The 288,358-nt window shown below is 44.6% G+C and overlaps 1 protein-coding gene across 1 annotated transcript; it reads left to right on the top strand.

The window, feature by feature from the left end:
* Positions 1-55,259: 55,259 nt before the first annotated feature.
* On the top strand, positions 55,260-248,162 carry COMP (cartilage oligomeric matrix protein). The gene is made up of 19 exons (XM_077475942.1): positions 55,260-55,329; positions 88,610-88,692; positions 103,219-103,270; positions 118,197-118,372; positions 124,345-124,482; positions 141,884-141,958; positions 143,926-144,078; positions 149,197-149,301; positions 161,643-161,750; positions 164,176-164,335; positions 178,148-178,266; positions 187,352-187,404; positions 197,164-197,357; positions 197,493-197,671; positions 216,129-216,177; positions 219,813-220,009; positions 238,742-238,914; positions 245,267-245,406; positions 247,889-248,162. Exons 1-19 carry the CDS (start codon positions 55,260-55,262, stop codon positions 247,939-247,941), a joined length of 2,277 nt encoding a protein of 758 aa, XP_077332068.1. The 3' UTR covers positions 247,942-248,162.
* Positions 248,163-288,358: the final 40,196 nt, after the last annotated feature.

Below are 288,358 nucleotides of genomic sequence, written 5' to 3'. Positions count from 1 at the left end.
TGATCCGAATCAGCTGGGTTTTGCTGCCTGACCATTGATGAAGGAAAACCTTCTGAAAGGGCCTCATCCTCCACTGTGACCACCTCACCATCGGGATTGTCGCTACCATAGTGCCTATAATTTTCAGGCACTGGAGAGCCTGGAGATGAGAGGCAGAGAGGGCTGGACGGATTCTGTCCCTGACCACTGACAACTTCTCTTCTGGTAATGAGATGGTGCCTCTGACAGTGTTGAATAGGGCCCCTAAGAACACCAGCCGCTGAGATGGGACCAGCTGGCTCTTCTCCAAGTTCAAGATCCACCCGAATTCCTGTAGGGTGGAGATGACCTGCTCTCTGTGTACCAGAAGTTGATCCTTGTCTTGAGCCAACAACAGAAGGTCGTCTAGGTAGTGATGTAGACGAATCCCTTTGGTTCTCAGAAGAGCTACCACTGCCAACAATACTTTTGAAAATACACGAGGAGAAGTTGATAGCCCGAAGGGAAGGCAAGTAAATTGAAAATGGCTTTCGCCCACGGAGAAGCGGAGATACTGCTGGTAATTTACTGCAACTGGGACATGAAAATAGGCGTCCTTGAGGTCTATGGAGACCATCCAATCCCCTGCTTGGACAGATTGTTGAATTGTGGATAAAGACTCCATCTTGAATTTTTCTTTTTTGATAAAACTGTTCAAGTGGGTTAGATCTATGACCGGCCTCCAGGCCCCGCTCTTTTTCCGGACCATAAACAAAGGAGAGTAGATTCCCATGCCTCGCTGAATGACTGGAACATGGATAATTGAGCCAACAAAGATTCCACGTAGGCTAGAAGAATTAGCCTTTTTTCGTCTGAGGCCGGGAGAGAGGTGGGGACCCATCTGAGTCTGGGAGATTCCTTGAAGGTCCAAACATGACCTGAGGAGACGGTCTTGACGGTCCAGAAGTCTTGGATCGAGGCCGCCCAGACATGGCGAAAGTGGAAAAGACGAGCCCCCACCTGCCCTGTCTGAGCGGGCCCAACCTCAAAAGGATTTAGTTGGTTCCCTCTCTCCCTTCAAATCACTTTTTGTAGATTTTTTGAAAGAGGATTGTCTTGATTTCCAGGACCTGGAAAATTCACGGCCTGGTCTGTAACTGCGAGCTTCCCTGGCTCGTTCCTGGTACTGTCTCTTTGGAAAAGACCTTCTCTGGGCTTGCAAACGCCGGTCCTGGGGGAGGAACCCCGACTTCCCACCAGTGGCTCGGGTAATAGCCTCATCCAACTTATTGCCGAAAAGGGAGGACCCTTCAAAGGGGATGCGGCACCATACTTGTTTAGAGGCTGGGTCTGCCAGCCAGGGGCGGAGCCAAAGAGCCCGTTTAGCCGTAACAGAAGAAAGCATCACCCGAGCCACCAGGCGTATAATGTCGATAGAGGCCTCCCCAAGAAAGGCGGAGGCCAGCCTAAGCTCTTGGATAGGGGAGCTCTTAGCTGTATCTTCAGAGATATTTCTAAGTGTCTCATCTACACTATCTGTCCATATCTCCATTGCTTTGGACATAGCGGCCAGAGCTAGCGCTGGCTTACAGGCCATTCCTGCTGTGAGATACACTCTCTTCAAATCAGCATCAATTCGTCTGTCCAGAACGTCCTTAAAAGACACGGTATCCTCTAAGGGAAGAGTGACATGTTTCACCAACCTCATGACTGCTGCGTCTACTAATGGCGCTGACTCCAAATGCTTCACCTCTTCTTCATTGAAAGGATAGAGTTTCGAAACCTTTGATAGCATGGAATTTTTCTTCTCCACCTTACCCCATTCATCTGTGATAATCTCACCTAGCTCAGAGATAAAAGGAAAATTAATCCGTTCCTTCTTTAATTGCTTAAAGAATTTTCTTTGTTTGGAAGGAGCAGCCACAGAATCTTCCCAGTTCAGTGTCTCTCTAACAGCTCTGACCAGAGGAGGCAGTAGAGCGAAATCAAAGCCCACACAGGGATCACTTTCATCAGAGTCACTGTCAGATATGGCAGCTGAGGGGTGGCTATGCACAGAGGATTCCCAAGTATCCTGCAACTGAGTCTCCCTTCCTGGAGAAAGTGGCGGCTCTGCCGGGGGAACATAGGACTGGCCCTCAATATTTCTGAGGGACTCCTTAACAACTTTTTCCACCAGGGTTTTAAGTTGTTGATCCGCGTCACCCCTTTCATTGGAAGCCTTGGCGTAGCAAGGGTCGCATAAAGATTTTCCTGCCGGTACAAGAGCTCTACACCCCCAACAGGCACTAGCTGAGTGACTAGATTGAGTCCTCGAGGAGTGCGATCTTTCTTCACTACGGTGTCCTGATCTTGAGGAGGAACCATAATGTTTAGATTTGGAAGAGGAGTGCCGGTGATGCGACTTGGAGGAGTCGCTCCCTCTATGAGAGCTGCGATGCTGTTCTGACCTGGAAGGGCTGAAAAAGGAACAAGACAAGAAACCACAAGAGACAAGACATCAGGACAGAGCTAACAGATAAATACCCCTCCCCCACCAGACCTTCAGGTGATCATTAGAAATACCTTTTATGAGAGGGCTGGCCACAAGCAGGCGGTAAGGAATCCATGTCCTCAGCGATATCCATACGCGCTGAAAAGATGACAAGGGATCAGTGCAAGGGACAGGGAAGGGATAGCCTCCCTATCCCAGAATGCCACTTACCAGTGGATGCAACACAGAGGCAGGGGGAAGTCACCGCAACAGCCCGCAAGCATTCCCAAAGCTTGCAGACAAATTCCACATTTAAATAGCCCGCCCCTGTGATGTCACCGCCGTGCCTGTGCGCATGCGCGAAATAGCGGCAATTTGCCGCTATCGCGCATGCGCGAAACCAAGCCTCGATCTCAACCGCGTTCGCGCATGCGCAGTACGGCCGAAAACGCAAACCCGGAAGTAGAACGGCGGCTGGAACGCGGAAGAACCAGCCGCCATGCCTGCACACACAAACAAACAGAAACAAACGAAGACAGATAATAAGATACAAAAACTGCTGCCATAAAGAACTTTTAGAACCTCTCACCACTCCCACCACGATCGATCACTCGGCCGAAGATAAGGTAAGATGACACCGGACTTTCCAGGGGGCAAAACAGTTCACCTGCTAATAGCTGGCTATCCGACCAATGCGCAGCCTGCCTGCCAGTGGCCAGGACATGGGCTTCTTCACAGCGCCTCTTCCACTGCCCACTCCATACCCTGCTAATAGCTAGGGCTTAGCGGAGTAATGCGACTTTCCAGACCCAGAGTCGCAGACCGGCCGACCTTGATCGTGGGGATGATAAATCTTCAGGTAGGAAGACCACTTCTGGGTCCTTCGGAGGAGGACAAAAAAAGAACACGGCCAGGGGCAGGGAGCAAAGATTTATGGGAGTAGTGTCCTATGGGTAGTGGAGGCGGGACTTAACCCACACGTTGCTGCCATGGAGTCTGTCAGGAAAATTACATTCAGCATGAATCATAGGAAAAAGGAGACATGAGGGTAGTACAAGAACACTCAAATTTAAATGAGCCAACTTTTCTAAACTATGGTCCATACTACAAGATATTAAATGGGACCAAATCTTAGAAACATTGAACACTGAGGAAAAATGGGAGTGCTTTAGGAACATATCAAATAAAGTTATTATCTAGTGCATTCCAATGGGCAATAAATATAGAAGTGCTAAGATTAAACCTGGACAGCTAAATCATAAAGTAAAGAGTCTCATAAAAAGAAGAAAAATTGCCTTTAGAAAATACAGAACAGCGAGGTCAGTGCCAGCATTCCAACACTACAAGGAATGCAATAAGAAATGTAAGAAAGCAATCAGGGCAGCTAAAAAAGACACGAGAGACACATAGTGGAGGATAGTAAGAACAAACAAAAAACAAGAAATGTTTTTAATTGCTATGGACAGCATACTGACAGGAATGGTACCAGCTGATTGGTGAAAAGTCTACGTGGTATCAATATTCAAAAAAGGACAGAGATATATTCCTGGAAATTACAGGCCTGTCAGTCTAATATCGATAGTATGAAAACTATTGAAGGGGATGATAAGCGACTATATCCAAGAATATTTGAATGAGAATAGGGTATCATTAGTTGTAATCAGCATGGGTTTACAAAAGATCAATCTTAACAAACCTGTTAACATTCTATGAGGAAGAGATAAAGGTAGGGCTGTGGATGTAGTGTATCTGGATTTTGCAAAAGCATTTGATACAGTCCCCCATAGACTCCTAATTTACAAACTGTGGTCTGTAGGCATGGACCATAGCAGTGGTGGCTGGTGCTTAATATTTTGGGGGGGCAGTAAACAAACCTCCTCTGTGGGATACGGACTGCGGCAATCAGTTCCCCCCTGCAGGAGATGCATGGCGGCTATCAGTCCCCCCCCGTGGGAGACGAACAGCAACAATCAGTCCCCCCACACGGTAGACGGAGGGTGGGGATCAGTGGCCTTACATCAGGATGCTGATGCTGTTGCTGCTCCTTGTTCCAGGGAAGACCAAGGGCCGTTGATTTTCCTCACGGCCAAATAGGAAGTGGGTCCTCCTAAAACCCCATTGGCCGGTGGGATCTCAGGACCCACTTCCTGATTGGCCGTGAGGAGAATCAGGAAGACAATAGAAAATATTAATTTAACTTCATAGTTCTTATCATGCCTTTACTTTGTAAAGGCCTCCTGTTAGGATGAGATAATCAGCACTAGAGATGAGCTTCGTGTTCGAGTCGAACATACGTTTGACTTGAATATCGGCTGTTCGCACTTTCGGCGAATACCGAAGGTTATGGGCCGTTCGCGCCAAATTCATGTGGCGCTCACGGCCCACAATGCACTGCGCCATCGCAGTGCATTGCTGGCTCATGATTGGCCAAGCATGCACTGTGACCCCTCATGCTTGGCCAATCACAGCGCCGGCAGCGAGGAGAGCCATGATTGGCCACAGGCAGGATGCCTGTGGCCAATCATAGCTCAGGCTATGTAGTACACGCCCCACACTATATAAGTCCTCCAGCGCGGCGGCCTTGTGTAGTGTGTTGGCGTCTGTAGGAGTTAGTGGGTGTTATCTGTGTACCTTCAACGTTCGTTATCGGCCGATTTTGCGCTCTTGCTCTTCTGTAATTGAGCTGTTAGCAATCTGCAGGAGTTCGTGGGTGTTGTCTGTGTGCCCTGACCGCAGTATACACCATTATATCCACCTATATAGCTAGCTATATTGCTCTTCTGTAATAGAGCTTGCAGTCAGTTGTAGGAGATTGTGCGTGTTGTCTGCGTACCCTGACCACAGTATACACCATTATATCCACCTATATAGATAGCTATATTGCTCTTCTGTAATAGAGCTTGCAGTCAGTTGTAGGAGATTGTGCGTGTTGTCTGCGTGCCCTGAGCGCACTATACACCATTATATCCACCTATATAGCTAGCTATATTGCTCTTCTGTAATAGAGCTTGCAGTCAGTTGTAGGAGATTGTGCGTGTTGTCTGCGTGCCCTGACCGCACTATACACCATTATATCCACCTGTATAGCTCTTCTCTAATTGAGCCATCTGCCATCTGCAGGAGTTAGTGGGTGTTGTGTGTCTCCAGCATAATATACACTACCCAATTGCTGGTTTTCCCATCTACCTTCAGGCCATTACCATGTCTGGAAGGCCAACAAGGAGAGGCAGACAGGCGCGAGCCGATAAAAGAGGGCAAGCAGGCTCTGTGTCTAGAGACAACAGTGCTGGTCATGGACGCGGTGCATCGTCATCATCAGCACATGGCCATGGGACACGCTTGTCTTTCTTTTCGGGCAGCTGGACGTGTGGAGCCGCATCATGCCGAAGACTTGGTAGAGTGGATGACCAAGCCCTCTTCATCCTCCTCATCCTCTCTCACCCAGGCTCAGGGTACTAGCAAAGCAGCTGCCAACGCATCGTCTTCCCTCGTCTCAATGTCATCATCAGTGATTCCTTCCCTAGACCCACCACGTCCTCCCGAGGAGTCCCCTGAACTCTTTGAGCACAGTGTTGGGTACATGCTCCAGGAGGATGCCCAGTGTTTTGTAGGCTCTGAGGATGATACTCAGCTAGAGGAAGGCAGTAGCGTGAGCGCAGAGAGAGGGGATGCTCAAGAAGGACAGCAATCTGGCAGTCATGTTCCACAAGCTGCAGCATACTGCCAGGTTTGCTCCAGCGATGGAGAGGGAGGGGATGATGAGGGCACTGACTCCACGTGGGTGCCTGGTAGGAGAGAGGAGGAGGAGGAGGAGGCACATGTCCAACGAGGCAGGATGCCCTCCGGGGGCCAGCTTAGGGGCAGCACACCAACTGAATCACACCACAGAGCTCCGCCTGTGCAGGGCGCTGCCTCTGCGCGTTATTCTAAAAGTTCATTGGTGTGGGCCTTTTTTGAGATGAGTGCATCAGATCAACAACATATGTCTCAAGCGTATCTCGCGTGGCCAAAACATCAGCCGCTTGGGCACCACATGCTTGACCAGACATATGTTGACCTGCCATGCAGCTCGTTGGCAAGCGTACCTCAAAGAGCCACACCAAAGAACAAAGCAGACCTCTCCTTGATCCTCATCAGCTGGGATCTCCAACCCCACTAGACCTTCAGTCCTCTCTGAAACCTGCTCTGAGAGGAATGAAGGTGTAGAATTAGGTGTGTCACAGCCCAGTGCTTCCGCGCACTCTGCTAGCAGTAAACCCACGTCCGATTATAGCAGGCAAATTTCCCTGCCCCAGCTGCTGGACCGTCAAAAGAAGTTCACTCCCAGCCATCCACATGCCCAGCGGTTGAATGCTAGTTCAGTTGGTAGACTCGGCCCCCTTCCGTGAGTTTGTACAATGTGCGGTTCCTCAGTGGCAGGTCCCCAAACGCCACTTTTTCTCACGGAAGGCGATTTCGGTTCTCTACCAGCATGTGGAAGGCAATGTCCTTGCCTCGCTGGACAGGGCGGTCAGCGGTAAGGTGCATATTACTGCTGACTCATGGTCCAGCAGGCATGGACAGGGACGTTACCTGTCTTTCACGGCCCATTGGGTCACTCTTCTGGCAGCTGGGAAGGATGCAGGACAAGGTGCAGTAGTGTTGGAGGTTGTTCCGCCACCACGCCTCCAAAATGCTACTACTGGTTGTGACACACCTCTCTCCTCCACCCCTCCTCTTCTTCTTCCTCCATGGCCTCTTCCAGTGCTCTGTCCTCAGAACCAGCGGAGCTCCGTAGGCATTCAAGGGGCTACGCAGGTACACAGGCAAAACAATGCCATCCCATGCTTGCGCTGGTTTGTTTGGGGGACAGGAGCCACACTGGGGCAGATATTTTGTCAGCTCTGCAGGGGCAGGCCGAGAGGTGGTTGATGCCACACCAGCTTAAGCCAGGAATGGTGGTTTGCGACAATGGCACCAACCTCCTCTCCGCCCTCCAACAGGGACAACTGACCCATGTGCCCTGTGTAGCTCACGTCCTTAACCTGATGGTGCAGCGGTTCTTGGGCAGGTACCCAGGCTTACAGGATGTCCTGAAGCAGGCCAGGAAAGTCTGTGTGCATTTCCGCCGATCATTTAATGCCTGAGCTCAGCTGGCTGAGCTCCAAAAGGAGTTGAACCTGCCCAACCGCCTTATATGTGACATGCCCACCAGGTGGAACTCAACGTTGGCCATGCTGCAGCGGCTGCACATGCAGCAGAGGGCCATCTACGGCACCAGGACAGGGTCAGGGGAGCTCGGTTTTTTCTCACCACGCCAGTGGGGCATGATCAGGGATGCATGCACTGTCCTGTCACCGTTTGAGGAGGCCACAAGGATGGTGAGCAGTGACAGTGCATGCATCAGTGACACTGTACCTCTTGTCCACCTCTTGGAGCATACGCTGTGTGGAATAATGGACAGGGCACTTGAGGCAAAACAGAGGCAGGAAGAGGAGGACTTCCTTGCCTCTCAAGGCCCCCTTTTTCCAGACAGTGTTCCTGCTGTCCCACCCATCACACAGGAAGAGGATGAGGAGGAGGAGGATGATTGTGTCAGCATGGGGGTGGAGGCTGGCACTCAGCATCAGCAGCAGCAGTCTTGTAGGGATGATTTACAGTCCCAAGAAACCCGTGGACTTGTACGTGGCTGGGAGGAGGTAGCTGCGGATCATGTTGTCCTTAGTGACCCAGAGGACTCCGGACCGAATGCCTCAGCTAACCTACGCTGCATGGCCTCCCTGATCCTGCAAAGCCTGCGGAAGGATCCTCGTATTCTTCGGATTAAGGAGAGGGACTGTTACTGGCTGGCCACTCTCCTTGATCCACAGTACAAGGGTAAGGTTTCCAACCTTATCTTGCCGATGCAGAGGGAGCAGAGGATGAAACATCTCCGGGAGGCCTTGCAGAAAGGTCTGTGCAACGCGTTCCCAGAGACTGGGAGGTTGCAAACTCCTGGTCCTGGACAACGTGTTGGTGAGGTATTGGTCAGAAGGAGCGGTGGAGAAGGTGGCCGTCTGACCGATGCGTTCAGACAATTTTTTAGTTTGCAGCCCCAAGGTATGATCGGTTCCAGCAACCATCGCCAGCGTCTGATTTACATGGTGCAGGAATACCTAGGGGCAAGGTCAGACTTGGACACCTTTCCCACCGAAAATCCTCTGGCTTACTGGGTCTTAAGGATGGATCACTGGCCAGAGCTTGCACAGTATGCAATTGAGCTACTGGCCTGTCCTGCATCCAGCGTTCTTTCGGAACGCACCTTCAGTGCTGCTGGTGGCTTTGTTACCGATCACAGGGTGCGCCTGTCCACCGACTCGGTTGATCGACTGACCTTCATAAAGATGAATCAGTCTTGGATCACCCACAGCTACCAAGCACCTGAAGCCGATGTAACCGAATAATTTTTTTTTTTAAATATCACATCCGTTCAAGGCTGCCTATGTTGATGCTGAGTGACTGTCCTGTTATGTTGATTGTCTATCCTCTTCCTCCTCTGCTGATATGTTGGAAGAACATTTTTGGTTCTGGGTGATGCCACCAGCCCAATTTTTCAGCCCCTGTTTAACAGGGGTGTTTAATTACAATTTTTGATGCAATGCTTTGAGCAGGGCTCATTCCTGCACTACAACTAGAGTATATGGGAGAGGTTGCAGTGTCGTGGCACCAGCACCAGTGCCTAAGGCCCAATTTTTCAGCCCCTGTTTAACAGGGGCATGTAATTACAATTTTTGATATAATATTTCACAGCAGGGCCCGTTCCTGTGCCCACCCAGAGTAACTGTGAGGACTTATAGTGTTGTGGCACCAGCACCAGCACCACAACCACCAAAGGTCAATTTTTCTACCACTGTTCAACAATGGCATGTAATTACAATTCTTGATATAATCGTTCACAGTAGGGCGCTCCAGCGCCCACCAAGAGTCACTTTGAGGGCTTACAATGTTGTGGCAATACCAACACCTTGTTCTGCAATTTCTGCAGAGCATATAGGGCAGGCCCCTACTTTCAAACGTCCAACTTGCAAACGTCTCCTACTTGCAAACGGTAGGAGATAACAGGAAGTGAGATGAAAAAAGACGGACGGCAAAACAAATTATACAGGGGTGATAACCCTTCCCTATGTTTTCCAAAAAGCTTAAAAATAGATTTTTTGACTGAAGCTACACTTTAAAAATGTACCAGTTCAAAATTACAAACAGATTCTACTTAACACAACCAATCTTCACAGTCCTGTCTTATTTGCACCGCCTGTATACTGCTGTTCCACGTCTTTCCTTTTTTTAATATGGGTACGGGGTTCCCCTTAATATCCGTACAAGACCCAACGGGGCTGGTAATGGGCAGGGGGGCTACCCATGCCATTTTTCTCAATGATTTTCATCCATATTGCCGGAACCAGATATTACATTAAAAACGCAAGCAGTTTGAAATGACTTTTTTTTCCGTTAAATGTCATTTTGTGCAGGGACTGTTCTAAACACGGGAAAAACGTGGCCCTTCAAAGGCATACTATAGACACCCCCCAGGCATGATATTTAAAGGAATATTTCACTTTTTTTTCACTTTAATCATCATTAAAATCAGTGCTCCCACCAAAACGGCCAATTTTAAAAACATTTTAGGCATTGACCCATGTCCCCTGGGGCAGGAGCCAGGTCCCCAAACCCTTTTTAGGACAGTATCTTGCATATTAGCCATTAAAATTAGCACTTTTTATTTTGAATGTTCGAGTCCCATAGACTTCAATGGGGTTCTAAAGTTCGTACGAATTTTCAGTCCGTTCGAAAGTTCTGGTGCGAACCAAACCGGGGGGTGTTCGACTCATCCCTAATCAGCACTTTAGTCATGGGGGCAATAGAGTACACACATATATATAGTGCTAGATGTTAGAAGCAGACAACTAATGATTTTTATTAGACCAGACAATTCCAGTTTAATAATTAAAAAAATTTATGTGCTAAAACATTAATTATTAAACTTTTGGATGCCATGAGATGGTATGTGATTTCGGGGAAAATGACAACCTAACTTTACTAACTTAAAGGCCTTATGACTTCTGATACGTATACCTGCAGTAGATAATGCTTGAATGCTGAACACTCATTTGTCAAGTACTTTTCTGGTGGTATTCCAAAAACAAAACCACCAATTTAAAATACCAAAATGTTCTGCTCTAACCATATGTACAAAAATGTACAGCATTATTGTTCAGTTCAGCCTAGGAACATAGTTTGATCTATTTAGTCATTGGTCTAAAAAGTTTGTTCTTACTTGAAGGCTGCCCTGTTCTCTAATAGTTTCATGATAGGCCTGGCTTTGCTTGGTGGAAAATATTAACTCACTTTGTTTATATTTAATCCTCCTTTGGATTACCAGGATTAGAGGCAAAAGTGACCTTTACCAGTTTACAATATTTGGAACCAAAAACTTACATTCTAGCCATAGAAAACCTTTGTTCTGCTTAAACATTACAAAACACAAAAATTATGCTTGAAAAGTGCATCCAAACCCAACCCAACACCCAACACAAAAATGTAATACAGCATATAGTGCAGCCTACTAGTCATTAGATGTTGTGGATCCATTTGTTTTCTTTTTTAAGATTTTTGTTCCTTTAATTTTACCAGATGATCCTGCCATTTTCCATTAGGGTGACAATGATCACCCACAAAAATAGTGTATTAGACAGAGAACCTAATGGAGGTTTACATATACTTTAACTTCTCCAATGTACAAGGACAAGTTATTTCTGTCCAGCACGAGATGGATTGTGGTATTTTAGTTTTATGACATTTTTATTGATCTTTTTTTTTTACTAGAAATGGCGGCAATCAGCGATTTTTATCATGACTGCGACATTATGGTGGACACATTGGACAATTTTAACACATTTTTGGGACCATTGGCATTAATACAGCGATCAATGCTTAAAAAAATGCATTGATCACTGTAAAAATGTCACTGTCCGTGAAGGGGTTAACCACTAGGTGGCGCTGTAGGGGATAAGTGTGTCCTAGGGAGTGATTCTAACTGTGGGAGGAGGGGTTGTATGTGACACATCACTGATCAGCGCTCCCGATTACAGGGAGCGCTGATCAGTGACAGTATCATCAGGCAGAAGAGGGAGATGATTGTTTACATTAGCACCTCCCCATTCTTCCTCACCGTGAGACAATTGTGGGTATGCCCGCGGACATTGAGTGCTCGGGACCCGCCTCTTAAAAGGCAACGTACAGGTACGTTAATCTGCCTGTACGTGCCCTTCTGCCACAGTATATCTGTGTGAGGGTGTCGGGAAGCGGTTAAAGGTCTTTGACAGTATTATTGAAATAAAATATCAAAAATTTTACTTACAAAGGTTAAAATCATCTTAATGACATAGAAAAACATCCTAATATATAACACAATTCTAGGAAAAATTTCCCTGTGATAATGTTGTATATTTCTCATCACCTACTGCAGCAGGGTGGTGATTGGCTTGTGGTAACTTCACTTCAACGCAGATGCGTTTAACGGGTACAAAAAATAGGATTTTTATAACAGCTTACCTCTAAAATCCTTTTCTTGGAGTATATCCTGGGACACAGAGCCATAGCAATAACTATATGGGTTATATAGGCCACCTTTAGGTGATGGACACTGGCACACAATAGACAGAAATTTTACTCCCTAAATAACCCCTCCCCTTACCAGGAGTACCTCAGTTTTGTAGCAAAGCAATACACGTGTATACCAGAAAGAGGGGAGGGACCTCTGTGTTCCGTGATGTACTGCAAGAAAAGGAGTTTACAGGTAAGCTGTTATAAAAATCCGATTTTCACAGAGCCATAGTAATAACTATATGGGATGTCCCAGAGCAATGCTATCTGAGGGGAGGGAAACACAAACAAATGTAGGGTGCCATGAGACCTGAGGACCTATACTGCTGCCTGCAGCACACTGCGCCCAAAGGCGATATCCTCCTGTCTTTTTTACATCCACCTGATAGAATCTGTTGAATGTATGGACTGAAGACCAAGTTGCAGCCTTGCAGACTTGAGCCATGGAGGCTTGGTGATGCACTGCCCACGAAGGACTAACAGCCCTGGTGAAGTGCGCTTTGACTTGAAAAGGTGGAACCTTCCCTTTAAAACTGTAAGCTTGAACAATTACTTGCCACATCCACTTAGAAATAGTAGATTTCAATGCTACCTGTCCTTTTCTAGGACCTTCAGGCAACACAACAAAACATATGTTTTTAATCTGAGCAGTCACCTTCAAATAGACCTTGACTGCTCTCACTACATCGAGAGCATGTAGTGACTTTTCTTCCGTAGAACAGGGTTCTGGAAAAAAATTAAGGTAGAACAATATCCTGGTTTAGATGAAAACCTGCCACCACCTTTGGCAGAAAGCTAGGATGAGGACGCAATACCACCTTATCCTTGTGAATAATTAAATATGGCTCTTTACAAGAAAGAGCAGCCAACTCTTGCAGAAGATATGGCAACCAGAAAAACTAACTTCCATGTCAAAAGGATCAAGGGAGTATGCCGTATTGGCTCAAAAGGCTGTTTTTGTAAAGCCGACAAAACTAGATTCAGGTTTCAAGGGTTCAAGGGTGACCTGACAGGTGGATTAAGCAGTGTTACCCCTGTATAAAACTACGGAGCAGAGAATGCGAAGGCCAGCTTCATCTCTAATCCCATTTGCAGAAAGGCTAGGATTCTACCTATAAAATATTTTTCTAGGGTGCCAACCCCTGGATTCACGCCAGGAAACATATGCCTTCCAGACTCTATAATAAATGACTCTGGAAGCTGGCTTCCTGCATTAATCAAGGTAGATATCACTGAACCTGAAGGCCCACAATTCTTCAGAATGTGGGTTTCAATAGCCAAACTATTAAATTTAGCGTTTGTAAGGTAGGATGGAATACTGGTCCCTGTGAGAGTAAGTCTGGACGTAGTGGTAGGGTCCATGGGTCCCCTATTGGACAAGGGCCTCATCCCCACAACCCTGGACAGTGGTTGTGGGGGTCTGCGGGTGGGGGGCTTATCAGAATCTGGAAGCCCCCTTTAATAAGGGGACCCCCAGATCCCGGCCCCCCCTTTTGAAATGCTAAGGGGGTACAAAAGTACCCCTACCAATTCACAAAGAAAGTGTAAAAGAATGTTAAAAAAGACACACACACCGTTGAAAAAGTTGTTTATTAAAAATAAATTTTTTTTAAAAAGATTCCAGTGGTGGTAATCTACTCTTGCTATCCAGCGACAGATGATCATCTTTCCAGGGTCCAGCGATGGCTGATCTGATCCAGCGATGGGTGATCTCTCCCTCCAGCGCAGCGCAGTCCATCCATCCTCTGTCTCCACTGGCTGAGACACTGCTGGGATCCCAGGCAGCCTGACATTTCTTATATGAGAAGGGCGGGGCCACCCGTCACCTGACCTGATTCATTAAAGCCGCGAGTGATTTTAAATGTGTTTTTTTTCCTGCAGAAATTACACTTTGTGCTGGGGCAGTTCTAAACAGGGGAAACATGCACCCCTTCACAGGCATACTATAGACACCCCCCAGGTACGAAATTTAAAGGAATATTACACTTTTATCGTTTCACTTTAAGCATTATTAAAATCACTGCTCCCGAAAAAACTGCCGTTTTTGAAAACTTTTTTTTGCATTGATACATGTCCCCTGGAGCAGGACCCAGGTCCCCAAACACTTTTTAGGACAATAACTTGCATATTATCCTTTAAAATTATCACTTTAGATTTCTCCCTCAGACTTGTATAGGGTGTTCCGTGGCTTTTCGAATTTGCCGCAAACACCCCAAATTGTTCACTGTTCGCCGAACAGGCGAACAGGCAATGTTCGACTCGAACATGAGTTCGACTCGAACTCGAAGCTCATCCCTACTTGAAAGAGTGACTTCTTTTTCTCTGGATCTTTGGGGATGTTTGACCTGAGGAAACGAGGAGATGGGAACTCTCGGAACTAGTTTGTAACCTAGAGCTATTGTGGAGACCACCCATCTTTCTCAAAATTCTTTCTGCCAGATCCCTGAGAGCTGCAGAAGTCTTCCCCCCACTCGAGTGAGGCCCTTCATAAAGAGGCTTTAGTATTCTGTCTTGTAGGTTTTCCTGCCCCAGGACTTCTTTCTCCCTGGGGTTGACCCTGAGGTTTACCTCTTGAATTTGACGGTGGTGGTCCTCGTGACTGCCTGGAGGCTGATGCCCCTGGCCGTAGAGAAGGAGCCCATTTAAATAAAGGACGTTTACTGCTTTTCTTAACTGGCAAAAGGGTACTTTAGGAAGGGAGCTGAGAAAGAGAAGCCAACCAAAAGGCGGACATGGCATGGGTAGAAATGAGTCATGCATTGTATCGACTTTGCCTTCGTTTATGTCACTTTTTTCACGTGTGACTATTTTTGTAATAAATATTTGACTGTATTTACATTTGTCAATTTTATCGGCCAATTGTGCACATCTCATTTAAAGTCCCAAGGGCGACATCCATGTTTCTATTGTATTATTAGGGACGGAGGTGTGTTACCGGTGACACCAGACCTTTCTTTTATCTCCAGGAAAATAGGACCACACTGCGAGCTCTAACATGCTAAATGTATACATATCCGTTATGATCATTTTACATGGTATGATACGTACACAAACTCCCCCAGTCTATGGAGTAGTCCACATGGGTTTACTCTGAGTCTGCCATAACCAAATATAGTCACAGTAAGTTTTCAAATGAACAATAATCTATAAAAAGAGAGATTATAGTGATGATCCTAAGTTACTAGGAATAGTCAAAAAGTCTGTTCATGGCTATAAATGCATAGTGCACCATAAGCATGATAGAAAGAAAAACATATCAGTTTATATTTATTAGTTTGGGAGTGAAGTTGGGAATATTTAGGGCCCAAAACTAATAAATATAAACTGATATGTTTTCCAAGTGTTAGATGCAGAAATAAAAACAAACAAGTGGGACTGGAGGTGTGCTTTAAAGTACAATTTTAAAGTTGCTTTAAAGAGCCAGACAACCTCCTATCATATGGCATATGTTACCTTATTACAAGAGACATGGTTTATTCAAATGTATTTAACCCCACTGTCGGCTGTCGGCATTTATACGTCGCCAGAATGGCACGGCTGGACAAAGTAACATACAGTACCTGTACACTACTTTGAATTTCCCGCCGTGCACTCGCATGCATGCCGCCGCCGGTGCACATGCATGCCTGCCGCGAGCTCCGTGACCGTGCCCGCGAGACCCATGGACTCGATCGCCCCGGGGATACCCGCGATCGTGCCACGGAGCTCAAGAACGGGGAGATGCCGATGTAAACAGCATCTCCCTGTTCTGCCTAATGACAGGACACTGATCGTCTGCTCCATGTCATCGGGAGCAGTGATCAGTGTCACATCACACACAGCCCATCCCTCAGCAGTTATAAACACTCCCCTAGGACACACTTAACCCCACCCTGCCCCCTAGTGGTTAACACCTTCACTGCCAGTGACATTTTTACAGCAATTTTATAGCATTGATCACTGTATTAATGCCAATGGTCCCAAAAATGTGTCAAAATTGTCCGATGTGTCCGCCATAACGTCGCAGTCAGGATAAAAATCGCTGATTGCTGGCATTACTAGTAAAAAAAAATTATTAATAAAAATGCCTTAAAACTATCCCATAAAACTATTTTGTAGACGCTATAACTTTTGCGCAAACCAATCAATAAATGCTTATTGCAATTTTTTTTTACCAAAAATATGTAGAAGAATACGTATCGGCCTAAACTGAGGAAAAAAACGTTTTTTTATATATTTTTGGGGAATATTTATTATAGCAAAAAGAAAAAATAATGTGTTTTTTTCAAAATAATTGCTTTTTTTTGTTTGTAGCGCAAAAATAAAAAAACGCAGGGGTGATCAAATACCACCAAAAGAACGCTCTATTTGTGAGAAAAAAATGGACGTCAATTTTGTTTGGGAGCCACAATGCACGGCCGCGCAATTGTCAGTTAAAGCAACGCAGTGCCGAATCGCAAAAAATGTTTTGGTCAGGAAGGGGTAAATCCTTCTGGGGCTGAAGTGCTTAAATAATTTGGTAATGATCTCCCAGTATTTATTGTTGCATAGTTGACTCTTACTCCCTTAATATAAGACTACTAGAATCCTGTAAAATAGTGACATGTGGATTTTAATAATGATTAGTCGTGCACTCTACAAATATGGCCTTATGGAAGAGTGGCAAACAGAAAGCTATTGTTGAAAGAAAGCCATAAGAAGTCCCATTTGCAGTTTGTGAGAAGCCATGTGGGGGACACAGCAAACTTGTGGAAGAAGGTGCTCTGGTCAGATGAGACCAAAATTGAACTTTTTGGCCTAAAAGCAAAACCCTGTGTGGCTGGAAAACTAACAGTACACATCACCCTGAACACACCATCCCCAGAGTTGATAGGATGATGGATGGAGCCAAATACAGTGCAATCTTAGAAAAAAACTGTTATGCTGCGTACACACGACCGGTTTTTCAGTCGGAATAAACTCTGACGGTTTTTCTGACGGAATTCCGCCCAAACTGTCTTGCCCACACATGATCACACCAAATTCCGACTGCCAAGAACACGGTTACGTACACCACGTACGACGGGACTAGAAAAGGCAAGAAAAGGCAAGTTCAATAGCCAGTGCACCACCCTTTGGGCTCCTTCTGCTAATCTTGTGTTTATTTTCAGCCTCTAGCTTTTCAGATCGTTGCTGCTCTTCAGTTTGTGCTTGTGGGTTTGTATCTGTTCTTCAGTGCGTGTGGTCAGTTTGCATTTGTTTGTCAGTGTGTGCCATTTATAGTAGTACTGTATTTGATTTCCATTGCGTTCTAGTCCGCTCGTTTCTGATTTGCAGCTCGTTCTTTCAGGCCTTGCTGTTTTTCAGTGCTTTCTGTTTAGTTCGTTCTGACCAGCCAACCGTTTTGAATCCATGTTGTGAGTACGTGCTCGACGTAGAGTTCATGCTGTGTTGGGGCTTGGTGTTGGGGTTCTTACTTTGACACTAACCCAGTCCATGAACAGGGCGAGGAGGAGTTCATGAACCAAGAATTGGTTACTCCAGCATGACCAATTCTCTCACATGCCTTTGCTTAGTGAGATCCGTGAGAATAACCCTGATGATTTCAGGAATTATCTCCGGATGACAGACCCCATTTTTCAGAGTCTGTTGGCTTTGCTCACCCCTTATATCAGCAGGCAGGATACTTGCATGCGGCAAGTCATCACTCCGCAGCAGAGGCTCGTCACCACATTACGGTACTTGCCGACTGGGAGAAGCCTGCAGGACCTCAAGTTCTCTACAGGCATCTCCCCCCAGGCTCTGGGGATCATTATTCCAGAGACCTGTTCTGCCATCATTCAGGTCCTGCAGAAGGACTATATTAGGTTAATTTTTATTCTTTAACATCACATTATATGTATTTAATATTTGCTAATGTATTGTATTTATTTCATCATTCCCTAATTAACATGATTGTAATATGCTGTGAATGCCCCCTTTATCCTCTTGCATGCTGGAAGCTTTTAAAGTTCAATTTTTGTCCTTCATGCATATTTGCCTTCACTAACCTACCCAGCATGCTATCCTGGGCCCATATACACCTAGTCTAGTCACTTAGCAATGTATTTAGTCAGCTCCATTGTAGTAATTTACCCTAAACACCCCCTAAAATGTGTAAAAATGTTGTGTCCTTAGATTCAAGCAGAGTGCCAGAGGCTTTTTTTGGGAGCCCAAAATCAATTGGAACCCTCCACCCCCAACCGCTAAGTCAACAGATACCAATCCTCTATCTGCTGACTTTGCAATACCCATACACACTATACTGACCTCTTTTGTGTTCATATTTATGGATGAATTCACCAAAGCATGTAGTGAAATGCCCTGCCTGAATACTTTCAAATGGTACTGTTTAAAGTTTTGTTCTCCTATTATCTTGATAGGTAATTGCAGAATCTAAAAATATGCTTCCGTTTTTTTTATTTTTGTATTATGCCACTTCTTACCTGTCCAGTGGGCTGCCAATAGTGTAAATAAGGAGGGGATGGCCAAAGTAACACACATTACTTTGTTGCTCCATTACTTAGTGGAGAGGGTTACCTGTCCAAATATACCCCACCCCCCACTAAAATATTTACAAGGGGCTATCAGAGGGGGTGAGGAATCTGATAAGTGGGCCTTATATTTTTTGCCTTTAAATACTCCTTCCAAAAAATGTTTTACTGATTTTGGTCAAGAATGTTTGTGTCTAATCTGCTTGCAATGTTTATGTGCAAAATTACTAATTAGATTTTTCTTGTTTGACTCCACAGTTTCCTTCAACGCAACAGGAATGGCAAACTGTGGCTTTCCAATTTGCCCAGTGGTGGGATTTTCCTAACTGCGGAGGGGCAATCGATGGGAAGCACGTCCACATCGTCCCACCAACCCATTCAGGGTCATACTATTTTAACTATAAGAGGTTTCATAGTATTGTGTAGATGGCGTGGGTCTGCGAAAATATGAGTTTTTGTATGTAGACATGGGGAGGAATGGCCGGATGTCAGATGGAGGAATATTTGCCCAGACCGAGTTCTATCGACATCACAAGAGTGGTGGCTTGGAATTGCCACCTCTGGAGGAGAATGTCGAAGGACTGCCATTTGTGTTCATCGCAGATGAGGCATTCAGTCTGAATGACCACATGATGAGGCCATTCCCACAGAGAACCCTCAACCCGGAGAAGAGGGTTTTTAATTACCGGCTGGCCAGAGCCAGAAGAATTGTGGAGAACGCGTTTGAGATCCTGGCTGTTTCTGTTTCAAACGGCCAGAAATATGGCGGAATATAAACTGAACTATATAATTTTGAGCTACTACATCCTGCACAACTTTTTAAAAAGAATCAATGCTAATTATGTTGCAACAGTTGGGCCTGAGGCCGGACTTAGTAACGAAACACTGGCGGCCCTGGAAGCGGGCCATCCTGGCTTGCCCCCCAAAGCCCTCGTGAAGTGCGGCAAAAATATTTAGAATATTATACGGGTAGGGGGGCCATTGCTTTGCCACCAAATTTTGAATATATTTTCTTTTTTATAAGATAAAATCTGGATTTTCATTTACTGCTTGGGTTTATTTTTGCTGTCTCCTAGGTTCTCCTATTGCACTTGTAGTGCCAAATGGTTTTTCCATTATCAAATAACACCCATTGTCACTGTAAACACCAACTTAATACAAAAACTGGTATTGATCATTTGGAGATAAAATCTTTTATTCTGTGCACATGTACATGTGCGTTGTAAAACATATTTTTGGTAAAAACACCAATTCTTGGTTTATTTTTTTGGACAAAAAATTGTAGGGTACATAAACAGGCACGTTTCAAAACATAACATTAGGGATGAGCTTCGTGTTCTAATCGAACATAAGTTCGACTCGAACATCGGCTGTTCGCCCGTTCGGCGAATTCCGAACATTATGGGCCGTTCGCACCAAATTCGTGTGGCGCTCACGGCCCACAATGCACTGCGATGGCGCAGTGCATTGCTGGCTCATGATTGGCCAAGCATGCACTTTGACCTCGCATGCTTGGCCAATCACAGCGCCGGCAGCGAGGAGAGCCATGATTGGCCACAGGCAGGATGCCTGTGGCCAATCATAGCTCAGGCTGTGTAGTACACGCCCCACACTATATAAGGCCGCCAGCGCGGCGGCCTTGTGTAGTGTGTTGGCATCTGTAGCAGTTAATGGTGTTCTGTGTACCTTCAACACAGTATACACCGATCGTTATCGGCCGATTTTTCGTTTTTGCTCTCCTGTAGTGGTTGTTGTCTGCGTACCCTGACCGCAGTATACACCACTATATTCACCTATATATCTAGCGATATATCTATCTTTTATAATAGAGCTGTCAGTCAGTGTTAGGAGATTGTGCGTGCTGTCTGCGTGCTCTGAACGCAGTATACACCGCTATATCCACCTATCTAGCTAAATATCTTGCTCGTTTTAAATAGAACTCTCAGTCAGTGTTAGGAGATTGTGCATGCTGTCTGCGTGCTCTGAACGCAGTATACACCGCTATATCCACCTATCTAGCTAAATATCTTGCTCGTTTTAAATAGAGCTCTCAGTCAGTGTTAGGAGATTGTGCGTGCTGTCTGCATGCTCTGAAAAAGACGGACGGCAAAACAAATTATACAGGGGTGATAACCCTTCCCTATGTTTTCCAAAAAGCTTAAAAATTGTTTTTTTGACTGGAGCTACACTTTAAAAATGTACCAGTTGAAAATTACAAACCGATTCAACTTAACACAACAAACCTACACAGTCCCTGTCTTGTTTGCACCGCCTGTATACTGCTGTTCTGAGTATATAGGGCCTGGGGGCCACACGTATTTCCTTTTTTTAATATGGGTACGGGGTTCCCCTTAATATGCGTACAAGACCCAAAGGGGCTGGTAATGGGCAGGGAGGGCTACCCATGCCATTTTTCTCAATGATTTTCAACCATATTGCAGGAACCAGATATAACATTAAAACCGCAAGCAGCTTTAAATGACGTTATTTCCGTTAAATGTCATTTTGTGCAGGGACTGTTCTAAACACCGGAAACACGTGGCACTTCACAGGCATACTACAGACACCCCCCAGGCACCATATTTAAAGGATTATTTCACTTTTTTTTTTTCATTTTAATCGTCATTAAAATCAGTGCTCCCGCCAAAAACGGACGTTTTTAAAAGTTTTTTTTGCAGTAACCCATGTCCCCTGGGGCAGGAGCCAGGTCCCCAAACCCTTTTTAGGACAGTATCTTGCATATTAGCCGTTAAAATTAACACTTTTAATTTCGAACGATCGAGTCCCATAGACTTCAATGGGGTTCTAACGTTCGTACGAATTTGGGGTCCGTTCGAAAGTTCTGGTGTGAACCGAACCGGGGGGTGTTCGGCTCATCCCTACATAACATACACAACTCTGAAACTTACAAAGTTCAACATTTAAACAATGAAGGCAATATCTGACATTATAGTGTCCAAAATGTCTTGATATTGCCTTCATCAGATGAGGTGAAGTCACCCCTGTAAAAGCCAAATTTTAAAAATGCACACAATTTGGGAGCCAAACTTCCCTCCTGATCTCATGCCTAATGTCAACATGTGCTATCTCCCATCATCGGGGATCAATGGGGTGCAACCACTTCCTCTCCTACTCGAGTTTCGAGGAAGGGGTTACAGCCACAAAACGTGTACATTGATATCCCCTGGTAGTAGATAGCACATGTTGACACACTGTGTGCATCTTCAAAATTTGGCTTTTACAATGTTCAAAAAAAAAAAAATGGTGAAATTGTTTCTGTATTTAGATTCTTCCTAGGACATCAATCATGTTCTTCCGTTTTTGTTGAATCTCAATTTTTTTTTTTGCTTTATACAGTCTAAATCCCGACTACAACACATTATCTCTTGGATTAGCCATTGGGCACTGTTACTGGTGAAATGATGAGATTGTTCTTCCACAACCTGTACATCACCTAAAAATAAAAAAAATATACACCATGTGTTATAAAATTGTATGCATACCCTCTATTACCTGAATCTGGGGTATCAGACACTCACCTGTTGTGGTAACAATCTCGACCACCTCTCCTTCCTCCACATCCTCTGGTTGTGTCCACTGTTCCTCTTCTTCAGGATGTGGGGGGCGGGGGGTCCCTGGTGTGTTCAGACGTCCCGAGTCTTTGCTCCGCTATGAGAATGGGTATAGGTATAATTAGCACACAAATATTTGAGGCCATAAATAGGAATATGAAACATTGCTTGGAAGTGGGGTACAATTGTCTGTTTGGGCAGAGTTCCAAGTTGAAGATATGATTAATTCCCTTAACCAAGCTGGAATACTTACCTTTTTTGGACAAGTTTCACAAATGCACACACCTGTGTGGGACACCATAAAAAATGTGCTCTGGTGTCCCACACTAGTGCTCCTGAGTTCAGATGTGTAAACAGCTGCTGAGTGTCCTCTCCTTACATTCCTCTGAATCTAGTTTGCTTTTACTTCTAGTTTCAAACACATCTGGATAACAATGTCCTAAACTTCTTCCTAGACAAATTATCATGAGCAAATGTAGTTAACCTTGTATCTGGCAAAAACATCGTATTTAGTTGGCAAACAAATGATGTTTAATATGAACGAATGCTGTGCCGCCCACGAACATGAAAGTAGCCATTTTAAACTGTACAACAGTAAAGAAAAGCACATGGCACAGAATGCAAGTAATAATAATAATAATAATAGGAACACACGACAACTACTTACTTTTTAGAAGAACTTTCTTGATCCTTCTGTACTGATCCTGCCCCCTTAATTTGAGGTCTGACCAGCGTTTCCTCAATTGCTCCTTGGATCGTCATACCCCAAAATTCCGCCGTAGACTCTTCACAACTTTAGTCATGATCTTGACCTTTCTCACATTTAGGTTTAGGTACGGTCCATACTTCCCATCATAGTCGGCCCTCTTACATATGCCCACCATCTCCATCATCTCTTCAAAGGACATATTTGTGGCCTTAAATCTTCTCCTCCGGGATCGGGACATTTCTTACTCGGGCTTTACTCCTCTTTACTGCTATTAAGCACCTGCTGTGTCTCCGCCATGTTGTCTCCCACTGCGAAGAAAGAGAAGGGGCGGGGAATATTCTAGAAAGAACTTCAGGGGCGGGTGCTGCGAGCAGAGTTTCACACATGCGCAGTGTATATAAAGCGTAACATGCGTTTGTCGTACGTACGATCTGTGAGCGGAAGAATGATCGTTATAACGAAGGTACAATTTGAAGTTGGTGCCTCAGTGTCCTATACTGCTTATAGATTGAGGCCAATATTGGGTCAAGATTAGGAGCATTTTGCATGACATTAGGGTTTGTCTTGTGTTGTGTCTTGCAAAGAAATTTAATCCCTTCAATGATAGGGAATTTGTAGCAAGATTCATTGATATGTACAGGGAGCTGCCCTGTCTGTGGCAGCTGAACCACCCGCTTTTTAATAATAAAACAAAGAGGAAGGCAGCTCTGGATCAATTGGTGGAATTTGTAAAGCTGGTGATCCCCACGGCAGACATCCCCTATGTTAGTTTTGATCACTAATTTCTGATTTTACAAAGTGTTTTACATATCAATAGACAGTAGTGGCCACAAATGATTGTGACAAGCATGAAAAATGCTGGGGTCAGAATGATAGTCTTTTCTATTTATTAACATTCAAAATGGGCAAACATTTCACTCTCTAGATGTATAAAGATGGTAGAGACATACCCAAAAAGACTTGCAGCTGTAATTGCAGCGAAAGGTGGTTCTACATAGTATTGGCTCAGGGGGGCTGAATACAAATGCACGCCACACTTTTCAGATATTTATTTGTAAAAAAACATTTATAATTTTCCTTCCACTTCACAATTATGTGCCACTTTGTGTTGGTCTATCACATAAAATCCCAATAAAATACATTTACATTTTTAGTTGTAACATAACAAAATGTGGAAAATGTCAAGGTGTAGGAATACTTTTTCAAAGGCACTGTATATGTGATTTTTAAGGCACATGTATTAAAATACAATTTTCTTGAGGGGCACATGCGCCATGCTAAACTGAAAGGAAGCTAGGAGTCGGAGCTCCGTGGGAAGCAGAGACATTTACTAACACCCCAGGGCTTAAAAACTCTTGTTTTACCACCTGAATGTCATGTATGACCAACGTGCATGCAAGTTCCAGGCTGAACTGCATAAGTCCACTAACACCCTGACTTAGGCAAGTTCCAGGTTGAACTACATAAGTCCACTAACACCCTGACTTAGGAAATTACAGCGCTGGGAGGGTGGACGGACATACTAGAAATAAAACATGACAAGCTACACCTGGCATATTCAGACTTCCACAAAGACCATGAGGTGCTCTCTGATATGGTTCCCTGGCTCCAGAATCATTTACAGGATTTGGACAACCGTAAATGAAGAAAACAACATCAGGGTCCATGGGATACCAGAGACTGTCACTGACTGACCTGAGGCCATCAAAAAGCTGTTCGATTCCCTATTCCCTGACCATCTGGATGCCACATTTATATGCAACAGGCTGCATAGAGCCCTCAGACCCAAACCTCCACCTGAGAAACCCACAAGAGACATTGTGATGTGCCTAAAGGATTTCCTAGTAAAGGAGGAGATCCCGCAACACCCCCCGCATCCAGCTAGATGGGATCACAGTCCAAATCTACCCGGACGTTTCCCCAGCAACTCTGGAAAAAAAGCGACAGATGAAGGAAGTCACCTCTGTCCTGCAAACAGCTAGAATCCATTACAAATGGGGGTTTCCATTCAAGCTCTCTATCCCCCAGAACGGCACGATGTACACTGCCACCATGGTCATGGAGGGCAAAGAAATCCTAGTAAAGCTAGGCCTCATGGATCCCCAGAATTTACCAAGGTTCCGCTCCACTCCTCGCACTACTCCCATTTGGGCTACCCCATCACTGCAACGAGACAGCAGGAACCGCCAACGTTCCAGGGACGTAACAGCCTAATTACAACTGTTCACATCGGATCACCATACTTCCCCCTTCTATAAGAAATTATTTGAAATCCAGCACTGTTTGTTTTCATAAAAATTTTTCTACTCACCCCCCTTAAATTTTTTGCTCTACATTTTGGTCTTCCATCCCAAGATGACTCTCTTTTATCACCCGCTTGAGCAACCCTCCATCCACAACTGCTCTTTTCCAGATACAGACTTCTCTCCCACCTTTTGTTTAAGGGAGAGACTTTTGGAATTTTCCCCCCTTCTTTTTTGCTCTACCCCCTTACCCCCCACCCCCAGGTGGGATTTTAAGAGCATGTGGATTATAGGACTGTATAGTCCGCTGACATTGGTTTTGCAGACCAGGATGACCTTTTCATCCTGGCCCCTTAGATTTTGGTTATACATCGACAGTTTCATTGTTTGCTTGTTATGTTTTTTTTTAAGTTACTGTGTTACAGCGATGGAAACTGCCACATGTAAGTGCCTAATGCATACGGGTTATAAATTTTACTCTAAAACAGAGCCAGGGTCCTTGAGCTCTTTGCAGGCACCCATGGTGTTGGACTCAGTCTTGGTTACCCCTCAGTTCTACCCACATTTAGTTAGCATGCTTCTATATACAAAGCCTCTAGAGTTTTCACACTCAATATGGAGCTCTGTGTAATATCTCACGATGTGAGGGGCTTTATTTAACTCGCCACAGAAACACAGAAAGGCCTTTAAATTTTATAAAAACATAGGGGCAGACATCATACTGCAGCAAGAGACTCACTTCTCCTCTTCTACTCATCTCAAATTCTTTGAAAAATCTTTCAAAGCAAACTATTTTAAAACCTTTGATTCCAAGACCAAGGGAGTCACAATTTTCATTAAAAATACTATGCCATTTGATGTTAAGCATATTTATAAAGACCCAGGAAGTAGGTTCCTTATCCTGCAGGGCGAATTTCAGGGCAGAGCCCTTACAATAGCTAACATATATGCCCCCAATATCTCACAGAGCACCTTGTTCAGTTGTTTCTTTCACACATTAGCTAGATATACCTCCCCACATATGCTAGGGGGAGACTTTAACCTGGTGGCCCACTCTGTCCTAGACAGGCGTAAGGTGGTGTACTCGGCTAACGCATTCCCCAAATCTCTGCAGAGGTCGCTGGGCACACACCAACGGATCGACACATGGAGGGCCCTGAATACTGGAGTGAGGTAATACACACACACTACTCCCACCCTCATGATAGCTACGGCAGGTTGGACAACATCCTCAGCTAACTCATCCTCAGCAGTCATACATACATGCCCCTGGTCAGACCACCATGTGGTTTCATTCCACACATCTCATATAGGACTTCCCCCCATGATGGCCTCCTAGAGACTGAATGACTCCTTGTTAGCCGACCCTGAAATCATATCACAGCTGATGGATCAATTAGCAAAATACTGCAGACTAAATGATGTTGAAGACATATCCCCCTCCATATTGTGGGCAGCTCATAAGTCGGTCCTTCACGGCCGCCTTATTGAATTATCTACCATCATAAAAATGAAATCGCTCTCTTTTGAGCTTGACACACTCTACCATGTCCATACCCAATCCCATTCCCTGGACACACTGAGACAAATCAACTTGAAAAGGGTAGAATTGCATACATTCTTGTCAGAACAAACCGAAAAATCCTTTCAGATCATTTATGGACATTATGTTTTAAACAAATGTTTTAGTATTATGTGTGCTTATTCACACTCATTTTACGTATACCTATATTCCAGTTGCTATATAATTTTATGTTATCACCATATCTAGCGCCGCTGTTCACTTCGGTTCCTTTTACATAGTAACTCGGCCTCTGCCATGTTTACATGCAAACTTCACCAATCCCTACAACGGACACATGTCTACCAATTAAGAAACAGGTCGGGCCAATTACTATCCCACCCAAAAGAGGTCCTTCAAATATTTACTTCTTTCTACGAATCCCTATTGTTACCTCCAGACCACCCATCCCCTAATAAGCTAGACTCATGGCTGGACTCTCTATCCCTCCCAACTTTATCAGAGGAGCAACTAAGTACACTTAAAGGGGTTGTAAAGGTTCACGTTTTTTCACCTTAAGGCATGCTATAGGTTTATGATATATAAGGGAGAGGAAAACTTCAAAATGAGTTTGTATGCAATGTACTCATGTTCATACCAGACCCGACTGTATCACTTCCTAACTTGCTTCCCACCCTAAATGATTTCCACTCTATCTCTGGCCTAGGAATAAATCTCACAAAATGCTCGGCCCGCCAAATCAACATACCGCAACACAATTTAACCACCCTCAAGGATTCATTTGGTATTGCCCTCTCAGATAGCGCCTGTAAGAGAAGTTTGGTAAACATGTAGGAGCAGCGCTAGCAAATAAAAGGTGAAACACAGCATGTGTAAATGGTAAGGTGAACAAATACCGTAAATAAATAATAATAAAAATATAATTTATATATTTACGGTATTTGTTCACCTATTTATACATGCTGCATTTCACCTTTTATGTGCTAGCGTTGTTCCTACATGTTTACCATGTTTAAAGTTTTAGCACTTTTTTGCAGCAGCTGCAACATTTTATCCATTATCATTTAATTCACTCATTTTATTACTTCAGTGCCAGTTTTTGTTTTTATATGTAAGAGAAGTTTGGCTAACAGACGCGCACCTGCACACAAGCACGGGCACACCAATGTGTATTGACGCATGCGCGGGCGTGCACAGATGCGCGGCAATGCGCACACACAGATGCACTCCGATGCACAAGCGCGAACACGCGTGCGTCTGGGCACCAAGTAGTTTATTTAAACGGAAAACACTGACACATGAGCTTTTCTGAGTGCTCTTTCAGCTAGTACCTGTTACCTGTATCTGATCTGTTCCAGTGTTCCTGTGTTTGACCCGGCTTGTACCTGAACCTTCCCTTGGACTTCTGCCTGCCTTCCTGTGACCTCGGCTTGTGTTTAACCCTGTTCCTGCTTCATGCTCCTGTACTGCACTGCCCGACTCTGTACCAAACCCAGCTCTGCTCGGCTGTTGATGACCTCCTGGCTTATGTTCCAACGACGACTCTGTCTGCTGATCCAGCAACACATAGTTCCAGTCCGAGATGCCTATCTGGTGATCTGCACCTATCGGGTTCCTGCCAAGACCCGTTCTGAGCCACCTGCTACATCGGCCTTCGTGCCACTCTGTCTTTCACTCCCTGTCATCTCTACCAGGGGTGCTAGACAGGAGGTGCAAGAGAAGCCCTTTCCACAGCTCAGTCTCCACCAGGTACGTGACAGCACCCTTCAATACCTAGGAATACGTCTGGCCCCCTTCCTTCAGGCTATGTATAATGCCAACTAGTGATGGCCGAACGGTTCGCCCGGCGGTCGTTTCGCGGCGAATTAGGGCTGTTCGCGGTCCACCCGTTCGGCGGACTATTGTGCAGCAGTCCTTCTTCAGTATAGGGACTGATGTACAGTCTGCTAATCACTCACACACAACCTACTTGTTCCACAAAGGTCCTTATAAGGACTGGTAAGGTATAGGGTACTACAGTACATAGGGTTGAGTGAGGTACAGTCTGCTATTCTATAAGGACTGGTATAGGTCCACAATACATAGGGTTGAGGTGCCCTATACTGCAGCAGTTCTTCATCGGTATAGGGACTGAGAGTTTTGTCACAGGGTCATTTAAAAAATGACAGGCAGCGGAAGAGGCAGGCCCTTCCAGAGGGGTGGTAGGGGTAGGGCAGGAGCAACAGGCTTGAGACAAAGTAGGAAGTTGCAAAAGGTGCGTTCAATTACTTTAAAGGACGCACCAGACTTGGTTGAGTGGCTCACTCAGCCTTACTCTTCTGCACCCTCCTCATCCTCTCGATCTGCACCCTCTTCTTCACTCTCTGCTATGTGCACCCCCAAAGACACTACCACCAACAACACCACCACCAGCACCACCACATACCTTCCGCTTGAGTCACAGGAATTATTTTCCGATCCACATCAAGACATTTCTGATGCGTAGCCACTCTTGGTATTGGATCAGGAAGAGGAGGTAGCAACAACCGCTACTCAGCAGTCTGACGACAGTACCCAGATCAGCCCAAGGAGGAGGTTGGTCCCCGGTGTTGCTGCCTACTCCGAGATCTCTACTTATAGTGGTGGAGAAGGTGACATCGGCGATGACGTGTCTAGTGATGTCACGTGGGTGCCCACAAGAGAGGAATAGGAGGGGAGTTCAGAGGGAGATATGGACCAGCAGATAGGGAGGAGAAGCAGGAATAACTTAAATTGCACAGGAGGGACAAAGCAGACTGCAAATGTATCAGGAGCGAGTCATCGACCATGTACGGTCACATCTGGTGCTCCCAGGACACCGGCACATGGCTCCGCAGTGTGGGCTTTTTTTACGTGTCCGCTGCTGACAATAGCGTTGCCATCTGCAATCTTTGCAGTCAATGCATTAGTCGCGGTAAGCCCAACACTCACCTAGGGACGACCGCCTTAAGAAGGCACATGAGCAGCCATCACCGAGCCGTGTGGGAGCAACAGAACACACAAAGCCACACTCCAGGCTCTCACCGTCCAGCCTCGTCATCTACTTCTCCTTTTCCTCTCTCCTCACAATTGTCCTCCACTCCACCTTCCATCACGCCAAGCTCACGTTTTTCTGCAAAAAGGCAGGCTTCCGTGGGCCTAATGTTCGAGCGTAAAAAAATGATGACGCCGGATAACCCTCTTGCCCAACGGTTGACGGCTGGCTTGTCAGAACTCATAGCCCGCCAACTACTGCCATATAAACTGGTGGACTCGGAGGCCTTTTGCAAATTTGTGGCCATTGGAACACCACAATGGAAGGTCCCAGGAAGGAAGTATTTCTCAGAGAAGGGCATCCCAGAGCTATATGGCCATGTTCAGTGGCAAGTGAATGTATCTCTGGCACACAGTGTCGGTGCCAAGATACATCTGACCACAGACACGTGGTCTAGCAAACACGGGCAGGGAAGGTATATCCCTTTTACTGCCCACTGGGTGAACCTTCTGACGGCCGTCAAGCATGTAACCCGTGGCACCCGTGTAGATTTGGTTTTACCGCCACGGATTGCATGCAGGCCTGACTCCCCAGAACCTATTCGACATGCCAGGTGAGACGTTGCCATGCCGTGCTGCGTCTGTTGTGCCTGGAAGCCAAGAGCCACACTGGCCCGGCACTCCTTTCAGCTTTGCGTTCACAGGCAGATCAGCGGCTAACACCGCTCAATTTGACAGTTGGTAAAGTGGTGTGTGACAAAGGTGCCAATCTGCTTAGCGCATTGAAACAGGGCAAAATCACGCACGTGCCATGCATGGTACACGTCTTAAACTTGGTCGTGCAGCGATTCGTTGTCAAATACCCTGGGGTCCAGGACATCTTGCGGCAGGCAAGGAAAATCTCGGCCCATTTCAGAAGATCTTACACGGCCATGGCTTGCCTTGCTGACATTCAGCAGCGACACAATCTGCCGGTCAGACGTCTTATTTGCGATTGCCCGATGCGATGGAACTCAACCTTCTATATGCTTGATAGGCTGCTCCAACAAAAACGTGCAGTTAACGCTTACCTGTATGAACTCTGCGGCAGAACAGGTTCTGGGAGCTGGGGTTTTTTCACTGCGCCAGTGGCTGCTCATGCGCGACGCATTCAGACTTCTGCGCCCATTTGAGGAGATCACCAAACTGGTCAGTTGCAGCCATGGCGCCATCAGTGACATGGTACCTTATGCCTTCTTTATGGAGCGTGCATTGCGTCGTGTCATTGATCAAGCTGTGGAGGAGCAGGAGCGGGAAGATGAGGAAGTCGCAATGCTGGATGAATTCCCAGGGGGGGCTACTCTATCTGAGACAAGTCAACAACAGGAGTCTGAAGAGGAGTCAGAGGAGGATGGTGCCGGGGCGGATGAGGAGGAGCAAGAAGAGCATGCTTTAAACCTTTCTGGGATCCCTGTTGTGCGTGGATGGGGAGAGGAGAATGAAGAGGACGACATTATCCTGGATGATGAGCAGGAGCCTGGCCACCACACCGCTTCCACTTTAGTGCAAATGGGGGCCTTCATGCTCCAGTGTTTTAATAGGGACCCCCGTATAAAAAGCATAAGGTTCAAGGACCAGTACTGGGTGGCAACGTACTTAGACCCCCGGTACAAACACAAAATGGCTGAAATGTTACCGCCGTCACAGAGGGCTGGCAGAATGGAGCACTTCCAGGCCTTGCTTCGAGAAATGCTGCATTCTGCCTTTGCGTGCGCTGGCAGAGGAGCAATTCCCACTCCCAGAGAAGGAGTTGCGGGTAGCAATCCAACAGCGCCTGCAAGAAGAGGCCGGTTTGAAGATGTGTTGGTGACTTCGGATATGAGGTCATTCTTTCAGCCGACCCATCGACAGGTGTCTTCCGGATCCAGCATCAGGGAAAGCCTAGACCGTCAGGTGTCCGACTACATCGGGTTAACGGCCGATGTGAATGCTCTGAGGAGTGATGAACCCCTGGACTACTGGGTGGGCAGGCTTGACCTCTGGCCAGAGGTTGCCCAATTTGCAATCGAACTGTTGGCTTGCCCCTCATCCAGTGTCCGGTCCGAAAGGACGTTCAGCGCAGCAGGGGGGATCGTGACCAATAAGCGTACTCGCCTAGCTCACGACAGTGTTTACTACCTCACATTTCTAAAAATGAATGAGGCATGGATCTCAGAGGAATTCAGCACATGTGACCAGTAGACCATGTATATGTCTATAAACATTTTTTTTAATCGAGCACAGAGACCTTCTTTCTTCATTTGGCTCACTTCCTTGTCCAAAAAAAGCACACCGTACTATATGCCTGTACCCTCCTCTTTGAAGAGGTTGAGCGGTGTCATATTTCTAATGGGGCTGCTTATTATGAGGGGCTCCAACCATCCCTGTGCTGTGCTGACATCCTCCTGGGGCTGTACCTCTGCTGTGCATATTATGAGGGGCTCCCACCATCCCTGTGCTGTGCTGACTTCCTCCTGGGGCTGTACCTCTGCTGTGCATATTTTGAGGTGCTCCCACCATCCCTGTGCTATGCTCATTATGAGGGGCTCCCACCATCCCTGTGCTATGCTGACTTCCTCCTGGGGCTGCTTACGGTGCAGGTGTCAGTGCTGTATATCACGGTGCTGATGTCAGTACTCTCTATTATGGTGCTGCTGTCAGTGCTGTATATCACGGTGCTGGTGTTAGTGCTTTATGTCACGCTGCTGATGTCAGTGCTCTCTATCACGGTGCTGTTGTCAGATGACTCTATCACGGTGCAGGTGTCATTGCTGTATGTCACGCTGCTGATGTCAGTGCTCTCTATCACGGTACTGCTGTCAGTGCTGCATTTCACGGTGCTGGTGTTAGTGATTTATGTCACGCTGCTGATGTCAGTGCTCTATATCACGGTGCTGCTGTCAGTGCTGTATATCACGGTGCTGGTGTTAGTGCTTTATGTCACGCTGCTGATGTCAGTGCTCTCTATCACGGTGCTGCTGTCAGTGCTGTACATCACGGTGCTGGTGTTAGTGCTTTATGTCACGCTGCTGATGTCAGTGCTCTCTATCATGGTGCTGCTGTCAGTGCTGTATATCACGGTGCTGGTGTTAGTGCTTTATGTCACGCTGCTGATGTCAGTGCTCTCTATCACGGTGCTGTTGTCAGATGACTCTATCATGGTGCAGGTGTCATTGCTGTATGTCACGCTGCTGGTGATCATCTCCTGCACCCTCTTTGCCTACCCTGACCTTCCCTCTCCTCCAAGAATGCTTGTAGTTGTCGATCCCAGATTCACCTCATACATGTGTTATGTCATTGGCCATGTGGTGGGACTATGTTTGCACAGCTATTAATTATTTTGTGGCTGCAAATTTGACCTGTAGGTTTGCGAAGTTCGCCTCCCATTGAAGTCAATGGGGCCCGCCGCGAACGTTCCGATTCGCGAACTATCGTCCCGTCGGAAGTTCATCCATCACTAATGCCAACTACCCACAAACCTTCTCCAAAGTTAAACAATGGTTACACCTTTGGTCATCCTTCCCTAAATCTTTGTTGGGGAGGATTACAGCCATAAAAATGTCTATCCTCCCAAAACTGTTGTACTTTTTTAGGGCCCTTCCCATCTATGTATCTCACCAAACTATTGAGCTTATCCAAAGGGCCATTAATAAATTTATATGGAAAAATAAGCCACCGAGATATGGCAAATTACTCACTCACAGTCACTACTATCACAGTCACTACTATCACGAGGAGGGTCGGGCCTACCCAATTTATGGCTCTATTATTTAGCAGCTTGGTTGGCCCAAACAGCCCAATGGCATGCCCCCCCCCCCCCCCCCCACATGGATTCCCTGGCTCTTGTTCTAGACAATCTCTGCTCGCCCATTTTATATTCCAGGTCTGCTGTGGAGATCCGGGACAAGACCCAGGGAATTAATCGCTTTAAATGGTATTGTAAGCCATACTATACATTTATGGAAATTTAAACTAAGATCTGCCAGACCCCCCCTAGCCTCTTTTCTAGGATACGCAAAATTCCCCCCAGCATACAAATCACCTAACGAATTTCTCTGGTGGCAGGAGAGGGAACTCACCACACTGAAGGCCCTAACACAACACATTTTTGCACCTTTGCATTCCTTCAGGAACAACATAATATCTCAAGGTCCGAGTTCTATAAACACCTTCAAATAAGGCATTTTTATGAATCTATGTGTTCATTGAATGTAGACCCCAGACTCTTTCAATATGAAACAATCTACCATAACTTATCTAGAGAGAAAGGAGTCATCTCCTTGTTGTATGGATATCTCAACGACATGCATTTACCTGAGAAATCTACAGCTATGTCCCTCTGGGAAACAGACATAGGCCAATAATTTTCCTCAGAGGATTGGTTAGACATGCTACAAAAAAATGCTAAAATGCTTGCGCTCTAGGTCTATCAAAGAAACAGTTGTGAAACTGCACACTAGGTGGTACCTTAAACCAGATAACGTCCATAGATTCTACCCTGGGGTCCCCTACACTTGTTTTAGGGGTTGTTAGACCATGGGCACATTGCTCCACGTTTTCCGGAGCTGTCCCCAACTTAAAAATATATGGAGTTTAACAGCCAATAAGGTGGCACAGATATCAGGATCCCTGGTTACTCTAACGGCAGCAATGTGCCTACTCTTTACCCCCATACCAAATATCCCCCCCACGAGCCAAAAATTAATTAACACCCTATTCGGTGCTATCCTGTGGGCTATAGCCTTAAACTTGCGTTCACACACGGTGCCTTTGGCTGAAGTACTCCAACACATGGAAACCATTAAACTTATTGAGCAAATTTACCATATGATAATGGACACTATGCAGGTTTTCCATAGGAAATTGTCAGGCTGGTCTACATAAGGCATTGTATAGTGAACCGGGGCCATTTACATGAGTTTTAGCCTTTCTTTCCTCCAGCTATTTGTGATCCCTCCCTGGGGCACATATTACTGCCTCTGTGACTGGCTCTGAATAACTCAGTGCACTTCAGATATTGATTATTATATACAATATTAACACTTGACTCAACATATCACAGACATCTCTCTTAGTTTTCATCTCTTCTGTTATTTTTTACGTTATGTTGAACTGTTATTTCCCTATTAATGAGTGGTAATGAGACGCAACCCAATGTGGCGCCAATTTCCAGCAAAGGTACATAATTGTACATATCAACTTGGTTCCATTCTGACTATGTAAAATATCTACCGGTCTGGGTTGCATACCTCACCTTTTATTTTTGTTTTTTAACGTCTTTTTCTACTCTCCAATAAAAACATTTGTATTAAAAAAAAAAAAACATTTCTTTTAATAAGTAAACGTTTATAACATGAGTACTGTATAACTCACATAAACAAAGCAGAATGAAATAATACAAAAGTATACCCTTATGTTTTTCACTGGTACATGTTCAGTTAGGAAAAAAACAGGTTAGTTGCAGCGGCAATAACTCACACATGCGGCTGCAAAAGAAAACATGTCAAGGTAAGGCAGCAACAGTTTACAGTAACGCAGTGGGACAGCTACCTAGCTGGGCACACTCACCGTTTCCAAGAAAGTGAAGACGTAGGTTCCACCCGAACCAAAAGTGTCTGTTGAGAGGGGTCAGAATGCAGCCTGGTCATCTTGTGACCAATTAGGAAGGTATCCAGAGAGATGCACCCCTACGCTTTCACTCTGCATCAGGAAACTTTCCCTACTGCTAGTACTGTCCCTTACAGATAGGGTATCTTTCCCTACTCTACTCACTCACATCGAGCATGCCAAACCCAGGTGCCAGGGTCCTAAATAGACTTTGCCACACTTAAGATGGCCACCAGAGTCAGATGGGCTACTGCCCCAGTGACTCAGGAAACCGTAGAGAAACTCATGACTTCCTCTTCCCCTGCATTGCCTTTGCGGTTAATTATCACCTGCAGTGAGGACAGCAGATTGCACCTGTCTACAAACACATCTCCATCAATGATAATATATTTAAATAGTAAACGGCTCGTCGCGTTGCCTTGACGTAGTCCACTACTTCATACATGTGTTGAGTTAGAAAGGGAGGAGCTTGAAGGAGGTGTATGGCACTTTAGCTGACAGCTAGGATTCTGGTGCTGTTCCCAAGGAGCTGCGTTGTGAAAGGACACATGTCTCTTCATACACGTGCTACCCAAATGTTGCTACGCTTTATACACTGGAGGCAGAGACTGCAAATAGCAACAGTGTAGTCTGCAACTTACATTATGAATAATGTATACACAGGGAGCTCTGAGGAGCAAACTGTGAGACAACAGTGCCCTGCACTTTGGAACAGATTTATCTGGTGGAGGAGGTTGGCTGGTCCCTTCAGTTCTCTGCAAGTTATCCCTGGATGACATCCTGCCTTGCTGGGGCTGTGCCTCTCCCTCAATTTTTCCTCAGTTTTATCAGGCATCCAGGTATGATCAGAAGGCCCTATCAGGCATCCCAGTCGAAGTCACGTGACAGTGACGTAACGCGTAGGATAGCAGACGAACACTGGAAGTGACGTTTACACAGGAGCGGACCGCTCGTACTTGTACATTGTGCAGTGACTTTGAAAAATGTGAGTAGTCTGTATTTTAAATAAACTGCTTTATTATATGAACTACGACACTATGGCAGGCTTTGCTTTTGTTTTCTGAGTATCTTTTAAGTTACCCTCGATATCTATTAAGAAGTGGTCTGGACAGTAGGAGAAGTGTGATACCGAAGCCCCCCCCCCATCTTTTCAGGAGTTTACGTTTGTGCTGTTCACCTTACAGCTGTAAGGTAATTACCTAGTACATTCAGGGGTTCGGTGACACTTGGATATCACTATTATTGCTGGACACCGGATGTCACATATGTGTGATGCCTTTCTCACTGTCGTTTTGCGGATTTATTCACTTTTTATATAGACTTTCACTTGAATGACACTGTTTTACTGTGTATTGGGATATATGTAATTTATATATCAACACTTTTTATTGATTATTTAATTGACTTTTTTCTCCACGTGTATTTATTTATTCGTTTTTGTTGATATTTTAAGTGTGATTATTATTATTTGTGGATCACTGTGAAGACTTCAGCACATTAGCACTTTATTTCATTGAGGATATCATCAGTATAGTAGCCATTTTATGGATAGCACAATTGTTTATTATCAGATATGATCAGAGACCTCATCATCATCTGCTGTTGTTTGAGCAAAGTTGTACCTTATACAGAGATCTTGTCAATAAAGTTGTTTTCAAAGCCCAACTCCAGACATTTTTTTGTTTTGTTTTAGATATGTTTATGTTAGAATTGAAAACTTTTACAAAGTATCTAGTTATGCTAAGCATTAATTACAGACAGATCTGGGTCACATTGTTAAAAACCTGTCTGCTAGCTGTCACTCATCTAATGAGTTACCATGCAGTTAATCTAATCTATGCTGTAACCCTTCCCATAAAAAAAAAAAAAATACCTTCAAACCACAGTTATTCCTGCGTCCTGGCTAAACAAAATGAACATATTCAAACATTTTTAAAAAGCTGCAAAAACTACAAAAGGTGTGCTACAAAGAGTCTTTAAAGTAAAGTAAAGTATTGCAGATGGTGTCGGAACACTACATGATCTCAGAAGATGTTATCATAATATTATTTTTCTGAATGCAGCAATAGGATATGCTGTAAATCAATGGGTGTCCTATATTTAAAAAATAAATAAATTATAATTTAGCTTATATGTAAAATGTAAAAAATGTTCAGTAAACAGTTAAAATTTTAAAAATGTTCAGTAAAATTTAATTTTTTTTAAAATATTTATAATAGAAAAGTGGTCTAAATCTATTTAATACATATATTCTTATCATATACACACACACAGTATACAGTGTATATCATATATATATTCTTATCATATACACACATGCACAGTATAAGCGTATATCATAGTTTCATAGTTTGTAAGGTTGAATAAAGACACCAGTCCATCCAGTTCAACCTGAGTGAGTGTCTACAATTGTCCCTATCCCTGTACATTGCACACCCACATCAGCCCCTACCCTCAAGGAGCCAACAATCCAAGGTCCCCATTCATATACTAGGGCCAATTTTGGACAGAAGCCAATTTAACCTACCTGCATGTCTTTGGAGTGTGGGAGGAAACCAGAGTACCCAGAGGAAACCCATGCAGGCACAGGGAGAACATGCAAACTCCAGGCAGGTAGTGTCGTGGTTGGGATTTGAACCAGCGACCCTTCTTACTGCTAGGAGAGAGTGCTAACCACTACACCACTGTGCTGCCCATAATACATATATTCTTAACGCACGCACGCACGCACGCACGCACACACACTGACCAGGCCAGGGTCTGACCAGACCAGCTATGTTTTAACTATCAAAAGATAGAGTAATGACTCTTTGCTATGGTAACCACTTGCCGCCAATATAACGTACTTATACAGCAGCAAGGTGGCACTGCTGCACTGGATCACGTACCTAATACAGGCTCTGACATTTCTGGGTCTGGGGCGCACACGCGTGTCACTGGTGGCCCTCTTCCACCTTGATTATACACAACAGGAGCTGATCTGCAGGTAACATGGACTCAATGTCCGCCTACACCCGCCGATCATCCAGCACAGAGGCAGAATGGCTGTCTGCCTATACAAACAAGGCAGATCGCCATTCTGTCAGAAGGGAAGACATGGATCATGCCTTCACCTAGTAAAAGCACCTCCCGCAGTACATTAAAACACTGGTCAGGCACACAATTAACCCTGATGTTTAATCACTTCTCAGCCAGTGTCATTTGTGCAGTGTATGCAATAGGAACGAAAACTGCTTGCCACTTAGGTCAGCTTCAGAAGCATCTGCATGTCTTACAGTGGTATCTAGTATGGTACTAGATACCGCTGTAAGACACGCAGACACTTCTGAAGCTGACCTAAGTGACAAGCATATGGGTGAGAAAGCCTAATATGCTGCTGCCCCGGTACTGAAGCTGGTGAAGTTACCGTTGTTGCGGGTGAAAGCGTTAATGAAGTCTGACCCGGAGCTGTCGCTGGCTAATCAGGAGTAGGTTTTCTCCATTAGTAAAGCTATGGAAAAAGTGTTTGTTAACCCATACATAAGAAACACTGCCAGCCCCTCTATTATAGGCAAAAATCTGAATTGTGTGAGGTATAAATTAAGATCCGCTTAATAGTAGCCAACATCCCAACATGAAATACTATAGAAGTTTTCCCCTTAAAGAAGGCGGGACTTTTTAGGCATAGACTGTGACACCAATTGATTTGGTAAAAATATATAAAAAAATAATTTTATTTCAACATAGAAAGAAAAAACAAAGAATAATATATTAACATACATTTCCGAACAGGAGAAAGGGACACATTACTTCCTCCATGTGCATATATTTATAGAACCAGAAAACATTTGCTTCCTACATCTTATTCCAAAGGAACAGACTTCTATGACATTGTATATAGGCATATTCAAAGCATTCTACAAACAAGGTCAGATTGCGTTAATATTGTGCATCCAATGTAACCTACACGTTACAGAGTTATCTTACTCCTTCTTCAGGGATGATCCATTTTAGCACACTTAAATTTACAAAATAGTAGAATCTATAAAAACATAAGAAATAATTATATATATATATATACGTACAATGAAAAAAAAAAAAAACACAACGCACCACTAAAACGCATCACCTATATATACGAACTTCACTCCAAGATGAAGGTCTAGGCTCATAATAAGGGGGGGATGTTTGACCACCTTCTTGGATGGGAACCGGGACCGCAGTGATAGGCGGACTGTAAGGGAGGAGGTGTACAAGTAAAGTAAATGCATGTCAAATTTTCACATGCCTAAATTTTAAATAAGTATTGCATGTATTTTACTACAGCGCCAATAATGGCAGATAAAGGTTCTATATGTTAACCCTCTTGTATGACTTCCGTCATTACATTTGTACTAAGAGGGAAACACCCCTAAAGAAAGGGGGGAACTTTATCTAAAAAAAGCTATCTCATAGTGATCATTCTAAAAGATAATAATATTGCAAAATCTTTAAAACAAATCTTACCCAAAAGCGTTTCATAGAGTAGTTTGCTGTGTCCCGAAGGGAAAACACCTGAGATTCCTATATTAGAATTGTTAAAATGAGATGCCCAAATGTTGCAACTCTTTTAAATGTTTAAGGCAATCTATTTGGCTTAAAGTCGCCGCAATCTCTCTGTAGTCCAAGGATTTTGGTGCTATGGGAGAAAAAGATTCCCCCAAAAGATAGACGTGTCAGGTCCAGCCTAAAATGTGAAGGGGAAGGACAGTTATATCCGTTAATTCCCCTTCATTTTTCAATAAGGCTGCATACAGACCGACATAAAAAAGTATATATATATTTCCTTACCTTAAATTGTATCTCTCAGCAAGTCACCTCCTCCATGGCCATTGCAGACTGATAACAGACTGCTCCTGGCCCATTAAAATATATCACCGCCCCACCTCCTTCCCTCCCCTTCCAGGTGAAGTAAATATTACTCACCTGTGAGTCCTATCACCTAAGCGCGGTCCCCCGGGTGTGCGGCGCACGACGTCGCCCCATGCCCACATCCAAAATGGCGCCGTGGGAGGAGTGACGTCATGTGTCACGCTCCCACCGACACGCATGCGCAGATCGTACCTTAGCCCTGGAGTTGGCCAAACAGTGTTGTTCACTAAACTACATCCCCCAGGAAGCACAGCGCCAGCAAAAGTGTCAGCAACTGCAGATTCATGTAGGATGTGTAAACGCATTTAACCTCACGTTCGTCCGAGATGTCTATAGGGCGAGCGTGGGTGAAAAACCTAGGGAGACAGAGAAACGGGAAGCTGGGGTGATCAGACCCCCATCCCATTTCTGTTGCAGGTATACCAATGAGCGAGAGAAAAGGCCACCAGGGGGGAAAAACAAAAGGTACCTGCCAACCAAGGGCAGGCTTCTCCCCTCCATAGTGGCCTTAGCGTGCCGGGATCCCATCCAGAAGAGCCACATGGTGTTTAAAGAGCCAAAATTCACCTAATCGAGGGGGGAAGAAACGTACATAAAAAAAATATATGTAGGAAGGCCAGTATGGTGGCCTGAATTTATGGGAGGAGCCCGGGGGGTATTTAACCAGCCCGTTCGCCTGTGGTAGTTGTCGGTTTCCGGTGCGCAATATCACGTCACTAGGCCGACAGCTCGTGTTGATCACCATTGATTACCATTCGGATAGACGTTTCTCTTCTAGGAAGTCTCGTGGTTGTCGTGTTCCGTCCGGTTTTGTACAAGGTCGCTGGCTCGACTGCCACAGGTAGGGGTCTCGATTGACCTTCCTTTCTATTTTTGTTTGAGTGTCGTTAAAACCTGAAAATATCATGTCGTTCGTTATGATACCGGGTTGTTATCACTCAAACGCACCATGTTCGCAAACGCCCTTCATTTCACGGGCGTCGTTCGGTAGATATTGCTTGTAAATGCACTGTTTAGTAGCTGGTTGTATAATCTTGTTAATCGTGTTCCGCAGTCAAATCGTTGCCAGTCGTATCTCACGGCACAACGACTCGTACCTCTGCCACAAGCTGGCTCACGTAGGTCATTCCTTCATTTCACCTGTCACTTACTACGCTCCGATTCGAATCCAGTCGCATCCGCTAAATGCGCCGATTCATTCCGGTGTGCCCCTAGTTGCTCGGCCTCATTTCGGTACATGCTCCAGAGCCCGTTCGTTCCTAACCGTCCGGGTCTCTGTCATGGGAATCATTTCACGTCACCTACTACGTTCGAATCGATACCAGTCGCGGTTTCAAAAATCGCACAGGTTCGATCGACGTATCCCAGTTATCTTGGCCCCATTTCGGTACATGCTCCAGAGCCCGTTCGTTACCAATCAACCCGGGTCTCTGTCATGGGAGTCATTTCACGTCACCTATTACGTTCGAATCGATGCCAGTCGCTTTGTCAAAACGCACAGGTTCGATCGACGTGTCCCAGTCACGTTGGCCTCATTTCAGTACATGCGCTAGAGCCCGTTCGTTGACGGTCGCAGGTCGCGTCCTCTCCGAGTCGCAGCTCTATCATGGGAAACATTTCATCCTCATCTAGTACGCCCAGTTCGAATCCGGTTGCATCCACATGCATCGATTCGTCCGGACGGTCCCAGGTTTTTGTTGGGTTTTTCTGGCCTCATTTCAGTGCATGCTCCAGAAGAATCCAGTCGCATGGTCACATGCACCGATTCGTTCCAGTTCGCCCCAGGTTATTTCCCACATTTCAGTACGTGCTCCAGAGTCCGTTCTGTTGTCAGTCGCACTTGCGACACGACCAGTTGTGCCTCTGTCACGGCAATCATGCTTCATTTCACGGTCACTTATAGCGCTCCGACTCGAATCCAGTAGCATCCACGATGCATCGATTCGGTTCGGCGTGCCCCAGAGGGAACAGCCACATTTCATTCGTTTTCTCCACAGGTTGCCTGGTCGTACAGCCACAGTTACAGCACTTACTTATGCTCCCGCATTGGACATGAGTCGTCCCACGCTTCGTCCTTTACACAATAAAAACTTCGGATTGGGACCAAAAAAAATAAATAAATAAATAAATAAAAAAACGGCCAAAGGAAAAGACAGGGAAAATGAGGGAAATAGAGGCGTGATGATTTAGAAGTTGTGGCGAAGAAATATCTACTCACCGGTGCACTTCGGTTGTATTAGCCAGCCGCTTACATCGCTTGTCAGTTTACTTGTTAGGCTCCTCAACAATTGTCATCTGTTGTTTCTCTCTCCAGGTCAGTCAAGTTTAGTAGGTTCACCCTGCACCAGCTTGGACGTTATCTCCCAGGTAAAAAAAAAAAAAAAAGAAGAGGGGTAGGAGTGGAAAAGGCGGCAGCAAACCGGACTGGTACACATATATATGTACGCTAAGGCACACGTCAATATATATATATGTGTATACACGTTCGCTCCCGCCTTAGTACCCAGCAACAGGTGGGTTCGCTTGGAAAATAGAGAAACAGTCTTGACTTTGTCGTCCTCTATAGGTTCCGGTCGTCCATCTGTCTTCCCCAAAGAGATAGGACATCACTCCTAGGGCGCGATTCACCGGGAGCCATGTCCCAACTCGGCAGCGAAGACCTTACTGCCCCCTTGTCGCCTCGCCCACCTTCAGTGAGCGACAGCGTACAGTCTTTCAGGGGCTGGACTATCCCTAGGCTGACAGCGGAGCTCAGACGCAGGGGCATTCCGTTCCCAGCCACAGCTAGGAAGGCAGAGCTTTTTAGGCTTCTCTCTACCCCCTCAGCTACCGCCGGGCCTAGTACCCCGCCTCAGGCTACTCTTCAGTCCATCTCAACGGCTATAGGCCAGCTGCATGCTATGGTCTCGTCCCTATCCAGCTCGGTCACGGATGTCCAAACCAGAGTGACCCTCTTAGAAACACTTCCAGCCACAGCCACCCCTGTTCCGCCTCAGTCCCGTCTCCACTACCAACAGGTATCGAAGGAACATGTCCCGTGGTCTGTCCAGCACATCTGGTGCCGGCCGGCATTAGGAAGGACATCTTGGACGGCAAGGATGTTAACCTTGCCTCCCTGCTTATTTCAGTGCACGACCTGGCAGAGAACAAGGCTTACACCTGGGGGAATGTGTCCGTAGTCCTCAAAGCTAAGGACCCCAGGCTGAATCGTAAACTGTCCATCCCAGAGTTTACCCTAGCCTTTGGGATGCTGAGAGACGTCGTTTGCTCAGCTTCCCCTGCCAGGAGGGAAGAACTAGATTTGTATCTCCACACGGTGGTGGACCTAGGGTACAAGTACGGTGGCTTTGCATTTTACGATTACCATCGTTCCTTCTCAGCTAAGGCAGCCGCCAAACTGGCACAGTTCCAGTCACCCACAGACTGGAGCCTTATGGATACTGAACTATTCTGCCGGCATTTTGCCGGCCTTCGTTCACCCCTGTGTGCCATCTGCCAGTCCTCCACCCATACCGCTCCCTGGTGCGCCAACATACCGGTTAGTCGCCCGGTAGAGTTCCCCTCCATCTCTGCCGCAGCCCTAGGCCCATCAGGCCCTGCACCTAAGAACCAAGTGGACAAGTTTGGACGCACGGTCCGAACCGTAGGGGGTGCGGCCATCTGCAATAACTACAACTATGGTTCTTGCAATTACAGCCAATGCCGCCTACTGCACATCTGTGTTATATGTCACAGAGCGCACCCCAGAAATTTGTGCGAGGTCAAAGCACACAAAGGCTCATGACTAAGTCGTATAGACGTCCTATGCCTGGGCTTCTATCTCAATACGCACCCCACTCCTTCACTAGCCACCTTCCTCATCGGTGGCTTCACGACAGGTTTCCACACCGGCCTCATCTCCCTACCCCACCAAACCCACGAGTGCAGAAACCTCCGCTCAGCAGCCTCTGACGAACAGGCCATCGACCTACTGCTGCAGAACGAGGTGGAACGAGGCTTCGTCATAGGCCCCTTCACTCAGCCCCCCTTCAATATGTGGAGAGTTAGCCCTATTGGGCTTGTCAAGGGCAAGTTTTCCAATAAAAATCGTTTAGTGTACGACCTGTCTGCGCCTCGTTCTTCTCACATTCCCAGCTTAAACTCCTTGATTCCTTCCGAAGAGTTCTCCTTAAAATACTCCTCCGTGGACATGGCAATTCAGGCCATCCTTAAAGTAGGCACAGGTGTGTGGCTGGCCAAAGCGGACATATCCGACGCCTTTAAACTGTTGCCTATCCACCCGTCCCTCTGGTGCTGGCACGGGATTAAGTGGAAGGATCAATATTACTTCACCACGAAGTTGACGTTCGGCTCCAAAAGCAGCCCGTGGCTGTTCGACATATTCGCTCAGTCTCTCGAGTGGATTCTCCTGCACAAGGTCGGCTGTCAGCAAGTTATCCACTACCTAGATGACTTCTTGTTGATTGAACAGCCAGGCACACCTCCTAGGGATCTCGACAAATTAAGGACCGTCTTTGGGAACCTCAATGTTCCCATCGCTGAACATAAGGTGGACGGGCCCGCACATTCAGTCACCTTCCTCGGAGTCAATCTAGACACCAGCTCCATGAAGGCCAGCCTGCCCCTTGACAAACTAACCCGCATCAGGGCGGTGCTCCACGAGTTCACCCGGACCAGGGGATGTACAAGGAGACAGCTACAGTCGCTGTTGGGCATGCTCAACTATGCCATGCGCATTATTCCACAAGGCCGCTCCTTTGTCTCACGCCTGTTGGTCTACCTTTCTCAGGCAGCTTTAGCAGACCTAGCAATGTGGGACGAGTTCCTGTCCGCCTGGAATGGTATCTCTCTCTTCATCCCGTGCATCTCACCTCTCTCACCACAGGTAGTCACAGATGCCGCAGCCTCTACAGGGTTTGCAGCAATTTTTGGCCACCATTGGTTCGCCGGACCCTGGCCTTCTCAAATACTGAGGATCCCGGGGTTTAGTCAATCCTCATCACTCTTCGAGCTCTACCCCATGGTAGCAGCCGCCCAGCTCTGGGGCCCTACCTGGTCAGGACAAACGGTAGGCTTCACCACCGACAATCAGGCCACAGCCGAAATTGTCAATAAAGGCAGGTCTAAATCTCCCTCCGTGATGTCCTTCCTACGCAGGCTGGTGCAGCTGTCTCTACAGCACCAGTTTAACGTTGTCTGCATGTTTATCCCAGGGAAATATAACCTTGCAGCTGACGCCCTGTCCCGCTTTAATTTCCGGTCCTTCTTTCAACAGGTTCCCAGTGCAGATACCGCGTCAGCTCCTATCCCGCATTGGTCGCAGTTGACCCTGGACTAGAGCCGCATCTACTGGGAGCCACGCAGCTCATCAACCGTTCTCTATCGGACAATACTCTGAAAGCCTACCGGGTAGCCTGGAAGGCCTTTAATACATTTCTGGTTGCCTCCACAGTAGGCACCCCCACAGATGCTAGGCACATACTAGCCTTCACCTCGTACTGCCACAACCAACTGGCCTTGTCTTTTAACACCATCTGCTTATACTTAGCTGGCGTACAACACTTCCTCTCAATTCAGGATCCTACCAAACCCTCTATTTTTTCGTCCCACGCAGTCCGAGTCATCCTACGCGGCATCCAGAAGCAACAGCCGCCAGTGAAAGTCAAACAGCTCCCCATCACCAGTTCCATCTTCAGGGACATGTCCACCATACTCACCAGCTACCCCTTTGGTGTTCTCCCCAGTCTGGTCATACAGGCAGCCATTTACCTAGCCTTCTATGGCTTCCTTCGGCCCGGTGAGTTCACTCATAACAGCCCACACAGCCCAGTCCTTCGCAGACGTCATCTGCTCCGTCACCAGGACCACTTCATCCTCCACCTCCCGGTAACCAAGACTCAGCAGACAGGCACCGGCGTAGATATCCACCTCTACAAAACCAACAATGCCTGGTGCCCGGTCGCGGTGCTTACACAGTTACTCTCTCGGCTACCCGAGCTCCCGGACTCTAGCCCTCTTTTGCCCTTCCCGGTCAAACCATTAACTAACCACCAATTCATCAAACATGTCAGGATTCTCCTCCGCAACTTGCTCCTCAATCCCAGTGAGTATTCCGGCCACTCCTTCCGCATCGGAGCAGCTTCATCCGCATCCCGGCACGGGGTCCCGGACCACGTCATCAAAAGGTTGGGCAGGTGGAAATCGGCCTGCTTCACTCGGTACATCCCTAACCCACCGGTAGAGATGTCTCGGGCATTCACTCAACTGGCTCAATAAAGATTAACCAGGAAACAATAAAACTCTCTTATCCCTACCTGAGTGTTTTGCCCCCTTATTTTGGTATACCGTCCATTAGACCAGGGCACACTTTCAGGTCCATTTCATATAAGGTGTCTCATGATAAGTTTGTATTGTTCGGATACGTATCGGCCATAGGGCTCCAGCCATAAGTAGGAAGGCCAGTATGGTGGCCTGAATTTATGGGAGGAGCCCGGGGGGTATTTAACCAGCCCGTTCGCCTGTGGTAGTTGTCGGTTTCCGGTGCGCAATACCCTCCCTCCCATCCCCTTTTTTAGGGCATTTATCAAAAACATTTCTCTTCAATCACATTCATTCTAATTACTGGGTATGCCCCCTTATTTTGGTATACCGTCCATTAGACCAGGGCACACTTTCAGGTCCATTTCATATAAGGTGTCTCATGATAAGTTTGTATTGTTCGGATACGTATCGGCCATAGGGCTCCAGCCATAAATATATATATAAATTAATTTATCTTCTTACACTTTAACCAATCTAGAAACAGAAGTACTTCTGAAGGGTCTGGGATTCTGCTCAAATGAAAATTTGAATAAATTTGAGGTAGTAAGGGACCTCAACCTCTTTATAAGAAAACTTAAAAAAAAAAAAAATGTATAACAAGACATCTGATTCAGATAAACAATTGAGTAAGGAGGAGGAAAATGCGATCAACTTACTGGTCTCTCTCCTCGATGAAAACGATGATCAGGCTGACTTAATTGACAGCCTTGATATTGAAAAACTTTTATCCATACAAGAGGGCAATTTAGAAGAAAGGGCGAAAAAACCTAAATCCCTATTAAAGAAAAAATCAGACCAATATCCCTCACCTAGTTCTAATCCTAATGCAGTAGCCTTTTTGAAACTCGTAACTAGAGATTTAAACTAATTAACATGTATGAAAATAGCAACCTAACCCTAGATGAAAAACAAGCTCTCAAGGATCTGTCTGAAAATGGCACGATAACAATCAAACCATCAGACAAAGGTGGCAACGTCATGATTATGAATAATGATCAATATATTGGGATGTGTCAAAAAATTCGTAATAATTCAAATTGGTATCGTTCCATCTCCATGCAGATAATTGAGAAATTTAACAAAAAATTGTATGACTTAGTGGACTCAGCGGGACAGAAGGGCATTATTAATGCAACGACATGGAAATACGTCGAACATCCAAAAATTCCCACTTTTTATTCATTGCCTAAAGTCCACAAAAATGAAAAGGACCCTCCTGGTCGTCCAATCATCTCGGGCAAAGGATCTATTTCGGAAAAATTAAGTCGTCTGATTGACGAATATTTAAGACCGTTTGTGATAAACCTGCCCTCATACGTGAAGGATACAATTCATTATCAGGGGGTATAGAAAAGTGATATATGAGAATATTAAAATATAACAGCTTTTTCTTTTCCTTTTCTTCCCCCCCCCCTTTTTTTTTTTTATGTACGTTTCTTCCCCCCTCGATTAGGTGAATTTTGGCTCTTTGAACACCATGGGGCTCTTCTGGATGGGATCCCGGCACGCTAAGGCCACTATGGAGGGGAGAAGCCTGCCCTTGGTTGGCAGGTACCTTTTGTTTTTCCCCCCTGGTGGCCTTTTCTCTCGCTCATCGGTATACCTGCAACAGAAATGGGATGGGGGTCTGATCACCCCAGCTTCCCGTTTCTCTGTTTCCCTAGGTTTTTCACCCACGCTCGCCCTATAGACATCTCGGACGAACGTGAGGTTAAATGCGTTTACACATCCTACGTGAATCTGCAGTTGCTGACACTTTTGCTGGCGCTGTGCTTCCTGGGGGATGTAGTTTAGTGAACAACACTGTTTGGCCAACTCCAGGGCTAAGGTACGATCTGCGCATGCGTGTCGGTGGGAGCATGACGCATGACGTCACTCCTCCCACGGCGCCATTTTGGATGTGGGCATGGGGCGACGTCATGCGCCGCACACCCGGGGGACCGCGCTTAGGTGATAGGACTCACAGGTGAGTAATATTTACTTCACCTGGAAGGGGAGGGAAGGAGGGGGGGCGGTGAGATATTTTAATGGGCCAGGAGCAGTCTGTTATCAGTCTGCAATGGCCATGGAGGAGGTGACTTGCTGAGAGATACAATTTAAGGTAAGGAAATATATATACTTTTTTATGTCGGTCTGTATGCAGCCTTATTGAAAAATGAAGGGGAATTAACGGATATAACTGTCCTTCCCCTTCACATTTTAGGCTGGACCTGACACGTCTATCTCTTGGGGGAATCTTTTTCTCCCATAGCACTAAAATCCTTGGACTACAGAGAGATTGCGGCGACTTTAAGCCAAATAGATTGCCTTAAACATTTAAAAGAGTTGCAACATTTGGGCATCTCATTTTAACAACTCTAATATAGGAATCTCAGGTGTTTTCCCTTCGGGACACAGCAAACTACTCTATGAAACGCTTTTGGGTAAGATTTGTTTTAAAGATTTTGCAATATTATTATCTTTTAGAATGATCACTATGAGATAGCTTTTTTTAGATAAAGTTCCCCCCTTTCTTTAGGGGTGTTTCCCTCTTAGTACAAATGTAATGACGGAAGTCATACAAGAGGGTTAACATATAGAACCTTTATCTGCCATTATTGGCGCTGTAGTAAAATACATGCAATACTTATTTAAAATTTAGGCATGTGAAAATTTGACATGCATTTACTTTACTTGTACACCTCCTCCCTTACAGTCCGCCTATCACTGCGGTCCCGGTTCCCATCCAAGAAGGTGGTCAAACATCCCCCCCCTTATTATGAGCCTAGACCTGCATCTTGGAGTGAAGATCGTATATATAGGTGATGCGTTTTAGTGGTGCGTTGTGGTTTGTTTTTGTTTTTTTGAAATTGTACGTATATATATATATATATATATATATATATATATATATATATATATAATTATTTCTTATGTTTTTATATATTCTACTATTTTGTAAATTTAAGTGTGCTAAAATGGATCATCCCTGAAGAAGGAGTAAGATAACTCCGTAACGCGTAGGTTACATTGGATGCACAATATTAACGCAATATAACCTTGTTTGTAGAATGCTTTGAATATGCCTATATACAATGTCATAGAAGTCTGTTCCTTTGGAATAAGATGTAGGAAGCAAATGTTTTCTGGTTCTATAAATATATGCACATGGAGGAAGTAATGTGTCCCTTTCTCCTGTTCGGAAATGTATGTTAATATATTATTCTTTGTTTTTTCTTTCTATGTTGAAATAAAATTATTTTTTTATATATTTTTACCAAATCAATTGGTGTCACAGTCTATGCCTAAAAAGTCCCGCCTTCTTTAATGGGAAAACTTCTATAGTACTCTATTATAGGCAGGAATAGCACACTTGCACGGCAAGGCACGCCATGCGCGTGGCTGGTGATTATTGTCAGCCACGCACGATCGAGTGCACAAACGCCAGCATGGGGATTTGTGTGTATAAACACAAATCCCTGTGCTGTAAGAGGAGAGGAGACATGGTGCTTGTTCCTACTGCATAGGAACAGCGATGTGTCTCCTCTCCTACTCAGTCCTATCCCTATACAGTTAGAACACACAGAGGGAACACACATTTTACCCCTTGATTGCCCCCTAGTGTTAACCCCTTCCCTACCAATGTCATTTACACAGTAATCAGTGCATTTTTATAGCACTGATCACTGTATAAATGACTATGATCCCAAAAATGTGTCAAAAGTGTCCGATCTATCTTTCACAATGTTGCAATACCGCTAAAAATTGCAGATTACTGCTTACTTACTAGTAAAAAAAATAATAATAAAAATGGCATAAATCTTTCCCATAGTTTGTAGACGCTATATCTTTTGCACAAACCAATCAATATATACTCATTGCGATTTTTTTAACCAAAAATATGTATAATTATATATATTGGCCTAAACTGATATAGAAATTCGTTTTTTTTAAAAACATTTTTGAGGATATTTATTATAGCAAAAAGGAAAAACATTGTTTTTTTTTTTGTTTTTTTTAATTGTCGCTCTTTTTTGTGTATAGTGCAAAAAACAAAACAAAAAAATGCAGAGGTGATCAAATAGCACCAAGAGAAAGCTCTATTTGTGGGGAAAAAAGGATGCACATTTGGTTTGGGTATAGCATTGCATGACCACGCAATTAGCACTTAAAGCGACAAATTGTAAAAAGTGCTCTGGTCAGGAAGGGGGGTAAAACCTTCCAGGGCTGAAGTGGTTAATACATGGAATTTTTTAAAGAAAGTTTACACTATGAGAGATTATTTTCCATTTGCATGAGTATACCATATGAGGAACTCATAAACTGGGCACAATACATATGTTGAGGGAGACCTGGATATAGCAAACCATTTAAACAATGACTTCTGTTCAATCATCTCAGTAATAAATTCCACCAACAATAACAAGTTGGTGAATCATATTAGTTCTAGTAATGACAGATCATTTTTAGGATTTCTGGAGACAGAGGTAGCAGAGCAACTGGCTTGGTTAAAGCTTAATAAAGCAATGGGCCCTGGGGGTTGCTGGACCATTAACGGATCTTTTTAATCAATCTCTTCTAACAGGAGAAGCTCCCCAAGACTGGCAGACAGCTAATATTTTACCTATTCACAAGAAGGGCAGCAAAGTAAAAGCTGACGATTACAGGCCAGTGAGTTTAACATCAGTTGCAGTCAAGGTAATGGAATCACTCCTGAAAATAAGTATCACTGATCACCTAAAAATACATAGATTGCTGGACCCAAAGCAGAATGGCTTTACTGAGGGTAGATTGCGTCACACTAATCCGATTGAATTTTTTGACTATATTACCAATATTTTGGACCAGGGAGGTGCTGTGGACATATCATTTCTTAATTTCAGCAAGACATTTAATACAGTTCCACATAATGCAAAAGTTGCACAAGATAGGACTTAACCCTTGGGTGGTTCAGTAGATATGCAGTTGGCTAAAGGATAGATACCAGAGAGTGGTTATAAATGAGATTAACTCAGAACAGAGAGCAGTCACAAGTGGTGTACCACAAGGCTCTGTACTGGGTCCTGTTCTATTTAATCTATATGTAAGTGATATAACTAAAGGTTTGTTGAACAAGTTATGTCTTTTTGTTGATTGCACAAATGTGTGTGATAGGGTTGATATCCCTGGAGGTGTCTGTAACATGGAACATAATTTGGCACTACTGGAAGATTGGTCAAAGCAGTGGAGACTGCAGTTCAATGTTTCTAAATATAAAATAATGCACCTAGGGAAAAAGAATCCCGTAAGAGAGTACAGCAATGGGGGTAGAGTGTTAGCCATCACTACAGAAGAAAAAGATTTGGGGGTACTTATTTCACATGACTGAAAAATGAGCAAACCAGGCAAGTAGAAAAAGCGATTACAATACTAGAATGCATCATAAGAGGGATCACCATCAGGAGGAAGGAGGTCCTGATTCCTCTATATAGATCTTTAGTGAGACCTCTTTTAGAATACTGCGTCCAGTTCTGGAGACATAACTTACACAAAGATATTGATAAAATAGTAAGAGTCCAGAGATGGGTAACATAAATGGTGAAAGGTTTGGTGGTCGGTGGATAAAAACATATTCAGAGTGACTTCAGGAACCTAATATGTGTAGTCTGGAGGAAGGAAGGGAAAAAGCAGACATGATTGAAACCCTTAAATACATCCAATGGGGTGAATAAGGTTTAGGAAGGCAGTTTTTTCAATATTAAACCAAAATCAAGAACACAGGGACATGACCTCAAACTAACTGGAGGGGAGATCAAAACTAATCTTAGAAAGTATTATTTTACTGAAAGGGTAGTTGATGCTTGGAATAAACTACCAGCAGAGGTAGTGAGACAGCCAACAGTAAATTGCTTAAAACATGCTTGGGACAAATATAGAGCTATAGTCAGACAATAAAGTTAATGGGGAAAAAAAACAAAAAACAAAAAAATGGGAAGACTTAATGGACTACTCTGTCTTTTTCTGCTGTCACTTTTCTATGTAACTCTGTGAGAGGTAAGAGAACGCAACAGAGGAATTTGGAAGTAGAAAATCCCCAAAAGAGTACTACATCAAAGGCTTTGTAGAACTCTATGAAGAAACAGGTAAGGTAACAGTAAGGTGAGCGGCCATTGCACATGGTGTGTGTGGAGCACAGTGGGGGCACTTTAATTATAGAAAAGCTCTTCAAAGTGGTGTGAACAGTGTATATGTGTCACCATAATCTGACACAGTGTGGAAATCACCAATTATCATGTTTTATGGACACGTATTTATTGTTAAATTTATCACATTTCATTCATGCAATTTGCACATTTATATATACTTGCGTATTATGTATTCAATTCACATATTACCATGTATATAAAATCTGTAGAGGTGTTTTAAATACACACTGTACATGAAGTACACATTTTGTATGGATAAATAGTATAGTTTATTTAGTATTTTGTATTGGGCTTAGTGCTACATTACTTTTTTGACAATATATTGAACAAATATAATAAAACATTTTCACTGTATACTTAAAGTACAATTTTTTGTGTGTGTGACAACTGATGTCTGCCCTGATGAGATGGATATCATTGAATTGATAGAATTGATTTGATTGAATTTGAGGCTGATTTACTACAGTATTTTTAAATCTTCACTCAATTAATAGTAGCTATGTTCACTTTAAATACATAAAAAAGGTTTATTTGTATCATGACAGAGTGGTACTGTGGATACAAGGAAGGATACAAAAGTACTACGTCCCGATAAGTTTGCAAGACTAAACAAGGAATAGATGATGGACTTTGTAGGCACATCAATAAAAATGTTATTAAAATTTAAAATACTTTATTAAAGATTATACAATTTAATTATGATACATCCATTCACCATGTTGGCTGGTATAGGAGCAGCGAAACTCTGCAGTGGATGCCTTCTTATATGGTGACTGCATGAAACTATTTTTCCGTATAAGGATTTACATGATTGGTTTGAGAAACTTCCTACAACCTCAGCCACCAAAACAGCAGCCAGGCAGGATTTCAAGTCTGATGCAACAATATCAATGGACCTAGGTTCATGGTCTCTTGATGAATAGATAGTCCAGTACCTTTGGTTTAATAGGTGGTGTGCTATATGTCATAAGGCAATTTTGCTGTATTATGAATGGAAAGCATTGTTAAACTGTATAATTTGTAATAAAATCTATTAGATTTTAATAACGTGTTGTTATTGCGGTGCCTACAAAGTCCATCATCTATTCCTTGTTTAGTCTTGCACTTTAAATACATACCTGATCTTATGAAGATTAAATAGACAAACAGGAATTAGCTTTTTAGATTACTGAAGCAAGTCATTCTCTTTAGTAAAGTAACCTCATTGTGTATCTTACTATAAAGCTGGCCATACATTATACCATTTTCTTTTTTCATTTTCTTTTAACCGATCATAGACAGTTCGAATCTCTGCCGGTTCAGTAGGAACCGGCTGAGATTTTCACCATGTATGGGAATGCTGGATTTTATTTGCTGTTATTGACAGTGGCTGTTACAGCTACCAGCAATAATCATTGTGTTCGGCGGGAAAGACTTACCGGGAGAACACAATAGCTCCATGAGAGGGATTCCTCTGCCTTGTATAAAGTATGGCCAGCCTAAGTAAATCTTAGGCAAAGTTGGACAAGGAAATGTACTGCTTAATTCTCTAGGACGATGCACTGCTTGATGGCATGTTGCATAATGCTGGTGTAAGGACTGTATCTGCTAAAGAGCAGGATCTTGTCAGAAGTACTTCTATTTTTTGTGATGTCCTCAATGGTTTAAAATTAATTTTAGAATCAATTAGCTCATGTTCACGATGGCCTTGATTGTCATATTCAAACTTATATTGCAATTCCTTTGGGAAAACTCATCAGTCTAGCAATTTTTTTTATCTCTGATTAGTTAGCTTTTAGGTTACCATCACTGGGGCATGGGAATTAGTCCTTATTGTGCATTTCTTATAGAGACCCATTACAAACTTAAAACTTGCATGAAAGGCACAGAAAAAAAAATATTTTAATTGCTCACTTGCAGTGGTTTTTCATTCCAAAAAATGATTTAATTGCAAGGTACCTTTAAATTTGCTAAAAAAAAACTGACTACACCAGTAAGAGTCAATCCTCTAGCACATATTGACCTCTGCATCTGTGAAATGTAGTTTAACAGAATCATATTCAAGCATGAACATGATTTGTTTTGTTTATGGTGTTGGTGTATGCCAAAAACTCTTTTAAATCGTTAACTGCGCCATCCAGATAATGAAGACTTCAAGGAAGATGAATGTTAAAAAACAGTAATGCCCATTTTCTAGGCTGATAGGCAAGAGATGGTAAAACAAATGTTATAGGGTTTGCCAGGGAGCATCAATTTGAATAATGGTTTAAGATCAACATTACAAATGCAAAATTCACACAAAAGCTTTATACCGGGATACAGATTATTTTTTTTTTTTAGCCATGTAACTGTAACTTACACATTGCTGCTAACAAATGAGGATTTATATTCTGATGAGTTAGCTTTGTAAGTTAATAATAGCTGTTGCATTACTGAATTATATATTTTGTACTATGAATATCGTTATTATTGATGCCCATATTATATAAAAAGCCATTTGCACTGTCACTGATTTTCTAAATTCTGCAAGGATGTAGATGTTTGGATGGGATGCTGAACACCAGTTTTAAAATTGTTGCCAAATTTGCCCTTCCTCCAAGGAAAAAAAAATCAGAAGTGGAATGACCTAAACTTTAAAAACAGAAGCAACCTGACTTTGAGCAAGACAAGCAGCAGACTGTTCAACATCACTAGCTTACCATGATTACACTAATATTCATGTTCACATTTCATCTTTTTTATGGATACTGTCAATTATCTGGAGGAAGAGGTAAGTCATAATTTCTCATGTATTGCATAAGCTCTGCTTGCTCATTTATATTCATTTCTTAACATATTCTGCATGTTTATATGAATGTATTACATTATTATGCAACTGAAGGAAACTATTTTCTCCATAACTGGGAGGAAAAGAAAATATGGCAAATAAAGCTGCAAATTACTACCATTTTATTTTTACCCCTAGAAGTAACATCCATAATATATTATTGGCTACTCTTTTAAGCACTTATAGAAAACCATGGTCACTCTTCTTGCTAAGTATATAGACAATAAGAAATATTATTTATTAGCGTGTAGCATCTTATAATTACTCTCTATGACCTACAGCTTATTGTTTCAACTATGTGAACATAATACAGCGCAAACATTTTTAATTCTTTTGTTACCATTGTCTTTACTTATGCATGGTTGCAAGTAAGGGAAAGAAGGTGCACAACTGAACTAAATGACTGGGTTTGGAATTTACAATTGATACAATGATCCTGTTGCCAATGATATCAGCTGTTTCATGATATTTACACAATACAAGGACTGATGGACTGATGTTAAAACTGTATTCTTAATAATATCTTAGGAAATAATGAAACTGACTGTCATGTCACTGGACAGCCTAATACATCTACACTATATTTTCAAAAGAATTGGGATGCCTGCCTTTACACTAACATGGCATCCCAGTCTTAGTATGTAGGGCTCAATTTTGAGCGAGTTTGGGGTGGAGGAACTTGACTGGCCCACATCCTATATAATATTGTACTCAAACAACCAACAACACCTCATTTTTGATAATATAGTGTAGCTAGAGCCCAGAAGTACCAAAAGATAATAGGTTCAATTTATGAAACATTCACAAGAATATTCACAAGAATAAGCAGGTTAAATTTCAGACATAAATGTAATTTACAAATTTAATTGGACTTAGATAAACTAATTATCAAAATTACACACTATCAGATTTTCTGCTGATTTTTTCCTTCAGATTTACAAAAAACATATAATGGTCAAACCTAAGGAGTTTCAATTTGTATGCAATCAGGAATGCCCTTGCACTACATGGTTTTGGTAAATCTGAAGACAAAAATCAGCAGAAAATCTGATAGTGTGTATGGGGCTTTAAAGTATTTTTACTTTTGTCTGTTCAATATACCCTTTTTATTTGTTCTGTTTGCCATTATCACTGAAGGTAAAAGTAAAAGAAAATCACAAATTTTATCCCCAGAACAAGAATAAAGAGATGGTACACAGTGGTGTAGTGGTTAGCACTCTCACCTAGCAGTAAAAAGGGTCGCTGGTTCAAATCCCAACCACAACATTACCTGCCTGGAGTTTGCATGTTCTCCCTGTGCCTGCGTGGGTTTCCTCCAGGCACTCCGGCTTCCTCCCACACTCCAAAGACATGCAGGTAGGTTAATTGGCTTCTGTCCAAAATTGGCCATAGTATATGAATGGAGACCTTGGATTGTGGGCTCCTTGAGGGTGGGGACCAATGTGAGTGTGCAATGTACAGGGATAGGGGTAGATACTCACTCAGGTTGAACTGGATGGACTAGTGTCTTTATTCAACCTTACTAACTATGAAACTATGAATAGGGACAATACTTCCATTGGCACTGGTGACCAAAAGGGATTCTGTCACTTTGGAGGGATTTCCTCTCCCTTCCTATTTTGCCTCTGGGGCGGAAAGTGAAGAGAAACCTCCACAATGGAACACAAATGGCAAAAAATTGACAGAGGTTATACCTTCACCCTCTAAAATGAAAAAAAGTTTTGCCTTTAGTTCTACTTTAAATAAAATATGTATTCTTATCCTAGTATTTTATCTTTGTGAAATTATCCTTTTGAGGGTTTTTTTGGATTATATTTCTATATTAATGTGTTTAAGACCTATATTTGTTTGACTCTGTATTAGTGACATAATTTATCAGAATACTATACTTTTGTTATTGTGACAGGGACTTTTGTTAAAGAGTATTTGCTTGTTGACAATAATAATGTGGCTTTTCAGATGTAGATTAATGAATTTCCTTTAAAATTTGGCATACAATATGACATATTTTAACCTAATAAAAATACCATGCCCCTCTTTCTGCACTTTATAGTAATAAATTCATTAAAATAATCAGTCTAGAATGCTGCAGTTTCAGTGATCTAGTTACAAGTAGTTTTATATGGCTGCCCAATACAGAGCTAGGAAAGTTTAGATTTGCAGGGCTATAAACCCTTTTTATGTAACCTACATCCAAGATCTTACAAATTCATTGGAATACGGAATATTAAATAAATGTTAGCACACAAGCAGTGCATTTTGTTCATTCAACTTAATGTAAATTGTTCAGTGTTATTTTAACTTTGACCTAACATAAATAATGTTCTCTGTCACCCACAAAACCTACAGTGCAAACATTAAACCTTGGCAACAACGTCATACCTAAATTACTGACTAAAAAAAATAATTCTTTTGAATTTTGTATTTGGCGTGGTATGGTAGAAAGTGGGGTTTCTACCATACCACACCAAATACAAAAGTCAAAAGGATTATACCACTGTGGGATGGACCAGATGATTTGGGACACCATGTAGTTACTAAATGGAAATATTTAGTTTCTTGGGTGGGAAAATCATTATATAATGTGTTATAATGTATTCATTTTTGCCCTTGCTAAACGGCTTTTAGTATCTGATAATATTTTGGGTAATTGCCTCTACATGAACTGAGTTGTTAAATGTAAAGAAAATCAGTTGATTAGAAAAGCACATTTTGTTTTAAATGAGGAGCTGCTGTTAAAATGATATAAAGTGCTTTCCATTATCTGCAGTAAGTCAAACAATTTCTTTGCATCATGGTAATTTTGGCGGTAACTTTCTACCCAGTTATGATATACCTATGAGAAATATTGACTGCCCAATGTCTGTACTAGTAGAATATAGTGACATGAGCCATAGTAGTGAACACTAATGCCCTGTACAGACAACAGGTTTTCCGTCAGAATAAACTCCGAAGTTTTGTCCGATGGAGTTCCGCTGAAACTGTTGTACGTACACACGATCTCACCAAAGTCCGATCGTTAAGAACACGGTGACGTACAGCACGTACGATGGGACTAGAAAAAGGAAGTTCAATAGCCAGTAGCCAATAGCTTCTGTCTTGTACTTGCTTCAGAGCATGCGTCATTTTGGTCTGTCGGAACAGCATACAGAAGAACTGTTTTCCCGATAGGAATTGGTTCCGTCTGAAATATTTAAAACATGATCTATTTTTGGATATGTCAGAATTTTTGTAAAAAAAAGTCTGATGAGGCATACACATGATCAGAATATACAATGAAAAGCTTTCATCTGACTTTTTCTGTCGGAAAGGTTTGCCACTGCAGAACAACAGAAACTCCAAATCACTGATGTCATACTAGAAAACAGACTGCAGTCCTCAAAGCCAACTGATCTAACACTACTAAGAGGGATCCCCAATCTCCTGAAACACGTTGCTAGTTTTGTGTCATACACAAACACAATGGATGTTGTTCTCCAACTGGCTTGAGTTTCAAAGACTTTATAGTCACACATTGCACTTCTCACCTAATTCCATTATTTTAAAAGATATCAGGCATAACATTTTCAAGAGTTTCCTCTTGAGATGCACTTATTATTATTATTTAACCATACAGTATAATCATACAGTATAGTAATATCTACAACAAAATCTATGGATAGATAAGTTAATGATGGCCTTGTTTTATTCATCACACAAAGCACACTGAGAGCACATGTAGTAAAAAAAAAATTATAGTCTGGAAACAGGGCTGGTGCAAGTATTTTTGACACCCTAGGCAAAACCTAATTTTGCTGCTCCCCTTGAGTTTACCCCTGACTCCACTCCCTTTGCCCTGTCCATGTATACCCCACCTTTTTAATGAAGCACCCATCAAATGCAGCCTACTAGCGCCCATCAAATGCAGCCTCACCAGCGCCCATCAAATGCAGCCTACCAGTGCCCATCAATTAATGTTTGCTTGCTTGCATTCATTCGGGAGTCGGGACACAATCCTCCACTGCCTGCAGATGCTGAGACTTAATTGCTTATTGCAGAGAGAAGAGAGTAGGAACACCAGTGGCCGGGCGCCCTAGGTGGCTGCCCAGTTTGCCTAGTGGTAGAACCGACCCTGTCTGGAAACAAATCTGATACTAAGACATTTAAATGTCTGATCTACTTCTTCTGAACTAGCATTTACAGGATGAGTAGGCTGAATATCTGATAGTTGTTATAGTGATCTCAACTCACTTCTGGGTCCCATGCCGAGCGTCTGTTCTGGTGCATTGTGAACACAGGAGGTCAGCAGCTCGGTATGGGCAACATTCAGAGAATGCTCTACAGCTGAATGATTGCAAAGCATTCTATTATTGGACAAGGTGGAGAACATGACATAACCTCTTCACCTCATCCAATCAGAGAAAATTTTAATTTTAATGCAGAGATTTCCAGCTTCCAGGAGGATTGGCCAGGTATGCTGGATCAATGTAACGATGTACAAACTATCCATATTATTCTTTGATGTGAACTTGAGTTTTTCTCATGCAAGACACAGCAACAGGTTCACTTTATTGGAAGTAACATGGGTGTTATATAATGTTAAAAAGCATGATGAAGATAATGAGAAAAAAATGCATCTAAAAATGTAAGCAGTGTTACCTTACCAGTGAGACCCCCAACAACACGTTTCTTCTCCATACAATACAGCGTTCCGACCCCCTACCATGTTTTCTACTGGCAGAGCATGGACAGAGGACATTTTTTACTGACAGCCTCACATATGACAGAAATTCTTAATGAAACCTAAAACAATCTTTGTTTTTAAACAGTTTAAACAACATACACAACAAGTAAACTACTTTGTTTTATTGTTAAAAAGTGAAACACTGTGTGTAATGCCGTGTAATAGAGTTAAGGTTAAGCACATTCGATTACAGGTTCGATAGACACAGACTGTTATTGTCAGTGTCATGTCGAATCTCCTATCTGTATCAAACTGTTGTCACAATGAAAACAAAAATTAAGGATTTATTTATGTCAGATATTTCGTTTTTCAGATTCTGCACTTTTGTTATCGTTTGTTAAAACGATAACGAAAATACCTGAAATTCGTACGAAAATGCATTCGGACGAAAACAAATGCATATGTCTACTGGGGGGGCATGGTTTCGGCATGCAGCGGTGAGGACGCGTTGTCCCTGAGCTCCGGCGCTGACCCCGGTATTTTAGCACTTATTTACCGCAGGATCCACTCCACTCGTCCGGGAAAGATGGGGAGGAGAACTGGCAAGCCCCTACCGAGGAAGAGCGGACCGGAGGGATCGATCAAACGGTTCCTGGCTGAGCCTGACGAGGTGGGAGACATGGATGGCCTAGGCCGCTCTCCACTCGCCACGAGCACGGCCGCGGGCCCCGCCCCCCCTCTCCTGGCCTATACACAGGTCGCAGTCCCCGGCCTCGTCGGTGGGCTCTGACGGAGATGAAGGTGAATCGAACCGGTCGGATGTGGCGGCGCTTGTGAGCGGACTCCCTACGAAATCGGAGCTGGCATTGATGCTCCAGGGGCTGGAGAAGTCCATTAAAAAGGAAGTGTCTGCAGTACGCTCGGATCTCGCGCAGGTGTTGTGGTGTGGAGGAGTCCGAACAGCGGCTAGACCAACACGCTCTTGCCATTAGGTCACTGCAAGCTACCACACGTTCTCTTGCTGTGGCCCATCGATCTGCCCTCTATAAGATTGAGGACCAGGAGAACCGTAACCGGCGGAACAACATTCAGATTCGAGGGCTCCCGGAGGCCACCGGAGACGAAGATCTTCTACCGTCCGTAAGGGGTATCTTTAACGGCCTACTGGGGAACGCAGCGGACTACCCTTTGAAAATTGATCGGGTGCACAGAGCCCTCTGCCCTCGTAACCTAACGGCGGACATTCCGCGTGATGTGATCTGCAGAGTGCATTACTATGAGGAGAAGGAACGCATCATGAAAAAGCTCAAGGCGACTCCGGTTTTGGATTTTGATTGTGCATCGCTCTCTTTTTTTTTTCCTGACCTAGCCAGGGAAACACTGGAAAGGCGCAGGGCCTTGTGTCCCCTTACGGAAAAGCTTCGCCTATCTTCCATCAGCTACCGGTGGGGTTTCCCCGCTGCCCTGATTGCACATAGAGATGGGAAGACGGCGGTTCTACGGTTCCCAGAAGATCTGGAGAAATTTTGCATGGACGTGAACATTAACCCGCCGGAATTACCTGGATGGCAAGAGGGCATACCACCCGTGCCGAACAATCCTAAAGAGCAATGGCAGCGTGTGTCCCGCAAGCAGCGTGTTTCTTCTGCTGGCCTGGCTAATTCGCACGCTTAGATGGTGCTCTGGTTGTTATTCTGCGACCTAGCAATCCACACTGTTGATAAGGCCCCCCGGATCCCGCAAGTATGCCGCGCTGTTTTGGTCGCCTTTTGTTTGCATTTTTTTTATTTTTTGTTTTGGCGGCCACCGTTATGCTTCCCTGTCTGCTCCTAAGGGACATGCCTTATTGGAACCATCTTGAGGGTGTGTCGGCGAGCGGATATCTACTGGGGCGCTTGAGTTGAGTTCGGTGTTTTGCCTTCGCCTGCCTCAGCTTCATACCGGTGGGATTTTATGTGGAGTGCAAAGGCGATCAATGCTATTAATTCTGTTGTATGTATAATTGTACATGATGTTTGTGCTAGCTATTTTTCCTTAATGGTTGATATGTGTTTTGTAATTTGGGGTTGGAGCCGGAGCTGCGACCTGTGACTTCTGTTCTGAATGGTCGCGGGTCGCTGCTGCCTGGCCACATGTGTTTTTCCCCTGGGGGGCGTCAGTTGGGTCCTGGTCCTCGGGCCCCGGCTGTTTTGATGGCTGGGGGTGCGGGGGTGGGGGCCTGGTCGATTGCCTCCTTGTCACCGCCCACCCTGTTGTCTGCGTGCGCTCCATTAGGCCCCATGGGGCCTGGGGCGCGTGTGCTGCAGGGTTTGCGGGCCATGATTGGTACATACTATCTTCTCTCTGCTTTCCTCTTATTTCCTTCTCTTTTCCCACTCTCTCTGCCTCCCTTCTGCCCTCTATCAACTCTACCTCAGGTCCTGTTCCAAAGTAGTGTGTTGTATTTTGAGTTTTCTGTCGGACCCCAATGGCTGCGTTGGAATTGTTATCATTGAATGTGCGGGGCCTACATGCCCCGGGCAAACGACATAACCTTTATAGAGAGCTGGGTCGCTTGCGGGGGGATGTTGTCTTCCTGCAGGAGACCCACATTACCCACACCACTTCGGTGAAGTTATACTCCCCCCATTACACAACCTGGTACTATAGTCTCTCTGATGTGCACAAGGCTAAGGGCGTGGCCCTTGGGTTCCGAAGAGGTACTCCGTTTAATATGGTTGAGATGTTGTGTGACCCTCTCGGGCGCTTTCTGTTTCTCAAGGGCAGCCTGGGTGGAATGCAATGCACGTTGGCGACCCTTTATGCTCCTAATAGAGATCAGGCCTCTTTTATTGCTGCCACGCTTGAGAGGTTGCGGGACTTTGCTACCGGATGTGTTGTCCTGGCGGGAGACTTTAATGTCCCTTTGGAACCGGCGCTGGATACATCTCTGGGCCGGTCTTCGGTCTCCTGCAGGCGTCTTGCTTACATTCGCAAGCGCCTGCATGATGCCCAATTGATGGACGTATGGAGGATAATACATCCGAGAGCGAGGGACTTTACGCACTATTCAAGCGTTCACCACTCCTACTCCAGGATTGATTTTTTTTTTCTAGACCACCATCACCTCTCCCTAGTATCACGCTCCGAAATTGCTTCATCTCCTATCTCGGACCATGCCCCCATATTGCTCACCATTAATATCTCTTCATTGCCCCGTAAATCAGCCTCCTGGAAGTTAAATGAGAACCTGATATGCGAGGAGGCAGACAAAACTTACCTGCAAGGGGAACTAAATCAATATTTTTTGGATAACGCCCACCCGGATATCTCCCCGGGAGTGCTATGGGAGGCCCATAAAGCCCACATGAGAGGTAAATTTATAGAATTGGGGTCCAGAAGGAAAAGGGAATTGGCGCACCAACACTCTAACTTATTGGCAGAAATTAGTTCCCTTGAATCGCAACACAAGGCCAGCCTCGCCCACACAACATTGCATACTCTGACACTTAAGAGGGAGGAGTTGAAAGCTATGTACCATACACAATGGAAACGGGAGGCTCGCAGGGTGTCACAAAAGTACCACGAATGGGGTAATAAGCCGGGTAAGCTTCTAGCTCGTTCCTTGCAGCAGGCAAAGATCAGGGCTTTCATTGAGAAAATTAAGACAAATTCGGACACACTTACGCATGAAACCTCGTCTATTGCCAGGGAATTTCACGCCTTTTACCAACGCTTGTACCATGTTACCCCTGCGGTCCCTGACCCCGGGGCTAGACGTGCACTGATTCAGGAGTACCTGACGCAGGCAAATCTGCCCGCGCTGGACTCGGAGATCCTTGCCTCACTGGACGGGGAGTTCTCGGTCCAGGAGTTCAAGGTAGCATTGAAGGCTATGGCTGGTGGCAAGGCTCCGGGACCGGATGGCCTGACGGCACTTTATTATAAGTCCTTCGCGGAGACCTTGCTTCCGCGCCTCGCTGCTTATGCCAATGCGATCTCTCAGGGGGGAACATTTCGCCCGGAGACGTTGCATGCTCACATTTCGGTGCTGCCCAAGCCGGGGAAGGACCCCAGTCTTTGCGGGAGTTACCGACCTATATCCCTCCTGAATTTAGACGCCAAATTATACGCCAAGGTTTTAGCGAATAGGCTACTTCCCCTACTCCCCCAATGGGTTTCTAGCGACCAGACAGGGTTTATCCCGGGTCGGGAGGCGCGCGACAATGCACTCAGAACTCTGTCCTTGATGGCTTGCCCTAGGGGGACTGCCCAACCCACCCTGTTACTCTCTACGGATGCAGAAAAAGCGTTTGACAGGGTGGGTTGGGAATATCTTATGGCGACCCTGGCACATTTGGGCATCAGTAGGACCTTTCTGTCCCGCATCTCAGCGCTATACCATTCCCCGACAGCTCAGATCCGTGTGAACGGCACTCTAAGTGACTCCTTCACACTCTATAATGGTACTCGCCAGGGTTGCCCCCTTTCACCTATTTTATTTGCCCTCTCTCTAGAACCCTTCCTTTCTACAATTAGACACAATCCAAACATTCATGGGATCACAGTTGGCACTCGAGAACATAAATACGCTACCTACGCAGATGATATTCTGTTCTATGTACAGCAGCCCCGGATCACACTCCCCAACTTGATGTCTGCCTTCTCGCAATTTGGTCGTATTTCGAATTTTAAAATTAACATATCTAAATCAGAGATCCTTAATGTTTCGATCCCCCGGGCAACCGTAGCTCATCTTAAAGAATCCTTCCCTTTCAGTTGGCAACCGCACAAGATGAAATATTTAGGCATATTTCTCACATCAAACCCACTGAAGTTATTTCGGGCTAATTATATGCCCCTCCTTAAAACTATTCGAGCCGATTTACAGAAATGGTCCCAAGCTGCGCATTCCTGGCTAGGGAAAATCAGCGTGATCAAAATGAATATTTTACCGCGCATCTTGTTTCTATTCCAGATGATCCCTGTGGGTATCCCAGCTAGTTTTTTTAGGCTCATAGATTCAATGATCTGCAAATACGTATGGAACAGAAGGCGCCCGAGATTGTCCCGAGCACTCCTGTCCAGACCTAAGCGGATGGGTGGCTTGGCTTTACCTAATGTGAAATTTTATTTTTTAGCTGTTGTGTTAAACAGGATATCAGACTGGAAATATCATAGACACTCTAAATTATGGGTTGCGCTTGAACTGGCTCTCAGTGGCACGGACCTTTACACCCAGGTATGGGTCCCCAGAAAATTTAGGTCACTGGCTCCCAGTTCCTCGCCACTTAGCTACTCTACTTTGCGGATATGGGACTCGATCTGCAAACAGTATAGAGAGTTGTCTCTTTCGCCCATTATGCCCCTAACGGGACACAATTACTTTCCGCCAGGCAATATGGACCCCAGGATTTACTCATGGAATTTAGGTGTAACTCCTTTGCTGCACCACGTTACTAACCAGGATGGCATTGTGCCGTTACCCCAACTGATTCCTCCCGCTCAGACAACACCTATGGACCACTGGACTTATCGCCAATTGTCTGCATTTGTTAGCTCTTTGCAGAAGCCCTTGCGCTCAATGGCTGAGTTGACACTGGTTGAATCGGCTTTTGTTGAGGATCAGCCAGTTGAAAGACCATTATCCTTTTTTTACCATGCCCTGCAACTTATGCTGATTAAGAACTTCCCCTCTTTCTTGTCCAACTGGGAGATAGACTTACGCAGCGAGATCTCAGAGGCACAGAAGTTAACTGTCCTGTCGATGGCTCATCTATCATCCACAGCATCCCAAGCGGCTGAAGTGAACTATAAATTACTTACACGTTGGCACTACACCCCAGCCGTTCTACATAGGCTGTTCCCGCAGGCCTCGGATCTTTGTTGGAGAGGCTGTGGGGAACGTGCCACTCATGCTCATGTATGGTGGTTCTGTCCTCTCATACGGCCATATTGGCTAACTATTTTATATTGGATAAAGGTTATTTTGGGACACGAGTTACCTAATGACCCGTGGGTCGTGCTCTTTCATGGTGCAGGCTCTCCGGCAGGGCCTTACAGGAAGTCCTTGACTCCGCATCTGCTCAATGCGGCAAAGGCTCTCATTCCCCGTAATTGGAAGCAAGCTGCAGCTCCCTCTTTGCGACAGTGGTTGATGGAGGTGGACCGTGTGTACTATTTAGAGGATCTCACCTATTCTTTACAAAATAAATCAGATTTGGGGAAAAGGATTTGGTCCTGCTGGTTAGCCTTCAAATGTACAAAGGAGTACGCGGACATTGTGTCACAGGTGGATAAAGTCAATGTACCTTCATAGGTTACCTTTTTTGCTGATGGATGCAGGACCGAGGTAGACCCTTCCCTTCTCCTCTCTTTCCCCCTCTTTCTGTTTTTCTGGTTTCTGCTCTTTCTTCTCCTGCTGTGCTTTCCACTTTTTTCTCCCCACGCTTTCCTGTCAGTTAATTGGTACAGCAGCGTCTGGCTGTTGCATTTGGGGACCTTGCAGTCTAACAGCCGCAACCCCACACGTGGGGAGGTAGAGTCTGCTCGTGTTACGCTAGTAGGCATAGAATATACTCGGTTATTTTGTTTATTATTTATCTACTTTAAATATTTCTTTTTTTTCTTTCTATTTGTGAGTTGTGGAGAGCTTATATGTCATTGACCGTGTTACTTAAACTCTGCAATCCCTGTTCTATTTTGCACTTGATGATAATTGTGCCAAGTTTTCTGTTACTGTTTCTGTGCTACCTGTCTTTTCTTTCCATTCAATAAACATATATTAAACAAAAAAAAAAAAAAAATGCATATGTCTACTAAACAATGGATGGATTTGTCATTGGACCTTATGGGGAGAGCCAATGCTCTTAAAATGATCTATTTACTGATATTCCTATATATTTTGGCTAACTGTCCCTGCAAAATCCCTAAATCAATTTTCAAATGTATAGATAAAACCTGTACAACGTTCCTGTGGAGTGGTAGAACCCCTAGGGTGGCACTTGAGACACTAATGCCGCGTACACACGATCAAACAATCGGGTGGAAAAGTCCGGCAAACTCAAGTCCGCCAGACAATCCCCCCGTGTGTAGCCTCCGGCATACTTTTTTGACCCGAAAGTACGGCGGACTTGGAAAGTTGTTTTGCACTCCAATCTTTCCGCCGGACTTGCATTTCGGTGGACAATCCGGGAGTGTGTATGCCAGTCCGCCGTACTTTTGAAATGGAGCTAGAAGAAGATAGTGGAGGAGTCCGACGAGAAGACCCCCGAAGACGGAAGACCCCCGGAGCTGTGCAATAAACTATTTTATCTTGTGTGTTGTGTTTTTTTTGTACTTTATTTTACAGGTGAATGGGTAGGGGTACATTGTACCCCATACTCATTCACATAGGGTGGGGGGCCGGTATCCGGGGGCCCCCTTATTAAAGGGGGCTCCCGGATTCCGATAAGCCCCCCGCCCGCAGACCCCGACAACCAACGGCCAGGGTTGTCGGGAAGAGGCCCTTGTCCTCATCAACATGGGGACAAGGTGCTTTGGGGTGGGGGGGGGCGCTCGCTCGCCCCCCCTTTCCTGGCCGGCCGGGTAGCGTGCTCAGTCAAGGGTCTGATGTGGACCCGTTGGGGTTCCCCTTTAAGTCCATACCAGGTGGCGGGGCCAGCGACGTCTCCTTCGCAGGCCCCGCCTACCTGGAGACGCGCTCGAAATGAGCGGACTTTCCTCCGCGTGTGTGGGCGAGTCTGTTCATTTCAAAAGTAGGGCGGATAGTACGGTGGACTTTTTACGCCGTATTAGTCCGCTGAAAAAGTGCCGTGTGTGTGCAAGTAGCTCGTCCGGAAAGTCCGACGGACAGTCTGGCGGGAAGTCCGCCAGACTAAGTCCGTCGGATAGTCGGCTACGTGTGTACACGGCATAAGATTGCCAAAACACCTGGCAGGCATGGCATTTCGTAATTTCTTTCTTTACTATTTAGCATCTCAGCTAGTGCATGTTCATGATTGGCTGCACCCTGTCTCTGCAAATGCTTGCACCACCACTTAAGGAGCCATTGCATCCTCCATGAAAACCCTCCATAATATTGTTTAGAGGGACAGGGTTTAGCAAAGTCCAGAAATTTTAAATAGGAAGGGGGAGATATCACTGCTCCAGGAGAACAGACAGATGGCAAACCTGTCTCTCGGTTCGGAAGCCATAGGTGTGGCAATTGCTAATAGGAATAAACAGGAACTGATTCTGGACAGTCGCACTCTTAAAAAATTGCCTTCTTTTATTTAGAAAATTCACATCCAAATCAAAGATGAAAATCACAGCAGACAAAATAGCTGACGTTTCGCGAAACGTCAGCTCTTTTGTCTGTTGTGATTTTCATCTTTGATTTTGATTTTTAAAACAGCTTACCTGTAAAATCCCTTTCTTTGATGTACATCAGGGGACACAGAGCCATAGTAATTACTATGTGGGTTATATCGAACTGACAGGTGCTGGACACTGGCACGCCCCTAATGCGTGTACTTCCCCCATATAACACCTCCCATTACTGGGAGTCCTCAGTTTTGTAGCCAAGCAATACAAGTGTATACCAAGAAGGGAGGGACCTCTGTGTCCCCTGATGTACATCAAAGATAAGGAGTTTACAGGTAAGCTGTTTTAAAAATCCTATTTTATTTTCTTACATCAGGGGACACAGAGCCATAGTAATTACTATGTGGGATGTCCCATAGCAATGGCAACTGAAGGGGAGAGACAGAACAAAAAACAGGAGGCCAGAGGACTATTACTGCAGCCTGCAGTATATGCTGTGCCCACAGGTCCTCATGACCTTTAATATCGATTTGATAAAATTGGATAAACATATGAACCGAAGACCAAGTTGCGGCCTTACAGATCTGAGCCATAGAGGCCTGATGATGCACCACCCAAGAGGCACTAATCGCCCTGGATGAGTGTGCTCTTAATATGAGAAGGAAGAATTTTCTTCTTTAAGCTGAAGCTTGAACAATCACTTTGACAAATGCTTTTGGAAAATAGTGGATCTTGACGCTGCTTGTCCACATCTTGGACCCTCTGGCAGTACAAACAAAACCTGTGTTTTGCGAACCTGAGCGGTCACCCTTAAATAGACTCTGATCGCTCTTACTACATCAAGAGAATGTAGTGCTTTCTCTTCCCCAGATTAAAGCTCTGGGGAAAAAGAAGGAAGAATAATATCTTGGTTTAAATGAAATCCTGTTACCACTTTTGGTAAGAATTCAGGATGAGGACATAAAACCACCTCATCCTTATGCATGATGAAATATGGCTCTTACAAGACAGAGCCATTAGTTCCAATACTCTTCTAGCAGAAGAAATGGCAAGCAGAAAAGATTATCTTTCTTGTCAAAGAACCAAGGGAATTTCTTGTAAGGTTCAAACGGCTGATTCAGCAAAGCCAATAAGACCAATTTTAAATTCCAAGGATTTAGAGGTGCCTTGATAGGGGGAATAAACCGTGTTACCCCCTGAATAAGATACGCACCAAGTGTGGGAAGCAAGAGGCCATAGGAAAAAACACTGACAAGGCTGGGATCTGGCTCTTGAAAGAAGTCAAGGCCAGCTTCATTTCAGATCCTATATGCAGGACAACAGGAATCCTGCCTGTGACAAACTTCCTGGGGTGCTAACCCCTGGACCTACACCAAGAAACATATGCCTTCCAGACTCTATAGAAAGTGATTCTGGAAGCCGGCTTCCTGGCATTAATCAAAGTAGACACTACCAAAGTAGATCACCCACAATATTTTATAGAGTGGGATTCAATAGTCAGACCTGTTAAATTTTTCGTCCATAAGGTAGGATGAAATACCAGACCATGTGCAAGAAGGTCTGGCTATAATGACAGAGTCCGAAGGACTCCTACTGCCATCTTTATAATCTCAGTAAATCTTCTGGGACCCGTTGGGGCCACCAGAATCACCTCCTTTTGCGGAAGTAGCAGAACTGGAGTAAATGCATAGATCAGTGAAAACTGATCCCATGGGAAGACTAATGCGTCTGTTCCGCCTGCTAGCGGACCCCTTGTTCGGCATAAAGTTGTCAACCTTGTTAATGAATCTGGATACGAATAGGTCCATGTCCGGACTACCCCATCTGACATATTGCTAGGAAGATGTTGGGGTGAAGAGATCATTCTCCCGGAACTAATTGTTGGCGTTTCAAGTAATACGCCTAAAAAATTTAATTTACCGATAGGCAAGGAATGTTGTGTTCTGCCAAAGCTAGAACATTATTCACCTCTTTTTTTGGGCTGCCCGACTTCTCGTGCCTCCCCTGGTGATTGATGTAAGCCACCACCGTGGCCTTGTCAGACTGAATCCTGTCAGGACAGTCCCGTAGTCAGACCGCCAAGATTCTAGGGCCAGATGTACTGCCTGAAACTTCCAAAAAAGTTGATAGGCAAGGTCCTCTAACCTGGACCATCTCCCCTGGACAGAATCTTCTTCCATGGCTGCTCCCCATGATTTTCCCTTTTGCTGGATAACAACCACCAATTTAGGCTCTGACTATGTTGGGATCCAAGCGTATTGGAAACAAACAAGGCCTGAATTTTTATTCCAGACCGACAGGATGGTGTCTTGAAGCAGTCTTTGAGTAAAACTGTGCATAAGGGACGGCCTTGGAGGAGGCCACCATTTCCCCTAGAAATCTCCTGCACAGCCGAATTAAGGAATTTTCCTTTTGTTTTGATGAGTTGAATTAGTCCTACAATGGAACTGATTCTTGTCTGGGGTAAGAATACCTTCTTCTGTATGGTATCTATAACCAGCCTCCAAATACTATAATCTACTTGATGGTTTTAAGGAGAATCTTCCTAGGTTGAGAATCCAACCTAGAGATTTCAGATATTTACAGCTGAGATCAGACTCTGGTTTTAGACCCGAGACAGAATGATCTATTAAAAGTAGACCTTCTAATAGGCTAGGATCACTATGCCTTGAGCCCTTAACCTGGCTAAAGGAGGTGCCAGAATCTTTCAGAACACTTATGGTGCTGTAGTCAAGCCGAATGGCAGGGCCACAACTGAAAAAATAGTTTTCTATTTCAAACCGCAGACATTTCTGGTAACTTTGGCACATGGAGATATGTAACTCCCCTCCGTGCAGGATGAACACAGCCGATCTAATTATGAAAGGATCGGATATTTAAGTGCCGATTCAGATCTTCAAGATTTAGAATGGGTCTTACCTCTCTGTTTGGTTCTGGAACCTGAAAAAGGTTTGAGCCAAAACCCCTTGTTCCACTAAGGGAATATCTGCTATCACTGACTGGGATAACAGCGGATCCAGAGGCCAGAAAGAGAGACTTCTTTTTTTCTCTGGATCCTTAGGAGCATTCTCCGAGGAGACGGAAACTCATGCATAAAGACTGCCCCATCAGCAGCCCAAGGACCCCACAGGCAGCACCCAAACAGGGACCCGAACCCCGGACCCTCAGATCAAAACCTGAGCCATCCAGGCTCTTGGAACTCTAGTCGTAACCTAGAATTGCTCTGCTCTTGACATTGTTCTGGGATAACAGCGGATCCAGAGGCCAGAAAGAGAGACTTCTTTTTTCTCTGGATCCTTAGGAGCATTCTCCGAGGAGACGGAAACTCATGCATAAAGACTGCCCCATCAGCAGCCCAAGGACCCCACAGGCAGCACCCAAACAGGGACCCGAACCCCGGACCCTCAGATCAAAACCTGAGCCATCCGGGCTCTTGGAACTCTAGTCGTAACCTAGAATTGCTCTGCTCTTGACATTGTTCTTGACAGACTTTGAGAATCACTGGACCTTTCCCCTTGCTCCTTCATGAGAAGGCTTTAGCATTCTGTTTTATGGGCTTTCTGCCCCCAAGATCCTGGTGCTGCCCTTGGGGACTTTCCCCTGAACTTGAGACCGTTGAGACTGCCTAGAGGCAGATGCCCCAGGCATAGGCAGCAAGATTAAAGGAGAATTGTTTGAACCTCCTTTTACTGGTAAAGACAGCCTTACCCTTTTGGATGTACTTATCCACTCTAAATAGCTGTACCCCAAGAAGAGACACAAACTGGTGCTTCGGCTGATCAATATTTCAGCCACGGTACTCTGCAAGAATGCACTAGTCCAAGTATAAGCCATAAGGCTTAAACGATAGAGTCTTTCATAGCATCCGTGAGACACAGTGCGTCAGATACACCAGCCCATTGCCAGGCCTGCTGATCAGGCAAAATTTCAGGTATCTCACAAACTGTTCCATAACCCTAGAAGTCCACATTTTTCAATGAATTAGCGTGACTCAAAATGTGCTCCACCAAAACAGTGGAGCAGACGTTAAAGGGTTAATGGACTGAGATACACCAATTGCAGCAAGGACTGCAAAAGACATCTTGTCTTTAAAAGGAATTTCCAACCTTAATTTGCTGGATCCTTAAACATCAGTGCATTATCCACTGGACATATGAGACTCTGCTCACTGAGGTGATTGCAGCATCAATTGCTGAAACCCCCCATTTCTTCATAGAAATGTTACCATTCAGAATACATAAGCTATGCATGAATATGAAAAAAACATCCCCAGGTGGGGGAGATTCAAATGCACCTTATTAGAGGTAGATACCTCAAGAGCCTGTGCTGCAGACAACAAAGGGGTTAAGTACGGGAGTAGACAAACACCTGACTTGTGAGGCTACTCCCTCCCTGTTAGGATCCTCCGAAGAGAAAAAATAAGTATCTTCCAATATTTGGGAAGATCTACCTGATCCCCAGCCTCCTGTACCTCAAAAAAGGGCCCTGAGGACTAGATGGGAATCTGCTATGTTTAGTCCTACTATGGAGAGACATCATAGCAATAATCTTTAAAAAAATATATATATTTTTTTTTTTTTAAAGAAAAAAACCTGTTTGTATGATATATACAGGGACTGAAGTGTTCTACCCTTTACAGCTCATCTGACTAGCCGTATACCTCTCAGGGGTGGATGAAATTCTTTTGGAAAGGGTCTTTAGCTTGTTGTATACCACTGACCCCTTAGAACCCTTAGAGGAGTTCCTGGTCCCTTTGCCACTCATAGCTTACAGCACAAAGCAGAGGCACTACCAGCAAAAGAATGTAAACTTGCTAGGCTATAGTACAGTACAATAACTGCTATTAATCCTAGCTTTTAAAGTACAATGTCGTCAAAGGGAAATGCCTGTGTCACCAAACCTGATCCAGCCAACCCCTCTGCTCTGTCCCTCCACCGCCTGGCAGCAGCTTCCTTCACAGTGCTTTAAACACTTCCTGACGCCATTAGCCACACCCCCCTGCGCGGAATACGCCCCCCCTTTTTTCTTTTTTCAAAGGAGCTGATTTTCCTGCGTGAGCAGCGTCCTGCAGCATGGCGGGGGGGGGGGTAAATCCTCTGCTCATTCGAGCGGCCGCGGCCAGCCCTCTACAAGGCAGCTGGCCTGGCATGCAAATGAGAAAAAAATGCCAATCTGGGGGCACAGGAACAGATCAGAGCCCCCTCTTTCTTACCAGAGGGTCTGAGCCAGCTGAAGGAGAGGAGAGTGAAGACTTCTGCAGTTTCCAGAGTCAGAATGGTGAGTGCTCAATACAACCCCAGTGGTGACACAAAAACATGACAACACAATACACAGAAGGAGAAAATCCTGAGAAAATCTCCCTTACCTTATCCTAGCAGCAGGGTTTTATCAGAGATAAAGAACCCAATCTTCACCCTTCACGGTAGGCTCCGAGACCTTGAAGGAAACCGGGGAACTCTCAGGTTAACCCACAGTCCTGGACCTGTGACAGGACCCTGCCAGTAAAACTTTATGGCCTTACTACCAAAGAGTACTGGATCCCAGGGCCCAGCTTTCAAAGAGAAGCATTTGTAAGCAAAGCCTCGTTTCTACCGGGTACCATTCATTTAGCCCATTACCAGACATCAGAACGGATCCTGTTAGCATGGCTGGCTCTCATCAAAGGATTATTGCCCGTGGAGCTCAGCAAAGCACATCTTTACTCGTGCCCAACTGAAAAAACGGAGGACTCCCAGTAATGGGAGGGGTTATATGGGGGAAGTACACGCCTTAGGGGCATGCCAGTGTCCAGCACCTGTCGGTCCGATATAACCCACATAGTAATTACTATGGCTCTGTGTCCCCTGATGTAAGAAAAGAAATAAGGCAATTTTTCAAGAGTGCGGCTGTCCAGAATCAGTTCCTGTTTATTACAGGGACAGGGTCCCAACCTGCCCAGGCACTTCTATACTGGCCACATCTCTTTCAATATTCCGATACATTACTATAACAATAACCTAAAAAAAACAGGATTTCACACATTCCTACTGTACAGACCCCAACCCCTCGGGCGGTCTGGGTCTCCCAGACCTGTGGCGTTATTATATGGTGGCTAGACTTGCCCAAATGGCCCAGTGGCACATCCCTTCCCCAGACATCCTTTGGCTAGCATTTGAAACGTATTCCCTTCACCCTTCCTTTTATCTGGATTCTATATATATATATGGTCCAGATCTATAAAACCAAGTCAAGTTGTGTCATTTGATACTATTGTATATGAATCTCTATAACTGTGGTCCCTTTATGGTACAAAGTTCAAATTAATCTCTCCCCTTTCTCCCCTCTATCCCCTATACTTCTTTCTAGGGGACCCAGATTTCCTCCCAGCCTTCAACAACAGAAATTGCTTCCTTCTAAGGTGCACGACTGGGGTAACATTTCAATCCTTTGAAACTTTCCCCCAACTTCAATCAGAGCAAAATTTACCCCTCTCTGAACAATTTCAATACATGCAAATCAGGCACTTTTTCCACAGCAGGGGCACCTTAGAATCCGGAACGCATAGCTCCCAATTTGAACACATTTATGCATGTTCTTCCAGAGATAAAGGTGTTATATCTAAAATCTATAGCTTTCTCAATGAGTTTGCTCTTATGGGAAAAACTAAACCACTGCTTAGCTGGGAGAGAGATATAGGTCATAATTTTGAGCCCCCCGAATGGGAAGAGATGCTGACAAACATGTTCAAGAACACAAGGGCGCATTCAATCTGTGAGACAGCTTTCAAGCTTCACACCAGGTGGTATATGACGACCACAAAACTTCGCTCTTTATACCCCACGGTTTCCGCAGCTGCTCTGACCTGGGTTCATCATCTATATTTTTTGGAGTTGTAAATTTCTTAAACCTATTTGGCAGCAAGCAGCTACAAGGATATGCACTATTGCAGGTCTTTAATCACATACAAATGTGCCTTTGTTCCAACTCCATGCGAAAGACTGATCCATACACTTTTTGTGGCCATCCCCTGCGTCACTGCACTAAATTGGCATACCTCAACTCTTTCCTGGTCACAAGTACTGGCCAGATCGGAAGCAATAAAACTTTCTGAGCGCATTCACCACACCTTATATGATACCATGCATATATATGACAAAAAATGGAAACACTGGGATACCCCTTGGTTATATTCCTGAAATATACTTTATATGCCTGCATATTATTTCTAGTCTTCAAAGACTGATATATACTGTATGCTGGAAGTATCTTATATTTTTTGTCTCTCATTAACTCAACTTCAATATCTTCCCATGTCTTATAGGCACTAACCTTTATCTAATACTGATGACTCTGTCTGATATACTGTATTTATGTTTTTGATCTTTCAATAAAAATGTTTGTAATCAAAATCTTTCTGTAGAAACCATTTTAAAAGCATGCAATAAAACTGCATAAAATGTATTTACGCCAAGAAAAACATTTTTAATGATACCCAAGGGGAAATCTCAAATATTTGATGGTACTTGCAACCAGTTGAACAACAGAACAGTGGTTCCTAACCTTCGGAATAATGCCAGAATAGCAATTATCTTGATAACTAAATTACAGGTTGATTTGCTATATAGCACTAAATTACATGGCTGCTTGAAAGCACTCACCAGATTATTAGTAATGTGCCATTATGCACTGTTCACTTGCAAACAAGAGGAAAGGAGTAGAAAAATAGATGCTGGGCTTAAATCAGCAAGAATTTCTGCTGTAATCTGTTGTCTTTCCTGAATGAAGAAATGAAGGCGCATAATGGGCTAGAGTGCATCTGCACAGTACCTCCTACTGTTTGTATCATTGCTCTTCATTTGTATAGGAATATATTTCACCACAGATTTGTACAGTATTGATCTGGAATTTGGACATAAAGTGACAAAAAGCAATACTGTAGCAATATTTAAGCACTGCTATAAAAAAAATAAAAAAATCAAGAGCATGCATATAAGGCCGCGTACACACGCGCGGACTGTTTGCCCAACCTTGTTCGGCAAACAGTTTGTCAAACAGTCCGCTCAAAATTTGCATGAGCGGACTTGCCCACACACGAGCGGACTGTTTGACGAACAAGGTTGGGCAAACAGTTCGCTCAACTTTTGAAATGAACGGACTCGCCCACGTAAGGCGGAGGCAAGTCCGCCCAAGTCCGCCCCTGACCAACCCATGTGACATATACCATGTGACCCCGCCCCATTGTCACTATATAAGTGACCGCACAGCGCGTCCCCGGCATTCCGGCCGGAGAGCTCGTCGAGTCAACATCTCCAGGAGAAGAACAAGAACAAGAAGAAGAACACGAACGGAAGGCGGCGACGGCGACAGAAGACCGGGCCACCGCCTGTAAAAGAGCTACAAGAAGGCGCGGTGGCCCGGCAGAAGAACCGAAGGCGGCGACAGAAGAACGGAAGACGGCGACAGAAGACCGGGCCACCGGACCAGGCGCGGTGGCCCGGCAGAAGAACCGAAGAGGGGGACAAGACCCCCGAAGTCGGGAGAAGAGGCCGGCGGCGGGGAGGAAGAAAGCCGGACTCCTCCGCTGGCAAAAGAGCTACACACACATAGCGGAGGAGTCCGGCGAGAAGACCCCCGAAGACGGAAGACCCCCGGCTGTGCAATAAAATATTTTTTCCCCCTGTGTTGTGTTTTTATTTGTACTTTATTTCACAGGTGAATGGGTAGGGGTACATTGTACCCCATACTCATTCACATAGGGTGGGGGGCCGGTATCCGGGGGCCCCCTTCTTAAAGGGGGCTCCCGGATTCCGATAAGCCCCCCGCCCGCAGACCCCGACAACCAACGGCCAGGGTTGTCGGGAAGAGGCCCTTGTCCTCATCAACATGGGGACAAGGTGCTTTGGGGTGGGGGGCCGCGCGGCCCCCCCCTTCCCCAAGGCACCCCCCCATGTTGAGGGCACGCGGCCTGGTACGGCTCAGGAGGGGGGGCGCGCTCGCTCGCCCCCCTTTCCTGGCCGGCCGGGTAGCGTGCTCGGACAAGGGTCTGGTGTGGACTTGGGGGGAACCCCCACGCCGATTTTTTTCGGCGTTGGGGTTCCCCTTTAAGCCCATTCCAGGCGGCGGAGCCCGCGACGTCTCCCTCGCGGGCCCCGCCTACCTGTACACGCGCTCGAAATGGGCGGACTTTCCGAGCGGGAACAGTCCGCTCATTTCGAAAGTACAGCGGACAGGCCCACACACGGGCGGACTGTTCGCTCAAACACAGTTTCAGCGGACAGTTTTTCGGAATTTCCGAAAGACTTTGTCCGTCCAACTGTCCGCTGAAACTGTCCGCTGAAAGCCCACACACGAGCGGACTGTCCGCCCAAACACTGTTCAGCGGACAAGGTTGGGCGAACAGTCCGCCCGTGTGTACGCGGCCTAAGACTTAAATCTCTGCACTAGTTCGTTTCTGCTCAATGAATAAAGTGTAGTTTGTAATAACTTGTAAATGTCAAAATGGATTTACCATTAACTTACACCTCAGATGAACCAAAGGGCAGATGTCATCACTGCTAAATCATGATTGTTCCAAATTCTATAATTTTTTCTTTCTCCTTTAAGTTATTTTAACACGTTAAAATAAAGAATGTGTAATCTCTCCCTTTAGAAACCACCAGCCTGATACACCAAACATAACAGCTAGTGAAGGACGCGGTGGACCCCATTCACTTTAATGGCAGGCGAACCTTAAAAACTTCCAGCTCATATTTTCAGCCACAAAATACTTACTAGCTGTGCACACATAGTCCCACAATATGGACACTAACATACCAGAAGTATTAAGTGAATCTGGGATCGACAACGACAAGCATTCTTTTTTTATCTGTGAAATTTTGTCAATTCAGGAGCGCATGAAGGCCATGGAGGAGAAGCAAGGTCAGGCCAGGCTATGAAGGGGATGCAGGAGATGATCAGTGCCACAGTCAGGGCAGCGCAGTCCTGTGCCAGTGTCCCAGTGTGACAACCTGTGCTTGAGCCCCTGACCCCTCCCTCTGCCCGGCCCTTACCCCCACCTATGCAGGGCTCCACTGCGGTGGTCCGGAGGTGCCAGTCCAGTGCTGATCCTCAGCCATGGTGCTGGCACTGCCTGCTGATTGGCTTCTCCACTGCTATCTCCCTCACTGACACCAGCACTGAGATAGAACACTCACACCAGCACCACGATAGAGACTGAGCACTGACACCAGCACCGAGATAGAGAGCACTGACACCAGAACAGAGATGGAGAGCACTGACACCAGCACCGCGATGGAGAGCACTGACACCCTAGCACTGAGATGGAGAGCACTGACACCAGCACCGAGATAGAGAGCACTGACACCAGCACCGTGATGGAGAGCACTGACACCAGCACTGAGATAGCGAGCACTGACTCCAGCGCCGAGATGGAGAGCACTGACACCAGCACCGAGATAGAGAGCACTGACACCAGCACTGACACCAGCAACTTGCTGCGGGACCCAAAAATATGACACCGCTCAACCTCTTCAAACAGGAGGGTACGGGCATATAGTACAGTGTGCTTTTTTGTACAAGTGAGCCAAAGGTAGAAAAAAGGTCTGTGTGCTAGATTATATAAATAGTTTATAGAGTTATGCATATACATGGTCTACTGGTCACATGTGTTGAATTCCTCTGAGATCCATGCCTCACTCATTTTTATAAATGTGAGGTAGTCAACACTGTTGTGAGCTAGGCGAGTGCGCTTATCGGTCACGATCCCCCCTGCTGCGCTGAACGTCCTTTCGGACAGGACACTGGACGAGGGGCAAGCCAACAGTTCCATTGCAAATTTTGCAAGCTCTGGCCAGAGGTCAAGCCTGCCCACCCAGTAGTCCAGGGGGTCATCACTTCTCAGAGCGTCCACATCGGCCGTTAACACGATGTAGTCGGACACCTGTCGGTCTAGGCGTTCCCTGATGCTGGATCCGGATGACACCTGTCGATGGGTCGGCTGAAAGAATGATCTCATATCAGAAGTGACCAACACATCTTCAAACCGCCCTCTTCTTGCAGGCCCTGTTGGATTGGTACCTGCAACTCTTTCTCTGGGAGTGGGAATTCCTCTGCCAGCGCATGCAAAAGCAGAATGCAGCATTTCTCTAAGCAAGGCCTGGAAGTGCTCCATTCTGACAGCCCTGTGTGTTGGTGGTAACATTTCCGCCATTTTGTGTTTGTACCGGGGGTCTAAGTACGTTGCCACCCAGTACTGGTCCTTGACCATTATGCTTTTTATACGGGGGTCCCTGTAAAAACACTGGAGCATGAAGGCCCCCATTTGCACTAAACTGGAAGCGGTGTGGTGGCCTGACTCCTGCTCATCTTCCAGGATAATGTCGTCCTCTTCGTTCTCCTCCCCCATCCATGGACAACAACAGGGATCCCAGAAAGGTTTAAAGCATGCTCTTCTTGCTCCTCCTCATCCGCCCTAGCACCATACTCCTCTGACTCCTCTTCAGACTCCTGTTGTTGACTTGTCTCAGATAGAGTAGCCCCCCCCCCCCAGGAATTCATCCAGCATTGCGACTTCCTCATCTTCCTGCTCCTCCACGGCTTGATCAATGACACGACGCAATGCATGCTCCATAAAGAAGGCGTAAGGTACGATGTCACTGATGGCGCCATGGCTGCGACTGACCAGTTTAGTGATCTCATCAAATGGCCGCAGAAGTCTGCATGCGTCGCGCATGAGCAGCCACTGGCACGGTGAAAAAACCAAGCTCCCCAGAACCTGTTCTGCCGCAGAGTTCGTACAGGTAGTCATTAACTGCACGTTTCTGCTGGAGCAGCCTATCAAGCATATAGAAGGTTGAGTTCCATCGCGTTGGGCAATCACAAATAAGACATCTGACTGGCAGATTGTGTCACTGCTGAATGTCAGCAAGGCGAGCCATGGCCGTGTAAGATCTTCTGAAATGGGCCGAGATTTTTCTTACCTGCCGCAAGATGTCCTGGACCCCAGGGTATTTGACAACAAATCACTGCACGACCAAGTTTAAGACGTGTGCCATGCATGGCACATGTGTAATTTTGCCCTGTTTCAATGCGCTAAGCAGATTGGCACTGTTGTCGCACACCACTTTACCAACTGTCAAATTGAGTGGTGTTAGCCACTGATCTGCCTGTGAACGCAAAGCTGAAAGGAGTGCCGGGCCAGTGTGGCTCTTGGCTTCCAGGTACAACAGACGCAGCACAGCATGGCAACGTCTCACCTGGAATGTTGAATAGGTTCTGGGGATCTTGGGCGGCGCAGAGGAAGAGACGCTAGCAGCGGAAAAGGAGGAGTCAGCCGAGGAGGAGAGGGAGGATAGAGTAGGAGGAGGAGAAGAAGAGGCAGGCCTGCATGCAATCCGTGGCGGTAAAACCAAATCTATACGGGTGCCACGGGTTACATGCTTGACGGCCGTCAGAAGGTTCACCCAGTGGGCAGTAAAGGTTATATACCTTCCCTGCCCATGTTTGCTAGACCACGTGTCTGTGGTCAAATGTATCTTGGCACCGACACTGTGTGTCAGAGATACATTCACTTGCCACTGAACATGGCCATATAGCTCTGGGATGCCCTTCTGGGAGAAATACTTCCTTCCTAGGACCTTCCATTGTGGTGTTCCAATGGGCACAAATTTTCAAAAGGCCTCCGAGTCCACCAGTTTATATGGCAGTAGTTGGCGGGTTATCAGTTCTGACAAGCCAGCGGTCAACCGTTGGGCAAGAGGGTTATGTGGCGTCATCATTTTTTTACGCTCGAACATTTGGCCCACGGAAGCCTGCCTTTTTCCAGAAAAACTTGAGGACGACATGATGGAAGGTGGAGTGGAGGACAATTCTGAGGAGAGAGGAGAAGGAGAAGTAGAAGAGGCTGGATGGTGAGAGCCTGGAGTGTGGCTTTGTGGGTTCCGTTGCTCCCACTGGGCTTGGTGATGGCAGCTCATGTGTCAGGCGGTCGTCCTAGGTGAGTGCTGGGCTTACCGCGACTTATGCGGTGAATGCAAAGGCTGCAGATGGTAACACTCTTGTCAGCAGCGGACACCTTAAAAAAAGCCCACACTGTGGAGCCATGGAGGCATCCTGGGAGCACCAGATGTGACCGTACATGGTTGATGCCTCGCTCCTGATACATTAGTAGTCTGGTTTGTCCCTCCTGTGCAATGTAAGTTCCGCCTGCTTCTCTTCCCTATCTGCTGGTCCATCTCTCCCTCTGAACTCCCCTCCTCTTCCTCTCTTGTGGGCACCCACGTGACGTCCCTAGACACGTTATCATTGATGTCACCTTCCCCACCGCTATAATTAGAGATCTTGGAGTAGGCAGCAACAGCGGGGACCAACCTCCTTGGACTGATCTGGGTACTGTCATCAGACTGCTGAGTGGCGGTTTTTGCTACCTCCTCTTCCTGATCCAATGCCAAGAATGGCTGTGCATCGCAAATGTTTTGTGATGGATCTGAAAATAATTCCTGTGACTCAAGTGGAGGGTATATGGTGGTGGTGGTGTTGGTGGTAGTGTCTTTGGGGGTGCACACAGCAGAGAGGGAAGAGGGTGCAGATCGAGAGGATGAGGAGGGTGCAGAAAAGTAAGGCTGAGTGAGCCACTCAACCAAGTCTGGTGCATCCTTTGATGTAATCGAACGCACCTTCTGCAATTTCCCACGTTGGCTCAAGCCTGTTGCTCCTGCTCTCTTCCTCTGCCTGTCATTTTTTAAATGACCCTGTGACAAAAGTCTCTAGAGTAGTGCAGTATATGTGGAAGAAGGTATATAACACGCCGCTTCAATCTGTCGTTTTGGGGGGCCACTGGTCTATCACACCAGTTATAATACTTTTTTCTAATTGCGTTTGTCACTCTTTGTAGTATCGCTGCAGAACCGCTCAGCAGTCACGATGCTGCACAGTATAAATGCACTATACTATGCTTTCTGTATTTGAAAGTATTTTATACGTGTACATCAAAAAGTACACCTATACCAGTCCTTAAAAGGACGTTTGTGGACCTAATAGTAGCTAGCTAGTGAATTACAGACTGTCCCTGCTCCAAACAGCAAACTCTATCCCTACACTGAGAAAAGATAACTGCAGAATCGGTCAGCACTGCAGTACACTATAATATGCTTTCTATATTTGAAAGAAAGTTTATTATAAGTGTATTACAACCCTATATACTGTACACCTATACCAGACTTTAAAATTACTTTTGTGGACATAATAGTAATAGCTAGTTATTACAGACTGACTGTCCCTGCTCCACACAGTGTCCTTTCCCTACACTGACAAAAGACAGAATGTAAAATGGCAGATCAGGTCTATTTATAAGGTAGGTGGTATGTCCATGTGCTGAAATGTCTCAATTGGCTGTCCTGTACCCCATGATGGATATGTCAAAGTTCTTCACAATGTAAACAAATATGGCCGCCGCGAACTGTGCCATAAGTCTGCCGGTTTGGCGAATCGCGAACGAACAAAGTTTGCCGCGAACCGACTGCCGGGCGAACCTCAAGGCCATCTCTAATAACAGCTACAGTAGTGGGGGCAGCGAGTGTAAAGCCCTCAGTCAGGTTGATACTAACCCCATAACATTTTATCTTTGAGGGAATGCTTTTAGAGTGGGGGGGACTTTTCGAACGAACGGACTTGGCCACACACTAACAGACTAATGCCTTGTTTGAAAATTTGAGAGCAGGACCTAAAATTTTCCGGGAACAAAATCCGATCTGACTTTTTCCGATCGTGTGTATAGAATTCTGAAGCACAAAGTGCCACGCATGCTCAGAATAAATTTGGGGACAAAAGCTATTGGCTACTGGCCTCTATGTAGTCCCGTCGTACGTTTTGCACTTCACCTCGTCCGGAAAGATCGGATTTTCAGACAACTTTGTGCGACCGTGTGTATGCACACAAGTTTCGGACAAAATCCGTCGGAAAAAATCAGATGGATTTTGTGGTCAAAATGTCTGACCGTGTGTACAGGGCATTAGTCCGTTCGAAAGTCTGTTCGTTTTGAACGTGATGACGTAAACGGGACTAAACAAGGAAGTTCAATAGCCAGTAGCCAATAGCTTCCTTTGCGTCATATTTGGTCCGTCAGACCAGCACACAGACGAACGGTTTTCCCGATTTGAGTCTGTCGGATAGATCTGAAACATGTTCTATTTCTAGGTCCGTCTGATTTTATTTATTTTTTAAACGATCGGACTAGACGGACTAATCCCTTCAGACCTACTCTGCCAGAAAGTCCGGTCGTGTGTAGACGGCATTAGGGGGTCTGAGGGGGGCAGCAGCACACGGAAGGTTTTTTATTTTTAAGCATAGAATGCATTAAGATAAAAAATCTTCTGCCTGAGGATTAAAACTGACATACCCCAAGTGCCAGGTTGATTATTTCTGGGGTTGCTTTAATTAAAATGATAAAAATCAAAGTGGTTGTAAACCTTTGACATGATATATGAACAAAGCATACTCCTCTATGCGTACTTGTCTCAATCAGGAGCACATTTCTGTCTGCAGTTTTGTTCTTCTGCTATCAGCATGAATTCCTTCTGACAACAAAAGAAAAAGGAGACGGGGAGGGATCTCAGCTCTGTTCCTGTGTGCTGTGTGAAGGGAAATGTGTCCCTTCCCACCAATCAGCTGTTAGAGCTCCCCTCACTGAGATGTGCACAGTGTAACTTTAGCGCTATACCCCCTTTTTATGACAGATTAGACAAGCTTTATAAATTCTGGACTTTGAACGAATGAGCAGATACACAGATACAACTTACCTAGGGGGATTTGCTTCATCTCTGTGTATCGTCTGAGGTCAGTCACTTCACTGTGTATATGTAAGAGTTTAAAACCACATTAAGGAAAAATACATTTTCCTTTTAGTTCTGAAATTGTATAAAAACTGTTTTATCAAAGGAACAGTAAGCTCAGGACAGTAAGTTCACCACTGGGTCAAAACCTGTTTTAAGTTAATCTCTCACATGTATGAAATGCTGCATAATGATGTGGCCAGCTCTCTTCAGCATTTTCCTGACTCTGGAGCAGAGGAAAAAGCAATGATGCCCTGGGTTCACAAGAAGTGGGTTAAATGATGCTTGATGTCATTCAACTCAACAGTGGACCGACAATGGATTCAGGACAGATGCTACCACTAGGCAAACTAGGCAGCCACCTAGGGCGCACTGCTGCTTAGGGTGCCCGGCTGCTGGTTTCCCTACTCTCTGCCTTCACAGCCACGCATTGTATGTTTTATGTGCTGTATTATAAATACTTCTAACAATATTATAAAATCTAGTGGGCGCTGGTGCTGCTGGCTGTGATGAAACGTACACATCTAGAGGGAAGCAGAGGATGCCTCTGCTGCATGTAACTCAGGCAGCTGCTCCACTAGTAGTCATTATAGAGGCGCATGCTTGCCTCTCTGATCAATGACCTATCTGTCTTTGGTGTCATGTGACCCCTGACCCGCCCCCTTGTCACCGCCATTTGTAGAGGCCGCTCTCCCTCCTGGCCTGTCCTGTACAACTGCAGTGTAGGAGTAGTGGGCGCTGCTGAGTCGTTGACTGGTTACAGTTGGAACCTGGAGGCAGGGATTGTTCCTGGCAGGGTCATCGGATGCAGAACCTTGCCAGGTGAGTGAAGAACACTGACATTGTATATATATTTTATAGTGTTGTATAGACTGATCTGTCCTCACATGTGTGATGCCATCGTACCAAGTACCTGTCCTGGATGTAAGGGCCCCCTCCCGCAGTGGTATAGGGTGTCTGTCCATACATTGCTTCATATGGATGGGTAATGTAATGCTGCCAGGGCCTATTCTTCTCCTATGGAGGCCTCCTCCTTCACAACCAGGACGACCTTCCCAGCTGTCATCTGTGCCCAGCTGTTGAGGAGTGGAGGCATCCACACAGAAACACACAATGCATGCCTTACAGCAGGGGTGCTCAAACGCTGCCACCCTCTGATGTGGCTCGCTGCCTCCTACTCTGGGATGGTGGGTCAGCAAGCCCAGATCGTGGGGTTCTGACCTGCCACCCCAAGCATCAGTGTGAAGAACAGAGTCGGCACTAGAGGAAGCAGAGCCAACGTTTCCTGTATAGCTCCTGCCCCTGTCACATGGGCAGATGAAAGGGTGATGTTATGGGGAGGGGCAAGGATGGAGGGAGGACGGCAAAATTAGGTTTCGCCTAGGGTGTCAAAAATCCTTGCACCAGCCCTGGATGGATTAGTAAGTCGGTAAATCGCTTGGTGACATTGCTGGGGAGGAGGTGGGTATAGCAGCTGTGTTTTATTTTTAAGAGCTGTTGGGGGTCCCTTTTTTGTTTTTTGTCCAAGCAACAATTGGTCTTTAGAAGTAATGTATAGTATTTTGTGTATTCTTTATACTCTGGGCTAAAATAATCTATTTTCTCATTTACTTGTTATAAGATAAATGGGAAATATTTCACATGAATATTTCAAATTTATGATTTTCAGCCAGCCAGCATTTGGAGGTATAGACTCCATTTCACATCTATTAGGCTAATCTTAGCAGCTTTTCTGAAAAGACAACATAGTTTTAAAACTCAGTAGATCCATGTAACTCCTACAGGTTTTGCTAAAGAGACAGTCTCGGAGGATAAAGTTACAACTATGCTCTCTCTTTAGAAAACTCATGCTTGAGAATTCATAAAGAGTATCTATGACACTCTTTAGAATTCGGTCATGTCCCTTCTTAACAAATATTGGTGCAGGTGACAGATCCATGTACCTGTTGGAAGCAGGCACATTAATTTGGGGCAAGTGATGTGTGCAGAGGCACACTAGAGCCCCGTACACACGATCGGGTTTTCCGAAGGGAAATGTTGGATGTCAGGCTGTTAGCAGAAAATCCGACCGTGTGTATGCTCCATCGGACATTTGTTGTTGGACTTTCCGCCAACAAATGTGTGTTGTCGGATTTTACGATCGTGTGTACACAAGTCCATCAGACAAAAGTACAAACATGCCTGCTCGGAAGCAGAAGCGGACGGTCTGCTAGTTTACAAACTAGCATTCATAATGGAAAATTAACATTCGTGACGTGGCAAATTATGAAATTTCAAATGCAGCGCACAGTTTCTTGTTCTTTAATGGGTAATAATGAAGCTGCTTTGCTGATGATACTGATGGAGTCAGGGCAGCCATCAGAAATTTTACAAAACTTTAGGCCTGGAACCCGGGGCCTGAAAACCAGAATTCTCCAGGGCCTGCCCACTGGCTGTCACACCAAATCCACCCACATTGTGGAGACTGGGGGAATGGATAGATGGATGGAGCTGGGCGTGGCTGTGGATACATTGTGGAGACTGGAGGGATGGATGATGCTGTGCTTGGATGTGGATACTGGAGGGATGGATGGATGAATGGATGGGTGATGCTGGGTGTGGATTTTGATACTGGAGGGAGGAATGGATGGATGATGCTGGGCCTGGATGTGGATACTGGAGGGATGGATGGATTATGCTGGCATGGATGTGGATACTGGAGAGATGGATGGATGGATGGATGGTTGATGCTGGACGTGGATGGGGATACATTGTGGAGAGGGATGGATGATGCTTAGCATATATAAGGGACCTCCTCAAAGTCTTGCCCATAGTGAAGCAGAAATTAAAAAAGGGACCCCGTCAAAGTCTTGCCTATAGTGTAGTGCACATTGCAAGGTGGACCTGTCACAGTCCTGCCTATAGCCTAGCATGCATTACAAAGGGGACCCATTACAGTACTGCCTATAGTGTAATATGCGTTACAGTGGGGAGGGGGCATGAATTATAGAGGATATATCTCTGAGTCTTGAATATAGGGAAGCATGTATTACAAAGGGGACCTGTCAGAGTCCTGCCTATTGGATGGCATAGGGCCCATTAGTCCTGCCTATAATTTAGCATTTAGCATATAGCATAGCAGTACAGGAAGGTGGGTTCTGGCATGTGTTGTGTACAGGAAGGTGGGTTCTGGTGTGCGTTGTGTACAGGAAGGAGGGTTCTGGCATGCGTTGTGTACAGGAAGGTGGGTTCTGGCATGCGTTGTGTATAGGAAGGTAGGTCTGGCGTGCATTGTGTGGAGGAAGGGGGGTTCTGGCATGCGTTGTGTATAGGAAGGTAGGTCTGGCGTGCATTGTGTGGAGGAAGGTGGGTCCTGGCATGCGTTGTTTAGAGGAAGGTGGGTCCTGGCATGCGTTGTGTAGAGGAAGGGGGGTTCTGGTGTGTGTTGTGTACAGGAAGGTGGGTTCTGGTGTATGTTATGTACAGGAAGGTGGGTTCTGGTGTATGTTATGTACAGGAAGGTCGGTTCTGGCGTGCGTTGTGTACAGGAAGGTGGGTTCTGGTGTGCGTTGTGTACTGGAAGGTGGGTTCTGGTGTGTGTTGTGTACAGGAAGGTGGGTTCTGGCATGCGTTGTGTACAGGAAGGTGGGTTCTGGTGTATGCTAGGTACAGGGTTCAAGAGAACATTAGGTACAGAGTCCATTCATCCATGTACATCCCAATACTGCACCTGTCCTCCCCTGCTACAACCTCTGCAATACACACACCTCTCCTCTGCCCTCATCTTTCCATCCCCCAAAGCTCCACCATCCTCCATATGATTACCTTTGTAAAATAACTTTTCTGAACTCCCCGAACAGATAGCAGAAAAAGATTGTTGTGCAGGGTAGGGAGGCTGTTGAAGGAGCTGTGGGAGAGCTGCTCTACCCCCACTTTCAACTACTGCAGAAACTGAAAGCTGAAAAAACCCTGCCTTGGTACCTTTTCCCCAGCCAGCGATGTACGAATGCCTCTTCCCCTATACACTGGTTGCTTGACAAAGGGGGCGGGTGTAGATGGGTAGGGTGGCAAATATGCCACTCTGGTACACAGTATACAGAGACGGGCACTCTGTACAGAGGGGTAACCTTAATGCCTCAACAAAGGCAAACTTCAATAAATGTTAGTTGCAATGGCAGCTTTAATTTAAGAAACTGTTTCTCTTTAATATTTGACTAGAGTGACTGCCCTGTGTTGTGCCACCTGGTACCTCACACATGCAGCCAAAATGTATCACCAGCCTACAGCACCAGGGCCCATACTCCAGTGTCCACCTGGCAAATTATGCCAGAACTGACCTTTTGTATATTGAATAGGGAGAGCGTATATTTCAGTTTTCCTATGCCACTGCTACTGGTAATGAAATCCTTCCTTCATGTTAATTACACCTAAAAAACTATAGTAAATGCTCTGTTAATGTACTAATGGATAAAATAAACCTTTATTATTTTAGGTGATGCTTCTCCTCAAATGCTTGCAGAGATGAAAGAAACCAATGTAGTGCTGAAAGAAGTCCGAGAACTCCTAAAACAGCAGGTAACTAGCAACTGTTTAAAAATGATTTGCCATGTACAGATGCTAAACAGTCCGATCGGATTATGTTGTCGGAAAATCCGATTGTGTGTGGGCTCTATCGGACTTTTGGAAATTCCGACGGAAAGTGTTTGAGAGCTGGATCTAAAATTTTCCGACAAGAAAATCCAATCAAACTTTTTCCGATCGTGTGTAGAGAATTCCGACGGACAAAGTGCCATGTACCTCAGAATAAATTATGAGACAAAAGCTATTGGCTACTGGCCTCTTTATAGTCCCGTCGTACGTGATTTACATCACCTCGTTCTGAACGATCGGATTTTTCAACAACTTTGTGCGACTATGTGTATGCAACACAAGTTTCGGCCAAAATCCGTTCGGAAAAAATCCAACGGATTTTGTGGTCGGAATGTCCAACCGTGTGTACAGGGCACCTACAGACTGGTCACCTACTGACTGGGTACCATCCACAGCCAGCTTAACTCTTCATTTAAAAGCAAATAAGTTAAATGCAATACAATTTTACATCAGCTTATTGCAGTACAGAGAATGTTTTTCCAGTCTTTTGAAGAGTAAGACAAGTATAAATTTCCTGAGCCCTGTCTTTGTGAACTAATGGCTCGTACACACAATCCAAATATCGTATGACAGATCGTATGACCTTTTTCACTTAATAGTCACAAGTAGAAATTGAATAGGTAAATAATGTCAAAAATTCTCGTACGACGAAGTGATGTCATGTGTTGTAATGTATTTGTATTGTATTTTCAGACGACAACTATATTGATGAAACGAAAATCGTACGATCTGGATATTCATGCATGTCCGATCGAAATAATATTGGATGAACTGTGATGATCGGCTGTCGAAAGTAGTGTACACACAATCTGAAAAGTTTTCGTACGATATTCAGGTCGTGTGTATGGGCCATAACACTGACTGAGGGAACATGGAAAAAGTGGGGAGGGTCTAGCTAGGACTAAACCAACTAGCACTAACGGGAGTGCAGGACAGAGTAATCTTCTTCTGTCAAATTAATGGGCTGCCGTGCCTGCGCAAACGCGGCTCACAGAAACGCAATAGCGTAAACCAAGCCCTAAAAAGGGTTATACAGATAACTCAAATATATTAAACCAAATTCACAAACAACACAATGGTATGCTAGCTAGTCTGTGTTACATAGATATGGATTTAAAACCAAATGTAATGGAATGAAAAAATATACTGCATATATATGATGGACGTTCAAGTCAAACCGTGACCTTTGAGTTTATATAGTAAAAGAACACATTTCAAGGAGTGGAAACTGCATATCGTTTTTAACATAATCCCCTGCTAGATTTATACATTTAACTAAGCATTTAACTAATGCCTGGATAGCTTCGGCATAGAAATATTTGCCAGCACACTGAAACCATCCTAGGACAGCCTGATTCACTTTGTCATCAGAAAGATTTGTTTCCTGTTTATCCAGGATCAGGCTTTCCATGTGCTGAATGTTCACAGAAATGACTATTGTGGCGTGGGAACCACCATGGCCGGGAGGGGGGTTCAGGGGGGGTTCAGGTCTTTCAAACTTAATGCCATTATTTACACTTTTATGTTGGGGGAGGTACGATAAAAACATGTGACATTAAAGTGAGGCCATGAGGCTTTGCAATGTAGCGCCGCAAGAATGATCTCATTCAACTGAATAGAACGCAATGCATGCCATTGTAGTGCGGTAGTGTACTCATTAGTACAGAAAGCTCCTCCTAAGCTCCCGTTTTTTTTTTTTTTTCGTTCAGCCCGCTGGGTTGAACTAAAAAAAACTTACTGTGTGAACGAGGCTTTAGAACTCATTCATATTCTAAATGCCCATGTAATGGCAAATATACCATGAATGCAGCCAGGATCCCAGATTTTTATTTTGTTGTCAGCTGCTCAGCCTGTTCACCTGAGTGATGGGCTGAAAATAGATTGGAACATCTGAGATCTCGGGTGCAGGCATTTGCAGTACACTTGCTGCACCATGGTCATGTAGGATGTATGAATGAGACCCAAGACTGCTTTTAGCTAAGCTTACGTTGAAAATTGAGTAGGTGCAAGGGGCAACATATTGTGGTAGGCAGTAAATTCTGTGATTTATTTAAACCTTAAAAAACTGTGTCCTAAGAAATTTTATGAAATGTTTTAAGAGATGGAAAAAATATATATATATTGTGCACTGCCTACCACAAGATGGTGCCCTTTGCACCTGGTCAATATGGTTGATTTTTATTCAGTCTTAATGTAGTAAGCCCAGCTTTTGAACTTTGAAGCCTATAATAATGCTTACCTGTAGGTACCGTGAATATCTCCTAAACATGTGGTGTTTAGGAGATATTCACATGGAAAGCAGCCAGTGATGTCACCGGTGCATGTACTCTGAAGGGATGGAATACCGCATGGTTGTACTTCTGGGGTGGAGTGCAGTACATTCTGTACTTTTGTGACCCATTTTTAGCCAACAGCCTGCTATAGCCCGCTGTCAGCTGACATCGCTCAGCAGGTCCAGGCTGTGAAAATTTAAAGTCAGGATTCACCCAGATGCCTGGACCAGTAGCTCACTCAGCCTCTCAGTGAGCCGCAGGGACCCTGAGCCAGCCGCTGACGCCCCCTCCACAGCCTGGCATTCCAGTGAGCTTGGGGAGGGGGGCAGAGCCAGGGACTGACAGTCACCACTCTTTGCTCACTAAAGGATGAGAACTGAGTGATCAGCGGTCTTTAATCGCTCTGTTGTTGGTCTTAGAAGCAGGCGGGGACAGATGCTACATTGGATCGATGCTCCATCCACCTAGGTAAGTATAATTAAAAAAAAAAATCTATTTTTAAAGGGAAAAAAAAACCTCTGCCTCCTAAGAACCCTCCCTCCCCAAGCAAAGATTCACACTGTATAATATCTCCCGCCATCAAATATACACTCAAAAATTAAAATGTCTCTACACCGACCCTCCAAAGCAAAAATATCTCCCTCAGTCAACACCCTCTCCCCAGCAAAGATTCCTAATTATGAAGGAAATCTCCATTCATCCAATCAAACTCCCTCCCAGAAGGCTCCATCCCTGCTCCCTCCCTGCCATTAACCACCCCCTGTAAACGTCTGTACAAGAAACTCCCCCCTTCTCCAAAAGCAAAGCCACCCCCCTTTCCTTAACCCCCCACCAAAAGAAACACCCCAGGCTGGAATTCTCACTTCCTCCTTCCCAAAACAGAAAATTGATGCCACCCCATTTACCAGACCTCAGATTCAGCATGGAAAAAAGGAGTAGGAAAACCCCTGCATCCCCAGTCTCCCTTCGGCTGTGTGATATGATACCTTGAGGGGGAGTCTAGGAGTTCCCTCAACCGCGCACTGTCAATTGCCGGCATCTGTGACCTTGCAGTAATTTCATGCTTTTCAAGGGGACCACTTATTAAACTGAGGGTATGGGGCCCAATAGGAGGGGGGCTGGCTGCTGCACTCCAAAACTCTGATTGCTTCTACTGTGCTGATGCTGAGACTAAACAGAAGGGACACCATTTTGCCAGGATGCTCTGGGGGTTTGAACACCCCTGACCCCCCCCCCCCCCCATCTACGCCCCTGCTGCGGCTGATTGTCTCATCACCATACTGTGCTTGAAGTCTTCTGTAGATATCAGCGGGTTTTAAGCCTACTTTTACAAGAAACTTAATCACCACACTCTGTTCCATGCACACACTAACACTCTGGTCTGACATCTGGATTACCATACTAGCCTGTGACATGTGGGCCATCTATCAGTAATAGGAAACACTTGCCACTTTCTACTACGTGCATCCCTTTTTATACCTGAAAAATTAAAAATCCTGGTTTGACTAGAGCGCCCCTCATATATTATATACAGTATCTCACAAAAATGAGTACACCCCTCACATTTTTGTAAGAGTGTTATTATATCTTTTCATGTGACAACACTGAAGAAATTACACTTTGCTACAATGTAAAGTAGTGAGTGTGCAGCTTGTATAACAGTGTATATTTTCTGTCCCCTCAAAATAACACAACACACAGTCATTAATGTCTAAACTACTGACAACAAAAGTGAGTACACCCCTAAGTGAAAATGTCCAAATTGAGTCCAAAGTGTCAATATTTTGTGTGGCCGCTATTATTTTCCACCACTGCCTTAACCTTCTTGGACATGGCATTCACCAGAGCTTCACAGGTTGCCACTGGAGTCCTCTTCTACTCCTCCATGACTATATCACAGAGCTGGTGGATGTTAGAGACCTTGCACTCCTCCATCTTTCATTTGAGGATGCCCCACAGATGCTCAATAGGGTTTAGGTCTGGAGACAATGCTTGGCCCGTCCACCCCCTTTACCCTCAGCTTCTTTAGAAAGGCAGTGGTCATCTTTGAGGTGTGTTTGGGGTCATTATCATTTTGGAATACTGCCCTGTGACCCAGTCTCCGAAGGGAGGGGGATCATGCTCGGCTTCATTATGTCACAGTACATGTTAGCATTCAGGGTTCCCTCAATGAACTGTAGCTCCCCAGTGCTGGCAGCCCTCATTCAACCCCAGACCATGACACTCCCACCACCATGCTTGACTGTAGGCAAGATATACTTGTCTTTGTACTGCTCACCTGGTTGCCGCCACACACGCTTGGCACCACCTGAACCAAATAAGTTTATTTAGGTCTCATCAGACCAAAGGACATGGTTCCAGTAATCCTTAGTCTGCTGGTCTTCAGCAAACTGTTTGCGGGCTTTATTGTGCATCATCTTTAGAAGAGGCTTTCTTCTGGGACAACAGCCGTACAGACAAATTTCATGCAGTGTGCGGCATATGGTCTGAGCACTGACAGGCTTACCCCCACCCCTTCAACCTCTGCAGCAATGCTGGTAACACTCATACATCTTCTCAAAGACAACCTCTGGATATGACGCTGAGCATGTGCACTCAACTTCTTTGGTCGTCCATGGCAAGGCCTGTTCTGAGTGCAACCTGTCCTGTTAATCTGTATGGTCTTGGCCACCATGCTGAAGCTCAGTTTCAGGGTCTACACAATCTTCTTATAGCCTAGGCCATCTTTATGTAGCGCAACAATTCTTTTTTTCAGATCCTCTGAGAGTTCTTTGCCATAAGGTGCCATGTTGAATTTCCAGTGATCAGTATGAGAGAGTGAGAGCTATAACACCAAATTTAACACACCTGCTCCCCATTCACACCTGAGTATTTGTTGCACTAACGGGTCACATGACACCAGGAAGAGAAAATGGCTAACTGGGCAAAATTTTTACATTTTCACTTAGGGGTATACTCACTTTTGCTGCCAGCGGTTTAGACATTAATGGCTGTGTGTTTTATGTTAGTTTGAGGGGACAGCAAATTTACACTGTTATACAACCTGTACACTCTCTACTTTGCATTGTAGCAAAGTGTCATTTCATCAGTGGTGACACATGAAAAGATATAATGAAATATTTCCAAAAATGTGAGATACTGTATATCTCATCTGTATCCTATGATATAAAGGTTATGGAAGCAATTCTACATCCTTGACTACAGACAGTAGCTCAAAGACAGTGGGCGCAGATGGTAATTTTCTATGGGGGGGGGTGGCAAACGGTACCACTCTCCTGGGTTGATTGGCAGGCGGGACTGGTGCACTTTCCCCATCTATGCAGTGCTTTTCCCGTGAACTCTGCGGCTGCAGCTCTCCTGTTCCTCTGCTCTCCATGGGAAATGACTCTGGCTTCCACTTCCTCCCTCCTTCTTGGTGGCCAATCAGGAGTCTTCTCTTTTTGGCCAATCAGAAAATGGGTTTCACACCCACTTCTGTTTGGCCAGATTGAGGATCAGTGTTTCAACAGAAAATGTTCATTCGGGCAATGCTCTGCACCACAATCCCACATATTTTGAAGCCTAATGGAGCCTATGGTTCTAATCAGGTGCTTAAAAAAACACCCCTGCTGCTGTAATTCAGGTGCCTGGCATCCTAAAAAGAGCTGGATGCCTAAATAAGGGGTGGCAGTGGTGGCCGTGAAATTTGAACAGATTAATGCTAAGCATTAATCTATCCAATAGTCATATAGGGGGTGGCATGGAGAGAGGGGACGGCATCCGGGTGTCCCTAATGGATGGGTCGCCGCCGCCGAGAAAATGCCATCTTACCCAATGTCCCCACTCCATACTCCTGATACTCAGCTTGCCAGTGCTCGTTGGCTGCTCCTGGTACTGTCGAAACTGGTGCTAAAGCCTCTAATGTCAACTGGTGTGGGAGTCTAATGGGAGTGTTGACACCACTTCCTCAGCCATGTGACAGTGCTAGAACCTAGCAATTGGCTATTAGACCCAAGCATTGTCACAGGGGAAAAGGTCACATGACCATCCTATACCCAGAAGCACTGGGAATGATTGAAGCAGGAGTGGTGAGGGAGTGCTGGCAAGGGAAGTACAACTTGATCAAAGGCACTGTCACTTTTCCCTGATTGAGCAAGGTGGCATTGTCTCAGTATTAAGGCTTAAAGCTGGACATTAAATTAGGGAAGAAATTCTTTGTTTAGTTAAGGGAGTGAAACATGTTATAAATAAAACAAGATGTGGTTGTCTGGGAAGGCAAACTGACTTGCAAATGGAAGCTTTTCTAGTGTTATAATGTGATACATTTCTGATTTAAAATATACAACAACATTCAGATGATATATCAGGGTACAGAAGTCTTATGTTTGGCATGTGAGGTTTACTGTATGGCACAATGAAGGTAAGCACTTATAAGGAGAGCAAGAAAGATGTTATTGTGCAGTAGTATTGAGAGGCTATTGAAAAACAACTTGACAGGTAAAAGGAGGCCTTTAAGCACCCATCATAGACACAAAAATCATATAATCACTTACAAAGCTTTTATTAACATAATAATAATAATAATAAGTCACCCTATGAGTTACATAAACACAATAGCTATATGTGTGAAACACGTATGTGTTAAAAACACATAACAGACCGCAATTAGAAACATAGCTTTGGTATTCCAAAAGGAGTGCCCAATGTGGATATATTAACCCCAATGCATTTCAACTTGCAGGTAATAACAGTCTTCTTCAGGGGGTATTACCACAAATGATTTAGGAAACAGTTGTGGATCAAAAAGCATGTAATAAGTTGAGTGACTCAAGGAAAGTCCCAAAAAGCCAAGGGTTCTGAGAAAAACAAGTCACAGCACATCCCAATAGATGGTAGACAGTTGAAAACAAAAAATATTAGTATTGAGTGGCTGTTGTCCCAGTGTCAGTGAAGTAGCACATACTGGGGGACCATTATAAAATTAGAAAATCAGTTGCAAATATCAAAATACTAAGTGAATGGGTATGATTATTTAAACACATTTGAAGTCTGAAAACACATAAGATTGCATTGTAGAAGACCCCATAAATGCAATTCATCATTTATTAATCATATTTGCTCCAGGATGTTTATTCATTGATTTTTGACACTAATGGACAGAACACGGGTCTTATATTTCAGAAAAAATATTTGTTCTACATCTGCATTATTATTCCAGTTCTGCATTTAAACCTAATCATTCTTCTTATTGGTTCATTTTTATTTATTGACAGGAATGTATAGAGCATGCCATTGTCACTTTTCAGTTAAAGGGGTTGTAAAGGAATTTGTTTATTTTTTTAAAAATAACAAACATGTTATACTTACCTCCACTGTGCAGCTCGTTTTGCACAAAGTGGCCCGAACCTGGTCTTCTGGGGTTCCTCCGCGGCTGTCTCGGCTTCCTCCCGCAAGGACTCCACAACTTCACGCAAGCTCCCTTGCATGATGTGGAGTGCTTGTGGGCGCGCTCCCGTGATCCAGCCAGCGGCTATAGCTGCTCGCTGTATCACTCAGCCCCACCCCCTGGAGCGGCGCCTCATTGGATGTGATTGACAGCAGCGCAAGCCAATGGCTGCGCTGCTTTCCGTTCAAAAATTTTTATTGACAACAAATACAGAAAGTACAGAAAAATCAACAGTTTGTCTTGCACAAGATAAAAGAGATGAGAACAAAATGTACTCCAAAACAAGGCAGGTTATGATATAATAAATCAGTATAATAGTACTGGGTAGATAAACCTGTAACCTAACCGATACCAGGCCTTCCCTCCACATCATACATTAAGAAATGTGTTATGTACGTTGGGGTTAGGGCTCTATCATGGCTGCGCTGCTTTCAATCCATCCACTGTAACCAATCAGCAGCCAGGCTGATCAGTGAGGAGGATGTCGGGGACGAGCGCAGGACTTTCGAGGGGTCAGGTAAGTATAACAGGGGGGGGGGGGGGGCTGGGGGGGCCAGTATTGTCAGATGTTTTTTCACATTAATGCATAGAATGCATTAAGGTGAAAAAACTTTTACCTTTACAACCCCTTTAATGAGTTAAACATTTTACTTTATCCAACAACAATTTGTGAAATTAGACATTCACTCTAGTCTAGTCTAAAACAAATCTACCACCTTAATTTAAAGCAGTGTTAAACCGAAAAACAAAAATTTATTTGCAGCTTAACAATTCATAGATGTGGTGGCTGCGTTTGTCTTTTGTTTTTTTGTTTTTGTCTTTTTTTTGGCAATTTTGGTTATTTTAACCTGGTGATCCAGTCAGTAAGTATTTTATTTTTCAACATCCTTTAACAGAACAAGCTGTCCAGACAAAGTAGTAGTTAGAGCGTTGAGACAAACCATTTAACACTGACAGGGGTGCTTGCAAGTGGCGATGAGAAATTTCATTTTGAGAGTTGGTGTCTCTTTTGAGTTGTTGTAACATGAGATTTCAGAGGTGAAAAAGCGGTCTTGAATTACATTAACTCACTAGAGCAAGGAACTCCAAAATGTACCTAACCTAGGTTGGTCTTGTAAACATACACTATATTAACCACCTCCCGCCCGCCCTATAGCCGAATAACGGCCGTAGAGCAGACGGGTTCCTTCGCCTGGCCGTCCCTGGACGGCCTTGTGTTTACTTCCGCAATGTGCGCCGCCGGGGGCGCGCATCGCGGAAGTTTTGTGTTCGCCGTGTCTCCCGGAGACAGGCAAACACAGATCGCCGTGAACGGCCAATCAAAGCGGCCGTTCACAGCGCGATAGCAGCTGCCAATGGGAGATGATCTCAAATGTAAACATATGAGATCATCTCCCATTGCCGTGTCTCTCCCTCCTCACACAGAGACAGCATGTGAGGAGAGAGAGGATCTGTGAGTCAGCCCCAGTGCCAACTGTCAGCCCCAGTGCCATCTGTCAGCCCCAGTGCCAGTGCCATCTGTCAGCCCAGTGCCATCTGCCAGTAGTGCCAGTGCCGCCAGTGCCACCTGCCAGCGCCAGTGCCACCTGCCAGCGCCAGCCGTCAGCCCCAGTGCCGTCAGCCCCAGTGCCGTCAGCCCCAGTGCCGCCAGTGCCAGTGCCACCTGCCAGTGCCAGTGCCACCTGCCAGCACCAGTGCCATCTGCCAGCGCCAGTGCCATCCGTCAGCCCCAGTGCCGTCAGCCCCAGTGCCGCCAGTGTCAGTGCCGCCAGTGCCAGTGCCACCTGCCAGCGCCAGTGCCACCTGCCAGCGCCAGCCGTCAGCCCCAGTGCCGTCAGCCCCAGTGCCGTCAGCCCCAGTGCCGTCAGTGCCGCCAGTGCCGCCAGTGCCAGTGCCACCTGCCAGCGCCAGTGCCATCTGTCAGCCCCAGTGCCGTCAGCCCCAGTGCCGCCAGTGCCGTCAGCCCCAGTGCCGCCAGTGCCAGTGCCGCCAGTGCCACCTGCCAGTGCCAGTGCCACCTGCCAGCACCAGTGCCACCTGCCAGCACCAGTGCCATCCGTCAGCCCCAGTGCCGTCAGCCCCAGTGCCGCCAGTGCCAGTGCCGCCAGTGCCACCTGCCAGTGCCACCTGCCAGTGCCAGTGCCACCTGCCAGCGCCATCCGTCAGCCCCAGTGCCGTCAGCCCCAGTGCCGTCAGCGCCAGTGCCGCCAGTGCCAGTGCCACCTGCCAGTGCCACCTGCCAGCGCCAGTGCCACCTGCCAGTGCCAGTGCCACCTGCCAGCGCCAGTGCCACCTGCCAGCGCCAGTGCCATCTGCCAGCCGCAGTGCCATCTGCCAGCCCCATTTGCCAGAGCAATTAGCAAGAGCAAATAGCCAGCACCATCTGCCAGTGCCATCTGCCAGTGCCAGCCCCAGTGCCACCTGTCAGCGACATCTGCCAGCGACATCTGCCAGCGACATCTGCCAGCCCCATCTGTCAGCCCCATCTGTCAGCCCCATCTGCCTCCAGTGCCATCTGCCTCCAGTGCCATCTGTCAGTGCCACGTGTCGTCAGTGCCACGTGTTGTCAGTGCCACGTGGGGTCACTTTGTGGGCATTTCCATTGTCCTGGTGCTCCAGGGCCTTCAAAACTGTAATAGGTGGTTGAGAAATAAGATGTGTAATTTATGCTCCTAGAACGCCTGATGGTGCTATTTCAATGTTGGGCCTCTGTATGTGGCCAGGCTGTGTAAAATTCTCACACATTTGGTATCGTTATACTTAGGAGGAGTAGTAGAACGTATTTTGGGGTGTCATTTTTGCTATGTACATGCTATGTGTTGGAAATATCTTATAAATTGACAACTTTGCGTAAAAAAAATGCGTTTTCATTTTTTTTCCACATTTTCCCAAAACTTCTGGAAAAAAATGAATCATTCAAACGACTCATTATGCCTCATAGATTATACGTTGGGGTGTTAGCTTTCCAAAATGGGGTCACTTTGTGGGCATTTCCATTGTCCTGGTGCTCCAGGGCCTTCAAAAATGTAATAGGTGGTTGAGAAATGAAATGTGTAATTTATGCTCCTAGAACGCCTGATGGTGCTATTTCAATATTGGGCCTCTGTATGTGGCCAGGCTGTGTAAAAGTCTCACACATTTGGTATCGTAATACTCAGGAGTAGCAGAACGTATTTTGGGGTGTCATTTGTGGTATACACATGCCATGTGAGAGAAATGACCTATTACATTGAAAATTTTGTGAGAAAAAAAAAAAAAATCTTAATTTTGCAAAGAATTGTGGGAAAAAGATGACAACATCAAAAACCTCACCATGCATCTTAGTAAATACCTTGGAATGTCTACTTTCCAAAAAGGGGTCATTTGGGGGGTATTTGTACTTTCCTGACTTGTTCGGGTCGCAAGAAATGAGATAGGCCACCAGTACATCAGATGTGATCAATTTTGTGCGATTCGCACCACAGCTTGTAGACTCTCTAACTTTCACAAAGACCAAATAATATCCACTAATTTGGGTTATTTTTACCAAAGATATGTAGCAGTATAAATTGTGGCCAAAATTTATGAAAAAAAAATTATGATTTGCAAAATTTTATCACAGAAACAAAGAAATATGCGTTTTTTTTCAAAATTTTCGGTCTTTTTTCATTTATAGCGCAAAAAATAAAAACCCCAGAGGTGATCAAATACCACCAAAAGAAAGCTCTATTTGTGGGAAAAAAAGGACACAAAATTCATTTGGGTACAGTGTTGCATGACTGAGTAATTGTCATTCAAAGTGTGAGAGCACCAAAAGCTGAAAATTGGTCTGGTCAGTAAGGGTGTTTAAGTGCCCAGTAAGCAAGTGGTTAACAAAAGTATTGGAACGCCTGCCTTTACATGCACTTGAAATTTAATGGCATATCAGTCAAAGTTTGGAGTGTTTAATATTGAGTAGGTTCACCCTTTGCAACTATAATAGCTTCAACTCTTCTGGGAAGGCTGTCCACAAGGTTTAGGAGTGTGTCTATTGGAACGTTTGACCATTCTTCTAGAAGCACATTTGTGAGGTCAGGCACCTGATGTTGAACAAGAAGGCCTGGCTCACAATCTTTGCTCTAATTCATCCCAAAGGTGTTCTGTTGGGTTGAGGTCAGGATGTGCAGACCAGTGAAGTTCCTCCCCCCCAAACTCGCTCATCCATGTGTTTATGGACCTTGCTTTGTGCACTGGTGTGCAATCTAGGTATGCTGATGCCTTAAGAGTTCCCTTCACTGGAACTAAGGGGCCAAACTCAACCCCTGAAAAACAACCCCACACCATAATCCCCCCTTGTCAGGAAAGTTTCCACCCATTGATGACACTCTCTGACATCTGGCGCACAGTAATAATGTCAACCAGCAGGTGTCTCAAGGCAGTTTGGAGCTGTCATGGGAGCTTTCCCTTGCTGATGTTATGTGATCTTTGGGCAGCAGTACTGGTGTCCACCAACGAGTGGTTCCTGGCAATATGTAGCCGATATCACCTCCTGCACTCAGGCATCGCCTGAGCCTGATTGCAGGAAATGGTATAAATACCCGGCAAACTCACACACACCTTGACTTGGTGTCGTCCTTGTGCCCTGATCTGAAAGCTCTTAACCTGATCCTGAACCTGAACCTGATCCCCTGTACCCTGAACTTGAACCTGTATTTGTATCTGTGCCTGTTCCTGTCTATCCTGTATCCCTGTATCCCCACCCTGAAGACTGATTTCTTTCACCTTTTCCGTGTCTGTCTTACTCCTTGCCCCTCATCTGCTGATCTCCCGTTTATGACCCTGGCTTGGCTAAAGACTACTATTCTGGTATTCCCTTTTGCTGTATATACTTGTCTGATTATTATTATTTGTGGGTCTCATTTGGTATTATTGGAGGTGGTTGCATTTATATATTGTTCACTTATCTTAATAAATTACTTACTCTTTCACCTGCATACGTTTGGTTTACTCTGTTGCAGTTCACACAGCTCTGGTCACACCCAAAACTTGACACCCCTCCACAAAATAATTTGGACCAGTGCACAAAGCAAGGTTCATAAGGACATGGATGAGCAAGTTTGGGGTGGACTTGACTGGCCTGCACAGAGTCCTGACCTCAATCCAATAGAACACCTTTTGGATGAATTCGAGTGGAGACTGCAAGCCAGGCCTTCTTGTCCACATCAGCGTCTGACTTCAAAAATGCACTTCCGTAAGAATGGTCAACCATTCCCATAGACACACTCCTAAACCTTGTGGACAGCCCTCCCCAAAGAGTTGAAGCTGTTATAGCTGCAAAGGGTGGGCCAACTCAATATTGAGCCCTACAGACTAAAGCCGCGTACACACGGGCAGACTGTCTGGCCAACTTAGTCCGTCGAAACACATTTCAGCGGACAGTCCGCTCGTGTGTGGGCTTCAGCGGACTTTTTCAGCGTGCAGTCTGGCGGACTAAGTATTTCGGAATTTCTGTAATATTGTCCGTCGTACTTTGGTTTCAGCGGACAATCCGCTCGTGAGTAGGCTAGTTCGACGGACTAAGTATGGCGCATGCTCAGAAAGGATTTACACGGCGAAAGGTTGCATTGCTGTGTATTGGGCTTCCTATTTCTAGTCCCGTCGTACGTGCTGTACACGTCATCGCGCAAACTTTCGACGGACTGTTTTGCATCCGTGTGTGGTCAAGTCCGTTCATTCGAAAGTAGGATAGACTGTCCGTCGGATTGTCTGACAGACTAAGTTGGCCATACAGTCCGCCCGTGTGTACGCCGCTTAAGACTGGGATGCCATTAAATTTCATGTGTGTGTAAAGTCAGGCGTCCCATTACTTTTGTTATTACAGTGTAAGTCTCACCATTCCAACCATTGTACTGTTCAAGTACCTTGTGTACTCATTGATGGCTCATCTCAGCAGATTCATGATTTGGAATTGTTGCTAAATGGTGAGATACAGCTTCTATTCATTTACTTGAAACTGTTATCCTAAAAGGAAAAAAACTGTTTGGTGTAACTACTTATGAAGTGTTAGCTGGAGTTCAGCTAATACTTTATAAGTTTTAGGTGTATGGAGTTCAGCGAACATTTTATAAGCAGTCTGCTAGTCTACCACAACACTACCCTCTTACCAGACTGACAATGCTGCTGTCCAAAGATGTCTGCTTTACTACTTCATTCAGAATGTAGACTCCATAAGACAGGGAATGCCTTGGTAATCTTCCTGCAATGTCGGATCCAATCTACATCAATTTGGATGAGGATCTGACTTGGAGGTGACTTCCATTAAACTCTATGAGACAAGTTGGACAGAAGTCACCTTGCAGTAGTACAGCAACCTTTTATAAAGTTGGAGTTACTTCAGTAGTGCTAATTAAGACAGCTCTCGTTGAACGACGAACATAGGATTTCGCATATCATGCAACTTGGGGTCTCACAAGTCGGATCCCAAGTCACGGCAGTGTAAACCGAGTTAAAGTGTGTTACTGACTGAATGATCAGGTGAAATAAAGGAAAAAAAGCCTGGGTTTATTACTGCTTTAAGATATTTTAGATCACTTCTCAACTCCAGTTTTGCAACAAAAAAGAAGGGATACAACTGAATGAAGAATCTAAAAAATATGTATGATGTACAATTAAATGTTTTAAATATAAATATATATTATATATAAAATATAACATATATAAAATATGTAATATATAAATGTAAAAAAATTTAAGGTTATATGTGAAAATCTTTTTATTTTATTTTTTGCTTTATAGATAAAAGAGATAACATTTTTGAAAAACACAGTAATGGAATGTGATGCTTGTGGTAAGTGAATGCTCATACTTTGCCATGAAAGTATACTTACACAATTAAGTTTACTTATGAGAAACATATGTGAACCGGTTGGTCACTGGTTGAAATGGTTAGTAACTGGAACTAAAATATGTATTTGTAGGAAAAGCTAATTTTTTAAAATTATTTGGATTTAGGTATTCCAGTCAATGAGTCAAGCGTTCTAACTACATTAGGTGTATGTATTAAAAGGGGGAAATGGTGCTTGACATTGTAAGAAATGTTACTCTGATCTATGTTACCATCCCAAGCCCCTGTGTAGGCAGATTGGATGCTATGTTATGCTCTCCAAAATAGATTTAAAAAATTGTACCGAAAACAGTGAAATGGGGTTCCTTTCTTCACTGTGATGATACGCAGCTATGAAGATGAGACTTCTCAACTGTAGAAGAAGCACTGAGCAACATTGGGACATCTGCTTCTATGTGGACAGTTAATAGAATCATTTGTGTTCATTAGTATTTGCTAATTATCATACGGAAATGGTATAATCTATAACACACATGAATCTTGCTTGGGTACATTTAGTATTTCTTGATTTATATTATGCTTAGCTGTTAGCAGCTCTAAGTTTAGTTTTATTCCACATTAAACTACAGGAACAACTAAACCAGAGATTAAGACAGCTATGAAATGTGTATGGAAAACAAGACATATTTCTAAAGGTGATACCAAATAGGAAATAATAAGTGGTTGTTGTGAACTGTCTAGAAGTGATGTAGGTTGGCATTTAGCTAGCCTGTGGAGTTGTTCTGCTTTGGCAGAAGACGCTCATTCCTTCCCTTAGTGGAATATCTTTCATTTTCCTTTGACTGTAAATTATGCCAAGACAAAGTAATATTACTGTCTCATTCAGTCTCTGATGCCAAAAAGGGAAAACAGAAAACTAGTTATTTCCCCTGATACCCATATATAATGGAGCCAAAAAGACAGACGGAAGGCAGATTAAAAAAAACAAAAAAACAAGACATATTATTACACAGAACATTAGTGACATAATAACAGGAATTACATGGGTACTGCGTTCTGTTGACTTATAACAGACTTAATGTGTTGTGCTGAATTAACATTTGATATAAATTCTGCATATGTATTCAAGTGACTAATCAAAATATTTTTGTAAGAATGATAAAGATGACAAATTAAATACATACATTATGTGGATCTCACATAATATACAGTATTTACAAGCTTTATTAACTTAACATTGAGTCATGCTATAGTGGAAACTCAAGATGTCAAGATTAGAGTTGAGTAAACTTTATCCAAGGCTGTCAAAGCCACAGATTTCAAACACATCATATATCTGCATGTACAACACGTGAACACTTAACCATGCATAAAAAGGTTGTATTTAGTAGTAGTCAGGAACACAGCACAGATCAAGACACGCAGAGTACCAGATGTCATCCAGGACACTGTTACAATGACACAGTTAGACAAGCGTCAGAGGTAAGTACACCCTGGTTACAGCTAGATGAACATTACAACAGACTAGCAGAGTATGTGGCCTTTTACAGAGTTATGGACACATTAGGAGGCATGCACTTGGCTATGCCCCTTCGTGTACTTGAATTGATAACTAGGGCAGGTATTCTTACACTGGGACACAGGGAACTTTGGAGTACAGGAAAAAGCCAGAGAGGACTTCAGGAGAGTTAAAAAGACACTGAAAGAACAGGTGGATCAGCAGCAATTGCAACAGATATACAACAGAAAGCAGAAAACAAAATACTCAGGAGGAGAAAAAAGAGAGAAAAGCTTATCCCCAGCCAAGTGTTCTAGTCCGGATCAAGCCAAAAATAGGGGGAACAACCTACCCCAGAGAACACAAGATAGCCAGGCCTGGCGATCTTGTCATAGAAAGCTTTCTGATATATACAGTAATGTGCAAACATATAAGAAGATGTGAAGAAATGCTATAAAGTAAGAATGCTTTCAAAAATATTTTTATTTTTTATATATTCTAAGTGCTTATTTGAATCAATCTACAAAATGCAAAGTGAATGAACAGAAGAATAATCTAAATCAAATCAATATTTGGTGTCTACCCTTTGGTTTCAAACCAGCATCGATTCTTAAACCTGCATACTTTGTACACTTGCAGAAAGTCAGGGATTTTTTAGGATCAGAGTCAGATGTATGATTAACCAGTTATACCAAGCAGGTGCTAATAATCATCAATTCCATGTGTAGGTTTAAACAAAGAGATTAACTGAAACAGAAACAGCTGTGTAGGAGGCTTATAACTGGATGAGGAACAGCCAAACTCTGCTACTAAGCTGAGGTTGTGGAAGACCGTTTCATGTCACAGATCATACACCATGACAAGACCAAGCACAGCCAGACAACAATTTCAAAGCAGACTGCAGTTTCAGGATGTACTATTCGTGTTCTTTTTTTGAAGAAGCACAAAAATGGGCAACGTTGAGGACTATAGATGCAGTGGTCAGCAAATGAAACGTAATGTAGCAGATGAAAGACACATCGTGCTTACTTTCCTTTGACATCAGAAGATGTCCAGCACAGAACTGGCAGAAACCAGTGAGACCCTAGGTACATCCATCTACAGTCCAGGGAAGTCTGGCCTGAAGAGAACATTTTTCTTCATGGAAAAATTGCAGCCAAAAGCCATACCTCTGACGTGGAACCAAAGCTAAGCGACTCAACTATCAATGCAAACATATCTGGGATCAGAAAAATGGCAGTAGGTGCAAGGGCTGGAGGACGGTACAATGATGAGTGTCTGCAGGCAAGGGTAAAGCATTTGTGGGGGTTCTTTGCAGGTTTGGGGTTGAATTTCTGCAAACTGAGTTGGAGATTTGGTCAAGATGGATGATATCCTCAATGCGGATAAATACAGGCAGATATTTATCCATCATGCCATACTATTAAGGAGGAGTGTGATTGGCCCCAAATTTATTCTGCAGCCTCAACCTCAAACATAAAGTCAATGTCATTAAGAACTATCTTCAGCATTAAGAAGAACAAGGAGAAAGAAGTGATAGTTTGGCCCCTGTAGAGCCCTCGTCTCAACATCAAGTGTGTCTGGAATTCCATGAAGAGACAGAAGGATTTGAGGCAGCCTACACCCACAGAAGATCTGTGGTTAGTTCTCTAAGATGTTTGGAACAACCTACCTGCCGAGCTCCTTCAAAAACTATGTGCAAGTTTACCTAGAAGAATTTGGTGCTGTTTTGAATCTCACCAAATATTGATTTGATTTGGATTTCACTTTCATTCATTAGTTTCCATTTTGTTAACTGAAAAAAATATTAACAATTTTTGAAAGCAGTCCTACTTTACAGCATTTTTTCACACATGCCTAATGCCCCGTACACACGACCAGACTTTTCAACATCAAAAGTCTGACGGAATGATTCCGGCAGACTATTCGAACGTGTGTGGGCTGCAGCGGACTTTTGATTTGCAAAAGTCTGACAGACTTTAGAAATGGAACATGTTTTGCCCCGTACACACGACCAGACTTTTCAACATCAAAAGTCTGACGGAATGATTCCGGCAGACTATTCGAACGTGTGTGGGCTGCAGCGGACTTTTGATTTGCAAAAGTCTGACAGACTTTAGAAATGGAACATGTTTTGCCCCGTACACACGACCAGACTTTTCAACATCAAAAGTCTGACGGAATGATTCCGGCAGACTATTCGAACGTGTGTGGGCTGCAGCGGACTTTTGATTTGCAAAAGTCTGACAGACTTTAGAAATGGAACATGTTTCAAATTTTTCCGACAGAACTCTGCCGGACCCAGAAATCCGCTCGTGTGTGTGCTAGTCTGATGGACTAAAACCGACGCTAGGGCAGCTATTGGCTACTGGCTATGAACTTCCTTATTCTAGTCCAGTCATACGTCATCACGTTCGAATCCATCGGACTTTGGTGTGATTGTGTGTGGCCAAGTCCGTTCATTCGGAAAGTCCGTCAGAACTCTGTCAGAACTCCGTCAGAACTCCGTCGAAAGTCTGCCGGACTTAAGTCCTGTCGTGTGTACGCGGCATTTCAAATTTTTCCGACAGAACTCTGCCGGACCCATAAATCCGCTTGTGTGTGTGCTAGTCTGACGGACTAAAACCGACACTAGGGCAGCTATTGGCTACTGGCTATGAACTTCCTTATTCTAGTCCAGTCATACGTCATCACATTCGAATCCGTCGGACTTTGGTGTGATTGTGTGTGGCCAAGTCCGTTCATTCGGAAAGTCCGTCAGAACTCTGTCAGAACTCCGTCAGAACTGCGTCGAAAGTCTGCCGGACTTAAGTCCTGTCGTGTGTACGCGGCATTTAAAATTTTTCCCACAGAACTCTGCCGGACCCAGAAATCCGCTCGTGTGTGTGCTAGTCTGACGGACTAAAACCGACACTAGGGCAGCTATTGGCTACTGGCTATGAACTTCCTTATTCTAGTCCAGTCATACGTCATCACGTTCGAATCCGTCGGACTTTGGTGGGATTGTGTGTGGCCAAGTCCGTTCATTCGGAAAGTCCGTCAGAACTCTGTCAGAACTCCGTCAGAACTCCGTCGAAAGTCTGCCGGACTTAAGTCCTGTCGTGTGTACGCGGCATAACACTTTTGCACAGTAGTGTATATCCCCTTGGCCATGTAGTTACACCCATCATTGGGAAATCACACTGACAGATTTACTGCACAAGCATGGGCTTTCTAGATCTTTGTGGCTCCCTTCTTGGGAAACAAATCTTCAGTGTTTCATTGCCTAGCTTTACTGCATTTTTGATTACATTCAACACACGTTCAAAGAATGATGTGTTCCTTTAACAGGACAGATGGTGTTTGTGATCTGACCTTAAAGTTTAGTTTGCTCATTACCTAGCAAGTGTGGCTAGAACCGCAGGAAATGGGACTAAAAAATTATTTCCTAAAATGTTCCTGGGCATGCTACACTGAAGTTATTAAAGCTGTGTTTACATATGTGTTGGACATAGTTAACCACCTCGCGCCCGCCCTATAGCCGAATGACGGCCATAGAGCAGGCGCGTTCGTCCGGGAGGCCGTCCCTGGACGTCCTAACGTTTACTTCCGCAATGCACGCCGCCGCGGGCGCGCATCGCGGAAGTTCTGTGTTCGCCGTGTCCCCCGGGGACAGGCAAACACAGATCGCTGTAAATGGCCAATCACAGCGGCCGTTTACAGCGTGATCGGCATGTCCAATGGGAGATGATCTCATATGTAAACATATGAGATCATCTCTCAGCGCCGCTCTCCCTCCTCACACAGACAGTGTGAGAGGGGAGAGATGAACGGCTGCAGCGGCATTGATTAAAAAAAAAAAAGTAAAAAAAAAAGTGCCATCCTCCCCCAGCAGTGCCATCCTCCCCCAGCAGTGCCATCCGCCCCAGTGCCATCCACCCCAGTGCTACCTGCCCCCAGTGCCATCCACCCCAGTGCTACCTGCCCCCAGTGCTACCTGCCCCCAGTGCCACTTGCCCCCAGTGCCACCTGTTGTCAGTGCCATTTGTCCCCAGTGCCATCTGTCAGTGCCACGTATAAGTGCCATCTGTCATCAGTGCCACATAGTGCCATCTGTCATCAGTGCCACGTATTAGTGCCATCTGTCATCAGTGCCACATATCAGTGCCATTTGTCATCAGTGCCACCTGTCAGTGTCACGTGCCATCTGTTGTCAGTGTCACGTGTCATCAATGCCACTTATCAGTGCCATCTGTCATCAGTGTCACGCATCATTGGTGCCATCTGTCATCGGTGGCACGTATTAGTGCCACGTATTAGTGCCACGTGTCTTCAGTGCCACGTATTAGTGCCACGTGTCTTCAGTGCCACGTATTAGTGCCACGTGTCATCAGTGCCACGTATAAGTGCCACGTGTCATCAGTGCCACATATTAGTGCCATCTGCCATCAGTGCCACATATTAGTGCCATCTGTCATCAGTGCCACGTGTCATCAGTGCCACGTATAAGTGTCATCATTGCCACGTATCAGTGCCATCTGTCATCAGTGTCACGTGTCATTGTCCTGGTGCTTCAAAAGTGTAATAAATAGTCAACAAGTTAGATGTGTTATTTATGTTCCTAGAACACATGATGGCGCTACCTGCATGTTGGGCCTCTCTATGTGGCCAGGCTGTGAAAAAGTCCCACACATGTGGTATTGTAATACTCAGGAGGAGTAGCAGAATTTTTGGGGGGTGTCATTTGTGGTATACACATGCCACGTGAGAGAAATAACCTATTACAATGACAATTTTGTGGAGAAAAAAAAATGAAAAATCTTAATTTTGCAAAGAATTGTGGGAAAAAATGACAACATCAAAAAGCTCACTATGCCTCTTACTAAATACCTTGGAATGTCTACTTTCCAAAAAGGGGTCATTTGGGGGGTATTTGTACTTTCCTAAATTGTTCGGGTTACAAGAAGCGAGATAGGCCACCAGTACATCAGATGTGATCAATTTTGTGCGATTCGCACCACAGCTTGTAGACTCTCTAACTTTCACAAAGACCAAATAATATACATTAATTTGGGTTATTTTTTACCAAAGATATGTAGCAGTATAAATTGTGGCCAAAATTTATGAAGAAAAATTAATAATTTGCATAATTCTGTCACAGAAACAAAGAAATATGCGTTTTTTTTCAAAATTTTCGGTCTTTTTTCATTTATAGCGCAAAAAATAAAAACCCCAGAGGTGATCAAATACCACCAAAAGAAAGCTCTATTTGTGGGAAAAAAAGGGCAAAAAATTCATTTGGGTACAGTGTTGCATGACTGAGTAATTGTCATTCAAAGTGTGAGAGCACCGAAAGCTGAAAATTGGTCTGGGCAGGAAGGGTGTTTAAGTGCCCAGTAAGCAAATGGTTAAAGCTAAGTTCCGCCAAAAAAAAAAATTTGAAGTCTGCAGCTACAAATACTGCAGATGCTGACCTTTAATAATCAGACACTTACCTGTCCCAGGGTCCAGTGATGTGGGGGGACAAAGCCCCACTTGTCTCCCCCTCCTCTCTGTGGTGTCACTGTGCATGTGCGAGCCGCACTGTCTACTGTGACTGGCCGGGCAATCATCTGGGACCTGTGACGAGTCCCAGATGATTGCTGAGAGGGATGAGGGAGAGGTGAACTTTCTTCTGGTGCCATAGTGCCCTGGGAGCTGGAACCCTCTAAAAATTGGATTTTTATATACAGCTTACCTGTAAAATTCTTTTCTTGAGAGTACATCACGGGACACAGGAGCTTCATTACATAGTGGGTTATATAGGCACCTCTGGTGATTGGACACTGGTTGACCCCAATTAAGGAGAATTCCTCCCCTATATAACCCCTCCCATATGGGAGGCACCTCAGTTTTGTAGCAAAGCAATAAGAAACCACGTAAAACCCAAGAGGGGCGGGAGCGCTGTGTCCCGTGATGTACTCTCAAGAAAAGGATTTTACAGGTAAACTGTATATAAAAATCCAATTTTCTTGATCATACATCACGGGACACAGGAGCTTCATTACATAGTGGGATGTCCCAAAGCAATGCTCAGATTGAGGGGAGGGAGACACAGATCATAATTATAGACCGCCAGGGACCGGAGGACCTAAACTGCAGCCTGCAGTACACTGCGCCCGAAGGCGATATCCTCTTGTCCTCTGACATCCACCTGATAGAATCTGCTGAATGTGTGGACTGATGACCAAGTTGCAGCCTTACAGATCTGAGCCAGGGAGGCCTGGTGATGCACTGCCCAAGAAGCACTTACAGCCCTAGTAGAGTGCGCTTTCACTGGAAAAGGAGGGATTCTCCCTTTAACACTATAGGCCTGAGAAATAATCTGTCTAATCCACCTTGAGAGAGTGGATTTTGACGCTGCCTGGCCCTTCCTAGGGCTTTCCGGCAAAATAAACAAGCAATCAGTTTTCCTTATCCGAGCAGTTGCTTGAAGATATATACTGATTGCCCTAACCACATCCAAAGTGTGCAAATATTCTTCTTCTGCGGACTGTGGGTCCGGAAAAAAGGATGGTAGGATTACGTCTTGATTCAAATGGAATCCGAAACCACCTTAGGTAGAAAGGACCTGTTGGGGCGCATGACCACCCGGTCCTTGTGAATAATTAGATACGGCTCCTTGCTGGAGAGAGCTGCTAGCTGTGATACTCTTCTAGCCGTGGATATGGCTACTAAGAAAACCAATTTTTTAGTCAGGAGAACTAATGAAGCCAGATGCAAATGGTTGCCCCTGCAAAGCCGAGAGAACCAAATTCAGATCCCATGGGCATACCGGAGGTTTGACTGGCGGTCTTATCCGCATGGCCCCATGGATGAAAGCCCGCACCAGGGAATGCGATGCAAGTGGCTTCTGAAAAAACACTGACAGGGCCGAAATCTTCACCTTGATAGTGCTTATGGCCAAATTCATTTCTAGGCCTGACTGGAGAAAGGCCAAGATCCTGCTAATGACATACTTTCTAGGATGCCATTTCCAGAGTTCACACCAGGAAACATATGCCCTCCAGATTTTGTAATAAATAAGCCTGGAGGCCAGCTTTCTGGCATTGACCAGAGTAGAAAGGACTGGCCCCGAAAGGCCACGGTCTCTCAGAATGTGGGTCTCAGCAGCCAAACCGTCAAATTTAGACTGTGTTAAGCAGGATGGTAAATTGGACCCTGTGAGAGCAGATCTGGCCGGAGAGGGAGGATCCATGGCCTGCCTACTGCCAACTTCATGATCTCTGCGTACCACGGTCGCCTGGGCCAAGCCGGGGCCACTAAAAGGACCGATTTTGTCTCCCTCTTGACTCTTCCCAGGAACCGCGACAGAAGCGGGCTCGGGGGGTAGGCATAGATCAGATTGTACTGATCCCAGGGAACTGTCAGAGCATCTGACCCCTGAGCAAGTGCATCTCTTGTCCTTGACACAAAACTGTCCAGTTTCCTGTTGAACCTGGATGCAAACAGATCTAAGTCTGGAGTACCCCACCTGTGACATATGTTCTGAAACACGTCGGGGTGCAGAGCCCATTCTCCTGGGCACAACTGCTGGCGGCTCAGAAAATCCGCCTGCCAATTTTCCACTCCTGGAATGAAGACTGCAGAAAGACACGGAACATGCTTTTCTACCCTGACAAGTATGTGATTCACCTCTTTTTGCGCAACCAGACTCCTGGTACCGCCCTGGTCATTGATATAAGCCACTGCTGTGGCATTGTCGGACTGAACCCGAACAGGGAGACCTCGTAGTCTGTAAGACCACTTTATGAGAGCCATATAAACTGCCCGGATCTCCAAGATATTTATGGGCAATAGCCTCTCGATCGCAGACCATTTCCCCTGCGAGCATGTCTCCTCCAACACTGCTCCCCAGCCTGTCAGGCTGGCATCTGTCGTAATAATCTTCCATGGAAGAGGAAGAAAAGTTTTGCCCTTCAGCAAATTCTTGGTTTGTAACCACCAGACGAGACTCTTGCGTGTCCCTGGGGATAGACGCATAGGAAGATCCAAGGATTGGGGCTTCCTGTTCCAAGCCGCAAGGATGCATCTTTGCAGAGGCCTTGAGTGGAACTGGGCAAATGGGACGGCCTCGAAGGAGGCGACCATTTTTCCTAACAGCCTCATGCACAATCGAATGGGGGATAATCTCATGCCCAGAATTAGGCGCACCAGATCCCTAATGGCCAAGGCTTTTGGCCTTGGAAGAAACACCTTGCCCTGAGCGGTGTCGATGATCATACCCTGGTATTCCAACCTGGTGGCAGGCTGTAGGGACGACTTTTCTAGGTTTATAATCCAACCTAGGCGTTCCAGGTGTTCTAGCATTCTGGTAACGATGTGGTTCAGGAACTCTACTGTTTTCTCCATGAGAAGTAAATCGTCTAGATAAGCCATGACGGCTATACCCTGAGCTCTTAGGTTTGCCAAGAGAGGGTCCAGAATCTTTGTGAAGACTCAAGGGGCCGTAGCAAGCCCGAACGGCAAGGCCACAAATTGAAAATGGCGCCGCTCTACCGCGAACCTTAGATACCTTTGGTGTGTGGGAAAAATTGGCACATGGAGATATGCATCTTTGATATCTATTGATGCCATTAAATTCTCCCCCTTGCAGGGAGGAGAGCACAGTGCGGATTGACTGCATTCGGAAGGACCGGATGCGTAAAAACCGGTTCAGATCCTTCAGATCTAGGATAGGTCTGACACTTCCATTTGGCTTCGGAACGGTGAAGAGATTTTAGTAAAAACCCTAAACCCTGTTCCTTTGGGTCCACTTCTACTATCACCCCCTGGGATAGTAAGTGATCTAAGGCCAAAAATAGCGGTTTTTGCTTTACTGTATCCCTGGGGATCCTTGACCTTAGGAAACGAGAAGGTGGAATCTCCTGAAACTCTTGCCTGTAGCCCAGAGATACCGAAGAGATCATCCACTTGTCCCGGATCTCTTCCCGCCAGGCTCCTGTAAACTGCAGGAGCCTTCCCCCCACTCGGCCAAGCGGGGGCGCCCCTTCACAAGGAAGCTTTTGGGCTCTGCTTGGCAGGCTTTCACCTCCAAGTCTTTTTCTGCCCCTGGGCTCGGCCTTGAGCCTTTCCTGTAGAGGAGGGTTGAGAAGGCCATCGCCACTGCTTAGAGCTTGATGCTCCGGGAGAGAGAGCACGCCTAAATGAAGGACGCTTGCTCCTTTTGACTGGAAGGAGAGTAGATTTACCTCCTGAAATTTTTGGGACGAATTTGTCTAATTCTTCTCCAAATAAACGTTCCCCCTTAAACGGGAACCCAATCAAATGCTTCTTGCATGACAGCTCAGCTGCCCAATTCTTTAGCCATAGGGCCCTTCGCATGTGTACCAACATGAGAGACAAACGTGATGCTTGTTGGACAGAATCCAAAATCGCATCAATCATGAAACACAGAATATGAGGCAGTTCTGCATAATTCTCTACTTCCTCACTGGGAAGGAGCCCAAGCATCTGCTTAACCTGTTCCTTGAGGAACTGACACAACCCCACGGCTGCGACTGTAGGTTGCACAACAGCGCTAGTCATGGAAAAGGAGGTTTTTAATAAGGTTTCCAGATTCTTATCAGTTGGATCCTTAAATACCTGCGCATTATCCAAGGGACAAGTCAGGTTTTTATTCAAGCAAGAAACAGCCGCATCAACAGATGGGACCCCCCACTTCTTGGTGAAACGTTCCTCCAGAGGATAATGCATAGAAAACCTTTTAGGAGGAGCAAACAGTTTATCGGGATGTCCCCAATCCTCATACAACAATTCATCCATTAAGGGATGAATTGGAAAGGAATAGGCAGTCTGTGGGGCTTTCCTGACTCCCAGGGAAGAAACAGAGGACGTAGCGACTTCAGCAGCAAGCATTCTGAATGTGGTACGCACCAATTCAGTATAATACTGCACCTGCTTTCTGAGCGCCTGGGAGGAGGGGACTCTCTCCTCTTCCTCTGTCTCATCCGACTGCTCATGATCCCTGTCCCAAGATAGGGATCTCTCCTCATTGTCAGAAGAATCATCTGAGAGAGGAATTTCAGCAGAGGGAGGGGATCTACCCCTTTTCCTGCTATCTTTCAGGGAAGCAGAAATAAAATTCATCATTCTCCCTTCAAAACCCTCCAATGTAGCCCTAAGGGAGTCCTCAGTGTCATAAACCGGGGCTGCGAAATTAGGAGAGGCTGCAAAACCTGACAGGGGCACTGACTCGTCTTGAGAGGCTGGCTCCAGTCTTGCAGGGGGAGATGGTAACTTACAGGCACTTTTAGAACCCCTGGACCTAGGCGGTGATTTACCAGTGCTCTTGTTACCTCCCCCTGAGACCCTCTTACGAGGAGACATAGTCCTAAGCTACAAAGCAGAGGTACTAGTACAAAGTGCAATCACTGTTGTGCTTAAAGTCTCACAATAAATATATATGGTTAAACTGCACAACCTGATGCTGAGTAGGTGTCTAAGCTTTGCCTGGATCCAATCCCCCGGGATGCTTACTGCCCACAGCTCCTGTGTCTCACACTTACAGCCCCCTGACGCTCTGGGCTTTTTAAAACTGCCACCTGGCGCCTGCGCAGTACAGTGCCATGCACACTGACGTGCACGGCTCACAACCACACTCCCCCCTCCTCCATTAGGCCGGGAACGCACCCAGTGCACGTGCACGAGGACCGCAGAATCCAGGGGGGGGAAGGAAAACTCCATCGGAGCTGCGTGGGACCCCCAGACTACGTGGGACCCCTGTATTACCTCTATTGTGGCAGGGACTGCCGTGGAGACGTGAGACAGCTGGAGAACCAGGCTTCACTGAGCGTGTGTACTGAAAAGGCATGTAAGTATGCATCAGGCTGCTCTTACTCCCTCTAGTGGTGGAAACCAGGTAAGACATACAACTACTCAAAATGAAGAAATCTATCATATAATTATATATATAGGATTAACTTCCCTTACCTGTCCCCGCCGCAGGAATTGCTGAAACAGACAAATTTCAGCCTTCACCCAACACGACGGGCAGTGTTAGCCAACCTTCAGGTTTATCTGGGGCTCTTTCTCGGAAGAGCCTCCTACCTGGACCATGTAAAAGACTCTGCCAGAAACTTTCATGCGCTCTGTGTAAACAGTACACCAAGTCTGGTTTTCCCAGAGCCCAGTCTTCCAATGGAGAGGACTTAAGTTACAGGCCAAACCTCGTTTCTTCAGCTGACGAGGCCCGGGTACCATACCATCTTGGGAGTCAAATATCGGCCCGAGATATGGATCCAGTTTGTTGTAGCCCTTATGCCGCGTACACACGAGCGGACTGTATGGCGTACTTAGTACGTCATACAATCCAACGGACAGTCCGTCATACTTTCGACTGAACGGACTTGACCACACACGGATGCACAAACAGTCCGTCGAAAGCTTGCGCAATGACGTGTACAGCGCGTACGATGGGACTAGAAATAGGAAGTCGAATACACAGCAAAGCACCCTTCCGCCGTGTAAATCCTTTCTGGGCATGCGCCATTCTTAGTCCCTCGAACTAGCCTACTGACGAGCGGATTGTCCGCTGAAACCAAAGTACGACGGACAGAATTTCGAAAAATCCGAAATACTTAGTACGCCAGACTGCACGCTGAAAAAGTCCGCTGAAGCCCACACACGAGCGGACTGTCCGCTGAAATGTGTTTCGACGGACTAAGTACACCATACAGTCCGCCCGTGTGTACGCGTCATTAGGCCCCCGCAGGGACCTACACAGAGCTAAAGTTTTACGTGACCAACCACCATAGACACTGGCGAAAAAACTGAGATGCCTCCCATATTGGAGGGGTTATATAGGGGAGGAATTCTCCTTAATTGGGGTCAACCAGTGTCCAATCACCAGAGGTGCCTATATAACCCACTATGTAATGAAGCTCCTGTGTCCCGTGATGTATGATCAAGAAAAGAGGGTTTCCGCTCCCGCCTCCCCCAAAATAATGACATGCCAAGTGTGGCATGTCAGGGGGTCACCTTCCCTTAAAGCGAAGTTCCATTTTTGGGTGGAACTCCGCTTTAAGTTTAAATAGACTAGAGTTTTCTCAGGAGAGAAGCAGATTGCAAATAAGAAACAGCCCCACATCCGTTTGCCTTTTCTGCACTCGAAATTAGCAGTCGATATCTGATTCCTATACGATAAAAATCCACAAGACAAACTGCGGCTTAGCAGTTTTAGAAAGTGAAAAGTTCACACAAAAAAAGTGTCCAAATGAGCACTCTGTAGAAAAGATTCTGGTGGGAGCTTAATTTAACACACCAGAATTTGCTGTGAATGTGTATTCTCTGTCCAGTTATGGCCTTAAATATTAAGCAATAGCCAGACATATAACAACAATAACAACAATAGCCAACGATTATTTTAATTAGTTGGTTTAATTATGCTAAATTCTTAATCATTTCATAGTGGTCTTCTTTTTCTCACAACCATCAATCAGAAATCTAGAGGGTTACTGAAACACCTTAGTTTACTTTTAAGCAATGTTTCATGAAGACACAGAAGGTAAGGTCCCAAATTCTTATGAGTTTTTTTGGGGTTTCAAATTTTGTAATAACCATAATCGCTGCAACATTTTTACTATTAGGGTAACTGAGTTTACTGTTTGTGACTATATAAGTGAGTATGACAAAAATACTCTGTAAAAGTAAAGCTATTTAAAAAAATTACTGGATCAATAATAATTATTATTATTAAAATTCGAATTGTCTGTGGCTTGCTATGGAGGCACTCGGCAGTGGGGGACCCGAGATGAGGAGGAGGATCGGGGCTGCTCTGTGCAAAACCATTGCACAGAGCAGGTAAGTATGACATGTTTGTTTTTTGTTTTTTTTTATTCCCTTTTACAATCACTTCAAACTACAGCCAATGTTCAGTGCACATGTTCACATACAAGAATGTGGGAGTGCTTCTGAATGGGATGCAGCGATAGCAGTCTTTGAAGGCCATTTCATAAGTGCATTCAAACTGCACTTTGAAAATCATTGAACTTTCTGAACATAATTCTCTATATAAGACATTAATCTAAGGTTTACATATAAAGCTGGAAAATTGCTAACTTAAAGCCTTAAAGGGAGGTTCCACTTGAACAGCTAAATACACATTTAAAATACATTTGTTTACAATTTTACCTGTCAAAAGATTTGAAATTCTGATCAATCTTCTTCAACAATTTCTAAATATCTTTATAAAATTTCCAGGACTAAAAAAACAAACACAACAATACTATCTGACAGAAATGTAGCAACCTTTTTTCTATATTTTTACAAGCCTCACTTCCGGAAACCTGCAAAACCTACCCAAACTGATTCCACATTTTTTTCCATCTAAAAGCTCTGGTAACTAAATATTTACTTATGTGCATTTAGATTTTTTAAGTGTATATAGCACTTTTTCTTTCCCTATTTACGCAGGACTTCACACAAAAGCCACTGGTCTACAAATTGCTGTTACAGCTTTTGAAAATGGATGTGTACCTAATCCCTGCTTTGCTGGAGTTACCTGCACAAAATCAGGATCTGGATTTTCATGTGGCCCATGTCCACCTGGCTATTCTGGAAATGGCACACACTGCACTGATATTAATGAGGTAATCACAGTTCACTACATCAATCATAAAATAATTATCAAAAAAATCATGTAAAGAAATAATTTTTTAATTCAAAATATGTTAAATGTATTACTACAGTAATCAAAAATCACACAAAATGTATTCTTCACACAAGCATATATCACAAACATCTATTAAGTCCTAGGACATTATCCTTGAAATAGTAAATTGTAATTGAATAGTCTTCATGGGAATATTATTGCTATTGTAATAATAGGAGAGTCCCTCCTATCATCAGGATCCCTTTTTACAACAGAGTCCCACCTTACAGTGCCCCCCTTCCTTATAGCAATGCTCCATCCTTACATTAGTATCCCTCTTTACAACCATGTTCTTCCTTACATCAGTGTCCCACTTTAATTCTAAGCCCCCCTTACTTCTTTACATTAGTGTTCCTGCTTAATTTAGAGCCCCCTTACATCAATTCCTCCCTTTATATTGATGTTCCCTCTTACATCAATTCCCCGGCATCAGTGTCCCCCTTTTACAATAGTGCCTTACTTGCATCAAAGTCCCCTTACATAAGTGCGCTCGCTCGCTCCCCACCCCCTTTCCTGACCGGCCGGGCTGCATGCTCGGATAAGGGTCTAATATGGACCCTGGGGGAGACCCCCACGCAGTTTTTTCGGCGTAGGACTTCCCCTTTAAGTCCATACCAGGTGATGGGGCCAGCGAGGTGTCAATCTCGCCGATGGAGGCGGCGACATTGACCTCCTTTGCTAGTCCCGTCTACCTGGAGATGTGTTCAAAATGAACAGACTTTTCTCCATGTGTGGGAAAGTCCGTTCATTTCAAAAGTCCAGTGGTGTGTGGGCAGGTCCGCTCGTTCGGCGGACCACTGGTGCAAAGTCCGGCGGTTTGTCCGCCGGACTAAGTCCGCCGGATAGTCCGATCGTGTGTACGTGGCATTAGAGAAAAAAAAATTGAGCATGCTTACCTGAAGAAGGAGATCTAGCTGTGAGATATCCTATCAATAAACTACCTGAATGTTTCAGTTTTATTCTTACTTGGAGTAAAGGTTCACGTTTTCTGCTAAAGAAATCTGTCAAGGAACTAAAATATTCAAAGGACAGCTAAAGAGAGAGTTGAGATTTTTTTTATACTAAGATTTTATCTGCTTCTCATTTACTGCAATAGTCTGGAGGAGGGTATGTTTAGCTGAAAAAGCCCCTCCGTACCTCCTCAAGATGAAAGAAAAAAGTGAAGCAAGAGAAGTATGTGGACACAAATGATTTCTTTCTTTAAGAAGGGAAAATATCTGAATGCCAAAGTACGCTTATTAGGCTAATGACTGTGCCTGGTTAAAGTAGAACATGAGTGGTGCCTTAAATAGCCAGTCAGGTCACCTAGTGGGAAGAACAGTGGTCCTCTTCCGAACAGATTGTAATGATGGCACTTGTGATAATTTGCCCCAAGATCAAGATATAATAATTGAGACCATGCTATGCAAGAGTGTCAAAGGGGTGAAGAAAGGATTAGACTGTGAGGCCAAGTCAGCAGGGCAGGGTTTGGATCAGGGGAAGCAATAGAGATGAAGTAGCCTTGTGAGTCCTAGGTAAGTGGAGTCAGGGATTCTTGTGTGTGCAGTGTGGTGGAAATGCTTTAAAACAATGAATAGGTGTAAAGCTGGGCTAAAAATGCATTAAATAAGGTAGATTGTTGGAGAAAGTGGAACACTGATCACAGTTGCAAGCCAACTCGTGATCAAATATCAGGCTTATTAAAGTCGTCAGAGGTACGAGAGATGTCAAAATATATTACTTTCCCAAGAAAAGATATTATAACAAGCTGAGTTATAAAACAAGTTAATACAATATGTGGTGCTCAGATATAGGGTGTGTGCATTTTTTCTCACAACCGTGGGAATTTAACAAAGTAGATTCTTCAAGCACTCAAAGATCAAGATAAAAAAAAGGGGGGGGATTGGAAATTTGGGAGACAAGGGTCCTAGTAAATAGTAAATTAAAGTGGGTAAGTAGGTTGTTTGATGGAAGTGTTAATTAAAGATGTTTCAGTTATCTCTGGTACTCATATTTGCTTGACATGTTGTGGAGGTTTAACTCTTTAACACTCAACTTCAGATCCATAGTGTAATGCATTCAAATGTAAACTTAAAGGGCTAATGAATGCATTTGTACATGATAGGACGCATACTTTAACTTTTCGACAAGAAGATAAAACTGAACATATTGGGGTTGATTTACTAAAGGCAAATATACTGTGCACTTTGCAAGTGCAGTTGCTCCAGAACTTGTTAAATGAGACAAAGCTCTGCTGACCTCCATCATGTTGTATTTTTTATTTTCCTTGCATTTTGGATATTCTTGTGAAGTAAAGTTTTACCTCATCTGCTAAGCTCTGGAGCAACTGCTCTTGCAAAGTTCATAGTCTATTTGCCTTTAGTAAATCAACCCTAGTGTTCCATGTGGGGTGCAGCCCAACAGACACCTGTGGGTTTAACAGGGCTGATTGTAAAGTGTGCTTACTGCATCAGTAAAGCTGAGAAAGGATTATGCTTAGCAGGCTAAAAGTGACAGCATTGCAATAGACAGTAGACTGTATAGCTTTAAGGTATTGAAGTAAAACATATTGAAGCTTCCCTGGCATGAGGTGCACCCACCCTCACATTTAAATGCTAGAATTAAAATCTTAAAAATAACAATAAACCCATAGTCCACCATATCCTAAGGAGTTCCAACTTCCAGGACATAGACATTGGCCAGGGATCGGTTACGTGTCCAGTTTAAGTTGACAGATGATCAAGTTCTAGAGGTTGCCCTGGCATGTACACCTTGTCTATAATGTAATGTGGGCAGATGTGAAAATCCAAGGTGATGTGCAAAAAGGGTGTTAAAAGATAAGATTTGTGTGTTTGGGAGTGGTAGAAAAAGAAGTTGGGTTCTGAATTACGCACAAGCAGCAAGCAACCTTCAGCGTGTGTTGGTAAATTGAATGCTGGTTTGTGAAGAGTCGATATTTAACCTGTGCTGTTTAGGTGAAGCTACTTGGTTGTAGGAAATCAATGGGCTTTGTTCTTGCGGAGGGTGCTTTGGCAAAGTCAAGAAAAGGATCAGGGTTTCAAGTTTCAAGTTGGAGCATTGTCGGGTAACTTGGCATCACTCCCAGAGATTTACTTGTGTATTGCTTGTCCAGAAAAGTGAAGGTGAGCTAGAATCGGAACCCTTATCTACAGTATTTGTGATTTGATGTTTCTGCAAAACTTGGAGTACTGGCTCCAGGGCTCTTCAATTAGCTAATATCCAGGGTTCAAGATCTGCAAATATTTTAAAGATGACCCTGGAAGCACTGTTGCTGCTGTTCACATGATTTCTGCAGGCAAGTTTCCTTTGTGTGGAAATAAAAGCTCTTCGCAATTGTATCCCTAAGGGGGCTTTCTCGCCATCTTATGGTGACGGTCTTGTGGGCCCTTTTGATTGATAGTATAATTGATAGGTGCTCTAAAAGTATAGATGGGATCAGCTTCTGAAACAAAGATGTTGTATTAGCACGGAGGTTGGTAATGTTCTCAGGTAGGCCTCTATTGTGCAAATTGATCCTCCTGAAGCAGTTTCAGCATTCTCAGTTTTATAAGGAATACAATGATTTTAATCTTTGAGGGACGCAATTTCACAGTCATGCAAACTGATCTCGGCATTAGGAACATCTATGCCAATCTTATGTGTCACCCAAGAAAGTTTGTCTGCTATCTGTTTAGAAGTGGCATTCAGTGATCTGATTGGGCAAAAGAGTCCCGAGAAGGAGTAATTTGGGCATGCATTGCCATTGCATTCTTAGTGTCCGGTGGAGTCTAAGAGGTGTTGTCAGTCCCAGGGCCTGTCAACTCCATCTTGCCTGTAGCTTTCGAGAAGGCATTCTTGTTAAACCTGCTGCAGTGTTTACCGTGGGCATTTAGAAGCAAAATTGCAGCAATTAAAGTTACCTGGATGTTACTGAAGTGCTTCAAGAGGCGGTGAGTGTTCCAGATAAGAGGAACTGGTATTATGGACTTGCTGATGACAGTAAAGTGTGGAACTTGCTTAGGTGGCATTCGTCATCAGATGGCTTTGCATGTGCACCAAATTTAGGGTTTTTAATTACTTATGCTTTGTCTTTTCTAAAGGCAGCAAAAATGATAAGGTTACTGTTTTCTGGGATACATGTCACAAGGAAAAAAAAAAGGAATTAAGTAAAAATAAAGATTAATCATATGTGGTAAGCAATGAGGTATACAGAACATTATGTTGTTGGCATTTGGTTCTACCTGAATATATAAAAATCAAATGGTACATTGCCATCATTACAAAGCTCTGTAAAGAGAGAAAAGACCTAACTAGCAGAAGAATTGCATGTTTGTGGGCTCTTTAAAAACAGCTTCATTCTAAATGTAAGGTAAGGCAGCAAGCATGCAGTTCCCCCTTCCTAAACCATTCCAGGCCATATTCCTTTAGAAGCCCCCTTATAGTAATGGGGTAGTCAGATATCCACTCCCTCCCAGTGGAAAGAGCACATGGGTGCATTAGTGACCATTACCCATTACCCATTCCCACATGAGACTTAAAAGCAAAAAAACAACAACAAAAAACACACCATCAATTAACTAAAAATCCTTTCAGGAAAACACAAACACATACTTACCAGCTTTTAAAATAAAGTTTGTTATTGTCTCCAAAAGCAAATCCAGCATCAATCATGGTATTCAGCAATGTATACATTAATCAAGTCATTTATCAATCTAATTGATGGCAATTACAATGACCCATCAACTGCCGATCTGGACATGGCACTCTCCTGCCACGAAATGACAGTCTCCAGGATGTGGTCATTTAAAATCAGGAAAATAAAGCCGCGTACACACTGGCGGACTGTATGGCCTACTTAGTCCGTCGAAACACATTTCAGCGGACAGTCCGCTCATGTGTGGGCTTCAGCTGACTTTTTCAGCGTGCAGTCTGGCGTACTAAGTATTTCGGATTTTTCGAAATACTGTCCATCATACTTTGGTTTCAGCGGACAATCCGCTCGTCAGTAGGCTAGTTCGACGGACTAAGAATGGCGCATGCTCAGTAAGGATTTACACGGCGAAAGGTTGCATTGCTGTGTATTGGACTTCCTATTTCTAGTCCCGTTGTACGTGCTGTACACGTCATCGAGCAAGCTTTCGACGGACTGTTTGTGCATCCGTGTGTGGTCAAGTCCGTTCATTCGAAAGTAGGACGGACTGTCCGTCGGATTGTATGACGGACTAAGTAGGCCATACAGTCCGCCCGTGTGTACGCGGCTTTAGAAGCAGTATCCTCTTCAAGCTGTTATTTTGGCGATGGCCATAATGCAGTCATTGGGCTCCTTTTTTGCCACATCTAATGCTAGGGATGGGCAGATGTAAACAAATCCTATGATAGCCTACCTTGTTCACAGCAAATTCACTGATTGGTCAGGGCATCCTGGTCAATCAGTGACTTAGCTGTCAAGTAGGTGGCCAATCATGTCTTTGTTTTCCTCTAAAAGACCACATCTAAGCTTAGAATAGTTATAAAAGCACCCAAAAGCACCATTATGGTTGCTGGCAAAATAGAGGGTGGACAGGAAGTGCTTTAGAGATCCTTAGGATCACCACAGATCCTGTAGAAGCCCTCATACAGCGCTGCGGCAGTCTTCTAGACTGCCAAACAATCATTGATGTCAATAGTGTTTGTAGTCGGGTTTGCTGATTTTTAACCTGTTTGAACAAACTGCTGACAAAATCAAACAGCAACAATAGTCACAACTACAGGCTTCAATCAAAAAGGGAGTTGAACTATAAATGCACGGCATTTACAACATTTTCTGTACACTGAATTTAGCCTTTATAACTATCTTCAACTGGCCTTTAATCATTTCAAAACTATCTGTAGTAGATGTATAGGTAAACATCTAGTTATACTTGCACCAATATCAATGATTTCTCTTTCCAGTGCTCTGTGAATCCATGCTTTCCCCGTGTTCGCTGTGTCAACACATCTCCTGGATTCCACTGTGACCCATGTCCTATTGGCTATATAGGAAAGAGGGTACAAGGAGTTGGCCTGGAGTTTGCTAGAGCGAATAAGCAGGTAATTATTGCTGAAGATTTTCCAAAAATATATATTGTTCATAATATACAGTAAATGTTAAGGGGAGCTAAAAAAAAAAAAAAATTTTTTTTATTTTTTTTTTGTGGTTGAACTGGATGGACTTGTGTCTTTTTTCAACCTGACTAACTATGTAACTATGTATTTAGGTTAAGCTAATTTGTTTGAATGATATCATTCTTATATCCAGCAGAGGAAATAAAAGCATGCCCTGATTTGTTAAAAAAAGAGACTACACTCATGCACGTCATTGAAATTTTCAAAGCCCAGTGAGCACAATTAAAATGTATGAATTGGCACCAATGAAGATTCAGTAAATCATTGCTGGCACAGAGCAAAATATGCACTTTCTGAAGCTTTTTATATTCATTTTAAAAACAAGGTTGTTTAAGGTTTAGCTGCTCACAGTACCGCATCTGTACTATTCATAAGAAAAAATACAAATTTTCATAATAACATTGTGTATATTTTTAAGACCATGATGGGTAAGAGCATCTAAGATAATAAAAAAATAAGACGAAAACTGTCCAGTGATTTCTGCTTCTCTTGTATTTTTTCTGAAAATATAGATTTGGTAAGCAGTTGAGTAAAATAGGATGCCACATAAAAAAAATAAAAAACTGCAACTACCATAATTTTATTTTACAGGTCCTTTGCTTTCAGAAAATATACAGTATTTTATTTTAGGATTTTAAGTATATTTTATGTGTAGAGATACCCTTGAAGGAGCTGCTTAAGTTAGTTTAGTCCGTTACTCTGTCTCTCAACCCCAATAACAACCTCAATCCCCTCTGGCACACCTGGCAATAGTGTAAGTGTAATAACCACTGAGAAACACAAACGTTATAATAAAACACAGAGATTGTCTTTACTACAATATTTCTGTGGAAGAATAACAAACAGTAACATTATATATGCAAGTAATCAACTAGAGAGCAATAACCGAGATTTAAGAGAAAAATAACACTCAAGCTGCTTTCAGGGGATTTCAAACACTAGCATGTCCCCAATAGCAGAGGCACACTTAAATGGCAAACAAAGCAAGTTAAATTGGATTGGTTACCTCTACTCAGGTTAGCTCTATAAGTCCAGGCAGGAGGAGAGCAGAGGAATGACTCCCTTTGTGTCAGGCTTCTTTCTCCTGTCCCATAGAGCAGTACAGTACAGAGCCCTGAGTATGTGTGTGCGGATCCGTAGGACACTAGGAGTTTCAGTCCTTTTGAAGCAAACATAAGATTTGATGTCTTCAGCTAGCCACTTTTGTTGGTGCACTTAAACTCTTGGATAGCAGGGCCAAACAACACAACTGGCCCAGTTTATCAAGTGAAACAGACATGGTTTTGTTCAACAAGGTGAGAGGACAATGATGTCTGTATACAATGTCCCAGAAATGGGTAGCCTTGTCCCTTTATCCCTGTGGTACTACAAGTGTCAGAAAGATGACTACCAGTAATGATGTCTGTATACAGCATTCAAATAACTCCTTCTGTAGTGCAGTGTCTGTTCCCTGCAGATGGGCAGACATGCCCTCTCACCAAATCCTGCGATCAAGGCCCAAACGAACATCTTTCTGTGTAGGTGCACCTCAATATACACCTGGGATCCCCCTCTCTTAGGCTGGACATCCCAACTGGCAGTGGAGGCCTGAATCGTGTGGGGAGATCATCTGAGAGACAGCATCTCTCCCTCAAGTCTGGTCTTTTTCCTCCCTCAAGGCTGACTGAATTCTCCTCAGGACACAAAATGGAGTCTTTACTTTCCTGTCACAGAGAATCCTGTTTTTTTTGTAGTTCCTTCCTGAATACCAGGCTATAGAGCCACTTGGTGAACTGCATGTCCTAGAATCCATTGCAGCTGCTTCCAGCAGCTTAGTACAGTCTCTCTGATTGGCTGCTGTAATTGTGCCTTTAATTGACTTACTTCTTCCTGCCAATAGGGCCACAAGAGAGGCATCTGAATGCACAGCTCTATGTGTGTCCGCTCCCACATTACATTTACTCAGTCAGTGAAACAGGAAGAAGGAGGGGGGGTGAAAATCCCCCTTGCAGCTGCTGCAGGCAGCTCTCCCTAACTTAAACTGGAAAGCCTGTGTACATTGTTCTTGCCAGCTTGGCGGGATCGCAGTTTATAGAGTGAGACACCCGCTACTTTTGTAAGAAACACTCATATTTGAATGTATGTAAAAAAACAAAAATAGTGGTCTGGCAGAAAATAGGTTCATGTGATGGTCAGATTCAGTAGCTCCTTGATAAAACATCCACGTAAAGCGCCGCTAAAAATAGCAGCGCTTTACCGCCGACGCCTGCACCACCCCAGTGTGAAAGGGGCCTAAGGATACCGTTTTCCAGGTGTTCAGTTAATGGGAAAGGATATCAGATGTGTGCCTTTTTGAACTCTCTGGCCTATGTGAACAGATCTAGAAATTACTCAAATTACCCCTTATGCCTGCCATCATGTGTAATTTGTACAGGTGATTTTCCTGTATAGCCTTGATTGCTAAGATCAAGCAAAGGCATAACAGTAGTTTACTCATTTTTTTGAAATTGGCTATACTTTCTTGCAATGGCTGGCATGTATCCATGTCTACTTTCCTTCCAACTTTACAGCTGGGACTGTTGACAGGGGCACTTGGTAGGGTCCTTCAAACTTTGGTCGCAAAGGTTCTTTAACATGTTCTTTTGCTAGGACCCAATCACCTGGTTGTAAATCATGTGTTCCAGTTACTTGATCTGGAATCAATTCAAAAACAAGCTTGTGCATCACAGTTAGTTGCTTGTATTAGACAATTACATAAAAAAAATCATTATAACATTACAGCAGTATGATGTGGAAAATACAACCCTGTCTAGGTGGGCTCCCAAACAAAATTTCATAAGGGTGTGCATTCTCTAACTTATAATTAGGGGTAGTCCTGACGCTGTAAAGAACCAGATGCAACAGTTCTGGCCATTGTTTCTTTACTGACCCTTCCTCCCTTTCCCACATTAATTTAGCTAACCTGTAACGATTCCATTATATATATTTTCTACCTTCCCTGAATTCTGAGGATGATAGGGGTATGGAAGGCCTGCTCAATTCCCAAGTCCTTGAATATTATTTGCATGATCTGTCTAATAAAATGTGTTCCTCTGTCCCTCTCAATGGTTTTGGGGACACCAAAAGGACATATTTTGCAAAGGAGCTTCCTTGCTGTTGTCTTGGCTTTTGCTTTAGTTGCCGGCCATGCTTCTATCCAGCCCGGAAACATGTCTACGCACACTAAAACATATTGGTATTGGCCTGACTTGGACAACTGGATATAATCAATCTGAAGTCTTTGGAATGGGAAAAGCAGCTTGGCTAAATGTCTCTGTGTTACTCTGGTCAGTTTTCCTGGGTTATTTTTAGCACAAATTATGCATCCCTCAACAAAGTCTTGACATGCGTTTCTGGAGTATTGAATAAACCAACCAGCCTGTTTAATGTTTCACTCCATTGCTTTAGGGCCCACATGACCTGGGCTATGGGCTGTTTGCATGATCATCGTCTCCATTTGAGGTGGGACACATATTGCATTCTCCTTTTACAAAAGCCCATCTTGGTCTTTCTTTGCTCCGTCCCATTCCAGGATTTCCTATCAATCATCAGGTGCAGATTCTTGCAATTTCTTAATCAGTTCTTTCTCTTTCTGTATTTGTTCTCTTCTTTCCTTCAATCTTTTACGGGCTTCTTCTTCCTTTGCAAAATCAGTAATTAGTAGACATGTGCAATTTGTTTAGTTCCAAATTCATTTAACAAATTTAGACAAATTTATTAGTTCAGAAATATCAGAATTTCCGAATTTTTGAATTTCGGAATTTTTCCAAATATTCAGAAATTCGAACATTTGATATTCGGAAATTTGCAAATTCAAAATTTGAAAATCCGAAAATTCTAAATTTCCGAAATTCGATATTCGAAAATTCAGAAATTTTTAATTTGAAAATTTGGAAATTCAAAATTCAGAAATTAGGAATTGTACATTTTGAACATTGGACATTTCAAAAATTCAAAAATTCAAAAATCTGAATATAAGAACGAAAATCTGGAAATTCAAAAGAACAAAAATCCAAAAATAAGTATAAAAATCTCGAAAACTAGAAAATCTGAAATACAGGCATACCCCACTTTTAAGTACACAATGGGGTTTATTTACTAAAGCTGGAAAGTGCAAAATCAGGCTCACTTCTGCATAGAAACCAATGAGCTTCTAACCCCAGCTTGTTCAATTAAGCTTTGGTAATAAAACCTGGAAGCCCGTTGGTTTCTATGCAGAAGTGAGCCTGATTTTGCACTTTCCAGCTTTAGTAAATAAACCCCATTATGTACTTAAAAGTGGGGTATGCCTGTAATAACTAACTAATAATAACTTAACTATTAAATTATAGGTATTGGAATTTTCTTTCAAATTTGGCTGTTAGAGAACATAACGAATACAAATGTATCCGAAGTTACAAATTGTCTGTAAAAAAAATGCCATACCTAAACGAATGGATCGTAACAAATTAATAATAATAAATAACATTAATAATAATAATTATAAAAAAAAACATATTATTATTATTATTATTTAGTTTTGTTTTGTTCTGTTTGTTTAGATGTGGCATTCTTTCTTTCAGATAATGCATAACTTCAGATAAATTCATATTCATTACGTTCACTAACAGCCAAATTTGAAAGGAAATTCCAATACCTATAATTTAATAGTTAGTTATTATTAGTTGGTTATTATTAAAAATTTTGGGATGTTCATTCTTTCTAATTTTCAGGTCTTCCATGGTCTGTCCTCCAGTATGTGCCTTGACCTTCAGAATGGTTACTTCCTTTGGGAGAGTGACTGCTTCAAAAACTTCTTGAACATATTTCAAGTTTTGAATTGGTTCTCCTGCAGCAGTTGTGAATTCTCTGTTCTTCCATATGGGTCCATAATTATGGACTACTCCAAGAGCACACCTGCTATCAGTGTAGATGTTGGCTGTTTGATCCTTTGCGGCCTCACAGGCCGCAGTGAGTGCTACCACTTTGGAAACCCATGCTGAAAGTGATGAAGGGAGTAGTTGGGTCTCAATCACTTCCTCCAATGTTGTGACCACATATGCCATTCTTGGGACTCCCTCTTTTTTCAGACAGGATCAGATCAGGATATTCTAGAGGAGTGTGCTTCACTGGGGAGATTTGCTGCATTTCTTCTTCCATACGTTTTAAGCAGTTGTGGTCACCGTCCTCTTCGAGGTCTTATTTTCTCTCTGGGAGAAAGCTGGCAGGATTGATTGTAGTACAGCTTTTCAATTCTATTTCTCCTGATTCAAGCAGGATTGCTTCATACCTGCTCAGTGTCAGGGCTGGCTTAGCCCTTCCTTCTCTGGGCTGGCTGCTCAGCTGTCAGCTAATTGCCAGCTCCCATCTCTCTCCACAGTTACCAGCTTTTCCTTATCCAGCTCGTCTGACCTGCCTACTTAAAGCTGTCCAGCTCATTTCATATCTGCCTTCGCCTTGGTAACATCACAAGAAACCATCTCATGCGGTTCTGTTCAAAGACTGGATTGCTGACATCCCTTCTGGCTCCTTATCCTGCTTGCTGTTGCTCTACTTGGATCCCTGACTTCTGGCCTGGTTGATTACCCAAGCTGGTTACTGAACTCTGGACTGGCTGACTACTTGATCCAGTTACTGGATTCTGGCTATGCTTTGACTACACTTTCTCTATTTACCTTTTTATTTAATAAACAAGTGTGATTTAATTGTACTTCTGTCTCGGTCTGATTCATGGTTTCTGACACTCAGCCTTGCTGATGACAAATGTTTTGTCTTTTACTCTTTTCAATGTCAATGTGTTTGGTTCCAGGGCCTAGACAGTGACCAAGGAATTTCACACAAAGTCTGCATCATTGTACCTTGTCCTTTGAAACCCTGGAATTCTGTTCACTGAGATATTTCAACAAAGAAATAGAATCTTGTTCACAATATTCCTTTGCATCAGCTCCTCTTGGCAAGAAAAACTATTTTACAATTTAAACATTTCCTGGTTTCTCTTTGTAAAACATAAAGCTCCTTGAACATCATCCTGAACTATAAAAGCACATAGGTGTCCGATTATGAAGCAGTGAAATCTATTCACTGCTTCATTCTCCGGCATTGTCAGAGGAGATCTTTCTCCTCTGTGTGCCTGTTTATGAAGCAGAGCAGATCGCTTCACTCTTGGAGGAGTGAAGCGATCTATAAATGCTTCCAACAGTGGAGAACGGCCCCTGATACTGGAATCTCGCCAGACTTTACGAGATCACAGTACCAGAAATTCATGGAAACACAGAGATGTCAGTTTATTAAGCAGTGATAAATTATCACAGCTCCAGACGGCATGGTTAATAAGGAAAAAAATAAATAAATAAGGAGTCCCCCTAAATTAAATATATATGTATACACACACACACACACACACACACACACTATATATATATATATATATATATATATATATATATATACATGTATACACACACACATTATATATATATATATATATTTATATATTTATATATATATATATATAAAAGGAAGTTAATTATCTTCCTCTTTCCTCCTCAGATCCCCTCAGATTCTCTCTTCACTCCCCAATTCTCCACCTCTGAGCTGGTGAATCGTGGAGTGTGAATTCTGACTCAGATCGCCAGTGAAGCGCTGAGATCGCAGCTTCATAAACTGTCCGTTACTGTGTCAGTCTATGAGAAGTGTGCGGAGATCATTGGTGAGAGAATATGTCCAAACACTTCTCCCCCAATTATCTCTGGTTCATAAACCGTTTATGGGCTGTGATCAGAGGCGATCCTCGGGATCGCCACTGATCACTGCTTCATAAACGGACACCTAAGTCTGTTGTCTTCTCTTCTCTGTTTTTTCTGTCAGTAAATCACTTACTTGTGAAGAAAACATACTTATTTCCTCTTCTAAAGAAACTTGCCTTTCTGCCAATAGCCTTTTAGTTACAATTGATTCCTGGACAGAGACTTTCTTCTTATACAATTCACCTTTCAAGCCCTACATTCTGGACACTTGAGAAATAGGCTGCTCCATCAGTCTATTCTTTCTCCACTAGCATGTTTCCTATCCACTTGTTTAAATCATCAATAACCTTCTGATTTCTCCCTTCTGGCATATGTTTTCTTGTCCATCTACTGCTTTAACTTGCACAGTTCCTTTAACCGGTTTCCAAAGGGCTCACACAGATATACTGCGGCAGAATGGCTCTCCTGGGCGAAATCCCATAAATATATACGGCTTTGCCCTGGAGAGCCACCAGAGGGCGCACAAGTGCCACCGGAGGCACGCACGCACACCCACTGCACAGTGGGGGACCCGATGCACGTGGCCAGCGGACGCGATTGCCGCCAACCACGTGCGATCCCATGCACGAGAGCCAGAGCAGGGATTTATGTGTGTAAACACACTATAACTTTTCCCCAAACCAATATACGCTTTTTGGGATTTTTTTTACCAAAAATATGTATAAGAATACATATTGGCCTAAACTGATGAAGAAATTTGTTTTAAAAAAAAAAATTCGGGAAATATTTATTATAGCAAAACGTAAAAAAAAAATTTTTTTTTTCCAAAATTGACGCTCTTTTTTTGTTTATAGCGCAAAAAAAACGCAGAGGTGATCAAATACCACCAAAAGAAAGCTCTATTTGTGGGGAAGAAAGAACGCAAACTTAGTTTGGGTACAGCATTGCATGACCATGCAATTTGACCGCCAAATTGTAAAAAGTGCTTTGGTCAGGAAGAGGGTAAAATCTTCCAGGGCTGAAGTGGTTAATATTCTGGCATGCTGAGACACTAAATCAACCAGGTCTTTATGAGTATGCGCAGCCTTCTCCCTTTCCATGCCCAGTAGGCTGGAATGGAGAACTAAATTAAATAATTATAATAATCATGGCTACATTTTTAGGAATTTAAAGGATGTCAGCTGCAATCAGCCTTTTCTTTCTTTGTTTAAAATGAATCCTAGAGTTACACAGCAAAAACTAATACAGCCACACAGCCACGAGGGACCCCGCACAGCCACCAGGTACCCCGTACAACCACCAGGGACCCAGGACCCCCGCACAGCCACCAGGGACCCCGCACAGCAACCAGGGACCCCAAACAGCCACCAGGGAGTTTGCACAACCACCAGAGACCCTGCACAGTCACCAGGGACCCCACACAGCCACCATAGACCCCACACAGCCACCAGAGATCCGGACAGCCACCAGGGACCCCACACAGCCACCAGGGACCCTGCACAGCTAACAGAAACCCCACACAACCACCAGAGACCCCGCACAGCCACCAAGGGCCCCGCAAAGCCACTTGAAAAGGAAGGAGTGGGAAAAATTTAGATAGAGGGGGTACCCGATTTTAGTCTTGCCTAGGGCAGCACAAAACCAAATTACACCACTGATCACAAGGCGAGTGAATGAGAATGAAAAGCTTGAGGCCAAGGGCCTTTTGGCACATAAATATTTTACTGAGAGTTCAATTTATCTTGAAGAACACAAAGTCTAGATATTCAGTCAACAGGACTTGATCCAATAGATGTGTGAGCAGTGAACACACTTATAGCTTTAGAGAACAACTAAAAGGAACCTTAGATGACAAATAAGCAGTAAATGATAAGCAAATAATTTAACACATAATAAATACCTCAGACATGAAATTTACTCCCACACACACTTTCCTATTTTGTGTATTTTTTCATTTCACAGTCATTTTTCATCTATAGTATACAACTCTTCCAAAGTTTTGTATATTTAATCATATGTTCTGTCCACTAGATGTCAGGGTATAGAAACATTTGTACAGTTTTGTTATTTTCAAACTGACCTAGCTAAACCAGAAATACAAATCACCGTACATATAGCCATGTAAAAAATGATGTACACCCCATCAAAATTGTTGACATTTTAATATATTTCAATCAATCATTGGTTCAGCAAAATATGGTATATGGCGTACTGTGTAAAAAAGTAAGTACACCCTTGGAATCAGAAACGTGTATTTCCTTGTCCCAGAATTGAATTACTGGAGAATTTCAAATACCTGCCCACCAGTCTCTAACCATCAGCTCAATGAACTTTTTTGATCACTTTTCCATGCAAAATTCTGCCCCAGTTGCAAGAGGTTTTCAGATTACCTTGCATGATCTTACTATTCCAACCCCCTTTCAATATTAGAATGGGAGTCAAATTAGGGGGGTTAAAGGCAATCTATAATACTCCTCTTTTTTAACCAGTTTCTTGGAGGATTTGTTAGTGTGCTTTGGATCAGTCTGAAAGACTAATTTCTGGTTCAACTTCAACATTTGAACAAATGGCCCACATGGAGCACATTTTTATATTATGCACAATTCATAGTTGACTCAATGTCTGCAAGCTGCCCAGGCCCTGCAGCAACAAAGCAAGACCCCAAACTATAACATTTCCTCCACCACGCTTCACTGTTGGTATGAGGAAGTTTTTTCTTCTGAGATGCTGTTTGTGGCAAACATGATCTCTGTTACTGCAATTAAACAGCTCTCTTTCTGGTTTATTAGACTTCAGAACTTTGTTCTAGAAGGCTTGATCTTTGCCAATATGTTCAATGACAACCTGTAATCTTACTCTAATGTTCTTTTTGAACAGCAAAGATATTCCTTAACACACCCCTAATGAAGGTCAGATTGGTGCAATCTTTTTCTGATTGTAGAAGCATCCATTTTGACCCAAACCAGTGTGGGAGACACATGAACACTTCATGAATAAAAGCTGGGTTTTTTTTTTTGGAGACTTCTTTCAGCATCTATCAGTCAGCTCTAAGGTTGATTTTGCTAGGCCAGCCAAACCTGGACAAATTTGCAATTGTTTGAAATATATATCATTTTAGATCATTTTCCCTACAGTGGAATGATTGATATTAAGTCATTTGGCAATATTTTTAAAATCCTTGCCACTCATAGCCATACGCAATTTTCTTTCTGAGGACATAGAGAGCTCTGTTGATCTTGGCATTAAGACAGAATATAAAGCAATAGCAACGAGAACACCAGACCATATATATCTCAAAGTTAAAGGCTAAGTTCACCTTATGTGACATTTTATATGTTACACCCGTATTTAGGGTGTAACATGTTACTAAGCAACCACAGCTCACCCCCCCCCCCATCCTCCTGATCTCGCATTGGGACAGCAGGCATGAGTTCTTCTCCCTGCAGCCGCTGTCACTATTTAAAAACAGAGGTATGGGTGGAAAGCTCTAGCCACTGTGTGCAGGAGCCCTACATTGCACCCACAATTCACTGATCAGTGGCTCAATGCTCTGCAGGCTCCTAAGAAAAATTTATTTGTTTGAATGTATTTCTTTTTTTTCAAAAGGTGAACTTAGTGATTAAATAAGACAAGTCCTACCTGCATACTGCTTATTCTAATCATTTGCTCCTAATCTGGATCACCAGAATCTGATTTGAGGGATTTTAAGTAGATTTAAATTTGAAGTTAATTTAGTTCCTTGAAAATGAATATCGGTCAGTGTGTCAAATTTTTGTTTTTATTCAAGCATATCTCCTTTATCCGTAGGCACTATTTGAATCAAGATCTAGTTTTTGCCTTTCAAATGTATTGATAAAGAGAACAATTTCCATGGGGTGTTCTTACCCTTTGATATCATTCCAAATAGGATATTGATATTACTGAAAAACATGTTGTACAAGAAGGCTGGAGTAAAATCGCAAATAAAAAAATCAATCACACGCAGACACCCCAGCGGGTGTAATAAAGTAAAAACAAAAAAAAACACACTATCAGGGGATAAAGGAATATTGATAACATTTGTGATAAATATATATATATATATATATATATATATATATATATATATATATATGTGCCATGCTGATAGAGTAATACCCAAAAAAGATTGAGTGCTGTAAATGAAAAAAAATGAAAAGGTGCTTCAACAAAGTATTAGTTTAAGGGTGTGCACACTTATGTAACTATATTATTATTATTATTATTATTATTATTATTATTATTATTATTATTATTTTTTACTTCCCTCCACCTAAAAGATTTTTTCAGCTGAGTTGTTATAGTTCATAGGTCACATTAAAAAGGTGGAAAAAAATCTAAAATTATATATCTTTGTCTCATTTTTTTACATCACAAAAACTGACATTTTAGGGGTGTGTAGACTTTATATTCACTTTATGTTCAACCCCTTGAATTGTGAATTGCTGAAAGTCTGTGCTTCAAATTCATTTGGATTGTTTTGGTTTTATTCTGATGGCATAGAGAGCCAAAAGTATGAAAATTGTGCCTGTGTCCAAATATGTAGTATATGGTCCTAACTGTATAGTTTTGCTATATAGTTGAAGGGTGTTATAGTATGTTCAACTGCATGTAGTCTGTATGTCTTTCAATCAAATTAACACAAATCATCTGTTTATAGCACAAATCGTCCTACAATCACAGTGTTATCAGTCATTACCAGTTCTGAGGTTTTTACATGTATTTGCAAATTGTTATTGTGAGCTTTTTTAGAGAAGTTGAGTAATAATATTTTAGTCTTTAAATGTATTGTCAAAAAAGTTTAATTTATTATTAAAAGTGTTTATAATATGTAGACATTGTACACATAACTGCATGCACATATTTTTATTATAGGTTTTGCTACCAAATCATCATTCATTTTTTTATTGGCATTAAATGATGCCTTTCTGTATTGTTAAATGAGGGTGCATACTAAGAGAATTACAGCCAATCAGTGAATTGCCTACTGCAGTAGATTACAAGGTTTAATAGTGGTTTAAGAAATGAATCAGACAGGTATCTGCTCCCCCCTCTCCCTAAAGGTGCCTATTGAAAAAATAAACAAAACAAAGCCACTTGTTGCAAAGTATCCTCGGATAGATAAAGGGCTGTTAAAGGGACACTAAAGTTTCAGGTTGTTGTTTTTTTTTAAATAACAAACATGTCATACTTACCTCCACTGTGCAGTTGGTTTTGGACAAAGGGGCCCCGAGCCTCCTCTTCTGGGGTCCCTAAGCGGTGCTCGTGGCTCATACTCTTCTCGAGTGCCTCGCCAGAGAGGCACTCTTCTTCGGGACACCCGTGTGGGCATGCTCCCATGTCCTGCTGCTGAGTCTATTGACACAGACAGCAGGACTCAAGCCCCGCCCCCTGCATCATTGGATTTTATTGACAGCAGTGGGAGCTAATGGTTGCACTGTTATCAATCCATCCAATCAGGACCCGAGACACCGCCTGGAGATGGTGTGTTCCTACACATCATGGGAAAGAACAGGTTCCGATAAGTAAAACAGGGGCTCTGGGGGGCTGGTGCCCTACAAGAGTTTTTTCACTTTAATGCATAGAATGCATTAAGGTGAAAAATCTTGTGGGTTTACAAGTTCTGGCAGTTAGGCAGACATCCATCCATCCACCTTATAATTCAGAGTAAGCATGGGTTCACACTGCCGCAATTTCGAATCCAACATCCCTGCGCGACATCATCGAGGCTTGCATAAGACTGCTTTAACTGAGGTCAATACAAGTCGTATTGAAGTCGCACCTAAAGTAGTGCAGGAACTTTTTTCTAAGTCAGAGCAACTTACGTTGCACCAATTAGAACAGTTCCATTGCAGTTAATGGGACGCGACTTGTCATGCGACTTTGAACTCTCAAGTCGAATGACAAGTCACAGCAGTGAGAACCTGGGCTCAGTGTGCAGATGTGCTGTTGGAAAGGGCATTGATTCTTTTAAATAGCAATATGATTGTATCCCACATGGGTCATCTAACAACGGCAGTCCGATGCCACAAGCTGTACTGTTCACTTCCACAGCTTCACAGTCTCTAAATCATAGTGGATCAGTTTACCAAGAGTATTTAACTCACATGCCCTTGTGTACTGTCAGCCATTTGCACCAGATAGGATGACCGGTATTAGGTTGCTTCCGGGGTCCCAGCAGTCATGACTCCTTGTCGGTAGCCACTTCTCCTTCTCATCTTAACCCTCCAGTGCTAACAAGGAACAGCCCAGTTGGAGCTGACCAGTTATGGTCTTTCTGAAAAAGCACAGGAGAACGGGAGGGAGCTGAGAAGCTGTATAGACTTAGGGCTGGGTTCAAACTAGTGGGAATTGGATGCGGGGTTGTCGCATCCAATTTGTATGACATGAGATTGTGACCGGCTCTTAATGGAGCCGATTCACATATCTCCATGGCGGCTCTGGAGCGGCTTGCACAGAGGTCCTGTGAGTCTTCTGGTCCATTTCAGGGCCAAATTTTTGCCTGGATTTAGCCTTCAAATGGACCAGAAAACGCACAGGACCTCTGTGCAAGCCGCTCCAGAGCCACCACGGAGATATGTGAACCGGCTCCATTGAGAACCGGTCATAAACTCCTGTCAAATTTGTCCCTGAAACGAAGTACAGAGGTGCACCGGACCCCTGCTGCAAGCCGCACCCGGCAGCAGTGTGAAGCCAGCCTAAAGTGTAACTAAAGGCAAAACTTTTTTTTTTCCTTTTGGATAGTGGAGAGAGATTAGAACCCCTGTCAATTTTTATTGCTGTCTGTGTCCCCGTTTGGGAGATTCACCCTCTGTATTTATCCTGTTTACCATTGTTAATGAAAGTGAAAGTAAAATAAAATCTCTAATTTTGGGTTGTCCCCAGAAAAGTAATAAAGGGGAAATCTTCCAATGAGAACCCTAGTTATGGTGACCTGGGGGTCCCCAAGGGATTTCCTTTATTTGCAGAGATTTCCTCTCACTTCCTGTTTGGCTATGGCAGTGGTCATTAACTTTGTCCTCAGGGCCCACTAACAGGCCAGGTTTTATGTATTACCTTGGGGAGATGCAGACTAGAATACTGCAAATGATGAGCAGCAAATGATATCACCTATGATGTATTTCAGTTATCTTGCACACCTGGCCTGTTAGTGGGCCCTGAGGACAGGGTTGATGGACTGGGCTATGGCACAGGAAGTGAAGGGAAATGTCTGCAATAGGACACAGATGGCACAGATGGACACAGATGGCAGAAAAAATCTGACAGAAGTTATAACCCTCACTTACTCTAACCAAAAAAAAAAAAAAATGTTGCCTACATTTCTACTTTAACCCCATAGCTGCTGGGGAGTGAGCTGAGTCTGCTAACAGTTTGCCCCTCAATTACCAGACACATTTACCTTGTGCTACTTAAATCACCCACTGATTAACTTAACTGTCTGGCAATTGGGGGCTTAACTGTTAGCCACAGACTCAGCTCACTCCTGTCCTGCTCTGCTTATACAGAAAGACCATACAACTTTTTATCTCTCCCTTGTGTGTCTCCGGTGATCTACATAGTTAATACCAATCACTGATCTCTGCCGTCACATCGCCTTCTTAATGTCACAAGTAAAATCTGTACTCCCCCCGCCTATTTATTTTTTACTAAAAAAGACTTGTCAAATGCTTGGGTATCTATTTTTAGGGTATACTTTTATTTGACATCATACTCATTCACATGAGGGGGCCAGTATCTGGGTTATAGAAACCCTCCAGGCTTATTTTCCTATTCTCTTTAATTACTAAATATGTATGGAACAGAACTAACCCAAGAATCTCTTGGCCTATCCTAATCAGAATAAAATGGCATGGCTTGCCAGATTTAAAAAAAATTACCACAGTCATTCTTAAATTGTGGGATAAGTTAGAATATAATTTATGGGACTCTTCTTTCTGGGTGTTACCATGGATACCTAAGCGGTTTAGTAACCTTCCATCACAATCCTCTTCTTTAACAGTATCGAAACTAGCAGCATAGAACTCTATTCACTGATGCTACTGCTGGGGCATTCCTATTTTTTACCAGGTTCCACGGATGTTCACTTTCACACATGGCTTCCACCCCAGCCACTGCTAGTGAATTGTGTTTTGAGAAATTCTGCATTACTGCTCTTGGAAACACTTAAAAGCTCATCCACACCTCCATTTTCCATAAATGGTACTACATACAACTCCCACCACCATCCTTGACTGTATGCAAGACACACTTGTCTTTTTACTCCTCACCTGGTTGCCGCCACACGCTTGACACCATCTGAACCAAAAAGGTTTATCTTGGTCTCATCAGACCACAGGACATGGTTCCAGTAATCCATGTCCTTAGTCTGCTTGTCTTCAGCAAACTGTTTGTGGGCTTTCTTGTGCATAATCTTTAGAAGAGGCTTCCTTCTGGGAGGAAAACCATGCAGACCAATTTTATGCAATGTGCGGCTTATGGTATGAGCACTGACAGGCTGACCCTCTCACCAATTCAACCTCTGCAGCAATGTTGGCAGCACTCAGACATCTATTGCCTAAAGACAACCTCTGGATATGACGCTGAGCATGTGCACTCAACTTCTTTGTAGGAGCGGATCCAGGGGGGCAACAAGGAAATTCTCCCCTCCCCCAAAAATATTACTGACAGTCTCTGTCTCTCACATCATTATCATCAGCAGCAGTGGCGCAGAGAGAGAGAGAGAGATCTTGTTGTGCGTCTTCGTGCAGCGCTGGGGCCTCTAGAGGATGGAGGGAGGAGGTGGGTGGAGCTGCGCCACTGGCTTGGCCTCTACTGCTCATTTCCATTGCTCCTCCATGGGAGCCCCTCCCTCCACCAGAGCACCAAAGTATTTAAATAAAAGTGAGTTGGTCTCAGATACAGGAAGTAGATAAAATAAAATCAATTAAACTATTAGAATGCACAAAAGAACAGAATTCAAGGATCATCTGCAAACATTATATCCAGATAAGAGAGGTTGTACCCGAAAGCTAACCAACAGGCCCATATCTTAAAGTGAAAGTCCATGCTAAAACTAAAATTCCTGCATCTATAGACACCCATGATCTAACACTAACCTATATAGCCCTGTAAAGAAAAATCTGTATACGTACCTTTTTTGAAGGCGAGGTGATTGGCAAGAGGGGGAGCCAATCATCGGGTCCGGTGGAAGTGAAGTCCACCGGCCACCCCTGATCGCTCCCCACAGAGATAGAATGGTGGTCTGCCACTGTAAACAAGGCAGACCGCTGTTCTGTCAGAGATGAACAGAGGGATCTTGTGTTCCTGCTAACCAGGAAGTGAAGTGAATCCATCCCCCACACATTTAGCAAGCACCCCCTAGGGACACACTTAACCCTTTGATCGACCCTGATATTAACCCCTTCCCTGCCAGTCTCATTAGTACAGTGACTTTGCATATTTTTAGCACTGACCACTGCATTATTGTCACTGGTTTCCCAAAAAAGTGTTGAAAGTGTCAGGTGTCTGATCTGTCCGCTGCAATGTCGCAGTCCTGCAAAAAAAAAAATCACAGCTCACCGCTATTACTAGTAATAAATCAATAAATAAATAAAAATTCCACAAATCTATATCCTATTTTGTAGATGAGATAACTTTTGTGCAAACCAATCAATATACACTTATTGGGTTTTTTTTTTCTTTTTTCTACCAAATATATGTAGCAGAATAAATATTGGCCTAAATTGATGAAGACATTTTTCTATAGCAGAAAGTAAAAAATATTGCTTTTTTTTTGTTTGTTTATAGAGCAAAAAATAAAAACCTACAGAGGTGATCAAATACCACCAAAAGAAAGCTCTATTTGTGGGTAAAAAAAAGGGCAGCAATATTGATTGGGTACAATGTCGCACAACCGTGCAATTGTCAGTTAAAGCGACGCAGTGCCGTATCACAAAAAAGGGCCTGGCCATTAAGGGAGCAAATCCTTCCGGGGGTAAAGTGGTTAAACATTTTTTTCCTCTGTTAATGTGCTGGTTTACTTTCAGTACATCACAAAGATGTGCCCCTTTAGAGATAGGATTAGGGACCTCCCTGCTATGGTATTTATCTGCTTACCACCTGGTCTATTGTCAAATGACCGCTGAGCAGGAGCTCTCCCTATCTTGGGTGGACGCCATATGACAGTCACACTTGTCTTGAAAAAGAAAATATATACAGTGTATATATATATATATATATATATATATATATATATATATAGATATTGAATTTTTTGTTTGGGTGGGCCAGTGTCCATCCCGTGATGTACGATTAAGAATTGTTGCTATGCACCATCTGTTGTAAAACAATTTAAACCAAAAGGATCCATAGATAAATTTAATCAGGAAAGTTTTAACACAGTGTAAACATAAAAGTGGTCTAATGGTCATAATAGTGGAAAACCATTTTTAATAGTCTCTGCCCCCTTGTTGTAGCTAACAAAGTATTGTCTAAAACTGTTGTATATGTATATATGTGTGTATTATCAGAGTTTACTGAAGGTGTTATGAAATGTACAAAATATTGACAGTTGTTATCATTCACAGATGTGTCAGGATATAGATGAATGTGGAAGTGGAAGCAAAGTGTGTCCTGCCAATACTGTCTGCACAAACACTAAAGTAAGTATGCTAATATTTGTTTTACTTGCAGCATGTTCCTAATTCACTCAAATCGCAGGCAAGTAGCATATGTTATCATATAAAAAATACAGATTGTGAAGTTGGAGGTAGAATTGAAAATTAAAGAAGCCAGACAGTCAGATTTTTGATGTGACCAATAAGGCGACATTTACACTAGCCTATCCTGACCGCCACCGTGGGAAAATGCAAAACGCTGCAAAAATGCAAAGCATATTTTTTGCTGCAATTTGCGTTTTCCCATGGCCTGGGGTCAAAACTTTCATATCCTGAAAGTGATTCTTCCATGTTCAGGAGAGGGAGGTTTAATCTCACCTAAATGTGACCGCTAGTAAACTCTGCTAAAGGCCTATGTGTACATTGACACATAGGCTTTTATGAAGTTGAGTTTAGGAGATTTGGCAAAAAAACACCAAAAGCAAAAGTTTAAGAGCTGCCAGTGTACATGAAGCCTACGTGTTGTAAGTGATAATATGTCCACATTTGAGATATGGACTATTTAACGGAAAATTTTAATATCAAATACTTACTGCAATTTTCCTTTCTGACGAGCGCCATGTCAGCCTACCAGGTACATCATTTATTTATAGAAAGCTACATTCCATAGTTAGATGAACGGGGATCGCCAAAGCTGGAGGTGCTTTTAGAGGAACAGCAATTCCTCTAAATATGGAATGTAGCTTTCTCGTCAAGAATTGGTAAATACCGTATATACTCGAGTATAAGCCGAGATTTTCAGCCCCTTTTTTTAGGCTGAAAGTGCCCCCCTCGGCTTATACTCGAGTCACGCAGATCAGGTAGGCAGACGGCGACCATTCCACTATTCAAAAGCCGCGCCTCCCTGTCTGTGATAGGCGGAACACTCAATTTCCCAGCAGTCAGTGTTCCGCCTATCACGGATATCCGCTCATTCTCATACTACGGACGAGGATGAGAGGATGTCCGTGATAGGCGGAACACTGACTGCTGGGAAATTGAGTGTTCCCCCTATCACAGACAGAGAGGCGCGGCTTTTGAACAGTGGAATGGCCGCCGTCTGTCAGACGAGGAGGAGAGGTGCGGCATGGCACACAGAGGCTGCAGAAGGCAAAGAGGCTGCAGATTGGCACAGGTAGGCTGCGATGGACACAGGGATGGACGGGACACAGGGATGGACACAGGGAGGGACGGGACACAGGGATGGACACAGGGAGGGACGGGACACAGGGATGGACGGGACACAGGGATGGACACAGGGATGGACGGGACACAGGGATGGACACAGGGATGGACACAGGGATGGACACAGGGAGGTATGCAGCTGCAAATGGGCATTGTTGACCCTCTTTTCCACTCTTTTAAGCTGTAACAGTAGCTGCTGCATGTCTCACCCTCGGCTTATACATGAGTCAATAAGTTTTCCCAGTTTTTTTGTGGTAAATTAGGGGCCTCGGCTTATATTCGGATCGACCTATACTCGAGTATATACGGTATATACATTCAACTTTGGTACAATAATATAAAATGACTATGTAAAATAAATGATGTATAGATAGTGTAACTCTTTCTTTTTTGCATAGAATAAACTCCCTGAAGAAGACCGTTAATTATACAGGTCGAAAGCTTAGGAATATTTATGTGAAACTCTACAAAAGTTTTTTGTTTTTACAAAATGAGTTCATGTATGGTTTTTCCATGCTGACGAGATTTTTTTAATGTTAAGACTAGAATTGCTTTTTATGACTCCCATGCATTGATGCTTTATATCCACCCTTTTTTTTGATACTTTGATAAAAATAAAGAATTACTATTTTTAAAGAAACTATTGTTATTTGCCTCAAATACCATCTTGCTGCTAAAAAAAAACCCCTTGAGGGATTTTCTATTAAATTAAACAAATTGGGGTGTGCAGCCTTAACAACTCACATGCATGTGTTATCTCTTCTACATTTTTCTCTTTTTTTCCCTAGGGTTCATATAAATGTACAGCCTGTAAAACAGGGTCAGGAAGTGATCAGAATTCTGCTTGTAAAACAGAAAGAAGGTGCCCAAATGGAGAGATTAGCAAGTGTCATGAAAATGCAGATTGTATTATGGACAGTGATGGAACCATAGCATGTGTGGTAAGAAATGTATTAATTATAACTTAGTAGAAATTGGCAAGGTTAACAAGGGCAAAAACAGAAACGATTTAACCAGTAGGCATTTATAACCATCCTACTAAAGTACCTGTCAATACTGTAGGTCTGAATTGTTTATGATCCAATAAACTCCAAAACTATCTTATGACAATTTGATCATGATGAAAGTGCATAGTTGCAGCAAATGAGCACTGACCATAGAGGAGTTTCTTTTTCAGGATAATATAATATTCCCCGTTGATCAATTCAAGGTGTATATATATTAGAACTATGTTTTGTAGAGCAGAAAAGTAGGTGAACAGGCTTCTATGGAAAAAAATTAGTTTTTCAAGTATTATGGCTATTGGAAAACATAAATGCCAACAATTCAATGATTGCTAGAAAAGAACATATGACTTGTGTTATTCCCTAGGCCTTCCTACAGGTTACTGCTGCCCTTGGGGCTATCATTTTGGTTATTACTTTGCTTATAACTGGCAAAACATCAGCTCGAATAGACTTCACAACAGATCTGTATATTAAAAGATTTGTATATTAAAGTTGCTTCAGCAACTTTGTTGATTGGTTATCACTGCTATTGGTTAATGGTTGAATAAGATGAAATATTGAATATTCAAAAATAATTACTAGTGGTATGAATGTACAATACAGTGTACAAATTTAATCAGTATATGTGAATTAGCCTCCTCTCACACATGTGGTTTTTATGTGCCTTTTAGGCGTGGTGCATTAAAAAAACATCCTACATGCTGCATCTTTGATGCGCTTTCGTCAAAATGTGCATTCTAGTGAGTTCAATGGTAGCGGCACCTAAAACTTGTGTAAAACAAGCAACGTGCCAAAAAGGCATCACACAGATGTGAACTGGCCCTTAATGTTCACCTGCTGGATCCATAGTGGTTCTAATGGTAGTAATATCAACCAAAACTGGTAATATGCAAACAGGCATGGGCTCTTTCTTTCACCTGCCTACTGTCTGTACAGACATACTCTGTTGACATTTTTCTTTCAAAAGTGCCATCCACCTCAATATTGCTAAGGATTCAATGTGGTGAAGAATGCTACAGTACACGGAAAACCAACTTTGCATGTTTGTACTGCATAGACTTTTGGCTTGGCTGCAAAAAACTCATTCTCACTTTCTGGTCTTAGCTGTGATATACAATTGCTGTCAAAAGTAATGGTACCCGACAGAGCCGAGAAAACCCTACAATGGGCCAAACAAAATTTTACACCTGTGGTAATAAACCGGGCACAATGCTGGCCAGAAAACTCAATGCAAGGGGTCATTCCCACAAACCAGTTTGCCTTCGCTTTGCAAGGGGAGACCTTACTTCTGACCCGATCAAAGTTTCAGCGGCTTTTGCTGACTTTTTAACTACTTTATACAGTAACCCTCCCTCCCTCTTCCCCCTTGACTTAGCAGACGTCTTCTTTCGTGACCTCCATCTCCTCCCCCACTCCTCAGCAGCCAACACAGCCCTTAATGCAGACATCTCTGAACCGGAGGTAGCCCAGGCCATCAAAGGCATTCGGCGTTCAAAGGCCCCAGGCCCAGAGGGCTTCTTCAGCCTATATTATCGCAGATTTTCCTCCATCCTACTCCCCTACCAGGCAGCCTACTTTAATAGTATGAAACGGGGGGCCTACTTTAATAGTATGAAACAGGGAGCACTGCCTTCTTCTGACTCCCTGTGAGCACACATATCTATGACCCTGAAACCTCTGAAGAAGCCCATGAACCCCAAGCATTCCTCCCCATTTTTCTTCTGAATGATGACATTAAACTATTGAGCAAGATCCTGTGCTCTCACATTAACAAATACCTACATTCCCTGATCCACAGGGACCAGGTAGGCTTTGTGCCCAGTCGTCATGTGGGAGACAACGTTCGGAAGGCGGTTCATTTGATTTCCCTGTTAAACCACTGCGAAATCCCAGATTTTCTCATCTCGCTTTATATATATAAAGCGTTTGATTCTCGTGGGACTATCTGCGCTATGTGCTTCAGTGGTGGGGTTTTGGAGACTCGGTCCTCACTTGGCTGTCCACTCTCTACTCTTCTCTATCCGCTGTCATCTGCTATGCAGGCTGCTTATCGCCCTCATTTCCCATTTCCAGAGGAACGAGGCAGGGCTGTCCCCTGTTCTCTTTATCCTTGCCCTTGAACCTCTGGCCTTAGCTCTTAGCTCTTGTAGACACGGTCGGACATTCAGACTGAAAATGTCCGATCGGACCACGTTGTCAGATAATCCGACCGTGTGTAAGCTTCATAGGACTTTTTCTGTCGGACCAACAAAGTTTGAGAGCTGGATATAAAAAATTTCCGACAACAGGATCCGATCGGACTTTGTCCGATCGTTTGCAGAGAATTCCGATCAGACAAAGTGCCACACATGCTCAGATCAAATTCCTAGACCAAAGCTTTGGCTACTAGCCTGAACGTAGTCCCGTCGTAACTAAATAACGTCATCACGTTACGAACGATCAGATTTTCCGACAACTTTGTCCGACCGCGTGTATGCAACACCAGTTTCGGACAAAATCTGTCTGAAAAAATCCGATGGATTTTGTTGTCGGAATGTCCGATCGTGTGTACAAGGGCTTAGAGCTGACCCAAATATTAAGGTAATTCCATACGCAGACGATTGTTATAATGTGAATTTGTTTTCAGACGACGCTCTCTTGACCCTTACTAACCCAATTGTCTCCTTACCCAATCTGCATTCCCTTTTGACCCATTTTGCCACTATCTCAGGGCACCAGATTAATCCACACAAAACCATTGCGCTGAACTTATCCCTTCCAGGTTCCCTGGTTACGCACCTCCAATCCACTTTCCCATACCGCTGGGCTCGCTCCGCTTTAGAGTATCTGGGTATTAAACTGACTCCCTCCTACTCCTCTTTCTTCTCCGCCAAATTTCTATCCCCTGTTATGTTCCATCATGGCGCTTCTGACATCTTGGCAGATCCCCACCTTGTCCTGGATTGGCCGCATTCATGCCGTTAAGATGACGATCCTTCCAAAGATCTTATACGTCTTCTAGACCCTACCTGTTTGGGTCCCTGCATTCTTTTTACGCCTTCTTCAGAAAAGGCCCCCCTCCTTTATCTGGGCTAACAAGTACCAGGATCTCCCATATTACCTTATATGTCCATAGACTGTGAGGTGGGCTTGGAGTACCAAATATTGCAAATTATTATCAGGCTGCACAAATCTCCCAGCTTATAATGCTCCAGGCTACATCCGATATTCCACTCTGGGTTCTTCTATAAATCACCAACTGTGCGCCGATCCCCATCTCTGCCCTCTCGTGGCTTCCTCATAAATTGTGTCCCCCCTCACTCAGCCCTCTAACAACCCATAGCTTGAAGCTTTGGGACTTCATTCGATACTCCGGCGGCTTATGTCCCCATTCCTTCTGCTCCTCCCTCTTCTGAATAACCCCTTGGTTTCCCCCCGGCTTAGTGCAACCTCTTGCTTTTTCCTGGTGGCCAATCCATGGATTCTCTCAGGTCTGGCACTTTCTTAAAACTCACACCTTCCCCTCGTGGGCTTCACTTCAAGAGACTCATGAAGCGCCCCCGTCAAATTTTTCTCCATTTGCGACACTGAATATCCTCACTCAGACGCCATGACTCTTTTGCATACCAGAAAACAGCTTTTGAACACACATGCCAACACTCTCCAGGATCCCCCGGTACTATAGCCTTAATTTACTCTTCTCTTAGCTTGAACGGGACCCCAACATCCTTATCTTATGTCCCCAAATGAGAGCGGAACTTATCCCCTATTGATTTGGTCGATTGGAGCAGGGCCTGGTCTAATGGAGACTGCCTATAAGGTACTCCTTTGCTGTTATTGGGTCCCAACCCATATTGCCAAATCAAACCCACCATACAGTGATAGATGACAGTGATAGATGCTACAGGGGCTGTGGTCAAGGTGGGGATAAACTTCATATCCAGTGGTCCTGCCCCCCCGATTAGTGGGATTTTCGTCAAAGGTATTCGGTCTTCTGTACACTCTCTTTCATGTGTCCACCCACAAAGGGGCTAAGTTGGCCTTACTTCACTGCCCGATCCCAGGCCTTTTCTCCTATCAGCAGACATTGGCCACCTATTTGTTTACCGCTGCGAATCGTGCAATAGCAAGGGCCTGTAAGAAGCTGGCACTCTCATTCGCAGAGGTGAAGAGCATTTTAACGACTCTCATGATTAATGAGAAGATCTTTAGTATCCTCCGCGATTCCCATGCTAAATTCCTTAGGGTGTGGGGCCCCTGATGGTCCTACGCTCTTCCAACTTTGCATCCGACCAGCCTAGGACTCCCTAACTGACCTCCTCTACCTCCCCTGGTCAGGGGGAAACCCTTTTCTCTTCTACCCTGCACCTTATTTTTCTTCTCCATCTTCCCTTCTCATCTCTTATTTCCTTCCTTGGTCATCTGACCTACCCCCCTGCCCCCCCTTTTTTCTTCCTTGTGTGTTTTGTCTTGTCCCCCCCGTTTGCTTTTTTTCTTGCTTGTTCTTAAGAGTTCACTCCAAGCCTTGTTTTTCTGAATTTTTGGACTGTTCCACACCTCCTCCCATGAGCAACTAAAGCTCAACCACTCTAAGTTGACCCTCGGCCTTGGCCAGAAGGTTATTGTTGTTCAACATTTCATTATACAAAACTTTTTTTCAATAAGTATTCTTATGGTATGTCATGATATGCTTATTGCTCATATCCCCTGCTATTTTTGCTTTTTATACATTTCAACAACAAAATTGTACCAGAAACGTAATGGTACCCAAAGAATTTTAACTTACAATGAAATATGTTAAAACTAAACAAGTACTGTAAATGTCATCCACCATTTTTTTTTTCAAAGCCCGCACTGTACTTTTAATTTATGACTTAGCATATTCTTCTAAGTATTGAAACAAATGCAAGAGGCACGAACGAATTTATTGGTAACTAACCCTTAGATTTCAGATGTAATGCAATTTCCAGTGAGCATTTGTTATCTGAAATATATACGCATTGAAGATAGGAATTGTAACTATATTGTTTTCTTGAGTTTTATTGTGCTAAATTATATTCATCCTTTTCACAGTGTAAAGTTGGATGGGCAGGAAATGGACTGATGTGTGCCAAGGATACAGACATTGATGGATTCCCGGATGAAAAGCTGAGATGCTCTGACTTGAGATGCAAAAAGGCAAGAGACAAAAACAAAACTACAGCCATAGTAGCCCAGGGAGTTTCACATTGCCACATGACTACTCTGGTACCTGTAGAATGGTATTAATGTAGCAACCAGCAGGTGAAACCACAGTGTGCAGCTGGCATCGCAGGCAAAATTGACCATTGAGGTGGAGATGGGGATGTCACTGTCCTGCCTCTCCACTTTGTCCAATCAGAGAGCATTTTACACTCTTTGAGAAAATGCAAAGCGATCTCCAATTGAGGGCCATGCTAAGCAGTGACCTCCTGTGTTTACAAAGCAGTAGGGGAGCTGATGGGCACCATCCTGAAGCTAGCAGAAATCACTGTATTAGGAGTGACTATTACATTGATTTCCAGCTTCCACTGGGATCAACCAGGTATGGCACATGCATTCTTTAGCAGTGCATAATAGCAGTAAGATTGTTTTGTTTTAGAAGTAGCTTGCATACAGCAGTGTCCCAATCTGACGCATTCCAGTTAGTTGGCAGGTAGTTTTTATCAGTAAAGTCTTGAGCCAGCCGACTTCTGGCCCATTTGTACACCTGTCTGTTCTACAGAGGCTGATCTCATGACCAGCTTCTGTCGAACGGAAATGCTGGAAAACCAACATCAGACCAGCATCTGATCATCACTGGCAGCCAATGGCTGTAAGCGTTGATCGGTGTGTTCTAGAAGGTGGGGAGGCAGTCCACCTGTCAGAACACAAAGGCACAGCAGGGGAGATTGCCGCACTAACAAAGCTTGTATTAGTATGGCCATCTCACAGGGGTTTGTTTTCGTTCAGACTGCTGGATAGAACGAAAAAAAAAAATACTTCTATTGTGTACCTGACAATGTCTTACAACTGCTCATACCACCTACGTGTGATGCCTAGGTTTCAGAATAGTTAAGAAACTTTCTTCCTCCTCTCCTCCAGCCCCCAATCCTTCCTTGTCCTAATCAGGTGGCATCTAGTAACACTGGTACACATGCAGAAGCAGATCTCTTCAATCTGGGTCTGCACAGCTAAGCAGTGTGGGCCTTTTTCAATGTTACTGCAGTACCCTTAGGCCCCTTCACATCTGATCGACCCGAATCATGGTCGGAATTGCTGCAGAAAATCTCAGGACGCCTTTGCGATCCCCATCACTTCCAGTGGCACCCCGATTGCAGCGCCATTTTGCCAAGATTGTCACCACGACAAATCGCGCAAACAGAATCGCGGGATGCCTGCCGCCCAAAAGAAGTACAAGAACTACTTTTGGGCGACAGGTGTCCCGTGATTCCATTTGCACAATTTTACTGTGATTCATTGGGCGACAATCACGGTGAAATCACTGCTTTTTTAAATCATGGGCAGAATCGCGACGATTCCACCCGCGATTCGGATCACTCAGATGTGAAACAGAGCCTTATGACTGACGGACTCTGCCAGCAAGCTGATGACAAGATGCAGGGTTGCTGCTAAGATTTTAAAAGACCTGGGGCACCTTTGGGCACCCAAAGAGAGTAATAAGTATACCCCCTGTACTGATAAAATATGCTTTGATTGCTGTACCAGTGCCACAAGCAAAAGTTTCACAGACATGAATAAAGCTCAGCACAATCATAAAAAAAAAAAAAAAAAAAAAATGCACACTGAAATCAGAGCACTAACACTTTGTTTGAGTTTACTTTGAAGAAGAACTTAATAAATATTCTATTTGAAATTCAAATTTCAGAAGATGGTTATCTTCTTTTTATTTTATTCAATTCTTTTTTATTCTATGTTATTCGTTTCTATTCTATTCAATTCTGTTCTTTTATTTTCTGTTATATTATTTTCCATTATATTATATTATATTGTTTTCTATTCTATTCCTTTATTTTCTATTCTATTTTAATCTTTTTGGAAATTGGAAAACTATTTGAATTTGAAAACTATTCAAACTCAAAAACTATTCGAACTCAAAAACATTCCAAAACTTTTCAAATCTGAAAATGCTTTGAATCGATTTGAAAATTATTCAAATCAAATTGAATTTGAATTCTGTCCAAATTTTCTTCCTATTATTTCCGATTCATTTAAATTCGGTACTATTGTAATTTGGAAATTCAAATACATCCGAATTTCAGAATGCATCCGAAAATAAAATTTGTCTGAATTTAAATTTGGAACAAAACAAACTGCACATGTCTAATAAATAGCTTATGACAATGGGGTATAGGAGGGAGTAGACAACAAGGGATTCCAACCATGACAGCCGACCAGCACAAGGACACTTTGGATTCCCCAGAGCCTGTCTTCATCCCAGAGGTAGTGGGGTGATTTCTCACTGCTGCTGTAGCTTCTGCAGCATATTTAATTCCACTGTGTGGGGTGATGCATATCGATCTTTTGGCAGGCAGCTGGTTTTGGCGCTGCATGTCTGCCAGTTGAGCCATAACTGGGTAGGATGCTGAATATGCAAATCCACCTGGCATGGTGAAGCATGTCTTGAAATCCAGGGTATTTTGACAGGAAGAACTTCACTATGAGGTTTAGGACATGGGCAGACAGCATGTTTGTGCCATTATCATACACAACCTTTCAGTGGTGTTTTACATGTTTTGTTGGTGTCTTACATGCATATATCTTGTTATCCATATACTCTGTATCATTTTGTATGATGAAGAGAACCTCTGTAGGTCCTGAAACTATGCATTTTTTATGTGACATGTCTGATTAGCGCTAATAAAAGCCGTTTCTAAAGAAGACTGTGTTGTGCTGCACACACACATAGCACCTCTTCCTCTCGTTTCACAGGTGCTTTTCATTGAGGGAGATTTACTAAAACTGGCGCACACAGAATTTAGTGCAGCTCTGCATAGTAACCAATCAGCTTCTAACTGTTGATACTGAGGGTGGGTTTGAATGAACTCCCACAATTTTAAACCGGCATTTCAGTCTAGCTTCGGGGGTCATTTGACAGACATCTATGCGGGTTTACGTGCAGATGTCTACTGAAATCACCCCCTGAAGTCGCCAAAATTAGTGCAGAGACTACCTTTGGGAATTGGTGCGGCGCCACAAAGACAGCGTCGCACGGATTCAGACGGTGCCATTGCCGGCAATAGGCTCCGATATGGCATGTGATTTGACAAATCAGCCCAAAGTGAACGTGGGCTAATACCCAGAAGCTAATTGGTTACTATGCACAGCTTCACTAGATTCTGTGTGTTCCAGTTTTAGTAAATCACCCCCACTGTATTATCTTTTGAGAGGTGAAAGGAATGCCTAGCTTATACAAAAACTATGACATTAAACTATGGTGATACCAAAGGTAGTGAATGTGAATTTTTTTTTCCTCTTTAAACTTAAAAAAGACCCTAGCAAGACAAAATCAAAGAATCCCCCCATCCAATATATATGTAAACTCTAAAAGACTAACCAGCAAAAGCACACTTGTTGCTGATGCTAAAAATGTAGGGTCCTGGGAAGGAAAGTATATTCTATGGAACTGAGAACATAGGAGGGTAAATCAGGATGTGTAGGCCATCACACTGCAATCTACAGAATAACAGTGTATTGCACTGCATCTCTCCCTTCACTTTAAGTAATTCTGTAAATTTTTCTGTATTCTCACCTAACCTATTGCTAACCTGATTTTGATCTGAATTGCATTGGATTATGGCTTGATCTTCTCTCCTTTATAACAATCTTGCTGTAATTGAATCTGCATGTGTAGCTGCTAAAAAATGTAGTTTTTTTAGGCCTTGTTGACACGGGACATATGAATACATACACGGTAGGAGGGCCATATTTACTCACATGGGGAGGCACAGCTGTTATTTGCATCCCCATGCAGGCAGGCTGTCCCACTGATATCTATTGGGGTGCAATGGCTGCATGGACACAGCTGCGTCTTCAAATCTGACATCCCCATGCGTAGACAGTGTCCATTCAGGCATACCTCCCAACATTTTGAGATGGGAATGAGAGATACCTACTTGCAAATGTATGTAGGCATAGGACACGCCCCTGACATACACCCTTAAAGGAAATTTAACCAACAAAAATGTTAATTAAATCCACAAGGACTTTTTTTTCACCACTCCTATTCCCTTATATTGGTTTTTAAATTTACAAATGCAGCAATTTAGAAATTGGATAAAAGATTTAGTATTGGAAAACAATTTAGAAAAAAGTGCATTTTAGATACAACTATATGGATCAGACTAAAATGGGGGACAAATGAGAGGCAAAGAGGGACAGAGGGACATTGCTCCAAATCAGGGACAGTCCCTCCAAATCAGGGACAGTCCCTCCAAATCAGGGACAGTCCCTCCAAATCAGGGACAGTCCCTGCAAATCAGGGACAGCTGGGAGCTATGATTCAGGGCCATGCATGGGTGTCAAATTAGGAGCAGAGGCTATGTATGTGAAGCTACTGCGTCCCAATAGAACACATATGCATCACCATGTGAAAATATACATTGATACACCTTACTGAACTATTCTTCTGCTTGCCAATTTTACCCTGCTTATTAAACTTGGTTTATCTCTGTTTTGTTAATTTCACTACATTTGTGTTTTTTTTTTTTTCTCTGCTGTCCGAATGTATAACTGACTTTTGGCTTCTTCTCCTGAGGGTGCTTTCACCTGACCTTTTTGAACCTTTCCTGTTCTGCTTTATGTGAATTGCTGATGGCTGGGTCATTTTCCTATGGTTTCTATTGCCTAGCGCCTGGTACCGTGCAACAATCTGTCTGCTGTTAAAATGTTTGTCTGCCTGTAGGTCACCTTTCATCTCATCACCCTGCCATCTAGCTACATGATATGCTGTGCTGTGGCAATGACCCAATTAAAAGCCACTGTATCAAAATAAGATACAATATCCGTTAAATTACAGGGTTTAGTAAATGAGGATGAATGTCATCTGAGTCAGATGCTTTATCTATTTTACTCTTGCTTATGCGTAACTTCACCTTTTAAACCAGTAATATTAAAAAGAGAGCCCTGGCCACTCTGTTTGACCTCATTACATTGCATTGGCAGACAGATAAAAATGCATTTCAATCTTCAGTATTTGCTCTGTCCTCTACAGTTTTATTTCCAAATATAATTTTAAGAGGGTTTGCACTAGCAAATATTATTTTTCATAGAGTTTATGCACTCAAAGTAGAACTAAAGGTAAAACTTTTTTTTTTTTGCCCTCTGTGTCCTATTGGAGAGATTTCCCTTCACTTCCTGTCTGATGGCCAAAATAGGAAGTGAGCAGAAATCCCTCCAAAATGAGGGAATCCCTGATTGTCATGAGGGTCACCAGAACTAGTGTCCCCGATGGAAGATTTCCCCTCTATGCATTTTCTGGCAGCAACTTAAAATATGGGATTTTTATTTTCTTTCATATTCACTGATAACAGTAAACAGGGCAAATAGGGAGGGTAAATCTTTGGGGCACAGACAGCAATAAGAACCTGACAGGTGTACCAGGATCGGGGGGGGCGCCGGTCCCTGCCCTTCCTTTTTGACCCCTCCCACTTGGTAAAAATTGGCGTGGTTTCAGCGAAATAGTGGGCATGGCTCTAAGGTGGTGTGGTTGGTGTCCGAGATGAATGAGGGATGGAGGGAGAGGGAGAGAGGGATGGAGGGACAGCAGGCCCAGATCCTACACAACAATAGAAATATGTGTATTCTAGAAAGTTTAACAATCATCAGATAAATATATTCCAAACACCTGGTGTTAGCACTTCAATCATCCCGGCACCATGGTTTATATGGTGTCAGGATGATTGAAGCGCATTATTTCTATTATTACATTGCAATATAAAATAAAATCATTCAACTCACCATAATGCAGAATCAGTGGGAGTGCTGAGTGTGTCACTACCCACGTCGCCTGCCACCAGATGCCATCAGGGGCCCCCAGTGGAGTCCCTCCTTACATGCAGTCTGTGTCCCACCAAATGCAGCCTTGCCTGTGTCACATAAAATGCAGCCAGCCTGTGTCACATGGAACCCAGTGGCGGCCCGTCCATAGGGGGCGCCCGGGCGCCGCCCCCCCTGTGTGGTAAAAAAATAAATAAATAAAAAAAATGTAAAAAAAAAAAAAAAAGTTTTAAAACTGGCCCTTTAAAAAAAAAAAAAAAAAGTTCTTTAAGGAAGTGCTCGAGCGCCGGTCACACTGCACGCCGGGAAACGCCACGCCAATGCAATCATGAGATTGCAGGCGTGGCGCTTCATTTGCGGGCGTTTAGCCCGCCTCAGGGCGCTTTCTGAAGCGCTGAGTAGCTTCCGCCCGGCGCTGTAGTATGTGTTACTACGGCCGGGCGGGCAGTTTGATTGACATCTGAGTTGACTCAGATGTCACTTCCTGTCTTCTCTCTCCCATCTCACCTGAGAGAGGAAACAGGAAGTAAGAGGAGTAGAGCGGTGTGAGGAGCGGCTGCGGAGAGCACACAGTCAGGTAAGGTGTGTGTGTGTGTGTGTGTGTGTGTGTGTGTGTGTGTGTGTGTGTGTGTGTGTGTGTGTGTGTGTGTGTGTGTGTGTGTGTGTGTGTGTGTGTGTGTGTGTGTGTGTGTGTGTGTGTGTGTGTGTGTGTGTCAAGCTTACATTCCACCAGAGCGATTTGAATACCATGAATGTAATCTAATTTTACAAACTAAGGGTTCAAGAGTCAGTGTGAAGAGGAGTGCTGACAAAGGACACCCCTGTTTCATCCCGTTCCTAATAGGAAATGATGGAGAAAGGGCGCCATTGACCCTAACTTGCTTTCAGCTAATAATGTGGAGCTCTGATACACTGAGGTGTCTTAGCCAGTTAGTCAAGATCTTGGCCAATATTTTTATACCTGTATTTAAGAGAGAGATCGAAAAATAATTGTGTGGTAGATTATGAGCATGATAAGCATGCCCATAGCTAGAATGTTAAACTAGGCACAAAGAGGAGAGGAGAGCAGTGGTAGATTTATGTTTCAATTTTGATAAACAGAATTGGATCTGTACTATGCAATACACTGCTGAGCATGATTTACACATTCTCTTATCTATAATAAATGTTGCTTATACACAGCTCAGAAATAAATTGTAGCCACCTGCACATAGTGGTAATATCCATATGTGGCCAAATATTACAAACTTGGAAATGGACTGAAGTTGAACAAATATGATTGGAATCTGAATAAAGTGAACAGTGCATTGATTTTTAAATCTGAAATGCTAGCCAGTTTAAATCATGTTCATTTAGATAAATATAACAAAAATAAATTGTTTGTTCTGGGTTTAGATATCCTTTAATGGCTTATATTCAGGGATGGTAACAGATTTGCTTAAGACTATAGAAAAGGCAGAATACTCTAACAATGAAATAATAATATCTAACTGTTACAATGTGATGCCAGAACACCCACGCAGATAAATCAGATGTAATAACGGGGCCTTTAACTATGTAAATTCATACTATAATCTTGGAAATTTCTGGGTGTGGCTTATGAGAAGTGGGAGGGGCCAACCGTGGATGGGCGGGGTCTTGCGCCCCCCCATCCTAAAACTTCACCAGCCGCCACTGATGGAACCCATCCCCTTCTCCATGGGAGCACAGCAAATCTTACCTTGCTGTGTGGTGTCTTCTCCTGTGGTGTCTCCTTCCTGGCAGCGGTGATGGAGGAGTTCGCTCCTCATGTTACAGTTTTCTCTCTCCCGGGCGAAATGGGAGAGAGAAAGCAGGAAGTGACATCTAACTCAGATGTCAATCAAACCACCTGGCTGTAGTAATCTTCGGAAAGCGCCACAAGGTTGGATAAAAGCCCGCAAATGAAGCACCACGTCTGCAATCTCGGTGTCACACTGTGTCCAGCGTCTGAACACAGTGCACTTAAGGATCTTTTTTTTGATTTTTTTTTTAAGGGACAGATTTTAAAAAAGTTTTTTTTTTTGTGACTGCCTGGAGGTGTGCCCCCTATAGACGGGCCGCCACTGGTTCCAACCCCTTCCTACTCTAACCAAAACAAAAAAAAAGTTTTGCCTTTAGGTAGACGTACATTTTAAAATCTCAAGCTCATATATTAGGGTTGCTCTAACAATGGACTTTCAGCTGTGCATTTTTATAGCAAACCTGTAAACCAGTTCTGAAGATCTGCAGCTGCTGTCCTAATGTGCTGTTGTCCTGTCTAACTATGAGCACCAGCACATTCCTTGGGAAACATGATGCAAATATTAAATATGTGAAAGTATATAAAATGTCTTGAGATCAGTGAATAAAAACACCATTTCCCAAACTCAATAGACAAATCACAAAACCACTAAGCAGGGGATTTTTAGGGTGTCCGAATATACAGGCATCAACAACAAATCTATAAAATAAATGTATTTACAATTTCATTTTAAAACCACCACAAAAATTTAAATATTAAATATATATATATTGGAATTTTGGGTTTAAATTGAATATGTGAAAATTGTTAATTGCATGGAAATGGACATGCCGTCCCAGCACCCAGGTGACACAGTGATCAGGTAAACCACAAAGAAATACAGCGCTAAAAAGTACCGTAATATATAAATCAAAATAAAAATCAATGTGAACAGCAGCAGCTAAAAATTGTGAGATATGCACAATTCAAACAAGCAGAAACAGAGGAAAAAGCAAATTAAAAACAAATAAAAAAATAAGTCCGTGATAAACCCACATAAATAGAATAAGAATAATTGTCCAGTGAATAAACAATAATGGTGAATAAAAATTCATCCATAAACAGTGATCCAATGTGAAATCAATAAGTGACGAAATCCCTTAATCACACAGAAGCACCCTGTGAAGTGATCCACCACCACATATATTGAACGCTTACCAGAGGGCAAGCTACAATGAGCTTGTAAAGGTATTAAGGTCAGCAATGCAGCCACAACTCGTCTTCACAATATTGCACCAGAGGCAAGCAGGACAGCTCAGTCCATAAGGCAAACAAGGCAGTCAGCAGGCTGGAGTCCAGTTTTAGGTCTTTGTGTCCGGAACAGTCCCCTTCCCCCAGCACAGTGATCAGGTGATTGGTTTGGGACAGAGTTCTTTATTGTAAAGGTAAAGGGGGAGTAATTTATGCTGTAGAGATTCAGGGTTGCAGTGTTGATCAGCACTGTATTATGGCCTAGAGCGACAAGGCCCAGGCCTAGCCGCACTAGCGGGGGGGGGGGAAAGCTGCCCCCCACACTGTTCTGCCGAACTGCAGTACGACCTTCATCAGGGCAGACAGAAGGAGCAGCTCCGCCAGTGGGCCGGGTCTTGCACCAATCCAGAGGCAGCATAACGTCACTAGCAGCAGCGGAGGAGGGGCCTGCATGAGCTGGAAGTCCCAGTGTTCTGACACAAAGTGTCCGCCTATCGGATAATGTCCGGGCCGTACTGCACAGGCGCAGCGCTTGCGCAGTACGGGGGCAAGGAGAAGCTGAACATCTCCCAAGAAGAGTCCATGTTGAAGCCCCACCATCCAAGTGGACATAGGGTTGCAGATAGTAAGAGCTTCGCTCGCCACGCTTTGGGCACGGCCTCGCTTCGCTCGGCTCTTTTATATTCTAACTCTATGTCCACTTGGATGGTGGGGCTTGAACCTGGATACAGTGCGCAGGCTCCGTTCTTCTTCAGAGATATCCGGCTTCTTGGTGGACACTATGTGATTGGGGACAGTATCTGATAGGACACCGGCAGACAAGGATGCTGGAGGCGCTGTACAAGTCGGCGGGTGGCGGGAAGTGGAGTTTCTGTCTGTCTGTGCGAAGGTCAGGGGGGAGATCTATGTGGAGGAGAGGAAGAAGCTGAGTGGAGTGGTCACAGAGAAAACTGTCAGCACCAACACAGATGGCACCAGGTGAGGCTGACAAGCACAGCACAGAAGTGACAGGCAAGGACAGCTTGCTCTGTATCCTATGTGACAAAAACGTATATAAAAAGTGCAAGTGCAGTGCTAAAAAATATGCATCAATACGTACAAGTAAATATTGTGCACACTGAGGTGTTATCACATTGGATTGGCCAGGCACCAGCTATTTAGTCACTATTTTTTATGGTGAAGGGATCCACCACCCATCCATCAACTGTTGATTGATTTATGGACTCATATTTTGTTTTTTGATTGCAATTTGGTTTATCCACTCAGGCACTCTGAGTGCTATATGGGACATCTGATTTTATTGCACTTTATTTAATCTATACTTTGTATTCCATTCATTTTTACTTGCTGTGTTTGCACATGATTATTATGTTTGTCACTATTATATGCTGATCCACCTTCAGTTTTAGACTGTTTGCACATATCAAGCTCACTGCAGGAATACCTTTACATTAATATTTACTAGTACGCATTGATGCATATTTTTTTACCACTGCACTTGCACTTTTTATAGAAGTTTTTGTCACATACTATACAATGGCCAATATTCAACAGTGCAGCACCATTATTATGTACTTCAATGCCCTCTGTCTCTGACCGTCCCTTGTGCCATGCCTGCAGTCTCTGACCATCCTTTGTGCCATGCCCGCAGTCTCTAACCGTTCCTTGTGCCGTGCCCGCAGTCTCTGACCATCCCTTGTGACATGCCCACAGTCTCTGACCATCCCTTGTGTCCTGCCCGCAGTCACTGACCAAGCCTTGTGCTGTGCCCGCAGTCTCTGACCATCCCTTGTACCATGTCCGCAGTCTCTGATCATCTCTTGTGCCATGCCTGCATTCTCTGACCATCCCTTATGCCATGCCAACAGTCTCTGACCATCCCTTGTGCCATGCCTCCATTCTCTGACTGTCCCTTGTGCCATGCTCACAGTCTCTGTGGACTCTTATTTAAAGAAAGAGCTGTGTTACCAGAGACCCCCTTACATCAGAATTTCCCTTTACACCAGAGTCTGCAGCAGTCCATTTTACATCAGAATTATCAGAGTTCTGCTTTTCATCGGGGTCCACAGAGTTCCCCCTTACACTGTAAAGAAGAACCCTGTGCTGGGTTTTATTAACCTGACCTTCAAGTAAATGGAGAAAAGTTTTTTGCCAGCACATCATGAGAAACTTACGCTAGAGCGAAGCCCTACAGTACTGTGATGTCACCGCTGAACATCTTTTCCTGGTCTTCATTCCAGGTTTGCAACCTCCGGCTACATGAGTGGCCAGGGGCGCAATGACATCACTCCCTCTCATGTGTGCGGGAGCCGCCATTTCTGCCACAGGCTCTGAAGGTCCAACACTGTAAACCAGACCTGCAGAGCGCATGTGCCAATGGTGTCATCGGCTGCATGCACTCTGAATATTTCTTATTTTGCCTTCTAGTAACAGTCATTGTCTCCCTCCCATGTTTCCTATACTCACCTTTCCCATCTGACTGCATAGGACCTTTGAGGACAGTGTTAGGATGGAAAGCATAATAGGATCAACAAACATTCATTTGCTTATTTTCTCTGGGTAGTAGGATCTCCGAAGTGTTAATTTCTAAGCATTTCTGGGTTCAGAGCTGTTAAGCTTCACATGAACTAGCATCCTCAGTTGAATACAAAGAGAACCCGCCACCTGCACTATGCCTTCACAGAAGTAGTAGCAATAAAGTTACATTGAAAAAGAATAATTAAACATTTCAAGTTTCATATGCCCATATATCTTAGATGTCACTACGCATGCTGAAGAACAGCAATAATTTTAGAGCCATTATTCATAGTTATCTCTAAATATATGAGCTGTAAAGATGTGTCACCTATAAACAATTCTGGGTACCATAGTTTTTTGCCATTGCATGGGTGCCGTGCAAAATTGAGGCGTGTATTATTTGGTATCTATTTTCTTGGTGTAACCTCAACTTATATATTTTAAGAGAAAAATCTGAATTATATTGTTTTTGTGTTTATTAAAATTTATTTGAGTGTATGTTTTTCTAAAAATATGAATTTGATAAACAGGACAGCAATTATTATGTGGCATAAAAATCGCAACTACTATAGCCAGCATTTGGCTTTAATTTTCACATCTTAATTGAACCAGCTGAAGTTAGAAGATGATTGGTTACTATTCACATCTCCTCCAGATTGTGTCCGTTTTAGTTGTGGTAAATTCTCCCCCCACTCCATTATGTTTTCTGGGTTTTAAAGTCATCTTTGGGCCTAAAATGTGTATTTTAACAAGTATTCAGAAAATGTATGATTTCAGAGGTCTTTGGTGGACCTAATGTCTATAATATAAACTTTAATATTTATGTAAAAAAAATTAAAAAATGCCCTTCCAGAAAAAAGTGTTAATTCATTTTACTTATACCTTCTAAAATTGAAATGCTTTCCTTGAGTGGTTTATCACATTCAAAACCATTTAAAAAAAAATGTATGCGTCTATTGGGTATTTTTAATGTACTGAATGTTCTTGCTTACAGGACAACTGCGTAACTGTACCTAATTCTGGCCAGGAAGATGCTGACAGGGATGGAATTGGAGATGCATGTGATGATGATGCTGATGGAGATGGGATACCAAATATTCAGGTTCAAAGGATTGTCTTCTAAAGGATAATTGTTGCCAAAATTGTTATCAAAGTTGAACAAAGAAATTTTTTTTATTTACCCTTATTCTGATACCCTGTTTTAATAGCCTAGTAAAATAAAGGATCAGTTCAGTGTCAGACTATTTTCTTCTACTGTTGATTAAAGTGGACCTATTCTTATTCTATAATTTCAGCAAAGTTTTTATATGTTTAATTGATAATTGGTGTCTGTTGAATAAGTGAATCATTCTGCACACAATGTATTCAGCCCCTTCTGCAGAATGATTAGAAGATGGAGGGAGTATTACTAAGTCTAACTAAAGGCAAGGATTTTTTTTTGTTTGTTTTGAATAGTGTGGAAAGGAATTAGAAAAACCTGTCAGTTCTTTTTTGCTGTCTGGGTGCCCGTTCCGGAGACTAACCCTCACTATTTGTCCTGTTTACCAATAACAATGAGAGTGAAAGAAAATCCCAAATTTTGAGTTGTCAAAGGATCAGGTTTAGAAAGGAAAAATGGAGACGCGAGTTGTGGTGACCATAGTGACAACCAGGGATTCCCTCATTTTGGAGGGATCTCCTCCAACCTCTTATTTTGGCTATGGCAAGGGCAAGTGAAGGGAAACCTCCATAATGGGACGCAGATGACAAAAAAAGAAACCTGACAGGTTATACGTTTTGCTTACTTCTACCTAAAATGAAAACGGCAACAAAAGTTGTTTTCAAATATTCTTTTATATACCAAGCTTGCTTACCTTGAAAGTTGTATTGGATTTTGATAATCTAGTTTTTCTATAAGACTATTTTTTGTTAATGAAAAATCATAAGCCGCGCTAAACAAATACAAACGACTAATTGTGCAATAATATTGGAATAAATATTATACAGGGTATAACAGCCCTATATACATACGTGATATAAAACACACATGTGTTAATATCTCAAAACCCAAAATCTAACCACTGCAATTTAACACATACAGTAAAATTCCATAGCATAAACCTATAAATGCATAAAAAATGAAAAACATAAACACCCAGTATATAAACAATAAGTCCGTGTATAGGAGCCACCAGAATGGTTGACATAGAGCTGTAAATAAAAATCCTCTAAAGATAAACCACAATATTCGTAGAGGTTCACCACTAGGTCCAAAATGGAAAAAGTTGTGTTCAATCCACCACCAACATACGATAAGGTTTGCTGCTCACCAGATAGGCATGACCCCCCACTACAGAGGGTCACACGAGACTTATGAAAATAGACACCACTTCCAGCCAAGGGGGGGTTCCTCGATGTCCTCCTGGTTCCACTGCTCCAAAAGCCCCTGGATGATGCAATTTTGTTGCGAAACGCGTAGGCCTGAGCGGTACGCTACTTATCACCTCGTGTTTGTGATGGGTTCCAGGAGAACGGGTCTGTCCGTGTGCGTCCGGCCGGCGCTACGGACTTAAGGCTTATTTTCTTTTACACACTTGTAAGTGTATTTTTACTTTTTTTATCCTCATAATAAAAGGGTTTTACACTATTTCGAGTTCTATTTTTCCCTTTATGATTTTGATGCCCCTGCCTCTGAGTCCTCCCTCTGGACCTCTGAGTTAAGCGTCCAGGAGTGAGTCTCCTTCCCAAGATCTTTTGGAGCAGTGGAACCAGGAGGACATCGAGGAACCCCCCCTTGGCTGGAAGTGGTGTCTATTTTCATAAGTCTCGTGTGACCCTCTGTAGTGGGGGGTCATGCCTATCTGGTAAGCAGCAAACCTTATCGTATGTTGGTGGTGGATTGAACACAACTTTTTCCATTTTGGACCTAGTGGTGAACCTCTACGAATATTGTGGTTTATCTTTAGAGGATTTTTATTTACAACTCTACGTCAACCATTCTGGTGGCTCCTATACACGGACTTATTGTTTATATACTGGGTGTTTATGTTTTTCATTTTTTATGCATTTATAGGTTTATGCTATGGAATTTTACTGTATGTGTTAAATTGCAGTGGTTAGATTTTGGGTTTTGAGATATTAACACATGTGTGTTTTATATCACGTATGTATATAGGGCTGTTATACCCTGTATAATATTTATTCCAATATTATTGCACAATTAGACGTTTGTATTTGTTTAGCGCGGCTTATGATTTTTCGTTTTACCTATTCTGTATTTATGTGACACAGTGAAGCCGCAGCTGAATATCTATACTATACAAGAAATTCACATAATTTTTTATATATCTTTTTTATATATCCTTTTTATATATCTTTTCCACCTTAGCGCAGTTTTTCCCCTTTTTTTCTTTATTTTTTGTTAATATCTTTCAGTGTTACAACTGAGATCAGAGATTGCACACTTTTGGTCTCATAATTATTACCTGTAATATATGTGTAAATGTGTTATGGACTTGTAATAATACGATCGCTTTCTATTGGTGCAGGATAACTGTGTCTATGTTCCGAATGTGGATCAGAAAAATGCAGATCAGGATAATTTCGGTGATGCTTGCGATAACTGTCGTAATGTAAAAAATGATGATCAGAAGGATACAGACAAAGATGGAAAAGGAGATATATGTGATGATGACATAGATGGAGACAGTATGTTTACATAAATGATACTTTTGTACTTTTTTGGGGCTTTTTTTGCTTACACACTTGCTTCAATGACTGCTCTGGATTAATCTTATTTTAAGTATACACACTTTTTGACCCTCACTTAACCCCAGACCCTGCAGTGGCACTCCAGAATAACAAACCCATAGACTTGACCTATAGCCACTTTAAACTTCTTCTTCCAAATTACTACTGCAGCTAAGCAAACAATTGCTAAAGCATAGAAATCCCCCACCCTTTGTGTTCTCACAGTTAAACATAGAATCACGCAAGCAATGATTCATGCCAAAATAGAAGTCGTATTGTTAAATGTCCAAATACAAAAATCTCGAGTCCCTGGGTGACATATTACTTACCCTCCTATTTTGATGAAATCCTGATTCTTCCTTAGCCAGTCTTTCCCGTGCTAGGTAATGTTTAGCCTCACTCATTCATTCAAGCGAATGCTTACCTTCCTCCAGGGAGTCCTCCATTCCCCCTCTATTTCCCCCTAAAACGTTTCTCTCCCCTCTCCTGTTCACGTCAGCAACATAGAAACTTTGCCTTCTTGTTTCCACTGCTATGATTTTGTAGTGATGAGTTTGCCTTCCTGTAGGCCTTGGCCCCATTGTAGTCCTTTTTCTAGTGCATTATATTACTAGCCTACCCAGTTTTCCAAACCCTGATTGGTACACTCAGCCTAGGAGTCTTTTTTAGCTTATGCCATTTCCTAGTATCAGGGCCGGTGCTACCACTAGGCGGATTAGGCAACCGCCTAGGGCGCACTGCCGCCTAGGGCGCCCGTCCGCTGGCTATTTTACTCCCGCACTGTCTGTCCTCCATAGAGCCATGTTAAGCAGCACTACCAACCCCCCCCCCACCTCCTCCCAGGTCTCCGCTCTACAGTACAGGGTTACGACACACTAATCCCTCCTCTCTGCTCTTCTATCATATGAGCAACGAGCGAATGTGTCACATGTCTGTCCAGCAACACCCAGGGCGCTCTCTGCTGTGTATCAGTGTCACTGTCAGGCAGCAGCCCCCCTTCTCCTCTCCCTCTCCGTTCTCCCTCTCACACTGTCAGACAGTCTGTGACATGTCATGTGACTGTCCCACCGTGGAGCACACAGCAACACTGTCCATTTCCTGTGTGTGTCCAGGCCAGCAGCACAGCCCCCCTTGGCTCCCCCCCCCCCTACACTCTCCTGGCCATCACTACTGGAGCGGAGTACATGATGGGAATTGGATATAGCATAGTGTGGCAGTGGCTCTCTGGGCTTGGGGACAGATGTAGCTTGGGCTGGCTGGAACTGGAAGAGGCATCAGGCACTGCACTGACACAGAACAGAAGCAGCAGGCAGGTACACAGGCAGTACAGCAGAGTTGGTGCAACTGCAAGCGAGGAACAGGTGTTACTGGTGTGCTAAGTAAAAACTGTTGAGTTAATGAGATTGTATATGTGATGACAATGAAATGTAGTTTTAAAATGTGTGTGTATATATATTATATTGACTGATCTGCCCCCCCCCCCGGCTGCACTTGATGGTCGCTGGCGAGGCTGTATTTGATGGTCGCTGGCAAAGCTGCATTTTGGTCACTGGCAAAGTTGCATTTGATGGTCACTGGCGAGGCTGCATTTGATAGTCGCTGGTGAAGCTGCATTTGATGGTTGCTGGCGAGGCTGTATTTGATGGTCGCTGGCGAAGCTGCATTTGATGGTTGCTGGCGAGGCTGCATTTGAAAGTCGCTGGCGAAGCTGTATTTGATGGTCACTGGCGAGGCTGCATTTGATGGTCGCTGGCGAGGCTGCATTTGATGGTCGCTGGCGAGGCTGTATTTGATGGTCGCTGGCGAAGCTGCATTTGATGGTCGCTGGCGAGGCTGCATTTGATAGTCGCTGGCGAAGCTGCATTTGATGGTCACTGGCGAGGCTGCATTTGATGGTCGCTGGCGAGGCTGTATTTGATGGTCGCTGGCGAGGCTGTATTTGATGGTCGCTGGCGAGGCTGTATTTGATGGTCGCTGGCGAGGCTGCATTTGATGGTCGCTGGCGAGGCTGTATTTGATGGTCGCTGGCAAGGCTGTATTTGATGGTCGCTGGCGAGGCTGTATTTGATGGTCGCTGGCGAGGCTGTATTTGATGGTCGCTGGCGAGGCTGTATTTGATGGTCGCTGGCAAGGCTGTATTTGATGGTCGCTGGCGAGGCTGTATTTGATGGTCGCTGGCGAGGCTGCATTTGATGGTCGCTGGCGAGGCTGTATTTGATGGTCGCTGGCAAAGCTGCATTTTGGTCACTGGCAAAGTTGCATTTGATGGTCACTGGCGAGGCTGTATTTGATGGTCGCTGGCGAAGCTGCATTTGATGGTCGCTGGCGAGGCTGCATTTGATAGTCGCTGGCGAAGCTGTATTTGATGGTCGCTGGCGAGGCTGCATTTGATGGTCGCTGGCGAGGCTGTATTTGATGGTCGCAGGTGAGGCTGTATTTAATGCGTGCTGGCGAGGTTGCATTTGATGGGCGCTGGCGAGGCTGTATTTGATGGTCGCTGGTGAGGCTGTATCTAATGGGCACTGGCGAGGCTGTATTTGATGGTCACTGGCGAAGCTGTATTCAATGGTCGCTGGCGAGGTTGCATTTAATGGTCACTGGCAAGGCTGTATTTAATGGTCGCTGGCGAGGCTGCATTTAATGGTCACTGGCAAGGCTGTATTTAATGGTTGCTGGTGAGGTTGCATTTAATGGGCGCTGGCGAGGATGCATTTGATGGGCACTGGCGAGGCTGTATTTGATAGTCGCTGGCGAAGCTGCATTTGATGGTTGCTGGCGAGGCTGTATTTAATGGTCGCTGGCGAGGCTGTATTTAATGGGTGCTGGCGAGGTTGCATTTGATGGGCGCTGGCGAGGCTGTATTTGATGGTCGCTGGTGAGGCTGTATCTAATGGGCACTGGCGAGGCTGTATTTGATGGTCGCTGGTGAGGCTGTATCTAATGGGCACTGGCGAGGCTGTATTTGATGGTCACTGGCGAAGCTGTATTCAATGGTCGCTGGCGAGGCTGTATTTAATGGTCACTGGCAAGGCTGTATTTAATGGTCGCTGGCGAGGTTGCATTTAATGGTCACTGGCAAGGCTGTATTTAATGGTCGCTGGCGAGGCTGCATTTAATGGTCACTGGCAAGGCTGTATTTAATGGTCGCTGGCGAGGTTGCATTTAATGGGCGCTGGCGAGGCTGCATTTGATGGTCGCTGGTGAGGCTGTGAGGGGGGCGGCAAAATTAGGTTTCGCCTAGGATGTCAAAAATCCTTGCACCAGCCCTGCCTAGTAGTGATGGACGAACTTCCGACGGGACGTTTCGCGAACGCGAAACGCGAACGGACACAAACGTTCGCGAAAACGACCGTTCGCCGCGGGCTCCATTGACTTCAATGGGAGGCGAATTTCGCAAACCTTTAGGTCGAATTTGCGGCCACGGGGTAATTATTAGGGGGTAGCACGTAGTCCCACCACCTGGACAATAGCATAATACATGTATGAGGTGAATTTGGGATCGATAACTACAAGCATTTTTTTTTTATTTGGGAAATTGTTCTGACAATTCAGGACTATGGAGCTAATGAAGGCAATGGAGGAGAGGGAAGGTCAGGGACCAGGGTAGGCAAACAAGAGGGTGCAGGAGATACAGAGCACTGACAGCAGCACCGTAATACAGAGCACTGACATCAGCACCGTGACATACAGCGCTGACAGCAGCTCCGTGACATACAGCGCTGACAGCAGCTCCGTGACATACAGCGCTGACAGCAGCTCCGTGACATACAGCGCTGACAGCAGCTCCGTGACATACAGCGCTGACAGCAGCTCCGTGACATACAGCGCTGACAGCAGCACCGTGACATACAGCGCTGACAGCAGCTCCGTGACATACAGCGCTGACAGCAGCTCCGTGACATACAGCGCTGACAGCAGCTCCGTGACATACAGCACTGACAGCAGCTCCGTGACATACAGCGCTGACAGCAGCTCCGTGACATACAGCGCTGACAGCAGCACCGTGACATACAGCGCTGACAGCAGCTCCGTGACATACAGCGCTGACAGCAGCTCCGTGACATACAGCGCTGACAGCAGCTCCGTGACATACAGCGCTGACAGCAGCTCCGTGACATACAGCGCTGACAGCAGCTCCGTGACATACAGCGCTGACAGCAGCTCCGTGACATACAGCGCTGACAGCAGCTCCGTGACATACAGCGCTGACAGCAGCTCCGTGACATACAGCGCTGACAGCAGCTCCGTGACATACAGCGCTGACAGCAGCTCCGTGACATACAGCGCTGACAGCAGCTCCGTGACATACAGCGCTGACAGCAGCACCGTAAGCAGCCCCAGGAGGAAGTCAGCACAGCACAGGGATGGTGTGATCCCCTCATAATAAGAACCCCCAGGAGGAAGTCAGCACAGCACAGGGATGGTGGGAGCCCCTCATAATAAGAACACCCAGGAGGAAGTCAGCACAGCACAGGGATGGTGGGAACCCCTCATAATAAGCAGCCCCAGTAGAAATATGACACCGCTCAACCTCTTCAAAGAGGAGGGTAGGGGCATATAGTACGGTGTGCTTTTTTGGGTCAGGGAAGTGAGCCAAATGAATTAAGAAGGTCTGTGTGCTTGATTCCAAAAATTGTTTATAGACATATACATGGTCTACTGATCACATGTGTTGAATTCCTCCGAGATCCATGCCTCATTCATTTTTAGAAATGTGAGGTAGTTAACACTGTGGTGAGCTAGGCGAGTACGCTTATCGGTCACAATCCCCCCTGCTGCGCTGAACGTCCTTTCGGACAGGACACTGGATGAGGGGCAAGCCAACAGTTCGATTGCAAATTGGGCAAGCTCTGGCCAGAGGTCAAGCCTGCCCACCCAGTAGTCTAGGGGTTCATCACTCCTCAGAGCGTCCACATCGGCCGTTAACCCAATGTAGTCGGACACCTGACGGTCTAGGCGTTCCCTGATGCTGGATCCGGATGACACCTGTCGATGGGTCGGCTGAAAGAATGACCTCATATCCGAAGTCACCAACACATCTTCAAACCGGCCTCTTCTTGCAGGCGCTGTTGGATTGGTACCCGCAAATCCTTCTCTGGGAGTGGGAATTGCTCCTCTGCCAGCGCACGCAAAAGCAGAATGCAGCATTTCTCGAAGCAAGGCCTGGAAGTGCTGCATTCTGACAGCCCTCTGCGACGGCGGTAACATTTCCGCCATTTTGTGTTTGTACCGGGGGTCTAAGTACGTTGCCACCCAGTACTGGTCCTTGACCCTCATGCTTTTTATACGGGGGTCCCTATTAAAACACTGGAGCATGAAGGCCCCCATTTGCACTAAAGTGGAAGCGGTGTGGTGGCCTGGCTCCTGCTCATCATCCAGGATAATGTCGTCCTCTTCATTCTCCTCTCCCCATCCTCGCACAACAGGGATCCCAGAAAGGTTTAAAGCATGCTCTTCTTGCTCCTGCTCATCCGCCCCGGCACCATCCTCCTCTGACTCCTCATCAGACTCCTGTTGTTGACTTGTCTCAGATAGAGTAGCCCCCCCTGGGAATTCATCCAGCATTGCGACTTCCTCATCTTCCCGCTCCTGCTCCTCCACAGCCTGATCAATGACACGACGCAATGCACGCTCCAGAAAGAAGGCATAAGGTACCATGTCACTGATGGCGCCATGGCTGCGACTGACCAGTTTGGTGATCTCCTCAAATGGCCGCAGAAGTCTGCATGTGTCGCGCATGAGCAGCCACTGGCGCGGTGAAAAAAAACCCAGCTCCCCAGAACCGTTTCTTTCGCAGAGTTCATACAGGTAGACGTTAACTGCACGTTTCTGCTGGAGCAGCCTATCAAGCATATAGAAGGTTGAGTTCCATCGCGTCGGGCAATCGCAAATAAGACGTCTGACCGGCAGATGGTGTCGCCGCTGAATGTCAGCAAGGCGAGCCATGGCCGTGTAAGATCTTCTGAAATGGGCCGAGATTTTCCTTGCCTGCCGCAAGATGTCCTGGACCCCAGGGTATTTGACAAGGAATCGCTGCACGACCAAGTTTAAGACGTGTGCCATGCACGGCACGTGCGTGATTTTGCCCTGTTTCAATGCGCTAAGCAGATTGGCACCGTTGTCACACACCACTTTACCAACTGTCAAATTGAGCGGTGTTAGCCACTCATCTGCCTGTGAACGCAAAGCTGAAAGGAGTGCCGGGCCAGTGTGGCTCTTTGCTTCCAGGCACAACAGACGCAGCACGGCATGGCAACGTCTCACCTGGCATGTGGAATAGGTTCTGGGGAGCTTGGGCGGTGCAGTGGAAGAGACGCTAGCAGCGGAAAAGGAGGAGGCAGCTGAGGAGGAGAGGGAGGAGGATGGAGTAGGAGGAGGAGAAGAAGAGTCAGGCCTGCATGCAATCCGTGGCGGTAAAACCAAATCTACACGGGTGCCACGGGTTACATGCTTGACGGCCGTCAGAAGGTTCACCCAGTGGGCAGTAAAACTGATATACCTTCCCTGCCCGTGTTTGCTAGACCACGTGTCTGTGGTCAGATGTATCTTGGCACCGACACTGTGTGCCAGAGATACATTCACTTGCCGCTGAACATGGCCATATAGCTCTGGGATGCCCTTCTCTGAGAAATACTTCCTTCCTGGGACCTTCCATTGTGGTGTTCCAATGGCCACAAATTTGCGAAAGGCCTCCGAGTCCACCAGTTTATATGGCAGTAGTTGGCGGGCTATGAGTTCTGACAAGCCAGCCGCCAACCGTTGGGCAAGAGGGTTATCCGGCGTCATCATTTTTTTACGCTCAAACATTAGGCCCACGGAAGCCTGCCTTTTTGCAGAAAAATGTGAGCTTGGCGTGATGGAAGGTGGAGTGGAGGACAATTGTGAGGAGAGAGGAGAAGGAGAAGTAGAAGACGAGGCTGGACGGTGAGAGCCTGCAGTGTGGCTTTGTGTGTTCCGTTGCTCCCACTGGGCTCGGTGATGGCTGCTCATGTGCCTTCTTAAGGCGGTCGTCCCTAGGTGAGTATTGGGCTTACCGCGACTAACGCGTTGACTGCAAAGATTGCAGATGGCAACGCTATTGTCAGCAGCGGACACGTTAAAAAAAGCCCACACTGCGGAGCCATGTGCCGGTGTCCTGGGAGCGCCAGATGTGACCGTACATGGTCGATGACTCGCTCCTGATACATTTGCAGTCTGCTTTGTCCCTGCTGTGCAATGTAAGTCATTGCTGCTTCTCCTCCCTATCTGCTGGTCCATATCTCCCTCTGAACTCCCCTCCTCTTCCTCTCTTGTGGGCACCCACGTGACATCACTAGACACGTCATCATCAACGTCACCTTCCCCACCGCTATAAGTAGAGTAGGCAGCAACACCGGGGACCAACCTCCTCCTTGGGCTGATCTGGGTACTGGCGTCAGACTGCTGAGTAGCGCTTGTTGCTACCTCCTCTTCCTGATCCAATACCAAGAGTGGCTGCGCATCAGAAATGTCCTCTTGATATGGATCGGAAAATAATTCCAGTGACTCAAGCGGAAGGTATGTGGTGGTGGTGGTGGTGGTCGTGTTGTTGGTGGTAGTGTCTTTGGGGGTGCACATAGCAGAGAGTGAAGAAGAGGGTGCAGATCGAGAGGATGAGGAGGGTGCAGAAGAGTAAGGCTGAGCGAGCCACTCAACCAAGTCTGGTGCATCCTTTAAAGTAATTGAACGCACCTTCTGCAACTTCCCACTTTGGCTCAAGCCTGTTGCTCCTGCCCTACCCCTACCACCCCTGCGGAAGGGCCTGCCTCTTCCTCTGCATGTCATTTTTTAAATGACCCTGTGACAAAACTCTTAGTCCCTATACCGCTGAAGGACTGCTGCAGTATAGGTGAGCGGTCAGCAGTGGTGCACGTCAACCCTATCTATTGTGGACCTATAGCGGTCCTTACAGAACAGCAGACTGTACCGCACTCAAGCCTATGTACCGTAGCACCCTATACCAAGTTACCAGTCCTTATAAGAACTTTTGTGGACCAAGCAGGTTGTGTATTAGTGTTTAGCAGACTGTACGTCAGTCCCTATACCGCTGAAGGACTGCTGCAGTATAGGGCAGCGGTCAGCAGTGGTGCACGTCAACCCTATCTATTGTGGACCGATAGCGGTCCTTACAGAACAGCAGACTGTACCGCACTCAAGCCTATGTACCGTAGCACCCTATACCAAGTTACCAGTCCTTATAAGAACTTTTGTGGACCAAGCAGGTTGTGTGTTAGTGATTAGCAGACTGTACGTCAGTCCCTATACCAATGAAGGACTGCTGCAGTATAGGGCAGCGGTCAGCAGTAGTGCACGGCAACCCTATGTATTGTGGACCGATAGCGGTCCTTACAGAACAGCAGACTGTACTGCACTCAGGCCTATGTACCGTAGCACCCTATACCAAGTTACCAGTCCTTATAAAAACTTTTGTGGACCAAGCAGGTTGTGTGTTAGTGTTTAGCAGACTGTGCGTCAGTCCCTATACCGCTGAAGGACTGCTGCAGTATAGGGCAGCGGTCAGCAGTAGTGCACGGCAACCCTATGTATTGTGGACCGATAGCGGTCCTTACAGAACAGCAGACTGTAACGCACTCAGGCCTATGTACCGTAGCACCCTATACCAAGTTACCAGTCCTTATAAGAACTTTTGTGGACCAAGCAGGTTGTGTGTTAGTGATTAGCAGACTGTACGTCAGTCCCTATACCAATGAAGGACTGCTGCAGTATAGGGCAGCGGTCAGCAGTAGTGCACGGCAACCCTATGTATTGTGGACCGATAGCGGTCCTTACAGAACAGCAGACTGTACTGCACTCAGGCCTATGTACCGTAGCACCCTATACCAAGTTACCAGTCCTTATAAGAACTTTTGTGGACCAAGCAGGTTGTGTGTTAGTGATTAGCAGACTGTACGTCAGTCCCTATACCAATGAAGGACTGCTGCAGTATAGGGCAGCGGTCAGCAGTAGTGCACGGCAACCCTATGTATTGTGGACCGATAGCGGTCCTTACAGAACAGCAGACTGTAACGCACTCAGGCCTATGTACCGTAGCACCCTATACCAAGTTACCAGTCCTTATAAGAACTTTTGTGGACCAAGCAGGTTGTGTGTTAGTGATTAGCAGACTGTACGTCAGTCCCTATACCAATGAAGGACTGCTGCAGTATAGGGCAGCGGTCAGCAGTAGTGCACGGCAACCCTATGTATTGTGGACCGATAGCGGTCCTTACAGAACAGCAGACTGTACTGCACTCAGGCCTATGTACCGTAGCACCCTATACCAAGTTACCAGTCCTTATAAAAACTTTTGTGGACCAAGCAGGTTGTGTGTTAGTGTTTAGCAGACTGTGCGTCAGTCCCTATACCGCTGAAGGACTGCTGCAGTATAGGGCAGCGGTCAGCAGTAGTGCACGGCAACCCTATGTATTGTGGACCGATAGCGGTCCTTACAGAACAGCAGACTGTAACGCACTCAGGCCTATGTACCGTAGCACCCTATACCAAGTTACCAGTCCTTATAAGAACTTTTGTGGACCAAGCAGGTTGTGTGTTAGTGATTAGCAGACTGTACGTCAGTCCCTATACCAATGAAGGACTGCTGCAGTATAGGGCAGCGGTCAGCAGTAGTGCACGGCAACCCTATGTATTGTGGACCGATAGCGGTCCTTACAGAACAGCAGACTGTACTGCACTCAGGCCTATGTACCGTAGCACCCTATACCAAGTTACCAGTCCTTATAAGAACTTTTGTGGACCAAGCAGGTTGTGTGTTAGTGATTAGCAGACTGTACGTCAGTCCCTATACCAATGAAGGACTGCTGCAGTATAGGGCAGCGGTCAGCAGTAGTGCACGGCAACCCTATGTATTGTGGACCGATAGCGGTCCTTACAGAACAGCAGACTGTACTGCACTCAGGCCTATGTACCGTAGCACCCTATACCAAGTTACCAGTCCTTATAAAAACTTTTGTGGACCAAGCAGGTTGTGTGTTAGTGTTTAGCAGACTGTGCGTCAGTCCCTATACCGCTGAAGGACTGCTGCAGTATAGGGCAGCGGTCAGCAGTAGTGCACGGCAACCCTATGTATTGTGGACCGATAGCGGTCCTTACAGAACAGCAGACTGTAACGCACTCAGGCCTATGTACCGTAGCACCCTATACCAAGTTACCAGTCCTTATAAGAACTTTTGTGGACCAAGCAGGTTGTGTGTTAGTGATTAGCAGACTGTACGTCAGTCCCTATACCAATGAAGGACTGCTGCAGTATAGGGCAGCGGTCAGCAGTAGTGCACGGCAACCCTATGTATTGTGGACCGATAGCGGTCCTTACAGAACAGCAGACTGTACTGCACTCAGGCCTATGTACCGTAGCACCCTATACCAAGTTACCAGTCCTTATAAGAACTTTTGTGGACCAAGCAGGTTGTGTATTAGTGTTTAGCAGACTGTGCGTCAGTCCCTATACCGCTGAAGGACTGCTGCAGTATAGGGCAGCGGTCAGCAGTAGTGCACGGCAACCCTATGTATTGTGGACCGATAGCAGTCCTTACAGAACAGCAGACTGTACTGCACTCAGGCCTATGTACCGTAGCACCCTATACCAAGTTACCAGTCCTTATAAGAACTTTTGTGGACCAAGCAGGTTGTGTGTTAGTGTTTAGCAGACTGTGCGTCAGTCCCTATACCGCTGAAGGACTGCTGCAGTATAGGGCAGCGGTCAGCAGTAGTGCACGTCAACCCTATGTATTGTGGACCGATAGCGGTCCTTACAGAACAGCAGACTGTAACGCACTCAGGCCTATGTACCGTAGCACCCTATACCAAGTTACCAGTCCTTATAAGAACTTTTGTGGACCAAGCAGGTTGTGTATTAGTGTTTAGCAGACTGTGCGTCAGTCCCTATACCGCTGAAGGACTGCTGCAGTATAGGGCAGCGGTCAGCAGTAGTGCACGGCAACCCTATCTATTGTGGACCGATAGCGGTCCTTACAGAACAGCAGACTGTACCGCACCCAAGCCTATGTACCGTAGCACCCTAGACAGACCAAGTTACCAGTCCTGATAAAGAGCTTTGTGGAACAAGTGAGTTGTGAATGATTAGCAGACTGCAGCAGAAGGGCAGCAGTCAAGTATAATATTCTTTCTATATTTGGAAGAAAGAATATTATACGTGTACAAGCCTATTACCGTACCACTGATACCAGTCCTGAAAAGAACCTTTGTGGAACTAATAGTAACAGCAAGTCTTTAAAATTATCCTCACTGCCTGACACACTGCTTCCTGCCTGTCCCTATACAAATTGGCAAAAAAGAGTAGGCTGGAACGATTAGCTGGAACAGCTCTTTTGTGGACCTGATAGTAACAGCTAATGATGATGATGATGATGATGATGAAGAAAGACTAATCTGGCTGAGCTGTCCCTAAAATAGCAGCATACAGCGCTCTGTCCCTTTATCTAAACTGACAAAAGAAACTCAGGCTGCTGACCTAACACCTATACCAGTCCTGAAAAGAACTTTTGTGTACCAAATAGCTAGCGTTTTCTCTGTCCCTACTCCACACAGGATCCTTTCCCTACAGTGACAGAAGAAAGAATGTAAAATGGCCACCGGATCGGGTGTATTTATAGGTTAGGGGGAATGTCCAAGTGTCCATGAGCTGTCATGTCTCAATTGGTTGTCCTGTAACACATGATAAACGTGTCACGAAAGGTTAAAGTTCTTGTATACATTAAACACGTAAGTCCGCCGGGGCGAACGACGGAAAAAGGCGTTCGAACCCGCGGACGGCGAAAGTCGGAAATTCGCCGCGAAACGACCGCCGGGCGAACCGTTCGGCCATCACTACTGCCTAGTATTGTATCTAACTTATTTACATGTATTGGACTGGTATTAACATCCTTGCCTACCTGCTTCTCATTTCATGCCTGTGACTTTGATTTTCTTTTAAGGTTCCCCAATGAAGCAGAAGTCCTTACCTCCATGCCCCTCATCACTATTGTATATCTTATGACTTACAAAACACTAAACACATAACTGCAGCATTTGCAGAGTCAGGCCTGATCCCTGCGATCGCTAACAGTTTTTTTGTAGCATTTTATATTTAAATCCTGAAGGCGGTGCTTGGATTTCGGGGTCCTGTACATGGTTAGGCTCCCAAAAAGTCCCCCACATGTGGTATCCCCATACTCAGGAGAAGCAGCAGAATTTATTTTGGGGTATAATTTCACTTATTCCCATGCTTGTGTGAGCAATATATCATTTAGTGACATCTTTGTGCAAAAAATAAAAAAGTTTGTAATATTCCCGCAACTTGTGGCAAAATATAAAATATTTAATGGACTCAACATGGCTCTCAGTAAATAGCTTGGGGTGTCTACTTTCCAAAATGGGGTCATCTGGGGGGATTTTGTGCTATTTTTGGCATGTTATGGCCTTCGAAACTGTGATCGGTAGTGAGGAGTGAAATCAAAAATTTGCACCCTTAGAAATCCTGAAGGCAGTGATTGGTTTTCGGGGTGCTGTTCGCGGCTAGACTCCCAAAAAGTCTCACGTATGTCGTATCCCCGTACTCAGGAGAAGAAGTAGAATATATTTTGGGGTGCAATTCCACATATAACTATGGCATGTGTGAGCAATATATTATTTAGTGACAACTTTTTGTAAACTTTTTTTTTTTTGTGTCATTATTCAATCACTTGGGACAAAAAAAAAAATATTCAATGGGCTCAACATGCCCCTCAGAAATTTCCTTAGGGTGTCTACTTTCCAAAATGGTGTCATTTGGGGGGGGGGGGGGTTGTACTGCCCTGCCATTTTAGCACCTCCAGAAATGAGATAGGCAGTCATAAATTAAAAGCTGTGTAAATTCCAGAAAATGTACTCTAGTTTGTAGACGCTATAACTTTTGCGCAAACCAATAAATATACGCTTATTGACTTTTTTTTACTAAAGACATGTGGCTGAATAAATTTTGGCCTAAATGTATGACTAAAATTTAGTTTATTCGATTTTTCTTATAACAAAAAGTAGAAAATATCTTTTTTTTTCAAAATTTTCAGTCTTTTTCCTTTTATATCGCAAAAAATTAAAATCGCAGAGGCAATCAAATACCATCAAAAGAAAGCTCTATTTGTGGGAAGAAAAGTACGCAAATTTCGTTTGGGTACAACATTGCATGACTGCGCAATTACCAGTTAAAGCAGTGCAGTGCGAAATTGTAAAAAGACCTCTGGTCCTTAGGCTGACAATTGGTCCGGGGCTTAAGTGGTTAAATAACATGTGGGTGGAATGCTTTTGAAGGCATCCACAAAAAACATACAGCTCTGGAAATTCATGTTCCAGCTCCCTCCTCACAGGCGTTTGACTGCAACAGGAGCCTATGACTCCGCTACCCTCAGTTTCTCCTGTAAAACTAGGAAGTTAGAGGAGCGAAATTAGAGCTGGTGGCAGTGACATAGAAAACCAGGTAAGTGTTCGGGGGGGGTTATTAGAAAAGGTAGTGGTGTGGTTTTTACATTAATGGCAGCTTTGTAGGAGATGTGACAAATGTCACAACATAAAAACTCAAAAATGATGGGCTCTTTTTTTTACTAACAAACTACTGTAATTATTATGCTTGGAGTAAACGTTTTGGAAATCATAATTCAAATAATTAGCTACTATGCTTCTATATTTCTTCTTTTTTTTTTTTTTAATACAGTTGTGTTAATGAAATCCCTATTGATGATGATATGCACTAATTTTTTTCAGAAATTAAGAATGCTGTGGATAACTGCAAATTTGTCCGAAACACAGACCAGAAGGACACAGATGGTGATGGAGTAGGTGATGTATGTGACAGCTGTCCCTCTATTCGCAACCCAGACCAGGTAGGCTCTAAAGGTTTGGCAAAATTTTAAATACATCAATAAAACATAATTGCAACATAAATGTTCTCAGTCCTAAGCATTACATGTTTCATAGGAATCCAACAATTTTAGGATTTTCAAACTGCTGTCTGTGCAGGCTCAGCTGCTGCTCCCCATCTTCCCTCTTCAACTGGCTACATCACTGATTATATATGCAGGGCACTACCTTGCAAAGACAGTGGGAGTATACATACAAATAAGAACCAGCAGCACTAATAAAGGGCAGACGTACACCACATCTCCCAACTTTTTGAGATGGGAATGAGGGACACCTATCAGCAAAAGTATGCAGGCATAGGACACACCCCTTTCCACGCCCCCTTAAAGGAGAATTGTACAAAAAAACAAGATTTGTTAAACGCACAAATGTTTTTTTTACCACTACTATTATATACAGTGGTGTGAAAAAGTGTTTGCCCCCTTCCTCATTTCCTGTTCCTTTGCATGTTTGTCACACTTAAGTGTTTCGGAACATCAAACCAATTTAAACAATAGTCAAGGACAACACAAGTAAACACAAAATGCAATTTGTAAATGAAGGTGTTTATTATTAAAGGTGAAAAAAAATCCAAACCATCATGGCCCTGTGTGAAAAAGTGATTGCCCCCCTTGTTAAAACATACTATAACTGTGGTTGTCCACACCTGAGTTCAATTTCTCTAGCCACACCCAGGCCTGATTATTGCCACACCTGTTCACAATCAAGGCATCACTTAAATAGGAGCTGTTTGTCACAGTAAGGTCCACCAGAAGATCCTTAAAAGCTACACATAATGCAGAGACCCAAAGAAATTCAGGAACAATTGAGAAAGAACGTAATTGAGATCTATCAGTCTGGAAAGGGTTATAAAGCCATTTCCAAAGCTTTGGGAATCCAGCGAACCACAGTGAGAGCCATTATCCACAAATGGCAAAGACATGGAACAGTGGTGAACCTTCCCAGGAGTGGCCGGCCGCCCAACATTACCCCAAGAGCGCAGCGATGACTCATCCAAGAGGTCACAAAAGACCCCACAACAACGTCCAAGGAACTGCAGGCCTCACTTGCCTCAGTTAAGGTCAGCGTTCATGCCTCCACCATCAGGAAAAGACTGGGCAAAAATGGTCTGCATGGCAGAGTTCCAAGGAGAAAACTACTGCTGAGCAAAAAGAACATCAAAGCTCGTCTCAATTTCTCCACAACACATCTTGATGATCCCCAAGACTTTTGGGACAACATTCTGTGGACCGATGAGACAAAAGTGGAACTCTTTGGAAGGTGTGTGTCCAAGTATATCTGGCGTAGAAGGAACACTGCATTTCATAAAAAGAACATTATACCAACAGTAAAATATGGTGGTGGTAGTGTGATGGTCTGGGGCTGTTTTGCTGCTTCAGGACCTGGAAGACTTGCTGTGATAAAAGGAACTATGAATTCTGCTGTCTACCAAGAGATCCTGAAGGAGAATGTCCGACCATCTGTTCGTGTATTCAAGCTGAAACGAACTTGGGTTCTGCAGCAGGACAATGATCCTAAACACACCAGCAAGTCCACCACCGAATGGCTGAAGAAAAACAAAATGAAGACTTTGGAGTGGCCTAGCCAAAGTCCTGACCTGAATCCTATTGAGATGTTGTGGTATGACCTTAAAAAGGCCGTTCATGCTCGAAAACCCTCTAATGTAACTGAATTAGGACAATTCTGCAAAGATGAGTGGGCCAAAATTCCTCCAGGACGCTGTAAAAGCCTCATTGCACGTTATCGCAAACGCTTGGTTGCAGTTGTTGCTGCTAAGGGTGGCCCAACCAGTTATTAGGTTTAGGGGGCAATCACTTTTTCACACAGGGCCATGATGGTTTGGATTTTTTTTCACCTTTAATAATAAACACCTTCATTTACAAATTGCATTTTGTGTTTACTTGTGTTGTCCTTGACTATTGTTTAAATTGGTTTGATGTTCCGAAACACTTAAGTGTGACAAACATGCAAAGGAACAGGAAATGAGGAAGGGGGCAAACACTTTTTCACACCACTGTACTTTATATTTGCTTTTGGAATTTACAAATGCAGCACTTTAGAAATCAGATGAAAGGTTAAGCGGCGTCGGCTGTAAAGCTGCGCTATTTTTAGCACCAATTTACCGTCATGTTAGCGGCAGTATTCGGCCACTAGCTGGGCGGTTTTAACCCCCGCTAGCAGGCGAAAAAGGGTTAAAAACCGCCTGTAAAGCGCCACTGCAGCGGTGCTTTGCCAGCGGTATAGCCGGGCTGCCCCATTGATTTCAATAGGTAGGAGCTCCAAAGATGCTGCTAGCAGGACTTTTTTTTACTGTCCTGCTAGCGCAGTGGCTTTCACACTGGAGGGGCTGGATTTTTTCAGGCGCTATACAGACGCCTCCGTGTGAAAGGGGCCTTAGCACTGTAAAACACTTTTTGATAGATTAAAAGTGCATTTACTACTATATAAAATGAGTTCAAAATGAGGGACAAATGAGGAGGAATGAGGGACAGAGGGACATTGCTCCAAATCAAGGACTGTCCCTCAAAATAAGGGACAGTTGGAAGCTATGGGTACACCACCACAGAAGTGTATTTAATGTATGGCTGCAATGTGTGAGCTGTTTCAGCTACACTTTCAGCAAGTGCATTATGTGTATTTGTATACATTTGTTTTGTGCCTCCACTTTCACAGCAGGTCTGCTTTGGAGTGCTCACTCTACTTGGGCAATACTGAGCTGCTGGGGCCACTGCCATCTGCCACTGTCATCATTTTTTGTTTGTTTGACCACAAGCAGAAGGGAAACTTTTCAGGAGTGCTTGCAAACATTTTATTGAGTGCACATACACACGATTTTGCAAAAATAATTGTAAAAAATCGTTTTTTAAATGAACCATCTGGGGATTCGGGGGCCCTTTTAAGGTATTATAAGCATAGATGTAGGTCACTTAAATGAAATTGTAAAATCATTACCTTTTTCTAATACCTACCATTCACTGGAGTAGGTATTAGAAATGTCCTGCACTGCTATGCACCAAAGCCTGTGCTGCTTGCTGAGCTATAGTCAGGATGATTTCTCTTAGTACTGCGTTACAGGGGCTGATTTATGGAACCTGGAAAAAAGAAAATGCACACAGAATTGAAGCTGCTGTCCCTGGTGACCAATCAGATTTATTTGGTGAATTTTCCTATAAAATGTACACTAAAACCTGGTTAGTTGGCAACAACTCTAATCGTTTGCTCATGTCCTCAAGTTAGGTACTCAGGGACATTTTGTGTGTACTCTTAACTCTAATTGCAGTACACTCAACATCAGTTGAGTTCTGTATATTTGTTCTTGTTGGTAGGAGTCATTAACACTTAAAAAATCAACCTCTTGATTAAGCCCTAACTATAAATTCGCACTACTCCACAAGCATTACTACTACTAGTACTACTACTGCAAATTCACCTTATCCTGCACTGGCAGCTTCCAAAATCAATGCCAAATAAATTCCTTGCTATGGATAACCTGTTATATCCTATTGCACTTACAATCTGCTGTGTGCAGTAGGAGTGGTTAATACCAAAACAAGTAGCTGTTTTTTAATTATTTTAGTTATCTGTCACTCATACCGTTTAGGTGTTTATAGCTCTTAAGGTGTTACTAAATCCAAAACAGTAAAATCAGTCTGTATATGCAGTATAGCATTCTTGTTATACTCACTGTGGAACCTAATGGGTTAATCCTGGGCATTGTGTAAAAAAGGCTGTTTGATCCTGTCTTATTTGACCCTCCCCTTCTGCCTCTGTTCCCAACCCATCTCCTGATAAGACAGAGCCGTTGGAGTCACTCTGCATATGCTCAGTCTGGTGTGTACTGCTAGAGAGTTATGTTTTTTTCCTTGGGAGGATGCATGCGATCAGCACAGGGTCAATCAGTACTGTCCAGACAGAGGGTCAGGGGTCCTGCAGACTCATATGACAGTCAGAGTAGAATGAAAACTCCTCCTACATGGTTTAACCAGAAACTGATAGAAGTCACAAGACTGCTATATACTGCTGATAAGAAAAGGTATTTAGATGCTTGCATTTACTAAAATAATGGCAATTCCATGTTCTGTGTACTGTGGGAAACCAGATATAGTAAATGCAGGTTTAGTAACACTTTAAAATAGTTTGGTATATATACTATAAATGTTACATATCAAGTAGTGGATGCAGAAAAGTGCTAGTAATTTTACACTACTTAGGCTTTCTATCCTATATGTTCACCTGGTGGTCTGGCCAGTAAGTCGTTCATTTTTCAAAAGAACAAGCTGACCTAAAGATGTAGCAGTTACAGGGTTGAGACAAACTATTTACCACTGACAGGGGTGCTTACAATAATCAGCTTTTATTTATTTATGTAAAATCTTTATCCCAAAAGGAAAAACACTGTTGCTGTAACTGCTTATAAATTGTGAGCTGGAGTTTTTCTTCAATTGTTTTAGTGTAACTAAATCTGCTAGTACTTTTAGCATCCCCCCCAGGCTGATAATGATGTTGTCCAAAGGTTCCCCTTTTCTCCTTCATCCAGAGTGTAGGCACTCTAATACAAGAGGTGTGTTACTGGTCAGATCATCAGGTGAAAACATTGAGGCAGCCACTACTTCTAATTAGTAAGCTGCAATATATAAATTTTTTTCTTTTGGATTAAATACTGTTTTAAGCTATAACCCAAATCTGAAGAGTTCACAACTTTGTTACCAATTATTATTTGGTTGATAGCCCTGTGTTTGCCTCTGACTTTAATAGTGTTTCGGGGGGGGGGGGGGGGGCGTGGCATGGGCATGTGACACTAAGGACGCTTCTCGTGTAAGCTTCGGCACGGCATCTATTTTATCAGCCTTACCGATCCCCTTTTGCATCTCAACTCTTATGGCCGGCATGGGAAAGAGATCGAGGAAGTCCCAGCCCAAAAAGAACACCCGGTCAACTCCATTAAGCGATTCCTTACAGTGGAATCTGAAGAACCCCTGGAAGCAGATGGACTAGGCCGCTCGCCACGTGGGTCGAGAAAGCGCTTCACCTCTCTTCACAGGCCTGAAGTCAGACGCCAGTCTCCAGTATCCTCTGACGGCTTGGACAGGGAACAGAACCCGATCAGATACTCAGTAGTTGCGGAGCTGGTGAGCGATCTCCCCACTAATTCGGACCTTGCCTCCATGCTATTGGGCCTGGAGAAGGTCATTAAAAAGGAACTCTCGGGAGTGAGAGCGGATCTTGCTTAAGTACTGGAACGTGTGGAAGAGTCGGAGCAACGCCTCGACAGGCACGCAGCAGCTATAAGGGACTTGCAATCCACCGCACGTAATCTCAAATAGCTCCCAGAATGGCACTTTACAAGATAGAAGTTCAGGAAAAAAGAAACAGGAGAAACAATATCCGTATTAGAGGTTTGCCAGAGGCTACAAAAGATGATGACCTTGCGACCCCCATTCGTGGTATCTTTAACAGCCCCCTGAGTAACCTTGCTGATCACCCTCTTAAGCTGGACAGGGTGCATCGTGCTCTCTGCCTGCGTAAGCTGTCCTCTGCTACCCCCGGGGATGTCATCTGCCAGGTCCATTACTTTGAGGAAAAAGAACTCATAATGCGTAAAGCAAGAGCAAGAGCTATGCTTGAATTTGATGGGGTGACCCTGTCCTTCTTCCCCGACCTAGCTAGGGAGACCCTGGAATGGCAAAGAGCACTTAAACCTCTCACAGAGAAGCTCTATGCAGCCTCAATTACCTACAGATAGGGATTTCCGGCAGCTCTCATACCCCACCGAGCTGGAAAAAATACCATTCTCCAAGATACGGAAGATTAGGATGCATTCTGTATGGATCTCAGCATTGAACCTCTGGAACTTCCTGGATGGCAAGATACCATACCCGCACTTTCGGCCATGTCGGAAGCTAAATGGCAGAAGGTCTCCCGTAACTGTCATTCCATCACCCCAGGTTCTACCTCACAAATGGGCTGAATTTCTCTCCCCCTCTTTTTTTTTTCTTTGAACACGCTGTGTTATTACTTGAGTATTCATACACTCCAACGGAAAGCAAGTATTACCCAGCCATACGGCTACATAATGCTTTTTATTGTTTCGCTCTACCTGATGACTTATACCGTTTTACTAAGGTTTTATGTCTCCATTTTTCCTTTTTATGTTGTTTTCTTTTAAAGTTAATGTGGTTTTGAATCTCAAGGAGAATCACATGATGCTCATGCTTAGGCCTAGATTACTACCTACTTTTAAGGCTTTACGCTACAACTAAGCTCTGTGCCGGCGCCGGACCACGCGGCACGTGCCTGGTTTGGTTATGTGCGGTCTGGGTCATAGGGCAGCATCGTCCCCCATCATGGGGTTCTCAATACCCTGCGGCAGCGAATCCCTTATGGGTGGCACGCTCGGAAGGGGGCGGGCACCGCACTGCTCCATGTATTGCACCGCAAAGCTTTGCGTGCACAAAGTGAAGGTGTTTATAGGTGTCTTTTTTCTATGTTTCTACACTTTTCTCTTTTCTTCTCCTCTCTTTACCTCTCTCCCCCCTTCCAGCCTCGTAGGATGAAGGTAAATAATGTCTATTCCCAATGGATCCAATGGCTACAACCAACCTGATCTCCCTCAATGTGTGGGTGCACCTGGTAAGAGACATACATTATATAGAGAACTTAAATGTTTGAAAGGGGATGTTATTTTCCTACAGGAAACCCACCTCATGCACACCACATCGGTAAAACTTTTTGCACACCACTATCCTACTCTGATGTCCCAAAGGCAAAAGGTGTGGCCATTGGATTCCAGAAGGGATCTTCCTTCACTCTGGAGGATACTCTTGTGGATCCATTTGATAGATTTAGGGCAATTTGGGCAATTTACCGAGTACTCTAGCCAATGTTTATGTCCCTAATCAGGGTCAAGCTGACTTTTTAGCCTCCATTCTAATTAAATTAAGAGACTTTTCCCATGGGTGCATTGTTTTTGCGGGGGATTTTCACATCCTCTTAGAGCCTACCTTGGATACCTCTCAGGGCAGATCTAGCATTCCCCACAGACGTCTCGCTTTCCTGCACAGACAACTGCATGAAGATCATCTCCTGGATGTTTGGAGGATAATGCACCCAAGGGATTACTTTTTTTATAAACCATTACCATTTAGAGCTAGTGACCCACTCTCGCATTGAAATCTCTAAAATTTTTGATCATGCCCCTATTAGCTTAACACTTCACATCCCGTCCCTTCCTATAAAGTCCACAAACTGGAAACTGAATGATTCTCTTATTTCGGAGGAAATTGACAAAAAGGAGATTGGTAAGGGGCTCTCCCTCTATTTCAAAGAAAACGTCTCCCCCCGGAGACATCCCCAGGGGTTCTCTGGGAAGCCCATAAGGCTCATATACATGGAAAATTAATAGAACTGGGCTCTAGGAAGAAGAGAGAGAGAAAGCATCTGCAATCCTAACTCATTAAAAATATAGGTACTCTAGAGAAGAATCATAAACTCTCCAACTCACCCTCCATCTTCCACTCTTCCACCCTTACACAGAAAAGAGAAGCATTAAAAGCCCTGTTCCATGCAGAACATACATCTCAGCTCCATATAGTGTCTCAACAGTTTTACGAATGGGGCAATAAACCCAATCGTCTTTTAGCCCACTCACTGCGACAGAAAAAAAAATGGGCCTCCTATATAGCTAAAATCAAATCGCCCTCAAATATTATGTTGTATAAAACTAGGAAGGAACTATATCCCTTTGTTGAATTAAATTAGAACAGATTTACAAAAGTGGACTCAGTTGGCTCACTCGTGGGTGGGTCGAATTTACATTGTGAAAAAATTAATGTCTTGCCCAGACTGCTCTTCTTGTTCCAAATGATTCCTTATAAGATTCCTCTTGGGTTCTTTAAGCTGGTGCAATCTATAATATGCAGATATGTCTGGAACCGCAAAAAGACCCAGAATCGCTTATAAATGGCTAATCAAACCAAAAAAGGGTGGAGGCTTAGCTCTTCTGGACTTTAAATGCTGCTTTCTTGCCACTGTGTTAAATCGGATAGCCAACTGGAAATATCACAAGAACTCTAAACTATGTGTACAGCTGGAATTAGACTTGAGCGGAGTAGACTTATTCCCCCTCATTTGGATACCTAGCAGATTTTGTAGGTTGGCCACAACAGTTTTGCCACTCATCAAATCATCCCTGGCAGCGTGGGACTCGCTGTGCAAAAAGCAGAAATGGCCTTATAACTCCCCACTTATGCAATTGATGGGCCATGATTATTTTCCGCCGGGGAACATCAAACTTAGATTCAGCAATTGGATCTCTGACACTCCTCTACTGCTACACCAAGTGGCTACGGCCACAGGCCTCTTACCGATATCCACGTTGCTGCCAATGACACTAATCTCATTTATGAACCAATGGAAGTATCACCAACTCTCGAGATTTATTAAGTCTCTCCCACAGCCACTGCGATGGGATACAGATCTGAACCCTAATGGAGATTACACTTGCTGGGGACCAACCACCTGATAAACCTATTTCGTTCCTAGGACCGCGTCCTGCAGGGGCTGTAAAATCTCCCTCACACTCCCTCCCTCCCCACTTAACTTTCTTTCCAGTTCCCTCTTTCTCCCTTCTCTTTCTTGCTTTCTCTTCGCTTGCCTCCTTATAAGGAGATATTGTCCTCTGTTGTTGGTTATTGAAGGTTATGTTACCTAGAGGTGTGGATCCCACGGTTGTCACATTTTTATTACATATGGACTTTACTCTCAAGCTGTAGACTCTAAATAGATCTGTTGCAAGGCTCAGTCCTTCACCATGATATTCAAGTATGTTTAAACAGTTTTCCATATGTGACCTGTGGCATGTGAGAAGGTGTACTTCAAGCATTGTGGCATGTGTGGCTATTGCACCCCCCTCAGCTGTACGATTATTGTAAAATGTTTACCACCTTCTAATAAAAATGTATTGAACAAAAAACAAAATAGTGTTTCAAGGCAATATATTGTGTGCTGCCAGAAGGAACATGTTCTTATCCTATTTTCTATCATTCCCAGGCAGATGCTGACCATGACTTAGTGGGAGATAAATGTGATACCAATCAAGATCGGTAAGAAAACCACAAAGTTATTTGTTGAAATGAACACAAATGTGACTTGCAACACACAAAATATATGCTTTATAACCGGTGGAGTTTTTTTTCTGGTGTCCCACAAATGCACCCCTGAACATTATCTTATTTTTAGGAACTAGTGTCCTTCACAAAAATTATAAAGAGGAAAGTTGTAGGATTGACTGTAGAGAAAGGGCAGTTCACCTGGCATACTAGATTTTTAAAAAAAGTGGATGGGACTAATTGGATGAGAAAAAACGAGGTCCAGGTCCACATCCCTTGTAAAACATATATAAGAAAAGATCCTCAAAAGGCGGGACTTTGAAGGACCATGGACACTCCGGAAAAAAAAATATAGTAAAAAAAATTTTTTTTATTCTTTTAAGATCATATCATAAAATACATAATGACATTGTAATACACATAGAGTTGCAGCATATAAAAGAGGATAGAAGAGGACAAAAACAACTGTAGTTGACAGTTCCTTTTTTACCTCCCTGTATAATTATTTGCCTGCAATAAAGTCTAATACACTATTCATATTCATCTACAAGCTATTTACACCTCTTGCAAAATAAAGTGCATATGTGGATGTACACTTTGGAGGAAATTTCCTTTTTTTAACCATGTGCAGACTGACCACTGTGTATATAAAGCCAGTTATCTGCCCTATTGTTTTAGGAGACCATACTTTTATGTCCTCTGGGAATTGTGCTCCTGTGATCACACTACAATTGGTCACAACAGATTACAGGCAAAAGCTACAATGCCAGTCAGAGTGGCTCTGTAACACATGATCACTGTGACCAATCATGATGCATCACAATTGTAAACCTTTTCATTTGGTACCTTATCTGCATTTAACCTCCCTGGTGGTATGATTCTGTCAGGAATTCTATTCCAAAAGCGGTACAATTCTTTTGCATGAAAATTTGGTGTTATGTATCATAGGCCTGCAATTCTTAGTAATTACTTACTAAAACCTGATCAAACAAGGCTCTAGTAGACATCCCAGATGTGATAAAGTTAGAAACACAAAATCATGAATTATAATCTTATAAATAATATAATTTTATTCAATAATGTAATGTGAAATAATGAAATTTGTCAAACAAAGAAAATTCAATAAACATCCTGAGTGTGATACATTTTGAAGCAAGGTACAGCACACAGTCCAACATCACAATCCGGACAATAGAACCGGCTTTCTTTTTGGACTTTTTTTCCACTGCTATCTCTCTTTGAGCAGCAAACCACGCACATCCTGGTAGGTGCTGCCTTTTTTGCGGTTGGTGGTATGTAGTCCACAAAGTGACGACCTGTTAGGCGTTCTGGGTTGACAACATCAACAGCATGTCGTCCAGGTCTGATCGCAGATCCTGATGGTGTCTGGTGTTGGAGGAAAATCTGCTCAGCCACCTTCCAGGTAAAATCAGCATGAATAAGAGGCTTGCGACTCTGTGCTCTATACAGGACATATGCGTTCCAAAGGCATTGCTCCAGAAGATGCCGGAAAATCTTTTTATAATATTTTTTTTGCTGCTTGCGCATAGCCGGAAAAAATGTCATTGCCTGATCGGCTCTGTCCACGCCTCCCATAGTGCAGTTATAGTCTATGACGACTTGCGGCTTCAGCACATCTTTCCCACGTTTGGTGTGGACCATGGCAGTGGCGGTATTGTGCACGGTACTCATTAGACACACGTCCTTCTTATCTCGCCATCGCATTGCCATCATCTTACCTTTCTGCCAGGCAACCATTTCTCCGGTTTTTAGATTTTTCCGGGAGAACAGAGATGGCATACGTACCATACGCATCGGTCTTGTTTTTTAGCAAAACATCAAAAAGTTCCGGAGACATATAGAAGTTGTCCATGGTGACACAATATCCCTGGTTCAGCAATGGCTCCAGCAGTGTGAGGACTGATGATGTGGCCATCCCATAGCCGCTGTTCCTGGGGTTGAACTTCGTGCCTTTACCGGTGTAAATGACCGAATTCCATGTGTACCCGGTGGATGACTCGCAGAGCATGTAGGACTTTATGCCAAATCTCGCTCTTTTGGATGCAATAAATTGTATCCAGCTCAGGCGTCCCTTGTAGGCCATCAAGCTTTCATCCACGCAGATGTCCCTTTCTGGCATGTAGGTCCGCTGGAAATTGCTCACAATAATTTGTGATACCTCCCAGATTTTTTTGAGTTTGGGTGCAGGATGCGTGGCCTCATCAAACTCTTCATTGTTCGTGAAATGGAAATATTTCATGATGAGGGAAAAACGGTATTCGGACATCACGGTGCCAAAAAACGGAGTGGCCAGTAATTTATTGGTGGTCCAGTACCATTTCTGGAGCGGTTTCCCCACCACTCCCTGAAGAATGATGAGTCCCAGGAACTGCCAGATGTCCTCTTTGGTCACTGGTTCCCACTTTCTGCTTCGGGAAAACCTGGCATGCAGCGTAGCGGATTGCTGTACCTGGTAGTGATTTGTCTCTGTGACAATTTTTTCAATTACATCCTCAGTGAGAAATAATTGCAGGTATGCCAGAGGATTGTCACATTCGACATCTACCTTCATCCCAGGTGATCCAGTGAAGGGGAATCTTGGCGGCGCTACCTGGTCTGTATCGCAGTCGATAGGGCACCAATTGCGCACATCGCTGAGGTCAGGTGCAGGATCATCACCGCTGTCACTTGTCAGATCCGTGTCAGTGTCAGACGACAAATCTCCCCACGACTCGCTATCGCTAATTTCTGCGAGCAACTCCGTGTCGCTTTCACTGTCACTCAGCTGGTCCAATGGCGATTTTGTAGCGAATTGGCGCTTTTTTGATGCCATGTTATATTTTATTTTATTGGAGGCAAGGGGCACTGTATGGTTTATCAGTCAGATAGAGATGATACAGTGTAATCCTCTCAGATTACAATGTATCACCTCTATTTATGTGTTTGTGTTGTATTAACTTTTTGAAATTCCCGCCCAGTTCCGCTCCCATGCGCCGCTGCTGCTCGCAGAGAACGGAACCAGGAAGTCAGGATGGCGTGACCTCGCCGGTGATCGCGTCGGCGATCACAGGGGAGGACACGGAGGACAGCGGAGAACATCTCTGGAGCGCAGGGAGAAGGTAAGATCTCCGCTCGCCGCTCTGCAATGTTACCCCGAGCGTGACTCGAGGTTACCGATAGTACAAGAAAAAAACAAACCCGAGTCACGCTCGGGGATACCGCTAGGGAGGTTAATTAGCCTCAGAACCTGTGTAATTCAAAGGTGTTCAGGTTTAAAGGGATGAGGTGGACACTTCTACATTACCAGCCACACTAGTACAGAGAAAGCCAGCCCCAGTGCCCTGATCACCAGTAAGGTGTTATAATATCAGTGCCAGCTGGTACCCTGATTGCCATCCAGCATTGTATTTATACCAGTGCCAGCCAGCGCCCTTATCACCAGCCAGCACAGTGTTTTGATAGAAGTACCAGCTGGTGCCCTGATTGCCAGCCACCACAGTGTTTTAATACCAGTGCCCTTAACACAAGCCAGCACAGTGTTCTAGTACAAGTGCCAGCCAATGCTCGAAAATGTGTTATACACCCCAAAGCAGTTGTTCAGATTTATTCCACTATTCATTTATATACAGTGAAACAGTCATGAGGAAAAAAATATACAGTGCCATGCAAAAGTATTCACTCCCCCCCCCAGCAAATAGGACAAAATAACAAAAAAAGTAAATGTGCATCGCTATTCCCCCCCTAAAGTCAATACTTACCTTTTGTGTTACCAAGTCGCTTTGGATAAGTCTCTATGAGCTTGCCACATCTTAGCACTAGGATTTTTGCCCTTTCCTCCTTGCAAAACTGCCCCAGCTCCTTCAAGTTGGATGGTTTGTACTTGTGAACAGTAATCTTTGCCACAGATTTTCTATTGGATTGAGGTTTGGGTTTTGACTGGGCCATTCCAACACATTTACGTGTTTCCCCTTAAACCACTCAACTGTTGCTTTAGCAGTGTGTTTGGGGTCATTGTTTAGGTTTTGCTCAAGAATATCCCTGTAAAAAGGTGCAATGACCGCTTTTCCCTATCCTCACCGTGTCCACCGCTTTTAAATATCCTATTTAACCCAGACATCCCAGATAGCCTGTCCTATGATCGTATGCTACCATGCACCCAAGCGGGACTTTTTCAACTCCGACACTTTGTTAACCCAACAACACGCCATTTATTGACTTTTCCCACCTTGCAAAAGCAACACCAGATCCCCAAAGGCTTCTACATTCATACTTACAGATCAGACACTTTTTCTCTACCAGGTCCCCTTCTCTGACTCTGGACAAACCCACAGACTTTGAGATCCTATGTGCTAAGGGTCCTTACGAACCCCGAATGATCTCTACTATTTACACAATATTACATGAAGCCATTCCTATGACGGTGAACACCCACCACTACATGAGGAAATGGTCTCAGATTCTACAGCATGATATTTCCCTGGTGGACTGGGGGAACATATGGGAGCACACTTCCAGAATATCTCGATGTGTGACCCACAAGGAAACTGCATACAAAGTTCTAATGCACTGGTATAGGACTCCAGATATTCTACATGCCCGTAACAGGTTAATTTCAAAGCAATGCTGGAGATGTGGTGGAGATGTCGGCTCTCACTACCATATTTTTTGGGACTGCCCCCTAGTCCACCAGTTCTGGCTCCAAGTCCAAAATCTGTTAGAAACACTGGCTGGCACTCCTATTCCCCTGACGCCCATGCATTATCTACTAGGCCTCCCTTTCTCTGGTATTTCTAAGGCCTTGCGCAGATTGTTGTCCTTCATCTTATTGGCTGCTAAAAGGGTCATACCCAGGTTATGGTTGTCCACCTCTCCACCAACACTTCCGCAATTGATCACCACTGTAGCTGACATACGCAGAATGGAACACTTGACGGCCGTAGTGGAGGGTAAGATGCAGAAATTTTCTAAAATTTGGTCAACATGGGATGAGTCTACATATGGCTCTGATGGGATTGTTCCTACTTAGTTAAACTTGGATATATACATGTCCCCGAGAGAAGGTCTGAAATCTATTTTTCCTTAAAGCTCTCTTTGAGGTTAAATAGTCTGTTTACAGTTTCTGTCTATAACCCCCTTAAAGGTATGGTAGAAGGTCCCTTCAATTTCTATTTTTTTTTTCTTTTTTTTTTCTTTTAGGAATGCGATTATCTCTCCCCCACTCAAATTACTACTTTAATCACATCGCTATACCCCTATATGTTTAGATTTTGTATGCCCTGTAATCAAAGTATACCTGCAATCTCGATATGTTAATATTAATATTTCATGTTTATTTTCTTCTGTATGATGTTGAAAATTTAAAATAAACAATTACAAAAAAAAAAGAATATCCCTGTATTTAGCACCATTCATTTTACCCTCAACTTTGACCAGTTTCCGAGTCCCGACTGCTGAAAAATATCCCCACAGCATGATGCTGCCACCACCATATTTCACGGTGGGGATGGTGTTCTTTGGGTGATGTGATGTGTTGGGTTTGCGCCAGACATAGCGTTTTTTTTGATGGCCAAAAAGTTCAATTTTATGCCGCGTACACACGATCAAACAATCCGGTGGAAAAGTCCGGCAAACTCAAGTCCGCCAAACAATCCCCCCGTGTGTAGCCTCCGGCATACTTTTTTGACCCGACAGTACGGCGGACTTAGAATTTCGGTTTGCACAACAATCTGCCCGCTGTACTCGCATTTCGGCGGACAATCCGGCCGTGTGTATGCCAGTCTGCCGTACTTTTGAAATGAGCGGACTTTTCCCGCCCGGAGAAAAGTCCGCTCATTTCGAGCGGGTCTCCAGGTAGGCGGGGCCCGCAAAGGAGACGTCGCTGGCCCCGCCGCCTGGTATGGACTTAAAGGGGAACCCCAACGCCGAAAAAAATCGGCGTGGGGGTCCCCCCCAAGTCCACAACAGACCCTTGTCCGAGCACGCTACCCGGCCGGCCAGGAAAGGGGGGCGAGCGAGCGCCCCCCCTCCTTAGCCGTACCTTGCCGCGTGCCCTCAACATGGGGGGTGCCTTGGGGAAGGGGAGGGCCGCGCGGCCCCCCCCACCCCAAAGCACCTTGTCCCCATGTTGATGAGGACAAGGGCCTCTTCCCGACAACCCTGGACGTTGGTTGTCGGGGTCTGCGGGCGGGGGGCTTATCGGAATCCGGGAGCCCCCTTTAATAAGGGGGCCCCCGGATACCAGCCCCCCACCCTATGTGAATGAGTATGGGGTACAATGTACCCCTACCCATTCACCTGTAAAATAAAAGTACAAAAAAAACACAACACACGAGATAAAATATTTTATTGCACAGCTCCGGGAGTCTTCCGTCTTCGGGGGTCTTCTCGCCGGACTCCTCCGCTATCTTCTTGTAGCTCTTTTGCTAGCGGAGGAGTCCGGCTTTCTTCCTCGCCGCCGGCCTCTTCTCCCGACTTCGGGGGTCTTGTCCCCCTCTTCGGTTCTTCTGCCGGGCCACCGCGCCTTCTTATAGCTCTTTTACAGGCGGTGGCCCGGTCTTCTGTCGCCGCTGCCGCCTTCCGTTCTTCTTCTTCTTCTTCTTCTTCTTCTTCTCCTTCTTCTCCTGGAGATGTTGACTCGACGCTCTCTCCGGCCACAATGCCAGGGACGCGCTGCGCGGCCACTTATATAGGGACAAGGGGCGGTGTCACATGGCTTTATGTCACATGGGTTGGTGTCACATGGTGACCCCGCCCCCTTATGATGTCACAGTCCCCATGTGACATCAACCCATGTGACCAACCCATGTGACATAAAGCCATGTGACACCGCCCCTTGTCCCTATTTAAGTGGCCGCGCAGCGCGTCCCTGGCATTGTGGCCGGAGAGAGCGTTGAGTCAACATCTCCAGGAGAAGAAGGAGAAGAAGAAGAAGAAGAAGAACGGAAGGCGGCAGTGGCGACAGAAGACCGGGCCACCGCCTGTAAAAGAGCTATAAGAAGGCGCGGTGGCCCGGCAGAAGAACCGAAGAGGGGGACAAGACCCCCGAAGTCGGGAGAAGAGGCCGGCGGTGAGGAAGAAAGCCGGACTCCTCCGCTAGCAAAAGAGCTACAAGAAGATAGCGGAGGAGTCCGGCGAGAAGACCCCCGAAGATGGAAGACCCCCGGAGCTGTGCAATAAAGTATTTTATCTCGTGTGTTGTGTTTTTTTTTGTACTTTTATTTTACAGGTGAATGGGTAGGGGTACATTGTACCCCATACTCATTCACATAGGGTGGGGGGCCGGTATCCGGGGGCCCCCTTATTAAAGGGGGCTCCCGGATTCCGATAAGACCCCCGCCCGCAGACCCAGACAACCAACGGCCAGGGTTGTCGGGAAGAGGCCCTTGTCCTCATCAACATGGGGACAAGCAAGGTGCTTTGGGGTGGGGGGGGGCCGCGCGCCCCCCCCTTCCCCAAGGCACCCCCCATGTTGAGGGCACGCGGCCTGGTACGGCTAAGGAGGGGGGGCGCTCGCTCGCCCCCCCTTTCCTGGCCGGCCGGGTAGCGTGCTCGGACAAGGGTCTGTTGTGGACTTGGGGGGACCCCCACGCCGATTTTTTTCGGCGTTGGGGGTTCCCCTTTAAGTCCATACCAGGCGGCAGGGCCAGCGACGTCTCCTTCGCGGGCCCCGCCTACCTGGAGACGCGCTCGAAATGAGCGGACTTTCCTCCGCGTGTGTGGGCGAGTCCGTTCATTTCGAAAGTACGGCGGACTTGGTACGGCGTACTTAGTACGCCGTATTAGTCCGCTGAAAAAGTGCCGTGTGTGGGCAAGTAGCCCGTTCGAAAATTCCGACAGACAGTTTGGTGGACGTCCGCCAGACTAAGTACGTCGGACAGACGGCTACGTGTGTACGCGGCTTTAGTATCATCAGACCAGAGCACCTTCCTCCATACATTTTGGGAGTCCCCCACATGCCTTTTTTGCAAACTTAGAATGTGCCATTTTGTTTTTTGCTGAAAGTAATGGCTTTCTTCTGGCCACTCTGCCATAAAGCCCAACTCTATGGAGCGTACAGCTTATTGTCATCCTATGTACAAATACTCCAGTCCCTGCTGGGACTCTAGGGTTACCTTAGGTCTGTGCTGCCTCTTTGATGAATGCCCTCCTTGCCCAGTCCGTGAGTTTTGATGTGTGGCCGTCTCTATGCAGGTTTGCTATTGTTCCATGTTCTTTCAATTTGGTTATGATACATTTGATGGTGCACCTAAGGATCATCAAAGATTTGGATATTTTTTTATAACCTAACCCTGACTTGTACTTCTCAACAACATTGTCCCTTAGTTGTTTGGAGAGTTCCTTGGTCTTCATGGCAGTGTTTGGTTAGTGGTTCCTCTTGATTAGGTGTTGCAGCCTCTGGGGCCTTTCAAAAAGGTGTGTATATGTAATGACAGATCATGTGACACTTAGATTGCACACAGGTAGACATCATTTTACTAATTATGTGTCTTCTGAAGGTAATTGGCTGCACCAGAGCTTACGCACATGTAAATTATCAGTTTTTTATTTCTGAAAAGTAGTTTTATGTATATATTTTTCTAATTTTACTTCACCAACTTAGACTATTGTGTTCTGAACCATCACATATAATTCAGATTTAAAAAAAAAAAAAAATAGCTAAAGACTGTAATGTAACAAAATAGGTAAAAAGCCAAGGGGGTGAATACTTTTGTAAGGCAGTGTGTGTGTGTGTGTGTGTGTGTGTGTGTGTGTGTGTGTGTGTGTGTGTGTGTGTGTGTGTGTGTGTGTGTGTGTATAATTTCAAAAGAAAGACAATTCAAGCATAACAGTGCAAATATATGAAAGTGCTCCAGTCCAAAACAGTTTTTGCTAAAAAAAAACAACAACACTGTGCTTCTCCACCACCTGTGAACACTATGCACTAACCTAAAAGACCTTAAAAAGAAAGAGGTCAGGCCCCTGGTTTAAAACACCCTAAACTCTGTCCTAAGTATCCCTTTTCCCTGGCTTGGGATGTACGGTATGCGCACTGGTAAGGACAAAGGAAAAACAGATTAACAGATTGCTTGAGTCTTGCTACTCTTGAATACAGACCATTTTTGCCAACTTCTCTTCTAATTGTAGTATCATGATTGCCAAGTTCTTTTCTGATGGTGAAGTCATGACCATTGACCTGGGCTGAGGCAAAGGAAATCAGAAGGGCAGGATCCTTAGTATCTTCCTGATGATTGTACACAGTGCCCTTGGAAAAATATCGCACAGCCAGCAACCCTTGGGAAGAATAATTACTGTTCTAGGTGTTTTCTATTTTAAATCTTTCTCTTGGTTTGGTTTAGTAAAGTTTTAAAGCCTTATAAATGTCTCTGCAGCCCTTTTCAGACTTGTACATATCAATATAGAATATCAAACAAGAAAAATCCTACAGTGCAAATCAGAAGAGGGAAACAACGTTTTTTTCTTCTCACACCCTTTACACAGGTGTTGACCACAAGGCTCAGAACACCTACTAATCTAGCCTATGGCCGGGGATTGACAGACTTGGGAGATTATTTTTAAAAAATTTCAAAAAAATGTGAATAAAAAGTGGAAAAAAACACGTTAGAATCTATAACAATATAGATATTGTTTTTTTTCCTTTGTATGTGAATCATATGCTTGTTGGAACTTTGTGTTGGTAACTTGAAAAGAAAATAAGTTGCACATTATAAAAACAAACAGCTTGATGTCTTCCCTTTTTGTTGTTCTAATTAACAGAGATGGTGATGGCCACCAAGATTCACGTGACAATTGTCCATCGGATATTAATAGTTCACAGTTAGACACAGATAAGGACGGTTTAGGAGATGAATGTGATGACGATGATGATAATGATGGCATCCCAGATACTGCACCACCTGGGCCAGATAATTGCAGAAAAGTACCAAATCCAGACCAGGCAGATTCTGATGGTAAATAATATGTGTCTGCTTTAGTGATTTTATTATAAAATATTTGTTTGTATTGTAGCTGAGTAAGGAGTGTATCATTTATTAAGTTGGTAAAACTTGTACAAATATCACCTCTTGTGTTTTTTTTAATTATAGGCAATGGTATAGGTGATGCTTGTGAAGGAGATTATGACAAAGACATGGTGGTAGATACAGTTGATGCTTGCCCTGAAAATGCTGAAATTACCCTAACAGACTTCAGAGCTTTCCAGACTGTTGTTTTGGACCCAGAGGGAGATGCACAAATTGATCCAAATTGGATTGTATTAAATGAGGTATGTAGTAGATAATTCTCTCTTGCTCTCTATATTATATATATATATATATATATATATATATATATACACACAAACACAGTATCTCACAAAAGTGAGTACACCCCTCACATTTTTGTAAATATTTTATTATATCTTTTTATTTGACAACACCAAAGAAATTACAATTTGCTATAATGTAAAGTAGTGAGTGTACAGCTTGTATAACAGTGTAAATTTGCTGTCCCATCAAAAAAAACTCAACACACAGCCATTAATGTCTAAACCGTGGGCAACATAAGTGAGTACACCTATAAGTGAAAATGTCCAAATTTGGCCCAATTAGCCATTTTCCCTCCCTGATTTCATGTGACTTGTTAGTGTTACAAGGTCTCAGGTGTGAATGGGGAGCAGGTGTGTTAAATTTGGTGTTATCGCTCTCACTCTCTCATACTAGTCACTTGAAGTTCAACATGGCACCTCATGGCAAAGAACTCTCTGAGGATCTGAAAAAAAAGAATTGTTGCTCTACATAAAGATGGCATAGGCTATAAGAAGTTTGCCAAAACCCTGAAACTGAGCTGCAGCATGGTGGCCAAGACCATACAGCGGTTTAACAAGACAGGTTCCATTGTCATATGAGTGCTGCCAGCATTGCTGCAGAGGTTGAAGGGGTGGGGGGTCATCCTGTCAGTGCTCAGACCATAAGCTGCACACTAAATCAAATTGGTCTGCATGGCTGTCATCCCTGAAGCAAGCCTCCTCTAAAGATGATGCACAAGGAAGCCCGCAAACAGTTTGCTGAAGACAAGCAGACTAAGGATATGGATTACTGGAACCATGTCCTGTGGTCTGATAAGGCCAAGATAACCCTATTTGGTTCAGATGGTGTCAAGCGTGTGTGGTGGCAACCTGATGAGGAGTACAAAGACAAGTGTGCCTTTCCTACAGTCAAGCATGGTGGTGGGAGTGTCATGGTCTGGGGCTGCATGAATGCTCCCGGCTTGGGGGAGCTACAGTTCATTGACGGAACAATGATTACCAACATGTACTGTGACATACTGAAGCAGAGCATGATCCCCCCTTTTTGGAGTTTGGGCCACAGGGCAGTATTCCAACATGATAACAACCCTAAACACACCTCCAGTTCCTGTCTAAAGAAGCTGAGGGTAAAGGTGATGGACTGACCAAGCATTTCTCCAGACCTAAACCGAATTGAGCATCTGTGGGGCATCCTCAAACAGAAGGTGGAGGAGAGCAAGGTCTGCAACATCCACCAGCTCAGTGATGTCATCATGGAAGAGTGGAACAGGTGCCAGTGGCAGCCTGTGAAGCTCTGGTGAACTCCATGCCCAAGAGGGTTAAGGCAGTGCTGGAAAATAATGGTGGCCACACAAAATATTGACACTTTGGGCCCAATTTTAGCAATTTCACTTAGGGGTGTACTCACTTGTGATGCCAGTGGTTTAGAAATGAATGGCTGTGTGTTAAGTTATTTTGAGGGGACAGCAATTTTTACACTGTTATGCAAGCTGGACACTTACTACTTTACATTGTAGCAAAGTGTGTGTGTGTGTATATATATATATATATATATATATATATATATATATTGTAGATGGTCAGCCTGGGGCAGGGTTAAGAGGGGGTTAATCGAAGAAGGCAGGTACTTCCCCTTCAGGCCTGCTTATTATCAGGTGTGCTGAAAGTGTCAGTGTGGAGTTGTTGAGTAGGAGAGAGAGACACAGCAGCACGCTGTGTGGAAACGTCCATTGCTGGATGGTGTACCCGCTGAGTGAGTTTAAACCACTAAAAGACTGTAGCTCTATTTGGAGCCATGTACTGTTACCTCTAAGCCTGCGTGCTGATGAACTGTGAGCCGTACCTGTGTGCACATCCTTGTGATAAGACAAGTCTGTCTGGTCTTATGTTTTTTTGCTGTTTTGCTTAATAAAAGACACTTTTATTTTACTGGACTGCCTCTGAGCCAGCTCTTCACCCCTCTGATCCCCTACAATTGGTGGAGCGTGCATCGGGCAGTTTGAGGGGTCCAGTCTAATCCCATGTCCTGGGTTAAAGCTGCACAGACAGTGAAAGCTTCTGAACAAGCCATGGAGGATGTGCTTAAGCAGCTGGCTAATACACAAGCACAGGCTGGGCAGGAGCAGATCCTGATGCAGATAGTCGCTGTACAACAGGAAACAAATTGCTTACTGAGTGAACAGATAGCGGGATTACAAAAGATGGTGACCCAGCAAGCTGAAATGACGAAAAGTGCCCCGCTGTAAAGAGTGACCCCCGGAAGGCAGTGCAGTGGACCCTGCAAAAGATGTCGGCCTTAGACAATGTGGAAGCATACCTAGCTATGTTTGAGCTGGTTGCAGCAAGGGAGGGTCTGCCTGATAAAGACTGGGCAAATGTACTGGCTCCTTTCCTGACCGCAGACCCCCAACAAGCGTACTGTGACTTGGCTCTGGAATCAGCACGCGATTATAAGCTCCTGAAAGCAGAAATCCTAGCAAGGCTGGGAGTGACTGTCGCTTTAAGGGCGAACCGAGTCCATGGCTGGCACTTTGACAAGGCTAAGCCTGCCCGTGCGCAGCTCTACCATCTGATGCACTTGTTTCAAGATTGGCTGAAACCTGAGAAAAAGACACCCACTCAGATTGTGGAAAGAGTCGCACTCGATCGTTTCCTGCATGGACTACCCAGGGAGCTCCACGATGGGTGGCTCAGTCCGAGCCTCAGTCACTGGATGAGATGGTTACAGCTGTTGAGCGCTACAGTTGTGCTGGAAAGTTCCAGGAGAGTCCCTCTGTCACAAGAGAGCTGGCCCATTTCAAAGAAGTGCGTTCCAGCACCAGTGTGCCTCCCGGTGATCGCATAGTGGCTGCTCGGGGGGATAATACAACTACCAAGAGCACCACAGGACCTAAGCTTCCAGGGAACCGACAGGGGGAACCCCGTGAGGTTCGCTGTTGGTCCTGCCATCAACTGGGTCATCTGGCGGCCCAGTGCCCAAGTCGGGAAGAACCAATGGAGTGCAACATGGGTCGCTGTCGCTCCATGTATATCCATGCATTATGTGCTGCAACCAACCTAAATCTGCATGAGTGTGTGGTGCGGGTCAATGGACAGGAGGTGGTAGCACTCCTTGACTCTGAGAGTGTCGTTACCCTGCTCCGATCGGACGGGTTGCCAAGAAAGCTGGTACCAAGGGAACAGGTTGGGGTCATCTGTGTGCATGATGATGTTAAAAACTATCTGGTGGCCTATGTGACCCTGTGTACACCAGCAGGAACGGCTAAACTAAAAGTGGGGGTAGTCCCGGGACTACCTCATGATTTACTAATTGGGACTTATATGAGCAAAAGCTCAAAGGTTCGGGGGTTTCCCCCAAAAATCAAGAACCCACAGAGGTGGTGAATAATACTGTATTGCAGGAGGTTGTTACTAAGGATCAGTACCAGGTTGCTGAACCTGCAGAAAGTGAGCCCGGTCCCCTGGAGGTGTTTGCGGGATTGGAAGCGGAAAGTACCTCCTCTGAGCCAGACATGTCAGATCTCAGGGGCTCCCGGGAAGATTTCCTGAGTGCTCAGATGAGGGACCCCACTTTGATCCCCGCCAGGGAACAGGCCACGGTCCTAAACGGTGAACCACAGCACCCTGGGGCGGACGTGAAGTCCCCCATTTTGCTGTGAATCATGACTTGTTGTACCGTGTAACTAAGGTCAATCAAGAAGTTTGGAATAACTGGTGGTACCCAAACCTTTTAGGTCTAAGGTGTTGCATTTGGCTCATAGTCATGTACTTGGGGGTCACCTTGGAGCGGCTAAAACTCAGGAACGGGTTTTACAGTGTTTTTTTTGGCCCGGTGTATATCGAGAAATTAAGGACTACTGTGAGCCCTGCCCTACCTGTCAAAGAACCGCTCCAATACCCGATTTTCGCAGTCTGCTGGTGCCGCTTTCAATTATAGAGGTTCCCTTTGATCTCATAGCCATGTACTTGGTGGGCCCCTTACCTAAGTCAGCTAGGGGACACCAATACATTTTAGTTGTCCTTGACTATGCCACCAGGTATCCAGAAGTGGTCCCTTTAAGAAATTGCTCATCCAAGATCATCGCACGGGAGTTACATAGTTACATAGTTACATAGTTAGTCAGGTTGAAAAAAGACACAAGTCCATCCAGTTCAACCAAAAAAAATAAAATAAAATAAAATAAAATATACTATACATACATACATATACACATATATATATATATATATATATATATATATATACACACACATACATATACCAGCCCATATACCCAATTCTATACCCACAGTTGATCCAGAGGAAGGCAAAAAACCCCAGCAGAGCATGATCCAATTTGCTAAAGCAGGGGAAAAAATTCCTTCCTGATCCCCCGAGAGGCAATCGGATTTTCCCCGGATCAACTTTACCTATAAATTTTAGTACCCAGTTATATTACGTACACTTAGGAAATAATCCAGGCCTTTCTTAAAGCAATCCACTGAGCTGGCCATAACCACCTCTGCAGGGAGTCTATTCCACATTTTCACAGCTCTTACTGTGAAGAAACCTTTCCGTATTTGGAGATGAAATCTCTTCTCCTCTAGACGTAAAGAGTGCCCCCTTGTCCTCTTTGTTGACTTTAAAGTGAATAACTCGACACCAAGTTCCCTATATGGACCCTTTATATATTTGTACATGTTGATCAAATCCCCCCTTAATCTCCTCTTATCAAGAGTGAATAAATTCAGTTCCTCTAATCTTTCCTCATAGCTGAGTTGCTCCATGCCTCTTATCAGTTTGGTTGCCCTTCTCTGCACTTTCTCCATTTCCCCGATATCCTTTTTGAGAACTGGTGCCCAAAACTGAACGGCATATTCCAGATGAGGTCTTACTAATGATTTGAACAGGGGCAAAATGATATCTCTCTCTCTGGAGTACATACCTCTCTTAATACAGGAAAGGACTTTGCTCGCTTTGGAAACCGCAGCTTGGCATTGCATGCTATTATTGAGCTTATGATCTACCAAAACCCCCAGATCCTTCTCCACTATGGATTCCCCCAGTTGTACTCCTCCTAGCGTGTATGATGCATGCATATTCTTAGCCCCCAAGTGCATAACCTTACATTTCTCAACATTAAACCTCATCTGCCACATAGTCGCCCAATTAGACAGAGCATTGAGGTCTGCTTGTAAATTGGTGACATCCTGTAAGGACGTTATTGCACCACATAGCTTGGTGTCATCTGCAAAGACGGAAATGTTACTCTTGATCCCAGACCCAATATCATTTATAAAGATATTAAAAAGTAAGGGTCCCAGCACTGAACCTTGGGGTACACCACTCATAACCTTAGACCATTCAGAGTAAGAATCATTAACCACGACTCTCTGAATTCTGTCTTTTAGCCAGTTTTCTATCCATCTACAAACTGATGTTTCCAAACCTGTAGACTTTACCTTACACATGAGCCGTGTGTGCGGAACAGTATCGAATGCTTTTGCAAAATCCAAATATATCACGTCCACCGCCACCCCTCTGTCCAAGGTTTTACTTACCACCTCATAAAAAGAAATCAGGTTTGTCTGACAACTTCTGTCTTTCATGAATCCGTGCTGTCTGTTGCTCAAAATATTTTTTTCCTGCAAGAACTCATCTATGTGGTCTTTTATTAATCCCTCCAGTATCTTCCCAACTATAGAAGTTAAACTAACGGGTCTATAATTACTTGGTAAAGACTTTGTTCCCTTTTTAAATATAGGCACCACATTGGCCCTGCGCCAATCCAGTGGTACTATTCCTGTCATTAATGAGTCCCTAAAAATTAGATACAATGGCTTTGAAATTACAGAGCTCAATTCTTTTAGGATCCGTGGGTGGATGCCATCAGGTCCAGGTGCTTTCTCCACCTTTATTCTGTCCAAATATTTCTGGACCATATCACTTATGAGCCATTGTGGATTAGGGGCTGCGTCAGTACCACCCCCATTGTGGACATGAGCTCCCCCATGCTCCTTTGTATACACAGAGCTGAAGAAAGTATTTAATAAGTTAGCCTTCTCTTTGTCCCCAGTCACCCACTCCAGATTATTTTGCAAAGGGCCTACATGCTCAGACTTAACCTTTTTACTATTAATATATTTGAAGAATTTTTTGGGGTTTGTCCTACTGTCTTTTGCAATTTGTCTTTCATTTTGAATTTTTGCATCCTTGATTTCCTTTTTACATATTCTGTTAAATTCCTTGTAACATTTAAATGACACTAGTGTTCCTTCATTTTTATATTTTTTGAAAGCTCTTTTTTTATAGTTTATAGCTTTTTTAACTTTGGCCGTGAGCCACATCGGCTTTATTTTTAACCTTTTAAACTTATTGCCCATGGGAATATACTTTGCCGTGAGATCACAAACAAGCTTTTTGAAGAATTCCCATTTCTGTTCTGTGCCCATTGGTGCCAATAATCTCTCCCAGTCTAAGTCCTGGAGAGCAGCCCTCATCCTTGGAAAATTTGCTCTCTTGAAATTAAGTGTTTTTATCTTTCCCGTATGTGATTTTTGCTTACAGCTAACATCAAATGAAATCATGTTATGGTCACTGCTACCCAGATGTTCCTTTATCTGAACATTAGTAATACGTTCTGCATGGTTTGAGATTACCAGGTCCAACAGAGCATCATTCCTAGTTGGGGCCTCAATAAACTGTACCATAAAATTGTCCTGTAATAGGTTTACAAATTTTTGCCCTTTAACTGTCCCAGCAGTGCCATTACCCCAGTCAATTTCTGGGTAGTTAAAATCCCCCATTATTATCACTGTCCCAGCCCTTGCAGCCCTTTCTATCTGTGCAAGGAGCTGAGTCTCCACCTCCTCATTAACATTGGGTGGTCTATAACAAACTCCAATGATTAACTTTGAACTACGCGCATCTGTATGCAGTTCTACCCATAATGCCTCAGACTCATCACACTCTCCGCCCACCAGGTTCTCTTTCTCACTTGCTTTGAGATTATTTCTCACATACAGACAGACCCCTCCACCTTTCCTTTTTACTCTGTCTTTCCGAAAGAGTGCATAGCCAGGAATATTAATAGCCCAGTCATGTGAGGAATGAAGCCAAGTTTCAGCAATACCGATTACATCATAGCTCTCCTGATGCACCAGAGCTTCCAACTCGCCTATTTTGCTTGGCAGACTTCTGGCATTGGCAAACAAACATTTTAATGTATTAATATATTTTGACCGGTCACACACTATCCTCTTGGGTGTTCCAAGATTACAACTAGGACTTGCTACTATATTTACCTTGGGTTTATGTTGTTCGGTTACCCCACCACTAATGCCCCTAATATTACCCTCTGGAATATGCTCCACGCTGACTATCTCTGTCTCTGAACCCACCCCCCCATCACCTAGTTTAAAAAACCCTCTAACTTTTTGGCCATCCTCAATCCCAGCTGATCTGCACCCTCCTCATTTAGGTGCAGTCCATCCCTTCTATAGTACCGGTTGTCGACTGAGAAGTCGTCCCAGTCCTCCAGGAACCCAAACCCCTCCTTACTACACCAGCTTTTGAGCCACTTGTTTACTTCCCTAATCTCCCTCTTCCTTTCTGGTGTGGCTCGATGTACTGGTAGTATTCCTGAGAATACTACCTTGGAGGTCCTTTTCCTCAACTTAGCTCCCAAGTCCCTAAAATCATTCTTTAGGACACTCCATCTGCCTCTGACTTTGTCATTGGTGCCAACGTGCACCATGACAGCTGGGTCTTCCCCAGCCCCTCTCAGTAATCTGTCCACCAGATCCGTGATGTGCCGAACCCGAGCGCCCGGCAGACAACATACAGTTCGGCACTTCAGGTGTTGTTTCAGATGTTCATGAGAACAGGGCTTCCATCTGAGATCTTGACAGACCAAGGTACCCCGTTCATGTCAAAAGTGATGAAGAAACTCTGTAACCTGTTTAAGATTAAACACTTGTGGACCTCAGTGTATCACCCACAAACTGATGGGTTAGTGGAGCGGTTCAACAAAACCTTAAATGGAATGCTAAAGAAAGCAGTTGAGGAGGATGGTCGGGATTGGGATTACTTGTTGCCTCCCTTGTTGTTTGCCATAAGAGAGGTACCCCAGGCCTCCACGGGCTTCTCCCCCTTTCAGCTGGTGTATGGGAGACACCCCTGTGGACTACTGGATATAATGAAAGAGACGTGGGAACAAGAAGCTTCCCCGTATTGGAGTCTGGTAGAACACATGTCTCAAATGCAGGACCGAATAACAAAAGTTATGCCCATAGTACGAGAACATTTTCAGGCTGCGCAAAACGCCCAGAGTCGTGTATACAACCGATCTGCCAAGATTAGAGAGTTTAAACCTGGGGATCAGGTGCTGGTCTTAGTGCCTACCATCGAGAGTAAGTTTCTCGCCAAGTGGCAAGGACCCTTTGAGATAGTTGAGAGGGTGGGCAAGGTCAACTATAAAGTCCATCAGCCCACCAAACGTAAACCCTACCAGATTTACCACGTCAACTTGATCAAACCATGGAAAGATAGACAGGTTTTGACAGTCAGTCTGAAAGTCCCGGAAGACCCTGATGCTCAGATTAAGAAGGCAGGGATTGGTAGGTTCTCTCCCCTTCTCGAAAACAGGAGTCCTGGGAGTTTTTGCAGAGGAATCAAGACATTTTTTCAAACCTACCGGGCCTAACCTCGGTAATTGAACATAATGTCATTTACAGACCCTGGCGTTCGAGTAAACCTCAAACCCTACCGCATACCTGAAGCTCACTGGAAAATTGTCTTGGCCGAGCTTAAGAGCATGTTGGACCTTGGGGTCATTGAGGAGTCTTCAAGTAGCTGGTCTAGCCCTATAGTCCTTGTACCCAAGCCGAATGGAACCTGGCGGTTCTGCAATGACTTTCGCAAGTTAAATGAAGTCTACAAGCCAGACGCGTATCCCATGCCCCGGGTTGATGAATTAATCGAGAGATTAAGACCGGCCCGGTACATCACCACTCTTGACTTGACCAAGGGATACTGGCAGATCCCGCTTTCCCCAGAGGCTAAAGAAAAAACTGCATTTGCCACACCTGAGGGCGTATGGCATTGTATGCTATTATAGGAGGTTTGTCCCCAACTTTGACAGTCTAGCAGCACCTCTGACTGATCTCACCAAGGGAAAGAATGCAACTGTTGTTCAGTGGAGTGCAGAAGCAGCGTTCTGCCGGTTGAAGCAAGCTCTGTGCCAGGAACCAGTGCCGGTAGCTCCCGACTTCCAAAAAGAGTTCCTGGTACAAACAGATGCCTCAAAATTGGGTCTGGGTGCAGTACTGTCCCAGATGATTGGGGGCGATGAGCACCCTGTTGTGTACTTAAGCCGGAAGCTCACACCAGCTGAGAGGAACTATTCCATTGTGGAAGGTGAGTGTCTCGCAATAAAATGGGCTTTGTAGACACTCTGCTACTACTTGTTGGGCCGACCCTTCAAGTTAATTTCAGATCATGCACCCCTTAAGTGGATGGCCCAAAATAAAGATAAAAACTCCAGAATCACCCGGTGGTTCCTTGCTCTACAGGACTTCAGGTTTGTAGTGGTACATAGACCGGGAAAGGTACATCAGAATGCGGATGACCTTTCCCGGGTCTACTGCCACTGGAGTCGTGGTGTCCAGACCCCTGGCCTGGAACGGGGGGGGGGGGGATATGTAGAGGGTCAGCCTGGGGCAGGGTTAAGAGGGGGTTAATTTAAGAAGGCAGGTACTTCCCCTTCAGACCTGCTTATTATCAGGTGTGCTGAAAGTGTCAGTGTGGACTTGTTGAATAGGAGAGAGTGTCAGAAACCAAGAAACAGACTGAGACAGAAGTACAATCAAAGCACACTTGTTTATTAATAAAAATAAAAAGGTAAATAGAAAAAAGCATAGTCAAGCCTAGCCAGAGTCCAGTAGCCAGATCGGGTAGTCAGCCAGTCCAAAGTTCATAAATCAGATCGGGTAATCAGCCAGGCCGGAAGTCAGGGATCCAAGGAGAGCAACCGCAAGCAGGATAAGAAGCCAGGTGGGATGTCAGCAAGCCAGTCTTGAAACCAAGAGCAGGAGATAGTTGCCTGTGATGTGACCAACGCGAAGGCAAATTAAAAAGTGAGCAGGAAGGCTTTAAATAGGCAGGTCAGACGAGCATCATCTGGAACAGCTGGTAACTGTGGAAAGAGAAGAGAGCTGGCAATTAGCCGACATCTGAGTGGCCAGCCCAGAGGAGGAAGGGCTATGCCAGCCCTGACAGAGAGAGACACAGCAGCACGCTGTGTGGAAACGTCCATTGCTGAATGGTGTACCTGCTGGGTGAGCTTAAACCACAAAAAGACTGTAGCTCTATTTGGAGCCATGTACTGTTACCTCTAAGCCTGTGTGCTGATGAACTGTGAGCTGTACCTGTGTGCACATCCGTGTGATAAGACAAGTCTGTCTGGTCTTATGTTTTTTGCTGTTTTGCTGAATAAAAGCCACTTTTATTTTACTGGACTCCCTCTGAGCCAGCTCTTCACCCCTCTGATCCCCTAATATATATATTTATATATATATATATATATATATATATAAATATATATATATATATATTTATGGCCCAGAGCCCTCTGACCGATACGGATAAGGATGACAAACAAGGTTAACACAAACTCGCTTACTTGAACCGGACCTGAAAGTGTGCCCTGGCCTAACGTAGGGTATACCAAAATAAGGGGGCATACCCTTGATAGAGAAATGAGTAATAAATGAAATGAAAATGAAATGGAGTGAAATGAGTACTCGCCCGAGGAGTATAATGCTTGAGAAATGCCCTGACAGGGGATGGGTGGGTGGGTATCGCGCACCGGAACCGACGAGGGAGCCAGGCGAACGGGCTGGTTATATACTCCACCGGGCTCCACCCATAATTCCAGGCCACCATACTGGCCTTTCCATTTATGGCCCAGAGCCCTCTGACCGATACGGATAAGGATGACAAACAAGGTTAACACAAACTCGCTTACTTGAACCGGACCTGAAAGTGTGCCCTGGCCTAACGTAGGGTATACCAAAATAAGGGGGCAAAAACATACAGGTAGGGAATGCCTTTATTGATTCGAGTTTGTTACTGGGTGAGCTTGACAAAGGCCTGGGCCATCTCTACTTGCGGATTGGGTATGTAACGGGCGAAACAGGTGGACTTCCATCTACCCAACTTTTTGATAACGTGGACCGGGACCCCTTGGCGGGAGGCAGTTGAAGCCGCTCCGATCCGAAATGAATGTCCGGAGTAGTGAGCCGGATTGAGGTGAAGGATGCCCAGGAGTATCCTGACATGCTCCATGAACTGGGCTGCGTTCAGTGGCTTACCGTGGAATGGCAGAAGCGGGCCAGTTCCTGGTTGATCGGCCAGAAGGGTCAACAAGCGGGTGAGCATGGCGACCGGGCACCAGCGGTTGTTAGTTTTATAAAAATGTATGTCCGTACCTGGGCCAAGCTGCTGCGTCTTGGATACTGCTATATGTAGGATGAAATGGTCTCCGTGCCTGACCAGGTGGTGCTTGCATAGCGTGCGAGCTGAGGGGCTACTGGAGGTAAACTCGCCTGGCCGCAAGAAGCCGTAGAAGGCCAGGTGTATGGCTGCTTGTATAACGATACTAGTGTGGAGTCCGAAAGGTGCAGTGGCCAGAATATCAGACATGTTTCTGAAAACGTCCCCTGTGATAGGCAGGCGTTTGAGGGAGGCCGTAGGCTGGCGCTTCTGGATGCCATGCATGACGGCCCGAATGGCGTGAAAAGTGAACAAGGAGGGTTCAGCAGGGTCCTGGAGGGACGTAAAATGTTGTACCCCGGCCAGGTATAGTCGGATCGTGTTAAAGGATAACGCCAAGTCCGAGTGGCAATGGGCAATGAAGGCCAGGACTTGCTTGACCCGGGAGGTCTCTGTGGAGTGAGATGTTAAGAAACGGTTAAAGGCCCTCCAGGCTGTTTGGTAGGCCTTGCGGGTATTGTCTGCGAGGGAGTGATTGATGAGTTGAGTCGCGGCTACTAGGTGAGGGGTTAATCCAGGGTCAGTTGAGACCAGTCCGGGATAACTGCTGACGTTGGTCCGGCTCCGGGCACCTGATCAAAAAAGGAAACTAAGTTAAAGCGGGAGAGGGCGTCCGCTGCCCGATTACATTTACCGGGGATAAAGGCACAATGAACATTAAATTGAAACAATAACGAGAGCTGGACCAGTCGCCGCAGGAAGGACATAATCTCCAGAGACTTAGACCTGCCTTTGTTAATGATTTCCGCAGTGGCGAGATTGTCCGTTGAAAAGGTCACTGTTTGACCGGACCAACTGCGGCCCCACGTGTGGGCAGCGGCTACGATGGGGTACAACTCGAATAGGGAGGACGTCTCGGTGAAGCCCGGAATTGCCAGTATCTGAGGAGGCCAAGGGGCTGCGAGCCAGAGGTGGCCAAAAATTGCCGCAAAACCCGTGGAGGCCGCTGCGTCGGTCACGACCTGCGGTGACGAGGAGGACACGGAGGGAATGAACAGGGACACACCATTCCAGGACGTCAGGAATTCCTCCCACATGGCAAGATCTGCTATAGCTGCGGGGTCCAGGCTGAGGATATGCTCCGGGTCTTGTGAATGAGACAGTAGGACTAACAGGCGTGATACGAAAGCGCGACCTTGAGGGATGATGCGCATAGCAAAATTAAGCATGCCGAGAAGGGACTGTAGCTGCCTCTTGGTGCAAGTTCTGGTGCGGGTGAAGTCCCTCATGACCGACCTGATGTGGCTTAGTTTATCCGGGGGGAGGCTGGCCTGCATAGTGCTGGTGTTTAAGCTGACCCCGAGGAAGGTGATTGCCTGCGCAGGGCCCTCCACCTTGTGCTCAGCAATAGGGACGTCAAGGTTATTGAAGACCACCCTTAGTTTATCCAGATCCCCTGGAAGGGAGCCAGGTGACTCGACCAGCAGGAAGTCATCCAAATAGTGTATGACTCCCTGGCACTGGGCTACGTGCAGCAAGATCCATTCGAGAGCCTGCGCAAACGAGTCGAAGAGCCAGGGGCTACTCTTGGACCCGAAGGTTAGCTTAGTGGCAAAATAGTAGAGCTCCCTCCATTTGATGCCATGCCAGCACCAGAGAGATGGATGGATAGGAAGGAGCTTGAAGGCGTCCGAGATGTCGGCCTTGGAGAGCCATGTTCCTGTGCCTGACTTGAGAATGGCCTGGATGGCCATGTCTACGGATGCGTATTTAAGGGAGAACTCCTCAGAGGGGATAAGAGAATTAAGACTGGGGACAGAGGAAGAATGAGGCGCTGACAAATCGTAGACCAACCTAAGTTTATTGGAGAACTTGCCCTTGACAAGCCGAATAGGGCTGACTCGCCAGGTGTTAAATGGGGGCTTCGTGAAAGGGCCTATGATGAAATCCCGGTCTAGCTCTGCCCGTAATAGCTGGTCGATGGCTTGTACGTCCGTGGCTGCTGACCGCAGGTTCTGGCACTCGTGTGTAAGGTGAGGGAGAGAGATAAGTCCTGTATGAAAGCCCTGAGTAAAGCCCTGAACTAGGTAGGTGGCAAGTGAGGGGGTGGGATGATTGGCGAGGTAGACACTGAGCCACGACACGTTGACCCGGCTTAGTCAAGATTTTCTAGCCTGCTTGACCTCGCACATGAGCCTGGGATGAGCTCTATGACATCGTGAGCATACATGGAGCAGCCTGCACTGGCTGAAATTGCACGACCCACTGTTGTAGTTGTTACAGATGGCCGCGCCTCCCAAGGTCTTGACCGGGCGCCCCAGTTTATCCGTCTGCGGCAGGCGTACCGGCGCCGGTAGGGCCTGGGCGGTACCTGAGGTCGATGGACCGTCTACGGGCGGGGTTGCCACTGAGCTGGCACACCAAGTTGCGGTGTGAGTAGCCGACTGGCAAATGGCACAAAGGGGAGACCGCAGCCCTGCGAAGTGTCGGCAGAATAACTCGGTGTCCATGACACTCCAATCCGTAGGAATCTGAAATTGGGAAAGCCTGGCGGCCGCCTTAGCGCAGGAGGAGCGGTGATAGTCATAAAATGAAAAACCGCCGTATTTATACCCCAGGTCAACTACCGCGTGGAGGTAACGATCCAGTTCCTCCCTCCTGCCGGGGGAGGCCGAGCAGATGACATCCCTCAGCATGCCGAAGGCCAAGGTGAACTCGGTGACAGAAAGCTTCCTGTCCAGCCTGGGGTCTTTGGCTTTGAGGACCACCGACACGTCCCCCCAAGTGTAAGCTTTGTTTTCTGCCAGCTCATGAATGGATATCAGGAGTGAAGCCAGATTGACGTCCTTGCCCTCTAGGATGTCCTTCCTGACGTTGGCTGAAATTAAATGAGAAGGGTACACTACTGGTGTACACCCGGGGGTACCTGCGCTGGTGTTCTCCACTGCTTGTAAAGCTGGTATAGGAGGAGAAACGACTGGGCGGGTCTCGAGGAGGGCCACCCGACTCTGAACCTCTGACATTGAGGTCGTCAGGGATGACACCAGCGTGTGAAGCTGCGTGATGGAAGCAGCGATAGAGCCCAGGGAGGCCTGCTGGACACTATCCTCAACCGCGGCTGGGGGAGGAAAAAGGAGCCCGAAAAGCTCGGCCTTTCTGGCTGTAGCTGGGAAGGGTACACCCCTACGCCTCAACTCGGCTGTCAGCCTGGGAATGGTCCATGATCTGAAGGACCTTTGGCTGCCGCTCTCTGAGACGAGAGACGGAGACAACGGAGCCGTGTAGTCCTCGCTGCCAGCCTGGGACATGGTGGCAAAATCCAGGCTTGGTGAGCCTATTAATCCTTGGGTCCGGGTTTTTCTCCTATACGGAACCTAAGAGGGTGACATGGATTACAAGACTCGTAGGAGACTCCTGAGCAAACATTTTTTTTTTTTTTTTTTTAGAGAAGGATACTACCGCTTGTGAGCGTTTCCTTCCCAGAAGATTCTCTTACCTAAGGAGGCACCGTCCGACCCGGTGCAGGTTGGACCTACTGAAAACTCGACTGATCTGAGGAGATGAAGGTGAGTTTGTATGAGACTCCTATGCCTGCAGAGAGATGTCTAGCTAAATAGTGGAGGTAAGACTTGAAATGTGATGAAAGACATAACTGAAACGAGCTACATAAATAAAACGAGCAGACAACCGAATTTAGAATAACGTGCATATGGCGACAGAGACGTGACTTGGTTGCGCCGCAGATGCAAAATTTCCTTTTCCTTCCCTTTCCCCATTTTTTTTTTCTTTTGTTTCCAACGCAAATTGCACATAGAACGTGGGGCTCAAGCGAAGGTGGACCCTGCCACGTGGAGCTCAGGCAGGGGGGAGAACCCCGCCACGTGGAGCTCAGGCAGGGGGGGGGGGGGTCTGCCACGTGGAGCTCAGGCGGAGGTGGAGCCCGCCACGTGGAGCTCAGGCAGGGGGGGGGGGGGGCCTGCCACGTGGAGCTCAGGCGGAGGTGGAGCCCGCCACGTGGAGCTCAGGCAGGGGGGGGGGGTCTGCCACGTGGAGCTCAGGCGGGGGGTGACCCCGTCACGTGGAGCTCAGGCAGGGGGGGGGGGACCCCGCCACGTGGAGCTCAGGCGGGGGGTGAACCCCGCCGCGTGGAGCTCAGGCAGGGGGGGGGGAGGGGACCCCGCCGCGTGGAGCTCAGGCAGGGGGGGGGGACCCTGCCACGTGGAGCTCAGGCAAAAGGGGGGGGGTACTGAAATGAGGCGTAGCAGCTGGGCGCACCAGAACGAATCGATGCATAAGGAATGCGATGGGATTCGAATTGGAGCGTAATAAGTGACAGAAATGATATGCCATGACAAAGACTAGAATCAAGGACCATGCTTGAACCTGCGAGTGACTCAGTCTCTGGAGCATGTACAGAAATGAGGCCGAACCTTGGGGCACTTCGAAGCGAATCGGTGCGTTAGAGATGCGACGGGATTCGAATCGGAGCGTGGTAAGTGACAGAAATGATAACATGGTTAGAAGTGGCAGAAATGAAATGATTCGACATAACCGACTGACATGATTGAAATGACTGCAATGATTGACATGGAAAGAAATGACCTGACGGACATAGTACAAACGGTATGAAATGATTTTTTTTTTTTTTTTTTTTGAACAACCTGAGATTGACATTGCCCGGACTGCTCAATTTAGCGTGACAAGCAGACAGCTGTGATTTCGAAACGGTTCGATCGATTCGAACACGATGAAATGAGTCGTTCGGTTTAGCAATGACGTGCTACGAAACGAAGTGCCTGTTGGCACGAACGACAAGTACCGAAAAGGTGACAACGACTTCTTCGAAGAAGGGGTAGTGACATGAGGTATCGAATACAAGTTAAGACGTCCGTGTAATCTAGAGTGAGTGGTTCGTGAGTTCAGGAATCTAGTTTACGTGACTTAATAACACATGAACGAAAAGGGTGCCGAAGCCCTACCTGCGACAGCCGGCCCAGACGTGTTGTACGACAACGGAAAATTTCGATTTAGAGTATAGCGACTCCGACGGCAACCAGACGGACGCTGACGAACGACAAGGCTTTGTCGACACGAGGCGGACGAAAACGTAGGAACTCACGAACCCGGCTCACTGTAAAGTCTTGTGGATAGTCGGCCCTTGATTTCTGACGTATCAGATATCGCGCACCGGAACCGACGAGGGAGCCAGGCGAACGGGCTGGTTATATACTCCACCGGGCTCCACCCATAATTCCAGGCCACCATACTGGCCTTTCCATATATATATATATAAATATATATATATATATATATATATATATACATATACACACACACAATCTGTCAGTACATTACCTACACCATTAAATATGGTTGCCATGTTTAGAGGTTTCTGTTTTTTTCTTTGAATTATACCTAACAACAAATTAAGTTATAAAGGAATGCCATTAAGGTATATAAAGGAATGATGTTGTCCTAGAGTGAGTCTAGATAAGGCCTACTGCCCACCAAGTGAAGTGAGCTGTTTACACTTGGCAAGTCAAACTACAATCTCAGCCAATGGGCAGGGGTTTGCTTGAATCCCTTGGCTTGCTGGGAGAGCCTATATATTCGGGTGGAGTTAGGTGATCTATGTTCTGGGCCACCCAGACTGCCGTCTGGGTGGGCATGTGTCATCTTCCCCGGGCTGCTAATCCGGAGATTGGGCTTATCCTGGGTGCATCTGGCTGCCAGGCTGTGTGAGGGCCAATCCAGAAGTAAGAGGGCAATGCAGGGTTGGAACTGCGGCTTACAGTCTAACTAAAAGTGATGGTCCTGTTGCCCGGAGAACCTGTCGTGGTTAGAGGTAGAAGGGAAGCTGTCGCCCATAAAGGCACAACCACCTTTACCAGGGACCACAGTAAGTAACTGAAGCAAGTACCGGAGCAACATTCTCACTGAACGGGCACGGTGGAGAATCTGGAAATTTCAGGCAGTGATCAAGTCAGGGGCCCAACCAGCAGAGGAGACGCTTGCAGAGCAACAGGGGTGAAGCATGAAGGTATCCGAAGTGCCAAACTAGGGTCCCAGCAGGGAAGCGTGGGTGACGCTTGAGGGAGATACCACTGCAAAAGCCTTGAGGAGCTCATGGGATTCAGAGTCAGTGAATCAGAGAGTCCAGTGAGAGACTAGGAGCTCAAGGGGCGAAGAACTACAAGTAGAAGTTGTAGTAAGGGAGAACTGTTACATTTGAATTAGGAACTGTTAATTACTGTAGCCATAGGGGACAGCAAACCTGCACGTGCCACGTCTGTGGTTTTCATTAGGCTGGAAGAGGCTAGAGATTCTGCTATGTTAAAATAATTCTGTCTTTATTACATTTGTGGCATTTAAAGTAAATAATAAAAGCATTATATATCTAACTACTTTGTAACTGCCATATCCTTTTGGGCTCATATTAAACATTTGCAGGTTATTTTAAGTTTACAATTAATAAAAGCTTGTCATGTTAATAATATAATTGATCTTTCATTGGGATAATATTGATTTTTATATAATGTCTGATCTGCCTGGTAAAAGCAGCAAGCAGACTTTGTAGAGTAAGGTTCCGTTTCCGTTAGTGTGACTTGACATGCAACTTTGGACACATAAAGTCGCATGACAAGTCACAGCCCATTGATTTCAGTGGCGCCTGTTCCAATCTATGCCACTTAAAGTCGTAGCGACTTTGAAAAGGTTCCTGTACTACTTTGATGCGACTTTTAATTCAACTTTGATCCAGAGACTGTAAAGTTGGATCAGAGCTGCACTCAAAGTCGGATCAAACTCACACTCCAAATCGCGTGACTTTGGGGTCGCAATAGTGGAAATGTAGCCTAAGCCAAGCTCAATTCTGTCTCCAGAAAAAACAACTAAATTATTGCCAATAGGGTAAAGGAATAAGCTAAGCTCTAGTATGTTCAAAAAAGTCTTTGTCTTTCTCAGGGAATGGAAATTGTCCAAACAATGAACAGTGATCCAGGACTGGCTGTTGGTAAGAAATGGTTCTTTTTTGTTTTTTTTGCTTTTAATTGGTATATGTACTTTCTATTATTTCCTAAAGTGTATCTTAAAGTTCTGGGAAATTTCTGTCTCTCTGTATTCTGTTTGCCGCTGCTACTGGAGTAGAAATTGACTGGAAATCTAAAACTTTACAGTTGTCAAAATAGACTTTCAATCCACTATGTTCAGTAATGTCTATAATACTTCATTTCTGTTTACTGCCACAACCAAAAATCAAAACCTTACCAAGCCCCCAAGACCTTTTTTCATGAATGTCTAGGGCAGTGATGGCAAACCTTGGCACCCCGATGTTTTAGAACTACATTTCCCATGGAGCTCAACTACACTGCAGAGTGCATGAGCATCATGAAAAATGTAGTTCCAAAATATCTGCGGTGCCAAGGTTCACCATTACTGGTCCAACCCATACGTGGTCTTCTTCTGAAGAGTCCTCCCCTGGAATGCTTGAAGTCACTGGGTCTCTCCCAAACCAGAGACGGCACCCAACCACCTTAGAATCATTCTTTAGTTTCCTTGCCTCGGGCTAGCCAGCCTCAAGACATCAAAATCGAGTGGATCCGCACCCCAGGCCATAGCCTTCCTGGGGGCTTGTCAGGAGAACCAGGACCATGAATTCAGTACATCATTCTGGACCGGAACCCCAAACCACGTGACATCTGAATCTTAAATACCCTCTCCCAGAAAGCACAGTGAGAGCGCCACTCCCACTGGATGGGCTCCGAGAGAGAGTAACTTAAGCACCTAACCAGACCATAGTTCCATGCCTGCCAGAAAAGACATTGCCCCCGTGGCCAGGCTGAACATCTCGCAGTCCAGTCAGACTGATGCTGAAGTCTAAATTTAGACAATTTTACCCAAACCAAACTGCAATTTAGGCATAACTTTAACTTTGAAAAAACGCATAGCGCGTGCTCTTCAGGAGCTGCCGCTACACTTACTTACAGTAACAAGAACAGCACTAGGGACTTTCAACAGGCTTTCAGTATTCTCCTTCCCCAAGGAGACATTGAATGTCAGTAACGTGCTTCAATACAAGAAATTGTTTAATACCATTGCAAGATCCCAGACCCTTGTTAAATTATACCTGTTCATAAAATAGAAGAAAATGTAAAACGACATAATATTAAAGTGTTCTATATTTAAAATCTAAACTTTGGCTGTCCAAAGGGAAATAGTCATAATAGCCAAGTTTGTTGTGACATTGCAAACAGTAAAAATAAATGTATCTGTATATGACAATATCTATGAACCCTCCATTCTTTTAGCCTCACAGGAGTTTTTCAGGACTTTGACAACATTAGAGACAATCCTGCCAACTCCTTCTTCTGGGTACTGGATTAAACTGATTCTGTCTTCAGCTTGCACCTCCACTAACACTACTGCCACACCGCGGTATAACTCTGTCAAAGAGGGGTTTTATCGCTTATCTTTTACAGTGACCTCGTTTATCATCTAGCTATATTTACTCACAGCTGACGTGTCTTTTCCTACATTATTTTTAGGATACATTTGCCTAAGCCTAGGTTCACACTATTGTGGGTGGGCTACTATGCCTGTGCAAATGCAACAAACTAAGGAAGGCATTGTGACAAATTTTTGTTTAAGATTACATCAACTGGCCTTTCCAATGCAAAACTAAAGATGCTAAAGGTGTTGATCGATTATTTCTTGATTTTAATTCTTTACACTTGGATCCATTTGAAGGTGCGCAGTCAGTAGCATATAATGATATATGGTGTGCAATATAATTTGAATTTATTATGCGCTTTATGGGTGTGATTGTGCCCTTTTGTACCTATATATTAGTAGCAGTTCACTATTCAAACGGTTAAGACAGACTGTTAATTTTGCCATCTAGTAAAATAAAACCTTTGGTCATAGGGTTTAGTTCCCAAATGCAGTTAGCTATCTTTATTAATATTTCAGTTGAATTAACTAAATTATAGAGTGATGGATTGTTAGCTTTTCAGTTTAACAACACTGATTTGCTTTGTTTTCACTGACACTACGGTATACATTTGTTGGGGTGGTGTGACAAACAGTCGCTGTCAGTCCAGGGAAGAGAAGTGAATGGAGTGTACCTGCTATGGCATTTCAGAAGATAAACTGGTGGCAGTGATAGGTCTGTAGCAGTATACAGGGGGGTTAATCACTGGCCACATCTTTTCCTCACTTGGGGTAAAATTTGTCTATCCCTTGGATGGACAGGGTGAGTGTGTTTGTTGGAGAACGGATGCAGGCAGATATTAAAGGCTAAGTTGACCTTTGGAACCTATTATACCCATATTGGGATTTGAACCAGTGACCCTTTTTACTGCTAGGCGAGAGTGCTACCCACTACACCACTATGCCACCCATGTGTAACATGTTCAAGCCTGTGTCCCGCTCACCTCTTCCCCTTCGACAGCGGGTGGAGGATCCTCTCCCTTGGCCCCACTGTCACATTTTAAAATTGGCACGGCTGTGTGGACGGAGCACATGAATCTGTGAATGAACTACGAAACCGCTCCTCCACCGTAGCAGATGGCTTGTGGTTCTCAATGAACTATGATAGAGCTGATGACCTCTAAGTTTATTGATACTTTTTCCAGCTTCCTAACATAGTTGGTCCGGGCAGGAAAGCTGGAGCAGGTATCTGCAGAAGCCTGACTTTGCACCCGCACTTCACTGACCATGGATAAAAGGTTTTGCAGGCTCCTGGGGGGGGGGGGGGGGGGATAAAAAAAATTCAGTATGTTTTTTTTTACATGTTGCAATTTTTTTACTAGAATATGCTTTAATTAAAAGGCAGTCTTTTGTTAAAATCATTTCTGTGAGGTCACTTCCTTCTTTGTTGCTATTTTTTAATTTGCAAAGCTCTGCACAGCCCTGGTGGCAGACCTCTCTATCTCCAACATATGGTGTACAGCACATTAGAGCAGCTAAACTTATACAAGCTAGATGTTTTGCCTTGCAGTGTGTTGTGTTGGTACACATTGACATGCTGTGCTCTTCCTTTAAAGAAAAAGGATTTTTTTTTTTTGTGCAAAGAAATGCAGTGCTGATGTGAACTGCACCCATTGGAAATCGTTTTTTTTTTTTTCTGCGTCCATGAGTTGGCAACACATCCCAGCACATATGGGTTGAATGGGCCCACAAACCAGATATCCTTTGTCTGATTTGTCTGATCAGTAATGAGCTAATACTGTAAACAGTATACAATAAAAAGGCCAAGTAAGTTAAATAGTACTGTAATATGTTGATATAAGAGATATAAAACACCTGTTAGTAGTTAGTGTTTTGTGTCTATGCAGGTAGACTCATGTGACATTAACTAATTGTTTCCCTGTTGTTGGCAGTCTATATTTATTTGTGACAGATGATATGAATTTTCATTTATCTTGCAGTAAAATAATCCACCCCTTATTTATATTATTATCATTTTTTTATTTCACGGCACATGTTCTTTTCCTATAAATTCTAAAAAGCAATATAATTGCTTTATATATATATATATATATATATATATATATATATATATATATATTCCAACATCTGAACCTTGCCCTTTTTTCAAGCTTATCAAAGCTATATGACACATGCTTTGTATTGGTCTTTTCTGTTTAGGTTACACTGCATTCAATGGAGTAGACTTTGAAGGAACATTTCATGTTAACACAGAAACAGATGATGATTACGCTGGTTTTATATTTGGATACCAGGACAGCTCCAGCTTCTATGCAGTTATGTGGAAACAGATGGAACAAACATATTGGCAAGCGAATCCCTTTCGAGCTGTGGCTGAACCTGGGATTCAGCTAAAGGTAAAAAAAAAAAAAAAGAGAGAAAAGAATAACATGGATTTTCCTGTTAGATTCTCTGGGGGAGTTGCAAAAAAGAATACTAAAATTACAAAAAAGCAAAAAGACTTCAAAGGAAATTGGACAAGAAAAGAATATTACAGCTGTCTATGCTGCCTTGTTTTTAGAAACATAAGGCCTCATTGCACACTGGCGTATGAATTTATGCTCCATATATGCTGGAGTGGTTATATACATATGGCGTTATGTGTAAATACCGTCTACTGGCCAGAATGTTCATTTATTCTGGCCATTTAAATAAATGTGTGCTTATACACATTTGCACGTGTATGAGTGTAAATCTTGCTGATAAACTGTACACTGCCTATAGGCTTGCCGTTTTTCTTTTTTTAAGCCCCTGAAAGCTGCTCTGCAGTACCCCAGTAAATGGTACAAAGTACATATACACAGTACATAATCTAGAGCTGTATTCAGAGGAGTAAAAAAATAAAATGGCAGATGTCCTTAGCAGCAGCAGTTTATCTGTCCATGTACATGCAGCCTAATGCCGCGTACACACGTTGTGAGCGTATTTATGGAAAGTCCGACCGTGTGTATGCTCCATCGGACATTTGCTGTCGGAACTTCCACCAACAAGTGTTTGAGAGCAGGTTCTCAAATTTTCAGACAAAAAACTTCCACGCATGCTCTGAATCAAGTACGAGACGGAAGCGCTTAGGCTTATAAAACTAGCATTCGTAATGGAGATAGCACATTTGTCACGCTGCAAATTTTTAAATCTTTCAATACTGCACATTCTCTTCTTTATAATGCTAGAATACAGTTGCTTTGCTGCTGATATTCACACAGAGTTCCGACAAACTGATTTCTTATTATTTCTCATGACCTCCTGAATGGTTGGTGTCCCTTGTTAATTTGACATTGTATTTTTGAAATGTACCTGCCTACTCATAAACAAACTGTCCTTTTTGAAGTAAAACACATAGCCAAGTATTTGTCAATTTTTCTTTTACATTTATTAGGGGTCATAACAAAATAAAGAGGAAGGCAACACTGGATAAACTGTTGAAATTGGTGAACCCTTTGTACCCCAGGGCAGACATCAATTATTTGACAGGAAAAATTGGTAGCCTGAGGAGTCCATTTAATAAGGAGCACAATCCGATCCAGGACTCTGAGAGATCGGGAGCAGCAGCAGATGACATATATGTCCCGATGCTGTGGTTTTACAACAGCCTGCATTTTTTGCCAGACCATACTGAAGCCAGGCCATCACTCTCAACACTTCCTTCCATGCTTCCTTCCAGGCTGTGGCTGTAGTATTGGAGGTGTTGCTGGAGGTGGTGGAGGAGTCATATGGGCCAACTCACAGACGTGTCTTTTATTGGTGAATTGACCCCTCATCCCCTTATTTAGGGCCTGAAATATGACCTCCTCACTGATGAGGCATTGGCCCTCTTACATTACTTGCATCTTACTGGCCATCATACATGCAAAGGACTCTTGGACTCTAGGGGTGGTTGTGAGTAACGCAGTAGCCTAGCGAATCAAATTAGTCGCTGACTCCTCCAGGTTCTTCGCCTTCCTGGTCCTTTTTGTTGGAAGGCAGAGAGGAGGAACCTGGGATTCGGTCAGGCTACTGGGCACGGCCAGCTCCTGGCTGCCACTTTCCACGCCCTCCTCCTGGCTGAGATGTTCCTGTGTATGAAATTGGGACATAGTTTTAGTTTTTTGGTCATCAATCACACACAGTTTTGAGCTCATGACTGTTAACAAATAGAAAAGACTATCATTCTGACCCCAGCATTTTTCATTCCTGTCCCAATCGTTTTTGGCCACTACTGTCTATTGATATGTAAACCACTTTGTTAAATAAGAAATTAGTGATCAATAACATCTAGTTAACAACATTCATTTTTTGACAAGAAATATGTTGAACAATGCTATACCTGGCTCAAGCTGGGCTTCTCCACATCTTCCTGGGTGGAAGGCCCAGGTTGTACGTTGGCAGCCTCATCTGAGGTGGAAGGAAGTGTGGAAGGAAGGTTTGAGATTGATGGCCTGGGTTCACTCTGGTCTGACAAAAAACCGCAGTCTGTCATAGTACCAGAGCCTGGGGACATAAATATCATCTGCTGTTGCTCCTGATCTCATTAATCCTGGACCTTCTTGCGCTCCCTATTATATGTGCTCCTCAGGCTACCAATGTTGTACTTCAAATAGTTGATGCCTGCCGCGGGAATCACTGGCTTCACCAATTCCAACAGCTGATCCAGTGCTTCCTTCCTCTTTATTTTGTTGTGTTAAAATTGGTGTTTCACTTGCCACAGACAGGGCAGCTCTCTGTACTTATCAATGAAGTTGGGGAGGAAGTCATGGTCATTAAATGTATCCATTTTCTCTGCAAGACACAACACAAGACAAACCCTAATGTCATGCTAAACTCTCCTAATCTTGTCCTAATATAGGCCTCAATCTATAAGCAATATAGGCCACTAATCACTGATGCCCCAAGTTAAAATGGTACCTTCATTTTCACGATCTGGGCTTAGGCTACTCCGTCCTCCACTCACAGATCGTACATACAACACACACATGTTATGCTTTAGATACACTGCGCATGCGTGAAACTCTACCCCTGACCTTCTTTCTAGTATATTCCCTGCCCTGTCTCTTTTGGCACATTGGAAGAGCACATGGCGAAGACACAACAGGTGCATGATAAGAAAGGAGGAGGATGAGGAAAGCCTGGAGCCAGAAACGTCCTGATCCAGGAGGAGATATAAGGTCTCAAATATGTCCTTTTTCAGAGATGGTGGACATCTTGAAGAGGGCCGACTATGATGGGAAGTATGGACCATACAGCAACCCAAATGTGAGAAAGGCCAAGATCATGACTAAAGTCTGCAAAAGAATTTTGGGGTACGACGTTCCAAGGAGCAATTGAGCAAACACTGGTCAGACCTCAAATTGAGGGAGCAGGATCAGTACAGAAGGATCAAGAGAGTGCTGCAAAAAATAATTATTTCTCTTATATTCACCCACCGACACAGCTCCTCTCTGTAACAAATGGGTTGTTAGCCTTATCACTAGGAGAATACTAGGCATAGTTGTAACACTCAGAACTCTTAGTTCCGCCCAGTGGGGCAGTCCCTCAGGCTACAACCCCCCACCCTGTAAAGCAGCCTCAGTTTTACTTTGCCTAGTAAAGGAGAAGGACCTAGAAACCCTGCAGGTCCATCGGTCAGTGTTTTTTTACGCAGAAGCTTGGATTTTTGTGCAAGGTGAATGATCCTATGAGCTACTATCAACAGCCGGCTGGGTGACAGGCTAGATACCCTTATCCTTGTAGTCTCCCCAGTCCGGCCATCGAGTGCATGCAGGTCGCAGCTACGGCTTGGCAGGCCAAGACATACCTCAGCTCCAGAGGTGGTTGATGAGCTTTTATGCTCCGGGGCGTACATATGACCGGGCTACTGATGTCTGCGTCACAGTATGCTGAGGCCAGTAGCTACCATGTGCCGATCAGGTGTAGATCTACAATGGAATTTCTCCCAGCTTCAGGACTGGTAAGTACAGCTCTCCCTGCCCTGGTGGTTTTGAGCAGCTGGGCATTCTCCCTGGGAGGTCAATTTGGGGGTCCCTCCCCTCCCTCTCTTCTCTCCTCTGTCCCAATCTTCCCTCCCCTCCCCCTCACGGGGGGTATGCTGCATGTGGTACTGAGCGGTGTGTGTGTGTAAGATCCCTGAGGGCTCTCACCTGGGGTAGGGGTCTGGGTGGCTGGTGGTGTCTGTATCCTGTGTGTTTTGCTCCTGGGAGGTGCTTGTGAGGGTCTGGCTGTGTCTTCGGTGCAGCGCTCTGTCTCTGCCATTTTTCTGTCTCTGTCCCTCATGGAAGCTGGCCGGCGGCCATTTTAGGTGTGGGCAAGGGCAGCAGATCTTCTGGGCTTCAAGTGGCTATTTTCCCAGTGCTTCCCTATTCAGGACACTGGCGGCCATTTTCTTGAAGCCTGAGCACGTTTCAGTGTTCTCCTGCAAGCAGCTACATGTGCTTTCAGCTTTCTGCCTGGTTTACTGGACGCTGGGCGGCCGTTTTATGTAGTCTGAGCACGTTTTTTCAGATCGTTTAACGATCGTTCTGACTGACTGCCACCGACAGTTTGGATTCCTCTGCACCTGGGAGCACTAGGGGACTACAGGCACTGCTCTGAACAATGCAGAACTCCTCAGGGTGGTTAGTCCAGCAGGTTAGAGCCCCTCAGTCGGCAGCAGCAAGGAGGGTGGGATTGTCACTGTCCTAAGTCCCCTTCAGGTGGCAGACAGGGTAGGGTCAACATGGCTTCAGAAACTGGTGTTTCTTCCCCCGAAATCCAGGCAATTGCAACCGGGTCACCTGCGGACTGCGCAATCCCCATGGACACCCTGACAGTGGTCCTCAATTAATTTGTTGCCAAGATGGAGGCGGTGCATGGGAAGAAAGGTGCTAAAAAGCGGCTCCTGTTCCCCGTCCTCTGGGGAGAGCTCTGACGCAGACTCGGGTCCTGCTGAGGCTGGTGACCCCTGCTCTGTCTTGTCAGACAACGCTGACCAGGACTGTTTGGATAGTGAGAATGAGTCCCCGTCTGGGTTCGGACGTGACAAAGCGCTTGTTGGAGCACTTATCCCAGCTGTGCGTGATACCCTGAAGATATAGGAGCCAGCGGATCCCTCTGCTGATGTACCGGTCCCTTTTGGGTCCCGCAAGCCAGCACGTTTACCTAAGGTGCCCCCGTATCTGACTTATTTTGACAAGTTCATTTACAAGCAACGGACCTTTTCGGTCCCCAAATACATGGCGGTGCGTTACCCCTTTGAGAAAAGCCTTCTCAAAAAGTGGTCGGCTCCTCCGGTCATGGACCCCCCAGTATCCAGGTTAAATAAAGTAACCACGGTCCCAGTTGAGAGGACTCCCGCATTCAAGGATCCCACCAACAGGAAGGCCGAGGCAGTGGCTCGTTCCTTGTTTACGGTTGTGGGGTCAGCCGTACGAACTGTACTGGCATCCGCACTGGTGTCGGAGACACTGACTGAGTGGGCAAAATGTTTGCACCGCGAATTGGGAGAGCAACAGGCTTCCGCTATCTGTGTGGAACTAGCTGACCAACTAGTGCAAGGCCTTAAGTACGTCTATGACGCGGCCCTGGATACTCTCCCTCTGTTATCCAGGGCTTCAGTGTCAGCTGTGGTGCTGAGGAGCCAAATTTGGCTAAAATGCTGGTCTGCTGACCAGGCATCCAAAAAAGCCCTGACGGATCTTCCCTTCCTTGGTGACCGGCACTTTGGGGCCTCATTAGATGACATTATTAAAAATGCCACCGGTGGTAAGAGTACCCTACTCCCGCAGGCCAGGAAGGCTAAGGAGCCATGCCGTAGGCAAGGACCCTCTTTTTCCACTCACAAACGGCTTTTTCGTCTGTCCGGAGCTTTGACAAAACGTCCCCATCCCGACAGGACGCCCATGGACGGTCAAAAACGTCCCTGGAACCGCAAGCCTAACAAGCCTGTGAATAAAAGTGCTACCGCATGAAGGTTTGGGTCGCCTTCGGGAGTTTGCAGCCCGGTGGTCCTCCCGGTTATCCGACCAATGGGTCTGCGATCTGATTTCCACAGGCTGCAAGATAGAGTTTCTCTCCCGGCCGCCAAACAGATTCTTCCCCCTCCAGCATACCCATATCCCCGGTTCGCCGGGAGGCCCTGTTGGGGGTGGTAAGGGATTTGCTGAATCGTGGGGTGATTGTACTGGTTCCGGACCGCTTCCAGGGATTCAACTCAAATCTGTTTGTGGTTCCCAAGAAGGAAGGGGTACGTCCGATCTTGGACCTAAAAGCCCTCAATCACTTTGTGAAAGTGCAGAGGTTCAGAGTGGAATCAGTTCGCTCTGTAGTCACTGCACTCCATCAAGGGGACCCCCTGGCGTCCTTAGACATCCAGGATGCGTACCTGCACATACCTGCACATACCCATATGCCTTCGGCATCAAAAGTTTCTGCGATTTGCAGCAGGGGAAGCCCACTACCAGTTTGTGACTCTTCCTTTTGGTCTGGCATCAGCCCCCCGAGTCTTTACCAAGGTACTGGTTCCAGTTTTGGCGTTGATGCGACAACGTGGGATCGCGATCGTGAGATACCTAGACGATCTCCTCCTGAGGGCATTTTCTGCCTCAGAATTAGAAGAGGATGTGGTGATCACCATGCAGACCCTGCAAGAATTTGGGTGGCTGTTGAACCTCAAAAAGTCGGTGACTGTGCCGACCCAGCGTCTGGAGTACCTAGGCTTGCTGCTGGACTACAGGGAAGAGCGAGTTTTTCTCCCTTCAGACAAATTGCAGACTCTTTGATCCGCGGTAAAAATGCTGATGAACCACAGGTGGTCGTCGCTCCGCTTTTGCATGCGAGTACTGGGGCTCAATGTAGCCTTCTTCGAGGCAGTACCTTATGCCCAGTTCCACACCAGAGTCCTGCAGAGGGAGATTTTGTCAAAATGGGACAAATCTCAGTTGTCCTTGGATCGACAGATCCAGGTGAGCCAGTCAGTCAGAGACTCACTGATTTGGTGGTTGAGATCCCCAGTGATTCAGTCCGGAAAATCGTTCTTTCCTCTGAAATGGACGGTGATCATGACAGACGGCAGTCTATCCGGCTGGGGTGGAGTGATGGGGGTTCAGTCGGCTCAGGGCCTCTGGTCGATGGAAGAATCTGGGTTGCTGATCAATCTGCTCGAATTGAGAGCGATCAGGCTGTGCCTCTACACATAGTCGATGAGACTTCAAGGGCATCCGATCAGGATACAGTCAGACAATGCCACGACTGTGGCGTACGTCAATCACTAAGGGGGAATAAGAAGCTCAGCCGCTGCACGGGAGGTCGCTCACATACTTCGGTGGGCAGAGCGACACGTACCGGCCCTGTTGGCCTGTCTGTCTGAGTCGACAGATACTGGACCCAGGAGAATGGGCATTGCATCTGGAGATATTCAGGTTGCTGGGCCTGAAGGGGGGCACACCAGACATGGATCTACTGGCCTCCCGTCTCAATCGGAAGTTGCCAAGATTCGTGTCCAGGACAAGAGATCCGTGGGCTGACTCGTCAGACGCGCTGGTCGCTCTGTGGGATCTATACCAGCTGATCTATGCCTTTCCTCCACTAAAACTGTTGCCACGTCTGCTTCGCAGAGTGGAAGCCGAGGGGATCCCAGTGATACTGGTTGTCCCAGAATGGCCTCCGTGTCCTTGGTACGCAGACCTGGTGCGTCGGGCGGCAGACACTCCCTGGTGACTACCGTTGCGAGAGGACCTTCTGTCTCAAGCTCCGATTCTCCATCCTGCTTTACCATCGCTGGCTTTAATGGCATGGCTATTGAGAGCCAGGTGTTGAGGAACCGGGGTCTGTCAGACTCGGTGATTCCAACTATGAGAGCACGGAAATCTTCTTCTCGGAAGATATACCATCGTACCTGGAAGGCCTACATTTCCATGTGTGAGGAGAAAGGCTGGCATCCGTGCTCTTTTTCCATATCTAGGATCCTGCTGTTTCTCCAGCAAGGAGTAGACCAGAGATTGGCATTGAACACCATTAAAGGGTAAATTTCAGCCTTAGCTGTCTTTTTTCAATGACCCCTGGCATCGTACTCCTTAGTGAGTACTTTCGTTCAGGGGGTACGACGTGTAGTCCCTCCAGTGCGTCCACCGTTACCCCCATGGGATTTGAACCTGGTGTTGTCGGCGCTTCAAAAACCACCGTTTGAAAACATCAGGGAGATTCCCCTGTTGACCCTTTCCCAGAAAGTGGTCTTTCTAGTGGCCATCACATTGGCCAGGAGGGTTTCAGAACTGGCGGCCTTGTCCTGCAAGTCGCCCTATCTGGTTATCCACAGGGATAAGGTGGTGTTGGGTCCGCAACCGTCTTTTCTACCGAAAGTGGTCTCGGCTTTTCAAATCAATGAGGACATTGTATTACCATCTCTGTGTCCTAAGCAGAAACACCCTAAGGAGGTGGCCCTTCATGCTCTTGACATGGTTAGGGCTCTGAAGGTGTATTTGTCTGCCACGTCTCCTTTTCGGAAGTCAGACTCACTGTTTGTTTCGGTGGCTGGTCCAAAGAAAGGCATGGCGGTCTCATCGGCCACCATTTCCAGGTGGGTCAAACAGATTGTAGTACAAGCCTACGCCTTGAAGGGGCAGGTGCCCCCCTTTCCGGTCACAGCCCACTCCACAAGGGCAATCGGAACGTCTTGGGCCTTCCAACAGTAAAGCGTCGGTCACTCAGGTGCATAAAGTGGCTACCTGGTCGTCTGTCCACACGTTTACCAAGTTCTACAAGGTAGACGTCAGTGCATCGGCTGATGCATGTTTTGGCCACAAAGTTTTGCAGGCGGCCATGTAGTTGCAATTGAATATGTAATGGATATTTTTTCCTGGTTTTTCGATAAAAACGCAGCACTGTTATGTTAATGCACTGTTGCATAACTTCCGCAGTTTGGTGCGGTCTTGGGGATAACTCCTGTTGAGGATGCCCTGTTTTTTGTGGTAGTTTTTCTCGCACTGCTGTTTTTTGTGGGTATAGTTTCACTAGTTCCCACTTGCCTAGGTGGATGAAGTTTTTATGCTGTTTTTTCCCACCCCTCGTTTTGGCACTGCTTGGGGATGTCCCATTTGTTACAGAGAGGAGCTGTGTCGGTTGGTGAATATAAGAGAAAATAGGATTTTTTGTACTCACCGTAAAATCCTTTTCTCTGTAATTCACCGTCCAACACAGCACCCGCCCCTCCTTTTATCTTTACGTTATACTGCTTGTTGACGTACTGAGGCTGCTTTGCAGGGTGGGGGGTTATAGCCTGAGGGACCGCCTCCCTGGGCGGAACCAAGAGTTCTGAGTGTTGTGTTACAACTATGCCTAGTATTCTCCTAGTGATAAGGCTAACAACCCATTTGTTACAGAGATGAGCTGTGTCGGTCGGAGAATTACAGAGAAAAGGATTTTACGGTGAGTACAAAAAATCCTATTTTTGTCGTGTGATCCTATTTTATTATTACTTGCATGCTGCTCCATGTGCTTTTCTTTACTATTGTACATTTTAAAATGGGGTTAGGCTAGTTATCGTTCATAGTAAACATCGTTTGTTTGACCACTAATACAATGTTTTTGGCAGATGCAGGTTAACTGCATTTGTTCAGGCCTATTTGTATTAAAAGAAGTTTAGTACATTGTTGTCTAGATGGGTTTGTAACTAGAATGAAATGCAAACTTGATTCAGTGTAAGGAGAGGACACTCAGCAGCTGTTTACACATCTGGACGCAGGAGCACTAATGTGGGACACCAGAACACCCGCAACATGGCTAGAAAATGGTCGTCTGGTCAGAATGAACTAACAGAATGCTCTGAAAATCAGAAAGAAACCGAGAAGAACGAGCTGAAAATCAGAAACGAGCAGACAAGATTGCACTGATACAAACTAAAAAATAGAATGCACTGAAAGACAATAATGAACTGCCAACACACACTGAAGAACAGATATAAACCCACAAGCACAAACTGAAGAGCAGTAATGAACTGAAAAGCACAGATCGTCTCTCACCAAACTTCTACTAACACGAGATAAACACGAGATTAGCAGAAGGAGCCCAAAGGGTGGCGAACTGGCTATTGAACTTCCTTTTTATAGCCCCATCGTATGTGTTGTACATCACTGTGTTCTTGGCGATTGGAATTTCCGACAACATTTGTGTGACCATGTGTATGCAAGACAAGTTTGAGCCCACATCCGTCAGAAAGAAATCTGTCATTTGTTGTTGGAATGTCCGATTGTGTGTATGCGGCATTAGGCTTAGGACTGTCATGGAAATGTAGGCTGCACCTATCCCTTCTTTAATTTTGATTTGCGGTGCATTTCGGCCGCTAGCAGGGCGCTTTTACCCCCGCTAGCGGCCGAGAAAGGGTTAAAACTGTAGGCAATACGCCGCAATAGCGGCGTTTTGCCGGCGGTATTACAGCGCTGCCCCATTGATTTCAATGGGGAGCAGCGGTGGAGGAGTGGTAAACACACCGCTCCTTCACCGCTCCAAAGAAGCTGCTGGCAGGACTTTTCCCTGACGTCCTGCCAGCGCACCGCTGTAGTGTGAAAGCCCTCAGGCTTTCACACTACAAACAATGGTGCAGCTTTTTTAGGGCGGATTGCAGGCGCTATTTCTAACGCTATAGCGCCTGCAAAACGCCCTGGTGTAAAAGGGGTCTAATACATAAAATTCTCACTTGTAAATAATAAATATAAACAGCTCAGTCTTCAGGACTTGAGCAATACTGCATATGAATAAAACAAGTCCCCCCTTTAAATGTAAAGGGAGCCAAAACCACATAATGTGCCTGCGACAAGGGTGGGGGGGGACGCTGAGCTTGTTGCTGTACTCTGACCAGCTGTGAGTAAATTCTCATGGGGGGGCCCCCTTATATAGATGAGCCCTGCTTCCAGAATGTTCCTGCTGGTCATGTGACCTTCTGGAACATTCCAATGCGGTCATGTTACATTCCACAATATTCTCCAATGTCACATGACCCCGATTTTCCCGCCTGACATACTATTAATCTTTCTTAAAGTGACCATGCCTACTTTTATTTATTTATTTTATTAAATAATAGACTGCTGTCTGGGGGGCGGCCACATGTCCATGCTGTTCGGGCCAAAATGCTTTAGCCCTCTCAGTTCATTCTTGCCCTTGCCGCACTTACTTTGTTAATTGCAAACTCCAAAAAATTCTAAGCCAAGCTCCTGCCTGCACACTTTTTGGATTCTGGGTTCCTAATTTATGAATAGAATAAAGAACATTCCCTTTTAAAAAGTAATAAATATAAGAAAGGTAAATTTAATACACAAAAAAAACAAACAAACAGGAGCTTTACTTGCACACTTTTGGATGATTGAAATGAACACAACAACCTTCAGAAAGCTGGGTGAATACCAACTTTTCTAAGTGACCAGCCTATACTGCTTTAGTAAATGAACTCCGTTAGCTTACTGAGGATGATGGGCTGGTCATGAAGAGGGTACAATCTTCCGAATGTCAAGTGGTTAATAAAGGATTAGCAAAGTAAATAGTTCCCTTTTTAAAGAAATGGGAATTTTTACTTAATTTACTGGCCAGATTTGCCCACATGGGATGCATAGGGTTTCCATTCCAGTGCAGGCAGTCCCATTCAAGTCAATTGGTACACAGCGGCTGCATTCAAACAGTCTTTGTTTCCCATTTTAAATCTGTGTGGGTACAGGTCCCCAAACACACACTGTCTGTTCTCAGGGACCCGCACCCATATGGCTGTCAAATTGGGACAGAAACATCCATGTGCAAGCAATCATGGCCCTCGCACGGGAATTAAGTACCATACAGAATGAGTTTAGGTTGCCATATTGTATTGAATTTTACAGAAAATAACAGCACTGCAGATTGAGAAATAAAGGTAATTTTCTTAATATCAAATTACACAATGATACATGCTAGTACTATATATTTTTTTTTATTTGCTATATTTTTTCCCACAAAAGTGGAGTTACCCTTTAAACTTTCCAGATGTCTTCTCCCGGGTTCAGAAAAGTTAAAACCTAGGAATTCCAGTGTGAATTAGTCCCTAAAGTAAATTAAATTATGCCTATTTTTCCTTTGAAAGAAATTGCATTCCTATGGACAATTTAATTTTGTTTCACCCGTTCTGACTCTTTGGATCTGCCACCTGTTTCTGTTTATCTGTATACAGCCCGCTGGCATTACTGTCCTGTTGGCCTCACATTATTTTCCTGCTGCAGGACAGTTACAAAACTAACAGGAACTCTTAAGCAAACATACTTCTAAATAATTTAAGGTTCTTTACAACAAAAGATAATGGTACGTTAACTTTCTGCTTTCTTTAAAAAGGAGAAAAATTTGAGCAGTCGCCCTACAACTTCTAATTTAACTTTTATTTAATTAATGCAGTACCTAAAAATCACAATCGCTACATCATTACAACGATGTGGAGAACAAAGCCACAGAAACTATATTTTATTTCAAAAGCCTACCCCAATAGATATGAAACAAACAAACAAAAACATAAAAACACAGCACAAATAAACTAATCTAACAAGAGTGTACTACAGTGTAAAGTCACACACATTCACTGCCTAAAGTCAACTTGTGCTCATTATAAGTCAACTGTACACATTATTTTATTGTTTTGTAATAGATTTACAAATTATGTGCAACGACTAGGGATGAGCTTGGTGTTCGAGTCGAACGCATGTTCGACTCGAACATCGGCTGTTCACCGGTTCGGCGAAGCCAGAACTCTGTGGGCCATCGCAGTGCATTGCTGGCTCATGATTGGCCAAGCATGCACTGTGACCCCGCATGCTTGGCCAATCACAGCACCGGCAGCGAGGAGAGCCATGATTGGCCACAGGCAGGATGCCTGTGGCCAATCATAGCTCAGGCTGTGTAGTACATGCCCCACACTATATAAGGCGTCTGTAAGAGTTAGTGGGTGTTCTCTGTGTACCTTCAACGCAGTATACACTGTCCGTTATCCACCGATTTAGCGTTCCTGCTCTTCTGTAATTGAGCTTTCAGCCAGCTGCAGGAAATTGTGGGTGTTGTCTGTGTACCCTGACCGCACTATACACCTTTATCCACCTATATATCTATATTGCTCTTCTGTAATTGAGCTTTCAGCCAGCTGCAGGAGTTTGTGGGTGGTGTCTGTGTGCCCTGAGCGCAGTGTACACCATTATCCACCTATATAGCTACAGTATATTGCTCTTCTGTAATTGAGCTTTCAGTCAGCTGCAGGAGTTTGTGGGTGTTGTCTGTGTGCCCTGAGCGCAGTATACACCATTATCCACCTATATAGCTACAGTATATTGCTCTTCTGTAATTGAACTTTCAGCCAGCTGCAGTAGTTTGTGGGTGTTGTCTTTGTGCCCTGAGCGCAGTATATACCATTATCCACCTATATAGCTATTTTTTTCTTCTGTAATTGAGCTTTCAGCCAGCTGCAGGAGTTTGTCTGTGTGCCCTGAGCGCAGTATATACCATTATCCACCTATATAGCTATATTGCTCTTCTGAAATTGAGCTTTCAGACAGCTGCAGGAGTTTGTGGGTGTTATCTGTGTACCCTGACCACGGTATACACCATTGTCCACCTATTTTGCTCTTCTCTAATTGACCCATCTGCCATCTGCAAGAGTTAGTTGGTGTTGTGTGCCTCCAGCACAGCACAGTATACACCGGTATATACCCTTTAATTCCTATTGTTCTATAATAAAGGCATCTGCAGGAGTTAGTGGGTGTTGTGTGCCCCCAGCAGGCACAATATACACTACCCAATTGCTGTTTTCCCATCTCCCTTCATTCCATTACCATGTCTGGAAGGCCAACAAGGAGAGGCAGACAGGCACGAGCCGATAAAAGAGGGCAAGCAGGCTCTGTGTCTAGAAACAACAGTGCTGGTCGTGGACGCGGTGCATTGTCATCAGCACGTGACCATGGGACACACTTGTCCTTATTTTCGGCAGCTGGATGTGTTGAGCCGCATAATGCCGAAGACTTGATAGAGTGGATGACCAAGCCCTCTTTATCCTCTCTCACCCAGGCTCAGGGTACTAGCAAAGCAGCTGCCAACACATCGTCTTCCTCGTCTCAATGTCATCATCAGTGACTCCTTCCCTAGACCCACCACATCCTTCCATCCTTTTGAGCACAGTGTTGGGTACATGCTCCAGGAGGATGCCCAGTGTTTTGTAGGCTCTGATGATGATACTCAGCTAGAGGAAGGCAGTAGCGTGAGCGCAGAGAGGGGGGATGCTCAAGAAGGACAGCAATCTGGCAGTCATGTTCCACAAGCTGCAGCATACTGCCAGGTTTGCTCCAGCGATGAAGAGGGAGGGCACTGACTCCACATGAGTGCCTGGTAGGAGAGAGGAGGAGGAGGATGCACATGTCCAACAAGGCAGGATGCCCTCCGGGGGCAAGCTTAGGGGCAGCACACCAACTGAATCACACTGCAGAGCTCCGCCTGTGCAGGGCGCTGCCTCTGTGCGTTATTCTAAAGGTTCTTTGGTGTGGGCCTTTTTTGAGACGAGTGCATCAGATCGCACCGCTGCTATTTGCAACATATGTCTCAAGCGTATCTCGCGTGGCCAAAACATCAGCCGCTTGGGCACCACATGCTTGACCAGACATATGTTGACCTGCCATGCAGCTCGTTGGCAAGCGTACCTCAAAGACCCACACCAAAGAACAAAGCGGACCTCTCCTTGCTCCTCATCAGCTGGGATCTCACCCCACTAGACCTTCAGTCCTCTGAAACCTGTGCTGAAAGGAATAAAGGTGTAGAATTAGGTGTGTCTCAGCCAAGTGCTTGCGGGCACTCTGCTAGCAGTACACCCACGTCTGATTATAGCAGGCAAATTCCCCTGCCCCAGCTGCTGGACCGTCAAAAGAAGTTCACTCCCAGCCATCCACATGCCCAGTGGTTGAATGCTAGCTTGGCTAAATTGCTAGCACTTCAACTGCTGCCTTTTCAGTTGGTAGACTCAGCCCCCTTCCGTGAGTTTGTACAATGTGCGGTTCCTCAGTGGCAGGTCCCCAAACGCCACTTTTTCTCATGGAAGGCGATTCCGCCTCTCTACCGGCAAGTGGAAGGCAATGTCCTTGCCTCGCTGGACAGGGCGGTCAGCGGTAAGTTGCATATTTCCGCTGACTCATGGTCCAGCAGGCATGGACAGGGACGTTACCTGTCTTTCACGGCCCATTGGGTCACTCTTCTGGCAGCTGGAAAGGATGCAGGACAGGGTGCAGTAGTGTTGGAGGTTGTTCCGCCACCACGCCTCCAAAATGCTACTACTGGTTGTGACACACCTCTCTCCTCCACCCCCTCTTCTTCTTCCTCCAGGGCCTCTTCCAGTGCTCTGTCCTCGGAACCAGTAGTGCTCCGTAGGCGTTCCAGGGGCTACGCAAGTACGCAGGCAAAACTATGCCATGCCGTGCTTGCGCTGGTTTGTTTGGGGGACAGGAGCCACACTGGGACAGATATTTTGTCAGCTCTGCAGGGGCAGGCCGAGAGGTGGTTGACGCCACGCCAGCTTAAGCCAGGAATGGTGGTTTGCGACAATGGCACCAACCTCCTCTCCGCCCTCCGACAGGGACAACTGACCCATGTGCCCTGTGTGGCTCACGTCCTTAACCTGGTGATGCAGCGGTTCTTGGGCAGGTACCCAGGCTTACAGGATGTCCTGAAGCAGGCCAGGAAAGTCTGTGTGCATTTCTGCCGATCATTTAATGCCTGTGCTCGGATGGCTGAGCTCCAAAAGGAGTTGAACCTGCCCAGAAACTGCCTTATATGTGACATGCCCACCAGATGGAACTCAATGTTGGCCATGCTGCAGCGGCTGCACACGCAGCAGAGGGCCATCAATAAGTACCTGTGTGACTACGGCACCAGGACAGGGTCAGGGGAGCTCGGTTTTTTCTCACCACGCCAGTGGGCCATGATTAGGGATGCACGCACTGTCCTGTCACTGTTTGAGGAGGCCACAAGGATGGTGAGCAGTGACAGTGCATGCATCAGTGACACTGTACCTCTTGTCCACCTGTTGGAGCATACGCTGAGTAGAATAATGGACAGGGCACTTGAGGCAGAACAGAGGCAGGAAGAGGAGGACTTCCTTGCCTCTCAAGGCCCCCTTTATCCAGACAGTGTTCCTGCTGTCCCACCCATCACACAGGAAGAGGACAAGGAGGAGGAGGAGGAGGATGAGGAGGATGATTGTGTCAGCATGGAGGTGGAGGCTGGCACTCAGCATCAGCAGCAGCAGCAGTCTTGTAGGGATGATTTACAGTCCCAAGAAACCCGTGGACTTGTACGTGGCTGGAAGGAGGTAGCTGCGGATCATGTTGTCCTTAGTGACCCAGAGGACTCCGGACCGAATGCCTCAACTAACCTATGCTGCATGGCCTCCCTGATCCTGCAAAGCCCGGGGAAGGATCCTCGTATTCTTCGGATCAAGGAGAGGGACCATTACTGGCTGGCCACTCTCCTTGATCCACGGTACAAGGGTAAGGTTGCTGACCTTATCTTGCCGTCGCAGAGGGAGCAGAGGATGAGACATCTCCAGGAGGCCTTGCAGAAAGGTCTGTGCAACGCGTTCCCAGAGACTGGGAGGTTAACATCTCCTGATCCTGGACAACATGTTGCTGAGGCATCGGTTAGAAGGAGCGGTGGAGAAGGTGGCCGTCTGACCGATGCGTTCAGACTATTTTTTAGTCCGCAGCCCCAAGGTATGATCGGTTCCAGCAACCATCGCCAGCGTCTGATTTACATGGTGCAGGAATACCTAGGGGCAAGGTCAGACTTGGACACCTTTCCCACCGAAAATCCTCTGGCTTACTCGGTCTTGAGGATAGTTCACTGGCCAGAGCTTGCACAGTATGCAATTGAGCTACTGGCCTGTCCTGCATCCAGTGTTCTTTCGGAAACGCACCTTCAGTGCTGCTGGTGGCTTTGTTACCGATCACAGGGTGCGCCTGTCCACCGACTCGGTTGATCGACTGACCTTCATAAAGATGAATCAGTCTTGGATCACCCACAGCTATCAAGCACATGAAGCTGATGTAACCGAAAAAAATTTTTTTTTAAATATCACATCCCTTCAAGACTGCCTATTCTGATGATGAGCGACTGTCCTGTTATGTTGATTGTCTATCCTCTTCCTCCTCCGCTGATATCTTGGAAGAACATTTTTGGTTCTGGGTGATGCCACCAGCCCAATTTTTCTGCCCTTGTTTAACAGGGGCGTGTAATTAAAATTTTTGATGCAATGCTTTGCAGCAGGGCTCATTCCTGCACTACAACTAGAGTATATGAGAGAGGTTGCAGTGTCGTGGCACCAGTGCCTAAGGCCCAATTTTTCAGCCCCTGTTTAACAGGGGAGTGTAATTACAATTTTTGATGCAATGCTTTGCAGCGGGGCTCATTCCTGCACTACAACTAGAGTATATGGGAGAGGTTGCAGTGTCGTGGCACCAGCACCAGTGCCTAAGGCTCAATTTTTCAGCCACTGTTTAACAGGGGCATATAATTACAATTCTTGATATAATATTTCACAGCAGGGCCCATTCCTGTGCCCACCAAGAGTAACTGTGAGGACTTATAGTGTTATGGCACCAGCACCACAACCACCAAAGGCCCAATTTTTCTACCACTGTTCAACAATGGCATGTAATTACAATTCTTGATATAATCATTCACAGCAGGGCGCTCCAGTGCCCACCAAGAGTCACTTTGAGGGCTTACGTTGTGGCAACACCAACACCTTGTTCCGCCATTTCTGCAGAGCATATAGGGCAGACCCCTACTTTCAAACACCCAACTTACAAACGTCTCCTACTTGCAAACGGAAGGAGAAAACAGGAAGTGAGATGAAAAAAGACAGACGGCAAAACAAATTATAACCCTTCCCTATGTTTCCAAAAAGCTTAAAAATAGATTTTTTGACTGGAGCTACACTTTAAAAATGTACCAGTTGAAAATTACAAACAGATTCTACTTAACACAACAAACCTATACAGTCCCTGTCTTGTTTGCACCGCCTGTATACTGCTGTTCTGAGTATATAGGGCCTGGGGGCACCACGCCTTTCCTTTTTTTAATATGGGTATGGGGTCCCCCTTAATATCCGTACAAGACCCAAAGGGGCTGGTAATGGGCAGGGGGGGCTACCCATGCCATTTTTCTCAATGATTTTCATCCATATTGCCGGAAACCAAATATTACATTAAAACCGCAAGCAGTTTTAAATGACTTTTTTTCCATTAGATGTAATTTTTTGCAGGGACTGTTCTAAACACGGGAAACACGTGGCACTTCACAGGCATACTAGAGACACCCCCCCCAGGCAGGATGTTTAAAGGAATATTTCTTTTTTTTTTTCACTTTAATTGTCATTAAAATCAGTGCTCCCGAAAAAACGGCCGTTTTAAAAAACATTTTAGGCATTGACCCATGTCCCCTGGGGCAGGAGCCAGGTCCCCAAACCCTTTTTAGGACAACATCTTGCATATTAGCCATTAAAATTAGCACTTTTTATTGCCGAATCACAAAAAGTGGTCTGGTCTTAAGCCAGCAAAATAGTCCGGGGCTGAAGTGGTTAATAGGAACACCTGAAAAATGGATGGGAAATGCTTGTAATGACAGCAAAAGTCAACTGACAGGCGTTTTAACCCAAACTTACTCTATCCAAATTATAAAATACGTTTTCCTTTACACACACGTCTGTCACCTATTACTATGTAAAACACCTAAAAGTCTTATATTTTGAAGTAAACCAAAAAAGATCCAAGCAAATCATGTGATTCCAGTTACACTGTGACATTTTGATAACAGTCTGAGTCTAGTTGATACAACCAATACTTTGTTGCCTAATAGTATTGACACTGGGGGATATTTACTAAAACTGGAGCGTGCAAAATCTGGTGAAACTCTGCATAGAAACCAATGAGCTTCCAGGTTTTATTGCCAAAGCTCGATTGAACGAGTTGAAAATAGAAACTGATAGGCTACCATGCAAAGCTGCACCAGATTCTGGGTGCACCAGTTTTAGTAAATCTACCCCAGTGTAACTAGTTACTTTTAATATAGTTAGTAAAATGTAAATTTCATCAACTGTTTTGCAACAGGCAGTCAAGTCCACTACAGGGCCTGGGGAACAACTTAGGAATTCCTTGTGGCATACAGGAGACTCATCAAACCAAGTCAGACTACTATGGAAAGATCCCCGAAATGTGGGCTGGAAAGATAAGACATCATACCGCTGGTTTTTGCAACATAGACCTTCAGTAGGATATATTAGGTATGTACAAAGCAGAGTTGGAAAAGCATATGTTTATATAATAATATATATAACACACAGAACAGTATATTGATTAATATGTATTCTGCACAGTATCACTGTTTTTGCATTGCTTTTATGCCACATAATAATCTAAAATAGATAGCAGGCAATTCACTTGCTCACAATCCTATGGAGGAGTATCGAGATCAGTAGACAAAAAAAAAACCTCCTGTACTTGATTGTAGTATTCGGATGTTTAGGCACTTAATTCCTTGTTCAAATCTGCCAACACTTTGCTGCCCTCTCAAGACTGGGGTAGTCTGGACAAAGTTCAACCATTAATAGACAGAGGGAGCCACAGCCTAGTGCAGGGGTGTCCAAACTACGGCCCTCCAGTTGTTCAGGAACTACAATCCCCATCATGCCTAGTCATGTCTTTGAATGTCAGAGTTTTACAATGCCTCATGGGATGTGTAGTTCTGCAACAGCTGGAGGGCCGTAGTTTGGACACCCCTGGCCTAGTGCATTATCCTTTAGATTACTTTTAGTAATACAAATAGAACATGTATAATATGCTCCCAAACCAATGTATATATAAGCTCACCAGAAAAGATGAAAGCCATGGTCCCTGCATATCATCTCAAAATATCACAAGGAGAAAGTCTACAAGTTCAGAATGCTAATGTGATTCGAGGGACTTGCTCTCTTCATCAGAGTCACCATCAGGCTCTGATGAACAAGTTGAAACTGGGGGTACATTGTTGGCATATCGATAAGTGGGAATTGTGTTAACTGAGGTATGGCCTTTCTATGCATGTGTATACCCATCTTATTGTTGGGATCAATGTAGGCCTCCTGATTGTCCTAAATTGCACCCCCCCCCTTTCTATCTTTACTCTTGTGAGCAAGATGGCGCAATATGTAGATGAACCACTGGGATAGTCTTACCTTTACCCTGTTGGGAATTGATGACCCAGGTATAAATGTTACTCCATGAACAAACTCCTTGAGATTTGAAACGTATACGTTTTGCGGCTCACCTACTAGTCTGTCCTGGGTCCAGGCCTGGGGTGATTTTTTTCCCCCCTTCTTGTGGGGCTCCTGTATCCACCCCAAGACCTTTTCCCATCCATCTCCTACACAACACCCACCCAACCGGTACAGAGAAAGCGAGAAATCTTTGTGAAATGCGTTAAATTTTCAGAATGGAGTAACTAGAGGATTTAAGCTGATATTGCACTAATTAGTGAGCTACATGTGATTCACGTGTATGAAGGAACATTTAATGCCTGTTTTGAATCTCCCTCTCTGGATTGGGTATTTGTTGGTATCAGACATATTGTGAATAGAAGGTGTTGCACTTGCTTTTTATTCAAGTTTTACCTTATGGAGAAAAAATATTGGATTTTTAAATTAAGCTGACTTGTGTTTTGCTGACAAAATCCGCCTTTTTTGGTAACTATGTTTCCAAATAAATTTATATGTGGCACGGTGAGGGTCTATACTTTTACTTAAAGCGGTTGTAAACTCCACTTTTTATCTTGTACCCACAGGTAAGCCTACCTGTAGGTACAGTAAATATCTCCAGTAGCTGGTGATGTCACAAGCGCATAATCACTGAGCTCCCAATGGACAGCATGCCGTCCATTGAGAGAGCTGTGCCATGAGCATGACTTCATTGCGGATCAGCCATTCAAACAGCTGTACCTTGCATATCCATGATCTGTTTTTTAGGTAAGTCTGTCATAATGTACTAGCACATTATGAATTGAGCCTGCAGGGGGGGGGGGGGGGGCAGTTTGTTTTTAAACACAGTTTACTACTGCTTCATGGTTAAGCTAACACAACATGTACAACACAAGTAAATAAAATCCCAGCGCACAGTTTAATCACACACAAAGGTTGGACTTGATGGACTTGTGTCTTTTTTCAACCTCACCTACTATGTAACTATGTAGTAAGCAATACATTTATGAGTTCCTAAGCTTTAGTGTTAAATTACATTTTTCACTGTGGGTTACTGCACTTTCCCTATCATCAATATTCTGCATTGTCTCAAAGGGGTTGTAAACCTTTGTGTTTTTTCACCTGGCAGTGACTGGCCTCGCAGCTCCCCCCCCCCCCCCCCGGTTTTACTACCTGAGCCCTGGAACTTGACCCAGAGGGGGCGCGCTGTCTCTCTGCCCGGGGTTCTCGGCTCTTGAATGGATAGATTAATAGCAGCGCAGCCATTGGCTCCCGCTACTGTCAATCAAATCCAATGATGCGGGTGCTGGGGGCAGGGCCGAGTCATACATTCGGCGGCTATAGATGCCGAATGGTGGACTCGGGAGCACGCCCGCAAGGTAACACTCTCGGGAGAGCACTTCTAATATGGGGTTATCTGATGTGGGGAGGAGCCGCGAGAGCCGCCGGGGGACCCCAGAAGACAAGGTTCGGGGTCACTCTGTGCAAAACAAGCTGCACAGAGGAGGCAAGTATGATACGTTTGTTATTTTAAAAAAAATGCGCTGCCAGCGGCACTCGCCAGCCGGGACCTCCATGAGCATGAGTCAGATCGCGGGTCCCGCGGACTCGATCGCCACGGAGATACCCGCAATCGTCTCACAGGGAGGAAGAACGGGGAGATGCTAATGTAAACAAGCATCTTCCCATTCTGCCTAGGGACTGTGTCACTGATCTCTGCTCCCTGTCATCAAAAGAAGAGATCAGTGACATGTCACACACAGCCACGCCCCCCCCCAGTTAGAACCACGCCCCAACACACGCTAAACCTCTACACAGCCACCTAGTGGTTAACCCCTTCACTGCCAGTGTCATTTACACAGGAATCAGTGCATTTGTATGACACTGATTGCTGTATAAATGACAGTGGTCCCAAAAACGTGTCAAAAATGTCCAATGTGTCGCTATAATGTCGCAGTTACAATAAAGATTGCTGCCATTAAAAAAAAATATATTAATAAAAATGCCATAAAACTATCCTCTATTTTGTGAACGCTATAACCTTTGCTCAAACCAAACACTTATTGTGATTTTTTTTTTAGCAAAAATGTGTAGAAGAATGCGTATCGGCCTAAACTGAGGAAAAAAATGTTTTTATATATTTTTGGGGGATATTTATTACAGCAAAATGTAAAAAAATTATGTGTTTTTTTTCAAAATTGTCACTCTTTTTTTGTCTTATAGCGCAAAAAATAAAAACCGCACGGGTGATCAAATACTACCAAAAGAAAGCTCTATTTGGGGGAAAAAAGATGTCAATTTTGTTTGGGAGCCACGTTGCACGACCGTACAATTGTCACTTAAAGTGACGCAGTGCCGAATCGCAAAAAGTGGTCTGGTCTTTGGCCAGCCAAATGGTCCGGGACTTAAGTGATTAAAGCATGTTACACAGCATAGTACTTCTGCGGTGTAATTTGTCTCTTTCTATGCTATAAAATACCTTGGTTGATACAAGCTATACTACACACTGTGCCTGATTTTTATTTTTTTAATCATGCCTTATACCTTATTTCACAGCGCCGATGTGCAGTCACGTGACCTCCCAGCTGAAGTCAGAGGGGAATCTCAGCCCCTCCCACCATAGTCCTCAGATCAGGAAAGGAGAGTGGTGGGATGTCACGTGATGCGCTGTCTAATAAGGTACTATAATATACAACTATAGGTTGTATAATTTAAAAGAAAAACACGGACAGTGTAGTATAGCTTGTTATAAGAGAAGGACTGCCAGTAATTGTCATCACTGACTTTACGAAAAACTTTACACTTACAACCACTTTAATTAAATTCATAGGATTTACAGTGCATCTGGAAAGTATTCACAGCGCTTCGCTTTTTTCACATTTTGTTATGTTACAGCCTTATTCCAAAATGGAATACATTCATTATTTTAATTAACCTCCAAATGCTACAAGCAATACTCCATAATGACAAGTTTGTTTGAAATCCTTGCTTTATAAAAAATCAGAAGCGAAAAAAAAACACATGTACATAAGTATTTACAGCCTTTACCATGACGCTCAAAATTGAGCTCAGGTGCATCCTGTTTCCATTGATCCCCCTTGAGATGTTTCTACAACTTGATTGGAGTCCACCTGTGATAAATTCAGTTGATTGGACATGATTTGGAAAGTCAAACAGCAGTCTATATAAGGTCCTACAGTTAACAGTGCATGCATGGGCGTCCGTAGGTAGGGGCAAGGGGGGGTCAAGTGCCCCCGTCTGGAATCAGTGATCGGATCTTAAATTCAGCACAATTGCGTCGATATCGGGGTGCGGACAGCCCGCACCCAGGTTCCAGCCACCAATGGGGTGTCACCATTAAGGTGCTGCCAAGCCCCTCCATCAGTGTAGTGTGACTTTGGGCTCTTTTCCCTGCTCCGTCCAGCAGAGAACGCAGCGGCTCTGTGACAGGAGAAAGGCGAGCTGCGGGCTATCAGAGGTTTCCCCCACTCACCCCCCCTTTCTCCTTTCAGGGAAAAGAGATGGCAGCTCTTACCAAGTTCCCTGCCCAGCTTCCTGCCTGCTCCATTCCTTTCCTATTGGCCATAACTGGGGGCCAATCAAAGGAGACTAGGAGAGGAGAGCATCATGGAACATTTAGTCCCAAGATTGGCGGCCCCATTTTCCACAGGGAGGAGGCTACAGCTCAATCAAGAGAGATATTGAGAGACTGCAGCCTGGAAAAAAGCTGAGGGAGAGAGCACTACAGGGCAAAGAATAAGGAGTGTGGAGGGCGGAAGCCAGAGAGAGAGCCACGCTGCCCAGCACCACCAGAGAGAGCCACACTGCCCAGCACCACCAGAGAGAGCCACGCTTCCCAGCACCACCAGAGAGAGAAAGACTGAGCCCCTATGAGGGTATAGACACGCTACACTACTGACTAGAGACACCCCCGGAGAACACAGAGTGAGTAACTGTCCAGCCGGAGGGATCACTGCTGTAGTTTCACTGTGTCTGGTAAGAGGGTCTGTTAGCCATTATCCGTTACTTATCCTAGGCACGGTACTACGTCTGCAGTCTCTGACCATGATAATGTAATAATTACATTGTCAAAAAGTAGCGGTGCATGGGTGACCCTAAAATAATGCCCCCCCTGAAAAAAGTTCTGTGGATGCCTATGAGTGCATGTCAGAACACAAATCAAGTCATGAAGTCCAAGGAATTGTCTGTAGACGCCCGAGACATGATTGTATCAAGGCACAGATCAGGGGAAGGGTACAGAATTTTTTCTGAAGGATTAAAAGTCCCAATGAGCACAGTGACCTCCATCATCCATAAATGGAAAAAGTTTGGAATCATCAGGACACTTCTGAGTGATCGGGGGAGAAGGATCAGGGAGGTGACCAAGAATTCAATGGTAACTCTGACAGAGTTTCAGTGTTTCTCTGTGGATAGAGAACCTTCCAGAAGAACAACCATCTCTGCAGCACTCCCCCAATCAGGCCTATATGGTAGAGTGGCGAGATAGAAGCCACTCCTCAGTAAAAGGCACATGTCACACAATTCTCACACAAAACACAATTCTCTGGTCTGATAAAACAAAGATTGAACTCTTTGGCCTGAATGGCAAGCTTCATGTATAGAGGAAACCAGGCACTGCTCATCACCTGGCCAATACCATCCCTACAGTGAAGCATGGTGGTGGCATCATCTTGCTGGAGGACTAGTCAGGATCTAGGGAAAGATGAATGCAGCAATGTCCAGAGAAATCCTTGACGAAAACCTAATCCAGAGTGCTCTGGACCTCAGACTGGGACAAAGGTTCATCTTCCAACAGGACAACGACCCTAAGTACACAGCCAAGATAACACAGGTGTGGCTACCTGAGAGCTTTGTGAATGTCTGGAGTAGCCCTGCCAGAGCCTAGACTTGAACCTGATTGAACATCTCTGGTGAGATCTGAAAATGGCACCAATGCTCCCCATCCAACCTGGTGGAACTTGAGAGGTCCTACAAAGAAGAATGGGAGAAACTGCCCAAAATAGGTGAGCCAAGCTTGTAGAATCATACTCAAAAAGACTTGAGGCTGTAATTGGTGGCAAATGTGCTTCAACAAAGTATTGAGCAAAGGCTATGAATACTAAAGCACATGTGATATTTTTTTCATTTTTTTTTTATTTTGAATAAATTTGCAAAGATTTCAAACAAACTTCTTTCACATTGTCATTTTGGGGTATTGTTTGTAGAATTTTGAGGAAAATAATGAATTTAATATATTTTGGAATAAGGCTATAACATAACAAAATGTGGAAAAAGCAAAGCACTGTGAATACTTTCTGGATGCACTGTAGATGAGTTGTCTGTTGATAACTGTGTTATGCAAGTTAATTGCCTGTCATTGTATATGTGAGTTTTTGTTTTTCAGAGTCAAGTTTTTTGAAGGGCCTGAGCTGGTTGCAGATTCTGGGGTCATAATTGACACCACAATGAGGGGAGGACGACTTGGAGTCTTCTGTTTCTCTCAGGAGAACATCATTTGGTCCAACCTAAGATATCGTTGTAATGGTAAGTTTGATATTTTTGGATGGGAAGTATGCAGTGGTTTTAAAAGCTCAAGCCATGTTATTGAATAATTAATACCAAAGAGCAATGAACTATTCTGAAAAGATGTACACACCTCTATAAGAAAATATCTTCAAATGAAGATACTGGTTTGTCAGTTATACCATGTTTGAAAACTATTAAGTAATATGTACTAGAGAACCTTGAGGATAAAGTATGGAGGCTGTCACTGTTGATCTCCTCTTCTGAAAGTACCAATTCCCTGGCTACCCATTAAGCATTAGAGTCACTAACCTGGAACAAGCATGGAACTCTTTCTAATCTGCATTCTTATTCTGGGTCTGCATTCTAGAAAGTATTTAAGCCAGAAACAGCAAGGGCTTGCATTGTCAGAAGTGAAGTATTTGCAGCCCCTCTTTTTATTACAGAATACTTTTTACTTAAAGTACACATAAACTCAAATCTTCTTTTTCAGTATGTTTGGCATCATGTGTTAATGTATAAAGTTTTCCTAAGCAAAATTTATATATATTTTTTTTATGAATCTGTTCCTAAATTTGTTACCTAGAGTTCGTGCCAGTGACAGTACTATTAACATCATTATTGTCAGCCTTTCATGTTCAGTTAGGCATAAGATTGCCCGTCTGATAGGTCTGACGTGGCAGAAACTCTAGGTAAGGAGCTTTGCAACCATTTCTCTTTCTGTTACATTTTTTCTTTTATATTGAAACACAATACTTTTTAAATAATGAGCAGTTGAACTGATACTCCAGGGTAGGGAAATCTGAGTTTCTAACTCAGGTAAGGGAAATGCAGATGTTCTAGATACTCAGGTTGAACTGGATAGACTGGTGTCTTTATGCAACCATACTAACTATATAACTAACTATAAAAGAGGGTAATTCATCCACCCATCACTGAAATGTGAGTAGTGAATGTCAATTCAACAGACTCTTTATATGTTTGGTTAAGCAGATTTTGTTCCAAAAAATATCTACTGCCAAAATGGGAAATCTCTTGCATTTTTCCATGTTATGAGCTTAAATAAATCATAATTGATCAGTGGCGACCCATCCATAGGGGGCGCTCAGGCGTCGCTCCCCCCCAAGCTGGCTGCAGTGAGCACAGTGGCTGCAATGGATAGTTTGTTTGCGGCCCCCAAAAATGTTGAGCACCAGCCCCCACTGTAATTGATAACTCTACAATATATAGATAATATATAGAATACTGCTGTATTCACATTCTCATGTGTGGGTCTGAGTGTCAGATCAGCTATCTTTGTGCAGTTAAGTTCAAGCAAGATTTTATATATATATATATATATATATATATATATATATATATATAGCTCTCTGAAATAGTGTTAGTTTATTTTTTTATCAAATAGCAAAATAGAAAGTAAATGAACAGACGAGAGATCCAAATCAAATCAATATTTGGTGTGACCACCCTTTGCCTTCAAAACAGCATCAATTCTCCTAGGTACACTTGCACACAATTTTTGAAGGAACTAGGCAGGTAGGTTGTCTCTAAGTAATCCCAGACAGACTTGATAATGTTGATATCAGGGCTCTGTGGTGGCCAAACCATCACTTTCAGGACTCCTTGTTCTTCTTTACGCTGAAGCTACCCTGTTTCGCCAAAAATAATACCTAGCATGATTGTCGGTGATGGTTGCAATATAAGCCCTACCCTGAAAATAAGACCTACAAGGACTTTAACTAGGGCTTATTTGGGGGTAGGGCTTATATTGCAGCCATCACCGACAATCACGCAAGGTCTTATTTTCGGGGAAACAGGGTAGCTGTTATTAATATTCTGTATATTTGGGGTCGTTGTCTTTCTGCAGAATACAGTTGGAGCCAGTCATACTCCTCCCTGTTGGCATGGCATGATGGGTAAATATCTGCCTGTATTTCTCAGCATTGGGGACACCATTGATTAGCAATGTTGGGGACCATAGACGCAGTGGTCTGCCACTCAAAAGGATGCTGCCATTTCAAAATTCAAGATTCTTGAATCACCACTCAGTGTGATTCATTGCAATCACCCTTGGCAAGAGTGGCATGTGAATCTTAAGCAATTAAAGCAGAAGTCCTGGATTCCTAAAACATAAAGTAGAAGTTGTGCCTGCATTTATAAACCTTTAATCTACAGGTTTACCTGAATCAGAGAATCTACCTACTACAAGTAGGTGGAACATCGTATGCAAGCAACACTGTGTTCAGTATTTTAAATGTTCTCTATTTTCTTTGCACACAGTAGGTCATCTCCTCTTTACATCCTACATTTGACACTTTTCTCAGTTGATCATCCACTAATCTCTTTATCAATTTAACAACATCTGAGAAAGAACTTTGTTCATACTCTGGGGGGGAAAAAAAAACTTTATTCAAATCTTAGTTTAACTTATGCCTACCCCACTTTTTTTATGTTTGTATTGTTACAGGTTGCTGAAGCTTAACCAAAATGTTTTTTTTTACAGATACAATCCCGGATGACTATGAGACATTTAAAGAGCAGCGGAGAAAAGCCTGAAATGAAAACCACTTGAATGCCTTCATATAAATTTAGGAGTGGGTGCCCAGTGCATTTTTTCATAAACATCTTTCATACTCTCACCTGTCTCAAATACCTAAATACAATATAAAGACTGGTTTTCTGCACAATTTATTTTCTATGCAACTGCTACTGTAAATTCTACAAATATATGAGAAAATGTACACATGTGATTGTAAATTTCACACAATTACTAAATAAAGGGCATAGTATAGAAATAAAAGAAAACTTCTACCAGAGTCATTGTACATCTTAATCTGGCATTAACTGATTTTGCTAAAGGAATAGAGACTTTGCAACTGATTGTTCACTTAGTGGAGTAAATACAGTGAAGCTACCTTTCCCATTTCCCTTTCACCAAAGAAAAAGGTAAGAAATGTGAAACACCTTATAAGCTAAAGCAGCGATTTAGGGACTAAATTTTAATTCTACACATGAGCTTCATCTATCTACCATGGATATTACAGGTGGGTTAACTTTGCAGTTTTATTTACATTATTTGATCATTTTATTTTACAAAGAGTTCAGCAACCTACTAATGTGTAACAAAAATGAATTATATAGATTTCATTCTATGCAGGAAATCAGTAAAGGAATTCAAAAAGAAATCACTACCCAAACTAGGCTCATTGATTAGCCCAGACAAAATGAACAGAACACAGACACAATAAAGACATCAGGTGTTACCAGGGGGTCTTCAAGTGTAAATACCAGTTATCTAAGAACTTCAAGCTACTCTTTGACAGAATGTACCTTGAGCCTGAACCTAAAATGGAACAATAACAATAAAAAATTCCTTTAAATATAGTGCCTGGGGGGTCCACTTAGTTTGCCTGTAAAGTGGCACATCTGTACCATGTATAGCATCTGCTTCAGTAAAATTTACATTTCTAAAGGAAAAAAAATGACATTTAAATTGCTGACAATACAGTCCCTTTGATGACAATAGAAAAACGTTAAAAGGCCCTTTGGGTCTGGTGTGTATTTTGAGGAACCCCCACCCCACCCCAAAAAATCCATACCAGACCCTTATCCGAGCATGCAGCCTGGCGGGCCAGGAAAGTGGGGGGATGAGGGAACACCCCCCTAAACCATACCAGGCCACTTGCCCTCAAGATGGGGGGGTGCACCTTGGAGGGACTCTTTCTGACAACCCTGGGCTGTGGTTGTAGGGGTATGCAGCCAGATCCCACCTCCCCCCCCCCCCCCCCATGTGAATGAGTATGATGATCAGAGTACTCCTACTCATAACCATTCACCAAAAGTGCATAAAAAAATAAATAAAAACACACATACAATTTTTGACAATTCCTTTATTAAAAATTAAAAAACAATGTTCCCATGATGTAAATCCATCATCAATCACAATGCCCGCAGTCGCTGCCGTACTCAAAAAAGCAAAACAAAAAAGCTCTGTCCGCAAAAAAAGGCTAAACTGCAGACTGCTCTATTATCTACCAACTCTAACAGATCCTGTCTATAATGAGCCTTTTCTGAGCTAGTAACATCCTACTAGTTCCCACAGGAGTGAGCATCAGGTGCTGCGCTGTGAAATACAAGTTTTTGCAAGAGGAAAGAAGAGGTCTTTTTATAAATGGGGAGGAAGTGTCCCTTTGTTCATAGTTCTAGACATTTTTCAAGTTGAGCATTCCATAATTTCCTACCCCATCCAAGTTCTCAACCCCTAATAAAACATCAGAACATCAGAACAAGCCAAGGACAGTTTTCTGTGAAGGAAATGTGACTGACTGTGCAGCAGTGGGGACCCGGGACAGTAGCGCCTCCTATGGGAGTAGTGCTACACTGAGTTTCCAAACAAAAGGACTTGCTGCTCCAGGTGAGACAGGAAGCCTAATGATATCACAGGTGCCCGCCGCGGCTCACCTACGCATACGATCAACACTGAAGAAATGGCTGCACTCCAAGATCCATCAAAAATGGTAGATGCGTTTCACACACTAACAGCAATGAATAAGTGCACCTGTTATTGTGTGAAATGCGTCTACCATTTGTACTGTCTGTAACACTTGGGATGTTCTTTATTAACCACTTCCTGACCAGCGCACGACGATGTACGTCGACAGAATGGCACGGGCAGGCATATTGGCGTACATGTACGTCCAATATTCGATGCCGCCGTGCCATCGGGAGCGCGCCGCCGGCGGCGCGCTCCCGCGCTGGTCGGGACCCCCGTGAGTCCGGTCGCGGGACCCGTGGACTCGATCGCCGCGGGCATCCCCGCAATCGTCTCACGGAGCGGCCGAATGGAGGAAATGCTGTGTAAACAACATTTTTCCATTCTGCCTAGCAACTAGTGACGCTGATCTCTGCTCCATGTGATTGGAGCAGAGATCAGTGTACACTAAATGAAAGCCCAACCCCCCCACAGTTAGTAACACACCCCTAGGAACACTTAACCCCTACACTGCCACCCACTGGTTAACCCTTTCACTGCCAGTGTCATTTACACAGGAATCACTGCATTTATATAGCAGTGATTACTGTATAAATGACAATGGTCCCAAAAATGTGTCAAAAATGTCCGATGGGTCCCCCACAATGTCGCAGTCACAATAAAAATCGCAGATCGCCGCCATTACTAGTAAAAAAAAAATAATAAAAAATGATTAATAAAAATGCTATAAAACTATCCCTATTTTGTAAACGCTATAACTTTTGCGCAAACCAATCAATCGCTTATTGCGATTTTTTTACCAAAAATATGTAGAAGAATACGTATCGGCCTAAACTGAGGGAAAAAAATGTTTTTTTATATATTTTTGGGGGATATTTATTATTACAAAAAGTAAAAAATAATGAGTTTTTTTCAAAATTATCGCTCTATTTTTGTTTATAGCGCAAAAAATAAAAACCGCAGGGGTGATCAAATACCACCAAAAGAAAGCTCTATTTGTGGGAAAAAAAGGACGTCAATTTTGTTTGGGAGCCACGTCGCACGACCGCGCAATTGTCAGTTAAAGCGACGCAGTGCCGAATCGCAAAAAGTGGTCTGGTCTTTGACCAGCAAATTGGTCCGGTCTGAAAGTGGTTAAACAAGAATTTTGATGGATCTTGGAGTGCAGCCATTTCTTCGGTTGCTGCACTCAGTTTGATGAGTATTGCTAGAGAGTTTATTTTTCTTGGGTGAGTACATGTGATCAGCACAGGCAGGGCCATCTTTAAGGCAGGGCAAAAGGGGCAGCTACCCTGGGCCCTGTCATTGTTGTGGGGTACAAAGCAGCTGCCTCATACTTGCCAACTATCCTGGTTTAAATTCCCTTGTCCCTTAAAGTTTTAGTCCCATGCTGTGTCCAGATATCTCAGTGTGAACTGCTGCTACTAATGCTGCCCAGCTCTGACCTATTGTTGTGTACAGATGACTCACCTGCAGACCCTGTGTTTACATGTAAATAACCTCCAATCATATGTAAATAGGGACAACATTCATATGTAAATAGCTGCATCCGGTGTTCTGCCGTATAGTGTCCGGCCATCAAATAGTGTCCGCCCCGTACTGCGCATGCGCAGTACGGAGCAGACGAACCTTCAGAAAATCTCCGAAGCTAACGGGCGCCTGCGCCGTGAGTGGAGGTGGTAGCCCCACCATCCAAGGGTTGTGAATATTAGAGGGCCCCTGGCGGGCGAGCCTCGCTCGCCACGCTTCGGGCTCGGCCTCGCTGTGTTTGGCTCTTTTTTATTCCTACTCTATGTCCACTTGGATGGTGGGGCTAGAACCTGGACTCACGGCGCAGGTACCGTTCATCCTCAGCAATTTTTGGAATCTGTGTTGCTGTGTACTGCGCATGCGCAGTACGCAGCGGACACTATCGGATGGAGGACATTATATGACAAGACACCGGCAGCATAGATATGTAAATAAAGGCGGCATTCGTATGTATATCATACCCCCTGCAGTGAGGAGATGATGTGCTGTAACCTCTAGCAACCAATCAGTGAGCAGTATTACTGTACAGTAATCTCTAGCAACCAATCAACAAATAGAAACCATGTGCTGTAACATCTAGCAACTAATCAGTGAGCCTTAATGTGTGCTGTAACCTCTAGCAACCAGTCAGTAAGTGGTAATAATACACTGTAACCCCTGGCAACCAATCGCTGCCTGATTTGATACAGTAAACTGATTTTAAGTCTAGCTGATATTTATTGTATGTCTCAGAGCAGGTGGAGAGCAAAATTGTATGGGGGGGGGGGCCAAGAAAATGTTTGCCCGGGGTCCAATCAATATTAAAGACGGCCCTGAGCACAGGGCCAATCAGCACTGTCCAGAGAGAGGGTCAGATGTCCCGTAGCCTTATAGGAGAGTCAGGGAAGAATTAAAACTCCTCCTACAAGCTTTAACCAGATACTAATAGAAGTCACAAGACAAGAGATTTAGCAGTTTATATTTACTAAAATAATTGCATTTCCATGTTCTGTGTTCTGTGGGAGAACAGATATAGTGAATGCAGGGCCCTGGGTTTAGTGAGGTTATCTTATTTGTATTTCTATCTTAAAGCAATGATGTTGATGTAAATGATCTGGTTCCCTGACAGGCAGCTTCTACACCCCAGAGGTTTTCCATGATCTCCTTGGCTTGAAGTGTAATGTAACAACATTAAAACTGAAGCGCAACACCAGTGCTAAGCATTCCAGATACAACTTTATTTCACTAAAAGTAATAGGTACAATCCTAAAAGAAGCCAACATTGTTTTTGGGGTCCATTAGGTCTTGATTAACAACATAAATAGAGTAGAAGTGAACTGGACCTTTAATGTAATTTGCTTCAGTGTGATTTCAAGCACATGCCTTGTCAGCAGCTGTAAGTTGTATCTGGACCTCTTATAGATTGGAAGTTTTGTAAATACAGAAATTGAATTAACTTTTTATTTGCTGCAATTGCAATCAGTTCTCTTGGCACTGAAATGTATCATTGGGATACTGTATGAACCTGTGTTTTTTCCATATCAGACCTTACTATATTGTTTGCTGGCTTTCTTCTACAGATGTCACACATTTAAATGCATGCCACATTATAGTAAATTAACTGTCATGCTATATATATATATATATATATATATATATAATATATAGATTAGGGTCGTTACTGATTAAAATTTTCGCATTCAATTATTAATTTTTTTATTATTGATTAATCGACTAATTTCGATTAATTATAACACACATACAGATCCAACTACTTTTAGCTGATCTCCTTGCATTGCAACTCTGCATTAGTCAATGGTAAATGTGGTATACATTATATACAATCATCCGACACTAGTTAGTTTCCACAATCCATGACTTAACTTCACAGTTCACACAAATACGTTTTTAAATTCAAACTGTAGCACTGACATAAGTAATTTTTTTTTCCACTGTAGCATGACAATCCCTTCACCTCCGGTCTAACTAATCACTCTCACCTTATGGCATGGACCTCTGTGCAAACAGGTGGTCATGCAAGCGGTATCAAAAGGGTTAACACGAACCATAAACTTCTCTCACGTCTCCTTGGATCTCAGTAAGAACGCCAGGTCATGGGTAGAAAGAAAAGATCTAAGTGCTCACTGCTTAAGTATAAGATTTCATTTTTGTGTTCAAACACAAACTACTCAGATGATAAAAACACAGCATGTAAAACCGACAATCGCATTAGTTCCGTAGGGCAGCAGCGGGTGATGTCATGTGTAGCTCCTCCCCCTTACGCGTTACGTTCAAGTAGAACTTCTATGTCACCGGACTCCTCCCCCCTTCCCTTCGTTAGCAGACAGAGGCATTTGGGGAAGGGGGGAGGAGTCCAGTGCATTGATGTCCGTGACATCACCAGATCTCTGATGGAACTCCCTGAAGATCCAGAAGACCCGGAAACCCGAAAAGAATTTTGATCGATCAAAAAAAATTATCGTTTAATCAAGGAATTAATCTTTCATTTCCACAGCCCTAATATAGATATCTCTCTCTCTCTCTCTCTCTATTATATATATATATATATATATATATATATATATATATATATATATACAGGTCCTTCTCAAAAAATTAGCATATTGTGATAAAGTTCATTATTTTCTGTAATGTACTGATAAACATTAGACTTTCATATATTTTAGATTCATTACACATAACTGAAGTAGTTCAAGCCTTTTCTTGTTTTAATATTGATGATTTTGGCATACAGCTCATGAAAACCCAAAATTCCTATCTCAAAAAATTAGCATATCATGAAAAGGTTCTCTAAACAAGCTATTAACCTAATCATCTGAATCAACTAATTAACTCTAACCACCTGCAAAAGATTCCTGAGGCTTTTAAAAACTCCCAGCCTGGTTCATTACTCAAAACTACAATCATGGGTAAGACTGCGGACCTGACTGCTGTCCAGAAGGCCATCATTGACACCCTCAAGCAAGAGGGTAAGACACAGAAAGAAATTTCTGAATGAATAGGCTGTTCCCAGAGTGCTGTATCAAGGCACCTCAGTGGGAAGTCTGTGGGAAGGAAAAAGTGTGGCAGAAAACGCTGCACAACGAGAAGAGGTGACCGGACCCTGAAGAAGATTGTGGAGAAGGACCGATTCCAGACCTTGGAGGACCTGCGGAAGCAGTGGACTGAGTCTGGAGTAGAAACATCCAGAGCCACCGTGAACAGGCATGTGCAGGAAATGGGCTACAGGTGCCGCATTCCCCAGGTCAAGCCACTTTTGAACCAGAAACAGCGGCAGAAGCGCCTGACCTGGGCTACAGAGAAGCAGCACTGGACTGTTGCTCAGTGGTCCAAAGTACTTTTTTCGGATGAAAGCAAATTTGGCATGTCATTTGGAAATCAAGGTGCCAGAGTCTGGAGGAAGACTGGGGAGAGGGAAATGCCAAAATGCCTGAGGTCCAGTGTCAAGTACCCACAGTCAGTGATGGTCTGGGGTGCCATGTCAGCTGCTGGTGTTGGTCCTCTGTGTTTTATCAAGGGCAGGGTCAATGCAGCTAGCTATCAGGAGATTTTGGAGCACTTCATGCTTCCATCTGCTGAAAAGCTTTATGGAGATGAAGATTTCATTTTTCAGCACGACCTGGCACCTGCTCACAGTGCCAAAACCACTGGTAAATGGTTTACTGACCATGGTATTACTGTGCTCAATTGGCCTGCCAACTCTCCTGACCTGAACCCCATAGAGAATCTGTGGGATATTGGGAAGAGAAAGTTGAGAGACACAAGACCCAACACTCTGGATGAGCTTAAGGCTGCTATCGAAGCATCCTGGGCTTCCATAACACCTCAGCAGTGCCACAGGCTGGTTGCCTCCATGCCACGCCGCATTGAAGCAGTCATTTCTGCAAAAGGATTCCCGACCAAGTATTGAGTGCATAACTGAACATAATTATTTGAAGGTTGACTTTTTTTGTATTAAAAACACTTTTCTTTTATTGGTCGGATGAAATATGCAAATTTTTTGAGATAGGATTTTTGGGTTTTCAGGAGCTGTATGCCAAAATCATCAATATTAAAACAAGAAAAGGCTTGAACTACTTCAGTTGTGTGTAATGAATCTAAAATATATGAAAGTCTAATGTTTATCAGTACATTACAGAAAATAATGAACTTTATCACAATATGCTAATTTTTTGAGAAGGACCTGTATATATATATATATATATATATATATATATATATATATATATATATAGATAGATAGATAGATAGATAGATAGATAGATAGATAGATAGATATTTCACTCAGTGTATCAGAAATATTAATACATTTGAAGTATTTTCATGGGAAATGCATTACCATTCATCGGACCCAAGTACGAATGTGTCGCAGTTCAAAATCCTTTCTATGTGGCTTGCTGTTTCCATGAAGATTAGACAAGTCACATGCTGCTTCTCACCCCCGTGTTCTCACCTAGACAACAAGAATTATTTAGCACATGTGGGATTGTGAACAGAAAGGACAGCTTAGGCTGTGTTTGAAATTGAAAACAGCAGCAAGTTGAAATCAAATGAAAAAAAATAATAATTGTAAATGATGTTTTGCTGCATTATTTGATTTTATGTTTAGCAAATTTCTAAGATAATCGAGTGGGAAAGTGCTAGAAACAGTACCGATTATATTTTACCTAGGTGGAAATAAATAGATGAATTAAATAGATTACGTATCTGCAGAGAAAGTTTGCTTTAGACCTTCTTTCCTATAACCATGCCTGTATGCGTTGCCTTTGGATGCTAGCAGCCACAGTTAAATACAGAATTGGTGACATAAGGTCCAAATATAGATGTACTGTATATATATTTTATACAGTGGGTATAGAAAAGAATCGCCCCCTTTAAAATAATCAAATTTTGTTGCTTTGCAGTCTGAAATGAAGACAGTTTTTGTTTTATCCAGCTGGATTAACTCCTTTACAACTTATAGCATCCGAGTGAAAGATATAAGACCAACATGTCGGGGGAAAAAAAAAAAAAAAACAGAAAACACTGTGTTGGAAAAAGGACCCCCCCCCCCCCCCGTTGTGTCAGTATTTTGTTGAACCACCTCTTGCTTTAATTACAACCTTTAGTCTGTTGGGATATGTCTCTACTAACTTTGACTTTGCAATATTTCTCACAGAAGTGTTCAAATTCAGTTAAATTTGATGATGACTGTTTGTAGACTGCAGTCTTCAAGTCATTCCACAGATGATCAATGAAATTTAAATCTAGGTTCTGACTAGGCCATGCAAGGACATTGACCTTTTGCTCCTTGAACCACTGTGTGGTCATTTTTGCTGTGTGCTTTGGGTCGTTGTTATTTTGGGAGGTAAACCTTCCCATTATCAACTTTTTGGCAGAGGGTAGAAGATTTTCCTGACAAATTTGATGGTATTTTGCCCCATCTATTTTTCCTTCTATCCTGACAAGTGCTCCAGTCCCTGCTGCAGAGAAACACCCCCATAACAGGATATTACCACCTCAATGTTTTAAGGTAGGAATGGTGTTATTTGGCTGGTAAGCTGTATTGGATTTCCACCAGACATATAGTTTGGTGTTGAGGCCAAATAATACAAGACTTGACCCCCACCCCGCACAGCCATTCACTTGCAAGATCAGTGTATTGCTGTTTCTCCACCCATGGCTCTCGAAGCCCCGTATGCAGCTGAGAACAGATGTCATGTGGTCAGTTATACAAAAAAATGGAAAATTGTATACTCACCTTTCCGTAATTTTCCTTTCCTGACGCATCTTCATGGCAGCACACACTGGGTTGTGACTCCGCCCCACAACCTGACAGGATTGGATTAACTATAAATTTGAAGGGGAGACACCCTGCTGCATTCTCTGTAAATATCATCACAAAAGAAACAGGGAGGGCAACTGTGTGCTGCCATGAAGATGCGTCAGGAAAGGAAAATTACGGAAAGGTGAGTATACAATTTTCCATTTTCCTGACGCCTTCATGGCAGCACACACTGGGAAATAACTCGCCAGTTGGGTGGGTGCAAGTAAAATAATATTTATTCCTTATAATGCTGAAGAATTGGCTCTAATGACGGATCTGCCGAAGTCGGCCATGGATAAATGAGCAGAATCCACCTTGTAGTGGGAAATAAAGGTATTCCTGGAGGACCACGTTGCTGCCCTGCATATTGTCTCTGGTGAGACCCTGCAATACGCTGCCCAAGAGGTAGCCACTGCCCTAGTTGAATGAGCCCTGATGTCTTCAAGAATCGCCGTATGCTGGGTGGAGTAAGCTTTTTTAATGGTTCTGACTAATCAGGATGCAATAGTGCATGAGGAGGCGGCTTGCCCACGCCTGGTTCCATGGGGAATGATCAAAAGAGAGTACGTTTTCCTAAACGAGGTGGTAGCAGTTAAGTAGTTCATGATGGTTGTTTTGACATCTAGTGGATGAGGATTACCCTGAGCGTCCGTGAAGGATGGAAGGATGATGGTTGTAATGGAAGGAAGTTGCCACTTTGGGTATGAAGTGTTCGGAAGGTCTGAGGACTACTTTGTCAGGAAAGAGAACTAACTTAATGCTTGGATCTCCGACACTCTCCTAGCTGATGTAATCACAATGAGAAAAGACAGTTTTAAAGTCAAGTCCCATAAAGAGATAGTTTCAAATGGAACAAACGGAGGAGAAGCGAAAGCATGGAGAACTATTGAAAGATCCCATAATGGAAAGACTGGCCTCCTGGGGGGTTTAATGTTTAGATAGGCTCTGTAAATTGGATTACCAATGGGTGGAATGCCCACTTAGTATCTGTTTTAGCTGACAGAGCTGATACCTGAACCTTTAGGGTACTTAAGCTTAGACCCTTGTTGACCCCTGACTGGAGGAATTCCAGGACCTGAGAGGGTTGCGGAGAAAGGGAATTCCATCCTTTCTGTTGTGCCATGAAGCAGAATCTTCCCCAAACCTTTGAATAGATGGTATTGGTAGTGGCTTTCCTGGCTTGCATCAGGGTTGACTTCATGAGAACAGCCTTGCGCTCTTAGTCTAGCCCTCTCAATCTCCAGGCCATCAGGTGCAATTTCTATGATGCAGGATGTAAAAATTTACCTTGAGACAGAAGATCCAGAGTTATTGGGAGAGGAACTGGAGGTTGAAGGCTGAGCTGTAAGAGTCGTGAACCACAGCCTCCTCGGCCACAGTGGAATAATCGTAAATACCATCACCGAGGATCTCCTAAGCCTGGATAGGAACCTCACAATTAACGGAGTTGGAGGGAATATATACCCCAACTTGAAGTTCCATGGGTGAACTAGACAGTCCACTCCCTCCACCGATGGGAATGAACCTCTTGACAGGAATCTGTGGCACTTGGTATTCGTCGGAGTGGCTGCTAAATCTACTTCCGGCATTCCCCAGATTTCCGTAAAGGAGGGAGAAAGTCTGAGGGTTCAACCACCACTCGTTGTTGGATAGCGTTTCTCGACTCAGGCAGCCGGGTAGTATGTTCTGTGCCGCTGGGACATACACTGCTTTTAAACTTGTTAGATGTATCTGAGCCCATTCCAAGATGGGCCGAACTTCTTCCATCAAGGTGGCACTCCTGGTACCCCCTTGCTTCTGAACATAAGACACTGCTACTTGGTTGTGCATTCGAATGAGCACATTCTTGTCCGTCAGAAATGGTGCAAATGCCCTTAAGGCATAAATGGCTTCCCTGGGCTCTAAAATGTTTGAGACCAAACCTTGAGCCTGAATATGCCACTGGCCCTGGGCTGCCTGGTCTTGATAGTGGGCCCCCCAACCGCTCTGGCAGGCATCCGAAGTGACTACTTCCGGGTCTGGAGGGACTATCGTTTGTATTTCCTGAGATTGCTCGGGCGCATCCACCACCATATCGATTGCTTCACCGATCTGGAGATGAAGATGGGCTGACGCATTGAGACTCCATCCCACTGCCTGAGGAATGAGTTCTGTAAGGTTCTCATGTGTCACTGTGCCCATCGCACCATGGGTATGGTTGCGGACATGGACCCTAGTACACTCAGACAGGCTCTGGCTGGTAAGTGATTCCTTGATAGCAGCTTCTGCATTTTCTGTATCAGAGGCCGGATCTTCTCTTGTGGGAGCTGTATCTTGTTTGTTTTGGTGTTTAGATCTGCCCCTAAAAATATCATATTTTGTGTGGGTCGCAGACAGCTCTTTTCCCAATTGATTATCCACCCACTTCTGGAGGGATGTAAGGAGGATTTCTCGGTGATGAATCAACGTCTCTTGATCCTTTGCTAAAAGTAGGATGTCATCCAGATAATGGTGGACGCGTAATCCCTTTTCTCTGAGGAAAGCCACCAACGGTAACAATACTTTTGTAAATGTCCTGGGTGCCGAAGAGATGCCGAATGGGAGGCACTGGAATTGGAAATGATGTTGGTTTATGGCTAACCGGAGAAACTTTTGAAAGGCCGGATGAATTGGTATATGCAGATAAGCGTCCGATAAATCTATTGAAAGCATCCAATCGCCCAGATTTATTGCTAGAAGTATGGATTGAAGGTTTTCCATTTTGAAAGCCTCCACTTTGATATCCTTGTTGAGCATCTTGAGGTCTAATACAGGATGCAAATCCCCTGTCTTTTAGCAGAAACAAACAAGAGTAGAACCCTCTTCCCTTTTGGCATGATGGGACCTCCAGGATCGCTCCCTTTTGTTTCAATTCTGCTACGTACTTTACTAGCAGAATCCTTTGGGGTACTGAGGATGGTACTCTGGTTGCCTGGAAATAATTTGGTGGGAGTCTGTTTTTGAATTTCCACCTGTGTCCGAATCGGATTGTGGACAATGTCCATAAATCCTTTATATGGTCTGACCAGATCTTGGTGAAGTTCCTTCTGTTCCCCTGCCGGGGTGGCCTTAGATTTCTGTATCCTTAGAAAAGAAGGTTTTGTGTTTTTCCAGTCCCTTCTAAAATTCCCTACCAGGAGAGTAGGACCTGGACTCTCTATATTTGTCCAGAAGATTACGTCTGTAAACAGGTCCCTTCTGCGTCTTGGGTCTCCTGTCGGAGGGGATCAGGCCTGACTTCCCTCCTGTTACCTTGGATATGGCAGAGTCTAAGGCGGCGTACACACGCGGGGACTGTTTGCCGAAACTAAGTTCGTCAAACAGTCCGCTCAAACTTTTGAATGAACGAACACGCCCACACACGGCACTTTTTGAGCGGACAAATACGACAAACTTTGTTCGTCGTACTAAGTCCGCGCAACTTTTGAAATGAACGGACTCGCCCACACACGAGGCAACAGTCCGCTCATTTCGAGCGCGTGTCAAGGTAGGCGGGGCCCGCGACGGAGACGTCGCGCGCTCCGCCGCCTGGAATGGACTTAAAGGGGAACCCCAATGCCGAAAAAATCGGCGTGGGGTCCCCCCAAAGTCCACAACAGACCCTTGTCCGAGCACGCTACCCGGCCGGCCAGGAAAGGGGGGCGAGCGAGCGCGCCCCCCCTCCCGAGCCGTACCAGGCCACGTGCCCTCAACATGGGGGGTGCCTTGGGGAAGGGGGGGCCGCGCGGCCCCCCCACCCAAAAGCACCTTGTCCCCATGTTGATGAGGACAAGGGCCTCTTCCCGACAACCCTGGCCGTTGGTTGTCGGGGTCTGCGGGCGGGGGGCTTATCGGAATCCGGGAGCCCCCTTTAATAAGGGGGCCCCCGGATACCGGCCCCCCACCCTATGTGAATGAGTATGGGGTACAATGTACCCCTACCCATTCACCTGTAAAATAAAAGTACCCAAAAAAAAAACACAACACACGAGATAAAATATTTTATTGCACAGCTCCGGGGGTCTTCCGTCTTCAGGGGTCTTCTCGCCGGACTCCTCCGCTATCTTCGTGTAGCTCTTTTGCTAGCGGAGGAGTCCGGCTTTCTTCCTCCCCGCCGCCGGCCTCTTCTCCCGACTTCGGGGGTCTTGTCCCCCTCTTCGGTTCTTCTGCCGGGCCACCGCGCCTTCTTATAGCTCTTTTGCAGGCGGTGGCCCGGTCTTCTGTCGCCGCCTTCCGTTCTTCTGTCGCCGCCTTCCGTTCTTCTGCCGGGCCACCGCGCCTTCTTATAGCTCTTTTGCAGGCGGTGGCCCGGTCTTCTGTCGCCGCCGCCTTCCGTTCTTGTTCTTCTTCTTGGTCTTCTTCTTCTTCTCTAGATGTTGACACGTCGCTATCTCCGGCCGGAATGCCAGAGCAGCGCTGAGCGGCCACTTATATAGTGACAATGGGGCGGTGTCACATGGTATATGTCACATGGGTAGGTCACATGGGTTGATGTCACATGGGGACTATGACATCGTAAGGGGGCGGGGTCACCATGTGACCAACCCATGTGACATATACCATGTGACACCGCCCCATTGTCACTATATAAGTGGCCGCACAGCACGGCTCTGGCATTCCGGCCGGAGAGAGCGACGTGTCAACATCTCCTGGAGAAGAAGAAGAACAAGAAGAAGAAGAACGGAAGGCGACGGCGACAGCGGCGACAGAAGACCGGGCCACCGCCTGCAAAAGAGCTATAAGAAGGCGCGGTGGCCCGGCAGAAGAACCGAAGGCGGCGACAGAAGAACGGAAGGCGGCGACAGAAGACCGGAACCGAAGAGGGGGACAAGACCCCCGAAGTCGGGAGAAGAGGCCGGCGGCGGGGAGGAAGAAAGCCGGACTCCTTCGCTAGCAAAAGAGCTACACGAAGATAGCGGAGGAGTCCGGCGAGAAGACCCCCGAAGACGGAAGACCCCCGGAGCTGTGCAATAAAATATTTTATCTTGTGTGTTGTGTTTTTTTTTTGGGTACTTTTATTTTACAGGTGAATGGGTAGGGGTACATTGTACCCCATACTCATTCACATAGGGTGGGGGGCCGGTATCCGGGGGCCCCCTTATTAAAGGGGGCTCCCGGATTCCGATAAGCCCCCCGCCCGCAGACCCCGACAACCAACGGCCAGGGTTGTCGGGAAGAGGCCCTTGTCCTCATCAACATGGGGACAAGGTGCTTTGGGGTGGGGGGGCCGCGCGGCCCCCCTTCCCCAAGGCACCCCCCATGTTGAGGGCACGCGGCCTGGTACGGCTCGGGAGGGGGGGCGCGCTCGCTCGCCCCCTTTCCTGGCCGGCCGGGTAGCGTGCTCGGACAAGGGTCTGTTGTGGACTTTGGGGGGACCCCCACGCCGATTTTTTTCGGCATTGGGGTTCCCCTTTAAGTCCATACCAGGCGGCGGGGCCCGCGACGTCTCCTTCGCGGGCCCCGCCTACCTGGAGACGCGCTCGTAATGAGCAGACTTTCCTCCGAGCGGGAACAGTTTGCTCATTTCGAAAGTGGCCTACACACGGGCGGACTGTTCGCTCAAACAAAGTTTCAGCGGACAGTTTTTCGGAATTTCCGAAAAACTTTGTTCGTCAAACTGTCCGCTGAAACTGTCCGCTGAAGCCCCACACACGAGCGGACTGTCCGCTGAAACACTGTTCAGCGGACAAAGTTGAGCCAACAGTCCGCCCGTGTGTACGCGGCCTAACTTGGCACCGAACAGATTTGCGCCATCATATGGAATTCTGCACCAATTTATTTTTGATGCTGTATCGGCCATCCACGGTTTGAGCCATAGCGCTCTTCTCGCTGTTACGGAGGCCAGCATAGCCTTGGCTGAAGATCTTATAATATCTACTGATGCCTCTTCTAGCTTGACTTTTTGCAGAGAGGAAATAATCTTTCCCATTTCAATGCCATCCTGTAGGTCTTTTTCTATTTTAGATGCCCATCCTGAGATGGCTGTGGCCACTGCTGCTGTGGTAATTGCTGGTCTACAGGCTCCCCCAGCCATGGAATATGCCTTCTTCAATTCTAGGTCCATCTTTCGGTCGAGCACATCCCGAAAGGAAACAGCATCCTCGATTGGTAGTGTGACGTGGCGGGTGAGGCACATTAATGAGGAATCGATGATGGGAGCATTAATTAAAGGCTTCACTTTTGACTCTTTTAAAGGGTACATCTTGGCTAATCTGTTTGTAAGACTAGATCTTTTGTCAGACCTCTCCCACTCGTCTTTAATGAGATCCTCCAGCTCCACTATAAATGGGAAGGATAACGGATCTCTTTTTAGGTTTGGAAAATATTTCCGTATTTTCTGAGGTTCCGCCGCATCATCTTGCCAGCCGAATGCTTCTTTAACGCCCTTTGCAAAGGGTTCCACCAGGGAAAAATCAAAGCCCACTGACATCTCCTGACCCTCATCTTCAGAGGAAGATTGTGATGCCTGACTGAGATGGGGGTCTGCTGAAGATGTACTGGGAGCAGCTCTATCTAATGCTGGTGTTGTTGTTTCCAGTATGGACTCCCGCACTGATTCTCTTATGAGGTCTGTAGCAATTCTTGCGTCTGCGACAGGCAAGTTATCTGGCAGTGCCGGAGCGCCGCATACCCAGCAAGCGTTTGCTGCAGGTTGGGTGTGGCGGCTTTGACATTGTGAGGAAGGAGATCTCCTGCGACTTGATCGACTATGGCGTGAGTAGCTATGTTGTGAGTGGCTGTGTCTTCAGTGCCATGAAGGAGATCTTGAGCAGCTCCTGCGGGACATCCTGCTAGACGTATGGCTAGACCTTCTCCCATGGCTGGAACTTGCGCCTCTTGATCTAGACGGGCTGCCAAAAAAAAGCAGCATTTAACGTCTGGCACTCTTTTTTTCTCCCCTTCAATACTTACCTTGCCCGGTAAAGCCTCTTACCTAACTTGCTGATGGTGGTCTGCGTGGGCAGTGGACTCCATAGAAAAAAAAAAGGGGGTGAAGGACAGTCTGAGATATAGAGAGAAATAATGTGTACATATATACATATATATACACACACACATATATACATACACATACACACACACACAATTCACTTATAAATATAAATATATATATTATTTATTAACAAAGTTTATCTGCAAGAAACAATATAATAACAATAATAATAATATATATAGGAGTCCCACAGGGACTTACCTGGAGACTACAGAGTGATCTACATGCAGAGGCAGCAACCTTCCTTAAGTTTTGCAGATTGCACAGCAGAATCACAGAGAAATACAGCCCTGTATTTGAAAATAGCGCCATTGTGGCGGCTAATTGACGCTCTGCGCATGCACAGAAGCGTCCCGAGTGTTCCGGCGCCATTTTGGATAAGGGAACACACATTGAAAACATAGGGGAAAAAAAAAAAAAAAACACTAGCACTGCACGTGCTCAGAGTGGCCGAACGGCGCCATCTAGGCTGGAATTACAGCATAGAGAAAACACCACTGAAGGAGAAACAAACGGCAGCCATGACAGGGGACTACAAGAGACAGCAATCCCAAAGGTAGAGAAAAAAAGGGAATATAAACCACCACTTTTTCTTTTTTTTTTTTTTAAATCATCTTTATTATTTTCTTGAGAAATGATTCTACAAACAATTACATTCAGTACTAAGACATTGAGGTTTTAAACACATCCCCCAATGTCTTCACATTTACTAACATCCTTTCCATTACATATCTATGACATTGTTAGGTGGTGGCCCGAGAGAAGGGGGTACTTGGTGGAGAGTTAACCTGTGAGAAACAAAAACAAAAACAAAAAACAAAAAAAGGTGTGGGCAAATTTTAATTTCTCCCCTGTGTTGTTGTCCTTCTTAATGTGTTTTTACTGTGCCCTTGTGTTTCCTTTTATTAAAAAAAAAAAAAAAAAAAAAAAAACCCCAATACCCTTGCTCATTTTTTCATTATTGCGTGCTTTTATTCCATCTGTGACCCCTTGGTGTATTGTTTATGTTTTGTGCTTAGGGAAGTCCTCAGCCTTCCTATATATTTCCTAAAAATTGTGTTGTTAATTTTTATGTCTCCACCATTGGTTATCTCTCCTCCTGCCCCCCTCCCTCAAGCCCCTCCTCTAATTACCTTTCCAACATTTATGCACTTCCCATATACCTTCAAACATACTACATACAACAAAATTTAAAGGTTGTGGTTCGGATTCATATTTCCCCTTTACCCTTTCTACGGTGTACTTTTGGAGGACACGAGTCTGCGTAACAGTTTCTTTATTTTCCTTTTCCCTTTCCTTTCTTTTCCTCTTTTTTTCCCTTTTCCTTCCCTTTTCTTTCCCTTTTTTCTTCCTTTCTTTTTCTCTCCCTTCCTTCCTCCCTCTCCCTATCAGGGATCTCTGGGAGGCTCGGGAAGGAATCGAAATTTTTAATCCAGGTAAGACTTACTCTCTCTCTATTTCTCTGGAGTGGTGCTTCCAGCCTGCCCACATGTTTTTATGTTTTCCTTGTTGTTCTTTTATATCGTATATCCATTTTTCAGCTTCCATTATTTTATCCACCTCTCTCTTCCATTCCAGAAGGGTGGGGCATGCTTTCTGCTTCCAATATCTAGGTATTAATATTTTGGCCGCATTCAGCAGATGTGGTATAACTCCTTTTTTATAAGATTTAATGGATCCTTCTGTCCCATGAAACAGGTACTGTAGGGGTGTCATTTCTATTGGTTTTGCTGTTGTCCTCCCTATCCATTTAGCCACTCCCTCCCAAAAAATCCTAATTTTTGGGCAATCCCACCATAAATGAAGGTATGTCCCCTTTTCCCTACATCCTCTCCAGCAATGCCCATCCGCTGTTGGGTATATTTCTGCTATTCTGGCTGGGGTTCGGTACCATCTGGCTATAAACTTATATGACATTTCTTGTATTGCTGCGCTTTTTGATGTCGCGTGCGTCATTTCCATAAGTTTTTTTATTTGTGTTGGTCTAAATGTGCATCTTAGTTCTTTCTCCAACTCTCTTATAAAATAAGGGGTTGTACTGTTTTGTTCGCTATGAACTAATTTATACATCTGGGATAGTAAATTACTTGGTTTTTCTATTTTCATACACATCTTCTCATATATCATAAGGGAACTCAGTGGTCTTACTTGGGGTTCTAATTTATTGAAGAAATCTCTCATTTGATAGTATCTCCATCCCGACATGTGTATATATCCTTGTAATAATATTAATTCTGTCAGCGGGAGTAAACTTCCCAATGGAGCATATCTTAAACACCTTGTATCCCCCCCTGCGCCCCAGGAGCCTAATACTCCCTTTTCTTCCCCCGGTGGAAACCATGGATATCCTCCTAGTGGGGCCAGTGGTGATGTACGTGGGGCATATTTTTCGTTTTTGTTCAATCTGTCCCATATAAACCACCACTTACTATAGGAATAAAAGATGGATATTATTTAAATAAGAGGAATTAATAGGCAAAGGAAGAAGGGGAGTCCACTGCAAAGGTAAAAAAGCTTCTTTAAAGCTTTGGTAATGCCAGAAATCCAGTAGCCCCTTGAGACCACCAGAGCGGGGGTTCCCTCCATAGAAGCTCCTTTAAAGACTGTACAGGAGGGACTTCCAAACAGGAGAGGCTTGAACCTGCTGGGGCGAATGCGGTAGAGGCTTATTCATCTGTAACAAGAAAACTCCGTCCGTCCAACCTGTCAGGTGAGGATAAAAAAGAGAATGCAGCAGGGTGTTTCCCCTTCAAATTTATAGTTAATCCAATCCTGTCAGGTTGTGGGGCGGAGTCACAACCCAGTGTGTGCTGCCATGAAGGCGTCAGGAAAGTTATTTATAATGTTTATTTACAAGGCAAAAATTTACATCTTTCAGGTTTGTAAAATTTTACAAATTATAACATAGCTTGTAGTGTTTAAAATTAAGAAGGTTGGCCATTGAACAGTAGAGCGTTGTATGACACATAAAACACTTCTCACTAAAAGGCAGGATACAATCAAATACAAGGTGCATCAAGTTTAAATGCAAAATAAACCTTGTAACTGTGTCTTACATAAATGCGGGGAGAAAAAAAAAACACTTTTTTACATGTATTTATTCTTTTCACAAACTATACTGTTTGAATGTTGGGAACCCTGGAGATAGCTGTTTACAAGCTTCATTTCCTAGAAGGTCTTATAGCCACTGCAGAAAAAGTGAAAAAAACATTTTATCTTTATTACATTTCTCTATACTATCGTCATTGATGATGTTATGAAACGCCACAGATCTGAGATGGATAACAGGAAACTGCAGCCAGTCAGAATATGGTGCGCTCAGATCATCAGCACACAGTGTACTGACAGCCCTGCTGAAAACAAAAGCTACGTAGAGACAAAACTGCAGAGCCATTTCACTCTTAAACCCACGTAGACTCCCCCTCACTCATCCTACCCTTTCTGTTTCTCTGCAAGATAGTATTTATTGTCTAGGAGTAAGTGAGTTAAATCTTTAAAACTTATCCTTAAGAGAGAATTTTACCTACCTTTTACAAAAATGTATTTTTTTTTGCATTGGGTACTGCAAGGTTTCCGGTACAATGCTCTGGCTCCTGCCCCTGGTCTTTATGGAGGTACAAATCTTCAGTTACAGAACTGAGAGAAGTATCAATGGACTACAATTGCAGTGAGGACACCTCACTTGCGCTCTATTGAGGACTACAGTCCCTCTGCTGTATTGACAAGTGGGAGTAGTAGTGTTTTAATTCACAGCTCTCTGTGGTACCCACGCACGTGTAGCACTGACCCCCAAAGAAGCTGCTGAATTTGTCTGGGCCTGAACTCTGCGATTAAACCCCCACTGACTTGGCTCAGTCCCCTTGACACAGCTGTGGTGCAGTTTTATGGTGAAGCTAATGGTAAAGGATAACCCCACAATATGTGATATAATAACAGTATACCCTTGTTATTACCTGGGTATCCGATGGCTCCACCTGTTGCTGAAAAAGGAACAACATTCCACACCAAAGTACTTAATCAGAAATGTATTTTTACTGGAACTTGTATTAAGTAAAGTAAAATGATAATTACAATATTTGCACTGTCACATAAACATAATGTAACAGTACAGTGGCTCCAATTGGGACTAGTGCTCAGAGGGACTCAAATTAATCTGGGCAGCTTCCCACTTCTAGCACACCCTGGCAGCTATAGGCAGGATCAATAATGAATTACAACACAATCCCCTGGGAGCTCCCCCTACTTTAATAAGGCGCAAGGCCTTGTAATAAAGGATGCAGTCTTTGATCTTCTTTCTTCTGCTAGCTATAGTTGTAACAATTGTAATACAATGTTAATCTAACAGTGGAACAACAAGGGTTAACGTGAGATGAATATTAGAACTGTTCCTGTAGTGTGATACACCTGTAATTGCCTCTGGTATAACACAGTGTTAATAGTGAAGTGAAGGATAGGCTTGAGGCCTGCTTAAACTCAGTCTGTCTATTAAAGTCTCCTCCATGGGACTACAGGTCCCAGCAACACTGTGTCAAAGTCTAGGTGTATGCAAGTGCGTAAGAAACTGTGGGCAACAGCAATCTCACTAAACTGGGTTTGAAGAATAAGTCAGCTCCACTCCGCTGGTCTCAGTCCATTTGCTGTGGTCCTGCCGTCACACTGTTCAGCTTCACAAGGTCACCAGGAGCTCTCAGTTACCTCCACCAGGGTGCCTCTGGATCCAACCACACTGCTGTCCCATCACGCTGTGGTGTGAAGTCCTCCTCTGCCTTTTGATTGCTGCTCCATAGGCTGCAGTTCTCTGGAGACCTCCTCACAGGTCTTCACAGGCAGGCCATGTGTCCAGAAGAGAAAGAAAATGGCCGTGCGGGCCCTTATATACTTAGCCTACCCAGTATGCAGTTCAGTACAGGGTGATCATTCGTAGATCACCTGGCCTTCTGGGTAGATAAGGTCATAACCTAAATGTAAACAACAGTCACTTCCTTTTATCTTTCCAGCACTATTCAGCAAACAAAATAACTAAAGTTCATTTCCAGTTTTGGTCACTAGATGGAGCCAAATACTAAGGAATAACATTGTCCATAGGTTTACATATTAAAGCATTAGTAGGCAAAAATATCAGCGCTACACACAATTGCACCAAAATAAAATATGACAGGAACTGGTTTACAGAAAAACCCATGGATTCTGTAAGGGGGCTGTAGACTCTGACCATTTTTTCAAATTTTCACCCTACCCATGTGTAGCACCCTGCTCCTAATGAGCAGACGCTATTGTTTTTGCAAATGTAAGTTGTTTGAAGCTGCAGCTTGGCTCAGACTAATTGTTTCAAAGTTCTGTTTTCTGTACCAGTTCACCTGGGTTGTGCTAGTTTCCACTTGGCCATAGGTGTCGCTGTCACCACCAGTAAGTGTTGGGAATGCAACAAGCTGGATGCATTGAATATCCCTTTTACTCAGAAATAGCCCAGTGGGAGTGGTTCACCCATTGTGCATTCTGGGTTTTTAGGGGTCTTCCTTCCAGGGTTTGCTATCCCGACCTCATGGCCCTCCTGGCCTGGGGTGTGTGCTGCCTGTTCCTGTGTCTCGGGGCTGGCTGGCCCAAGGCTTTGCAACTGAAAGGGTATTGTTTTTGCAAATGTAAGTTGTTTGAAGCTGCAGTTTGGCTCAGACTAATTGTTTCAAAGTTCTGTTTTCTGTACCAGTTCACCTGGGTTGTGCTAGTTTCCACTTGGCCATAGGTGTCGCTGTCGCCACCAGTAAGTGTTGGGAATGCAACAAGCTGGATGCATTGAATATCCCTTTTACTCGGAAATAGCCCAGTGGGAGTGGTTCACCCATTGTGCATTCTAGGTTTTTAGGGGTCTCCTTTCCAGGGTTTGCTATCCCGACCTCATGGCCCTCCTGGCCTGGGGTGTGTGCTGCCTGTTCCTGTGTCTCGGGGCTGGCTGGCCAGAGGCTTTGCAACTGAAAGGGTAGGACCAAAAGTCTTGAGGTCTACCGATCCAGGGGTGGTCCTGTGCTGTCTTGCCTGTGGGGAGAAGCCAAGCAACTGGAGGATCGAGGGGAGGACTTTTTCAGGAGATGACCCAGCAACAAGGCTGGTATCTCTGGAAGAGCCTGGAGACTCAGTTGGAGGACACAACCCGGTTCACTAACCACACAGTATTGTGAGGTCAGCTGAAGGAAACTGATACTGTGTGACAACTCTTTAATTTCTCAAGAAGTTCATTTAAATTGACAAGTCTGTGGCAGAGACTTTGTTGGAGCATCCCACCGGCTGCTAGGTCAGTGAGAGAGGCCTATCCGGTGGTTGCTGCATCCAGTCTGTGGAAGCTGTTTGTCCTCTGGATCATGGAAATACATCTAACCCGCAATAACAAGGTACCTGAACTCACCTTAACACTCTATCCCTCTATTGCAAAACTTTTTGTTTATCTCAAATAAATCTTGGAAAAAGTGTTGGAGTTAACATTCTTTGATTCACTTTACAATGGGACCCCTAAGACGGATGAAGCGAGCAGGCGAGTTAACGGTAAGCCCAGCAAAAAACAGCAGCTCCTTTAGGAGGTCAGTGCTACACATGGTCATGGGCAATGCTTCTGAGCTAGCAGTTTATGTAACTATAATGCCGCGTACACACGACCGGACTTTTTGACAGAAAAGATCAGATGAAACTAATCCGGCGGACAATTCGATTGTGTGTGGGCTCCATCGGACCTTTGCTGTCCAAAAATCTGATGGACTTTAGAAATAGAACATGTTTAAAATGTTTTCGCTGGAACTCCCCCGGACCTAGTTCCTATTGAGAAATCCGCTCATGTGTATGCTAGTCCGACAGACAAAACCCGACGCTAGGGCAGCTATTGGCTACTGGCTATGATCTTCCTTATTCTAGTCCGGTCGTACGTCATCACGTTCGAATCCATCGGACTTTGGTGTGATTGTGTGTGGCCAAGTCCGTTCATTCTCAAAGTCCGTCGGAACTCCGCCGAAAGTCCGTTGGAAAGACTGTCGGACCTAGTCCATCGAAAAGTCCGCTCGCGTGTATGCGCCATTAAAGTTCTACTGAACTCCAAAATCTTTGTTTTCTTCGAAAAGCAGTTACAGCCTGAGTAGAAAAGCCTGTGCCCTGCTAGCATGTTATAGAGTGAGACCCTTGACCTCTCTGTGGTAGCAGATGGCTTTCTGGAGAGGTCCAACATGCCTCTTTCTGAGTAAGAACTAAAGCTCTCTAATCAGTAGGGAGCTTAAGCTTTACTGATTGCAGAGCTATAGGTCTAACTTAGCAGGGGTGTTTTTTTTTTTTTTAATTAGTGTGTCTGTGTGCCATATCATAAGTTGGGCCTTATTGCTTGATTTTAAAAAATGTGCTGTGCCTAGTGTGTTGTAGTGAAGAGTGAGCATGGTGTTCATTGCAAGGCGATGCTGGTGTAGCACCCTCCTCTAGGTTGCTAGGTTACATTTTGTTTTTGGAACCAGTAGAGACTTATTATTTTGGTCTGTTCAGGGTTTCCTTGAGATCTCCCAACTGCCTCTGAAAAGAAGTTTCCAGAATATAGGGCAGGGAGATTCAAATGTTTGTTGCTGTTTTTTTTTTCACTGCAAGATGGGGTTCTGGTACCGAGGAAGCTTTACTGAGATAAGAAATTGCAGTCTGGGCCTCAGCAGCTGCCGGACTGAAGGCCAAGAGAAGATTGCCAATTGATATTCGCTGGAGGACACTGCACTGAGGTCCTGGTCTGGAGAAGGATCTTTTTATCACTATAACTGAGGATCTACATAATGGATGCTGAGTGGCAGACAGCTCCTGGGACACTGTGAGTAAAGACCTTGCCGGGGACTATTAGTTGTTCAAGTGCCAGAAGAGAACGAAGTGGTTATATGGACTGCTGCTGTAGGGTCCAAGACATACTGGCTATTCCTTGTTACTTCCAGAAAGAGCTGTTATTAGAAGGTTAGTGAGAAATGTGTATTGCTATTGATTGATTACCCCTTGCCTGTTAAAGTTCTTTAGCAATAAATACTAAAAAAGACAGCCCATATACTGAGCCTGAATTGTCAGTGTGCTTGGCACTGTGCCTCTGTACTACATCATGCCTGGGTACATTCTCAGTGTCCCCTTTGGGGGTAAGGATTGTAAAAGACCTGCACCTCAAGTAGTAATCTAGTAATGCATCGTGCATATAGCACGTGGGTGAACAGTGGGTGTAGCCATTTTTTGTTGACAGTGGGAGGGACTTAAAGAGGCATGGTTAAATAAATAACTCCTTTTGCAACCAAAAATATGCTTACATTGCTTTACCAGTTCTCCCAGACAATTTATACACCTCAGCACAATCCATTAAAGGGTAACTTCACTTTTGTGGGGGGGAAAAAAAATCAGCAAATAAAAAAATATATAGCATATACACTTGCGATACAAGTCATATTGTAATTGAATGTTACTAAAAAATACCTATTATGCCCCGTACACACGAGAGGGATTAAGTCTGACAGACCTCCAAAGGAGTTCCGCCGGAGTTCCGCCGGAGTTCCGCCGGAGTTCTGGCGGACTTTTCGACCGAACGGACTTGACCACACACCATCACACCAAACTCCGACGGAGTCGAACGTGATGACGTACGACTGGATTCGACGTAGGAAGTTCCTAGACAGTAGCCAATAGCTGCCCTAGCGTCGGTTTTAGTCCGTCGGAGTAGCACACACACGAGCGGATTTTTCAAAGGGGACCGGGTCCGGCGGAGTTCCGTCGGGAAAATTTAAAGTATGCTTCATTTCTAAAGTCCGTCAGACTTTAGCTTCGCTAAAGTCCGTTGCAGCCCACACACGATCGGATAGTCCGCCGGACTCAGTCCGTCGGAGTTTGGATGTCGAAAAGTCCGCTCGTGTGTACGGGGCATTATTTTAAATCTGCAGTGCTGTAATGTTCTGTAAAATGCAATGAATATGGCCACCTGGAGGCGTTCTGTACACAATGCCCCTTAGAAATGTAATTTTCTGGTTGCGTGATTGGCTTACTGATTCTCCCAGAAGTCTGCTCTAAGATACAAGTCAGATTTTGAGCATACCCTGCAACAAAATATAATTTTTGGTGAGATACTCCCAAAGAGAAATCATGTCTAAAGGGATACAGACCCTGCAAGTTTCCTCATTAGAGCCCTGCAGATGCAGCAGCTGATTGATAATTATCCTAGATAGCAAACAATTTTGCTGCAAGTTTGAGAATGACTTGCTAAGCTATTGCTAGACTTGCCAAGTGGGTTGTACAATTGCAGCAAGTCCGCATTGCATGACTCCAGATCAACTTTCTTTGCAAACATTCTGCAAGTTCTGGTTCAGTTATCTTGTGCAATAGTCATCCCGCTACAGGGGTCAAGGTAGCTGAATTTTCATGCTGTAGGCTTGCAGAGGTCTTGCTGTAGACTCGCCACCTGCAACTTTGCTCTTGCTATAGACTTGCCACGCAAATTTGCTACAAATTGGAAAAGTGTCAACTAGAACTTGTGCTTCAAGTGCTCTGCAAGTGGATAACTTGCCAGTGAAAATGTGCAGCAAGTTAACAGACTTACAATTCAATACTGTCACAAATGTGTGGCGTTATATTTGCTATCTGGGATAAAACCACTCCCATGCAAATTCGCTTAGCACATGGACACAGACAATCAAACAAACAAACAGCTATTTCTTCAGAATAACAAAGGGTAGGAATCTGCAACAAAAATTGTTAAAGTCATATATTTTATATAGATTATCCAAATGGGGATTTTTTTTCTAAACAAAAGTGGAATACAAAACCTTCTGCCTTTATAATCACTTTAAATCACTGTCATATGCTGTCCAGGACTACATGTCCCATGAGGCATTGGTTCTCGCACATTCACAAGTTCTCAGGCACTTACTGACTGACTTACTGGACTGTGTACTGAATGTGTACTGCATTGCGTAAACTGACATGTATGAATGGTGTACTGAGCTGTATGTATGCTGCACTTTTTTCCCGATATGTAAACAAATACTGCATTCTGTATGCAGTCCAAATAAATGGCTGACCAACTAATCAATAATGAAATTGTTGAAAACAATTATAATCGATCATGTCGATTAGTAATTCAGCCCTAAAATATTTTTGAAAACTCTGCAATGAGGAATGCTTTCTGTCTTATCCTACCTACCGTAAAGAAAAACTTTATTTCAGTAGTTGGGACTACTTCACATCCAGCAACCGTTAAGACAATAAACTTTTTGTTGAGGCATATGTAACCAACAGATTGTACAGAAGTACAGCGTTCAGCAGTTAGAATTATGTAACACAGTGCCCCTATCAATGTTGCTCAATTTAATAATTAAAAAAAAAAATGTCCTGAAGTTGGTGGCCAATGGGAAAAAAAGCAGGCAACTCCGGTCAGTAGGAGGAAGGTGTCATTGGTCAGTAGGAGGAAAACACGCCCCACTGTTGGTTGTCAGAATGGGTGAAAAATTTCTCTGCAGCAATGGTCGAAAAAAATGTCCCAGCATTAGTGGCCAGAAAAATTGCTCTGTCAGTCGAAAAAATGGCATGGGGTCAGTGATCAATGTATATATATATAAAAGTCAGTTATTAGAAACATTTTCTGGGTTCAAACGAGGGAAAAAAGGGTTTGGTGGCAGTGAGAGAAAAAAATGCCCCCATGTATGTGTTGGTGGACGATAAATGTCTTGCCATTGGCAGTGTGTGTGTTTACACCAACAGATCTTAAATCATCCCCCTTCTCACCACAAATTAACCCCCCCTTTTCCACCGTAAAGAGGAACTTTTTTTTTTAAATTGTATGTTTTATTAAAAGATTTCAAAATTAGATAGAAAAGTATAACATCAAACAGCTGACAGTGTCAATGATGTAACAAACAAAAGAAAAAGGAAAATAAAAGAAAGCAAAGGTCAGACAAAATCAGGTCACAATTGCACCAGTTGTACAAATTTACACTGTAACGTTGGTGAGGATCAGGGAGATGTAGCAGCAAAAAAAAAAAAAAAAGGGGGGGGGAGTGGGAAGGAACCCAACTTGTGGGCAGGTCAAATGTATGAACAGATCACATCATAAGAATAGTCACCCATTGGATCTGGAATATGTGGGGTCTCCAAAGCGCCTATACCAGACAGAGGCACCTCGGGGGGATCCCACGCAGGGGGGAAAGGGGGGGAAGGAATGGGAGGGGGGCACCAAGGGATCCCTATGAGGAATGTAGGCAGGGACAGGGGATGTACTCCAGCCACATATCTATTCAAGGGGGGAGTGCACTGCCGGAGGGGGCATGAGGGAACCCTGGGTTAAGATTTGAGTGGTCCCACAGGTCCCAAACCCTGGAGAACCTGGGTAGTGTGTCATGAATAGTAGCGGTAAGGTGCTCCATTCTGCGAGTCTGCTCCAGGGTTTGTAATACCTGTGGGAGTGTGGGCAGAGATTGCGACAGCCATCGCAGAGGTATGGCTCGTTTCACCGCCAAAATAATAAAACCTATTAATTTCTGGGCATTTGTGGACAAATCAGGAAAGGGTAAGCCTAAAAGGAAGTGGATTGGAGTTAGAGGGAGGTTAGTGTCGAAAAGGTTTTGTAAATATGCATGAATAGAGGACCAGAAAGGTTGAATGATGGGACATTCCCAAAATATGTGAAAAAGGGAGCCAATATTATTCCGGCATCTCCAACACAGTGGGGAGACCCCAGGATCATATTTATGCAGGACCTCCGGGGTTCTGTACCAAAACATTAAAATCTTATAGATTGTCTCCCTCTGTTCTAAGCATCGTGAAGATTTGGAAGCAACTTCCCATATTTTCTGCCATTGGGGAATGGGAATGATCTGTTCAATGATCTGGGACCACTTGTGCATATAGGAGTGACTTGTGGTGGGGAGAGAAGGAATGACATGCAGGTATGAGATGGGTTTGGTATGGGCCTTGGGAACACAGAAGTTCAAAAGGGGTAGGTTTGTCCAGAGTAAGGGTAGGGGTTTTGGAGCTAAAATAGTGTCTAAATTGGAGTTAAGAGTAGAATAGGCCTTTGGGAACCTGGAATTTCCGTTGGATGTCCTCAAAAGATAGGAGTGTATGAGTGATTGGGTGCACCAAGTTACGGAGTTGGAAGATTCCGGCTTGCGTCCAGGGGAGCATTCGAGTGTAGGATAAACTATCTGGGATGTCAGTGTTAAACAATACATTTAATAGTGGTGGACATGGGGAAGCCAGAGAAAAACGCTGGGAACATTTCTGGAAAGAGTGAAGAGCATAGGATGTAGGCAAAGATTTCTAAGCTGGTTTATGGAAGTGTCCAGCCCTGCCCAGACCATCGAGCAGGGGTGGATCGGGGTAGTAATACTCATTTCGATGTCCAACCAAATGCTGCACGCCATCCTGTGCAACCAAACAATGATCGGTTTCAGATGTGTAGCAAAATAGTATTTAAGGAGATCAGGAGCCCCCAATCCACCTCCGGCTCTGGGAGTGAGCACAACCGAACTGGCTATCCTATGAGCTTTATAATGCCAGATAAAATTAAGAAATGACCTCTGGGTCGCTTTAAGTTGGGACATGGGAACAGGGATCGGCAAAGTTTCAAACAAGTAGAGAAGTCTTGGCATGACAGACATCTTCAAGACATTGATGCAACCCAAGAGAGAAATGGGATAAAGATCCCATTGTCGCAAGAGTCGGTCAATGTCCCAGAAGAGTGGAGGAAAATTAGCCTGATAAAGGCTTGAATATGAGGACGTTAGATTAATCCCTAAGTATTTAAGGGAGTCTGTGCACCAATGATAACAATAGTTTTGCTGTAGAGTAATAAGATCTGAGGGCGGGATAAGGATAGGAAGGGCTTCCGTCTTACTGGTGTTGATCTTATACCCGGAAAGGGAGCTAAATTGTTGCAGTAGGGCATGTAGGTTGGCGAGGGAAGTGCGGGGTCTGGTCAAGGTCAGCAAAATATCGTCTGCATATAGGGATAGCTTGTATTCACTTTGACGTAATGTCACACCCCGGATATTAGGGTGATTGTGAATGGCAGCTACCAGGGGTTCCAGACAAAGAATGAAAAGTAAGGGAGATAATGGACAGCCCTGCCTAGTGCCATTACTTAAATAAGTAGGAGGATAGCTGGACCTGAGAGGAGGGTCGGGAATAAAGGGCATGCAAAGTGGCAATAAAGAGACCTTCAAAGCCAAAGCTGGAGAGCGTGGCAAACATAAAGGGCCAGCTAAGTCTGTCAAATGCTTTTTGAGGGTCGAGGCTCAATATCAGAGCTGGGCGGTTCATTTTATTTAGTAAATCGATTAAATCTATGGTGCGTCTTGTATTATCACCTGCATGTCTGGCCAACACAAAACCTACTTGATCTTTATGAATAAGCTGGGGTATTAGATGGGATAATCTGTTCGCCAGGATCTTTGTAAAAATTTTGTAGTCGGAATTGAGCAGTGCAATGGGTCTGTAGTTATCCGGGAGAGTGGGGTCTTTTCCAGGCTTCGGGATCACGGAAAAGTGAGAATGGAGAAATTGGGGGTGAGGTATAGTGCCTTTCAGTAGGGAAGAGAAGAGGGAGAGTAGGTGTGGGCTCAGGATCAGAAGGAAAGTTTTGTAATAAGAGTACGGCAAGCCATCAGGGCCAGGGGCTTTTTGGGTAGGAAAGTTTTCCACCACCTCTGCCAATTCCTCAGGGGAGATTGCTGAGTTCAAGGCTGTAAGGTGGTCAGGAGAGAGTTTGGGTAGATGTAGGGAGTCTATGAAGGAGTTCAATTTCTCCTGAGTGAAGGTATAGTTGCCATCAGTTTGCAGGCAATTATACAATTTATGGTAGAATTCACCAAAAATTTTAGACATCGTGAAGGGGCAATAAGTGTGGGTACCATCATGCTGCTTGAGAGAATCTGGATACGTATGGAAGGGCCGGGGCTTGAGTTTGTTTACCAACAGCCTATGGGGTTTGTTAGAGTATTCATAAAATTTCTGTTTGGACCATAGGAGGGATTTATCTATTTTCTTCATGTCGAGTGATCTAAGTTGGTTACGTAAATAAACAACATTTCTGAGCCCGGCCACCATGGGGGAAGAAAACAAGAGCTCCTTGGCTTTGCAAAGCCTGGAAAGGGCAGAGGCTCGTTGATGTGTAGCATCTTTTTTTAGACGGGAGCCTGTAGCAATACAGTGCCCGCTAAAAACAGCTTTGTGTGCCTCCCACAAGGTGGAGGGCTCGGAGACAGTATTAGCGTTAAGCTGAAAATATTTTGTAAGGCACTCTGACAATCAATCTCTGGTTTCAAAGATTCGTAGAAGAGTTTCATTGAGGCGCCAATGGCAAGTTCTGGGGGAAGCTGAGGAAAGAGAGAGTTCTAAATGTACGGAGGAATGGTCCGACCAGGAGACAGGGCTTATTTCCAAGGAAACCGCGGATGTTAAGAGGGGTGTGGAGATAAAGAAATGATCCAATCTAGAGAAAAGTTTATGTGGGTGTGAGTAGAAAGTGTATTGCTTCTGTGTGGAGTGTTTAATCCTCCAGATATCTAAGAGGCGTCGGGCCCTGATAAGTCTACAAAATGATTTAGAGAGGGAGTCTGAGTTGGGGGGGGGGGGGGGGGGCTTAGGAGGAAACAGAACATGCTTGTCTTTACTGGGGGACATGGTCATATTAAAATCTCCGCCAATCACAATGAAGGGCTGAGAGAACTTGTCAAGAGTGTCAAAAACAGCAGTAAGGAAGCTAACCTGACCAGAGTTAGGAGCATAGACATTAAGGATTGTGAGGGATTGAGATTGATATATACAGTCCAGGAGAATAAATCTGCCCTGGGGGTCCAAATATGAGGATTTAACCAGCAAGTGGCAGGAGCGATTAATAATAACCGCCACACCTGCCTTACTAGATGGGTCAGAGGCCAGAAAGGAGATCAGAGAATTTTTGCTGGCAAATTTGAGGAAGCCACCAGGACTGAAGTGTGTCTCCTGGACTAGTATAACATCAGCTTTGGAAGCTTTAAACTCCTTCAGAGCCAGCCATCTCTTCCGAACAGAGTTTAAACCTTTCACATTACACGTAAAAAATTTCAGCGCCATGACAAGCTAGTCTGGTAACAAATCAAATGAGAAATTACATAGCATACATTGGGTAGAGGATTCCATGGTACAGGGAATATGAGGTAAGTAGAAGACAACCTGACAATATGCAGAACAGTAATAAATTTGCAATATAAACAGTAACAGTTACCAAGATGTAGCAGCCCAGCCATCGGTCACAAAAAAAAGAGACCAGGGGCAAAACAAAAAAAAAAGAAGAAAAAAAAAAGAAAAACTGAGGAGAGTTGAGCAGATGCGTGGAGCATCAAAAGGGAGCTGCGGGTAAAAACAAAACAAAAATATCAGCCTATGAGAGGACAACGTGGAAGAAAAAATAAACAAAAGTCCAAATGACATCTGAAGAGAAACCTGGAGGGAAGTGACCTCCAGGAAGCCCAGGTCTGAGCCTAGGGCCAGAGAGGGGGTCACGGAGACCACCTAACATGCTTCAGAAGCAGAGGACCTGGTTCAGCAAGCGCAGGTAAGGTACAAGTCAGTTGAACCAAGGTTGCATCAGGAAACAAAAACAGGCATTAGACATATCAATGAACAATGCACCCCGTGGGTGTCGGGGGTAGGTAGGGGTATCCACCATGGTACTGCGGCCTAAACAAGAGCCACGAAAGTTCCAACATAGGAGGTGAACATATCTGTGATCTGATGTGGATCCTTTCAGGTCGAGGGTCTGAAGGATGGTCTCCTCTGAGGGGTGAGGTTGGCCCTGGGTGGTTTCGGGCTCACTGGGGTCCAAATCCAACCTGGGAGCGCAGATGAGATGGTCTAGGAGTGGTGGGGAGCAGTGTAGGTTCTTCATCCAGAAGAGGAGGTAGGCCTAGGTTGCGTAGGAAGGCATCGCTTTCATGAAGATCGCGGAGAGAAAATTGTGTGCCATCTCGAGTCACCGAGAGACAAAAGGGGAAACCCCAGCGGTATAGAATCTTGTGGGTCTGAAGATGCAGTGTCAGTGGACGGAGGCTCCTTCGTCTCGCCAGAGTAATGGGCGAGAGATCATTAAAGATTTGCATCTTGGATCCTTTAAAATCCAGCCTGGATTGATTACGAGTAGCGAGTGTTAGAGCTTCTTTGCTATCATAGTAGTGGAACCGAACCCTCACGTCCCTTGGGTTAGCTCCAGCTGGAGGCTTGGGCACCAAGGATCTATGTGCCCTGTCCAATCGCCAATTAATATCTGGAATCTGAGGGGCCACCACATTAAACAAGCTCAGGAGATAGGAGCGAAGGTCTCTGTCTTTTACAGCTTCAGGGATGCCTCTGATTCGTAAGTTTTGTCTGCGTTCCTGATTTTCAAGGTCTTCCTGTTGTGTTTGGAGTTGTCTTCCTCCAAAACTTGAACATACTGTACCAGTTCATCAATCTTAGTCTCCAGGGTGTCTGTGCAGCCGCCCAATTGATCAATCTCCCCTCTCAGTTCTTTGGCAAGTTTCCCTACTTCTTGAGCTATGGTGTGAGTGATGGCTTTGAGTAGGGATTGGAGTTTAGCGTCAAGGACATCCGCCGTCAACAGGGCCTGTTCCGGGGTAGGTGAGAGACCAGTTGGAGTGCCCGGCTCTCGTTAATGGCGACTGTGCGGGTCCGATGCAGGGTCACCATCAGTTTGGCTGGAGGAGACGGGTTTATGTAGATAGCGGTCCATGGTGGAAGAAGGTTGGGGAAGAATTGCGGAAGCGTAGGACTTTCTTTGGTCTCTGATTTTCCCCACGGGGTGCACGGCTGGACTGGGTGGATGAGGAGGCAACTCCCGGGGGTAATAAAGCTGCAGAGAATTCAACAGGAGTCTTGGGAAGGCGGGGGAGAGGACATAACCCCAGGGTCAGAGGGCTCTTCACATCCCCAAAAAGTCAGCAGTCCAGGCCTTACTGGTTCGGGGGGGGGGGGGGGGGGAGGAGAGGCTCAGGCGCATGGAGTGAGGCAGCAGGCAGAATAGGGAGGGAAGGGGGGGCAGGGTATTTGGCCTAGGTGTATATTGGGTGAGGCAGGGGGCACAGGGGAAGGCAATTGAGGGTTGTTGTGGAACAGTACCTGGTAAGAGGGTAGATGTTCCGTGCAGCAAATCAGTGTGGCAGTGCAGAGGCTGGAGATCAGCAGTAAACAGCAGCAGATATTGTCCAGGTATTCTGATACCCCAGACGACGTGAATTTTTCACGAAACGCGTTGGGTTGCGTGACACGCTGACTTGCCTCATGTGAACTGGTACCAGAAGGGATATCGATTGGTGTTCGCGATCGGCCGACGCTTGCCCAGTTTGATGATATGCCCGATGTTCTTTCATGTTTGTAAGTGCATCTCTTGTTTTATATTTTTGTTTTAATAAATGATTTTACACTATTTGGAGCATCTTTTCCTCCCTATGGTGAACCTTCCTTGATCCTACAATGCTACACATCTGAGTCCCGCTTCAAACAGCGTTTTCCCCTGCTGGATGGTTTATGACTGGCGTATCTCCTAACCTGCCCTACGTAAAAGTGTTCCATTTGGAGGGCTCAAGTTTGATCCATCTTCAGACCCATTTTGTGATTAAGCGCTCCCTACCGGGACGTCTGGTAAGGGGCTATTATTACTTGTCTGGTGGAGGTGCACCTGGTTTTACTTCACGTTGATTGAAAAGTTTTACGATTGAATAGATCCCTTCTACACAGGGTGTTTCTCCAGTTGGACTTTTAATGGACTTTATGTTATCACATACATTTTCAGTACTGTTTGATTCTACTTTATATGTTTCTTGTTTTTGAATCGCTGACTTAGAATTGTAAATTTTTTCCTTTTGGTTCATAACCTATGAGGGGCAATATATATGTTTACTGTATTTAGTTATAAGTAATGCCTTATGGTTTATTTAGTTATTAGTTTGGTGTGTTAGAATAATAGATCACAAGATACACTTCTTTAAGGTAGAGTGGTTTACATCCTAATAGAAGTATTAGGGATTGCGCAGTTCTCTTCTTTTTCTTTGTTTTTATATGTATATTTCACTTTGGGTATATATTAGAATTGCTGCATCACACATTTTCGTTAAGTATACACTGTAGCGCAGATTTCCTCTTCCTTTTTTCTCTATTCTCCAGGGCCTTCTGGCAGGCTTCACTGTGCTTGGAGGGCGGCGTTATGGATACACCGCCTTGCCAGGGTACGCCAGCACCCCTGATATTAAAGTAGGCCACACAGGCCTGAGGCCTAAAGATGGCGGCCGGCTGCAGACGTGCGTGAGCCTCCCGTGGAGGCCTCGGTGCATCCCGGTTGCTCTAAAAGTGCTCCGGGGTCCCTCTGGAGATAGGCCTCCCCTGTCTCAGCTGTCCGGTGGCGCTAGCTGTCCCACCGATCCCGGGAGGCTAGCGCGGAGGACCGGAGTAATTGTAGGCCCCAAGATGGCGGCGGGGCTCTGCCGCGAGGAGCCGGCCGCGAGCCTGTAAAAGACTCGAACGGTCGATCGGAGACAAAATATCCCCGCGAAGTGATGTGGCTAGGGTCTGGTGCTCGTCGAGGATAGTCTGATGGTTCTACCCTGGCCGGAATGCTCGGATGGCTGTGGATTCAAAGAGGAACTTTACACCCTGTTTTATTTTTATTTTTTTCCATCCGATCTTAGCTTCTATAATGGGTTATCCTCAATTATTATACTCACATGCCCAGTGAATCCAGCATTGAGCTGTGGGATCCACAGCTCCACTGCTGTACACCAGGTCACATCTTCCTTTCTGTTACCACTGGGAGCCAGCTGTCTCTTCTGAGTATTTGCAGCTGAATCCCTGATGAAGGAACACCTCCAGTGCTGCATGTCTTGTCCAATGCCTCCTGGTACAACTGTTGTGCATATCCCAAGAGGCTGAGAGGCAGAGTGATGTCATTCACACCTAGGCCAGAATGGAGGCAGGAAGTGGGGTGGCCAGAAAATCGAGTGGGAAAAAAAAAGTAAACAAGAACACACACAAGCAAAAGTTGGAATTTAAGATTAAGTAGGGGGAGGAATACCATGATGTAAATATTGTAATAGTGCCAAGGGCTTTATGGAAGAAGACCACCTGCCCACATCCCTATATGACTACACAATGGGAAATTTTCCTCTTGTGGGACTTTAAAAGGCAAGGGTCTTCAAATAGTAATTATATCAAAAATTGGACTAGAAGGCCTTCTAGTCCTAGCTCATTGTTTGGACAGATCAGTGTCACCAGTATCGTTGTATTATACATATTCATTTTTTTCTGTTTGTTACCATCTGATCTTATTTGCATCCCTCTGTTTTATTATTAGCATGTTTTAACCTTTTGCAAATAAATTTAAAAAATTTGATATAATTACTATTTGAAGACTCTTGCCTTTTAAAGTCCCAGAAGAGGAAAATTTCCCTATTGTGTACCATAATGTAAAGAGGTATTTTTCAGCAACCATCTGCTTTAACCCCCTCTGAGCTCCAAGCAGCTCCTCCTCCTTTACTTTTTAACCCAAACAGGCTTCAGATCAGCAAACTCCTCCTTCTGCTCACTTTCCTCCTTAACCCCTTTTAGACCTCAGATCAGCCCCCCCCCCCCCTTTTTCACCTTAATGCTTTTAGACTTCAGATCAGCACCCACATGCTGCACACCACCATATAATTCTTGTGTGACTCTGTCAAAATATAAATCATCTGAGGTTTCTTACTGGCAGCTTGCATTGGGAGCTTCAGACATGGTAATCAGTATGATGAACAGATGGCAGCCACTGGTTGGATGGGCAGCCCAAAAAATCTACTGACCAGTTCAACCAGGCCCACTCTGGGGCCCAGACAGGCCCACCGCTAGAGCACATAGCAGCTACTTGTGGTAGCGTAGATTTCTGGAGGATCGGCAGATCATGTGAGTATAAACTTATCATGCAGTGTAGGCACAGTTGGGCTTTAATACAAGAAGTCCCTGTCTGACTACCTATTACATTTTTCACTATGCTATGGATAGTCTCACACCCATTAATAGGGCAACTTTGCATTATCCTTCATGGCGGGGCTAGTGACCCCCCTTTTAGCCAACACAGAAATTCCCCCTGGGTTTGTAATCAGCTATTAAATTGCACTGCACTTTCGCCATTATACCCTGAATCAGCCATTTATTTCAAAGTGGAGCTTTCATGCTCAAGATCTGACCTCTTACACTCAGATACCCAAATGCAAATTCTCATGTGGTCATACATTCAAATATGTCACTATAAAATTCACCCCAAGGTCAGAGCAGCACATGGCAGACCATGCTCACCTTTTGATAAAATCTGTATGTAGGTGTGGGTGCAGCGGCAATAACAGACACAGTCCCAGTACAATGAAAGAACTTGTATTGTAATGATGCAAAGACACTTCACAAAAACCCAGAGCGAAGACAGCCCAGCTGGAAACATTCAACCTATCACAACTACCAACCTTCACCCCCACCAACCACCACCATTCGTCCCTTTTTTCTTCTTCTTCTTCTGCTTTTTCCTCCCTTCTCTCATGTTTAGCACTCTCTGACCTTTGTTTAATCTTTCTACTTTATTCTCCACCTTACCTTACTTCTTTCTTTGTCAGTTTTTAAAAAAAATTCCTACACAAAATTTCCTGTGTAGGTTGGGCAATTCTCCCCTTTGGCCAATCTCTTGACCTAGGGGAGCCACTTCCTATCCTTCCTCTTAATTAATCTTGCATTGATTTTCTTTGGTTTATTTTACTTCAGGTGCTATGGATGCTCAAGTAACAGCAATGGCTTGAGAGCTTTGTGTCTATTGTTTGAAGGGCTAGATTTGAGTGCCAAGTTTCTTAGGCTTAGTTACTCATATGGTGTTTATGCTAGTTTAGATAAATGTTTACTTCAGAACAAATAGGTACTGTACTCATATATGTTTACTTCAACTTTATTGTGCAAACATTGAATCTCTATACTATTTCTGCACTTCAGTGTCTGCACTTCAGTGTCTGCACGTGTCTTAAATGCATTGTATGTCACCATTGCATGCTTATGCTCTCTCTCTAAAAAAAAATCTTAAAAAAAAGCTAAGTTCACTGAGCTAGAAAAAAAAATGTCTCTTGCCATAACTACTGTAATTTTCAGCAAGGACAAGCCATTGAAAATAACAGTCACATGGCTGAAAATAATGAATGTTTTAGCAAACAACACATGCTACAAAAAAATGAAGAATAATTATCACAAATTAAAATGATTAAGCTAAATAAAATATTAAAGCTGCTCATCACCCGTCGGCCATTTTTAGTACTGGAAATCTCTATGGAGGATGAACGGAGACAGTTACTGAGGGGAGAGCTGTGAGGAACCGTCCCGGGGGGCAGAAATGGCGGCCGGGGGCGCAGAGCTGTGCAGATGAAAGCTGGACTGGGGACAACATTATTTACCAGCATGCTGGCGTTTTATGTTCTGGACTTTATTCTTGGGGGATACCCGTGTTTTCTCTACACACCTTCCCAGACCGGACATCACACAATGTATCAACAGTAGCATCTCCATCAATAAAAATGTTTGTATCAAAAAAAATAAAAAAAAATATTAAAGCTGAATGACTAGGAGGAGGATAAGACCCCTTGCACACAGAAGCCGAAAACCATGCATTTTTTTTTAGGTATACAGGCATTTATTTTTTTTACCATTTCTAAATGCATCCATTTTTTTTTAATAGGTCTGTAAACACGGGTGTGTAGACTTGCACTGTGTATAGATCAGTAAAAAAATAAATAAACTTGTGTCTATGCATACACGCAAATATGTGCATAGGCTATATAGCCGATTCTCTTTTTATAAAACCAGGAATATCTGACATTCATACATCAGTACCCTGTGCAAGAACTCTTATAGAAGTATGGAACGCAAAATACAAACTATAAATTAACTTTGGAGAAGTTAGTGATAGTGTACAAGGATCAAAGGTGAAAAACAAAATAACTTCTCTTGCCCGGAGCCAAAACAGGCTTGAAAAAAACATAGTAGCACCCTGGCCCTGTGTATTTGCAATGTGTGATTTGCTTGCTCTAGCACACTAATAGGAAAGATCTGGTTGAGATAAGGAAGTACAAATGAGAATCAGAGACTTTTTCACATGAGTGTGAAGGCAAATGACTATGGGTATGGGTGTAAATGGCGGCGCAAAGAATCCGAAAAGTACTGAAAAAAAACACATCACTGTGCTCATCAAATGCAGCCACTGTGCCATCAATGGCAGCAATTGTGCCCATCAATTGCAGCAATTGTGCCCATCAAATGTAGTCATTGTGCCCATAAAATGCAGTCATTGTGCCCATCATGTGCAGCCACTGTGCCCATCATTTGCAGCCATTACACCCATCATATGCAGCCACTTGTGCCCATCATATGCAGTCACTTGTGCCCATCATATGCAGTATTGTGCCCATAAAATGTAGCCACTTGTGCCCATGAAATTCAGCCACTTGTGCCCATGAAATTCAGCCACTTGTGCCCATCATATGCAGCCACTGTGCCGATCATTTGCAGCCACTGTGCCGATCATTTGCAGCCACTGTGCTGATCATTTGCAGCCACTTGTGCCCATAAAATGCAGCCACTTGTGCCCATCATATGCAGCCATTGTGCCCATCATTTGCAGCCACTGTGCCCATCATTTGCAGCCATTACGCCCATTATATGCAGCCACTTGTGCCCATCAAATGCAGCCACTTGTGTTCATTATATGCAGTCACTTATTCCCATCATATGCAGCACTGTGCCCCTCATATGCACCTACATGTGCCCCATCATATGCAGTCACTTGTGCCCATCATATGCAGCCACTTGTGCCCAAGTGTAGAAACTTGTGCTCATCAAATGCTGCCAATGACCCTCGCCCCCCAGGGTCTGCCTGGCACTTACCCCATATCTTAGTGGCGGGTCAGGCAGCTGGTGATGTCGGCAAGCTGTGGGACGGCTCCTGAGCCCTCCATGCTTCCCCTCCTCTATTCTTTGGTCTGCTAGGCATCCAGGTGATGGGTATTAGACCCATTATACCTAATTAGCGGAGAGGCGGTTCAGTGTTAGAAAAGCAAAAATGTATTTTCATTCCTAACACATCTGGGTGGTCTGCGAGTGCAATGCTCTGCGCTCCAAGTCCACCTTTTTTGAAGCCTATTAAAGCATATGGCTCTAATCAGGTGCTTCAACAAAAACACCCCTGACGCTGGAATTCAGGCGCCCCAGCGTCCAAACAGGGGCCTGACCTGAATAGGGGGTGGAAGCGGCAGCCATGGATAGATTCATGCTATGCATGAATCTATCCATTCTACATAGAGGGGCAGGCTGTAGAGAGGGGATGGCGCCCATGCGCCCTTAATGGACGGGAGGCCCCAGATGGGAATAGAAGATTGACAGGTGTAGACAATAAACCTACAAAAGTTTATAGAGTCTAAATGCCTGGCTTTTCTAAACAGGAACAGAGCCTAAAGCCTAGTACACATGGGCCGAATGTTGGCTCGTTCAATAGAAACTGAAGAACATTCGGCCCGTGTGTAAGCCAGCCCATTCGTATGGCTTCTGTCGAAGGCTCATGAGCGAAAGAAGGTCTGCCGACATTCTCCCGAGGAGATAGTTGTACAAACATCAGATTGTTACCGTATATACTCGAGTATAAGCCGAGATTTTCAGCCTCTTTTTTGAGGCTGAAAGTGCCCCCCTCGGCTTATACTCGAGTCATCGCTGTCTGCCCGCTCGATCAGCGTGTCGAGCAGACAGACAGCGGCCATTCTATTCAAAAGCCGCGCCTCCGGCTCCGCCTTCGCCTGTGATAGGCGGAACACTGAATTTCCCAGCAGCCTGTGTTCCGCCTATCACGGACGTCGTATCATCCTCGTACTACGGACGAGGATGATACGACGTCTGTGATAGGCGGAACACAGGCTGCTGGGAAATTCAGTGTTCCGCCTATCACAGGCGAAGGCGGCGGCGCAGCTTTTGAACTTTACAATGGCCGCCGACGAAGAGGGCACGGGACGGCACGGCACGGGACGGGACGGGGGCAAGGCAAGGCACGACACGGGACGGATGCAAGGAGGCAAGGCACGGGACGGAGGCAAGGAGGCAAGGCACGGGACGG

The sequence above is a fragment of the Lithobates pipiens genome, unplaced genomic scaffold, assembly GCF_037356315.1.
Source record: "Lithobates pipiens isolate NorthernLeopardFrog02 unplaced genomic scaffold, aLitPip1_a1.2 Scaffold_13, whole genome shotgun sequence".
NCBI classification, from domain to species: Eukaryota; Metazoa; Chordata; class Amphibia; order Anura; family Ranidae; genus Lithobates; species Lithobates pipiens.
This window is presented reverse-complemented; position numbering and strand designations above follow the sequence as displayed.

Excerpts from the sequence above, each read along its gene's own strand:
- COMP (XM_077475942.1), top strand. The coding sequence starts at position 55,260 with ATGATTACACTAATATTCATGTTCACATTTCATCTTTTTTATGGATAC. Across the intron at positions 141,959-143,925 it reads CTGTCTGCACAAACACTAAA|GGTTCATATAAATGTACAGC; the intron begins GTAAGTATGCTA and ends TTTTTTCCCTAG. Across the intron at positions 164,336-178,147 it reads TGATGACATAGATGGAGACA|AAATTAAGAATGCTGTGGAT; the intron begins GTATGTTTACAT and ends AATTTTTTTCAG.